The sequence below is a fragment of the Stegostoma tigrinum genome, chromosome 6, assembly GCF_030684315.1.
Source record: "Stegostoma tigrinum isolate sSteTig4 chromosome 6, sSteTig4.hap1, whole genome shotgun sequence".
NCBI lineage: Eukaryota > Metazoa > Chordata > Chondrichthyes > Orectolobiformes > Stegostomatidae > Stegostoma > Stegostoma tigrinum.
This window is the reverse complement of record NC_081359.1, coordinates 85957797-86246154: the sequence shown is the minus strand read 5'-3', so window position 1 is coordinate 86246154 and position 288358 is coordinate 85957797. Positions and strand designations below refer to the sequence as shown.

Here is a 288358-nt window from a genome sequence, read left to right as displayed (position 1 = left end):
CCACCCCAGCAAACTGAGGCATATAAATAACAAAGGGGACAGAACACTAACATTTCACCGGAGGTGCATTGACAATGTTACCCAGCAGGGTGATGAAACATTTGCCACCAAACACACCAGCTCAGCGAGCAAGTTTAAAACCTCATCCACAACCTGAGCTGCAAATCTTTGCAAAAACTTTTTTTTTGTTGGGACTGGTTAATACCCATTTCTTCCTTTTCTTTCAGGCTTTCAGTAAAACTTTGAGTAACTGTTTGTGGATATGGATGACAACAAATTTTGCCAAGACCTCACTCTTTTTGGGTGGCACTGTCACAGGATGTACAGTAATGGTCAAAAAATCTACTAACTGTTTAACTGGACTCACTGTAGTGTGAGTATTTCAAATTCTCACACATCATTAAGTACCATAAAGCAATTATTGGTGCTTCTACCTTTAAATTCACAATTCACAAGTGAACAAAAGAGATCTCATCACTATTCATAATCTGCTCCAAGCATTGCTCAGCTGAACACAAATGTTGAAGTCTGGTACCTCAACATTGAGAAGGAGAATGTTTGAAGTGCACTGACAGACGCTCCGCAAAAGCAGAGGTGATGGAGAAATGCAACTCCAGCAGTGGTGGATTGGTGTCACAGGTAACTGTAATTGTCAAGGACAGAGTAACTACTTCTATGAGTCTTCAAAGTTCTCGAAACCTTGAGCCCAATCATGCAGATGATACCTGCTGCTTAAAATTGGATTTCAGAGACTTTATGGTGCTTTGATGAAATATACCAGCTGCAGTATATCAGAGTGATATGAGTGATGTGAAGCTGACCCAGGAGAAGAACATTGGTGAAGGTGGACTTGGAAATGGACACACCACTCAAAGTTCTCCAACTTTATTTAGCTGTCTCCCACATATTGCTCCATCTCAGTCAATGTCCATTAGGCAAAATGCTGCAGATGTTGGAGATCTAAAATCAAAAGAGAAAGTGCTGAAGAAATGCAGCAGCATCTGTAGAAGAGAAACAGAGTTTATATTTTGAGTTCAATTGCTCTTTGGAATTATTCTGCATTGTAGACATCCATCTTGAATCATACAGCAGGACACAAACAAGCCATCTTGCCAGCTTCAATGTACTGATTGCTTACTTGATGACACCTTTTGATGGTCCTGTAACTCTCATTTTAGCATTCATCTGTTACACTGACAGTGTTTCTCAGAAGAATCATAGCCATGTTTGAAAGGCTATTATAAGCCAGCCTTTTATTTCGCTTCCAGACATGTTGGTCTGATGCAGTATAGGAAGATTAAGACAACTACTAGGGAATCTGGCTGGCACCTACTTGAACTTCTTTTTATGGATGCAGACTGCAGAGTCATAGAGTCATTCAACATGGAAACACATCCTTTGGGTCCAACTACTCGATGCCAACAATGTTCCCAAACCAAACTAGTCACACTTGCTTGCATTTGGCCCATATCTGTAGGGAATGCTGCCTGGTTCACTGTTTACCAGGTCCCTGGTTCCGACACTGGGCTTATGTGTGTGATGTGGTGGGAAAACATTGGAGGCAGATGTTTCAGAGGCCAAGAAAACTGTGATTTTATTAAGCAAACAAGCAAAAATTAATATATTCACAAACCAAGAAAGTGGATATCAAATTGAAACCTCTGTCTCTGACTGAAACAGTGGTTAAAATAAAAACAATGGGTGTCTGTTAGTCCACTAATGGGGAAAAAGAGAGAGACAGTTACCTATTCTAATCCACCTCCCTTCCTTAGAGGTGCCCTATACTGTTGCCCCCAAATACTCCCTTCCCTGTCTATGACTAGCCCAGCTGGGTTAGAGATCTCAATGACCCTAGGCTCATTCCTTCGACTGGCTCTGTCCATAGTCACTTGCTGTAGCTGGGACTCCACGAAGGGCCGCAGGTCCCGATAATAGTTTGGTGGTGTTTGTCAATGTTTTTCATGCGTGGGACTGACCTGGAGAGTACCCTGGTTTTTCTCCTCCACCTAGTGGTTTTGCGAGAGGGTTCATGTTTCGTGTCTTGGGATGCCTCCGGTCCCTTCTGGACATTGATGGATATTCGTAGTTAGTTTTCAATAGTTGGTGTCGCTGTACTGGATTCGCAGGGTCCCACTTCCATCTCCTTTTTCCTTCGCTTTTTGCTGCACCTTCCAGTCCACTCTGTCCGTTTATGCTGGGCTCGGGTCTCCAGTTATATCCCACTGCAGGCCCACACCCCCACCCTCTCTTATCTCCTGCCAAATCTGTGAGCTATTGTTCCTCATTTCAGGGCTGAAAAGGTTTCCTGAGTACTGGAGTGAGTGATAATCGTTTTTTGATTAGAAAGAATGTTTTTTAGGGGTTTGGAATATCCGGCATTTCCTTTGATTGGATATCTGTTCAGTTTGCATATTGGGTGAAGATTTCAAGGTGAAACACCTTTGCATGTGACACAATGGTGTGGTATGTTCAGTAACTTTGTGCTTGAACACTGATTTGGATGTGAATGAGTTGATATCTATGCATGTTCCTGAGGGTCTGGAATTGTTTAGGTTGTTATTTCCTGTAGGTTAACTTGAATTGTTTTAGCTGAGGCATGAATGGGATGTTTTCCTTTTGGTTTCGCTCATCTAGCCCCAGTCCCAAACATCTGCCCCGTGACTTGTATATTTCCCAGTCTGGTCCAACCAGCCTTTTCCTGGCTCAGTTGCAGCTTCTTTTTCCTGGATTCCCAGTGACTTTAATCTAATATCCTATAATTCCCGTAACTTCTCCATTGAGAGGGTTTTTAAGTCCAGGGTATGTCCAACAACTGATAGGGATTTTTGGCCCACTTTACATATCCCACGAACCCTTTCCTAATCATGTCCTTACGCAAGTCTCTCATAAATGATGTAACTATACCTGCATCCACCACTTCCTCTGACAGTTCATATCACAAACAGTCCACTCAGTGTAAAATAATTGCCCCCCCCTTCCATTTTAAAACATTCTCCTCTCACGTTAAAAATATGCCCCCTAGTTCTGAACTCCCTCACCCTTGGGAAAAGACCCTGGCTATTCACTTTATCGATGTCCCTCATGATTTTATAAATCTCCAAAACGTCACCCCCTCAACCTCCTATGCTCCACTATGTTGCAAAGTTGGTGTAGTTCTTGTGGATTGGAAGGTAAAATGTTTGAATTTGTTTGTAAAATGATAGGGGCGGATGCATGGTCTCTTAAAACAATTTTTTTCGGCTTGGAGATTAAAAATAATGTCTACAGGCAGCTGCAGACGTGCAGAGAGTTTTTGGAACTGAAACATTGCATCAAAAGGCTTTACTGTTAGCAAGCAAAGCAGCATTTTTACCAAGGCAACTGGTTTTTAAAAATTTAACCAATTGATTTAAACCAGGCCCTCAATACCACAGCCCAACTGAATTTAAAGTTGATGGTTTTGACAACTTTGGGTCAATCCTATTGGAAAAAATTAATAGGCCATCAATGGTATAAAAGAAGAGGGCATTTGAAAATCAGGTTAGAGCAAAGGACCGTCTGTTAAGCAAACAGCTCTCAACAGCTGTCAACTCTAATGAAAGTGAAAATCACTGGCTCTCACAGAAATTTCTAAGATCTCAGAGTAAACAACATCTAAATAAAGACACTACAGCACTCTCAACTAATATTCCTGAGACAAGAATTGGACAGAGGAAGGCGTTCCTGGCTGGAGGCCAGGGGAGAAGGCAAAGATCATTCCAGAAGACTTAACCTGGCTGTAATTCCAAGAGATTAAGCTTTACTTTTTGTATTAATTTGGGTTAGAAAAGTGGACGTATGTCTAATGGAACAGCACGCCATTAGGTTTTTGTTTTATTTGGGAATAGTTAGTAGTTAAGGGGGAATTATTTGGTTTGTTAGTAGTTCTGTTAAAAATGTTCACAGTCAGAGCTAGATAAATAAATAGTTACTTGTTGATTATAGAGTGACTGTCAGGTGTTCATTTCATTTAACTTCTCCTTTATAACAGATTGGGGGAGTGAGAAGCCAATTATACCACTTTTCACACTTTCTTTAATAAATTTATGAAGCAAGGTGAGCTTCTGTGGTGTTTTGGTTTTAGTTATGGGTGGTGGTGGGGGGGGGGGGGGCGCGGTGGTGGGGGTCACCCTCCATTTGGTAACAAGCAGCAGCAAGACATCCCTGGTCCTGCACTCATGATAAAGCTCGGGAAAGAGTTGTAGGATTTTGCTTCTGTAGTAGTGAAGGTATGGCGTTATATCCCCAGATAGAACTGCTGAGTGACCTGGATGGGAAAGTGTGGCCAGTCGGGCACTGATGCACTCTTTTCCCCTGACTTTATAGAATGTGCAAGCTGCTGGTTTGCAGGGTATAGTTCAACATTAAAATAAGCATGGTCTTGTTAATCTGACACAAAAGAATTCACCCAAAAAATAATTAAGCCATTTCCAGAAACAGGAACATTGAGCTATGCAGCATTGCACTCCAGGGGAGATTTATAATAAAAACAGGTAATTTGTTTACACTTAAAACTACTGATCTGCTGTTTCAAGTGGCTTGTTTTGCAAGATCAGGTTCCAAGAAGCTTCTAAACCAAACACTAAAACTGGACTCACATCCCCAGAGGCGTCTCTTCCTATAACATTGAGAGGTTCAAAGTGATCCAGACTCAACCTCATCCCTTTGAGGTGAAGAAATCCTGTCTCTTTCTGAGCTTATTGTGTTTGTCGCATTTGTTTATCTTCAACAGCTAATCTGCATCAAATTCCTTGAAGTTGTTAAGAGACCTATTCTGCCTGATCTGGCAGTTCTTGGCCTATCACAAACAGGGAAATACCAGCATGCTGTCAGAAAGCTAACGAACTATGCAGTATAGCTGTCAAAATCACAGAGGAATTTGACATAAGATGACACCTATGCAGGATCAGAGATAATGGGAACTGCAGATGTTGGAGAATCCAAGATAACAAAGTGTGAGGCTAGATGAACACAGCAGGCCAAGCAGCACCTTAGGAGCACAAAAGCTGACATTTCGAGCCTAGACCCTTCATCAGAGAAGGGGATGGGGAGAGGGTTCTGAAATAAATAGGGAGAGAGGGGGAGGCGGACCGAAGGTGGAGAGAAAAGAAGATAGGTGGAGAGGAGAGTATAGGTGGGCAGATAGGGAGGCGATAGGTCAGTCCAGGGAGGACGAACAGGTCAAGGAGGTGGGATGAGGTTGGTAGGTGGGAAATGGAGGAGCGGCTTGAGGTGGGAGAAGGGGATAGGTAAGAGGAAGAACAGGTAGGGAGGTGGGGACGAGCTGGGCTGGTTTTGGGATGCAGTGGGGTGGGGGAGATTTTGCCGCTGGTGAAGTCCACATTGATACCATTGGGCTGCAGGGTTCCCAAGCGGAATATGAGTTGCTGTTCCTGCAACCTTCGGGTGGCATCATTGTGGCACGGCAGGAGGCCCATGATGGACATGTCATCTCAGGAATGGGAGGGGGAGTTAAAATGGTTCGTGACTGGGAGGTGCAGTTGTTTATTGCGAACCGAGCGGAGCTGTTCTGAAAAGCGATCCCCAAGCCTCTGCTTGGTTTCCCCAATGTAGAGGAAGCCACAACGGGTACAGTGAATGCAATATACCACATTAAGCAGATGTTCACTTGCACATCTGCCAATATGGAAAGTCATCTTGGCGTTTGGGATGGGGGTGAGGGAGGAGGTGTGGGGGCAAGTGTAGCACTTCCTGCGGTTGCAGGGGAAGGTGCCGGGTGTGGTGGGGTTGGAGGGGAGTGTGGAGCAGACGAGGGAGTCACGTAGAGAATGGTCTCTCCGGAAGGAGACAAGGGTGGGGATGGAAAAATGTCTTGGGTGGTGGGTCGGATTGTAGATGGTGGAAGTGTCGGAGGATGATGGGTTGTATCTGGAGGTTGGTGGGGTAGTATGTGAGGACGAGGGGGATTCATTTAGGGCCGTGGTTGCGGGGGCGGAGTGTGAGGGATGTGTCGCGAGAAATGCGGGAGACACGGTCAAGGGTTTTCTAGACCACTGCGGGAGGGAAGTTGCGGTCCTTGTAGAACACGGACATCTGGGATGTGCGGGAGTGGAATGCCTCATCCTGGGAGCAGATGCGGCGGAGGCAAAGGGATTGGAAATAGGGGATGAAATTTTTGCAGGGGGAGGGGTGGGAGGATGTATATTCTAGGTAGCTGTGGGAGTCGGTGGGCTTGAAGTGGACATCAGTTTCTAGCTGGTTGCGTGAGATGGAGACAGAGAGGTCCAGGAAGGTGAGGGATGTGATGGAGATGGCCCAGATAAACTTCAGGTTGGGGTGGAAGGTGTTGGCAAAGTGGATGAACTGTTCGAGCTCCTCTTGGGAGCAAGCGGCGGCGCCGATACAGTCATCAATGTAACGGAGGAAGAGGTGGGGTTTGGGGCCGTGTAGGTGCGGAAGAGTGACTGTTCCACGTAACCTACAAAGAGGCAGGCATAGCTTGGGTCCATGCGGGTACCCATGGCCACCCCCTTTGTCTGTAGGAATTTGGAGGAATCGAAGGAGAAGTTGTTGAGAGTGAGGACGGGTTCGGGTAGGCGGATGAGGGTGTCAGTGGAGGGGGACTGGTCGGGCCTGCGGGACAGGAAGAAGCGGAGAACCTTGAGGCCATCTGCATGAGGAATACAGGTGTATAGGGACTGGACGCCCATGGTGAAAATGAGGTGTTGGGGGCCAGGGAATTGGAAGTTCTGGGGGAGGTGGAGGGTGTGGGTGGTGACATGGATATAGGTACGGAGTTCCTGGACCAAAGGGCGGAAAATGGAGTCCAGATAGGTGGAGATGAGTTCGGTGTGGCAGGAGCAGGCAGAGACAATGGGTCGGCCAGGGCAGGCGGGTTTGTGGATTTTGGGAAGGAGATAGAAGCGGGCCGTGTGGGGTTGGGGAACAATGAGGTTGGAGGCTGTGGGTGGGAGGTCACCTGAGGTGATGAGGTCATGGATGGTATTGGAGATGATGGTTTGGTGCTCGGGGGGGTGGGGGTCATGATCAAGGGGGCGGTAGGAGGAGGTGTCAGAGAGTTGGCGTTTGGCCTCAGCGATGTCGAGGTCAGTGCACCATACTACCACTGCGCCTCCCTTGTCTGCGGGTTTGATGGTGAGGTTGGGGTTGGAGCGGAGGGAGCGGAGGGCTACCCATTCTGCAGGGGAGAGGTTGGAGTGGGTGAGAGGGGTGGAGAGGTTGAGGTGGTTGATGTCTTGACGGCAGATGGAGATGAAGAGGTCGAGGGAGGGTAGGAGGCCTGGGGGTGGTGTCCGGGTGGAGGACTTGGGTTGGAGGCAGGTGAAGCAGACCGACTCCCACAGCTACCTAGAATACACATCGTCGCACCCCGTCCCCTGCAAAAATTTCATCCCCTATTCCCAATTCCTTTGCCTCCACCGCATCTGCTCCTAGGATGAGGCATTCCACTCCCGCACATCCCGGATGTCCACGTTCTTCAAGGACCGCAATTTCCCTCCCGCAGTGGTCCAGAACGCCCTTGGCCGTGTCTCCCACATTTCCCGCAACACATCCCTCACACCCCGCCCCCGCCACAACCGCCCTAAAAGAATCCCCCTCGTCCTCACATACCACCCTACCAACCTCCGGATACAACGCATCATCCTCCGACACTTCCGCCATCTACAGTCCGACCCCACCACCCAAGACATTTTTCCATACCCACCCTTGTCCTCCTTCTGGAGAGACCATTCTCTCCGAGACTCCCTTGTCCGCTCCACACTCTCCTCCAACCCCACCACACCCGGCACCTTCCCCTGCAACCGCAGGAAATGCTACACTTGCCCCCACACCTCCTCCCTCACCCCCATCCCAAGCCCCAAGATGATTTTTCATATTAAGCAGATGTTCACCTGCACATCTGCCAATGTAATATACTGTATCCACTGTACCCGGTGTGGCTTCCTCTACATTGGGGAAACCAAGCAGAGGCTTGGGGATCGCTTTTCAGAACACCTCCGCTCGGTTCGCAATAAACAACTGCACCTCCCAGTCACGAACTATTTTAACTCCCCCTCCCATTCCTCAGATGACATGTCCATCATGGGCCTCCTGCGGTGCCACAATGACGCCACCCGAAGGTTGCAGGAACAGCAACTCATATTCCGCTTGGGAACCCTGCAGCCAATGGTATCAATGTGGACTTCACCAGCTTCAAAATCTCCCCCACCCCACTGCATCCCAAAACCAGCCCAGCTTGTCCCCTCCCCCCACTGCATCACAAAACCAGCACAGTTCATCCCCGCCTCCCTACCTGTTCTTCCTCTCACCTATCCCCTCCTCCCACCTCAAGCCGCTCCTCCATTTCCCACCTACCAACCTCATCCCACCTCCTTGACCTGTCTGTCCTCCCTGGACTGACCTATCCCCTCACTACCTCCCCACCTATACTCTCCTCTCCACCTATCTTCTTTTCTCTCCATCTTCGGTCCGCCTCCCTCTCTCTCCCTATTTATTTCAGAACCCTCTCCCCATCCCCCTCTCTGATGAAGGGTCTCAGCCCGAAACATCAGCTTTTGTGCTCCTGAGATGCTGCTTGGCCTGCTGTGTTCATCCAGCCTCACACTTTGTTACCTATCCAGCATCTGCCTTGTGTGTTTGTGCCTAAATCAAATTTGGACCACTTGAAATGTCTTTAGAGGCACATGGGAAAGATTAAGAGACAAAGAAATTGAGTGCAGTGGTGACTTTCAGAGCAATTTCCACTGTGTTGTCATCAGGCCCAGCAGGAACAACTGCTGAAGGAGCCTGCAGCACCTGTAACCACTAAGGTAACATTTGGAGACTGTGGAAATGCTGCTTTCCAGATAGATTAAGGAAGTTGATTTGTTGTCTGTATTCTCTTGTATGGCTACGTTATCCTGCAACTTCACTTGCTCAGTTCTCCTGTCTGCTGTTCTGATTTTTAGATCTTTGCAGCATTGTCCTCTCATGCATACATAAGTCCCATCTCACATGGCATTGATGCTTTCGATATTGGGTGTTTTTTTTTCATCCAAAACTAGATTGAAATCATCCCCCACAGTTGTTTACTGGTATGTTCCCAACATTCTGAAACATACTTTGGATCACAAGAGAACTCGCAATATATTTGCCAGAGGGAGTTGAGAAAACAGCTGAAAACTCTGAACCTACGCGTCATAGCATACAGTGCCACAAAATCCACCTCCGTTTCACAGGCAAGCTCCCTGAGTCTTCGGAAATGGACTGATACATTTACATTCCTGCTGAGCTCACCACAATTATGCCTCATTGATCCACCTACAAAAATGTTTGGTCTGCCTCCTGCAACAGGGGACAGTGTGCAACAAAACCCTGAAGGTAATATTTTGGAGGTTGGTTGGTGGTTGTATTTAAAACATTTACTATTCTTATCTTCCTTCACAAAGAAAACCTTTATCGCTACCTTGGGAATTTTCTCAGTGCCCCACCTTAATTACAATGGGAAATCAATAGTACCCCTGAGTAAATAGTATCAATGACCAATTACACAATTCCCTACACTTCACGCCTGACAAATATTGTGCTAGAAGTTGATTAATATACCTGATTAAGTTCCAGATCTCATTCTCTGCAAGAAATCAAACTGTTCAGTGACTGATTCTGATAAAATATATCCCTTTTCTTAATCACATATTACATCATTCTGCCTCCGGGCCTAAAGAGCTAAGTAGGACAGTACAGACAGATCCACAAAACCATTAGCAATGGTCACAGTGATGTTAACTGACTGTGATGGTGCTGTACCAAAAGGGTTGCTGCATTGCTACGGGGACATCTGGCAGCCTCTGGGTCTCAGAAAGTGAATTCCAAAATACAAGCAGCATTAAGTGCTCATAGAGCTATGAAACATAATGTTCGTATTTCTGAGCATTTGAAATCGTGACTGGGACAGCTGGCAGTGGGAGACAGAGTGAGGCCACATCAGTGGTCACAATTTTGTTTTATACATTCATCTTTGACTCATGTTCGTTCTATCAATCTTAGCATTTCTCTACTGCTGATTTGTAAAATTCTTGAGGTATTCTTGGGTGAAGCATTCTTTAACTCTTAGCTTGCTAGCAGCTTCCAAGAAATTCCTAACCTGGCCACATTTAATTTGTTTTCAGTTCACAATGTTTATCCTGCAAGTAAATGCAATTTGGAAAAAGCACTGTTCAGTGAGGAAGACTGTACAATACTACATTGCAAGAAAGACTACACTTTAGAAGTATTTCATTTGATCGAAAGTGCTTTGAGACTTTGGTCATGAAATCCGCTAGGTAAATGCAAACCTTTCTTTTTTGTCTTTAATTCATTGGCCTATGTTTTGAATGGCTTCATATGCCTACAGTTCCAGCTACTTTAATCAAACTGAGATATAAGGAAGTTAGTCTTTGTCCACTCAGTAATCAAAATTACATTTATGATTTTGTACTAAATAGATATTGATATTTCAAACCTGGTTTTATTCCAAATTAATATCTTCAATTTACCACGCTACATTAAACATTCCATGTTCTGAAAATAAATCAAGTTAGTATTATCACATTTTCAATCTTGCATGCAGTTTGACCTGAAACAGGACTAAAAGAACACACAGTGCTTCATGCACCTGTCTTTTCTCTATAACTCTGCAATGCCAGCTTTATTCTATTAAAGGCTAACTGGAATTGTGCAATCCTGGAACTGTTCTTCTTAAACACTGACAACTTTTGTGAAATCCTGACAGTTTTCTTCTCTATTACTTCAATGGTTCAATGGAGATTGCAGGAGAGCATGTCAGGAACAGTAGCAGGCAAACCTAAAAATGAGATCTCAACCTGGTGAAGCTACAAAATTGGACCATTTGCATGCCAAACAAATAAAGATAGCAAGTGATAAACAGAGCTAAGCAATTCCACAACCAATGATAGAAACTTAAGCTATGATGTGCTGCCACTTCCAGTCCATGAATGTGTGGTAGACAATTAGCTCCTCCCTGTAGAACGAGGCTGCAAAGTTATCTGCATCTTGAATAACTAGGGTCGGGGTGGGGGCAGTGTTGGTGAGTGGGGAGGCAGCACACCAGTGCAAAACCCAAGGCCGTAAGCTTCAAGGAAGTATAAACAGACTGGTGAAGAGGGAAGGCTGAATATAGATGAGAAATGCAGAGATATGTGAAGTGATGGATCTTTGGAAGTGTGAACAAGAACATAGAACAGTACAGCACAGAACAGGCCCTTCAGCCCACAATGTTGTGCCGACCATTGATCCTCATGTATGCACCCTCAAATTTCTGTGACCATATGCATGTCCAGCAGTCTCTTAAATGTCCCCAATGACCTTGCTTCCACAACTGCTGCTGGCAACGCATTCCATGCTCTCACAACTCTCTGTGTAAAGAACCCGCCTCTGACATTCCCTCTATACTTTCCTCCAACCAGCTTAAAATTATGACCCCTTGTGCTAGCCATTTCTGCCCTGGGAAATAGTCTCTGGCTATCAACTCTATCTATGCCTCTCATTATCTTGTATACCTCAATTAGGTCTCCTCTCCTCCTCCTTTTCTCCAATGAAAAAGATTCAAGCTCAGACAACCTCTCTTCATAAGATAAGCCCTCCAGTTGAGGCAGCATCCTGGAAAACCTCCTCTGAACCCTCTCCAAAGCATCCACATCTTTCCTATAATAGGGCGACCAGAACTGGACGCAGTATTCCAAGTGCGGTCTAACCAAAGTTTTATAGAGCTGCAACAAGATCTGACGACTCCTAAACTCAATCCCCCTGTTAATGAAAGCCAAAGCACCATATGCTTTCTTAACAACCCTGTCCACTTGGGTGGCCATTTTAAGGGATCTATGTATCTGCACACCAAGATCCCTCTGTTCCTCCACACTGCCAAGAATCCTATCCTTAATCCTGTACTCAGCTTTCAAATTCGACCTTCCAAAATGCATCACCTCGCATTTATCCAGGTTGAACTCCATCTGCCACCTCTCAGCCCATCTCTGCATCCTGTCAATGTCCTTCTGCAGCCTACAACAGCCCTCTATACCGTCAACGACACCTCCAACCTTTGTGTCATCTGCAAGCTTGCTGACCCATCCTTCAATCTCCTCATCCAAGTCATTAATAAAAACTACAAACAGTAGAGGCCCAAGGACAGAGCCCTGTGAAACACCACTCACCACTGACTTCCAGGCAGAATATTTTCCTTCTACTACCACTCGCTGTCTTCTGTTGGCCAGCCAATTCTGTATCCAGACAGCTAAGTTCCCCTGTATCCCATTCCTCCTGACCTTCTGAATGAGCCTACCACGGGGAACCTTATCAAATGCCTTGCTGAAGTCCATATACACCACATCCACAGCTCGACCCTCATCAACTTTTCTAGTCACATCCTCAAAGAACTCGATAAGGTTTGTGAGGCATGACCCACCCCTCACAAAGCCGTGTTGACTGCATTTAATCAAGCCATGCTCTTCCAGATGGTCATAAATCCTATCCCTCAGAATCCTTTCTAACACCTTGCAGACGACAGACGTGAGACTTACTGGCCTGTAATTGCTGGGGATTTCCCTATTTCCTTTCTTGAAGAGAGGAATTATATTTGCCTCTCTCCAGTCCTCAGGTACGACTCCAGTGGAGAGCGAGGATGCAAAGATCTTCGCAAGTGGCGAAGCAATTGCATTTCTCGTTTCCCAAAGCAGCCGAGGATAAACCTGGTCCAGGCCTGGCGACTTGTCAATCTTATGTTTGACAAAATTTTCAGCACATCAGCTTCCTCTATCTCTATCCATTCCAGCATGCACACCTGCTCTTCAAAGTTTTCATTCACTACAAAGTTCGTTTCTTTCGTAAAGACAGAAGCAAAAAACTCATTTAGGGCTTCCCCTACCTCCTCAGACTCCACACACAAGTTCCCTATGCTATCCCTGATTGGCCCTACTCTTTCTTTGACCATTCTCTTATTCCTCACATAAGTGTAAAATGCCTTTGTGTTCTCCCTAATCCGTTCTGCCAAGCCTTTCTCCTGCCCCCTCCTGGCTCTCCTCAGACCATTTTTGAGCTCCTTCCTTGCCTGCCTGTAATCCTCTAGAGTTGAGCTTGACCCTAGCTTCCTCCACCTTATGTAAGCTACCTTCTTCCTTTTGACTAGAAGCTCCACCGCTCTCGTCATCCAAGGTTCCTTTATCCTACCCCTTCTTGCCTGTCTCAGAGGGACATATTTATTCATCACTCGCAACAACTGTTCCTTAAACAGTTTCCACATGTCTATAGTGCCTTTGCCATGGAACAATTGCTCCCAGTCCATGCTTCCTAACTCATGTCTAATCGCATCATAGTTTCCTCTTCCCCAATTAAATATCCTCCCATTTTGCCTAATCCTCTCCTTCTCCATTGCTATGTAGAATGTGAGGCAGCTGTGGTCACTATCACCAAAATGCTCTCCCACCACAAGATCTGATACCTGCCCCGGCTCGTTTCCGAGCACCAAGCCTAGAATGGCCTCTCCCCTCGTCGGCCTGTCAACGTACTGAGTTAGGAAACCCTCCCAAACACACCTCACAAAAACAGCTCCATTCAAATCTTCTGCTCGAAGGAGGTTTCAATTAATATTGGGAACGTTAAAGTCACCCATTACAACAACTCTACTACATCCACACTTTTCCAAAATCTGCCGACCTATGCTTTCTTCAATCTCCCTGCTGCTATTGGGGGGCCTGTAGTAAACCCCTAATGAGGTGACTACTCCCTTGCTGTTCCTAATTTCCACCCATATTGACTCAGTAGGCAGATCTTCCTCGACAATGGAAGCTTCTGTAGCTGTGATATCCTCTCTGATTAGTAGTGCTACACCCCCTCCTCTTTTCCCCCCTCCCTATTCTTTTTAAATGTTCTAAACCCTGGAACATCCAGCAACCATTCCAGCCCATGAGAAACCCATGTCTCTGTTATGGCCACAACATCATAGCACCAGGTACTGATCCATGCTCTAAGTTCATCACTTTTATTCCTGATACTCCTTGCGTTAAAGCAAACACACTTTAACTGATCCCTTGGTTCCTTCCCAGGAAAATCCTTCCCACTAGCTGGTCTACCTCTTGCTATTGCCTCACCTGCATCAACTCTCACCTCCGGTATACAACTCAGGTTCCCACCCCCCTGCCATACTAGTTTAAACCCTCTCGAACTACTCGAGCAAACCTTCCACCCAGGACATTGGTCCCCTTCCAGTTCAGATGCAACCCGTCCTTCTTGTACAGGTCCCACCTTCCCCAGAAGGCATCCCAATTATCTACATATCTGAAGCCCTCCCTCCTACACCAGCTGCGCAGCCACGTGTTAAGCTGCGCCCGCTCCCTGTTCCTCACCTCGCTATCTCGTGGCACCGGTAATAAACTAGAGAACACTACTCTGTTCGTCCTGCTTTGCAGCTTCCACCCTAACTCCCTGAAATCACTTTTTATATCCTCAATCCTTTTTCTGGCTATATCAATAGTGCCAATGTGTAACACGATTTCCGGCTGTTCGCCCTACCCTTTTAAAACCTTATACACCCGATCAGAGACGTCCCGGACCCTGGCACCGGGGAGGCAACATACCTTCTGGGAATCCCGATCCTGACCACAAAATCTCCTGTCGATTCCCCTAACTATCGAGTCCCCTACCACGAGTACTTTTCTATTCTGCCCCATTCCCTTCTTTGCCACAGTGTCAGGCTCAGTGCCAGAGAACTGACTACTATGGCTTTTCTCTGGTAGGTCATCCCCCCCCGCCCCCCCCAGCAGTATCCAAAATGGTATACTTATTGCTGAGGGGAATGTCCACAGGGGATCTCTGCACTGTCTGTCTGTCCCCTTTCCTCCCCCTAACTGTAACCCATCTATCCTTGTCCTGAGCCTTAGGAGAGACCAACTACCGGTAACTCCTCTCAATTACCTCCTCTGCCTCCCGAATGATCCGTAGCTCATCCAGCTCCAGCTCCATTTCCCTAACACGGTTTTCAAGGAGCTGGAGTTGGGTGCACTTCCTGCAGATGTAGCCAGCGGAGATGTGTGCCATGTCTCCCACCTGCCACATTCTGCAGGAGGAGCAAGCAACTGCCCTAGCATCCATACCCCACTTATCTGAACACCCACTCAGTGCTAAAGTAGAAAGCTTAGTTTAAGTTGCTATAAAATTAATAACAAACTTATATTCAATAGAGAAAGTTTAGAATGAACCTTACCTTATTAACTAGGTTAGAGGAGGAGTGTGGGTGGGAGACACTACAGTTGTAGAGTCTCGGGTTTAGCCGCCTTGCTGATATATATGGTCACTGCTTTCCTTCCCGGCTGCCCCTCTGGTCCTCGTCACTTCCTCCGCTGCTCCCGCTCCTTCTGTGAAATAGAAAACACCGCTGCCCGCTACCGGTAAGTAACTTTAAAAAAAACTGCCTTACCTGAGCTGCAGTCTTCCGGGTTCGTCTGACCTCCGCTGCTGCTCGCACTCAAGGAGAAGCAATTAAAAAAGTTCCAAGTTTCAAGGTATCTGAGGGACAGTGGAGAGTGTCTGAAGAAGCGCTGTTACCAAGATCAGCTGACATCACCAAGATATACTCGGCTGTTTGGTGGACATAGGAACAAGACACCAGGAGACAGGTCTCATGGAGGGTGAACACAAGGAGAGAAACGACAGAGTAAGATTTGAGTTCAGGGCTACAGCAGAATGGATCTTTGTGGGATACTTGATGAATGAAGAATGGGAAACAACAGAAACAGCAGAATGGATGATCTCCATCTTTGTGATAAATAAATTCATAAAGTTGTATGAAAGTAATGGATGTGAAAGGGCTGATCGGAGCAGAAGCGAACTCTGCCTACTCTGATATATAGCACAGCCACTGGTTGGAACATTGGGTAGATGTGGGGTATCTGTTGTTGGAGACAGTTATGTCTTCTACTCCCCATATTATCATCCAAACAATATAACCTGCACTAAGCATGAGAGTTGTAATAAACTTTACTTTGTAACCTTACTTTTTTTCTCTTATGCTTAATGTTCTTTTGTCAATCCCCATGTACCTGTGTTGTCTGATTATTAATCTGCACTCACCAGAAACAGCTCACTGGGAATTCAGAACTTGAGTATTGCTGGATAAAGAAACATGGGACTGGATATTCCAGTCAGGAAAAGAAACCCTGCTATCTCCCTGATCAGATCAAAACTTCCCTATTTACTTTATATAGTTTCCACACTGGAGATTCCTGGGCTGGGACCTCTTGTGACACATCAATTCAGGAATACTGACATCCAACAGTGAAGACTGCGCCCAGCACCCTGAATCCTGTTACAGCAGTCAGTGTGTCTGGGATTTAACACTTCAGTAAAACTCTAACCGCTTGGGTCTGCGTCTGAGTATATGTAGTTTCACCAAACTGGGGAAGGTGATGGCCTTATCTCCACACTGCTAATCCAGAAACTCAGCTAATGTTCTGGGGACCCGGGTTTGAATCCCACCGTGGCAGATGGTGGAATTTGACTGAAATAATATCTCTGGAATTAATCATTTCATGCTAACTGTGAATCCATTGTCGATTGTTGGGGAAAGAATCCATCTGGTTCACTAATGCCCTTCAGGGAAGGAAACTGCCATCCTTACCTGGTCTGGCCTACATGTGACTCCAAACCCACAATAATGTGGTTGACTCTTAACTGCCCTCTGGGCAATTAGGGATGGATAATAAATGCTACCTGGCCAGCAATGCCCTCATCCCGTGAATAAATAAAATAAAGGATAATTGAGCCACTTTATGAGTCTGACTGATAATCTTAAATTGGTTATAACAAGATCCGTATACATTAATCATTAAATGAACATGGGCAGGTACAGAAAACAAAAGGCCAATTGAATACAATTTTAAACTCATTGCCAGGCCAATTGAATGCTATCTTTATGATAAAAACAGAATGTGCAGTGTCTGTAGATGGGAGTACAGAGTTAATATTTCCAATTCAATGTGACTCCTTCAGAGTTTCTTAAAACCTAGAAGGATGAGACAGAGTTTTTTGTTAGAGTGCTAAATGACATGATGTATTAAATGGGATTGGGAACCTGGACAGCTTTGAGATAGTATGAGGTGGTGCTGATGGAGAGAGAGGTGAACAGTTTGCATATTTCGCTGCTTGGAGTAAGTGTAAATCTTAGGAAGTGGTGGGAGCACGTATTTGAGGCGAGCAGTATGTTTCAGAGCAATTCTGGTTAGGTTCAAAACATGAAGAACGCGAAGTTATTCCAATGTAGAGCTGGAAACAAGCATTGAGGAAAGAGATGTGGCTGTGAAAGCAAGTTTTAGCAAACTTTACATCTAATACTGTGAGGGAAATAGAAAGCGATGAAGGTGAACAAGCTGATGGAAATAAAACAGAAATCATGTTGGAGAAAAGTACAGAAATTCTTCCAAATGGATAATCCTGGAACAGAAGTGTCCATGAATTAAACACTCAGATAACAGTAAAATACGGCAGATGTTGAAAATCTGAAATAAAACCAGAAAGTGCTGGAGAAACTCAACAGGGCTGGCAGTATCTGTGGAGCATTAATATTTCAAGTCCTGTATGACTCTTACTCAGAAATTGAGTGTGAACACGTTTTGTTTTAAGCTACATTCTTATTAATTGCCATCATGAAATTAACTGCCTAATCAATCATTTTCTGAGATAGTTTCCTAAAATATCACATTTATCAGGAGTCTTGTAAAGTTTTGTCCATTTTGCAGCTGCCTAAGTGTAGTCTTTTTTCCATGGTTCCTCAGCAACATGTTCTTAAAAACATTGTTTTTCTGTTGGATAAGAAAAATAAACGTTATAAAATATTTTCAGAAATATAAAATTATATAGCTAGTAAAATAGACTATGGTTAAGAATTTCTCAAAGCGATACATTTCTCTCACGGGAAGAATAGGTACATAATTTTGCTTATTCAATAAATATGATGCATGAAGGAATTTGCAGTCATTAAATGATTGGTCTTTTGCTGAGAGTTTGAAAACAATGAAAAATCTTCCTGACGTTTTCTCCCAGACCGTAGTATAGGGCTGAATCTTACGATACTTTGGCTGTGTCAGTTTCAGTAGGTTTTACGGAGGATTTCTCTCCATGTGGCTCAGTGAGGCTTCTTGTCGTGTCATCCCAAACTCTATTCATTAACTACCTACCCTATACCAAATTTGACATTCTTTTCTGACACTAGCCCGATTCTCCCACTTTGTGTAGCTGAGAAGTCTCACCATTCATTGAATATCCCTCAACAGAATGGGAATTCTGATGTCAGCACCATCTTTAAAACTCCATTGTTCCTCCAGTCAGGGTCTAGGAATTCAGAGTCCAGAAACATATAGACCACAACAAATCAGAAAGGGCCCAGATGGGTGGTGTACTATCTGACATTAGACTCCTCATCCCTCATCGGGAGAACATTTTGGTCTTCTCAAGAAGATGAGGACCCCTCCTGAGGGATTGATCAGATATCCATGTCTCACCAACTAAGTCTTCATTGCAGTGCTGTCACATTAAGCCCATTGTTGGTATCATTCACTGCACACAAGCTACATCCCTTGGCTGTGAGGCCCTCTCCCTTTGTGTCTTGCAGTTTCATGCAGCTTGTTTACTGTCTCAATGTCCAAGTGGGCCGGCCTACAAGGAAGGCTGAGAAGGATAGTTCAGAAACCTCACATTGGCAAGGTTACCTCCTGCTTACCCACCCCGAACTCTGGGAACCTTTCCTGTGAGATAGTGGTGGACAGCTTCAGAGCCTGGGGCGCATCCACTCTGACCACTTTTCTTTTTGTATTTTTTCTTTTCTGCCTCCTTTCTCTTGGCTATTTTTTTTTCTGTTTTACTTTACTTACCTCTTGGTGAAGAGCTCAGTCATGGTAATGGCATTGACGTAGCACGTGGGCCCAGCTGCGCGGACTCGAGTTGGGCCCAGCAGCGCGGACTCGAGTTGGGCCCAGCAGGGCGGACTCGAGTTGGGCCCAGCAGTGCAGACTCAGTTGGGCCCAGCAGCGCAGACTCGAGTTGGGCCCAGCGGCCCAGACTCGAGTTGGGTCCAGCAGCGGCCCCCCCAGAGCCCAGGGGCTGTGTGACTGCAGCTATGTTTTAGGGAGCCAGCAGCCTGGAGTATGCAATTGTCTGGCTGCCGCATTGGTGTCTTTCAAGAAGGGGCAGGTCAAACAGTTTCAGTGTTCTGCTGGGCATACAACCCAGGCCTGCACTCTATTGGCTGGACATCAGTCTTCCGCAGCAAAGGCAAGGCTTCAGTGTTCAGGTCACCTTGACCTCATACCAAGTGCCTGTTCCTCACAACGAGACTGGGCAGTGGAAATAGGTATCCATCTAGAGGCAGACGGGTATCTATTACACAGGTGCCTCAGAGGTCACTTCTCAACAGAGGTGGCAGAGCTGTCCACCTCCAGCCATGAGATTTTGAGCCAAGGAGGGCTTATTAACGGCCCAAATCACCTCATTGATATTCTTCTTCACATCTTACCAAATGTGCTAAGCAAGCTTGATGTCGACAATACTTGATATGGAAGTCAGAGCTGTTACTTGGTGACTTCAGCCCACTACATGCACCATGTGACCTTGAGGTAAGGCACCAGGCAACAGCATATAAATGTATGCTCCATGGACACTGATCAAAAACTCCCCAACTCCACTGACATCTTAATTCAACATCCCAGCCTCTAAGAAACTTTCTGATCCATTTACTGTACGCTTCTGCCTTTCAACGCTGCATCTTTTCAGCAAGAACACTGTGCTCGGGGAAATTCACCCAGCTCTGGGAATGGGAGGGGGAGTGGAAACAGTTTCGGGTGGCATCATTGTGGCACTGCAGGAGGCCCATGATGGACATGTCATCTAAAGAATGGGAGGGGGAGTTTCCACTCTCCCTCCCATTCTTTAGATGACATGTCCATCATGGGCATCCTGCAGTACCACAATGATGCCACCCGAAGGTTGCAGGAACAGCAACTCATATTCCGCCTGGGAACCCTGCAGCCTAATGGTATCAATGTGGACTTCACCAGTTTCAAAATCCCCCCCATCCCCCACCGCATCCCTAAACCAGCCCAGTTCGTCCCCTCCCCACACTGCACCACACAACCAGCCCAGCTCTTCCCCTCCACCCACTGCATCCCAAAACCAGTCCAACCTGTCTCTGCCTCCCTAACCTGTTCTTCCTCTCACCCATCCCTTCCTCCCACCCCAAGCCGCACCTCCATCTCCTACCTACTAACCTCATCCCACCTCCTTGACCTGTCCGTCTTCCCTGGACTGACCTATCCCCTCCCTACCTCCCCACCTATACTCTCTCCACCTATCTTCTTTTCTCTCCATCTTCGGTCCGCCTCCCCCTCTCTCCCTATTTATTCCAGAACCCTCACCCCATCCCCCTCTCTGATGAGGGGTCTAGGCCCGAAACGTCAGCTTTTGTGCTCCTGAGATGCTGCTGGGCCTGCTGTGTTCATCCAGCCTCACATTTTATTATATTCGATTAATCTCATTACTTTGTTTCTTTTAATTTGCTATTTGGAACTTGTTTTGAAATAAAATCCTCAACCATAAGTGTACTAAAAGCATGAAGTGTGTTCTTTCAAACGGCCAAGTATGACTATGAAATCCAACACATTTTAATATCATTTCTTATTATTTGCAACTATACTTCAGCCTTGATTGTGACATTTAGGCCTCAATTTCCAAAGGGATGTAGTGTATATCCAGCTAAGTTTAAATGGTTCTAGAGCCCAAATTATGGATGCCCTATTCCTGAAACCATCCCCCAGCATATTCAGTGGTGTGAGAATGTGTCAGAAGGTAGATTACACGTCCACAGATCATGGAGGTAGCTGCCTTCAAGTAAATCTTTTCATTAATGGTGTATCCAAATTATGACTGACCTTTAAATACATGAAAAAACCTGCGATTAAAAAAAACTGTGTTTGTAATTTAACATTGTTGACATAAGCATGAGGGTATTCATCTGTGATGTATGGCTGATTTCACAACTTACCATTATCATGGTAGGATCACTGTCAGCTTACAGATTGATGTGGAGGTAGGTGCTGATGTTGGGCTGGGGTGGACAATGTCAGAAGTCACATGACACCAAGTTATAGTCCAACATTATTTGAACTCATAAGCTTTCTGAGTGCTGTTCCTTTATCAGGTGAAGTCAGAAGATGAAGGAGCAATGCTCTGAAAGCTTGTGATTTCAAATAAACCTGTTGGACTATACCCCAGTGTCATGCGACTTCTGAGCTTACAGATTGACTGACAGCTCAAAGAAGTGATGAAGTCTTTAATATAGGGTTATGAATACAAATGCTTGTTTTTATGAGGAATGAATTAGTCGAATGAGGTGAAAAGTAATGAATGGGCTTTTAGAAGTAAGTCTTTTTTTAAAAATGCAGTCATCAATAGATATTTAGGAATTTATTTCATGTCAGCATGAGTCCTGAGATCCGCATATGGAGGATATTGGGTAAACTAGTATATAGACTACGTGGGCAAAGGTGGTACATAGGGACATAGGCTAGCATGATATGGCTCTATGTTGGTTTAAGGGCTACAAAAATACAGTGTCATAGATTGACAAAGGATTATGTGAAGGCATGAGGTGAGTGAGAGATATTGTTTTGCATGGGATTGAGCTTGGGGGTTCAAATTGTCATAGATTTCATTGGCGATGAGAAGACATTAGGGTGGGAACTTTTTTTTATTTATTCATTTTGTGGGATGTGGGTGTTGCTGAATGGCCAGCACTTGTTGTCGATCCCTAGTTGCTCTTGAGAATGTGGTGGTGAGCTGCCTTCTTGAACCCCTGCAGTCCATGCTATGGGTTGACCCACAATGCCATTAGGGAGGGAATTCCAGGATTTCGACCCAGTGGCGGTGAAGGTAGGGGAATATACCTCCAAGTGAGGATTGGAGGGGAACTTTAAGGTGGTCGTGTTTCCATATATCGTCTACCCTTGTCCTTCTGGATGGATGTGGTCATTGGTTCGTAAGATGTTGTCTGAGAATCCTTGGTGTATTTCTGCAGTGCATCTTGTAGATAGTACACACTGCTGCTACTGAGCATCGGTGGTGGAGGGAGTTGATGCTTTTGGATGTGATACCAATCAAGCAGGCTGATTTCTCCTGGGTGGTGTTAAGTTTCTCGCATGTTGTTGGGGCTGCGCTCATCCAGGCAAGTGGGGAGTATTCCATCACACTCCTGACTTGTGCCTTGGAGATGGTGGACAGGCTTTGAGGAGTGAGGAGGTGAGTTCTTACCACAGTATTCCTAGCATCTGACCTACTTGTATAGCTACTGTGTTTATGTGGTGATCCAGTTGAGTTTCTGGTTAATGGGAACTCGCAGCGTGTTGAAAGCGGGAGATACAGTGATGTTAACATCATTGAATGTCAAGAGACAGTGGCTAGATTGTCTTTAATTGATGATGGTCATTGTCTGGCATTTGTGTGGCACTAATGTCACTTGCCACTTGTCGGCCCAAGCCTGGATATTGTCCAGATCTTGTTGCTTGTGAACATGGAATGCTTCAGTATCTGTGAAGTCACGAATGGTGCTGAATATTGTGCAATTATCAGTGAACATCCTCCTCCCACCCTTGCGATGGAGGGAAGTTCATCGATGAAGCAGCTGAAGATGATTGGGCCTAGGACACTACCATGATGAACTCCTGCAGAGATTTCCTGCAGTTTAGATGTCTGACCTCCCACAACCACGACCATCTTCCTGTGTATCAGATATGGTGCTAACGACTGGAAAGTTTGCCCTCTGATATCAAGGGGGCATAGATTAGTATGGGTATTATGAAGTCACATGGGGCGAAGTGTAAGGGCATAGTTTGACAAGGAGGGAATGAGGGACATATTGTATGTTTGGAGGGGAGGCATTGATTGGTATGGATAGGGTTGAGAGTAATAGGTAGAGAGGTTTTTTGTTTCAATCTCTGCATTACAAATCCCAGAGCACTAAGACCTGGCTTTGACATAACCTGCCCATGCTCCCAGTGCATCCTGCACTGTTTCCAGAGTCTGCAGACCCAAAACCTGTTAACACACCCATCCTGTCACCACAATGGAATAACAATTAAATCATCAAGGCATTTTATCTCTCTCAAGTTAGCTTTGCAGAATCAAAGATTTTTCAAGCCTCTGTTCCCAAACTGGGAGCAAATTTAAGATTTGCAAAGTGACTTTGTAAATTCAAATGCAGTGAAATATCATTGAAAGTAGTTGAAATACTTTTGCTATCAAGAGTATTTACACATCCACTGCCTCTAGTTTACTGATACATAATACATCACAGATATTTGAAAGGCAGATTTTTTTTCTGAGATTCCCCATGGCTTTTCAGTGAGATTCATCATAAATAAAATACATAAACTTTTGACTGCCACATATATTTGTTATTGAAGCAGCTGTTAACAGATGTCTTTTCCCTAAGGTGTTTAAACCTCTTTTTGTTTCCTGTGCCTAAATGTTTGATATCAAGCACACAAATGCCTATCAAGGAGGCCATTTGGCCTGTTATGTTTGTGCTGGCTCTCTGTGAAAGCAATCCATCAAATCTTTTTCCCTCACTTTTTCCCCATAGCCCTGCAAATTTGCTTTTGCTACGCAGACAATTAAAGCCTCATTTCCAGACTGGGGTTGAGCCAATGCAATAACAGTGAAAGTGCCAAGTTCTAACCAGTAGACCACCAAGGAAGCTGGCCTACAACTAGTCACTACAGTGTCCTTTAATGTTGATCTGCATTTCATAAACACCAAAAGAAAAAGCCAGAACAATTCTTGAATAAAATAATTCACATCGTACTGAAGTGCAATGTTCAGTATCAGATTTAGTGAATGGGTCAATAATTTTAAATCACATAAAATCCTGTTTCTATTTTTAGCATTTTTGGTAATACATGGGTGTTCCTTTCCATTGCTATTTACATTCCGCTGAATCGCTCTAACATATAAAAGCATGCCAATGTTTGGTTGCTGTTAAGAGTAATAACTTACCCGAAGGTTAAGAAAACAAGCAGCTTAACTCGGCATTCCCTGCCCTCAGAAGGTGATTTCTGTATTGGGGCACACAAAATGGGCCAGATGATGAGGACAGTGACTCCGCACCTATGTCTGAGCCCAGCCCCATAATGCAGAGGTTGGGTTTGGATGTCCAGCAGGGCTGTTTTGGTGTGGGGAAGCAATGGCAAGGTCTGGAACTGGTATCTACAGCCTTCCTACCATTTCTAAGTAAATATTCAAAGATCAATGGAGCTTATTAAAAACACAATTCCTGCTAATATTATCCTGATGACACCATATTACAAGTGGTATGGAAAGACACAATCATGAGATGTAGGAGCTGACATTCGGCCTATTAAGTCTGCTCAGCCATTCAGTTAGATCATTACTGATCTAATAATCCTCAACTTCACTTTACTGTCTTTTCACGTAATCTTTGGTTCCCTTGTTGATTAAAAATCTATCTCTGCCTTGAATAGACTTAAAGACTGAACTTTGATAGCCTCTGTGGTATAAAATTCCATAGATTCACTACCCTCTGAGAAAGGAAATTCCTCCTCATCTCTGTGGTAGCTCTAAGATCATGCTCTCTGGTTCTTAACTCTTTCACATAGGGAGATTTCCACGTCTACCATGGGCCTGGGCTTCTTTAGATTCTTTATGTAATAATAATGTTATCTCACATTTTTCTGAACTCCAATGAGTACAGAAGAAACCTATTCAACTTCTCCTCATGAGACAGTGCCTTCATACCCGAGATCAGCCCAGTGACTGTTCCCTGACTGCCTCCAATACCAGTTTATTTTATATAAAGGGACCAAAACTGTTTACTGTATTCTAGTTGTGGTTCAACTAGTGACTCATACAGTTCTAGCAAAACCTCTATACTTTTATATTTAATTCCCTTCAAAATGAAAACCAACGTTTTATTTGTCTTCCCTTTTACATATGAACTTTGATGCTAATGTTTCATGATTTATGCATGAGGAGTCCCAAATCCCTCTGCTCGCTAGGATTCTGCAGGCTTTCTCCATTTAAGTGATATTCATCTCCTCTATTCTTTCTGCTAGAGTGCATAACCTCACATTTTCTGACATTATATTCCATCTTCCGTGATTTTGCCTCATCACTTACCCTGTCTATATCTCTCTGCCAGCTCTTTGCATTATCCTCACCTCTTGGTTTTGCACCTATTTTTGTGTCATCTGCAAATTTGGCTTAGTACATTCATTTCCCTCCTCCAGGTCATTAATATATAACGTAAATAATAGCCGACCAGCACTGATTCCAGTGGCACTCTACTCATTGCATATTGCCACCCGAAAAACATTCCCCTCACCCCAATCCTATTAGCTGTTCTCTAAGGTTTCAGTGTAGATTTGTAGCTCGGATTGTGGATGCTGTGGTTGGTTGGCTCACCAAGCTGGTTCGTTGTTCCACAGATGTTTCATTACTCTGCTGGGTAACATCATCAGTGCAGCCTCCGATGAAGCTATTCTACTAGTTAGACCTCAATTCACACTAATAGTCTATTCCCCATTATGTCATTCAGAAGCCTAAAGTGTGTTACCATATTAGATGTTTTCTGAAAATCCAAAAACAATACACTCTCTGCTTCGTCTATATATCCTGTTATTACCTCTTCAGAGAATTTGTGTAAATGATTTCCCCTTCATGATGCCAAGTTGACAGTGCTTAATTTTATGATTTGTTGCTAAACGCTTGCAATTATCTCATTTATAATAAACTTTAACTATTTCCAAATGGTAGATCTTAAGATAAATGACCTGGAGTTATCTTTTTGGTGGCTCCTTCCCTTTTTCAATATATTGGCACTTTTCCAATCCTCTGGCACTTGTCCAGAATCTAAGGATTCCTGGAACATTCAGGCCATTGCATTTACAATCTCTATAGCTAATTCCTGTAATAACCTAAGATGCTTCACATCAAGTTCGGGGTATTTGTCAGCTTTTAACCCCATCAGCTTATGTGACAACAATAAAATGTTAATTTTTTTGTATTTTTTTCTCTGATAAATTATTCTATTTATTTCTATTCCCCCTATTGCCCTTTATTATTTAGTATTTTTCAAATACTGCTAGTATCTTCTACCTTGAAGACTATTGCATTCATACAATATTATTTCCAGTCCTCTGCTATTTCTTGGTTTTCTCATCAAATTTTCCCATCTCATTCTCGAAAGGGCCTGTGCACTTTTTGGATGCTCTCTTCCTTTTCATGCATTTAAAGATGTGAGTGGAAAGTGAAAAGCCCACTTTTAATAAAGGTTGTAAACGGTGAAAACAAAAAAGAGCTGTTCCTGATTAATAGATAATAAAATGTGAGGCTGGATGAACCCTTCATCAGATTAATGCTGTTTTCCCTTTGAAGGCATTTCCCAAGAAGACTATGGCACCACATCTTTCCTACCTGGAAACCCCAGATATTGAGCCTCTATGGTAGATCTGCCTGCAATCCTGACTGTGGCCATTGAGTTCTGGCATTGCTCAGGCTTATGAAGCTGCTGGCTCATCCAATGTTGAAACTTCCCTGAGAAATGGGGGTCTGTCTCACCAGCACTTCAGCCTGCCAAGCACATTACAGGACAATCCTGAGGAAGGATCAGCAGACCCGAAATGTTAGCTTCTGCTTTCTCTTCGCAGGTGCTGCTGACCTGCTGAGCTTTTCCAGCAACTTACATTTTTGGTCTTTTTGACTTTTCTTCTGGGGCTGGGGCCGGGTGAGCGAACTGATCCACTGCCCTCACCCCCACCAACTCTACTCTCCCTCCGACCCCCCCCCCACCCCCACAGAATTTAATATGTAAACATAAGAATGGAGAGCAGAAGTACACAATCCAAACTTTCAGGCTTGTTCCATCAATTAGATTACAGTTGATTTATATTCCCAAATTCCACTTCAGCATCTACCCCCAATAACATTTCATTCCTCTGCCTAGCTAGAATCTATCCAATTCTGCCTTAAAATTCTGAGTAACTTCACCTCCACTACCGTGTGAGGCAGAGATTCCAAAGACAGATGAACTCTGAGAGAAAAAATATGACTCTACACTTCTTCCCTAAAAGGGCAACCCTTCATCTTAAAACAATATTACTAAGTTTTGGATTAACCTGAAGGAGTTAATATTTTTTCCCATGGTCAACTTGTCAACATTCAAGATCTTATAAAGTTCAATCAAATCGCCCTTTGCTCTTTCAAACTCCAGCGAAAACAAATCCAGTCGGTCCAATCTTTCCTCACGACACAAACCACTTATTCTAAATTATAATCACATGTTCCCAATGGGCCATAGGTCTGGTCTCTCATGAGAGAAAGACAACTAGTGGTGAGTTTAACCTGAGGCTCACCACTCCTCAGACAACTGGTGAAGTGGAAAAGATGGACTTTCATGGTGACCTTAGCCAGTGTGGGAATTGAACCCACGCTGTTGCTTCTATTGCAACAAAAAACAGTTACCCAGCCATTTGAGTTAACCAACCCCCTCATTCTGGTTACTAACCAAGTAAACCTCCTCTGAACCATCTTCTATACCCTTCCTTAAATAAGGAGAGAAAAACTGTGCATGACATTCCATATCTGGTGTCACCAATACTCTGTATAACTGAAGGATATAGCAGCACAGGGAGATGAGATACTAAAAGCTTATGGCATGCTTGCCTTTGTTGGAAGGGGCATTGAATATAAGGGTAGGGAAGTTAGGCTTCAGCTTTATAAAACTTTAGTTAGGCCACACGTGGAATATTGGGCACAGTTCTGGGCATCACACTACCAGAAGGATACAGATGCTTTGGAGCAGGTACAGAAAATGTTTACCAGGATGGTGCCTGGTTTGGGGGAATTTGGCTATGAAGAAAGGTTGGATAGACTTGGATTGTTTTCATTGGAAGGCAGGATATTGAGGGACAACCTTACAGAAGTTTATAAGATCGTGAATGACCTGGATAGAGTGTAAAGTATGAGTCTTTTTCCCAGGTGGAGGGATCAATTAATAGAGGACAGGAGGTTTCGGGGGACAAGTTTAAAACAGATGTGAGGCAAGCTTTTCACACCAGGGTGACGAATGCCTGGAGTGTGCTGTCAGAGGAGGTGATGGAAGTAACACAATAGCAGCATTCAAGAAGCAGCTGGACGAATGCATGAATGGGAAGGGAATAGAGGCATACAGATCTTGTAGGTGAAGACAGTTTACATAGGGAAGGGAAAAATGTATTGGCACAGGCTTGGAGGGTCAAAGGCCTGTTCCTGTGTTGTACTGTTCTTTGTCCAAAATTCTACAAAATGCTTCTTAACGCTCAATTCCTCTCATAATAAAGGATAGAATTACATTATCTTTCTTACTCCCCTACTTTACCTGCGCACCAGCTTATTATGATTCATGGGAGATGATAGCACAGTGTTAATGTCAGTGGTATACTGACACAGAACCTCAGACTGATCTTCTGGGGTCACAGGCTTGAATCCCATTGAGGCAGGTGGAGAAATTTGGATTCAGTGAAAATCCAGAGTAAAAAGTTAATCACATGGTGACCATGTAACTACTGTTAAATATTATAACAACCTATTGGGTTCATTCACGTCCTTTAGGAAAGGAAAGTACCATCCTTACCTGGTCTGGCCTACTTGTGACACCAGACCTACAGCAATGTGGTTGACTCTTAACTACCCTCTGGGCAATAATTGTGGGCCTAGTCAGTGATTCCACATCCTATGAATGAATAATTTTTAACAAAATATAAGAATAGAGTAGATCCCTCTGCACCTCAGAACTCTGCAGTCAATCACAGTTTAACTAATCCTCTGCTTCTTTTATTCTTCCTAACTATGTGAACAACTTCACATTTTTCCAGATTTTATGTCAATCTGTATCCTTGCTAAGCCAGCATGACAGCATATTTTCCTTCCAAACTTTGTGCTGTTCACAAATATATCCACAACGCTTTTGATCCCCTCATGTAAGACCTTGATACATGAACCTTTGATTCTATACAAATTGTAAAATGTTGAGATGCAAGCGCAGACCTAAACAGGATTTGACTCTTCTCATTCTGCCAGTCTAAAATATTCATGCATATACAACCCATTAATGCTTTCTAGCAGGCATGTTATCTTCTATCCATGCTACCATGTTACACTCAATACCATGAGCTCCTATTTTGCACAATAATTTTTAATGTAGAACCTTGACAAGTGCTGAAATAAATCCAATTATGGTCCAATAACAGAGTATCTTGATCCTCAGTACATGTCACCCTGTCAAAGAATTCCAATATATTGGTTAACTATAATTTCCTTTCCACAAAACAGTGTTGTCTATTCCTGATTAGCGACCTGGGAGCTTTGGAACAGGACTAGGCCATTCACCCTTTTGAGCCATGGGTCGTTTATGCATGAATATTTTAGACTGGCTCACCCTTTTGAGCCCTTTGGGCCTGCTCCACCATTTGATCACCATGGTTGATCAAACATTTCAATTCCTTTACATATACTATCCCCATAGCACTGTAACCATCAGTAATCAGGAATTTATCAATTTCCATCCAAAATATGGTCAAATACTGAACTTCCTCAGCCCTCTACTGTAAGAGAATTCCAAAGATTCACACTTCACTGTATCCTCAACAGGATAGAAGCAAAATATCAATTGTATCTGCCATTTATTGTCTTATAGTAACTTCCCATTCTCACCCTATAGAAGACAAGCACTCACTTTACTTACGTTTTTCCTTTCTAGATATCTGTAGAAAATCTTTCAAGCTGCTTTAAATTTCTATTTAGCTTCTTCTCATCCTCTAATTTCTTTATACTGATTGACCTTTGAGTCATTCTCTGCCATTCTTTGAATGCTGACCAGTCATCTGACCTGCCACTCAATTTTACGCATTTATATGCTATTTTCTTAAGTTGGATGCTCTCCTTAAATTCTCTCGTTAACCACAAATTTTGGATCATCTGTTTGGAATTTCCCTCATTTAAGAATATTTTTAGATGCACCACACTGTCTTGTGAAGATTGATTTATTGTCACGTACCGAAATACAGTGAAAAGCTTTGTTTACAAGTGGTACAGATTTATCATCTGATTATGAAACACCTTCTGTGATGCTGTTAGGAAAACTTGGTGGGATTGTAAGGTAGAATATGAGTGGAGACAGACTGCAAGCTAAATGCTCCCAAGCCCCAACAGATTTGCAGTAATGTAGAGCCGGTTTGTGTAAATAGGTTCAGAGTTGCAATACATTTCATTTTGTTTACTCAACAAGATTTGAAACCAAAAGATACAAACATACACTTTAAGAGCCACCCAGCTCCAGGAACCTCTTCCAGCATTCAATAAGATCATGGTTGATCTTACTCCATGTTACTGCCTACCCATGATATCATTCACTCCCTTACATATCAAGAAGCTATCTACCTATGCATTAAATTCAACCATTCTCTGCATCTACCATCTTTTGAATAAGAGTGTTTCAAATTAACATGACCTTCTGTGAGAAAAGAAAGCTTTTAAATAATTAAAATGTTATGCCAACACCAACTCCTAAAACACCCAGGCACCTAGAACATAGTTTACGGTACTAGTCCCAACGAGGCAAATGTACTAGTAATCACAACAACTTCAAGGAAAACCAACACTGCTCATTGTTAAGGGCAGTGAAAGACATATTTGAAGAGGTATTGAAAGCCTTTGAAAATTATTTCAATTGCAGAACTATTACACAAAAGCAAATTTTAACAGATGAATATAACAAATCCATAGGTGATGTTATTAATGATGTGTACAGATGACTGGAGAGAAGCAACTAAGGTGGTTTAAAGTCAGAATTCAAATGGGACTGAATTGTTGTATGCATTAAAATGGTGAATTCTTGCCAGATTTATTGCAATCCAAAGAAGATTTGATTCTAGAGAAACCAGTGAAATGGTGTTTGAAACCATAGTTCAGAAGCAACACAGAATTTATCCCACTGGAAGAAAGTCAATGCTGACAGAGTCGGGTGTCTAAATGCATTCAGCTCTTCAGGTGGAAAACCAGAAAAGGCACCGAGTAAGCCAATACAGTTGTAGAACAGGATCAGACTCCAACAGTCCTTGTCAGTGCTTTAATGTCTCACAGACATGGTCATTTGCAGAAAATATGTTGAAGCAGGACACAGCCACTAAAAAGGAAAAGAGCAAAGAACTACCTACTCAGAGGTAAATGAGCTAGAAGAGACTCTAATAAGTATTAATGCATAACTTTCCTAGGGACAGTCAGTGATCCTGCCCAATCATTTTGCAAGCTGACATTTATATCAATAGGCATGTTACAAATTTCAGGTTTTAACATTGGAACGATTATCGCAACATTTGACAAAACACTGTTCACTGCTGACAGAAGTTCAACAATATGGTCTGAATACATCAAACTTAATTACAAAGGCATGTATCAAATAATTCTCCAAGAAGCAGACAATAGATGTTTGAAACCTAATATATAATTCACAAGATAATAAAATGTGAGGCTGGATGAACACAGCAGGCCAAGCAGCATCTCAGGAGCACAAAAGCTGACGTTTCGGGCCTAGACCCTTCTCTGATGAAGGGTCTAGGCCCGAAACGTCAGCTTTTGTGCTCCTGAGATGCTGCTTGGCCTGCTGTGTTCATCCAGCCTCACATTTTATTATCTTGGAATCTCCAGCATCTGCAGTTCCCATTATCTCTGATATAATTCACAACCAGAGATTCTCTCTCTTGAGAAGGAAGATGTGTACTGACCTCAATCTCATTCAAAAACAGGAAGAGGTTCAACAACAAAAGATCAAGGAACAGCCAGTCAAGGACACAGCCTATAAAAAAAAGACAGCTCTCAGTGAGCTCAAGGCAGAACCTAAACAAAGTAGGGAGAATCCCTGCATACTGGAATGAGAAACTTGTTTTATGCTATCTATGAGATAGGGAAAAAAAAATCTACATGCTCTGCTTTGGCAGAAATGTTCTCAATTGCTATCAAATCTGAAGGGAGTTCAGAACAAACTATGAGAAGAAATACAAACCAGCAACTGAACGTTATATAGTCTACTCAAAACAATTGAAGTATCTGCAGCTGAATGAGTCAGATTGGAACACAACATAGCAAATAAATAGTTATGACACATTAGATCCTGAGATGATGAGGAAAGATTAAGTTCCAATTGAATAACTAATCTCCCTGCCTTTCACATAAGCAGCCTCAACAACCATAATAGATATGACATCAAGCAAGAGTTCACTTCTGATGAAGAGTCACTGGACTCAAAATGTTAACTCTGCTTTCTTGACACAGATACTGACAGGCCTGCTGAGTTTTGTCAGCAATTTGTGTTTTTGCTATTTAATCAAGAAGACACCCTTAGGTAATATAATTGAACACATTAGTTTCATCAATAGTTCTGTTGCTGAGAGAGAACAAGAAATTCCAAAGTAAGCAATAAGACAAAGTAATATTTCTACCGAAACAAAAACCAAAAGAACCGCAAACGTCGTAAATCAGGAACAAAAACAAAAGTAGCTGGAAGAGTTCAGCAGGTCTGGCAGCATCTGTGAGGGAGAAAACAGAGTTAACGTTTCAGTCCCGTGACTCCCCTTCAGAACAGGTAGAGAAGAAATACAAACTGAACCAGCAATTGAACATCATGTCCTACTCAAGACAATTGAAGCCTCTGCAGCTGAATGAGTCGGGTATGTCTCTACCTACTTCAGCACAGATCTTAAAAATCCACCAACATCAATTGAAAATGTTTTGCATACAACTACATAGAAGACACCACTAGAAGGGACAAGCAAAATTTTAAGAAACTGCGAAGAGAAAGATATCTGTTCTAGCAGTGTTGCCCAAGATAACTATCTTTTACCCAACAAACTAACAAATCTCCAAGAATGTAGAGAGCACATTCATGGAACATAACAAAACTTCCAAAATATCTTGGGGTTGGGCAAGATGGGGGAAAGGTAAATGTGACTATAAACGCAAATGTATAACAATGATAGCTATGAAACAGGCTTGGGGGTGGGAAATGTTACATTTTGATTTGAAACAGTTTGAAAGCATTAGAGGGAGAAAACAGTTAACATTTCGAGTCTGGTGACCCTTCCTCAGAACTTTCTCAGTTCTGAGGAAGCGTCACCGGACCCGAAACGTTAACTCTGTTTTCTCCCTCACAGATGCTGCCAGACCTGCTGAGCTTTTCCAGCAACTTTGTTTTTGTTCCTGATTTTACTGCATCTGCAGTTCTTCTGGATTTTGTTGTGAAAGTGTTAGTATTTGATTCAGTGCAGCAAACATTAACCCACTGTGGTGACGTCATGAAAATTTGATTGGAGAGTAAAATGGTACCTTGTGTGAGACAGACCTAAAGCCAGATCCTCCCAACAGTCTTCCAACTAATGTAGAACCTTTTTGTATAATCTGTGAGTAGTTGGAAATATGCAATAGATTATATATTGTTTACTCATGAGACTCTTCTTGTTAGACCATATAAACCCCTAAAGAACCCAAATACTTAGAAGACATGGATGACAGCACAGACAACAGCATGGATTCAGATATAGTAGTTCAAAATGGAGCAAATGTAAAGCACTGTGGGCCATCAACAACAGCAGAATTTTATTAACACACAACCTGTAAGCAGATGGCCTGGTAAATCTCTCACCGTACTATTAGCATTACGCCATAGTGGGCCAATCTTGTTATACCAGGGTCTTACTTTTCTCTCTAATGATGCTCCCATAACTATTGAGTGTCACCAGCATTTCCTGTTGTTATTTCAGGTTTCTAGCATTTTCAGTATTTCACTTTTAATTGACATCAAGGCTTTCTAAGAAATTCAAAGGCATTGAAAATTGTGGGAAACTTTCCACTAAATAGGGGCATTATTTAGCATAAAGGAGGATAGGTGGAGCTGTTGAAGGCAATCACTATGATCCCAGTACATTACACAGGTGGAATTTATACTATCTAGTCTGTTATGGTGAGTTCTGTCATTTCCGCTTCTGTCCTGCATGGGTTTGTATATGGGGTCTAATTCCACATGTTAGTTGATCGCGGGTTGAAAACCAGGCAGCTAGGAATTCCTGTGCACGTCTGTGGTTGGCTTATATAAATGCCAAGCGGACTAGGAAAACATCACTTCATCAGAGGCTGCACTGATGATGTTACCTCGCGTGGTGACGAAACACCTGTGACAATAACCTGCCAGCTCGGCGAGCAAGCCAACAACATCTTCCTAAAATCTGTAGATCATCTTAAAAGTACATGTCAGGGTTGTGATGGAATATTCACCACTTGCCTGGATGAATGCAGCTCCAATCCTCGAGAAGGTTTGACACCATCCAGGCCAAAGCAGGCCAGTAAACATTTACTTACTCTACCCCAATACACAGGGACAACAGTCGCACCACCTACAAGCTGTTTTGCAGCAACTCACCCAGGCTCCATTGGTTGCTGCTTCCAAATCTACAACCTCTACCACCTAGAACACCAAGGGTTGGAGTTACATTGGAATACAACTCTGGCTGATGCCCACCCAAGTTGCACACTGAGGAAGGGTCACCAGACTCGAAACATTAACTCTGTTTTTTTCCTTCACAGATGCTGCCAGACCTGCTGAGCTTTTCCAGCAATTTCTATTTTTATTTCCCATGTTGCACACTGTCCTGACTTGGAACAATACCAAAAATCCTTAAAAAGGCATTGGCTCCAATTCTGGGAACAGCCTGTCTAACAGCTTTGTGGGTAGATCTGGACCACATGGACGACAGCAGTTCAGGAAGGCAGCTCACCAGCTTACATTCAAGGACAATTCAGGATGGGTAACAAAAGCGGGCCACACTTACATCCCACAGTAAACACATCCACAACTAAAATCGCACAAACAAATTAAAGGAAACTAAGGGGTTGAATCATGAAAATTTTATTCAGCCTGTCTCTCTTTAAAATTCAGAGTTTGTTGAGATTTTCATCACATTGAGTGTTACCAGCGGTGAGGTTAACACTAAATTGTCCAAAATAATTTTACATTAGCACACCAAATTCATTCATTTGGAGTGTTATATGCTGGATTCATTCCTCTCAGCACGGAGGGACAGCAATGCCCTAATTTCAGGAAACCAGGATGTGGAAAATGTTTCGGTCAAGATGGGAAATGATAAAACCCGGAAGGCCTGATAGGTGCAATGTATTAACCCATCAAAAGTAATCATACTGTAGAGTGGGTCATAAGAAATAAATATGAAGAGCTTATCAGAAAGGCATGGTGATATTCAGGGGCAATACTGATCCACTTATTGACTGGAAAATTCAGATGGGCACAGGTAGCCTAGGTGAAGAGTTCATGGTATATTTTTAGGATAATTTCTTAGAACAGCATCTTCTGGAGTTGATGAGAGAGTAATTCTAGGGTGCATATTTAGGGTGGAGAAAGCCTGTCCTGCAGTGAGCATAAAAGCAAAGCACTGAAGAGGCAGGAAATTAGAAAGAAACATAGAGGATGCTGAAGAAACTCAGCAGGTCTGGCAGCATCTCTCGAAAGAATTAAATGTAACATTTCAGGTCAGAACTGGAGAAGAGTTATATCAGACTCAAAACATTAACTCTATTTCTCTCTACAGATGTGGTCAGACCAATTACGTTTCTACAGCATTCCCTCTGTTGGTCGCATTAGACTTTGCTGGCAATAAGAATTTTGGTTAGGAGAACTTGAAGTGTTTGTGGCTAGATGCTTGTGATCAGGCATGCAGAGTATGTCCAGACTAGAAGCAGGTTTCTCTCTTCAGGTTGGACAACCGCAGGGTGGATTGTGGCAGGTGGAGTGGAGCGGAAACCTTGGCTGTCTCTGTGATGTCCTGGGAGGAGAATTCTGGGGGCCTGTACATCATTTCTCCTCTGGCTGGCTGGCTCTCTGCAAGGGAAAGGCACCTGGAGTGAGGTCAAGATCCCTCATACCTCCTCCCCCACCGTCTTACCATGACACCAATGGTGAGACCAATGGAGTGCAGATCTGTGCATATATCCAGCAGATACTGAATGTTTTGGACCTGGATCTCCAAGGCAGCTACCAAACTGTCTATAGAGGCAGCCAGAGGATGGATGTTGATAATGGCATCAGCGGATTCTTCCAGCCTTTTAGTCAGCTTGCCCAGTGCTTCCAGCAAACCTGCCTGTTTCTCTTGAGTCTGCTTCTGCACTTCTATGAAATTTTGAATTGTTCAACCTGCATGAGGCTGAACATGATGTCTTGATTTCAATTATCCTCTGAGTGGGATGGCAGGACCGATGTGTGCAGAGAGATTGAGTCAGTTAAAATTGCGTTCACTGAATTTTAGAAGAATGAAGGGTGATCTCATAAAAACCTATACAATTCAAACAGAATGAGACAGGTTAGATACAGGAAGAATGTTCCCGATGGTGGAAAAGTCCACAACCAGGTGTCATAGTTTAATGATAAGGGGTGAATCTTTGAGAACTGAAATGAGGAGAAATTTCTTCACCCAGAGAATGGTGAGGCTGTGGCATTCCCTGTCATGGAAAATGGTTGAGGCCAAAACATTGAATGTCTTCAAGAAGGAAGTAAATATACCTCTGGTGGATAAAGAGATCAAGGAGAATGAGGGGACAGTGGGATCCAGGTATTGAGTTTGATGATCACTCATGATCATATTGAAAGGCGGACCAGATTCAAATGTAGAATGGCCAACTCCTGTTTCCTCCTTCAGTGTCTTTATGTTCTGTGGCTTGGGGCATTTCTTCCTCAGCCAGCTGCTTAGATGTGGGAGAGGTGTGCTGACCAGCATGTGCTCCTTATTTCAATTTGACTAAAATACCCACTTAGAGGTCTGTATCTGAGCTGGAGGATGTGGCCTTGTCACTTCATTATCTGAGGGATCTGTGGCTTCTCCTTCAGAATTGGAGGAGTAGATTCCTCATCAGGCTGCCCTCTTGTCTGTGGAGGCTATGTAGATTCCATTGGCACTGTACACAGGAATTTACTCCTGAAATGTGACAAAGGAAGAGATTGGGTGAGATAAAAGAGGGTAACATAGCTCCTAGTCCAGGTGACAGTGAGGTGAATGATGGTGTGATGTGCTAAGCAAGTGAGTGGGGGTAGTTGGTTGGATTTACCATTGTATATTCCCCAACTCTTCAAATGCCTGAAAATGCTGGGCTCCGATATTTGCTGCAGGAACTCCAAGTGGGAATGGAGGTATTCAGGCTATGTCGTGCCCACTTTGGGATTTTGTCATAATTTCTTCAAGGCAGATTCCCAAGGAGAAGGCAACCTCCCAGACAGTCTTGTCTTGTTGGTGCGTGGGTGCCATCCCAAAGAAGCTGCAGCTGAAGATCAGAGTACTCCATGTGTCTCAAAGCAAGAATTGAAAATGGGGTAGAGAGGTGATGGATACAGTATAGTTTGGAAGATCCAGGGTGAAGTTCAAATGGAGAATTACGCATGAGATTTGAGAAATTCAGTGATTGTGGTGTCGGTAATATCAGGTAGGGAGTAATGAAATCTTGGAATACCTACAGTGTGGAAGCAGGCCATTTAGCCCATCTGATCCACACTGACCCTCTAAAGAGCATCCCACCCAGACCCACTCCCTCCTTTCTACTCATAGCAAATCCACCTAGCCTACACATCTCTAAACATCACGGATAATTTAGCATGGCCAATCCACCTAACCTGCACATCTTTGGACAGTGGGAGGAAACCAGAGAGAATGCATGCAGACACAGAAAGAACATGCAAACTCCACACAGACAGTCAGCCAAGGCTGGGATTGAAGCCAGGTCCCTGGTATTGTGAGGTAGCACTGCTAACCACTAAGCTGCCCACGGGTGGGCAGACAGATTGTCAAATGGATCCGTGATAATGAACTGAGAAGCTGTGATCATGGGGAGGTCATGTAGTATTTGTAGACAGTCACAGAAGTTAGGTAGTTATAATGGTATCACACATTACTGGTGAGGACCAGATGGATGAGGTGTTTGAGGACTCAAAAGTGTACGTTGAACATGGTGGACCTGCGATCATGAGAGAGTGCAGTGACTGATCTAATTATAGGAAGGGTAGTCAGTAAACAGCAGTGGTGAAAAGGCCGATTGGGGAGGCAAAGACTGGGCTGTCTATTGGTGAAATTGGGAGAACATCAGTTTGGGATGGCTGGGAGGAATCACTTAAACCTAAAATAGGTCTGGAAAGGCACTTGCTTTTTTTTTAATATTGCAATCATCTCCAGCCTCCAGTTGCGTAGTTTTCTGAGGCCTGTAGGATTGAGCAAAAATCACCATATTCTGAAATACTGGACCAAAATCTTGGAATTTGCAAATAACTTTTAAACGCTAAAACAATGGTAGTTGGGCTATGCTGTGAAAAAGTTACACAGACAGAGATAGCTGCTTGGAACCACTGTTCAGGTTGAAAATCCAATTCACACCTCAACACTGAAAACAATTAACCAGTCCTAAGAAACCAGTTTTTAACTCAGAGATAATACAGTGTGTGGCTGGAAGAACACAGCAGGCCAGGCAGCATCAGAGGAGCAGGAAAGTTGACGTTTCAGGTCGGCACCCTTCTTCAGAAATGGGGGAAGAAGGGTCCCAACCTGGAACGCCAGCTTTCCCATTACTCTGATGCTACCTGGCCTGCTGCGTTCCTCCAGCTCCACACTGTGTTATCACAGACTCCAGCATCTGCAGCTCTTATTATCTGAGTTTTTAACCCAAATGATAAGGGTCTTCACAGATACCAAGACATTCAAGTTCAATCAGTATTCCTTCGCAGAAATACCAGACATTCCACTTAATCAAAATACATTCACATCTACTTTAAACCATCAGGAAGCTATTTCACCACAAAGAGGACAATAGAACAACGATGGATAACACAGATTTGAGAGGTGATAATGGAGCACAGAACTATCACCAGAAGAGGGATCCCAGATAGCTACTGTCCCCGAGAACCATCTGCACAGCTATCTCCCTGAAACCAACCAACACAGGGCTGTTCCATGCCAGGGGAACCAATGGCAACTGACCACAGCCAGCAGATCTGATGACCGACAACCTCTGAAAACATGACTGACTGACAAGGCCTCAAACACATCTTGAGGTGAAAAGTGGCTCATAAAACCACCACAAAGCAAGACAACCCAAGTTCTCAAACACAGACTGAACACCGTTCAAAGTCTTCAGTGAAGCACCAGCTACGGCAAGTGGGAATGGCCAGCTATACTTCAAAATTGTGTTTATTTCCGGTGGTGAGCCTATTTTCTTGAGACCCAAAGTATCCAACCCAGCTAGCAGGGAGGGGTAGGACAATGCGGGGCACCCTAGGGTCAGGAAATATGATTAAAGTGTCTGTGCTTAAACTATGGTTTAGTTTCTGATAGTAATTAGTCTGTGCTAAATTAATAACTGATAGTGTCAATTTCACTGTTTTGCAGGTTTTTTTTCACTTATCCATCTTTGTATAATTTCCCTGTTTATTACTTATCCAAGCCAAGACAAGGCATTTTCAGCTGGGTGAGCAGGGGGAGTTCAGTGTGGGTACATTCTTGCTCTTCTTGGCCCACATGCATCGTTTAAAAATGATTAAATAAAACGACAGATGCTGGAGATCTGAAAGAAAAACAGAAATTGTCGGCAAAACTCAGCAGGTTTGGTAGCATCTGTGGAAAGAAAGCAGAGCTACCGTTTTGAATCCAGTGACTCTTCATTCGAACCAATAGTAGCTCAGATGAGCAAGCATTTAGGCTAAAGACAATGTTGGGCAAAGTGGGGAGGATTGTGGGGAAAGAAGAGGTATTTAAGAAGAAAAACTAGAACAGAAATACCTTTAGGGAAAGGAAGCTGATAGTGAAGGGGACTGTCAGAAATTACAGCAGAATATAGATAGACTGGCAAGTTGGGCAGATAAATGGCAGATGGAGTTCAATCCGGGCAAATGCGAGGTCACGCATTTTGGAAGATCAAATTCAAGGGCGAACTATACAGTAAATGAAAAAGTCCCAGGGAAAATTGATGAACAGAGAGATCTGGGTGTTCAGGTCCTTTGTTCCCTGAAGGTGACAACGCAGGTCACTAGGGTGGTCAAAAAGGCATATGGCATGCTTTCCTTCATTTGGTGGGGTATTGAGTACAAGAGTTGGCAGGTCATGTTGCAGTTGTATAGGACTTTGGTTCGGCCACATTTGGAGTACTACGTACAGTCCTGGTCGCCACATTACCAAAATGATGTGGGTGCTTTGGAGAGGGTGCAGAGGAGGTTCACCAGGATGTTGCCTGGTATGGAGGGTGCTAGCTATGAAGAGAGGTTGAATAGATTAGGATTATTTTCATTAGAAAGACGGAGATTGAGGGGGGTCCTGATTGAGGTCTACAAAATCATGAGGGGTATAGACAGGGTGGATAGCAAGAAGCTTTTTCCCAGAGTGGGGGACTCAATTACTAGGGGTCATGAGTTCAAAGTGAGAGGAGGAAAGTTTAAGGGAGATATGCATGGAAAGTTCTTTACGCAGAGGGTGGTGGGCACCTGGAACACGTTGCCAGCGGAGGTGGTAGACGCAGACACGTTAGCGTCTCTCAAGATATATTTGGACAGGTACATGGATGGGCAGGGAGCAAATGGACACAGACCATTGGAAAATAGATGACAGGTTAGACAGGCGATCTTGATCGGCACGGGCTTGGAGGGCCAAAGGGCCTGTTCCTGTGCTGTAGGTTTCTTTGTTCTTTGTTCTTTGAAGCAGAACCTCTTCAAGATGGAAACACCTGTAAGAGATGTGGCAGTGAGTTAAACACTAAAAATTACAAAGAACAGCGGATGCAGGAGACCTGAAACATAGACAGGAATTGCTGGTGAAACTCAGCAGGTCTGACAGCATCTGTGAGAAGAAAGCAGAGTGGCTTAAAAACATACACATTCTACCTGAAGCTATCCTTGCCTTTCTTCCATTGTCAGGCTCCCTGAGGCCTAAGAGTTGCTGTGAATCAGGGTGAAAGCAGCAAAGTAAATTTTGTATGAAATGTCCATACTTATTATAACATTTCATGCCGTGTCTGTTTCCTGGGAGCAGGTTGATTGCCTATACCTTGTGTATCTGAGTTAGGCCTGGAAGTAGGTTGGAGGTGAGTTACATTTGAAATTTTTCAAGTTTTCGGCTGATGTCCTTGACCCATCTCTTTTTTGGGTTTAAAATTTATTGCAAAAAACACTCTATATCTTGTCAGTTATGTGCAGTGACATGAAGCATGAGCGCATTGTGAAAATAACACAGAGTAAGTGTTGAACCCTCAGGTGTTCCTGATTTGCTCTTATGTAAGGTTACAGCAAGAACAGGGAACAGAAGACCACGGGGAAGGTTCTCTAACATCCTTCTCTTCAATCTGACAATCAGCTTGTCATGATACAAGACTAAGGAGCATTCCATCATACAGCTTCATTTGAATCACTTCAATGTCAGGCTGCCCTGCAGGTTCCCTAAGATCATTTCTATAGTTTGAAAAAATAGCAAACCATCATAATGACTGAGAGCCCACACCCCTCCCCCTCGATCCTTCATGCTTCAGACTGGTAGGAGAGTTACCACAGGCAATGGTTTAGTCATTTCCATAGTGACGGCGGTCTGTCTCTGTTTATCCTTCCAGAGGCGTTGAACAGTTGCAAATAGGCTGGTGATATAGATTAATTATTACTATCCCCATGTGAGCTATGTTTTCAGACCCAATTTAAATTATCAGCTTAAGCAGACTGAGTCACCTTTTTTAGAAGCATTTTGTGTTATACATGGGTACATATTTCCAATGTACTTGCAATACTCAGAAACAGGGATGTCACTTAAAATGTCTTAGAATGTTGGATAACTACATTTATGTAGAGAAGTATTTAAGATGAAGATTCTCATGACAAATTAAGAAACTGTGATTAGTATTATCGAAGAGTAAACAAACCAAAGTTGCAAAGTGTGCCTTTTCTGCTGTCACATTTTCAAAAATGATACTGTTTAAATTTGCTTTCATGAGGTTCAGTGAGTTAAAAGTTCTGAAGCCATAATTTGGGAGTTCGTTCACAATAAACAGCTGATAGAACTTGAAAGAAATTTTTCAAAGCTTTTAAATAAAATTTGTGTGGCGATGTTTTGTAACCTGTGATAATGAGAATTGAGCAGGGACAAGAAGAAGGAATGGCCAAATCTCTACGATAAAGGTAGAATTTCGTCTTTCAAAAATCTGTGTTCGCATCCTGAGAATGAACAGTAGACATGAGCTTGCTCTGGTAATCCCAGAATCACAAAGGTTTACAGTGCAGAAGAGGCCACTCACCCATCATGTGCGTGCCAATGCTTTGAATAAGCAATGCATATATTTCCCCGCCTTCTCCTTGTACCTTTGCAATTTCACATTTTTCAGATGACAATTAAATTCCATCTCGAATCCCTCAACTGTATCCATCTTCAACTATTGTACATTCGAGACCTTAAACACTTGCTGAGTGAAAAAAATTTCTCACATGCCCATTGTTTCATATGTCAATCACCTTAAATCTGTATTCTCACATTCATTATCGTTCTAGCTATGTGAATAGTTTTTCCCTGTCCAGTCCTCTCAACCTTTTCTCCTCCAATGAAAACTATCTCATCTTCTCAATCTATGTGCCTAAAGTTCCTTGCCCTCAGAACCTTTCTTATCAGTTTATTGCACTTTCTCAAATGTCTTCACATCTAGCTGAAAGTGCAGAGCCTCCAAATGCAACACTTCAGTTGAGGCTGAACCAGTGTTTAATTAAAGTTTAACATAAATTCTTTCCTCTTGTGCTCTGCTTTCCTACTAATGCAGCCTAGGGCTCTGTATGTTTTATTAATCAGTCTCTCAAGGTGTAGAGCTGGATGAACACAGCAGGCCAAGCAGCATCAGAGAAGCAGGAAGGCTGACATTTCAGGTCAAGACTCTTCTTCAGAAATGGGAGAGGGGAAGGCAATTCTGAAATAAACAGGGAGGCGGGGAGCAGATAGAAGATGGAGAAAGGAGAAGATAGGTTGAGAGGAGGCAGACAGGTCAAAGAGGTGGGGCTAGAGCCAGTAAAGGTAAATGTAGGTGGGGAGTAAAGCAGGGGATATGTCAGTCCAGGGAGAACAGAGAGGTCAAGGAGGCGGGATGAGGCTAGTGGGTAGGAGGTGGGGGTGGGGCTTGAGGTGGAAGAAATGGTTATTTCTTTATTTCTCTATTTCTTTCCTCTCCCTTTTTTTTGCTTGGGTGGAAATCATCTTGACTCCATTTTATTGTGTGTAGTTTTTCCAATCGTGATATCAATCTCGTAAATCTATCCTTTATGTCCTTCTGGTTTTAATGCCCTTTTGATAATATGCGTCTTTTTGTGACAACTGCGTGCCTCCAAGTCCTGATACAACACATGATAAAAAGCATGATAAACTAAGCCAGCAAATCATGACTTTTGCAGTCATCAAAAATGCTGCTCTCCTGTGCCATGCCACTATGCTGCTAGTCCATCTGTTCATTTGTCAATTAACCCGCTTCTAGCTAGTTGTTGCATTCCACAAATTGGTTCTGTTTTGTGAAATGTACCATTGTGTAAGTAAAGTGACTGAGGTAAGAATAAAGAGAAATGTCAGATCCCATCAGAGGCAGAGTAAAGCTGAACAAAAGAAAGCTAAGCTTCACTAGAATGATAAGTGTACACACACGGCAAAGTTACATGGACTGCACCCACTTTTTAAAGAAAGTGTAAGACGGAAACCAGGGAATTTCAGATCATTTAGTTTGGCAGGTGTTAGCCAGAACTGCTGGAATCGACGACTAAAGGAATTGTGTTTGATGACGTTGAAAGTCTCCAGATAATTGTTATATATAAGAGCAGGTTGCGCCTAATGAATTTGGTTGAAATTTTGAAGCTGTGAATAAATAGTGGGTGAGCGTGTATCTATGGATGTTATATATATGGACTTCCAGAAGACATTAGATAAAGTCCCCCAAATAATTAAGTTATCTAAACTTCAAAAAAGAAGAACCAAAGGGAAATTATTAACTTGGTTAGATTACAAGCTGAGTAGCAGAAGACAGCTAAAGGACAATTGACTGATACTGTAACTGGCTTGATGATACTCACAGTGCTCCAAAGAAGAGATAATAGGATCTGCAGATGCCGGAGAATCCGAGATAACAAGGTGTGGAGGTGGATGATCACAACAGGCCAAGCAGCATCTTAGGAGTGGGAAAGCTGACCCTTTCTGATGAAGGGTCTAGGCCGGAAATGTCAGCTTTCCTGCTCCTAAGGTGCTGCTTGGCCTGCTGTGTGCTCCAAAAATCTGTGTTGGTGCCTTCTATTCACCATATTTATCATTGGCCAAGCTGACGGAATAAAAAGATACTTATTCAAATTCTTGCCAAAGGCAAAAAGAGACAGCGATACAAGCAACATAAGTGGTGTCCAATGGTATCAATGTGGACTTCACAAGCTTCAAAATCTCCCCTCCGCCACTGCATCACAAAACCAGCCCAGCTTATCCCTGCCTTCCTAACCTGTCCTTCCTCCCATCTATACCCTCATCCCTACCCCCATCTCCTACCTACTAGCCTCATCCAGCCCCCTTGACCTGTCCGTTCTCCCTGGATTGACCTGCCCCTCCCTAACTCCCCACCGACACTCACCTTTACTGGCTCCATCCCCGCCTCTTTGACCTGTCTGTCTCCTCTCCATCTATCTTCTCTTCTATCTGCCTCCTCCTCTCTCCCAATTTATTTCAGAACCCCCCTTCCCCTCCGCCATTTCTGAAGAAGGGCCCAGGCCTGAAACATTAGCTTTCCTGCTCCTCTGATGCTGCTTAGCCTGCTGTGTTCATCCAGCTCTACACCTTGTTATCACAGTTAGGAAGCTGTTCAGATATCAGTCAGGGTTCTGTTCACTCAGTGCTTAGATCTAGGTAAGTTGCTCACCAGGGCTATGGTCTGATGGGAGGCTTGGTACAATCAAAGCTAAGAGAGGAATGTGTTAGCAGTGTCCACAGCTGCAAGAGGGAGAGTGGGGAATGTTCCTGTGGGGATTTGGAGTAAGAATACTGTGATCCGGAGAGAATGACAACACTGAAGAGAGGCAATTCCATATGTAAAGAGAGGATGTGGTAAAGCATGGGAGTGAAAAGATGCAGCTGGAGGAGCAGTCATCAACAGTGAGCACCAATCTGACTTCAAGGAGTGCACTATTAGATTGGCATGTTGAACTGATATGGTTGGGGCTGGGAGTGGTTGGGGAAGGGGGTGAAAATGGCCAGATGAAATCTCATCTGGATGAATTGGGTATAGGATTCAGGCAGTGCAAAGCTTATGGGGTTCCTGGAAATGTTTCAAGGATTGTTTCAAAGTAGCCCCCAAGTAGCCCCTTTGCTGCCTCCTAGTCAGTGACACTCTCCTCAGGGAAGAGAATGGAAACTGCGTGAGGTTTCCTTGTCAGCCTGTGGTATAACAGCAGTGCCCAGCAGTGAACTAACACCACTTTAACTGCTTTGTCACTCTCCAAAAGGAATAAAGTAGGCATCAGCCTTTCTGCAATAGACAGTGGGAAATGTAAAACTTGAACATTTCAGCCCTGAAGTCTGAGTTAGGGTTGGATCCCTCTGCTTTCAGTCTTCCTTCTCAATTTGAGCTGGTTCAATGTGTATTCCTTTTTATTAACATCCTCCTTCCCTTTGAATTCCCTCCCTTTTCTCAATCCCAATTTCTGTCTCTTTCTTTTCTTTCCAATCTAGGAATTCTAATTCTAATCTGTACGGTTCCAATTTTAATCTTCAGGTTCTACCTCTAGCTATTTCACCACTCATTTCGTCATTTCTGTTTTACTAGTTTCAGACAAAATTGCACCTCCAAATGCTTAGCTACCACTTCTAATTCTCCCAAGGAGAAAGCTTTTAGTTTCCATTTTGTCCTGATGCACGAAAGCCTCAACATTGAATGTGGACACCTCAGCACGTTTCAATCTTTAAGAGGTACAAGAAAATCTTTTCTTGCTCTGAATGGGTTTTGGATGGAACGATTTATTCCCTCCACTCCAAATCTGTCATTGGCTGCTGAATCTCAAAACAGCTCCAAATTTTGTTGCCTACAGATGAAGAGGGGCTTATGGCTTCATATTTTTCAATCCACCTTGGTCAGCCACAACAAATATTTTTGCTTCTTTTAGCAACTAATGATCACACTTCAATTTGGCATGGTTAACAAATTCACAAATGAAAGACAGTCAAGTTTTTTCTGAGTTTGGGCGTGAAAAAAGAACAGAGAAAAAAAAAATAAGATGAAACCCACAGCATTCAGAGAAGATGGGTTAAAAATATTACTGTAAAAATTAATTGGGGGAGTGTCATGCCTGTGTAGACGGGAAGATACAGATAGCTGAATTTTTAAGTAATTTTTGATACATTAAGCGGCAAGAATGAAACTTAAGTCCTAACATTTAACTGTTGTCCTGTTTCCTCAGGAGTGGTGAAACATGCCAATAACTTTGATAAAACCGACAGAACTGCAGAGAACTTCAAGATGGGTATGCCTATAAAAGAAGTGGCAGTGACGAAAACACTAAAGAAAGAACTCTGGATGCTGTAAATCAGAAATAAAAACGATAATTGCTGGAAAAGCTCAGCAGATCTGACAGCATCTGCAGAGAGAAGTCAGAGTTCATGTTTCACGTCAAGTGATCCTTCTCCTGTTGACCTTTTCCTGCAATTTCCTTTTTTGTTTCTGATTTACAGCATCCAGAGTTCTTTTGGTTTTTTTTAGTATTTTGGTCACTGCCACTTCTTTTATAGGCATGCCCACCTTGAAGCTCTGCGCCCCTCTCCAGTGGGGTTCCGTTCCAATCTTTTCTTTTGTTCGCTGACATTAATTTCACTGTTGTTTCTGGTGTTTCACCTGATATTTGCAATAACTTTGACATTTTGGTGAATGCTGGTTTTTCCAAATCATTTTTTCACTGGGTACTGACTTTGAGTTTGAGATAGACGTATTGAGAAAATATCTTTCAAGCCTTGCTTACAAAAAACCATTTACAACTTCCAGGAAAGTGTGAACCATCCAGAAAATACAGATCTCTGTTTCAGCACCCTCTTATGATTACATTAATTTTGGCTTTAACTGGCCATTACCTGGCTTCATGAGCTCAACCTAGTCAAGTGGTCATGGTACATTTTTAACTCAACATTTATGTTTTTTATATTAAAAAAAGTACATTTCTAGTCCTTGAAAAATCTGAGGCATTATAATCTAATGATGGAATTTGTACAACAGCAGTCCAATTTTAACATCAATGTACATGATCAATTCCACCATAACCTACATCACAGTGCTTGGGTATCACTGTATCACTTGCTTCTTATTTATTCCACACTCCCCATACCAGAAGTCAACATGTAACAAAAGGTCATACCAGGAACAAAAAGAACACTAGCACTTTAACACCATATGGGGAGGAAATCTTCACAATTGTTTCTGAGAATTAAAGAGGAGTGTGAAGAATTGGGGAAGTTAGAGGACTATTGCCAGTTATAAGATACAGTAACATTTAGCTTGATCTCTCATTCACTAATTTGTACCAAAATATACACTGAATCACTGGAATTAATGGAGGTGGTAAGCAGATATTCCCTGAAATGGGTGACTCACTTACATTACAAGTTTGCATTGGGTTGACAAGTTGAAGATATATTCACATATCTCCATAGTACAGATTAAAACATACATGAAAGGTGATGTTATATCATTGTTATATCATACCAGCATCAACCTGGTAAGTATTTATTGTACTTATGGAAAACTGAATGTGAAGCCGGGTGAGTTAAAATTTAGAGTCTTCAAATTTTGGCTTGTTAGCGTCGATATTTTCAATTATGATTGTAGTGTAACACCATTTTGATGAGGCTGTTGGTATCAGCAAAATGATTTTGGAGCACAGCATTTCAGTTGTGCCATCCCATAGGCGAGCACTTTTAAACACATGTTCAGCAACAGTATGAAGCACATCCTGCCTGCCATTCCCGGCGCTACTTAAAGTGATTATCAACTACTTTCCAGGCTAGTTGCTGGAAAGGCCACTATTTATTGCCTGTCCTCAAATACTGGGGAAAAGGCAATAGTGAGTTATCTTTTTGAACCACTGAAGTCCATCTCATCCAGAATGCTGCTAGGTTTTGGCCACATGGGCTATGAAGGAGGGGTGAGATAGTTCCAAGCCAGGGTGGTATGTCACTTGAGGGTAACTTGCTGGCAGTGATGTTCCCATGTGCCTGCTGCACTTGTCCTTAAACAAGTTTGGTACATGCGGTTACAAGAGGATTGGCATGTTACTGCAGTTGATTTTGTAGGTGCCTTATATTGTGGCTAATGTTGAGCAATGGTGGACGCAGCAGATGCTTAAGGTGTTGGAAGGGCTTCATTTAAGTAAGCTCCTTTATTTTGGACGGTGTTGAATTTTTTGAGTTTTGTCAGAACTGCAAGCAACTGGAGAATATTCCTTCGTGCTCCCAATTTATGTCTTGTGGACAGTAAATAGGCTTTGAGGAGTCAGGGGATAAGTAACTTACCACAGGACTCCTAGGCTCTTAGCTGCTGTCACAGCCATGATATTTATGCGGCTGTGCTAGTTCAGTTTCTAGTCAATGGTAATCATCAGAACGTTGATGGCGGGGAATTAAGTGATCGCAGTGCCGCTGACTATCAAGCGGAGATAATTAGATGCCCTGCAGTTGAGTCCATGCCTGGAATTTGAATGTTGAACTTAAAGCACTGAAGAAGACCTGAAACATTAGCTCTGCTTTCTCTTCACAGATGCTGCCGGACCTGCTGAAATTCCCCCTCAATTTTGTCCTGGAACCTGTGTGATGTGACTATAACTAGCTCCTTATTAGCACCAGAGATAATGGGAACTGCAGATGCTGGAGAATTCCAAGATAATAAAATGTGAGGCTGGATGAACACAGCAGCTGATGAAGGGTCTAGGCCCGAAACGTCAGCTTTTGTGCTCCTGAGATGCTGCTTGGCCTGCTGTGTTCATCCAGCCTCACATTTTATTATCCTTATTAGCACCAGCCTGGATGTTGTCTAGGTAATGCTACGATTGGACGCACACTGCTATAGTATTTGAAGAATGGTACTGAACAGTATTCTATCACCAGTAATCTTCTGACCTTTATACACTACCTCAAGGAGCTCCTACAGTAATGTCTTGGGACTAGCTTGACTTCATCCATGCTTGTTCAAACTCCAAACAGTGAAGAGTTTTCTCCCAATTCCCATTGACTAGATCTCTTTGATGCCTTACTCGGTCAAATGCTGGAGAGAGATAGTAGGAACTGCAGATGCTGGAGAATCTGAGATAACAAGGTGTAGAGCTGGATGAACACAGCAGGCCAAGCAGCATCGGAGGGGCAGGAAAGCTGATGTTTTGGATCTGGACCCTTCTTCAGCAAATCATCTTCAGAACATTTTCTGAAGAAGGGTCCAGACCCAAAACATCAGCTTTCCTGCTCCTCTGATGCTCCTTGGCCTGCTGTGTTCATCCAGCTCTACACCTTTGTTACCTCAGTCAAATGCTGTCTTGATGTCTTAGCAATCACTGCCACCTTGCTTCTTAAATTCAACTCTTTTGTTCAGTGTAAAATCAAGGCTATATAGAGGTTAGGGTTTCTGTGGTCCTGGCAGAATCCAAACTGAACATCAGTGAGCAGGTTATTTCTGTGTACAAGCTGCTTGATAGCACTGCTGACATGCCATTAAGCTATTTACTGATGATCTAGAGTAGACTGATTGGGAATTAATCACCTTAATGAGTACTTTATCCTGTTCAGTTTTGCTTTCACATTTCAAACAACCCTTTAAGAAATGCAAGCTAGCCTTATAAGTAGAACGGGCTAGCTCCAATCTTGACTTGTTTTGGACAAACCTTGATCCCTTGCTGAGATATGCAGCCATTCCACAGCAGAATTAGGACTGTCTGCATGGAGCAATTATGTGAATTAGTGAGCAGCCCAAAGTTGGTATATTGCCTACAGTGAAAGCAAAAATACAGGCTGATTGTACACGGTAATCCATGTGTCTGAGTTCCAGCTTCAAGAAATATTTTTCTCCCTGATTGTCAGATCTTCTTCCCAAATTTAGTCAAGTTCACTGATAGGAAAAAATTTGGCCACAGGACCAAAATACAACAACACAAGCTGGTTAAAATGTACAATAAAAATAATACACATTTTGTAGACTTAGCAAGGCTCTGCTTTCATTTTCTTTTTCATTTTGAATTATTTTCCGTCTGCATGTCTCCACAGAAGCAAATAGTAAGGGTTTATTGAATAGCATGCAATATGGTGGCTTAGTGGTCAGTGCTGCTGCCTCACAGCACCAGGAGCCTGGGTTTGATTCCACCCTTAAGTGACTTTCTATGTGGAGTTAGTACATTCTCCCTGTATGTGCATGGTTTTCCTCTGGGTGGACTGGTTTCCTCCCACAGTGTCCAGATGTGTATAGGTTAGTAGGAATAGCCATGGGAAATGCAGGGGATAGGGTAGGGGGGATGAACCTGGGTGGGTTTTCTTTGCAAGATCAATGCTGGGCTTGATGGGCTAAATGGCCTGCTTCCACACTGTAGGGATTGTATGATGACAGGCTTGTAGTAACTTGCCCAGTGTCTTTGTGATCTGTCTTTCCCCGACTATTTCTTTCTGTCTCTTCTGCATGGCATTTCCTCTTGGTACTTCAATGACTATTTTTCACTTCCATTCTGCGCCTGTATTTAGACCCCATTCTGTCTGTAGTTCTTGTTCTTACCCAATACTAGAATGACAAGCAAATTTCATTCCTGACTGGGGAATGAAACAACTGACTATTTTTCATGCAATGGTGATGTAATTTTAGGGACGGTGTACAAATTCAGTCATGTTTTTCACTTGAGATTCTCAGCGACTGTTGGGAATAAGTAGAACAAATAGCAGCAGGAAAATGTCACAACCAAGCATTATTTTGCTTCCCTCTGACTGGTAGCTTATTGCAGAATTATGCCACCATTCTGGTACTAGTGTTTGCTGTGTTTGCAAGCAATGTTATAACTGTATCCTTAGACGTGGTGGTGTTGTGAAACTCTAAAATTGCTTTGAAATTTATCCTTTAATACGATTAATTCATCTTCTGCAACAAAGCTTTTGTAATCAGAATCATCCATATATAAATCCAATCAACTACAGGGTTAAATAATTAATTTTGTGGCTCACTTCCCAACAAGGCTGCAAGTTTTGTTAGAATTCTGTTTTAGCCACAAAGCATCGTTGAACAAAAAGGCAATGTTGTTACATATGCAGTATAACACTGAGTCTTGGAGTTTGGTTGTGCTTGCTGATAACAAAAGGACTGACTCTTTTAAAAAAAAACCCTGTATTCTTTCTTTCGGTCACAGCAGTTTGAGTTTTAAATTTTACTCACAAAGGTTGTGGTCCATGCCTCTTGTGTGTTGTCAAGTTATGTTGAGCTGTTCCTTATGTGTCAGTAGCTTGCTGAAAGCCAGCAATACACTCTTTTCTGATTCAGCCTCAAAGAATGTATGCTTTTCTCAGATTGAACTAATTCATGGGTGACAGAGCTCGCCTGTTGCTATCACTATGGGATGCACCATCTGACTTCAATGAGGATAAAAATCATAGTAAACGTGTAGATTTTGCTAAGATTCCCCAGATTCACAGCTACTGATGATACGCACCCACAGCAGCATTGGGTAAACTTTCATTCACAGTCAGTCAAAACTGGGTCAGCTGCAAAAACATCAAGATGAACAACATTCAGCAACCTCTTCTCATGATCCTGACTCTGCTTTTCTTAAAATCATGGAATGGTTGCAGCATAAATTAAAGCCAAACATTGTGGTTTGTTCAAGCTGTTCCCTGTATGAAGGACCCAGCTTGTCCTGTGGCCTCTGCCATTTTAACCTAATCCTGAAAATGCTTTCTTTTTTCAGTCAAGTAACAAAATATCATGGGTTGGAACTACATTGATCTACAATATCCTTGGGCCAAATCCTTTGTTAGGCACTGTTAATGTCTCCATTTCCACCATTGGCAATCTAAGGAGGCAACTCACAACCTCATTTTCAAGGGTAGTCAATGATGGACAAGATGGTGGTGAACTAGGGTGGCTGACCCTCTCCTCGGCAGAGGCAGAGATGCCAGGATGAGCCGGACCTGGCTCCACCCTATCCCAGCATTTCCCAGCATGCAAGAAACAGGTCTCAGTGTAAAGCCGCAGCCCAGACACGCAGGCTAGACCAAGTGTCCAGGTCAGCAGCTAGGCCTGGGTGGCTGAAGGTAGAAGGCAGTGTTGGCCTCATGTGGTGGTCTCCCTGTGTGGTGGTCTGCCAGTGTGGCAGTCTCTTAGCATGATGGTCTCATCCTGGCTGCAGCTTCAGGAATTTCCATCATTCCTAAATCAACTTTCCCCAAACCCTGAGCCGTTAACTGAATTGTGATGAACTTTGTCTTAATTTTACTTCTTTTAATTATTATGAATGACTTCTGTGATTAATGTATAAAAGCTTTCACTTAATTTTCATGTAAAAGTACACGTGACCATAGATTTCTATTCTATTCTACTCTTTTTTATTCTAGGTTATTCATTGCTTACCTATCTAGTGAAACCTGCATCCCCAATTTAATAAAATAAATTACAATTCCTTTTTGAAAATCGTAAATAAATTTGCTTTAATTTCTGAAAACAGAGAAATGCAGTTGGAGCTTTTCATCTTGCACTCATCAGGACTAAATGCCAAAGAATGCTCAAATGCAAGAATATCAAAAAACCTAACATCACAACAATCTATACAACAGGCAAAAAAGCATGCTGATTTGTCGGTAAGTCAACTCTGATTAGCCAAAGTATTGCTACGGAGAAAGCTAGGGGTATCAAAACAATCCAAGACTTGAACATGTATCTTTTGTTTGCAGAGAGTAGGTCTATGGAACCGATCCCTGCATATAGCTGTACATAACCTCCAAAAAGCAGAAAAGAGCCACATAATGAGCTTGGCTAATAATGTTAGTTGGTCATTGTCACAGCTATGAGTGCTTCAAGGATTGTTTAGCAAATGTTGCCCAATCACAGTGGAAGTTTTGTGTTGGGTATTACAATTGCACGCTGGTTGAGTGTGACCTCGGTCTTGCCTCACTTGGGTGGTGTGCTGGAAATCAAGTCCTATTCTTGCCAGAATTATCGAAAATTTAAAGATTTTATCAAAGTTTGCAAAATTCCCTGATTTTACCTGCTTTTTAAGACCCAAGTCACAGAAAGCATGGACCAGGTTTCTGTTCTTTTACAAGAATTACTAATTATTGCAAATAAATAGATTCTAATGACAAATTAAAAACTGTGAATTTTTGACAAATTAAGAGATTAGTTAATCTGCACACACACACGTACACATATCTGCACATATATATGGACACACAATGGAGAAGGCTGTACAAAACTGTCCCCAGATTTCACTGATGTGATTCTTTTGGCTTGCCAGTACTGTCTTCTCTAGTTATTTTTACCTGCTTTCAGGAGGCACATAGCAACTGCCTCGGAACTTAAAAAGTCTCTGACTTACTGCATAAGCACAATAGTTTTCAGAAAAAATGAGGGAAAATAAAACATCTTCCTTCTGGTTGTAGTTTTTCTTTCACTGTAGAGGAAAAGGCGCTACCTCCTCTTCTGGAGGTGCGAATACTTCTGTCTATCTTGATCGGACCCATAAGATGTTCAGCTACCTGGGAACCAGTTACATAGTTATTGGCCAAATGAAGGTCTTTGTCACTGACAATAGGTCACCATTCCATAGATCAATCAGTTAGTTGTTGTTGGCTGAATTTTCTCTTCATCTGCCCTACATGATAGCAACCTCTTGCCATTGCTTAAATAAATAGCATGTCAATTGCACTTGCAATGAGAGTTAGTAACCTGCTTTAAAAAGGTAAAGTAATCCCCTAAAAACAATTCTTGATTTTAAGATTTTTAATTTATGCAAGTTAATCGCATAAAAATAGCCCTTTTCCCCCATGTCAGTCCACAATTTAGAGAATCAATAAAAAAGATGAGGTCTTTACAGTCCTCCACACTCATAACATAAAACCCAATTTCAAAAGTGCATTTATTTCATCATGCAGTATGTAATGCACAGACTTCAAAACACAAGAATATATCTGAAACAGCTTCACCGAGGCCAGTATAACATCTCCAAGTCACCCTTTATTACTGATCTACCTCCCACAGAGCCGGCTCTCAGAATGAACAGGCTGCGTGACCCTCCTATTTATATCTGTCAGCCAGGGCTTCCTGATTGACCAGGTTAACAACCCCAATAAGGGATCTCATATTCAATGTGTCCACCTGGTTATAATCACTACAATATCCATTCATCTTTCCTCACACTCCTCCCCTCTCCCCCACAAACCCACCACTAATCGTTTACCTAATATTAAAAATTTTTAAACCTTTAACTTGTTTCCCCATTTTAAACTCAAGATAATGCATCCACAATGGCATTATCTTCTCCAACAATATGAATAATTTTTATATTAAATGCTTGAAACAAAAACCTCCAACTGAATAGATTCACATTTCAAGTTTTAAACATTTTGCTGAAGGATGATTGGTTATGGTCAGTGTAAACTTCTGTTTCCTTGTTTCATTGTCTAAGTGATGAAGAGCCAGTAATAATCCTAAGTCTCTTTTTGTATGGTAGAGTACTTCTAATACTGCTTTAGTTTCTCCGTGAAGCTCTCCACAGGCTTCTTGGTTCTAAAATGGTCATCCTGCACTAAGACTACACCTACCTCAAGTTAGTAATTTCAATCACCATTTTGATGGATAGGTCTGTCCAGCATTCTCTTGACTGCACCACTTTTGTTTGTTTCATGAACAAATATGTTAAAAGTATTATTGTGCTGAAAATATCCACAAATTTCTGGTAAAACCCATACATACCAAAAAATCTCAAGGTTCTCATTTAGTTTTAGGAACAGGGAATTCTGTTAGACTTTTGCTGCCATTACAGTTTGTACTAGGCATGTTACTTCTGCTTTTGCAAATTTACCTTTGACTAAATTTATTACAAAGCCAATGAACATTAATGGTTCGGGTCCAGTGACCCTTCCTCAGAACTCTGTTTAACTCTGTTTTCTCCTCCTTCCAGACCTGTTGAGCTTTTCCAGCAACTTTGTTTTTGTTCCTCATTTACAGGAGCCACAGTTCTTTTGGTTTTTATCGAACATTAATAGTTCAATTGTCTTCTCCTTGTGTCATATGCTGTTTCCATGTGTTACTATTGTATCTCCCTACAATTTCCCAGCAGTACCTTCATTTGATAGATAAATATCTATTATTCAAACACAGGTCCATGAGGATGTCTTCACTTGCAAGTTTTGAGAAGATTTGTAGCTCAGTTTGAGGTTCTGGATGTAAGTTTGCTCACTGAGCTGGAAGGTTCATTTTCAGACGTTTTGTCACCATTCTAGGTAACATCATCAGTGAGCCTCCGGTGAAGCGCTGGTGTTATGTTCCGCCTTCTATTTATGTGTTTAAGTTCACTTGGGTTGGTGACATCATTTCCTGTGTTGATGTCATTTCCTGTGTTGGTGATGTCATTTCCTGTTCTTTTTCTCAGAGGGTGGTAGATGGGCCCACAAAAGAGGAGGAAAACAACAACAAACTGCCATTCCTAGATGTCACAGTAGAGCAAACAGTCAATGGGGAACTTCAAACCAGCGTCTACAGGAAAACAACACGTACGGACCAAATACTGAACTACAGGAGCAACCATCCCAACACCCACAAACGAAGCTGCATTAGAACATTATTCCAACGAGCGACTACACACTGCAGCACAGAGGAACTATGAAGAGCAGAAGAAAATCACCTATACAGCATATTCAAAAAGAACGGGTACCCAATGAACACAGTCCGCCGATTTCTCAGCAACAAACCCAAACAAACAGACAAAACGGGCTCAGAAACCATAACCACTCTCCCCTACATCAAAGACATTTCCGAAATGACTGCCAGACTACTCGGACCCCTTGGCATCATGGTAGCCCACAATCCCACCAACGCACTAAAACAGCAGCTAATGAACTTAAAAGACCCTATACAGACAACAAGCAAAACGAACGTCATCTACAAAATACCTTGCAAGAACTGTGACAAACACTACATTGGACAAAAAGGCAGAAAGCTAGCCACCAGGATACATGAACATCAACTAGCCACAAAAAGACATGACCCACTATCACTAGTATCCTTACACACAGATGAGGAAGGACATCACTTTGATTGGGACAACACATCCATCCTAGGACAAGCCAAACAGAGACATGCACGAGAATTCCTAGAAGCATGGCATTCCAACCGGAACTCCATCAACAAACACATTGATTTGGAGCCCATCTATCACCCTCTGAGAGAAAGAACAGGAAATGACATCACCAACACAGGAAGTGACATCAACACAGGAAATGACATCACCAACCCAAGGAAACCTAAACACATAAATAGAAAGCGGAACATAACACTAGCGCTTCACCGGAGGCTCACTGATGATGTTACCTAGAATGGTGACGAAACGTCTGAAAATGAACCTTCCAGCTCAGTGAGCAAACTTACATCCATGTCTTCACTTCCTCATCAGAACTTTGGAAATCCTTCAGCTTCAGCTTCACTATAAACTTATGTAATTCTGCATCTGGTTGCTCAACCTCAATCAACAAAGACTTGTTAAACATTTCTTTTGAATTATCTTCATACTTCAGAAGAGTTTCAGCTACGCTAACATCTACTTGCAGTACTAATGTGACCTCTAGTGATATACTTTGTGGCTGTTGTTCTGGTCATTTCAAATAATTGAAAATTATCTAGAACCTGTTCTTGCAATTGTTCCACCTCTTTAGCCTTAACTAGACTTGCCATGATTATAGGTGAAGCTATAACTTTCACTCTTACTAGTTCATTCCCCAGGCACCCACAGGTAATTTCTTAACAACACTGACTACCACTAGTCAAGATAACAAGTCACGCTCCAATCAGACTGTATACAATGAAACTGAGATATTCTATATTCCATTTACCTACATCTTGATGTTCACCAAACTCTCTGGAGGGAAAATTAAATCCTTCTCTTGCAAGAAAGTTTGAGTAGCTCCTGTATTCTGCAGTATTGTAATGGGTTTAGATGCTTCAATTGAAGAAAAAGGCATTATCTTTTCTTTGGACAAAACACTTTATATCTCTTATCTACCCTTATGTTCTTCTTCTACACCCACAACATATACAACCAATTGCTTACTTGTAGTTAAAGCTACAATCTGATCCATGGATTTTTGTTTTTGAGCTTCCTTTTTGGACTTGATCTTATGTAGCTATGGGTTTGCCTCTCGCCCTCCAGCATTCTGAATGACCATGCCCCAATTTCTTACAACGGAAACACCTCAGTTTCTGATTTTCACCTCCACCCTCTATACTTTCTTTTCTGATCTAAGGAAAAGATTCAGGCATTCCCAGCTATCCATTCTTTACATTTCTCTTTATTTTCTGAAGTTTTTGTAGTAAGTGTCAGGAGCCTATTTTTTTAAAAACTGCAGTAATCCCTTCTACAGCAATTTCCCCATTTCAGCCCATAATAAAAAAAATACAGAAAAATAAAGAACTGTCTTCACATTTGTACACTTTTTTATGAACAAACAGAGGAACATGCTGTTCTATTCAGCCATTGCAATCCACTTTAGACATTTAATCACAAAACATTAAGTATGAATGATAAGCCACACTCTGGTTTTAAATAATTATGTGATAGGAAAAAGACACACTATAAAGGAAAAGGATTTCTTTGGCACTCTTGGTCTATTTTTGCGTAAACCCTTTAGTTTTCAGCGCAGTTTCCTTGCAAACTGTATGGAATTTTGTCTTCAATTCTCTTATATTTTAAACAGTACACTTCGCATTTGTGTCATTTTCTTTAGTATTGTTAGATGTTTTATGTTTTAAGTGAAATAATCTAATCGCTAATGTTAACTTACATAAATTGTACACTATTTACATGTCTGCAACCAATTTTGTATCATTATCAATAAATTTAATGCTTTCTGGTTGGTGGATGTGTAAGAATTTTATAAACCAGACGTGTACTTCAAGGTAATAAAGTGTGAAGCTGGATGAACACAGATGCCAAGCAGCATCTCAGGAGCACAAAACCTTACTTCAAGGATTCTTCTAATTTCACATGTTCAAGAAATCAAAGAATGAAAGAGAATCAATTGTTCTTCAATTTTAATTTCATTTCTATTAATTTAAAAGACTGGTTACTGTTCTTGTCTTGAATTATGCTTTTGAGTAAAAAGCAAAATTTGGCAGTAATAAAGACAAGTAAAGTAAAATGTCAGAAATGTGAAATCCAACAAAATATGTTGGAAATACTCTGCAGACGTGGAAGTATCTAAGAAGGGAAATTCAGAGACAAAGATTTTAACTCACTGAAAGCCTTATCTAATCACTTATCAATTAGCAGCAACCTGGAATATTGGGTAAAATTCTACCAGATTGGCTTGAGACAGCAGGACAGGCAATATGGCAAGGTCAGGAGTGAGGAGAGGAGCCTGACATCTTCCTTTCGCCATGAAAGACTGTCAGCAGTAGCTATGTTAGCATTTTGGCCACACAATGGCAACCAAATGAGCTTCTTATACCCCAGTTAAGGGCCAAAGTTTATACTCATCGGAAGGTCCTGCCATCAGTTGAAGACATGGCCAGTTTGGCTCTGATGGCATTATAATAGCTTCCCAGAGGAGGAATGACCCTTGTTAGTGGACATTGGGCAACGGTGGCTATTCCAGTAACAATGGCATTGCCAATTACTGTGAAGTATATTCCTGGCCCGAGTTTCCCTTTAAGAACCTATCCATTCTTTGAAGACACCTTCACATCAAGTAACTTCATTCTGGGTTGTGGTCATACTAGTTACCACCAATAGTTTTGCTGCTGTTGAGGCAACTGTACTGAGGCCCTCTGATTGGGCAGGCAGCTCTAGGAAGGGGTCGTCATTCTTGATTGATTGGCTACTGCTGGTGACTTGTTCATTTACCATTACTAGCAAGGTGCCATCTCAGGTTCCCATCCTGCTCATGTTGGAGCAGGTCCTGTTTATGGCACTGGCATGGGAACTTGACACCCAGTGAAAATTTCAGCTCATCAGTGGTTTCTCTGTCTGTGTGGAATAACTAATGCCAAAATAATCATGCTGCTGTATATATTAATTTGAGACAGCATAGTTCCTCCCCAGCTGTTTCACCTACAGAATAGAATATTGCATGACACAGCATGGTGTGCAGAATTGATGCCAGAAGTGCAAAAAAATGCCAAGGCTAATCGAAAAATTAGAAGATTATGTGAGGAAATAAAACTACTGAAAAATCAACAAATGAAATCCAGGAGTAGGTGAATTTAATACATTTAGGAAACTGACAAAACAGGCAATTGTGAGAAACTTTTCTACTGACAACGTGCGCCCGTGGTCTCTCAGAACAAATGAAATGTGGTCATGTCAAGAACTTCCATAGTGTGTATTTTAACTTGGAGATTCCTGCTCGCTGTGCCTGCCATGGGTGTATTAGAAGGGTTTAAAGATTAACTATCATCCTGTTTGGTGACATTAACACACTTTCTGTGGCTGTTGAAACCTGAGATGAGGCAAATCCAGAGTTAACAGTGCCAAGGTGCGTTCACCATCTGTGCTCCACCAGACCTCTGCCAAGGTTGGGAAGGGAAATTGACACTGCAATTCTCCAACACAGACATGGTACTCCTGATCAATGGACTACTGCAGAGGAGAGACAATTCTATTCCTGAGACGGGCAGAGGAGGCAATACCACCAGACCCTGCCAGCCTTGCATGAAGTCTCACAAGAGGACCAGTGACGCCAGGAGACTACCAGCTGGAGAAGGAACCACATGTAGACCCCTCAGTAGTTTCCACTCAGACACTGAGGAGTTGGCAGGACCCTCTACAGCCGTCTTCCTGCCTGCCTCACCCTCTATCCCTTGGAAGTCGAGGCTGAGGAAGGTTATGTTGTCATTGGCATGAAGATATTTGGCGTGTCTACTCTGGCTAGACACAAGTGCCCCCAGGATCACCCCACCAAACCTGAACGGCCAACAGTCTCAAGAATCTAGCAGGTTCCCTCCATCCCAGCTGCTGAACCAGGGAACACAGTAAGATGTAATGGGAGGAAGAAGAAGAAGAAATCTTATTCAGGCCTCTTTAGTGGCATAGTGAAAAAATGGATTGTACATTACTGTCAGCTTATACACAAATATTCCTGATTTTAACTTTCATGTTATTGTGAGTCATTGCTGCTATACACATCTTCAAAGCATCTGGCAGCATCTCATGTCCAGAAACAAGGCTCCATGCTGGGAGCTTACTGCACTTTGGAAGCAAAGGGAGTAAAATGTATGCATGGCATTGGGTCAGGATGCCACCTTTGTTCAACATCCCTCATGTTTGGCTGTCTCTGAGAACATAGGTGTAGCTGTCAATAAATTGGCCAGCAGCGGCTGTGTTAGAGAGTTGCAGTATAATGAGAGGCTCAGTGCCGTGAAATGGCCTGTGGAGGCAGCCTGAATATATATGTTATAGAAACAAAGAAACAAAATCTAGGCTATTTAGCCCCTCTAAGGTGCTCCCCATTCATTTTGATCATGGCTGATATCCAACTCAAAGTCTGTTCCTATTTTCCCCTGATACCCTTTAAGATTCTTTTCATGCTAAGGGCTACATGCATCAATGTTTTGGGCTCTTCCACTTTCTACAATAATGAATTCCACAGCATCAGCACTCTTTAGATGAAAGAATTTATTCTCACTGTTATGGACCAGACCAAACCCACCACAAGTATATGCAGGAGATAGCCAAGACCCTAACTTTTATCTTAAAACCAAGTGTAAGGTGCTCTGTTCCAGATGCAATTCGATTGGTCGTATTGATTAGTGTTAAGCAAAACACACTTTATTCTTACCCCAGTTAAAATTGAAACAAAAGAAAGAAGAACTGCTATAACTTTAACACTATTGGAAAACTTTACAAAAAACGAGATTATTTAACTCCTAAACAGCAACTGCCAATAGTAATGTCTTCTAAACACAGCCTTGGTAAAGGCAAAGTTAGTAAAACAGATTGTCTCACATGCAACACTGGCAGCGAAAAGAGAACCCAAGCTTTTCTCTGTAAAAGAGTGAAAATTCTGGTAGACAGAAAGAGAGAGATAGCTTCCACAGCCAACTTCCAAATCCCAACAATTATTGAAAGCTAAACAAAAATGCTGGTTCAGTGGGAGCTGACTCCACCCAGTTATGCTGCATCTATTGATCCAATTTTGCAAAAGAAAAGGCCTCACTTATTGTTTATTGGCTTGGAGAAGACAACTTTTCACCTCTGGCTCAAAATACACCTTTTAAAGCCGTAGTGTCATCATATCATCTCAGTCCTAAGTGTTTTACCCATATTCTTAGACTGTGAACCTGTTAGGGACTCCCATGCTACAAGGAAATATATTTCCTGCATCTACACTGTCTAATTCTGTTGGAATTTTATAGGTTTCTATGTGAGCCTGTCTCGCTGTTCAGAAATCCAATGAATATAATCTTAATGGATCCAACCACTCCCCACTCATCAGTTCTTCTATCCCACCAATTAGTGTCCTGTACAGTGCACTGGGCTGTGTTCAGTGTTCTTTCCCTTTAAAAGTACTTGGTTGATGTTTGCTGTAGTCCTTCCCTCACAGGTCCAGTCACTCACTCCACTCACTCCAAGTGTGCGTGTAGATTTCTTCTTTACCATTGAGCCCTGTGGATCTCTAGCACTACGGAAGATGACAGTGAGCACTTCTCTGCCTTTAGCTTCAAGCCTCAACCTGAATTTCCACATCCCAATCTAGTAGCCGATTCAATAAACTCTACAAACTTCATCCTGCACCAAGTCCCCAACATGAGAAACAAAATGAACCAGTCTGATCTTTCACAGATTGCACTGATCACTGTCTTGGCGGATGTTTGGGTGCATTGACTGAGAGATCCCACACAGGTCACCCTGGAAAAAGCCTCTTTCATGCAGGTTCAAATTAGCTGCCACCTTCATAGCCGCAGTGAGAAGAAAGTTTCCTTCTCCTGCAGCTCTCAGATCCCACTCCAGCATCCAGCACTGATCCATCATTTGTATCCAGCCATGCATTTTGCTATAGCCCATGTCATTCCGGTCCTTATAAGATTCCGCACTTTGGGGCCTGAGCAACATTGCTATGGTGAGATGTGTGGTCCATTAAGACAAGACGGCTGGCAAAGCACTTCTCAATCTTGATATTATTTCACTCCATCCTTAATTTGGCAAGTCACGAATGGACAGGAATTGATGCTTGTTAAGAAGTCCTTACATTCCACTAGCAGAAATAGGTTTACTTCAGTGAACATTCAGCTTGTGAATTACACTGCTCACATTTTACAGAGTGGGAGAGTGCCTTCTACCTTAGAAGTTGCCATGATCCAAAAGTTCACCAAAAGTCAAAAATGATATATCATTCAGCCAAACAAAAGTGCCAGGCTAGTTGCTAGGGACCAGTGTTAGCCATTTCAACAAATTGAAGACATTGATTGTTATCTGGAGATTGTGAGTGGTGAAAGATTGCTCTATAGGACTAGTAACTTTTAAAAAAGAGATTCAAACTTCCACTTACTAGCTAAAAGATTGAGATGGCTAGATTTCAGGTAAAATTTTTACTGTAAAAATGACTGCAATTTAAAACATAGAACATTACAGCACAGTACAGGCCCTTCGGCCCTCGATGTTGTGCCGACCTGTCATACCGATCTCAAGCCCATCTAACCTACATTATTCCATGTACATCCATATGCTTGTTCAATGATGACTTAAATGTACTTAAAGTTGGCGAATCTACTACCGTTGCAGGCAAAGCGGTCCATTCCCTTACTACTCTCTGAGTAAAGAAACTACCTCTGACATCTGTCCTATATCTTTCACCCCCTCAATTTAAAGCTATGCCCCCTTGTGCTCGCCGTCACCATCCTAGGAAAAAGGCTCTCTCTATCCACCCTATCTAACCCTCTGATTATCTTATATGTTTCAATTAAGTCACCTCTCAACCTTCTTCCCTTTAACAAAACAGCCTCAAGTCCCTCAGTCTTTCCTCGTAAGACCTTCCCTCCATACCAGGCAACATCCTAGTAAATCTCCTCTGCACACTTTCCAAAGCTTCCACATCCTTCTTATAATGCGGTGACCAGAACTGCATGCAATACTCCAAGTGCGGCCGCACCAGAATTTTGTACAGCTGCAGCATAACCTCTTGGATCCGAAACTCGATCCCTCTATTAATAAAAGCTAAAACACTGTATGCCTTCTTAACAGCCCTGTCAACCTGGGTGGAAACTTTCAAGGATCTGTGTACATGGACACCAGATCTCTCTGCTCATCTACACTACCAAGAATCTTACCATTCGCCCAGTACTTTGCATTCCATTTCTATTGACTAAACATTTTTTGCATAAATAACATAATTTAAACAGCAGTGAGGAGTGGTCTCTTTGACGCATCATCCATTGCATGCTGCATGCAATTTATCAGTTTACAAAGAGTTTCTTACGTGCAAAATTGTTAGAAAAGCACAGCTCTAACTTTAACCCACCAAAGCAGCTGGACAGTCACTGGGCTGAAAACGTGAACTTTGGTCTCAGCCCAAAGATGCTGAGTATCTCCAGCAATTTCAGTTTATGTTTTAAATCTCCAGGATTTGGAGCTCTTTGTTTTACTTTAGTGCTGGGTTATTCAATCTTTCTCTATAGCTGTAATTTACAAAACCTGGCTCTCTGATGAAGGGTCTAGGTCCGAAACGTCAGCTTTTGTGCTCCTGAGATGCTGCTTGGCCTGCTGTGTTCATCCAGCTTCACATTTTGTTATCTTGGATTCTCCAGCATCTGCAGTTCCCATTATCTCTGATACAACATTTCTTCACAGATGCTGCCAGACCTGTTGAGCTTTTCCAGCAACTTTGCTTTTGTTCCTGGCAACATTCCCTCTGTACTGTCTCTAGAGCAATAATGTCCTTCTTAGTGCAGTGACCAGAACTGTCCACAAAGCCTCAGCTGTAGGCTCACTAACACCTTCAGGATTACATCCCTGCTCTTGTATTCAATGTCTTAACCAATGGAGGAAAACATTTTAAATGCCTTCTTTATCACCTTGGCTTGCCACCTTCAGGAACCCATGGACATACACTTCCAGGTTTTGTACTTTCTCTATTTCATTTACTTTATGTAAATGCACTGTACAATGTGATAGTTTTTTACATTTGTGTCTGGATTAAAGAAATTCCAAAATAAAAACCAAAATAAATGCGGATGCTGTAAATCAGGAACGAAAACAAAGTTGCTAGAAAAGCTCAGCCGGTCTGACAGCATCTGTGAAGAAAAAATACAGAGTTAACATTTTGGGTCTGGTGATCCTTCAAAGAAATTCCCAGCTGAACAAGAAACCTGAATCAGGAAGTAAAGAAATGGCAACTAGCATGGCGGCTTGGGGGAACAAGTGTGAGTCGTGCTGAAGGTTAAGCATGAAGAAGTGGAAGATGTGAAGTCGGAGGGTTAGATCTTGTGGAAAAGTAGAAATCAATGAAATTCTAACAGGGCTAGACGGTTTAAACAGAAAGGATGTTCCTGATATGGGAATCCGGAACCAGGGATCACAGTCTAAGCTTGTGGGATAGACAACTCAGGAATGAAATGAGAAATTTTTTCACCCAGGGAGTTGACAACATGTGGCATTTTCTGCCACAGAATGTGGTTGAGGCCAAAACATTGAATGTTTGCAAGAAGGAGTTAGCAAAGGTTCTGAGGGCTAAAGGGATCGAAGGATATGGTGCAAAAAAACGAACCAGACACTGAGTTGTGTGATCAACCATAAAGAAGCAAAGCAGGCCTGAAGGGCTAAAAGGTCTACTCCTGCTCCTATTTTCTGTTAGGAGCATTGAGGAGTGAAGTGGGAAGGGGTTTACATCCAGGGTGTGCTGGGGTCTGGTGGGAATGGTCAGTCAAGGCAGAAGAAAGTGGTTCTGTCAGCAGTGTTGGTACTGGAAGGGAAGGCTAGCAGATTCTGCAATTTCAGCTACATATAACAGTGTGGTGAGTACCACACTGGATACTAATATGAACGTTCCTTAATCAGTGAAGGCAAAAAACACAATATCATTTCCTCTGCAATAAAGTAAGATCTCTACGTCCCCTGTAACTACCAATGCTTGCAAATATGGAGTATGCCAGTGCATTTAGCACTCTTACTTAAATAAATCAGCAAATAATGATTGTATGAAAACATGAAACCAATGCAAAGTGAAAAACTTACACATGAAATTTAAATGTGAAAAACACCCATGCAACCTTTATGTTCTCCATAAGTTTCATGTTGATGCCAATGGAATTAGGCAGAGAAGTTGTAGACCTTTTGGTAGTGCTTTCATTGCCCACCAATGCCTGCTGCATTGTCAGTTGTTGACAGGTTTCACCACTGAAAAGATTACTCAGCTCCATGATTGTATGTATATCGAGTGCATGCTGCCTGCAGTTTAAAGTATCATTATCTCCCAGAAATCAGCAAAAGGCAAGAGAAAGTCGCACCCACTTCCTGTTCTAACAGCAGTACACCACAATTCAAAGTTTGCCGTCAGTGTTGTCAAGTTATGAACTCTGATGGTTTCCATTGTCTCCCAGCATAAATATCTTGTTCATTCTTTGCACAATAGTCTCAGTCTTCCTTTGATCTCAAATGTCAAAATACTGTCGGACAGACTGCAGAACAGGATACATGATCCTCCTCCTCATTTAACAGAAATTTAAAGTGACAGTCACAAAACATAATTATCTCATACATCTCATAAAACTAATGAAATTAATTCAAGTCTATTTATTTGCCTGCACCATCGTTAAACACTGTCAGGATGCCTACTCAAAGCAAAGAAAACCATGTTGTTCAGCCTACCATGGGTCACAATAAGTGCGGTAGAGTGCTTCATGTTATATAATTTTGCAATTAAGAAAGGACTGGATCATTCAACAATTAAACTTGAAGAGGAGGATGTTTGAGACTCTTAATGTCATAATCCACAAAAGGAAAGATGGGCTAAGATGTCACATAAATATTGGCAGGGAATTTTCATTCAAATAGACCACCCCAATCTTCAGTGTCCTTGATACTATGCTGGGGAGGTATTTTTGTACTTGCCATAAACAGTTTGGTACAAGCTTTCTATTATTTCCAAGAAATAATAAAGCACTGTTAAGAAAAGTATCAGAGAACTAAAACACTCCAGGAAAATACTCTATAAGCCTCCCAAAGATTTCCCCTTTTACTAGTTGACTTTTCATCACAATACCTACTTGTTCTATCCAATCCTCATCAGACATGAAGTTCACTTCATACTCTTGCTTCATGCTGTCTTCTCACTGTGTAGGTAAAGATTCATGTCGATAACTATACCAGTAGTATCCTTGAGGACTGAATTAGCAGTTATGATACTGATGTCCTCATAGAATCTGCTTCTACTTTCAAGGCCTTTGTTTGCCGAATGCCTAGCTGGCTTAAACCACAAGATCCTTCTTGTGTTTGTGCCTGAGAAGCAGCAAAATTGTCACAGTCATCAGTTGGCTATATTCTACTCATTCCTTGTGTTGCTTGATTTGAAGTTTTACTTACAATTAGATCTTTTATTGGAACAGCAGTTAACTATGATTTTTGATACTTGAACAGGTCATTATTATTAAATGGGTAAAAATTATTATTCAAAATCATGAAATGAAAAGAACAATGGCCTCCCCGCACCTAGTTTTAAATTATATTTCCATTATCCTTTCTTAGCAGAAATCAATTTTTTAAATTGCTATCTTATATTTTTGCAAAGTCTTTACACCATCCAAGCCAAATTAACATTATTCAGTACTAGACATTAAAATGCGTTATGTATGAGGAAGATGCTGGACTGGGATTAGTTACACAGTACAAAATCATGTCTCAGCCTTAAGCTGTGTCTCAGTGTTGGCTCTCTAACCTCTGAATAAAGAAGATTATAGGTTCATGCCTTGCTCCACAGAGAACAGCACATTATTAAGGCTGATATTTCAGTATCATACTGTGTGTTTTCGGTTCAGGCACTAAATTCAGGAGGATGTGAAAAGGTTTATGGTCATTTTCAGGACGAAGCCATTTCCACTGTTCTGATCAATATCTATCTCTTAGCCCAGCAACCTGAATAGCAGTGGGTTAATATCTAATTTCTGATCATGGGACCTTATAAGTGTATGAAATGATTGCAGCATTTCCCAAACTGAAATAGGACCATGGTAGAAAAGTACTCATCTGACTGTGAAAAAAAAACTTTGAGATGTCCTGAGCTTATAAAAGGACTCTACAAATTGTGAATTCTTTCTTCTTTCTGATTGTCTTGTCCAATTTTACTCTTAAGTATTCCAGTGCTTTGCAAAGTAAGAATTATAACTACAAGAATTATTTTTGGCTTTAGCACCATAGTGTTAATGGTGGTGCTAGTGAGTTGACAACAAGAAGTAGTTGTAACTTGACAAATTGAGTTACTGTACGAGCAGGCAGCAAGCTTAAAGAAATGAAATTGTTGGTGATTAAGGCAGCCAGCAGTTACCACTATGTTTTCAATTAGCCTCAGCACAATCTCAGCAGAAACCTGCATCAGACAGCTGAGCTAGTGATTTATAAATGCAAACGGCTAGTTATCAGCTTTTAAAATCTTGCTTTGTCAGCTTACACTGAGTTTCCCATGTTTTGTAGGAATTGTTAGGGAAATCAAGGTTAATGAGCGGCAGGATGTGAAGAAACGCAACATGTGACTAGTGGAAAATGTATTAAATAGCGATATCTCAATTTTTTCCTGGCTAGAAGGCTTTTGGTACTAGAACTTGTTTTGAATATGTGCTTTCACTGATTTGGAAGTGATTTCTGGTCATTGGCATCTACATGGATCTAGTGCCCAGTGCCCTACTTGGAACAGTGCTTGGGAAAGCAGGCTTTCATGTTCTTAGAAGGGATGAATATTAGCCTCGAAATTAAGTTGGGCAAGAGTACAATGGCCATCCTGGCATCATGAGTAACTGTCCATGGTCACTGGCTGAGACAATGTAGACAAGTGATTCATACAGCAGAGATGTTCAGTCCAACATAGTGTGTAACAACAGGGATAGGTGGACAAAGAGGAGGAGAGAGGGGATCCAGGGGAACTAGACATAAGCTTCTTAGGAGAAGGCCAGGAATCTCCCAACATCAGCTCAAGCAAAGAACAAAGACTGTTACTACTGAAGACCACACAACACAAGGGACAAATACTCTACTTCACCAAAACCATAGTTCTCCTCCATTCTGCAGAAATCTTTGGGATTGGTGAAGAGTTGTCTTCTGTCACAGTCGTATATTTTCTTTTTTTCATAAATTGGTATATTATATATAAATGGCAGCCTCTCAATAAACTTTAAGAAAATTATGACAAATTATCAACTGTCTGAATTAGGTACCTGTGATCCTGAATCCACAAAATCAACAGAATGCTTTGTCAATAGCTGCCAAAACCATTACAGAATTTAATTTCTTCACCTCTGACTTGTAATAGGGCTGTGCGAACAAGATGTGTAGAATTTCACAATCTGCTGCCAACACGTACATTTCACAAGTGACAAATACTATTTTATTTGCTTGTACTTGCACACTTTGCTATTGATGACGCCAGGTAGAATGAGTGAACATTTGGCTTTTCAGATTTGACTTCCTACAATTTCCCATGACAGAGGAGCTGCACCCCAGAAGCTTGTGTTTTCGAATTAACCTGTTGGCCTATAATCTGGTGTCATGTGACTTCTGATTTTGTCCACACCACTCCAACACTGGCACCTCCACGTCAAAAATAAAGTGGGTCTTGTTTTCTAAGTTGTGAATATGCAATGCTTATTTTGCCAATTAACTTTGTCTTGAACCTTGTGGAGGGATCTGTAAAAAATTTAACAAACATACATATGAAAAAATGAATATGAATTGAAATAGAAAATAATAGGAAATTGGTTCTCGTCAGCACACTTGAAGAAATAGGAGTAGGCCATTCATGCCCTCAAGCTTGTTCTGCTATTTAATTAGATCTGATTGCATCCTCTGAAATAACCCCATGAGGGCTGGTATCTCATCACTGAGTCACCTTTTATTTACATATGCATAGTACAAGACACTGACCGAGCTAGCTCAGAGCCAGCTCCGAGAGTGAGCAGAACCCCCGACACTCCTGTTTACCTATTGTATTCTTTTTGAAGGTGCGAGACACAGTAAAAACTGCAGATGTGTAAATAACTTTATTGATAGTCCACCACCAGGAAAGACACACATGTGACAGAGGAACCGGTAGCAAGCAGAGTCCCCTGTGGCAATGCCTATATGAACTAAAAGGTGAAGGGGAGGGATCAAATTAAAATAGAATTAGAAGGGGAAATAAAGCATTCCATGCCCCTCAGTGCCACACTCCTGTTTATATCTGTCAGCCAGGAGTCCCTGATTGAACCAGGTTTACAGCCCCAGTCAATAAGCTCATTTTCTCTAAGTTCCAACTGTCTGACATTGAGCCAATCACGCCATCCTCAATTCCACTTTTCTAAGAAACATTAAACTAATTGACTTTGTTTACAGTCAAGATTTTAACTCAGCCTTAAAGATATTCAATTCCTTTTCAATGACTTTGGAAATCCCTCTCTTTGTAACTCCACCTCAAAAGGCACCAGAGCAAAAATTTTTGAATATTCATAAAGCAGAGGTCGATAGATACTTGGTTGGCAAAGGGGTGAAAGGTTATCAGAGATAGGCAAGAATTGGAATTGAGTTTAGAATTATATCAACCATAATCTCATAAATGGTGCAGGAGGCTCAAGAAAATTAAATGGCGTATTCCTACTGCTGCCTCATATGTTTGTAAGACACAACCTCCACTGCTTTCTAGGAAAGGCAAATCCACAAAACGGACATCACTCTGAGAGATAACAAGGTGTAGAGCTGGATGAACACAGCAGGCCAAGCAGCATCAGAGGAGCAGGAAAGCTGACATTTTGGGCCTAGACCCTTCTTGTTTAACTTGTATGTTAACTTGTCATTTCTGAAGAAGGGCCTAAGCCCAAAACATCAGTTTTCCTGCTCGTCTGATGCTGCTTGGCCTGCTGTGTTCACCCAGCTATACACCTCATTATCTCAGGTTATCCAGCATCTGCAGCTCCAACTATCTCATCACTCTGAGAGAAACAGCTTCTTCTCATCAGTGTTAACTGTGAGACCTTTCATTTATAAATTGTGTCCCCTAGTTCTAGTCTCTACTTCAAAGGGAAACACCCTTTCAACATCCACCCAGGTAAGTTCCTTCATGATTTAATATGTTTCAATAAGATAATCTCCTTTCTCCTGCACTCCAATGGATGAAGCCCTACCTGCTCCAACTTCCTCATATGATAACTTTTCTATCCTTTCTTAAGTCAGGGCACTAAAACATAGCCCCCAAATGATAAAATTACCAAAAGATTCCATTTTTTGTAACCTTACCTTTATTATGAATCAGGACTTTTACAAACCAAAGATGAATTAATAGGTAAATTATATTTCAAATGAAAAGGCAAATTTTGTTTCCAATAATTGTCACAAGTAAAATACATCTTATAAAAACACCATGAACAAGTGGGAAGTGGAGTTCTGTGAGGCAGGCAGTCAGCAGTGTAATAGAGCACAATCAGTCATGAAGCCTACAGTTGAATTGGTCACAATATCCAGGACCATCCAGATGACAGCGAACAATACCATAAACTTGGTGAAGCTCTTGTGTCACAGAGAATTTGACGTAGAACACCGTAACAGACAACCAAATGGATACTAACACCTTGGCCATAGTTGAGGCCTCTTGGTCAAAGGTGAGAATAGCCTGCACGTGCTTGGTGAAGAATTCTGTGAGTACAAGAATGTGTTTAGTCCTGTTACACTGGGGTGAAGGACGATAAAATTTAGTTCAAGGATCTCCAGGTCTGTCTTAGTGACTGTTGATTCTATCCTGGCCACAGTACCATTCTCACAATTTTAATAATGTTTATTAATATCAGCAGTTTCTCCAGGTGAGTAGTATCACTCTGTGGTCAGGGCAATTGTTTCCATCACTTGGTGTCCTACTACAACACTTGTCGCTTAGTGCTATTTGAAAGGATGAGTTACTTGACCTTTCTCTCTCCTTGTAATTGCTAGTTTCACTGATTAATTGTATGCCCTCATCTGCTGGTGCTGGATTGATGGATGTTGTGTCTTCTAGTGATTCAACAGTTTATTGATACCCACATTTAGCAGCTGAATCTGTCTGAGCTTTTCTTTCAAGATAGATGGTAAAGATGAAACCATACCTTGCTCTTACCCATTTGCACACAGTTTGGATCTCACCAGAAAAGCACTGGTGACACTCCGTTGCATCTTAGTTCAGATATTGTAGGGAATTTGGATCTGAATGCAGCCGTTGACTTGGAACATGGGCACAGCATCAGCCACAGTGTCCTCCAGCAAGTCAGTCTGTGGTCAGTCATCCAATTAAGGGCACCAGTATCTGCTTTATTTTGCCTGACATTCATTGGACCTGGAGTTGGAAACTTCACAAGTTCAATGGCCCACTGTGTCTTCGCTGCTCCCAGTTTATCAGACATTTGTAAAGTAGCTGAGTGGGTTGTTGTCAGTGAACTTCTGGGAATAGCCCACTTCAAAGTTTGTAATTTAAATGTTATGCTAGAGTATGCCTGGAAATGTGGTGGAAACAGGTTCAACTGAGATACTCAAGAGGGTATTGGATGACTACTTGGATAGAAACACTGCAAGAAAATGGGAGGAAAGCAGGAGATTGGTATTAGATAATGATGCGCATTTGCCAGTATAGACATGATAGGCTGAATGGCCTCCTTCTATGCAGTGACCTTTTGTGATTGTATGATTCTGTGAATCCTCTCTCTCAACTTGTAACAATATGTTGCCCAATTATCTGTCTTGTCACCTACACTTGCACAGTTATATGCTTTTTCTTTAAGTTTGATTCTATCTTCAATCTTTTATTGAACTACATATGATCTGTACAGGCGTTTCTAATTTAATTTCAAGAATGGACATTGGCAGGTTGATGAAAACACAGACTAGGCAGCCTGTTTCTACTCTCACCAAGTATAGGACCACGTTCAGTGAAGATTTTAACTGGATTAAGCAATAACTACTCTCTTCTGCCCTTGAAACTACGCCAGCACTGCTCCCTGTCCAAGGAAACCAGCATCAGTTTCTAGCATGAAAGACAATTGGAAATCTGGGTGACCAAGTACAGGTGGTGAGATAAACGTCTGCTCAAGGGTGCAAAATGAATCCCCACATGCTGTGGCCCAACACCCTGTGATGCTCCGTGAAGTATCTTATCTTGTACATCTTTGCCCAAGCACTCCTTAAACATTCCCTGTTCTCCTCACCCGACCATGGAATGGGGGATCCAAATGTGCATATCCTTGCACAATCTTCTACAGTAACCTGTCAGACTAAAGAGCAAACACATTTCCCGGTCAGTCTCAAGCCAAGGCCACTGCTCAGATTCTCTCATCATCAAAAGTAACACCTTCTTTGGTAACAATATGTCCAGGGTATTGTACTTTTGTCCTTTTGTGTCTTTACTGGTTTGAATTTTAAGTTAAATTGCAACAAGTAGGCTAAGTCCTACAGGGGTCTGCTCAAATGTTGAACCAAAGACGCATACGTCATTCAGAGACTCAAGGAGCTGGAAGTAAGGTTTTCAGAAGTTTTATCAAACACACAAATGAAGGAGGCAGGTATTTTTGTGCATTCATAAAGTATCCTACCGATTGTTCAGAATGCCATCTTTTCAATGTCTTGTTAAGTGATTCCTCAATCCTGTGTAGAGGGTAAGCATCATTCTGAGTCTTTGTGTTGAGTGATTCCCAGTAATTGCCACGGATCCTTAGTTTTATGTTTATCTCCCTTAGGAAGACTGTGTGGAATGTATAAGTGCTTGATGACTCTCAGATGAGACCTCACTCCAAAGATTTCCATTAGTAATCCCAGACTTCTTCCCAGTGATAGGATTTGATCTATTGGAAAGGAATCTAGACTCAAAGTCATCTTCAGTCACAATCTTGTGGGTTACCAGGTAAAAACACCTAATACCACCTTCATCTTCACTGAACGTGGTCCTATACTTGGTGAGAGTAGAAACAGGCTGCCTAGTCTGTGTTTTCATCAACCTGCCAATGTCCATTCTTGAAATTAAATTAGAAATGCCTGTACACATCATCTGTAGTTCAATAAAAGATTGAAGATAGAATCAAACTTAAAGAAAAAGCATATAACTGTGCAAGTGTAGGTGACAAGACAGATAATTGGGCAACATATTGTTACAACCAAGTGGGGATTGGGAATCAACACCCTTCTTTTTGACCCTCTCTCACTCGATCACACCAAAGCTTGATATATCCTTTTATTTAGCATGTGACTATCAGGCTTCAACTAAAATGTCATTCACTAGGAAGTGAAGGAGCCAAATACCAAGGATTTCTTGAATTGAAGAAGAAGAATTTTATTACCTACTAATTTTGGGAAGAAGACTGAAAACATAAAATTAATTACATGCACAGATACTGATAATAAGTTTAAAAGTGAGCGTTCCTGGTACAAACAGAAAGAAACAACAGTATACAATTTAAAAGTCTTTAGAGTCATTAAGAAATCAGAATCTAAGTATAGAAATATATGAATTTAAAGCAGGAATAGGCCATTTGAGCCTTCAAGCCTCCCACACCATTCAATAAACCGATCACTGAGTGGCCTGTAACATCAACTCCTCATACCTCCAATTACTTTCTCCCCCATTGCTTAGTAATCATCTATCCACCTTTGTCTGGAAGATATTCAGACTCTGCTTCCATTGCCTTTTGATGAAGAGAGGTCCAGAACACTTTGAGCTTTGACCTCTCATCTCTGTCTTGACTAAAACAAACCACCGTGGATACTGAACAACAAATGGAATTGCTGGAGAAACTCAGCAGGTCTGGCGGGTGATCTACAGAACCTTCTGAAGAGGGGTCACTGCACTCAAAATTTCACTCTGCTTTCTCTCTACATATGATGCAAAGCCTGCTGAGTTTTTCCAGAAATTTCTGTTTTTGTTCCCTCTCTGTCTTAAATAAGCAAGCCCTTGATTTTAAATCAAGACTCCTAATGCAATATTCTCCCACAAGAGGAAACACCCTCCCTGACAAGGCCCCTCAGGATCTTTATATTGTTCAATCAAGTTACCTCTTATTTTTCAACTCTAGTGGATACAAGCTTAGCTGTCCAGCCATTCTTTATGAAGCAATCCAATTATTCCAGGCATTCAGTAAACTTTCTCTGAACAACCTTCAAAGCATTTACATCTTTTCTTAAATAAGGAGACCCATATTGTATGCAGATCTGCAGATGAGTAACTCAAAGTGCCCAGAAACAGGCCTATATTCGGTTTTCTGTTCATCAGCCATTTTTCTGTCCGTGCCAACAAGTTAACCCCTACACTTTGAAATTTGATTTCTTTAATGTGGCACCTAAATCAAGTATCTCCTGTAGATCTAAATATTACATCCACATCACGTGTTACTTAACAAAAATCCATTAAATTGATTGCACATGTTTTCCAGTTCATGGTTGACTGTGCCTCACTACCAAATTTTTCTAAGTGCCCTACTATAATGTTGTCAATGACAGCAATGATCTTATTGACATCTAGAGCAGGCTGAAGAGGCTGAGTGTGTTTACCTGTTCATATGAAAGTGTCCATGTCACTTCTCACAGACCTGCGTGCATTTAAAAATACTGTGACTTGGCCTCTGATATGAAGGATCTCACACTAAAGACCTTTCAGTTGTTATTAATTGGCTAGTTAAGGGCTCAATTATCATAGACAAATAGAATCCCTACCATGTGGAAGCAGGCCGTTTAGCCCATTGAGTCCACACCACCCCTCTGAAGAGCATCCCACCCAGACCCAACTCCTACCCCATCCCTGTCACCCTACATTTCCCATTGACACTACGTGGCAATTCAGCATGGCCATTCCACATCATCTACAATTCTTTGGACTGTGAAAGGAAATCGGAGCACTCACAGAAAACACATGCAAACACAGGAAGAATGTGCAAATTCCACGCAAACAGTTGTTCAAGACTGGAATCTGGATCCCTGATACTATGAGACAGCAGTGCTAATCACTGAGCCACATTGCTGCCCAGTTAGAGGCAAGGTGAGAAGTGTGACAATCAGCCTACCTGCCCAGAACTTAGTTTTGATGGTGAAAAGTCAGTGGGGTTTAGACCACCACCTTGTCTTGTTAAGTGCCCTTGCTGCCTCAAAGTGTGTGATTTCCATGAACAAAGGACTGTGTCCCTTTCTTGTTCTTTCATGGCATATATTATCTTTGACAAGGGCAGCATTTCTGGCCAATCCTTAATTGTCCTTGAACTGAGTGGTAAATACAACCTTTCGAGATGGCCCTTAAGAGTAAACCACCGTTGCTGTCGATCTGGGTTTACCAGGAAAGGAGGGCAGATTCCCTTTCCTAAAAGACATTAGTGAACTTGGTAGGGTTTTATAACAATCAATGTCAGTTTCATGGCCATATTACTGAGACTGGTTTCATACTCCAGATTTATTAATTCAGTTTAAACTCCACCAGCTTCCGTGGTGATTTGAATCCAAAGCATTAGCTTTGGGCATTTGGATCACCAGTTCAGTAACACAACCACTGCACCATCATTGTCTCTAAAATGTAGCAATATGGCTGACCACATAACCTTAGATTTCTTAATGGCAATAATGCTTTCAGGTCAAGGATTACTAAGTTACTTCAACAAGTATTTCTTATTATCTAAACTCACCACAGTTGATCCTTTTATAATTGATAGCAACTCTTTGAAGTCCTTTTTAAACATCACTTCAAACAGTTACAGACTGACTTGAAATTTCAAAGAAACACAAAGAATTCAAAGAAAAGAAAATTGAACCAAATATGGGTAACATAAGCTTTTACTGTTTGGACAGAAATCAAATAAAAATGAACTTGTAAATAACAAGAAGAAATTTCCTTTGGTAACTGTTAAAATCTTGTTTAGCTTTTTATCTTGACCTATCTACATATGTCTGCCAAAACCAAGAAGCACAAAGATTAATGGATCTTGTTCCTCAGAATCTCATCAGCTTGCTTGGCACAAGTGGGTACTAACTGCTGAGTTTCCAAGGACAGTTCACCAGAGAAGAAAATAATGTCAACCTGCCTTTCCAGGCTAGCCTTGGAACATTGCATGCAGTGGTTTGTGGTTTGGAAGAAATCCATTATTGCTCCCATGGGAAGAGAAGACCAGCACTACCTGGGAGTGCAAAAACGTTTCTTTTCAAGTTCAAACCTTGTCATTAGCTACTAAGACCGCATTGGAATCCTCAGCAAGGATGGCTGCCACTTGTACGTGCATAATTTCAGCAAAAGAATGTTCAGTAGGCAGTAGATCCCTATTTGACGAATTACATTCCTAATAAAATTTCACCTTGACTATTTTTGATCATATTTCTCACTTCCAGATGTCATAGTCATACAGCTGGGAAACAGACCCTTCAGTATAACTTAAAAAAAAGTCCCAAAAGAACTGTGGATGCTGTAAATCCAGAACAAAAACAAAGTTGCTGGAAAAGCTCAGCAGGTCTGGCAGCATCTGTGGAGGAGAAAACAGAGTTAATGTTTTGGGTCTGGTGACCCTTCCTCAGAACTGATGGTGGCTGGGAAAACGTCAGTTTATTTGCAGAAAATAGTGAGGTGCGTGGGGTAGGGAGTAAACGATAGGATAGAGCCCAAAGGGAGAGAAAGACAGTTGGACAGACAAAGGAGTTGCTAACGATCAGGCTGGGATGGTGGCCAACATCTCTGTCTCTGGCTTGTTCCAGTGAAGCCCAGCACAAGCTGGAGGAACGATACCTCATTTTCCACTTGGGGACCCTACCACCCTCCAGACTCAATGTTGAGTTCAGTAATTTTAGGGCCTAAATTCTCCCTTGTCCCAGCCCCCCACCCCACACACCAGGCCTTGTTACCACATAGCCTGCCACTACACACCCCCTGTTGTTAGTCACTAACAGTCCCCCTAACAACTATTCACCCTACCAGCCTGATCGTCAGTAACTCCTTTATCTGTCCAACTGTCTTTTTCTCTCTTTGGGCTCTATCCTATCGTTTACTCCCTCCCCCACCCACCAACCTATTTTCTGCATATAAACTGATGTTTTCCCAGCCACCATCAGTTCTGAGGAAGGGTCACCCAACGCGAAACGTTAACTCTGTTTTCTCCTCCACAGATGCTGCCAGATCTGCTGAGCTTTTCCAGCAACTTTGTTTTTGTTCTTTCAGTCTAACCTGTCCATGCTGACCAAGTTTCCCAAGCTAAACTTGTCCCACTTGCCCGTGTTTGGTTTATATCCCTTTCCACTTTTCCTAATCATGTACTTGTCCAAATGTCTTTTTCGTATTGTAACTGTATCTACCACTTCCTCATATAAACCATTCCACATATAAACCACTCTCTGTGTGAAGAAGTTGCTCAGGCCCCTTTTAAATTTTTCTCCTTTCACCTAAAAAATATGCCTCCTAGACTTGAACTTCCTAGGGAAAAGACCTTTGCTATTCACATTATCTATGCCCCTCATGATTCTGGATGTGAGTTTTAGTTTTCAGATGTTTCGTCACCATTCTAGGTAACATCATCAGTGAGCCTCTGACGAAGTGCTGGTGTTATGTCCCACTTTCTATTTATAGAAATGAATAGAAAGCAGGACATAACACCAGCGCTTCATCGGAAGCTCACTGATGATGTTACCTAGAATGGTGACGAAACATCTGAAAACTAACCTTCCAGCTCAGCGAGCAAACTCACATCCAGAACCTCAACCTGAGCTACAAATCTTCTCAAAACCCCCTCATGATTTTATAAACCTCTGTAAGGTCACCCCTCAACCTGGTATGCTCCAGTGAAAACTGTCCCTGCCTGTTCAGCCTCTCCTTATAACTTAAACCTCTACCTTGGCAACATCCTGGTGAATCTTTTCTGAACCCTCTCCAGTTTAATAATAGCCTTCCTATTGCATGGTGATCAAAACAGTACACAGTACCTGAAAATTGAATTCCCCAAAAGCCTGTAAAACTGAAACATATTGTCGCAACTCTTCTACTCAATGGACTCAGCAATGAAGGCAAGCATGCTAAATGCCTTCTTAACCATCATGTTTACCAAGTGATTCAATTTTCAAAGAACTATGAACTGAATCTCTCCATCTCTGTGGTTGACAGGTCCCTACCATTAACTGTATAATTCCTGCCCTTGTTCATTTTACCAAAATGCGATGCCTCGCGTTTATTCAAACTGAGCTGTATCTGCCACATGTCAGCACATTGGTCCAATTGATCAAGATTCCTTTGTATTCTTAGATAACCTTCTTCACTGCTGACTGTCTCACCAATTTTGGCGCCATCCGCAAACTTACGAACCATGCCTCCTAAATCCTCATCCAAATCATTTATAGAAGTGACAAACAATCTCATTGTTTTGTGGAAGAGATATTCATAACATTCTCTTGCTGCATGTCTAAGTTATTAATGAACACATTGAGCATAAACAATCTCAAGATATGTGCCTGCAGAATCCTGTTCCCCACTTCTACCATGCTGAGAAATCGTTCCTAATTCCTACGGAGGAAAAATTCATTTATGCTGTGTAGATTGAATGTGACTCCCAAGGGCAGGCAGCACTGTAACTAACCGAGGTTGTGGCCCACAGAGGCTTGCAGTTAATTAAGCTATTTTATGATATCATTTCAAAGAATCATGCAGTACAGAAGTGGCCCTTCAGCCCAATGAATCTGTATTGCTAAAAGCACACTACTACCGACATTAGTTCCACTTCCTCACGTTAAGTAAACAGCCTTGAATATTATGACACATCATGTGCTCATGCAAGTACTTTCAAAAGCTGAGAAGTTTCCTGCCTCAACCACCCTCCCAGGTGCGCATTCCAGACCTCCGTCACTCTCTGGGTAAAAGCCATTTCTGAACTTCCTGTCGTTTGTGTCCCCTTGTTCTTGACCCTTTGACTAAGGGGAACAGTTGCTTTCTAACCACCCTATCCATTCCCCTCATAATCTTACACAGCTCCATCAGGTACCCGTCTATATTGTCTTTCCAAAGAAAACAACCTGAGCTTATCCAACCTCTCCTCATAGCTGAAATGCTCTATATTGGGCAACATACTGGTGAATCTGTTTGGACGTATAAATCAATTCTTTATAGGTTAATCAGTGCTTCAGGCATCAAAGCAATTTTTAGGCTTAAATATATCAACATATTATCCATTTATGAAGTAAATTCTTTGCAGCAATATTAAAATAAGACGACACCAGGATAATAATATGGTACTTAAAAGGTCTAGGCTAAATTCATTCATTCTTTATTTGTTATACATCTCAATACTATTTTCAAGTGCTGAAGCATATACTATGTTGGTTGTAGCGTTGGTGGGAAATGACCCCATGGCTTGTCTTTGAAATTATAAAAAGCAAAAATGGTCAAAGGCCAAGCATATGTAAATTGACAATTGTTAAAGATAGAAATTAATGTAAAAAATAACACTGTAAATTATGCTCAGCACACATTTTCACTTCACCATACTTAAGTAGAAGTGCAATGTTAATGGATAAATGTGCCTCTGAAGTATCAGTCCATTTCCTTTGGTTTCATTTCTGCCAGAGAAACCACTTATGTTCTTGAATGTTTTTTTCTGGTGAACTGTATGTAAGATAATTACATGTTCCACTCTCATTAAAGAATTTCTTCAGGACTATTTGAAAATGCAAATGTCTTTGAACTCCTCACTGTTTCATTTCTATTTCAAACTGATATATATCCTTTCTAGTAAAATGTATATTATCTATTTCCTGGATAATAAAATGTGAGGCTGGATGAACACAACAGGCCCAGCAACATCTCAGGAGCACAAAAGCTGACGTTTCGGGCCCGAAACGTCAGCTTTTGTGCTCCTGAGATGCTGCTGGGCCTATTGTGTTCATCCAGCCTCACATTTTATTATCTTGGATTCTCCAGCATCTGCAGTTCCCACTATCACATTATCTATTTCCTGGTTGGAAAACAGGCCTATATTTAACAAATAAATGCTCAGATAATGCAATTCTGTAACTGAGCCTGTATAAACCAGGAAAGTCTTTAAGGTCTCCCAGCAGGATATAGAAGAGAATGCAGGAAAGAGCGGACTGGATTTTACAATGAGATTTAGGATATCAACATCAAGACCACATGGGGGTTCCTGAGGTGTCAAGGAAGCTTTGAAGGGATGGACTGAAGGGGACAAATGCAATACAAGCAGCAGTAATCTTCTGAGCTTTGTCTCAGGCTGTAACGATGATGGGAGAAAAGACATCTACATGACAACTACAGATGCAAAGAATGCTGCAGAAACTCAGCAACTCTGGCAACACCTGTGGAGAGAAAAACAGAACCAACGTTTCAAGTCCAATATGGCACTCCTTCCTACTGGTGTACTCCCTATCAGGTATATGGCAGGAGCTAATTGCCAGTTCAACTCTAATATCTGTGCGCTTGTAGAAGAGCGACAGTACTCATGCACTATAATAAGAGATAATAAAGTGTGTGGTTGGATGAACACAGCAGGCCAAGCAGCATCTCAGGAGCACAAAAGCTGACGTTTCGGGCCTAGACCCTTCATCAGAGAGGGGGATGGGGTGAGGGTTCTGGAATAAATAGGGAGAGATGGGGTGGCGGACCGAAGATGGAGAGAAAAGAAGATAGGTGGAGAGGAGAGTATAGGTGGGGAGGTAGGGAGGGGATAGGTCAGTCCAGGGAAGATGGACAGGTCAAGGAGGTGGGATGAGGTTAGTAGGTAGGAGATGAAGGTGCGCCTTGGGGTGGGAGGAAGGGATGGGTGAGAGGAAGAACAGGTTAGGGAGGCAGAGACAGGTTGGACTGGTTTTGGGATGCAGTGGGTGGAGGGGATGAGCTGGGCTGGTTGTGTGATGCAGTGGGGGGAGGAGACAAACTGGGCAGGTTTTGGGATGCAGTGGAGGAAGGGGAGATTTTGAACCTGGTGAAGTCCACATTGATACCATTGGGCTGCAGGGTTCCCAAGCAGAATATGAGTTGCTGTTCCTGCAACCTTTGGGTGGCATCATTGTGGCACTGCAGGAGGCCCATGATGGACATGTCATCTAAAGAATGGGAGGGGGAGTTTCCACTCTCCCTCCCATTCTTTAGATGACATGTCCATCATGGGCCTCCTGCAGTGCCACAATGATGCCACCTGAAGGTTGCAGGAACAGCAACTCATATTCCGCTTGGGAACCCTGCAGCCTAATGGTATCAATGTGGACTTCACCAGCTTCAAAATCTCCCCTTCCCCCACCGCATCCCTAAACCAGCCCAGTTCGTCCCCTCCCCACACTGCACCACACAACCAGCCCAGCTCTTCCCCTCCACCCACTGCATCCCAAAACCAGTCCAACCTGTCTCTGCCTCCCTAACCTGTTCTTCCTCTCACCCATCCCTTCCTCCCACCCCAAGCCGCACCTCCATCTCCTACCTACTAACCACATCCCACCTCCTTGACCTGTCCGTCTTTCCTGGACTGACCTATCCCCTCCCCACCTCCCCACCTATACTCTCCTCTCCACCTATCTTCTTTTCTCTCCATCTTCGGTCCGCCTCCCCCTCTCTCCCTATTTATTCCAGAACCCTCACCCCATCCCCCTCTCTGATGAAGGGTCTAGGCCTGAAACGTCAGCTTTTGTGCTCCTGAGATGCTGCTTGGCCTGCTGTGTTCATCCATCCTCACATTTTATTATCTTGGATTCTCCAGCATCTGCAGTTCCCATTATCACTGTACTCATGCACTAGTCTGGGTTTGAGTGTTAGGATTCTGTGAAGGTCCCAGGTGAAGAACTAAGCACAAGTTACCCCTATTCTGCATGTCGAGGACTCCTTACTCTGAGTGGTAGAAGCAAGCTAGCCTGCAGGCTAGTCGAAAGGAAACAAGATAAAAGAATTTCAATCAACTTACAAATCAGTTATAACTGAATTGGGCTGTTGAAGGGTCTAGGCCCGAAACGTCAGCTTTTGTGCTCCTGAGATGCTGCTTGGCCTGCTGTGTTCATCCAGCTTCACACTTTATTATCTTGGGCTGTTGACTAATAATTTTCCAATGTCTACTCAGTCTGAATGATCCAGAGACTGAACTAATACCCTCAACTTTTTAACTTTTTTGGACTCACTCACTATTTATAATCAGTCTGGATGTTTGCGGTAATATTATTTTTTCTCACTTGTAGTAATGAATAAATTCCTCCGTTTGTTAACTCAAGAAAACCTTGTCAAATTAATTCCTTTTAAAACGTAAATTCATTTGGGTTTGGAAGAAAGGTCCACAATGGAGGGGAATATTTGTAAATTAACCCAGCCGAGACAAACTGAGAAGGCTGATGAGTAAAGAAATTGAGCGGAGAAAGGGGCTACATAATTTGGGGTATTTCACCTGGAACTTTGTCAAGTTGGAGAAGCCTCACTTGAGATCTGGTTCTACCAGGTCACATTTCCGCTCTATTAAGGAGACTGGGCAACGCTGACATTCAAACAAAAGAGTCAGTAGCTTCAGAACATGCTCAGCATAATTGAACACTACCCAGGGAAGCTGGTGACTGTGAAGGTATGTCAATATGTGGCCAACAGGTGGCCTCAGCAGCATGGAAACAAGTTCGAGACTCAGACGGTTGAAGCAAGTATTCAGCTCAGAAGTGAAAAGAAACTCTTCTACGGAGATTATTTTAGCCAAGTGTATGGCCTTATGTGCCCTAAAACTAGACCTTGGGACTTAGAAATTTAGATTCCCCACCAACCTAGGCTGTAGCTACCTCCATTGATATGATGGACTCTGCATGCAGCAGGGGACCACTTTGTTGCTTTAAAGTATGGGCAAAGACACAATGTCATCTCTAATGGAGGCCTTAAGCACCTAAATTGGTTCTCTATGGGACAGGCAGTGAATCGTTTCAATGCCACAACCCTTCCCTGTGAGAATGCTTTGGGAATCAACCCATTGCTATTCATCCCTGTTTATCTGGTGTAATCCACTTCCAATCCCATCTCCACGCTTTGGAAAATGCAGCCCAATAATTGCATTGGTTTTATGTGGACTTCTGCTAAAGTTGCTGCATGAACTAACACATGATCTATGATAGGCTGCAATGCTATTAGTTAGCATTTTCATGTTTGCAACAATGTTGATAGTAGATTCTTTCACCTGCTAAGTTATTTGAAAGTTACAGAGCATACCCTTTCCCATCCATTTAAGCTCTTAAAGAGAGGCATTTCCAACTCTTGGAGTTTTTTCGTTATGCAAACCAGATAAGGCACAGACAGATGCAGAGTAATGTTTCCACAAAAGTAATAAAGATTGCTGGATAATGCCATTCAATATATTTTATTGCTGAGTATTTCTGCTGGTGGTTGTGTTCATCTGAGAAATCAGCCTGGTTTCATAGCTAATGTCATATCCCACATGTTTCATTGTAATGTCAGAAATTGCAGCAGAAGTAGGAAAATTGGTGTTTGCTAAGACAATGGCTGACCCTAATTGTGACTTTAACTCCACTTTCCTACCTGGCCCTATAACTTTGACTTCTTTGTAAATTAAGAATCTGACTAATTTAACCTTGAATAAATTCAATGACGCAGGCTCAATTTTTCTCTGGAAAAGAGAATTCCAAAGACAAATAATCTGCTGAAGGAAGAAGTTCTTCCTCATCTGTGTCCTAAATGAGATACTCTTTGTTTTAAGATAATAAAATGTGAGGCTGGATGAACACAGCAGGCCAAGCAGCATCTCAGGAGCACAAAAGCTGACGTTTCGGGCCTAGACCCTTCTGAAGGGTCTAGGCCCGAAACGTCAGCTTTTGTGCTCCTGAGATGCTGCTTGGCCTGCTGTGTTCATCCAGCCTCACATTTTATTATCTTGGAATCTCCAGCATCTGCAGTTCCCATTATCTCTGATACTCTTTGTTTTAAAACTATTTCCCTTAGTTCTCAATTGCCCATGAAAAAACATCTTCTGAGCATCTACCCTGTCAAGCCACCTCTGAAACTTATGCTTTAATAAGATCACCTCTTCAAAATAACAATTCCGCAGTAGGTTATGTGGAACAGTCCCTCTTCCGCACCTACACAGGCCCCAAACCCCACCTTTTCCTCCGTTACATTGATGACTGTATCGGCGCCGCCTCTTGCTCCCCAGAGGAGCTCGAACAGTTCATCCACTTCACCAACACCTTCCACCCCAACCTTCAGTTCACCTGGGCCATCTCCAGCACATCCCTCACCTTCCTGGATCTCTCAGTCTCCATCTCAGGCAACCAGCTTGTAACTGATGTCCATTTCAAGCCCACCGACTCCCACAGCTACCTAGAATATAGCTCCTCCCACCCACCCTCCTGCAAAAATTCCATCCCCGTTCCCAATTCCTCCACCTCTGCCGCATCTGCTCCCACGATGAGGCATTCCACTCCCGCACATCCCAGAAGTCCAAGTTCTTCAAGGACCGCAACTTGCCCCCCACAGCGGTCGAGAACGCCCTTGACCGCGTCTCCCGTATTTCCCGCAACACATCCCTCACACCCCGCCCCCGCCACAACCGCCCAAAGAGGATCCCCCTCGTTCTCACACACCACCCCACCAACGCATCATTCTCCGACACTTCCGCCATCTACAATCCGACCCCAACACCCAAGACATTTTTCCATCCCACCCCTGTCTGCTTTTCAGAGAGACCACTCTCTCAGTGACTCCCTTGTTCGCTCCACACTGCCCTCCAACCCCACCACACCCGGCACCTTCCCCTGCAACCGCAGGAAATGCTACACTTGCCCCCACACCTCCTCCCTCACCCCTATCCCAGGCCCCAAGATGACTTTCCACATTAAGCAGAGGTTCACCTGCACATCTGCCAATGTGGTATACTGCATCCACTGTACCCGGTGTAGCTTCCTCTATATTGGGGAAACCAAGCGGAGGCTTGGGGACCGCTTTGAGGAACACCTCCACTCGGTTCGCAATAAACAACTGCACCTCCCAGTCGCAAACCATTTCCACTCCCCTTCCCATTCTTTAGATGACATGTCCATCATGGGCCTCCTGCAGTGCCACAATGATGCCACCCGAAGGTTGCAAGAACAGCAACTCATATTCCACTTGGGAACCCTGCAGCCCGATGGTATCAATGTGGACTTCACCAGCTTCAAAATCTCCCCTTCCCCCACCGCATCCCTAAACCAGCCCAGTTCATCCCCTCCCCCCACTGCACCACACAACCAGCCCAGCTCTTCCCCTCCACCCACTGCACCCCAAAACCAGTCCAACCTGTCTCTGCCTCCCTAACCTGTTCTTCCTCTCACCCATCCCTTCCTCCCACCCCAAGCCGCACCTCCATCTCCTACCTACTAACCGCATCCCACCTCCTTGACCTGTCCGTCTTCCCTGGACTGACCTATCCCCTCCCTACCTCCCCACCTATACTCTTCTCTCCACCTATCTTCTTTTCTCTCCATCTTCGGTCTGCCACCCCCTCTCTCCCTATTCATTCCAGAACCCTCACCCCATCCCCCTCTCCGATGAAGGGTCTAGGCCCGAAACGTCAGCTTTTGTGCTCCTGAGATGCTGCTGGGCCTGCTGTGTTCATCCAGCCTCACATTTTATTTTCTATAATTAATATCAGTCTAACCTGTTCATCCTTTTCTCATACCCCTTTATTCCACAAATCAAAACAAATTTTATGATTGACTTTTTAAGGAATATATCAATTTAATTATTACGACAAGGTGAGACTCAGATGTCTGTTGATAATGTATTTCAAAAGAACAACAACCAAGAAATTATTTTACGCTCAGATACCAAAACAATTATTGCGTGTTCAGGAGACATTTGCTTGAAATTTGCACAAGGACACCTTTCCCTTGGTGTTCTACCAGTTGCCTGCTGAGGATATGACAAAAGATCCCTTCTGGACAGTCCGTGTTATGAAATGTATGTTTTATCAAAATGATGCTATTACTTTGTCTCTAGGCTATAAATTTCATTTCAGTTTTTGCAATTAGAATAACAAAATTGTTATGATGAAGACGGAAACCATTCAACCCATTGTGCTAGCTCATGAAATGCAAATCGATATGAAGTCCAATCTCCTGAGTTTTCCCCAGACTCATTCATACTATTCCAATCTAAACGATCATCCAATGCTCTCTTGAATGCCTCAATTCAACCTATCTCCACCACAATTCCAGGCAGTGCATTCCACACACTAACTTCTCACAGAGTGAAAACATATTTTTTTACATCATCCTTGCTTTTTTTGCACATCACTTTAAATCTACTGTTGAGAAGATTTGACATGTCACGGTATCTCATTATACTTCAGAGAATGCAAGCCTTTTGTTGTGCTCCCATTGTATTGGGCTGGGCTGTCAGGCCCTGCTGATGTTGGGATTGACTGTAAAAGTCTGTGAGACTGCGGTGGTTTAACCTGAGAGTCACCACATGTCAGATGAGGAGAAAGGGTGAGAATGAGGGACTTTTATGGTAACCACAGCCAGTACAGTGGTATAGTTCCAAGTAAGGATGATGTGTGTGGCCTGGAGAAGAACCTACACGTGATGGTGTCTCTTTACATTTATTGCACTTTTCCTCTCTAAATGGCAGAGGTCAGAGATTTAGAAGGTGCTATTGAGGGAGTCTCAGCAAGTAATTGCAGTGTATCCTAAAGGTACACACTGCTTCCAGTGTTTGTTGGCTTTCAGCCAGTAAATGTTTAAGGTCTTGAATGGGATGCCTATCAAACAGGCTGTTTTGTCCTAAATGGTATTGAGCCTCCTGAGTTCAGTTCAAGCAACACTCAATCAGGCAAGTAGAAAGTATTCCATTACACTATCGACATGCGCCTTATAGATGGTAAACAGGTTTTAGAGTCAGGAGGAAGGTAATTACTCACTGCAGATTTCTCAGCCTCTGACTTGCTCTTGAAGCTACATTATTCATATAACAAATGGTAATCCCAAAGATGTTGGTACTGGGAAATCCAGCAATGATAAAGCCATTGAATGTCAAGGGGAGATAATTAAGTTCTCTCATGTTGGAGATGTAATTGTTTCATGCTTGTGTATTGCAAATATTATCTTCCAGCCCAAAGCTGAATCTTGTGCAGGTCTTGCAGTTTATGCGCATGGAATGCTTCAGTCTCTGAGGAGTCACAAATGGTGTTGAACATGATGCAATTGTGAGCAAATGTCCCCACTTCTGACCCTCCGATGCAGGTAAAGATACTAATGGAGCAGCAACTATTGTCTGTCCTGACAAGTACCACATAACTCGGTACGGTATAGTGGAGTCTGAAAAGAATACTGGTGTTGTGTATTCCACTAAAATTAATATATAACCAACTGCAGGCATCCATTCCCAGAATGAAAAAAAGTGAAAGAAAAATAATACATGGAAATGAAAAGATGGTCAAGCTGGAGCTTGATTTTGAAATATACAGGCCAAGTCAGAACAGTATATTTCAATCACAATTGTTACAGCATTTTTCTTCCCTCTCCGTTATTAAACTAACTTTATTTTCACCTCCCTAACAGGGAGGGTAGCAATATTACAAGCAGTATCTCAACATTTCACAACAAACAATGAAATCAACTTCTTCATTATCTAATACGCCTTTCTTTATCTTCCTGTCTGGATAATACCTTCCGCTAGTTTGACTCCGTCAACTCAACATCTCTGACATCCTGAATTCTGACTTTGACTCCAAACTCCATTAAATGGTTGAAGCTGTGATATTGATTGATTAGCTTTGATTAAAGATTCTGACTCTCTTTGTCCAAAGAATGAATTCTGATGTATCAGCAAACCATCTGTTTCTTTGTAAATTTCACTTTCTTTCTGATTCTCACTTTGGACTGCAGAATGGATTTGTATTATATGAGGATTCTTACCGTCTCGCTTTGTCCAATATCCTCTTTCAAACAAATTATCTACAGATACTGAGTTTCTCTCCAGTCTCCACTGAATATGAAAATACATTTAATTCTCACACAACAACTCCAACGACATTTTTCATTTTCATTCTGGTTGTTTTTCATCATTGACTTTCTGACCAGCACTAAACTTTTTTTAAGTTTCAAACCTCGTATATTATGATTCATTTTCACTTTGCCTTGCTTTTGTTTTATTTTGCTACTGGTGTCAGTTTTAACTAAACTAAATCCAAAGATGTGCAGGTTAGATGGATTGGCTGTACTAAATTGCCCATAGTATCCAGGGATGTGCAAGGTAGTTGGATTAGCCATGTGAAATGTACAGAGATAGGATAGGGGGCTTGATCTGGGTGGGATGACGCCCTTAGGAGGGTTGGCCTGGACCAAATGGCTTGTTTCCAACCTGTAGGTATTCTGTGATTCTATGGTTCTATTATCCTTGTCCTGGGGCATGTTTAAACACTAAACAGAAAGGTGAACTGCCTGAGGTAGGCTACAGAGTTATTCTGTAAGAGAACAGATCATTGTCTGAACTGTCAAACAGAAACATGGAAATTATTGCCAAGCTTGTCACTTAGCAAATGCTTCTATGAAAACCTATTCACAATTATTACACTTTTTTGCGCAGAATCTTTTAATGTTTGGGATACAGAGGCAGCAAAGTATGCCTGATTCCACAGTTATGTAAAAATATTTCAAACTCTTCTGATTAAAACTGTGATCCATTATCTAACCCAACATCTTTGGAAACCGAAAAACTGCTCAGCAACTTCTCAAAACCATAATAGCTTTAGCACTTGACAAAGACTCAACATTTACCCACTTGCAATAGTAGAACAAACGTTTTCAACAAAAGCAAGGTGCTCTTTGGTTTCCCTTTGAAGAAATCAACGTATACACATTCTATTTTGTGTTTGACCAAGGAATGTTACACACTGATTATGTCACATTGCATTCTCTGACACACTTCAGAAATTTTCACCAACTCTTCAATATCTCTGTCTGCCTGTGAATACAATAAACAGGTTTTTGCTACTGCTGTCATACAGAATACTTCTGTGTGCCTCTTGACAAAATTCCTCTAACAAACTCTCCTGCACCCTTCCCAGAATAGAAATTCTTACCTGAATCAGTCTTGACCCGCAGTCGGTTCATTTCTATGTTCAAAATACTCCGGCAATTTCTCACAATCACATTGTTTTGGCCAACAAAAATCGTGCTTAGTCAGCATCCTGCAAGTATCTTTGCGAATTTGTCTGACAGATACTAGCATGTATATAAGCCCCAAGGACATGAACGGAGAGATCTTAGTATTTTTAAAATTGTATCACCTTCTTCATCATTTTAAAATTAGGCTCTTGCTGGACTTTGAACAGAGTTGCTATCAAACAGAATGAGCCTGCTGGCTCCTTCTAGACATTTCCTGCAATTACTAAAACAGAATGTAGCTCATCACCTCCTGGAGTGTCACAAATATATAGATGTTTCAACAAACACAAAGAAACTGGAGACAAGATGTCAGTGCCAGCCATTTCAGTACAAAGGAAACCATTTTAAAATCCATTATATGTTAATGACTCCAGAACTATCTTCTAGAAAATAAAATAGATTTTGATGAGAATAACAAAACTCACCTTGTCATTTTGTTTTGCTAAGGGAGGAGTCCCCAGTCTCATGACTGGTTCTGCTGGTTTCATCTGTATCTCTTCAAATTGTTTATCGTTTGCCCACTTTCCTCAATCTGCTCGTAACACCCAAAGACTCAACAGCTCCAGGCTTAGCTAACCCTTGTCTTTGATCACATTCACTCGCTCAACGATCTGAATTATAACATAAACATTGTATCTTTTCTGCAAAGTAAACAAAATCCCAGCTCACAACTATTGCCTATTGTCTAACAATTCAACAGCAACAATGACTTCTGTGCACAATTGACCAAAAGAACATCCAGTGGATATTAGATGACACGGTGCAAAGCTGGACGAACAAGAGAGTTCCTTATATTCACAAATGTATCCTTCAAGATTCTTACTTGCCAACTGTATCCTTTCACAATGTGCAGCTGTAAATACAGTCTGATTATTAGATGCACCATAATGTGTGTATAGATTCTCATTCATTTCAGAATCGTTCATTGTCTTGTGATGTTTCAGGCAACAAGGGTTAGGTACTACCTCAAAAGCACCTTACCCAACATGGTGAGGAAAATGTTTATTTTATCCTCATCTGTTCTATTCGATTTTGGCAAAATGTGCAATCTTCATTAGTAATTACACCTGCCCTCTTTGTTAAGGTTGAATTCCCTCATTGTTCTCAAATATTTCTTCAGTGCAATTTTTGATCAATTACATCTCCTTCTGACTGATTAAACTGTACCTTAACATAATATGCTCACAGTTCTTTCAAAATGCTTAGGATTCCTCAAACTTATTACTGATGTTCCAAAACTGAATCACGATGTTGTTCATGCCTTACTTTCTCAAATAAAGTGCAATGAAGAGTTCTATTCTATCCTCAGTGCCATCTTCATGGCATTTCAACTCAATGACTCTAATGGTAGACATCAGTTAACTTTCACATGAAAAAGTCTACTCCTCTTTGCAGCACACAGTGCAATTACACCTCAAAAGCAGCTTCTTAGAAATGATGACTGAAGTTTACCAGGCCCTGAATGATTTGGATTATGTTGAGGAATCCTGGAAAATTAGGTGGGAAGTCCAGCAAGGTTGGACTTATCAATGCTGGGAGCAACAAGTTGCATTTTGCAATGTCCTAGACCTCAAGACAAGATTTCCGCAGTTACTGGGAAGAGATTTATAAATAGATGGACAACCTGGCGTCAACTAAGGCGCTGGTAAGGAAAATGGAAAACAGGAGTGTGTTGGCACTGCAAAGGCCTCCTCCCTAACATCTCAGGCCCAAAGCCAAAATTGAGAGAGATATCTCACAGACTAGCCAAGAAATGCCTTGAAATAGGCATATTTATGGACTGATATCATACACACAATGTCCTGGACAAAACCCTCACCATCCCCAGGTATTTCCTGTCCTACCAACAGGATGTGCCCAGCTGAGGTGCAGCACAGTGGGATACAGGTGGGTGGGATTTGCCATGGTATCCTCAACATTGACTCTGGGCACCATGAAATATCAGGACATCTGGTCAAACATGGATGAGGAAGCCAGCTAATTACCACATACCGCCCCCAGTTGGCAGTTGAAACCGTGCTCCTCTATGTTGAACAGCACTTGGAGCAAGCACTAAGGGTGGCATGGTTATGGACTGTACTCTGGGTAAGGACTTCAATGCCCACCATCATGACTGGCTCAACTAGACTTGCATGGACATAGCTGGTCAAGACAAAAATGACATTGATGCTAGATTGGGTGTGCAGCAGGTGGTAAGGGAACCAACAAGAGGGACAAATATACTTGACCTCATCCATACCAATCTGTCAGCTGCAGCTGCATCTGTCCATGACAATATTGGTAAGAATGACCACTGCACAGACCTTTGTTATGGACCAGACCAAACTCCCTTATATATTAAGAAGATAGTCTAGACCTTCATTTTTTTCTTATTTTAGAGTTAAGAGTAAGGCATTGTGTTATAGAAACAATTTGATTGGTCAAACTACCAGGCTTGAAACAAAACACACTTTATTCATGCACTGTAATTAAAACACAGACAAAATAAAAATGAAAGAAAAGCATTAGCTCAACTGTACGTCTGCCAAAAAGTAGAATAAAAATAATACATATCAACTAGTACTAATTAACTGTTCCAACATAGTAACATCTCATAAACACATCCTTGGCAAAGGTAAATTCAGTAAAATAGATTGTCTCAAATGCAATTCTAGCAGGAGGAAGAGAAAACCCCAACATTTAGCTGAAACTCAGAGACGAATAAGAACTTCCCTGTCTAGCTTAAAGATTCCAGCAAATGCAGAAAGCTCAAAGCTAAAAAAAAAAGTGCTGTTCTGTGGGAGTCTGAACTTACCCATTCGGGCTGCTTCTATTGTTCAAACATTAAAAAAAAACCCAAAGCCTCACAAGCTGTTTACTTTATTGGCTTTGGAATAGACTGTTCGTCACCTCTGTCTTACCCTTCTTTCATAAAAGAAAAACAGGACAAAATATACGTCTTAAAGCTCACACCTTATGCAGGTGAAGTCCCAGCTGGACATTGGGAGTATCACTACCACTGTGCTAAATAGGATATATTCGGAACCGATCTAACAACTCAACACTGGGCATACATAAGGAACTGTGGACTATCAGCAACAGCAGAATTGTACACTGACACAATCTGCAACCGTTACCACCAAACTAGGGGATCAACTCTGGATCAATGAAGAATATAGGAGGACATGTTAGGATTATCACCAGGCATACCTAAGAATGAGCTGTCAACTCAGTGAAAATATAAATTCAGAAAACTTGTGAGCAAAATGGATAAGCAGTAAGTGACAAACAGAACTAAATGATTCCACAAGCAACAGCTCATATCTAAGGTCTGAAGGCCTGCCACATTCAGTCATGAATGATGGTGGATGATTAAAAAACTCATTGGATGGCAAAACTCCACAAATATCTCCATTCTCAGTGATGAGGGCACTCTGCACATCAGTTCAAAAGGTTAAGGCTGAAGCATTCGCAACAATATTCAATGAGAAGTGCCAAGTGGGTGATCAACTTTCACCTTCTCCAGACCTTCGTAGTGTCACAGTTGTCAGTCTTCAACACTGAATGCTGAGGCAGACTTGAACAGTTGGGCCATCTCCAACACATCCCTCACCTTCCTGGACCTCTCAATCTCCATCTCAGGTAACCAGCTAGAAACTGATGTTCATTTCAAGCCCACTGACTCCCACAGCTACCTAGAATACACCTCCTCCCACCCACCCTCCTGCAAAAATTCCATCCCCTATTCCCAATTCCTCCGCCTCCACCACATCTGCTCCCACGATGAGGCATTCCACTCCCACACATCCCAGATGTCTAAGTTCTTCCAGTACCGCAACTTTCCCCCCGCAATGGTCGAGAACGCCCTTGACCGCGTCTCCCGCATTTCCCGCAACACATCCCTCACACCCTGCCCCCGCCACAACCACCCCCAGAGGATCCCCCTCATTCTCACATACCACCCCACCAACCTCCGGATACAATGCATCATCCTCTGACACTTCCACCATCTACAACCCGACCCCACCACCCAAGACATTTTTCCATCCCCACCCTTGTCTGCCTTCCGGAGAGACCACTCTCTCCGCGACTCCCTTGTCCGCTCCACACTCCCCTCCAACCCCACCACACCCGGCACCTTCCCCTGCAACCGCAGGAAGTGCTACACTTGCCCCCACACCTCCTCCCTCACCCCTATCCCAGGCCCCAAGATGACCTTCCATATCAAACAGATGTTCACCTGCACATCTGCCGATGTGGTACACCGTATCCACCGTACCTGATGTGTCTTCCTCTACATTGGGGAAACCAAGCAGAGGCTTGGGGACCTTTTTGCAGAACACCTCTGCTCAGTTCACAACAAACAACTGCACCTCCCAGTCGTGAACCATTTTAACTGCCCCCCCAATTCCTCAGACGACATGTCCATCATGGGCCTCCTGCAGTGCCACAATGATGCCACCCGAAGGTTGTAGGAACAGCAACTCATATTCTGCTTGGGAACCCTGCAGCCCAATGGTATAATGTGGACTTCACAAGCTTTAAAATCTCCCCTTGCCCCACCACATCCCAAAACCAGCCCAGTTCTTCCCCTCCCCCCACTGCATCACAAAACCAGCCGAGCTCAACCCCTCCCCCACTGCATCCCAAAACCAGCCCAGTCTGTCTCCGCTTCCCTAACCTGTTCTTCCTCTCACCCATCCCTTCCTCCCACCTCAAGCCGCACCTCCATCTCCTACCTTCTAACCTCATCCCATCTCCTTGACCTGTCTGTCCTCCCTGGACTGACTTATCCCCTCCCTTCCTCCTCACCTATACTCTCCTCTCCACCTATCTTCTTTTCTCTCCATCTTCGGTCCGCCTCCCCCCTCTCCCTATTTATTCCAGTTCCCTCCCCCCATCCCCCTCTCTGATGAAGGGTCTAGACTCGAAACGTCAGCTTTTGTGCTCCTGAGATGCTGCTTGGCCTGCTGTGTTCATCCAGCCCCACAATTTATTATCTGCTCCTATATTTTGTTTTGCGCATATGGGTAAAATAAAAATTAAGTGGGCATAAGTGGATGCACTAAAGTTACATGCTTGGCATTGCGTCTTTATTACATTTCGCAGGGTTATCCTGCAAGGAATTGACAGTGCTCTTTAAAAAATAATCTTGCAATTGGTTCTTTGTTGCTTACATGGTTCCCAAAGCAGTGGAGAATGAGCCCTTATAGGGGTTCTGGTCCCAGCGAGGCTATGCATTTAAGAAAGACTGTAATGGTTGAATTTTTAGCTTTATTAATTAATCTTTGATGTAATACTGAGAAGGACTGTAATATTTAACTTCTGATATTATTTCTTTATTCTTTGTCTGTACTAAGAGTGGCTGTAAAGTTTAACTTTTATTTTTGTTCTTTATTTCTTTTTACTTTGTTCACAAGGCATTGTACCTAGGTACCTAAGATGGCGCTATGTGTGGCAAAAACTTTTCATTGTACTCCTCTACTTTTGTACTTGAGTGCATATGACAATAAAGCCTAAATCTAAATATAAATCTAAAATCTAACAGTTAAGTAATGTTAACTGCAGCAAAGCATTGCTGCATACTAAATAGAACTTAAAACCTTTGTTGCAATCAACCAAAGGTGGTCAAAAGCCAGGGAACAATTCAACCCCTTAAACCTGGTAGTAATAAAATAGGGACTCATCATCCGAGATAGTTTCAACAGGCTATTGAAAGAAGTCAAGTGGGAAAATAAACTGATTGTTCCAAAGCTAATTTTAAGAACCATTTCTTTTTTTCTGTCAAGTTAACCTAGGATATCTCCATTTGACGTCAATGTGTTTTTTTAGAATAGAATAGGATAACTACTGAAAAGTTACAGGCACTGTCCTTGGAGGAAGGTGTGGATAAGCATTTCAAGTTAGGGTTCCACTCAAAAGCCCAGGAAAACTTTTAGTGCAAAACAGGTGGGTTCAGGAATCTTTCAGAGATCAGAGAAAGAAATGGGAGAGATAAATATCCCTGAGCCATGCTGGAGAGAGAAGCAAAGCTAAGCCAAGAATGTAGAACTGTTCCTGACCTTTAGATGACAGGATTGAAAAGGAAAAGTAAGAAACTACCCCAAGGCTTTGAGTGTAGAAAGCCAGGCTATGTAAATAAAATGTATTGGTTCAGATACCCCACTACATCTCGGGTTGCAAAGCCAGCAACTGGACCTTCAAAGTCTATGATCAGGCATGACTCTTGACCAGGCTAGAGGGCAAGATTTGGTATTCAAAGGGCAGGTTAGTGACCATTGACCATTTTAAACAGCCAGAGAGAGAAATCTGTATTTCTGGAAACAGTGGGTGCCTGTAAACCTCAAGCACCTGAGGAAAATGAAGGTGGAAGTTTCATTTGCTCACGCTAATGGAAGGCCTTGTGAGAAGGCATACACAGGTACCACTATTTGAAATGCTGACAGCAAGATGGCCCGAATGGTCTACTCCTGTTCTTTGTTTGTATGCTCGTAACATATACTCCCTGAAACAAGACAACATTTCAGAAATGTTTGGTAGGCAGATGGAGACCAGCAGGAAATGGCAGAGAGACTGGGAACTGAAAGTGGTTTGGAAGTCCTTTGGGGCAATAGAACCTGTGAGGGTTGGTCAGGACGGACCATTTGAAATAAGCTGGCAGAAAGCAAGAGGCAGGCTGGGAAAGTAAGGAGATTCAGAAGTCCCACAGGGAGTAGTGGAACCTGTGAGGGCTTGGAGTGATTCAGGACAGGCCACTTGAATGGAACATGGCTGAAGTGAGACCAGCAATTTCAAGAAAGGGTGAAAACAGAAACCAAAGAAATTAAAATGGGTTGAGTTAACCCAACAGCCACAAAAAAGAATGAGTGCGATCTTGTGAAGACGAGGGAAGATGACAAGACAGTCAGAGATCTTGTTAGTAAATGTCTTCATACAAATTTGGAAAACGGGCCATAAAAGTTCTCAATCAGCCAGAAGAAAGTGATGGTGAAGACTCACTTAGCTGAAGAATTGCAGGGGAGTACAGCAGAAGCTGTATATTAACCAATAGCAGCAGTGTCCCAGGGAGTGTGAAACAGGCGAGGGGGCAACCCATTCCAAAAACAAAAGGGAGAAGGGAAGGCAAACAACACAACAGCAGACATTGTTGATGGAGTCTGACAGGAACATATCAATGCATAATTTCAGTAAAGTTGAATATATTTTGTCTCATATGAGAAAATTCCTACTAGGTTGGAATAACCTAGAGAGGGTTGGAGAATTTTATTGCCAAGTGTTTGGGTAGGTCATGTGTGAGGTTTATTGCATCTTTCAGAATGAACAGCCTGCAGGTAATGATTTGGTTAAGATAGTGCTTAATGACATGAGTAACTGTCAGAAGCTTACAGGCAACTGTATAAAATTCTGGGGAAAAGTGAGAATCAGCTTATTTAGAATTTTCTAGGAAAAAAAATTGATGATTTGGAGCAATGAGACTTGAGATAAATTTAAAAACAAATATCTCTTTAAGAAGATGATCACACCGAGAAGACTGTAAAATTTCTAAAACAAGAATAGCATCTATTATGTCTCACATATGGGTATGGAAGAATTGAAAAGCAACCTGCAGTGCAAAGTAGTAAAGTTGACAGTGAGGAACGGAAGTATGATTTGAGGGCACCAACTTGTCATTTTTGCCATAAAATGGGACATCTAAAATAGATTATTGCTGAAAAAATGCATTTTAATGAAGATTTCTATCTTGTTATTATGAGGACAATTTAAAGAAAATGTCAAATATAAAAAGAAATCAATATTTATACAGTATGAAAGGATAGTGATAGTTGGTTGGCAAATGGATTCTGATTGTTAGAGGTTTTTGCCATGATGAATATATCAGTTTGATGATGACTTACAGTTAATTGCCAGGTTTTATTTAAATTTTAGTCCAGGCAGGTTGACTTTGTATGATAGACTGATTAGTAAAATTAGATCACAAGGGATTTAGAGAGACCTTGCCAATTGGATACAAAATTGTTTTAGCAGTAGGAGACAGGTTGGTGGTGGCAGCTTCTTTTATGGACTGGAGGCCTGTGACCAGGTTATTTGTCAGAGATCAGTGCTGGGTCCGCTGTCAATTGTCATTCGTATAAATGATTTGGATGAGAATTTAGAAGGCATTGTTAGTAAGTTTGTGGATGACACCAGATATGGTGGCAGAGTGGACTGTAAAAATTATCTAAGATTACAAAGGGATCTCGATCAATTGGGCCAATGAGCTAAGGAATGGATGATGGAGTTTAGTGTGGATAAACATGAGATTTTGCATTTTGATAAAATGAACAAGGGCAGGGCTTATACAGTTAATGATAGAACTTTGGATGGTGTTGTTGAACAGAGAGATCTGGGGTTTAAAGTATGTAGTTCTTTGAAACTTGCATCACAGGTAGTCAGGATGGTTACGAAGGTGGTTAGCATGATTGTCTTTATTGCTGAGATGACTGAGTATAGGAGTTGGGACATTATGTTGAGGTTGTACAGGATGTTGGTGATGTCACTTTTAGTGTACTGTGTACATATGTGGTTGCTCTACTATAGGAAAGAAATTATTAAATTGGATAGGGTTTAGGAAAGAACTACCTCTATTCTGCCAGGACTGGGAAGTTGGATAGGCTGGGACTTTTTACAGTAGAGCATAGGAGGTTGAGGGGTGATCTCATAGACGTCTATAAAATCATGATGGGCCGAGATAAGGTGAATAGCAAAGATCTTTTCCCTTGGGTGAGGAGTTCAAAACTCGTGGGCATATTTTTAAGGTGAAAGAAGAAAGATTTAAAAAAGACATGAAGAGCAACTTTGTCACACAGAGGTTTGTACGTGGAATGAACTGCCAGAGGAAGTGATAGATGCAGGTACTGTTACAACGTTTGAAAGGTATTTGGACAGGTACATAAATAGTAAAGGCTTAGAGGTATATAGGGCAAATGCAGGCAAGTGGGACTAGTTTAATTTGGGAAACTTAGAATGCATGGATGGGTTTTACTGAAGGGTCTGTTTCCATGCTGTAAAACTATCATCTATCATGAGTGAATTTTGTGATAAACCAGTATTACATAATCTATTTAGGGAGGGTATAATTCATAAGATAAATAATTACAGATGTTTACATCTGAGGCTGTATATTTGAAGTAATTGCCGGGGTTGTCTGAAATTGAAGCCAAAAATATTGTTTTTCTTAGAGATACAGGGTGATATGGGGTCATTTCAGTCCTGATGTCAGTGAAAAACTTGAGTTTCTCTCCAAAGTGTTTGAAAATAGGGTCTAGGCCCGAAATGTCAGCCATTGTGCTCCTAAGATGCTGCTTGGCCTGCTGTGTTCATCCAGCCCCACACTTTGTTATCTCGGATTCTCCAGCATCTGCAGTTCCCACTATCACTGCTTGAAAATAAAAGTGTCTTGAGACAGGTCACTGATAGAACTTGATTTTTTGTTCTGTTGAATTTAAACCCTGCTTTATTCAATAGTTCTGCTATGGTGGGAGTGACGTTTGCATTGCCTATTAATGATTTTGCGCCTATCCCAGCAAACAATCCAGCTGGAGACCATTTGAGATTTCTAAACATTTCCACAAAATCAATTTAATTTGTTAAAGATAATAATGTAGTGGAAAAGTCAATAGACATGGCAAAAGTACATGTCTGTCTTTGAATCCATTTTAAAGAACAATGGTTTGACTCAAGAGGTGTCCTCAGTGTCAAAAGCTTTGGCTTTGCAGATTTAAAAGACACCAAACTCCCAGTTTGACAACAATTATTTTAAAAGCAACAAGAAGTAAATTAGAGCTCACTGAATTAAGCCTTCTTGTAGTCTCTAAGCTTCAGGTGTCAAAGCAGAATATCAAACCAGCATTTAAAATGAAATCAAGAAAGCAAGATGTAGAGCTGGATGAACACAGGAGGCCAAGCAGCATCTTAGGAGCAGAAAAGCTGACGTTTCGGGCCTAGGCCCTTCATCAGAAATCATTTCTGATGAAGGGTCTAGGCCCGAAACGTCAGCTCTCCTGCTCCTAAGATGCTGCTTGGCCTCCCGTGTTCATCCAGCTCTACACCTTGTAATCTCAGATTCTCCAGTATCTGCAGTTCTCATTATCTCTGATATAATTTTAACCCCACGACGAAGCCTCTTCTAGGGATGTTTACCCTGAAGAAGTTACCCTCCTCCCTCCGGACCTTTTTGATGAAGGGTCCAGACCCGAAATGTCAGCTTTCCTGCTCTCAAGATGCTGCTTGGCCTGTTGTATTCATCCAGCTTCACACTTTATTATCTCGGATTATCCAGCATCTGCAGTTTCCATTATCTCTTTAAAATTAAATCACTTGGCTTTAACCAATGTCTATATTATGCAACCACAATGAAGACTTCTTGGGCATTTATTAAACTTTCAAAATGATGGAACTGTTGCTCTGATGACAGATGTTTTGGGCAAAATTAGGGAAAATAATTTAAGTATTTTGTGAATTGGCTGAACAAAAAGCGTACAGGACTTTCTTGACTAATCAATGGTTTGGCATTTATAAGATTCTTAAAGCCACATAAAAAAGGTCCTGATTTAGACAACAGTGGGATGATTCAACTGCTTGGCACAATTTTTAAAATTCATTCACAGGATCTGGGCATCACAGTGGTTATCATCCATGCTGAATTATCCAGAAGCAGTTAAGAGTCAACCATATTACCTTGGGCATGGTGTTACATGTAGGCTAGGCCACGTAAGAATGGGAGATTTAATTCCCTAAAAGATACTAGTGAACGAGATGTTTATTCTGTCCAACAATTAACAAAGATTACATGTTCGTTGTTTTTAATCAATTCTTAATTCTAGATTTTTTGAATTGTGTTCATCCAGCCTCACATTTTATTATCTTGGAATTCTCTAGCATCTGCAGTTCCCATTATCTCTGATACCATCTGACATGTGTCGCTTCAATTTACAGTTACTGTGTAGCTAATAATGAATTTAAAATCATGATGCTTGCCAGCGAGTAACGATTGTGCCATCTATTAATCCAAGATATATAAACACTGTGAATTTTATTCAATGGTTTCTGAAATTGGTTGAATCATATGATAACAACTGATTGGAATTAATTAAGGTTTTGCTAATTTTGTCCGAGTTGCAGCTGTAAAGGGAATGGGCAGGTTACTAGCATGTCTGATCTACTTAAAAAAAAAGAAAAATTGCAACAAATACCCCGTAAGTTTGCTAGTGGAATGGGAAGTTTATTGACTCTAATGACAGTAAATTGTCTTGGTTCAATGTTAGTATGGAGTTTAGTACATCTGCTGGAAACATTTGGAAAACAAAAGATGGGCTTGCAGGCATTGTTCTTGTTTCTTCAGTACAAGAGTTAACTTCAAATGAAAAGTAGATAAAGGGTAAAATTTTAGCTTTGTTGCATCAGATCACTTAAGTTTATTTTCCAATCCATAGATGGGAGCTGCAGCATGGCATATCATCTTCTAACAAATGTTGTACAAAATTGCATTGCAGTTGCATGGAATCACTTCCTTCTTACGTAACTTCTTTAATTGTAGAAAATATATTGTAAAGATGCTTCCTAGCAGTGCAAATGTAAATTAGTAAGGTAAAAATGAGGTCCATTATTGGAAAGCACAGCATTTCTTTAATACGTGCTATAACAATGTGTAGAGCTGGATGAACACAGCAGGCCAAGCAGCATCAGAGAAGCAGGAAAGCTGACATTTCAGGCCTAGGCCCTTCTTCAGAAATGGGGGAGGGGAAGGGAGATCTGAAATAAATAGGGAGAGAGGGGGAGGTGGATAGAAGAAGGATAGAGGAGAAGATAGGTGGAGAGGAGACAGGCAGGTCAAAGAGGCAGGGATGGAGCCAGTAGAGGTGAGTGTAGGTAGGGAGTTAGGGAGGGGACAGGTCAGTCCAGGGAGGACAGACAGGTCAAGGCGGTGGGATGAGGTTAGTAGGTAGGAGATGGGGGTGGAGTTTAAGGTGGGACGAGGGGATAGGTGGGAGGAAGGACAGGTTAGGGAGGCAGGGAGGAGCTGGGCTGGTTTTGGAATGCAGTAGGAGGAGGGGAGATTTTGAAGCTTTAAGTCCATATTGATATCATTGGGCTGCAGGGTTCCCAAGTGGAATATGAGTTGCTGTTCCTGCGATCTTCGAGTTGCATTGTTGTGGCACTGCAGGAGGCCCAGGATGGACATGTCATCTGAGGAATGGGAGGGGGAGTTGAAATGGTTCACGGTTGGGACGTGCTGTTGTTTATTGCGAGCCGAGCATAGGTATTCTGAAAAGCGGTCCCCAAGCCTCCGTTTGGTTCCCCAAAATAGAGGAGGCCACAACAGGTACAGCAAATGCAGTATACCACATTAGCAGATGTGCAGGTGAACATCTGCTTGATGTGGAAAGTGTTCTTGGGGCCTGGGATGGTGGTGAGGGGGGAGGTGTGAGGGCAGCTGTAGCACTTCCCGTGGTTGCGGGGAAAAGTGCTGGGTGTGGTGGGGCTGGAGGGGAGTGTGGAGCGAACAAGGGAGTCACGGAGAGAGTGGTCCCTCTGGAAAGCAGATAAGGGTGTGGTGGGAAAAATGTGTTTGGTGGTGGGGTCGGATTGTAGATGACAGAAGTGTCAGAGGATGATGCGTTGGATCCGGAGGTTGGTGGGGTGGTATGTGAGGATGAGGGGGATTCTGTTTTGGCGGTTATTGTGGGGAGGGGGTGTGAGGGATGAGTTGCGGGAAATGCCAGAGACACGGTTGAGGGCATTTTCAACTACCGAGGGGGTGATGTTGTAGTCCTTGAAAAACGTGGACATCTGAGATGTACAGGAGTGGAATGCCTCATCCTGGGAGCAGATGTGGTGGAGGCAAAGGAATTGGGAATAAAGGATGGCATTTTGCAAGAAGGTGGGTGGGAGGAGGTGTATTCTAGGTAGCTGTGGGAGTCAGTGGGCTTGAAATGGATATCGGTTTCTAGGTGGTTGCCAGAGATGGAGACAGAGAGGTCCAGGAAGGAGAGAGAGGTTTTAGAGATGGTCCAGATGAACTTAAGGTTGGACATGGGAGGTGTTGGTGAAGTGAATGAACTGTTCGTGCTCTTTGTGGGTGCGTGAAGCGGTGCTGATACAGTCATCAATGTAACAGAGGAAGAGGTGGGGGATAGGGCCAGTGTAGGTGCGGAATAGGGATTGTTCCATGTAACCTACAAAGAGGTAGGCATAGCTTGGGCCCATGTGGGTACCCAGGCCACACCCTTTGTCGGTAGGAAGTGGGAGGAATTGAAAGAGAATTTGTTGAGGGTGAGGACGAGTTCGGTTAAGCGGATGAGGGTGTCGGTGGAGGGGGACTGGTTGGGCCTGTGGGATAGGAAGAAGCGGAGGGCCTTTAGGTCATCTACATGGGGAATGCAGACGTATATGGAATGGACGTCAATGGTAACAATGAGGTGTGGGGGACCGGGGAATTGGAAGGTATGGAGGAGGTGGAGGTGCCCACCGCGCCCTCTGATCCAATCCCAACTTCATCATAGTCTTCCGCTCCCTCCGCTCCAATCCCAACTTCACCAAAAACCCAGCAGACAAGCGAGCAGAAGTTGTAGTATGGTGTACTGGCCTCACATTGCCACAGCGAGCCGCCAACTGTCCAACACCTCCTTCTACCACCCCCTTGATCATGACCCCACCCCTGACCACCAAACCATCATCTCCCAAACCATCCACAACCTCATCACTTCAGGTGAAGTCCCACCCACAGTTTCCAACCTCATCATTCCCAAGCCCCGTACCGTTCGCTTCTATCTCCTTCCCAAAATCCACAAACCCGCCTGCCCTGGTCGACCCATTGTCTCCATCTGCTCCTGCCCCACCGAACTTATCTCCATCTCTCTTGATCCATCTTCTCCCCCTTGGTCCAGGAACTCCCTACCTATATCTGTGGCACCACCCACGCCCTCCAGGGTCTCAGGAGATGGCTGAGATGGATCATTCAATTGACACTTCTGAATGAAAATTGCTGCCAATGCTAGACTTATTATTTGCACTGATGCGTTTGATTCCAACCATTGAGGATGTAGATATTTATGCAGACTCCTCCTCCTATTATTTGTTTAATTGTCTGTAATATTCATGGCTGGATGTGCATGATTTCAGAGCTTGGATTTGTTGGTTCTGCGGTCGTTTATCTTTATCTGTCATATGCTAATTCCACTGTTGCCAAGCAGAAGCCCTCTGTTGTAGCTCCCCCAAGTTGGCACTTCCTTTTCTGTAATGACTGATGCTTTTCCTGGCATGCACTCCTGCACTCTTTATTGCACCAGGAATTACCTGCTAATTGTGATGGTAATGAGAGAGAATTATGAGTTAGATTGTCATTGAATACAACTCTGGTACAGCTGACCGCCCACAGTCCCGCACACATGCCAAACTTTGATTGCTAGATCCATTTGAAATTTGTCTCATTTAGCATGATAGCAGTGCCACATAATATGATGGAGGGTACCCTCAATGTGAAAATGGGACTTTGTCTCTATGAGGGCTGTGCAGTGGTTACACCTACTGATCCTGTCATGGACAGATGGATCTGTGGCACGCAGACTGGTGAAGATGAGGTCAAGTTGGATGTTTGCTTACCACCTTCCACAGACACAGCCCAACAGCAATATCCTTTACGATCCAGGCAACTCAGTCAGTAAAGTTGTCACCAAACCAGTCTTACTGATGTGCATTGAAGTTCCTCTGCCAGTGTATGTTCTGCGATCTTGCCACCCACAATGCTTCTTCAAGCAATTTTCAATGTGGAGGAGTAACTGTGTTGTAGCAAGGGCAGGGTGGTAGGTTTGGTGTTACTGCTGCTCAGATGGTAAGGTGCAGGAGGATTTCTTGTTCATGTTTGAACTGATTGCTTGAAGGTCCAGTATCAGCGCGGACTGTAAACCATGCAGCCACCATCTCTGGTGGGTTTGCTCTGCCAACGGTGTAGAACATACGCAGGAGTGGTGATTGTGGTTTCTGGGACATGGACAGAAATACACAGTTCTGTTGCTTGTCCTGTCCGTGGGACAGATCTCCTAATTTTGGCAGATGCCAGCCAATGTTAGTAAGCTGGACTTTGCAGGGTCAACCAAGTTGGGTGTAGCCTTGTCCCTTCTGGTGCCTAAGTTGATAACTGGTGGTTGATTTGGTTTCATTTCTCATTTACTTTTCTACAGTGGTTTGATGCAACTGAGTGGTTTAGTATAGTATTTCAGGTGGCCTTTAGCGGTGAACTGCATTGCTGTGGGTCTGGAGTTATACTTAGGTCATATTAGGCAGGAGGTCCTTTCCTGAGGGACATTAGTGACCCAGAAAGCTTTTACAGCAATTGACAATGCTTTCACAGCCTCCATTATTGAGACTAACTTGTTAATTCCTGATTTATTAATTGAATTTCAATTCCATCAGCAACCACGCCTTTAAGGTCAGCTTGGGTCTTGGGATTGCTAGTCCAGTGACATGTTCACTGCACCAACCATCTTTCTCAGTGTCTCATTATTCCATGTACCAGGCAGATCAAGTGCCTGCTCACTATTTAGGTGGATTTCCAGGGCACCACTCACCTAACTAAGTTTGCAACTATCAGCTGCTTGAGAACGATACTTTCTCTCAAGCTTTACCCTTTGATCAGGACACAGAGCTCTGCTGTTCCACTGTACCCACCTGGAAATGGCTATATCCTTTTTTTTCTATTATTTGTATTATATACATTAAAATTAAGAGGTCTTTAAAAGCTCTGTTTTGCAAACATCTCCATGGTCTATGGCCATGTTAAAATTTCAAAAATTTGCCTGTCACTGTCTGGAGCTTCTAGGAATTGCCTCACTAATGCTGCCCATTGTCAAATAGAATATTTCCTGCATTTTTGGTGAAAATTCTTGCAATTTTGTATTATCATGTAGTTGCTTTATTACGTCTAACTAAATATAAACTAAAACAAGAATAAAATTGGTGCATTCAAGATGTGTTATCAGGTCTGGAGAGTCATCCACGTTTCCACCAACCTCCTGTCCAACTTCTCAGAATTCATCTCAGTTAAATCTTCAAGCCCTGGTGACACAGTTATCGGAGCTATTATTCTTAAATTATGAATGTTGAGTATTGCTTTTCAACTTTTATCTGCATTTAATTACACAACATAAAGCTTAAGTATGTTTCTAAGTGAAACGTTACTAATTCATCATTTCATTAAGATGTCATATTTTAACATTAAACGTAACTATTCTTGTTGTATTCAATACCAAATGGATGGAAAGATAGCCTACAGCAAGGCAATACGTGTTGCCACTGTTATTTGGCATGCCACAAAATGGGCATGAAAAAATTGTTGACTTGAATGTTACAATGGTGCACTGGAGAGACAATACAGTCACAGCAGATGGTAAATGATGGACTGCACAGGAGAAGAGTGGTTGATTTTAACAGTTATGTGTAAATTACACGCTACTTCCTCTGATTCATGAAGGGCAAATCCACAGGAAATCAACCTGTTATACATATGAAAATTCTTGCAACTGCGTGCACAGGCTGGTATCACATTCTCGCTCTATGACGTTTTCTCACTCCATGTGAAGTTTGATCATGCATGATTACGTAATATTACAGTTCATTAAAGTAAATCTTTTTGCACCAATTTTCTTATCGTCTAATTTTAAATAGCGAAATCCTGACACACAAGCAATTTTGCATCTTCTCAACCCACTCTTATGCCTGAAAAAACCCCCAAATGCTTCTCGAAGATCAATTCATGTCCAACATCCACGGCCTTCTGATTCTTTCACTGTATCAGCCCATCCTTCTATTTCCAGCAAACCCCATCTCTCACCAGTGCTAACAACATGGCAAAGTATTACATGTCTGTTGTGTATGCTGACATCCAATTCTTAAAGAGAGTGTGTTCTTTAGAGACTTAAGTGACCTAGTGTGCAAGAGGATAACCACCTTCTGATCTTTGCATCTCTGCATGATTGGCAGGTTCATAACAGTTGATTCTATATTACTACAAAGCCTTTTGGGAGGACATAGCCATTGGTCTCTCTCTCTCTCTCTCTCTCATTAAATTCTGCTTTACTCTCCCACCAAGTCCTCATGATGTCATCACAGTAGGTGGTGTATATTGCACTCAGACAAGTATTAACACTTTCAGATCCTTCCACACCCACTTACCACAATATCCTTATCCAGCCTGTGGAAATGTGGAATAATAACACATAAGGATTAGATTAGATTCCCTACAGTGTGGAAGCAGGCCCTTTGCCCCAACAAGTCCGAACCGGCCCTTGAAGCATCCCACCCAGACCCCTTCCCCGATAGGGCAATTTAGCATGGTCGATCCACCTAGCCTGCAGATCTTCGGACTGTGGGAGGAAACCGGAGCACCCAGAGGAAACCCACGCATACGCAGGGAGAATGTGCAAACTCTGCACAGACAGTAATCCGAGGGTGGAATTGAACACGAGTCCCTGACACTGTATGGCTGCAATGCTAACCACTGAGCCACCGTACCACCCCACAGGAGGAGTTTAAGTAAGAGTGGGAGGAACATTTCAAAATGAGGGGAATAGCATGCATTGGGCGATCAATTAAGTTAGGCAAATTGGGGTGAGAAAATGAGTGGCCATAGGAATAAAACTGGAAAAGCAAAATTGGAGCAGTGAGGCTCAACAAATGTCTCAAGGGACGAGGAAAATACGTTGGCAACAATATTTTCAAATTCACGTCTCGTGTGCACTTTCTTGCTTTCACCTTCATTTTTTTTAATGCTATATCTTTCCTCGCATTTTTTGCCTCACACTTGTCTGTAGCTACAAACATATAATGGCAACAAATCTGAAGTGAAAGCGAAGAGAACAAACAGCAAAAGTGAAGTGAATAGCTGCAAAATTGTCAATCAGCAGCTAAAGAGCTACAAAACAATCAAATGGGAATGAAAAGTGATGAAAATGTTCCTACAAAAGTGTGTTAATTTAATTGAATAAAAAGGAAGATTTGCGTTTTGTCCGCTGTCTCTTAATTTGAGGATGACATCTACTCAACATTGCAGATTGTTGCCATGTGACTTCCTGCAACGAACAAGCTGATTCTCAATCATGTGGGAGCATGATATTTGTCAAGTTAGATGAATTAGGATTAGCTTTATTGTCATTGCACTAAAAAATGAGTACAGTGAAAAGTTTACAGGTCACCACTTACCACACCATCTTAGGTACAAAGATATCTAGGTGCAGATTCTTAAGTACAAATGCTTAAAGGGGAAAAAAAGTTTAAAAAAAAGAAATACAAAGCCTGGCATTACAGATCATAGGAATAAATTAGAAAAATAAAGAAATAAACAGTTCAGAAATAAAAAGTTAGTGGAATCCAGAATTTAGGATTTATTTCCCTTTCATTCCTTCCCTACTGCGGCTCCGCCTCATCATTAAATGTTCGGATTTGACGCATGATTCAGCTTGAAGTCACTATTTTTAGCAATTAGTTAGCATTTTTACAGAACAGGTAAGGGCTTAGTAGTATTATCAATGGACTTAACCCAGAGACCCAGGTAATTTACTGGGGAAATGGGATCATATCCTGCTGCGGCAGATGGTAGAATTTAAATTCTAAAAACAAAAATCTGAAATTAAGAATTTAACAATGACAACAAATCCATTGTTGATTGTCACGAATAACACATCTGATTTTCTGATGCCATTTAGGAAAGGAAACTGCCATCCTAACCTGATTTGGCCTACATGTGACTCCAGACCCACAGCAATATCATTAACTCAGAACTGCCTCCTGGCAATTAGGGATGGACAATGAATGAGTGATAATGGGAACGCAGATGCTGGAGAATCCAAGATAATAAAATGTGAGGCTGGATGAAAACAGCAGCCCAGCAGCATCTCAGGAGAATGCTGGCCTGGCCAGTGGCAGCCTCATCCTACGAATGAATAGAAAAAAAACAAATGATTTTCACCATCACTGGATGCCTCAAAATGTTCTGTGGTCAATACAGTTTTTTTGAAGTGAGGTCATTGCTGTAACGTATGAAAAGTTACAACAAAATTGGCCTTAGTAAACAGACTGCTCTGTAATAATGAGCAGGTAGTCCGCTTTTGTAATTTTGATCGAAGAAGAAACACTGAACACAACATCAGCAGTAACTCTTCTTCAAAATAGTGCCAAGGGATTTTTTCCATGACCCAAGAAGATGAATGAGGGAAAAACCAAAAGAACTGCGGATGCTGTAAATCAGGAACAAGAACAAAGGTGCTGGAAAAGCTCAGCAGGTCTGGCAGCATCTGTGCAGGAGAAAACAGAGTTAACATTTCAGGTCCAGTGACCCTTCCTCAGAACTTGTTGAAGATGATTGAGGTTTTGGTTTAACATCGTATCAAGCAGTGCAATACTGCCTCAGTTCTGTCCTAGAGTATCAGCTTTGACTTTTGTGCTCAAGCTGTGGGGAAGAACTTGAATACAGAACTTTATGATTCAGAGGTAGAGAGCTACCAACAGAGTGACACATAGCACACAAATCTCTGAAAGATCTTGTCAGAACACTATTTTTTATCTGCTTTGTCTTCTTAAAAACTTGAATTTCCAGGCTCCATATCCTTTCAAAGCCAGACATGGCAGCTTTGTTTATTTATTTCCGATCCAGTCTTTCTTCTGAGAATGGAGCATCCACCTATTTTTAATGTGCACTAAAGCCATTCAGTATGCCTTGAAAGGAAGGTTGAAATTGGGACATCACCTTTCTACAGCAGAACTGGCCACTTATATCTCCAAAAATGAGGTCAACTTAGGCACATAAATCAAATGCTCTTGTACAGTCATTTTGTTATAAGCAAAAAGTATAAGTATTGTCAAAAACAAAAACAAAAATTGCTGGTAAAGCTCAGCAGGTCTGGCAGTATCTGTGGAAAGAAATCAGAGTTAACGTTTTGGGTCCAGTTCTGAGGAAGGGTCAGTCAATCCAAAACATCAATTCTGATTTCTCCCCACAGATGCTGCCATACCCGCTGAGATTTTCCAGCAATTATTGCTTTTGCTTCTGATTTCCAGTATCTGCAGTTACTTCAGGTCTTTTTTGTAATTGGTGTTGTGATAGCTGCTAGTAACATTAGGAGTAATGTTATCCATTATGCACTCATTTTGAGGCCACAAATGTGGAAATTATATTCTGAGGTTACACATCACGAATGTCAATTGTACAAAACAATGCAATCTTCCAAGTTTGTCCAGCATGGCATTTAATGGAGCAATTATCAAGCAAATTGATTGATGTATAATAATAATGTGGAAACACATTATTTCCTAGAATATCTTTAGTTTCAACAGTCAAGCAGGTAATCAGAACATGGCCATGATGATCAAATCCTTATGGATAATCCCAATCCTGGCTGCATTTCCCATAGCAGCTCCCTGACTGGAGTTTACCTGCCTGGTCTGAGTTTAATTAGCTGAGCAAGATTGACAGTCAACAGTTTGTGTTCAATAAATAAGAAATGGGTTTCTATGTTTCTCTCTTAAATTAACTGTCAATTCAATGTGAAATTTTATGCAGGAGCCCAAACAGTATTGTGAATTATATGTTGCAGAAATATTGGCACACCACTTACTGAAACTGCACTATTGGCCATAAAGTTACAATATTTTAGCTTCCCTAACTGACAAACTAAAACACAAGTTTGAGAAGTCATCGAGAGTGCTAATGCAGAACCCTAAACATGGCTAAAAAGAGAGACAAAGTCAAAGCTTTTTGTCTTGCAATTATTAGGGCTGACATGCAAGAAACCAAATTTAGAAACCAATTAATGCAGCATGAGAGGAGTGCACTGACTGATTCAACCATGGTTGGTACTGAGGTACAGCAGGAATTGTTGACTGTCAATCTTGCTCAGCTAATTAAACTCAGAGCAGGCAGGTAAACTCTGGTCAGAGAGTTGCTATGGGAAATGCAGCAAGGATTGGGATTACTCATAAGAATTTCCGCAATGAAAAAGGTGTAATGTTGGGTTCAATCCATTTTGCTTACAAAGAATGGGGTCCTGGGTGCGCATATATGTAGCTTCCAGCATGCACAAATGAATCAGACTGTAAGTGTGACTGGTAATTTTAATTAAATCAGTTTCTGGTGTAAATCTTATTACAATCAGGATTATTCAGTAAATGTTTACCAAATTTGTGTTCTGGGGTTTGAATACATGGGCTGTTTGGGCCAGATTAGCACACTGCCTACTGCAGATAGTCACAGGGATGTATTGTTTGATACATTCAGCTTGTTGCTGCAGTGTATGGCCTTTGTATCTCACATCACATTAGTATTATATCAATTGGAGAGAAACAGGTGGGGTGAGAACACTGTGACAGGCAGACAGCATGTCCTGCACCATGTTTGAAATCCCCAAAGCTCATGGCAGTCTGTAAGACCAGGTGTGCAGGAGGTGCCTAGAACTGAAGCAAATTGTGCTCTGGATTTTGGAGCTCGAGCAGCAGCTGGGGATATTACTGTATATTCACAAGACTGAGAGATTCATGGAAAGCTCAATTCATGATGAGGGCAATCTGCAGCCTAAGGAAGTGCGGGCAGAGATGGAATAGGTGACTGCCAGTCAGAAGAAAGAGTCTAGACAGGTACTGAGTGAATCCTCTGAATGCATCTTGCTTACAAATGATTTTTTAGCGTTGGGAAATAGCTGGGGTAGCATGAATGCCAGACAGAGCCAAGGCCACGGTGCTGGGGATGACTCAGCTGTTCCATGGGAAAGGAAGTGTTGTGGAAGGGCAATAGAGATAGCAGAGTCACGATATTGATCAAGGAATTAATAGTAGTAAGAATGGGTGATAAATTGAAAGGGTCATCTTTATGTTGGTCTTTACAATGGAAAAGGACAATGGACAACATCAGTGTGGAGGACTGTGAAATATTAAAAGTAACATAGGGAGAGAGGAGGTATTAACAGGTTTGGATGAGTTAAAAGTAGATAAATCCACAGGTCCAAATGAGATGGATCCCAGGCTATTGAGGAAGGCAAGGGAGCAATTTACAAATCCTCTCTGGCCACAAGTGAAATGAAAGAGTGCTGGAAGACAGCTAACATTTATTCATTATTTTAAAAAAGGAGGAAGAGATACACAAGGAACTTAATGGCCAGTCAATCCAATGTCAGTGGTCGATAAGTTATTAGAAAGAATTCAGAGCAGCAGAATGTATCTGCACTTGGAGAGATATAAATTAATCAGGGATGTGATGATCTTCTCTCCATCATAAGGCCACTAGTGGGGATGTTCTCTGATGATTGCACAATGGTCTGCAGCATTTGTGACTCCTCAGATGCAGAAACAGTCCATATCAAGATGCAACAAGATGTGGACAATATCTAGGCTTTGTCTGACAAATGGCAAGTAAGATTCATGCCACACAAATGCCTGGCTGTGGCCATCACCAATAAGAGACGACTTAACCACCACCACATGACATTCAATGGTGTTACCACTGCTGAATCCCTACTATCAGCATCCTGAGGATTACCATTGACAAGAAACTCAACTGGATTCACCATATAAACACAATGTCTACAAAAGAAGGTCCGAGGTTAGGAATACTTTGGGCAGTAACTCACCTCCTGATCTCCTAAAGTCTGTCCACTATCTACAAGGCACAAGTCAGGAGTGTGATGGAATACTCCCCACTTACCTCTGGGGATGGATGCAGCTCCAACAACACTCAAGAAGCTTGACACCATCCAAGACAAAGCAGCCCGCTTGATTGGCACCACATATGTGGGAACACCACTGCTTGTGTGTCCCCTATAAGCCACTCACCATTCTCACTTGGAAGTATATTGCCATTCTTTCACTATTGCTGGTCAAAATCGTGGAGCTCCCTCCCTAATGGCATTGTGGATCAATGCACAGCAGGTGAACTGCAGTGGCTCAAGAAGGCAGCTCACCACTACCTTTTCAAGGGCAACTAAGGATGGGCAATAAATGCTGACCAGCCAACGACACACACATCCCACAAAAACGAATAAAATAGAAGGATAGACAATAGACAGCATGGATTTGTTAAGGCAAGGTCATGTTTGACAAACTTGAATATTTTGAGCAGACAACCAGTGGGCATGCCTTGATGAGGTAATACATTAGATGTGTTTTACATGGACCTTAACAGAGCTTTCATTGAGATCTGTCATGGCAAACTGGTCAAGAAAGTAAGAGCCCATGAAATCCAAAGAAAAATAGTATGCTGGATCCAGATGACTGAGATGCAGGAATTGGGATTCTGCTGGGGCTAGGGCCTTTGCTGTTTGTGGTACATTAATACTTTGGCTGATATCTTCCTGATATCAAAGAACAATTGATCAGATGGACACAGCAGTGGAAAGTGGGATTCAACCAGAAAAGTGCAAGATAATGCACTTGAGGAGGACTAACATAATAAGGGATTACCCAGTGAATGGCAGAAACTCAGAAAGGACTGAGGATCAGTGGGACCTTTGTGTGTGTATACATAGTAGACAGATACAACAGCAGGGAAGTTATTGCTAAAACTAGATAAAATGCTGGTTAGGTCACAACTAGCGCACCATGTGTAGTTCTGATCACCACTATTATGGACCAGACCAGACTTCCTCAAAATAATTTAAGAAGGTAGCTGAGACCCTCACTTTTTCTTATTTTATAGATGGATGTGAAGTGCAGTGTTCCAGATACAACGTGGCTGGTCAAACTACTCGAAGTTAAGCAAAATGCAATTTATTTAAACACTTTGGTCAAAATAAAAACAAAAGAAAGAGAAATTTAGAATAACTTAACTGTTGGAAAACTTAACCAAATAATAGAGTACCTACAACTGACTAACTGTTCCTGTATGGTAATATCCATAAACACACTCCTTGGCAAAAAAAGGCAAATTCAGACACAGATTCTCAAATCCAGTTCTCCAATCCAGGAGACAAAATATCAAGTGAAAGTTTAGAGATAATAGCAGTTGGGAGACCTTCACTAAAGATTCCAAGTCTTTTGAACCCCAAAGCCTTCTGCTCAAAACTAAACCTAAAATCTAAAAAAAACGAGAAAGCCTGGTCTATGAAAGTTGGCCACACGCAGTGTGCTTCCATTGTTCCATTGTTTTTAAAAGGCCTCACGAATTGTTTGTTTACTTTCTAGAGACAGCTGTTTACCTCTGCCTCTCTTCCAATTAAAGGACAAAATTACCTTTCAAAGTGACAGAATTGTCACACAACATTTTACAAAGGAATTGATTGCACTGGAGAAGGTACAGAATAGACTGACCAGGATGCTGCCTGAGCTAGTGGGTCTGAACAATGAGAAAAGATGGGATGGTTTGGGGCTGCTTTCCTCAGAGCAGCAGAGGCTGTGAGGAGGACCTGACAGAGGTGTATAAAATTACGAGAGATGGATACAAAGGCACTTCTTGCAGTAGTGGAGGGGTCAATAACCATAGGGAGCATGGAATTCAGGTGATAGGTAGAAAACTAAGAGGACAGTTGAAGAGAAATCTTTTCCATCCAAAGTGTCGTGGGAGACTGGAATTCACTTCCCAAAAGGGAGCCTGAGTCAGAAACTCAAATAATATTTAGGTAATATTGAGATGATTTACTTGAAACAGCCTCCAAGGCTAAGGGCTAGATGCCAAAAATGGAATTTGTGTGTTCAGGTCTTTGTTGACTGGTGTGGGCATGATAGGACAAATGACCTCCTTTCATATACCTCATTTCCCAAATCAATATCCATAATCCACTGAATCTAATAGGATGTCAGGAAATGATTTCACGTTATCAAAAAAGCAACAGATCATCAACTGGATTTCTGATTATATACTCCAGATACTCAAATTTCATACAATGGGAAAAAATAAGATTGAATTTTTATCTAAAACCCTGGATGAGTGATTCAATCTGACATCGCTATCTCTGCATATGAGCTGGAAGTGAACAATACCACAGAAGTGAAAGTAATCAATCTCAATGATGGAATAAAATGTGAAGTTATTTAGTCAATAAATCGATGATTTCTAAGGGAAGCTAGATGGTTAAGTTTCCACAGATTAATTCAACCTCGCTGAGTGGCTGGGAAAGTAATGGAATTAGTGGAGATTAGATGCAATAGCTTTAGTCACTCAGCCTTCAAAAGAACGGAGAAAGGTTTACAATTATAAGGCACCATTCACGATTTCAAGACATCCAAAGATAAAAAAAATCTTCAAACTGCAGTCAATGTGGCGATGTAGGCAACATTTGTTGCATAGGAAATACGAGCAGGGGTAGGCCATTCCACTCTTCTAGCCTGTCTCACTGATCAATCAGATCATGGTTGATCATTTACCTCAATTCCAGTTGATGACACTCTCCCTATATCTCTGAATGTTTTTAAGATCTAGAAACCTATTAGTGTCTTTTTTGAATACACTCAATTATTGACCCACAAAATTCCTCTAAAGTAGAGAATTCCAAAGATTCACCATGGTCTGAGTAAAGAAATTCTCCTCTTCTTTATCCTAAAAGGCCAATCTCTTATTCTGAAATTGTGATATCGCTTGGCTCAAGGCCCCTTCCCAAGAAAACTAACCTTCATGTTTCCATAAGATATAGGAGCAAAGGCCCATTCAGCCCATGATTCTGCCCTGCCATTCAACAAGATCATGGCTGATCTGATAATTCTCAGTTCCACTTTCTAGCCTTTTCTCTGTTACACTTGATTCTCATAACACTGATTAGAAATCTGTCTATCTCAGACTGGACGATACTGAATGACCCAACTTCTACAACCCTCTGCAGATAAGAATTTCACAAATTCACTCCTCTGTAAAAGAAATTCCTCCTCATATCTATCTTAAAGACGACCCTCTATTCTGAGATTATACCCTCCGCTCCTAGACTCTCCTGTAAGAGGAAACAATGCTTCACATCTGCTGTGTCTAGGCCCCTAAGGACCTTCTGTGTTTCAAAATGTTTGCCTCTCATTGTTCTAACTTTCAATGAGTATAACACCAATCTACTCAACATCTCCTGATAAACAATCCCTCCATACCCAGGACCAGCCTGATGAGTTTTTTCTGGACTGCCTCAGGTAGCAGGATGCCTTTTCTGAGATAAGCAGCCAAAAACTGTTCTCAGTATTTGAGCTATGATCTCACAAGTGGCTTGTGTGGTGCGAGCAAGGCTTCCCTATTTTTGTATCCCATTCCCTGTGAAATAAAGGCCAATATTCTATTTGCCTTTCATTTACCTAGGGAACAGGGAGGCTAGCTTTTATTTGTGGTTTTTGCACAAGGATTTGCAATTCCCTCTGTTATGTAAAAGTCTGCAGTTTTTTTCAATTTAAATGAAATCGAACTCCTTTATTTTTCCTGTCAAAATGCATGACCTCATACTTTCCAACATCATATTCCATCTGCCAAGGTTTTGCCCATCCATTTGACTTGTCTATCCCTTTGTAAAGTCTTTATGCCATCCTCACACTTCTCTCCCCATCTAACTTTTAACTTATTCATAGACTTGGCTATTCTACATTTACTTTCCTCATCCAAGTATATAATAGGTATTGTGAATGGGTGTGGCTCCAGCACTGATCCTTGAGGTAACCAATTATATACTGTCATGAAAATGCCTCCCTTATCCCAATTCTGTCTTCTATTAGTTAGCCAATTCTCTAGCCATATGTTCTATGTTCTATGTTCTAATGTGTAGGACCTTATGAAATATTACCTGAAAATCCAAATGTATTGCATCCAATGTTCCTCTTTTATCTATCTTGTTTGTTATCTCATCAGTAAACTTTTCAGGCATGATTTCCCCTTCATTAAGCCGTGCTGACTCTGCTTGTACATATTATGTATTTGTAATTACTACATCCTTTCTGCTGGGCTCTTAACATTTTCCAAATAATAGACATTAAGCTAATTACCTATTTTCTTTTTGTCTTCCTATCTTTGTAAATGAAGGTGTTACATTGACAGTTTTTCAGTACTCTGGGACTTTTCCACAACATAATGATTATTGGAAGATTAACACTAGTGCATCCATTATCTCTGTAGCTAATTCTTTTAATATCCCAGGATGCATCCCCTCAGGTCCAGGGGATTGTTGGTCTTTAGCACCATTAGTTTTCTCAGCACTCTAGTGATTGTTATTTTAGTTATTTTCTCTCCTCTTTTTGCCCTTTAATTATTTAGTAATTTATTAGTAATGCTATTAGTGTCTTCTACCGTGAAGGCAGATACACAATATTTTTTAAAATTCCTCTGCCATTACTTTGATCCTCATTATTACTTTCTAGCCTTATTGTCTAAGGAGCCAATGTTCACTTTGGCCTCTGTCTTTTTTTTACTTATGTTAACAATTGCTTGATTTTACTCGAAAGGTTTACCCTCAAAGTTCATCTTCTTCCTTTTTTTGTCTTCTTTTGTTGACTTCTAATATTTTCAAAATCTTCTGGCTAAACACTTTGCCACATTTTGTATATTTTTTTCTTTCAATGAAATGCTACACTTAACTTCTTTGGTTAATCCTGGTCAGCTTTTATCCTCCCCTAGAATCCTTCTTTTTCATGCAATTACATCTTTATAGCCATGAACTGTTTTCCTAGATATCTGTCATTTCTCCTTGTCCGTCTTTGCTGCTAAACTCCTTTCCCAGTTCCTTCCAGCCGCCTCTGCCCTTGTTCCTTTGTAATTAATTTTATTTAAGCTAATGTCAGTTATTTCTGACCTAAATTTTATCAATGTCAAACTGAATGTTAAATTCTATTCTATTAAGGCCACTGTTTCCTAGGGAATATTTATTCTGACATCATTTCTTAAAACCTGCCTCATTACATATTACAAGATCCAAAATAGCCTGTTTCTTAGTTGGATCCACAACATTTTGTTGTAAGAAACTGTACTGAATACACTCCATGAATTCTTTCTCAAGGCTACCACTGACAATCTGACTACTTCAATCTACATTAACACTAAAGTCACCCACGATTAACGCACCACTGTTCTTCCTCTACCCTTTGAGACCTGTAAGGATTCTATAAACTCCAAGCAGACCACTTTTCATTCTTCAAAATTTTGGAGATTATAGGTCCAGCCTCCTTAATCTCTTTTGACAAGGAAATCCTACAATCCAAGCAATCAGTCTAAAGAATATTTATTAAACTCATTGTATGGTAAGTATTTCCTTCCTTTGGTAAGTAGACCAAAGCAGTAGCAATACATCAAGTGCATTCACACCAGAACACTACACAATTGCAACAAGTCATCTTTCCTCCTGCACTCAAATCCTTTATCTATAAAGGTCAATAAGCCAACTGCCTTCCTAACTGTTTGCCACCCTTGTAAGTTAGATCTCAGTGGCTCATGAACAAGGACACACAGGTCAAGTTTGAAAAAAAGGCCTTTCCAAACTTTTGTAGTACTCTGCATTTCTGCTTTTCCCACCAAAGCGTATAGATTCATATTTTTCCACATTATAGCCTATCTACCACATATTTGCTTGAAGTAAGATCAGGTCAACAGTCTTCTAAGTGAAAAGAAACAGGATTTATTAAACGTAACTATACAAAGGATGTTAACAGAGAACATCCTTTGGAATGGTAAAGATTAAGGCTCCAACATCATATGATCTGAAGTCACTATAACATGGCTCCTTTCATACATGCTCAGTAACTGTTCTTAGAGTAAAAGTGTAATTTCTTTCTTCACATTTGCCTGCTCACTGAGCCTTACCCATGAAACCTTTTCACAAGCTCCTCACAACTCACCTTCCCACCAAGTTTTATATAATCATAAAATATAGACCTGTTACATTTGGTCCTTACATCAAATCATTAATGTAGATTGTGAACAACTCAACTTGAAACACCAATCCTTGTGGTGTCCCAATAATTACAGCCTGACAACCTGAAAAAGATGCTGCTTGGCCTGCTGTGTTCTTCCAGCCCCACACTTTGTTATCAAAGACCCATTTATTCCTACTCTGTATTTCCTGTCCATTATCAACGCTCAGTGCATGCCAGTATATTAATTGTAATTTTGTGTGCCCTCATCTTGTTCATCAACCTCCTGTCTGGGACCTTATCAAAAGCCTTCTGAAAATCCAAATGCATTATATCCATGTGTTTCCCCTTATCTATTCTCTTAGGTACATCCTCAAAAAAATTCCAACAAGTTTGTCAAGCTTGATTTCCCTTTTCAAAATCACTGTTGACTTTGCTTAATCCTATCATTATTTTCTAATTATCTAATTATCATGTCGTTTGCCACCCAGGTTGAATCCTTGAAAGATGCCACCCAGGCTGAATCCTTGAAAGTTGCCACCCAGGTTGACAGGGCTGTTAAGAAGGCATACATTGTTTTAGCTTTTATTAATAGAGAGAGCGAGTTCCGGAACCAAGAGGTTGTGGTGAAGCTGTACAAAACTCTGGTGCGGCCGCACTTGGAGTATTGTGTACAGTTCTGGTCACCGCATTATAAGAAGGATGTGGAAGCTTTGGAAAGGGTGCAGAGGAGATTTACTAGGATGTTGCCTGGTATGGGGGGAAGGTCTTACGAGGAAAGGCTGAGGGACTTGAGGCTGTTTTCATTAGAGAGAAGAAGGTTGAGAGGTGACTTAATTGAAACATATAAAATAATCAGAGGGTCAGATAGAGTGGATAGGGAGAGCCTTTTTCCTAGGATGGTGATAGCGAGCACGAGGGGGCACAGCTTTAAATTGAGGGGTGAAAGATATAGGACAGATGTCAGAGGTAGTTTCTTTACTCAGAGAGTAGTAAGAGAATGGAAAACTTTGCCTGCAACGGTAGTAGATTCGCCAACTTTAGGTACATTTAAGTCGTCATTGGACAAGCATATGGATGTACGTGGAATAGTGTAGGTTAGATGGGCTTGAGATCGGTATGACAGGTCGGCACAACATCGAGGGCCGAAGGGCCTGTACTGTGCTGTAATGTTCTATGTTCTATGTTCTATAATAGATTCCAGACTTTTCTGCCAGGCCTGCTGAGTTTGTCATGCAATTTCTGTTGTATAAAAGCTTCCATTGATATATACAGAGGAAAAAACTAGCAAATATAGGCTCATTGCTGTCAGATTCATAATCCATAACGTATATAAAGAAATAGTAGAGAAAATAATTGCTTTTAAGCGAATGTTTTCAGAGGGAGCTACAAAAATATTCCCAGAAATACAATAGGACCAAAGTACTAATGGGAATAATAAATTAAAAGGAATTAAAGGTATTATAAAAATGTGATGTTGGAGAAATTAATGAGACTGAAAGTTGATAAATCCCCTGAACGTGACTATCTCCTTCTTGGAGTAATGAAATAGGTAGCTGTAGAGTTGGTGGATATGTAGTAATCAGCTTCCAAAATTCTCTCAATATTGGAAAGGTTCCTGAAAATTTGGAATTCAGCAAATGTAACTCCACTACATAAGAAAGGAGAGAGAGAGAGAGAAAATGAAAAGCTATGTAGAGAAATTAGAGTTAACATTTCAGATCCAGTAACCCTTTTTCAGAACTGATTGCAGCTAGAAAACGGTTGGTATATGTATTTAAGATTGTGTGTGTGTGTGTGTGTGTGTGTGTGTGTGTGTGTGTGTGTGTGTCTGTGTGTGTGTGTGTGTGTGTGTGCGTGTGCGTGTGTGTGGTGGTGGTGGGGAGTGGGCATGGAACTCTGAGAGAGAGAACAACAGTTGGGTTGGGTAAACAAGGTAATGGATAAAGGTCAGCCTGGGAGAATCAATAGCAGCTAATAAGGATCATTAGTAGCTGACATTGGGTTGGTTGTGGTAGCAACCCATGTGATGACAAGACCTTGTGTGTGGGAGCTGGAGTAAGGACATGGGAAAAGGTGTTCATGGCCGAAAATTATTGAGCTTAGTATTGAGTTCTGAAGGCTGCAGGGTCTCCAAGTGGAAAATGAGGTGCTGTTCTTCCAGCTTGCACTGAGCTTCACTGGAGCACTGCAGCAAGCCGGAGACAGGGGTTTTCAACAAGAACACAGTGATGTGTTGAAGTGGTAGGCAACAGAAAGCTCAGGGTCAACAGAATATAGTGTTCTGCAAAACAATCATCCAGTCTGCATTTCATCTCCCTACTGTCGAGCAGACCATGTTGTGAACAGCGAATACAGTAGACCAGACTGAATGAAATGCAGGGTAAATCACTTTTATAGCCCATTTATATTGCCTTGCACCAGTTTACTTGCATACTACATTTTCCCTTTTATTGTCCGTTTCATAGTTCACCTCTGCTGAGTTCTAAAATACTCCTATTATTCAGGATTCTTACTTCTTTGACACCTCCATAAGTCTCCTCCTTTGATTCAATCCTCTTACTCCCCATTTTCAGTGAGCGCAGACATCCAACTTGCATACAGCATAGTTAAACAAACATCAATGGGATAAATGAACAGACACTGTTGCAGTAATGCTGCTGGCCAGGACATCAGGGAGGAACGTTTTGCTCTGCTTCAAGTCATGCTGTGGTTTTTTAAAAAAATATTTATACGACAGGCAGAAGGAACCTTAGGTTAATGTCTCTTCCAAAAGATGAAACTTTCATCAGTGCAACAGTTCTTCAATATTGACACTTGGCAATGTCAGTCTGGATTATTTAGCTCTTATCTCTAGAATGGGATTTAGACTCACAACAGTCTGACTCAAAAACGACCTTTAAATAATACCTTCCCAGAGTAAAACAACTCAAGATGCTTCACAGGAGAAATATCAAATACACATTCCACACAAGGAAATATTTGGATAGATGGTCAAAAATTTGGACAAAGACGTAGAATTTAAGAGCGTTTTAAAAGAGGAAAAGAGGCACAAGAAGTGGAGAGATTTAGGGATGGAATTCCAGACTTTAAGTTTCAAGCAGCTGCAGACACCGTCAATGAGGAAGCAAATAAAATTGTGAATGCAAGAGGGCAGAATTGGAGACAGGCAGAGACATGAAGGTTGTTGGGGGGGGGGGGGGGGGGGGGGGGAGGGAGGGGGATGCCAGGGAGGAAGTTGTAAGCCAGCATGACATCTTTAAAACTGCTTAAGCTACTACTACTGTGTAATTAAGAGAAAAATCATTCTTCATGACTTAGAGAGCGGAGTTTCCCATCTTTTTTAAAATCACACTAAGAGGTAACATGTAAGCATGGGCAGGTTTCTTGGCAAATCAGAGACCTCAATACTGGCATTCCATTTCGCCAAAAGCTGCTAACCAATCAGTGGCTTTAGCTCACTTAGAGATAGTAAGAACTGCCGATGCCAGAGTCAGAGATAACACAGTGTGGAGCTGGAGAAACACAGCAGGCCAGGCAGCGTCAGAAGAGCAGGAAAGCTGACATTTCAGGCCGGGACCCTCCTTCAGAAATAGGGGAGGGCGAAGGGCTTTAGCTGATTGAGATTGCCTCCAATAGGGTGCTTAACCTAATGCAGAAATGCTTATATCATCTCCCGTAACATAAGAAACTGGGCGTTGATATTGTGATATTAAAGAATCCAACAGACATTTATTGCAACTAATTATTAAGTACAAACATTGTATTCATTGGGCACATGAGTAGCTGGGCTAACATTAAGCTATTATGCTACAATAGAGAAGATTGCTTCTAGTATAGAGTCTGGTTTCAAAATATGATATGAAATCATTATACTCTCAGGTCACATGTATGATGCAATAATAATGTCATTGGCATGTCTCTTAAATGTCTACTGACATAGTGACCATGCAACGTAGCACAACATCTCCCTTTTTCCAAAGATAAATATTTATCCTGAACAAAAATGCATGATTGTTTATAGTTAAGTATTGTCAATTCAATAATTGTACAATCAGCTAAAACAGAGATTATAGGGTGCATGTTTCCAAGTTTAATGTAATGATTTGGAGGTTTAACAACTCATCCTGATCTGATGTGAGCAGCCTAGTGGCTCAGTGGTTAGTATTGCTTCCTCATAGTGCCAGGGACCTGGGTTCAATTGTACCCTTGGGCAACTGTCTGTGTGGAGTATGCATTTTCTCCCTGTGTCTGCATGGGTTTCTTCTGGGACCTCTGGTTTTCTCCCCAGTCCAATCATGGGTAGCTTAGTTGGATTGGCCATGGAAAATGCAGGGTTTCAGGGATGGGGAAGAGGGTCTTGGTGGGATGCTCTTCAGAGGGTCATTCTGGACTGGATGGGCTGAATAGCCTGCTTCCACACTGTATAGAGATGTTATAATCTTCTATGATGATCAGACAGCCATCTGGAGAGGTATGTGTTGCACTTATTTAGCAACTTGCTTGTCATGCTGATTGTTGCTGTCATTCAACATGCCAGCAGCATCATATTCATCCTTATTCACTTCATGCATGATTGGTATGCCTTATGTTAGCCTGAGGTGGCTAAATTCCTTTGCAATGTAGAACCATGACCAGTAATTACTTTGCATCATCTGGGCAAGTTGCATATTCTACAAGCATTTGCCGGTATCCAAGTATTTATATTTTATTTCTAACTCACACTGTCTGTCCAGTGCACTGTTTTGATTGTTCTTTACTATCATTTATCTCTTTTGTTCTCTTTTGTGTCTGAAGAAGAATGCGCCACGTCTCAGAATGGCAGGACAATTAGTTGCTGGACAAACTGATTCACATTTGCCTTCTGAACATAAACTATACTGGGAATGGTCATCTCTTCCCCAATGGTATTGCATGAAAATGTCGTGTAGTAGTAGAAAAATCCTACTTTGTTGCTTAACACTTAGTGATCACTTTTTGATATCATGTACTATATGCTTTGCTGGAATGAACGAGAATGGATAAGGGAGTGATAATATGATTTTTTGTCCCAATATCCTGAAATGATTTGCCTGTGCATTGTACTCTACAGTCAAACACTTTCTGATCCTGAACATGAACAAACTGGAAATAGTGTTCATTGTGTCAATGGCAGTTGTGCTCATTGTGTTGTTATAACTTCAAAAAAACGGGAAATGTATTGAAGCAGTTCATCACAAGGATGTACTCTTCCCTGGGCACTGAACAGATCTACTGCAACTTTTGTCCAATGAGTGGATGGACTATCATGTGGATGTAAAAGCTTTCTTTGTTGCTGCCATTGTGTGCTTGAAGAAGCATATTGTCAATTAACAAATTTAATGGTTAATACCAGAGTGTCCTTCACTGGATTAGTTGGTTGATGCAGATGACAAGGTTTTTGAGTCAAAGGCAATAGATTTATCATTTAGCAAAAGGCAGGTGCCTTGGCCTTTTGTGTTGCATCCACATCAAGGGTCATATTTTTCCTGGGGTCATAATATTGAGGTGGCCGAAATCTTGCTACAGAACCTGTTGGAAGAATTGAAGGATACATAGAGGACATGCTTCTTTGTCAAATCTCTCAGAGGAGGTCCATGATGTTGGGAATATATGGCAGGAGAAAATTATAAAATATAAGGCAATTTGTAGATTTTCTTTACCCTGCAGGGCTGGTGATTGTTTAACATTCTCTACTTTACCAAGGAAAATCTCCATGGGTAAAGAACCAAAAGAAGCTTGCCTGGCAGACATTGATCTGGCACTTCATGTTGCTCAACATTAGTACTAATTATTATGCTTATTACTGTTATCAGTTGGTAAAGGTCATGCTTTTATCTTTATCCTACCCATGTCTGCAATATTATTGGCTACACAGATAAAATCAGGTACATTGTCAAAAATCCTTTCCATGTGCTATTGAAATATGTCTTGTTCAATTAATTATTTAATTGGTAGCCATCTGAAATGGTATTTTTGAAATTGCACCCTACATATTTTAAGCTCCAGGGAATCTTCTGGCAAATGGATATGCTTTATATCTAGTTTGGGGAAAAAAATTGCTCTGGAAAATTTGGGATTTAACCCTTCCAATGTAAGTATTTTTACAAGGTTTCATTTTAAATTAAGGATTGAGGTTCCTGGATCTAAGCATACCCTTTTGGTGTAATCTTTCTTTAAAATGCACATCATGAAGTTATACCATGTATGGTTGACCTTCTGAATTGGACCATGCCATTTCATCTCATTCAGTTCTCCTAAATGTATGTGTTGTATTTCCCTGAAGAATCAATCAATGGGATTACATTATCTTTAAGATATAATACACTAGTGTGTGGGCATTTGAGATTGTTGACTGATTCAATTGCATCACTTAAGGTCCATTCTGCTACAGTGTGTGGGGTTTGTGCGACAAAATTTGTGTAATTTATATGCATTGGATTTGGATTTCAAAACACAGGCAGATGGATGTTGGTCAGTTCTGTGATGTTTATTTTAAGAGGTCAGAAGGTCAGTTTGGAACAGTGATCAAAATGCATTGTTGAGTGTTTGAAAGTTCAAACATTTAGTTCAGAAGAATGTAAAATTCTGTTCAGAAGGTAGCACATTTTTTAGTAACAGGAGAATCAAGTCAGCTCAGGAGAACCTGTCGCCCTGGCTGAAATATTATAGTGTCAAGCTTCCAAGCCAGAAGAGTTTGGACAAAGTACTTGAGTTGTTAGAACTAAAAAAAAAGTTTGACCTTGCAGAATTGGAAGAGACAAATGATAGCAGACTCAATAGCACAAATTAAAGAAATTAGAAGACATCAGTTATGTAATGATATTAAATAATTGGGGCAGGAGTGATATTTCTCTGGGATTGAGTCTCTTTAAAGTGGCCAATCACCATGGTAGCCAACTGAATAGGTTAAATAAATTATCAATTAAGCCATATTTCATTCCAGGATCTGACTTGTCAAATATTACCAACAACTGGGATCATAACGTTTGAATGTCATGAACTATGACTATACCAAGATTTGTGCACAGTGGTAATCATTCCACTGTTAGGCCATTGGTATCTACCAGGTAGATATCCTGATGTCAAGTTGACCTTATGTATTGGCACTGCAGTATGGTTGTGTAAATACATGGAATTGATGATGATTAATATGCTGTAAGATGGTATCCCATGGACAGGCGTTTCAGCGGCACCAGAGGTTCGGACAGGGAGTTGACTTTCAGACGGCACCAGCTTGCCCTTCTGTCTATGCCTCTGATTGCAGGCAGGTAGTGACAATTGCAGGTCACTCCCCTGACATGGCAGGTAGGTCACCCTGGTTTCCTAATTGGGAAGCTGGGCACTTTTCTCAGTCACCAGGGAGGTAGATATTGGTATGATACTCAGTTGATATCCTCAAACAGCCATTAATTTATCACTTAAGGGCTTTGATTACTAACAAGTCAAGGTCACCCATGGACCTTATTAACACAGAACTCAAGGAACAAGAATTAATTTTTTGGCTCCTCTCTCTCCACATCCAGCAATGATTACAGAATCAAAGAAACTTTCATCATGCATTTGATAATGTCACTGCGGAGCAGCATGCTGCTGACAAAGTGAGTTAATCCTTGAGAACTCCAGAGATAACAGTGTGAAGATGTAGACAAAAGCTATTGCTGCTCTTCTGTTGCACTAAACAGAATCAAACAATGTCTATCCTGCAGAGCTGGGCCATTGGTGAAATGGATGCGCCATCACTAGGGAAGATGTTCTCATTGCTCCTCAATACTTAGTGAGGGGTCTTTTTCTGATGATTCACTGAACAGTACTGGATATGTGACATTCCTGATCTGCTTTTCCTTTACTCCTGTCTGAAAATTCTTGGAATCTTTCATTCCAATATGCTTGGCATTACAACCTCATTGCAATGGAATTTACATCAACAGAGCACTATTTTTGAATTGCAGGAAAATACAAGTACAATCAAGAGAATGGGGTGGAAAGGGAACATATCACGCTCTTTATTGAGTCTGCCCGATGTTCCGCTTATTGATTTAAATGCTTCCGCAGAAGTCACACTATCGGCTCCTCAGGATTACTGTCCAGGCAATGAAGATGAAAATCTACCCTGTGTGAATACTATTCTATTATTCTATTTAGATGAAAGACAGGCAAATCCATATTATGTGACAGGAAGGATAGGTAAACTTATGTGATGTTACAACAAGATTTAGTACTTACAGTGAAGTTATTGATAGCTGACTACTCTAAGAGGTATTTGTTGTTTATTAGCCTGAATAAATAATTGACAATTTGACCGTAAATGCAAAGAAACTGTAAACACAACTGTCAACATTAACATTGTAGTATGTTTAGTCAAAAATAATTAGAAAACATTTTTTTTACAAAAAATAGATTAAACACTAGCTAGATAGTTCCCCAGTCTGAAAAAAGTGCAAGTATTTAACATTTTGTAATTTCAGTTTAGGTTGTTTTAAACAAAATTGCATGATCTCGATAGACTATTACAGTTGAACCTAATAAAGGCATGTTTGTTTTTCAGGATGCATTGTTGATTAGAGATCCATAAAAGGAATGTAAAATATTAGCTGTCTCCAAATAATTCTGATAAAAGCACTTAGTTTAATGTGTAAGCAAGTGGCTAAGCAGTAATCAAATTACCGTGATTACAGTACCCAAAATTGTTTTAATTTAATCTAAAAGGTTCCGTTAACTGAAAGTGGATTTGAGTAATTAATCTTAAAGTTGACTTTAATGTAAATGATAAGTTGGAAATCTGGCTCCATTGTGCCTGGTCTTTCAGTGTTATGAGAGCTGATTGACTCTGAAATAGAAGCACATGCAAAAATCAAGTGCTATCATCACAGGGCATAATTTTGGTGACTCTGTTAGAGGGCTCTTGTGATACAATGGCAGTGTCTCTACTTTGGAGCCAGGAAGCTGAGGTTTAAGTTCCACCTGCTCCAGAGTGTATAACAACTCTGGCCTGGTTGATTAGAAAATAACAGGCAACACTGTAAGCATGCATGCAGGTAGAAGCATTTGGACTACTTATGTTTGATTGACAAATGGACTACGCTGGTTTGATGCCACTGTTGTCATTTGGAGTTCAGAACTCCAACTAATGCTTACTCCTAACCTTGCATAACTGACCACGTATTCATGGTAGAAAGGACCCCACACCATAGCACTCATTAAGTGAATAATCAACTGCTTTCAGGTTCGTTGTTTATTGAATTTGTACCCTGCAATTATGTAATGGTTGATGTATCCTGGAATGGCTTAACGTTGCTGAAGTCTTTAGAAAGCAGTGTAGCTTGTGTTGTGGAACTTGGTTCTGACTTCAAGCACTCTGCGCAAGCATGTGTTTCTCGTGATTATTTGCATATCTCAGTCTATGCCATGTCAGAGAGGATGTGCAGGAGTAACAAAAAGCATGACCAGCTGTTGCATAAAGGAGGAAGAGGACAAAATGCTTCAGCAGGAATAGCTCATCTCATCTTCCACCGAGGGACCCTGCAATCTCTCAGATTCAACATCGAGTTTAATAACTTGACAGCTTAATTCCATCCTTCCTTTGTTTTTTTTAACCCACCACACGCTGGTCCTGTCTTGACATGAGCTGCGTTTAGCACAGTTCACCCTTTCTCTCCTATGCTCAGCCTTCATCATCATTTCTCTCTCTGGTCTCTGTCTTTACCCCCTATCAAGTCTTCAGCATAAATATCACATTTTCCTAGCTGCTATCAATTCTGATGAAAAGTCACTGGATTCAAATATAAGCTTTGCTTTCTCCACACAGATGGTACCAGACCTGCTGAGTTTTGCAGCAATTCCTGTTTATATGCCCAATATATACAGTTGAAAAAAGGAGAATCAATCCTGAACAAAATTGTGACAATTCTACTTTGTATCATTTTCATCAGTCTTGACACATGCATTTCCCCATTACTTCTAAAGTGTTCAGGTCTTTTAATGACATGCAAGTGAGTTGTCGTGAGTTTTTCTGGTATCTGCTCATTCCTGAAGTGGTATTCTTGCCCCAGGCAATACCATTCCCATAGTGAGTGTTTGATCAGATGCCTGTCTTTCAGATTCAATGTCTCTGATGGGTTCAAGATGTCAAGAGCATATTAAGCCATTTCGACTGGTTTCTTGATTCATGTGAAAGTTGCTTCTAGCTATGTTCCTCAATATCACTGCACACATTTAGCAGCGAGCTTAAATAGATGTTCACACTCTGATGACAAATGAAGCAAAATATTTGTTAAGTTCAACAATGCAACAAATCATTGTAATATTTTCATATCACTTGCTAAATGAATCTTTGCTACAGCATTCAAATTTTCAAGATTTAGTTCTGAGCTCTGATGTTGAACGCATATCATTCATAAGTGACAATAATATGGGGTTCAAAGTGAATCTTAAAAACTGTAAGATAACAAAGTGTGGAGCTGGATGAACACAGCAGGCCAAGCAGCATCTCAGGAGCACAAAAACTGATGTTTCAGGCCTAGACCCTTCATCAGAGAGGGGGATGGGGAGAGGGAACTGGAATAAATAGGGAGAGGCGGACCGAAGATGGAGAGAAAAGAAGATAGGTGGAGAGGAGAGTATAGGTGAGGAGGTAGGGAGGGGATAGGTCAGTCCAGGGAAAACAGACAGGTCAAGGAGGCAGGATGAGGTGGTAGGTAGGAAATGGAGGTGCGGCTTGAGGTGGGAGGAGGGATAGGTGAGAGGAAGAACAGGTTAGGGAAGTGGAGACAGGCTGGGCCAATTTTGGGATGAAGTGGGGGGAGGGGAAGAACTGGGCTGGTTTTGGGATACAGTGGGAGAAGGGGAGATTTTGAAGCTTGTGAAGTCCACATTGATACCATTGGGCTGCAGGGTTCCCAAACGGAATATGAGTTGCTGTTCCTGCAACCTTCGGGTGGCATCATTGAGGCACTGCAGGAGGCCCATGATGGACATGTCGTCTGAGGAATGGGAGGGGGAGTTAAAATGGTTCGCGACTGGGAGGTGCAGTTATTTGTTGCCAGGCCCCATGACGGCCTTCCATATCAAGCAGATGTTCACCTGCACATCTGCCAATGTGGTAAATTGTATCCATTGTACCCGCTGTGGCTTCCTCTACATTGGGGAAACCAAGCGGAGGCTTGGGGACCACTTTGCAGAACATCTCCGCTCGGTTCACAACAAACAACTGCACCTCCCAGTCACGAACCATTTTAACTCCCCTTCCCATTCCTCAGATGACATGTCCATAATGGGCCTCCTGCAGTGTCACAATGATGCCACCCGAAGGTTGCAAGAACAGCAACTCATATTCCATTTGGGAACCCTGCAGCCCAATGGTGTCAATGTGGACTTCACAAGCTTCAAAATCTCCCCTTCCCCCACTGCACCCCAAAACCAGCCCAGTTCTTCCCCTTCCCCCACTGCATCACAAAACCAGCCCAGCTCGTTCCGTCCCCCCACTGCATCCCAAAACCAGCCCAGCCTGTTTCCACTTCCCTAACCTGTTCTTCCTCTCACCCATCCCTTCCTCCCACCTCAAGCCGCACCTCCGTTTCCTACCTACCACCTCATCCCACCTCCTTGACCTGTCCGTATTCCTTGGACTGACTTATCCCCTCCCTACCTCCTCACCTATACTCTCCGCTCCACCTATCTTCTTTTCTCTCTGTCTTTGGTCCGCCTCCCCCTCTCTCCCTATTTATTCCAGTTCCCTCTCCCCATCCCCCTCTCTGATGAAGGGTCTAGGCCCGAAATGTCAGCTTTTGTGCTCCTGAGATGCTGCTTGGCCTGCTGTGTTCATCCAGCTCCACACTTTGTTACCTTGGATTCTCCAGCATCTGCAGTTCCCATTGTCACTTAAAAACTGTATACATTTGAAGGGTCTAGGCCCAAAACGTCAACTTTTGTGCTCCTGAGATGCTGCTTGGCCTGCTGTGTTCATCCAGCTCCACACTCTATACATTTCTGCAGTTGCCTTCTCAGTGAGATCTCAGCTGCAATATAACTCGTACAACACATTCTCAAATACTGATAACAGGTTTGCCACTCTTACTTGCCTGGGCATTTTATTAAATTTCAAAGCTATTTCACAGTTTTAGCACAGAGTGAAAGAAAGTTCAATTCTATTTCATATGTCACTTCTTTTATTTTCATAGCAGCAGAGAGTGGAAAGTTTATGACCATACAGATCCACTCTATAATTCAAGGTTGCTGATTGTAGTTTTATTTCTTCCTCGTTGTTTTCCTTACAGTGGCCTCCAGCTCTGAGAATTCACTCAATTTCAGCTTCACACTTCTGACATCATGTTTCAAATGATGCATTTAATAATTGCTGCAGACTAAAAAGTGAAAGCAGGTTAGAACACGGGTAGAGGTCACATGATTACAAGCTAGCTTGTATATATTTCTCCAAACAGTGAATATGATGATGACCTTGCATGCGGTTGGTTCTTTATATGATAGAACAGGCAATATTAAGAACTAGGAATTCTGTAGCGTGTAGCATGTATCGAACCTCCTACATCTCCTCTGCCAGGCTATCACCTTTAAGACATAAGTCAATAATGTGATAGAATACTCTCCATTTGCCAGGATGGGTGCTCAAGAACACTCAAGAATCTTGAAACCATCCAGGACAAAGCAACCCACTTAACTGGCACTACATCCACCATTTCCATTGTTAATTCCATTCGCCACTGAACTGCCAAGGCAGAAATGTGCAAGAAGCACTACACTAACTACCAAGACTCTTTAGACAGCACCTTCCAGATCTGTTACAACTATCCCCTGGATGGGAACACCATTATCTGAAAGTTCCACTCCAAGGCACACCCTATTCTTACTTGAAAATATGTCACCATTCCTTTACTATTAATGGATCAAAATCCAGCAACTCCCTTCCTAACTGCACTGTGGTGTTCAAAAGATCTAGTCACTACCGCCTCCTCCATGGCAATTAGAGATGGGCAATAAATGGGGGCCTACTGAGTGATATATGCAACCAATGAATAATTTTTCAAAAGATATTCTCGGGATCCCCCTTGCTAAAAAGTTCCTTTTTGTTGTCCCCAAAAGTTGATCACCAATACCCATCAGCCTTTATCTTAAGGCCACCCCAGAGAAGTGCACATTCCCATCTACTGCAGCAGAACCTCACTCCCTGGTTGGCTTGCTAGCAGGCACATACTACCCTTGTCTCTCGCTCTGTCTTCAGGCTACCTTTCTCTCAACATGCACAGATCCTACCTCTAAGTTATCCTCTGAAATAAATGTAATGTCAGTATATGATTTGGTAGCTGCAAGTGTGATAACTAATGACGATAACAAGGAACAAGGAACAAAGAATAAAGAAAATTACATCACAGGAACAGGCCCTTTGGCCCTCTAAGCCTGCATCGTTATGTTGCCCTTCTCATCTAAAACCCTCTCCCCTTCTGGGGAGCGTATCCCTCTATTCCCATCCTATTCATATATTTGTCGAGATGCCCTTTAAACATCACTATTGCATGTGCTTCCACTACCTCCTGCAGTAGCGAGTTCCAGGCATCCAAAACCTTTTGTCTAAAAAACATTTGCCTCGTACATCACCTTTAAATCTTGCCCATCGCACCTTAAACCCACGGCCCCATGGTAACTGACACTTCCTCTCTGGGAAAAAGCTTCTGGTTGTCCAGTCAGTCCATGCTCTTCAACCTATGTCAGGTCACCCTACAACTTCCGTCATTCCAGTGAGAACAACCCAAGTTTCTCCAAACTCTCGTAGCTAATGGCCTCGATACCAGGCAACATCCTGGGCCATCTTTACTGTACCCTCTCCAAAGCCACCACATCCTTCTGGTAGTGTGGCAACCAGAATTGAATCCAACGTTTCTTTTTTTCACTGTCTTCATGCTCTTTCACCTTTTGCTGCTCCACCACTGCTTGGCCAGGTTGCAATTCTTGTGCATTTGAAAGGTGAAAGATAGAGCATTAAGATTTTGTTGAGGGGAGGCAGGCATTCTATTCTTCTCTACCACATGCACCATAAACTCCCGTATGTCATTTGAAATCTTGGTACATGCTCTGACATACTGTATCATCCTTGTGTCTTTTTGAAGGCGGAATTAGTTATGATATTTTCTAACCAATCTGTTGGAGAGATAGTACTACACAACTCTGGAGCAGGTTGGACTTGAACCCAGGCCTCCTGGATCAGAGGTAGTGACATTACCACGGTGCGATAATAGCCTGCCAAATGGCAGGAATCTCTGCACAGAAATACATTGCAAATATTTTAATCAATATTTTCAGACAGAGCTATTGCATCACAAAACGCAACCGAGGTAGTTATAGAATGGCTGCTAATAGCTGTTACAGCCACACTGCACTTCCTTTCTAAGAGTTACAGGCGAGCTTTAAAAGGTGTTATCCAGTATTTACAGGTTTTCTCAGCTTTGTTTCTCCTGTTCAGATATGAAGTCACTCAGTGGTGCACTTAGGGTCATCAAACCATTCAATAACATGATAAAGTGTTCTTTGTTATCTAAGAGGAAAAGACAGATGCCATGTTTTCAATGAATGTCTATGATTCTACTCTACATTCTGCAAACTTAACTATTCAACTGAGACAAGACAGTCAATATTGTCTTGCATCCGCCAATGATGAAACACATTAATTCTGTTTAATGTTCATTGCATTAATGCGTAATGAAGGGATGAAGCATATCCAATGAAGGAAAAAAATTCAAATGGTTGGCATCTTAGAATTAATTTAGGAAATGATTTTTACAGGTGATAATGCAGTACTGTAAATAAAATAGTATTTTAGGAATATGCTTGACTAATCCCTACACAGCCACCTGAATATTGCAATAAAAGGCAACCTCCAGTTATGCCCATCAACCATTCCATCGTAATCAGGATGTCTCAACATTAAGTTATACATATGACAGAAGTAGCTCTATCAAAATCAGAATCTAAACCTAACAAGCTTCTTGATTTACTATTAATACATTCATAAGAGATAGAAGCAGGAGTAGACCATTTGGCCCATTGAGCTGCTCCACCATTTAATAAGATCACAGCTGATCTATCCGTAGTCTCAGCTCATCCCATTGCCTTATCCTTAATCCTTAAGCCCCCTACCATGTAAAAATATGTCCAACTGTGTCTTAAATATATTTAATGAAGCTGTGTCTAATGCTTCCTTGGGCACATAATTCTAGAGATTCCCCACTCTCTGAGGAAAGCAGTTCTTCCTCATCTCTGTCCTAAATCTACTCCCCTAATCTTGATGCTTTGTCCTCTGGTTCTAGTCTCTGCCACCAGTGGAAACAACTTGCCTGCCTCTATCTTATCTTTTCCCTTTCATAATTCTATATGTTGCTGTAAGATCCCCTCTCATTCTTATAAATTCTAGCCAGTAGAGTCCCAGGTGGCTCGATCTCTCCTCATAGGGTAACCTCTCAACTCTACAATCAGGTGAGCCTCCTCTGTAAGATAATAAAGTGTGAAGCTGGATGAACACCCCAGGCCAAGCAGCATCTGAGGAGCACAAAAGCTGACGTTTCGGGCCTAGACCCTTCATCAGAGAGACCTCTGATGAAGGGTCTAGGCCCGAAACGTCAGCTTTTGTGCTCCTGAGATGCTGCTTGGCCTGCTGTGTTCATCCAGCTTCACATTTTGTTATCTCGGATTCTCCAGCATCTGCAGTTCCCATTATCTCTGATACAATTTGAGCCACCTCTGTACCACCTCCAAAGCCAGTATATCCTTCCTTGAGTTTGTAGACCAGAACCATGTACAATATTCCAGGTGCAGTCTCACCAGCACCTTGTACAATTGTAGTAGAACCTCACCGCTCTTAAGTTCAATCCCTCTAGCAACGAAACCCAAAATTCTGTTTGCCTCCCACATTACGTGTTGCACCTGTAAACCAACTTTTAGAGATTCAAGCACCCCTAAGTCTCTCTGCACAACAGCATGCTGCAAATCTTTTGCCATTTAAAAAATAATCTGATCTATTATTTTTGCTTCCAAAGTGGATGACCTTACATTTACCAACATTGTAGCCTATCTGCCAGACCCTTGCCCAATCACTTAACCTATCTAAATATCTCTGCAGACTCTCTACATCCTCTGCACCATTTGCCTTACCACTCAATTTAATTTCATCAGCAATCTTAGATATATTACACTCGGTCTCCTCTTCCATATCATTTATATATATCATGAACACAGATGGATTCAACATTATATATATGATGAACACAGATGGATTCAACATTTTGCTCCTTAGATCCTATAGCATCTCTCACTGTTGCCCTGATCTCACACTTAATTAAGAGAGCAACCGCATCTCCATTACCTTCCTGCCTATCCTTCCGAATTACCTGAAACCCTTGGATATTTAGTTCCCAGTCATCACCACCCTGCAACCATGTTTCCATGATAGCAACCGAATTATACCCCTTCATACTGATTTGCACAAGTTCATTGACTTTGTTTCAAATATTATGGACATTCAAATAAGGTGCCCTTATACTCATTGTCCCTTTAGAATCTAGTAATCTTTTTGTCTTTTGCATTAGACTAGATTCTGTCCTCAAATTTTACTTTATTCTTTTCCAGCTTTTGCTCTGGTCTCTGCACTGCTTCATTCTGCCTTTCCGCATGGACTCCCATCCTCCTGCCATTTTAGTCTGTCCTTCCTCACAATCTCCCTGCTCATTGCATCAACCTTTATGCCAACTGCTCCATCCTCTGACCTAATGCACTGGTGCCCATTCCCCGACCAACCCCTAGTTTAAAGCCTCCCGAAAGCTCTAGCAAGCCTGTCTGCAAGGATATTGGTCCGACTCAAGTTCAGCTGTAATATGACTCTTTTGTACAGGTCATATCTTCCCCAGAAGGGATCCCAATTGTCCGCAAATCTGAACCCCTGCCCCTTGCACCAACTCTCCAGCCATGAATTTATCTGCCATATCTTCCTATTCTTGCTCTCATTAGCGTGTGATACAGGTAGCAATCCAGAGGTTACAACTCTTGAGGTCCTGCTTTCTAGCTCCCTTCCTAGCTCCCTATATTCACTTTTCAGGACCTCATCCTTTTTCCTAGCTATGTCATTGTACTGATGTATACTACAACGCTGGCTGCTCACCGTCCCTCTTAAGAATGCCATTAACTCGATCAGAGACTTCCCTGACCCTGGCACTCAGGAGGCAGCACAACATCTGGGAGTCTCGTTCTCCTCCATAGAATCTCCTGTCTGTTCCACTAACCAATGATTCTACAATCACTATCGCTCTCCTCTTCTCCCCCTTCCCTTCTGAGCTACAGAGCCAGGCTCAGTGCCAAAGACTTCGCTGCTGTGGCTTTCCTTGGTAGGTTGCCCTCCCCAAAAGAATCCAAAGCAGTATACTTATTATTGAGGGGAATGGCCACAGGGGATCCCCGCTCTGTCTGCCTATTCACTTTCCCTCTCCTGACAGTCACCTAGCTACCTTCATCCTGTATCCTAGGTGTGGCAACCTCTCTGTAACCCCTCTCTATCAACCCCTCAGCCTCTCAAATGATGTGGAGTTCATCCAGCTCCAGTTCACTATGGACCACCTCCATGGTCTGTGAGGAACTGAAGCTGGGTGTGCATCTCACAGGTGAAATCAACAGGGACACTGGTAGTGGCCCTGACCTCCCACATCCTGCAAGAGGAGCATACAACTGCTCAAGCCTCCATCCCCACTGCTGTAATAAGTAGGAACAATGGAAATCGAAAATATATCTTACCTGATCCCCACCACAGCCTCTTCTGACCAGTCTCCCGAAACCTTTATCAGTTAGCTAATGTCTGACTTAAGTTACTTTATGTTGCTATGAAGTGTCTTTGCTTTAAATCACAATAGACAATAGGTGCTGGAGTAGGCCATTCGGCCCTTTGAGCCAGCACCAACATTCATTATGATCATGGCTGATCATCCACAATCAGTATCCTGTTCCTGCCTTATCCCCATAACCCTTGATTCCACTATCTGTAAGAGCTCTATCCATCTCTTTCTTGAAACTATCCAGAGACTTGGCCTCCACTGCCTTCTGGGGCAGAGCATTCCATATATCCACCACTCTCTGGATGAAGAAGTTTTTCCTCAACTCTGTTCTAAATGGCCTACCCCTTATTTTTAAACTGTGTCCTCTGGTCTGGACTCACCTATCAGCAGAAGCATGCTTCCTGCCTCCAGAGTGTCCAATCCCTTAATAATCTTATACTTCTCAATCAGATCCCCTCTTATCCTTCTAAACTCAAGTGTATACAAGTCCAGTCGCTCCAATCTTTCAACATATGATAGTCCCGCCATTCCGGGAATTAACCTCATGAACCTAAGGTGCACTCCCTCAATAGTAAGAATGCCCTTCCTCAAATATGGAGACCAAAACTGCACACAATACTCCAGGTGCGGTCTCAACAGGGCCCTATACAGCTGCAGAAGGACCTCTTTGCTCCTATACTCAATTCCTCTTGTTATGAAGGCCAGCAGGCCATTAGCTTTCTTTCAGGCAGATTTTCTAACAGCCAATCAGATCACAGCTCTCCTGTGATGCTACTTTTTCAGTTGGGTCAGTCATAGAGTCATAAAGCTAAACAGCACGGAAACAGACCCTTCGGTCCAATTCATCCACACCAACCACATACCCTAAATTATTCTAGTCCACTTCGTCCCTTTACCTTACCAGGGTGCCCTCTGGCTCACTCCCTTTCAGCTCCGCTGCTGCAATTTCTTCAGGAAGCCATCAATGTTAATCTGTGTTCCAACTGTTCAACATTCCGAAGCTTGGGAAATATGATTCCAATACAACTGGCACTGACCAATGAATACCACATGAAAAATACTTTCAATAACTCTGAACTTTCAGCTTTCTGTTACCTCAAAAGTATAATATGTGAGGGGGTGAAGATTCAGCCACTGACTTAAGTGCTCTTCAAAATAACGGATTACGTTTTAGCTTTAACAGCATAACTCAACGGACAATTTTCCAAGCTACATTCAACTTAAGTTAACTGTATTAAAGCTCCCCAAATTAGACAGAAATACTTTTTTTTTGGTATTTGCCTCATTGTTTTAGTCTTCTCCTTATACCTACAATCAACCGCAGCTTAGGACATAGATTTCTCTAAGATAAAACCATACATATGCTTTCAAAATCTTATAAACACACCTATCCTATCAGTATACATTGTAAGGTGCTGTTCCAAGACAGTGAATGATGGCAATCCAATGTATAACATATAATTTCATGACTCATAATTTTTGCTTTCAAAGTGGACAATAAAGTAGTGGTTGCCAAGCGTTACCTGTTTGATGTCATGTCTGGTTTCCCAAATGAATGGAATGAAAGATTGGTTGATGTTGCCAAACATCATGTGGAACCTTCTGTGGAGAGAAAGCAAAGTTGACGTCATGGATCCAGTGACCCTTCTCTCTCCACAGATGCTGTCAGATCTGCAGAGGTTTTCCAGCATTTTCTGTTTCTGATTTCCAGCATCTGTAGTTCTATATTTTTATATAACTGGTCATTGACTGGTCAAGTTGAAAGTATATGTTATTGTCAATAAAACGGTCTTGCTCTGTATAGAATAGACAATATAAGTTTACAATGCACACCAAAAGAAAAATTTAACTCCTGCACATTTTTCTTCCTTTTAGCTTACATGGTATATAAATTGGGCAGTGCCCTAAGTTTCTATGTATTTGCATCATCATTATACCGTTCAAGCTGTGAAAAGTTCAAATTCTACCTGTAGGCAGAGCAAAGTGCGGATCAGCATCATTCAGAACCAACAAAAAGCAGCAGTCAGTCTCAACAGTGGCACTGCAGGATGTATACAAATCTCCGATGAGCAGGACAATTACAGACAACTGTTATTTAGCACCATTGAGCGAAATAGTTTGGAATTCAGATTGAACAGTGTTTCAGCCCCAACAGAAATATTGTGACCAACTCCAAGCTGGATTTGTTACCCTTGCATCATTCCCTTGAAAATTTTTTTTTATTCTCACTGTATTTATCTATGTCAGATTGGGTATGCTTCTATGTTTCAACACTGCATACTTTGATGCATCATTCTGGGATTAATTTTATATCTTATCATTTCTGGTGCCTGGTGTTGTCCGTGAGTGAGTGACCAATTGTTTAAATATCACTCTCCAATACTGGAAGAATGATGGATTAATTCTGCACATCACACTCTCCCACAAAATATAGCAGCATGAAAAAATTTCACCGTGCATGGAATGAGGTGAGCAGCACTTGAGTGAACGTGTCCTGAAACATGTTGCAACTCGTTGACAACACCAGCCCCATTAGTGTACATTATTGGCCATTTTGGTGATCAAAGTAATTACTCCGTATTGTTCAGGATCTAAAAAGTAATCACACAAGTTCTGCTTTATCATATTACAACACTTGTACACTGTTAATTTTTATTATTGCAAAAATATACTTCATTTGTTAAAAATTTATAGTACATGCAGAAAGGTTCTCATTTTGCAGTATGGAATCGTTCTGGCAAGGAAAAAGAAATGCAATAACACATTGGAATTTTACTTCCTACAGAACTAATATGGAGATGCAAATAACAACAGCATTTCTAACTCATGCAGGAAGGAAATATTTACACTTTGAGGCAATGAGGGAGGCTGACAACTGAATGGATCTCAGTATACTCCACCAAAGTTCAGTGAGTCCTTCAGCCCAGTCTTGGACCTTGGAATGTGCCAGTTACAACACTCGATAAAGATCAACTCTTTATACAGGAAGACTGCAGGTTTTGGGCAGACCAAAAAACATGTTTCACTGAGGTGATGGTCTTCCTGCTGCAGTCAATGTTTGTTTCAGTGTGCATCCCAGGGAACAGCCCGTCAAGCACATGACAGAACTGCCTGGGACAAATCTTGACAAAATCCAGCTACTTGTCCTGCAAATGACACTCAGTTTGATTGCCCGAGTCCCACCAGCTCATTTGTATAGAAGCAACCGTCACTTAGTCTTGCTGTACTTGGTATTCTCTTGCTTTTATGACATAACTACACATTGTAAAAGCGATACCCATATAGGGCAAATGTTCCCTTGATTTCCTTTTTTTCAGACTTGATTGCTATGCCTTTTATGAGTACTTTGCCAAGGTGTAACAATTGCACCTAACTTCTGTATTTTTCAACTTCCTAAATCCACTGACCTCCCACATACGCAAAATGATTTTTTGGTAGGAATGGCATTCTGGTTGGGAATATTTCTTAGCTTTGTTGATAAGGCAGAAGAGCACAACTTAGAAAATCAAGCAGACAGCTTGGCCCAGGACCGGTAGCCCATGTAAGTCACAAAATCCACAGCACAGAACGTCTCTGCTTTTCACAAATACACTTGTCAATGACAGCATCAGTAGGAGTGACTGCTGCATAGTCCTAGTGGAGATGAAGTCCCATTTTCACATCCAGAATGCCTTCTATTCTATTGTATGGCATTACCATTGTGCAAAATGGGATTTTGAACAGAGCTACTAATTCAAGTCTGGGCATCTGTGCGCCATCATCAGCAGCAAAATTGTACTCTAACATAAACCTCATGGCCTAGTGTATCTCTCACTTTATCATTACCAAGAGGCAGGGTTCAAGGAAGACTGAAGGAAGACATGCTTGGACCTACACCAGACATATCTAACAATGAGGCGTCAACCTAGTAAAGCTACAAAACAGAATTATTTGCATGTCAAACAGCATAAACAGCAAGAGATTGAAAAGGCAAAGCAGTTCTACAACCAACAGATCAGATCTAAGCCCTGCAGTCCTGCCACATCCAGTCTTAAATGATGTTAGACAATTAAACTGGAGGAGGCTCCATAGAGGTCTCAATCATCAAAGACTGGGGAGGTCAGTGCAAAAGATAGGGCTAAACAATTTATAAACAATTTCATCCAGAAGTAAATAATCCTCCTTGGCCTCTGTTCTACACTGGAAAGTTACTAGACTCCAGTCAGAACTAAAGAACATACAAATTTGTCGTCTGCTGCAAACCAACTGGGAAATTTTATTCTGAAACAGAGGCTTTCTGAAAGAACCTAAAATATGTTTGACCAAGCCCACAAACCTGGCTGATGATTCACCAGTCACACTGACCAGTGCTCATGAGACTCACCTCTTAAAAGGACACGGTCCCAATATAACATACCCAAACTACAATAAATAGCAGCCTCCTCCAAACAGTCCCAATATCACAGATGACAGTCTTCAGCTAATTCAATTCGTTCCACATGATATCAAGACATAGCTCAAGGCACTGGATAATGCAAAGGCAATGGGCTCTGACAACATTTCAGCAATAGTACAGAAGACTTGTGCTCCAGAACTTGACATACCCCTAATCAACCGGTTCCTAAGTTGATACAACCTTAGCATCTGACATAAAAGGTGTGAAATTGTTCTGGTAGTTCCTGAGCATACATAGCAGAACAAATCCAAACTAGCTAATTACTGCCCCATCAGTCTAGTCTCAAGCATCTGTAAACTGCTGAAAAGGATCATAAACAGTATCAGCAAGAGGTATTTGCTTCGTTCAAGAATGTATTATGGAATACTTCCTGTTTGCCTGAATAAATGCACCTTGTCATTAATCAGGACAAAACAGCTCCCTTGATTGGCATCACACCCACAAACATTCACCTCTTGTGCCACTGGTGCACAGTGGCAGCAGCATGAATGACCTACATGATACATTTCAGAAACTTTCACTAAATCTTTCAAACCCCCGGCCATCCAGAAGGCAAGGGCAGCAGATAATAAGGGAACAGTACTACCTGCAAAATCCCATCCAAGCCATTGATCCTCTGAACCTAAAAATATACTGACCTTTCCTCAATGTCACTGGGTCAAAGGTGCTGGAACTCCCTCCATAATGGTCTATCTACACTAAATGGCTTGCTGTGGTTCAATAAGGCAGTCCACTAACTTGTAAATGATAGATGGGATGCCAGTCAAGGGGGCTGCTTTGCCATGGGTGGTGACAAGCTTCTTGGGTGTTGCTGGAGTGCACCCACCCAGACAACCCAGATCACATTCCTGACTTGCACTTGTAGACATTTGTATCTGCTGCCTTATCCTTTTAGTTGAACATTCAAGGCCTTTGCTGTTTTGGACTTGCTGAAAGATGTATTTTAACTAAAACAATAATATGGTAATTAGAAATTTTACAACTTCTCCAACATTTAGACCAGTTCAAGAATTTTGGAGGAGACAATATTTTTATTGAAGATTGCAATATCATTTCTAATTAAGGAAAGTTAATGACTTACATCTAAATGTGTTATAAAAGAGTACCAACTACAGAAGTACCAGAATAATAGAGGATAAACACATCAGAAGTGCCAAATCACTTTGAATAATGTGACCACAATTTGTCATTCTTTGTTCTTCTCTAATCTTTGATCCAACTTGAATAACAATGATAATTGCAACAAAAAACTACAATTTGTGTGGTTACTACTTTGTCACTCTTTGTCTCGTGGCACCTTTTAACTGCTTCCGTGCCCAACTTATAAAAGGTTACAAGCTGTTCCAAGATTCAAAACCTGATATTTCACAGCTCAGTTCCAATATCATATCTTCCGTCTATTTTGTTTTAAGTAGTCAGTTCACATGCTTCATATTTCAAGCTTGCCATCTTGCTAGTTAGGTAAATAAGCAAATCCTTCAAGTATTAGAATCATCACTACAAGAATTCCTACATGGAGCTCCAATTTACTGCTTTACTGATATTTTGAGCTGTTGATAGATGAGATGGGCCACTTGTATATAAAAGATAACTGTATAGTATATACTTGTTTTCTTTTCATTAGATTCTTGTACTTTAGTTGGCACTACGAAAGCAGCATTTATTGCCTATTTTTCATTATCCTGTGAAGAAGGTGGCAGGCTACCTTCTTAAATTCCTGTCAGTGTTTTATTGTAATGATGCTCCCGAAATGTGGAGCAATGTTAGGTTTAAAAAAAGCAGGACTCCAAATCAGCAATTCAGTATTTGTTTGATCAAGAAAGGATAGAACATAGAACATAGAACAGTACAGCACAGAACAGGCCCTTCAGCCCACAATGTTGTGCCGACCATTGATCCTCATGTATGCACCCTCAAATTTCTGTGACCATATGCATGTCCAGCAGTCTCTTAAATGACCCCAATGACCTTGCTTCCACAACTGCTGCTGGCAACGCATTCCATGCTCTCACAACTCTCTGCGTAAAGAACCTGCCTCTGACATCCCCTCTATACTTTCCACCAACCAGCTTAAAACTATGACCCCTCGTGCTAGCCATTTCTGCCCTGGGAAATAGTCTCTGGCTATCGACTCTATCTATGCCTCTCATTATCTTGTATACCTCAATTAGGTCCCCTCTCCTCCTCCTTTTCTCCAATGAAAAGAGACCGAGCTCAGTCAACCTCTCTTCATAAGATAAGCCCTCCAGTCCAGGCAGCATCCTGGTAAACCTCCTCTGAACCCTCTCCAAAGCATCCACATCTTTCCTATAATAGGGCGCCCAGAACTGGACGCAGTATTCCAAGTGCGGTCTAACCAAAGTTTTATAGAGCTGCAACAAGATCTCACGACTCTTAAACTCAATCCCCCTGTTAATGAAAGCCAAAACACCATATGCTTTCTTAACAACCCTGTCCACTTGGGTGGCCATTTTAAGGGATCTATGTATCTGCACACCAAGATCCCTCTGTTCCTCCACGCTGCCAAGAATCCTATCCTTAATCCTGTACTCAGCTTTCAAATTCGACCTTCCAAAATGCATCACCTCGCATTTATCCAGGTTGAACTCCATCTGCCACCTCTCAGCCCATCTCTGCATCCTGTCAATGTCCCGCTGCAGCCTACAACAGCCCTCTACACTGTCAACGACACCTCCGACCTTTGTGTCGTCTGCAAACTTGCTGACCCATCCTTCAATTCCCTCGTCCAAGTCATTAATAAAAATTACAAACAGTAGAGGCCCAAGGACAGAGCCCTGTGGAACCCCACTCACCACTGACTTCCAGGCAGAATATTTTCCTTCTACTACCACTCGCTGTCTTCTGTTGGCCAGCCAATTCTGTATCCAAGCAGCTAAGTTCCCCTGTATCCCATTCCTCCTGACCTTCTGAATGAGCCTTCCATGGGGAACCTTATCAAATGCCTTACTGAAGTCCATAGATGTTGCGCATCTTTGTCAGTTGCATTGCAACCATAGATGAAATACTCACCACCCACACAGATAAGTGCATACGAAACAATATTCAAGAAGCTTAACACTATTCAAGGCCAAGTTATTGACTCGTTTAATACCCGTAACACTGGACTTTACATTAATCTCTTCAGCACATTGTGATTTGTGTATAATGTATGCATTCACCCTACACTGGCACCATCTTCCTCTTGCTGACATTACAATTATTTATAAGATAACCTCAAATGAAATAACATTTTGACTTAGGCATATATAATCTTTCTTTCATTACGAACCAGTCATCTGATAATTACAGCACAGAAGAAGATGTTTCAGTCCATCAAGTCTACAATGAGCTTAAGACCATAAGATGTAGGAGCAGAAGTAGGCCATTCAGCCGATTGAGTCTACTTTGCGATTCAATGCGATCATGGTGGATAATCCTCAAGTGCACTTTGCTGCATTTTCCCCATAACACCTGATTCCTTAAAAATCTGTCTATCTCAGCCTTGAAAATACTTAATTACCCAACCTCCACAGCCTTCTGTGTTATAGAATTTCACAGATTCACAACTTTCTAACAGAAAAAATTCTTCTTCATTTTCTGTCTTAAATATATGACACATTATTCTGAGATTATACGCTCTCGTCTTAGATTCTTCTATAAGGGGAAACAACCTTTCAATGTCTACCCTATCAAGTCCACTAAGAATTTTGTATGTTTCAAAAGCTCACCTCACATTCTTCGATATTACAAGTACAGGTCCAATCTACTCAAGCTCTCTTCATAAAACAGTCCCTCCAGATCTAGCAGCAATCTAACGCTAGGCTGTGGTCTGCCTAGTGCATTGTATAATGTCAGCAAATCCTCCTTACCTTTATATCCCATTCCCTGTGAAATAAAGGCCAGCATTCAATTTTCCTTCCCTAATACCTGCTAAATGTGGATGTTAGCATTTTGGGATTCATGTTGAGAACTACCAAATCCTTATGTTTCAGAACCTTCTGCAGTCTTTTTTCATTTAAATAGTATTCAACTATCCTATTTCTCCTACTAAAGTACATAACCATACACTTCCCTACATTGTATTCCACCTGCCAAGTTTTTGCCCACTTAACTTGACTGCATCCTTCAGCAGACTCTTTCTGTCGCCAACTCTACCCTAGTGCAACTATCTGTGTGGAGTTCTCCCCGTGTTGGCACGGGTTTCCACCAGGTGCTCAGGTTTCCTCCCACAAAGATGTGCAGGCTAGGTGGATTGGCCATGCTAAATTGCTCACAGTGTTCAAGGATGTGTAGATTAGGTGGGTTATAGGGAGATGGATCTGGGCGGGATGCTCTGAGGATCGGTGTGGACTTGTTGGGCCAAAGGGCCTGTTTCCACACTGTAGGGATTCTATGATCTATGAACATCACTTATTTTTGTGTCCGTAAACCTGGCTATAGTATATATACTTCCCTCATTCAAGTCGATAATTTATATTGTAAGTAATTGTGGACACAACTATAAGGCACATCATAGGTTACTATCCAGAGGATATCTCCCTTATCCCATTTGACTGACTTTTATTAGTCAACCAGTCCTTTGTCCATGCTAATTTACTAATTCCAATGCTGTGGGCTCTTATCTTAAGTAACTTAATATATGTTACTTTATCAAATGACTTTTGAAAATCCAAATATTCTACATACACTATTTCTCCTTTATCTGTCCTGTTGTTACCCCCTCCAAGAATTCTAATAAATTTTTTAACACAAATTCTCTGTTATGAAGCCATGGTAACTCCATTTAATCATTTTATGTATTTATAAATGCTCTGCTACTGCATCTTTTATTATAGATTAACAGACGTTATTCTCTGTACAGAAATTCTGTAAATCTCATTTCCCACCCTGAATATAAATTCATTTCCCTAATGACTATCAAGATCCAGACACCACAATGGGAGTTCTATCATTCTAAAACCTACAGTGGTTCAAAGGCATGCCACCACCACGACCGTGACCATCACCCCCACCCCCCCCAACCCCCCCGCCAACCTTGTTTCTCCAGGTCTAGTTAATTTTGTTGGAGATGCTCTAGAAATTTATTTCAATGTATAAATGGAGTTTTCGTGACACAGTGGCAAGTGTTTCTTAAGATTTGGCTATAAACTTTACTGATTGTATGGTACACTTGCATTTTAAAAATGTTTGAAATAAAAGAGCGATGTGTCAATGCATTTTCTGGATGCAATGTCTGTAAGAATATTCATTGAGCAAAAGGCTAAAAACAACCCTTCTGTGGCGTTCACAATACTAATTGCCTCAGGTCCTGATATAGTCTAGTGTTTCTGTTTCTATTGTCTGCTGTTATAGTACACCAAGATCTATTTCTTCTATCACAGCGTAGGCTATATGGGATATTATACTAAAAATAACCTCTTTACCCTCCCTGTGGAGTTTTGGATTTGATCCTCAAACTTATTCAAGTGCTTGAAACAAAGTGTGGGGCTGGATGAACACAGCAGGCCAAGCAGCATCTCAGGAGCACAAAAGCTGATGTTTTGGTCTAGGCCCGAAACGTCAGCTTTTGTGCTCCTGAGATGCTGCTTGGCCTGCTGTGTTCATCCAGCCCCACACTTTGTTATCTTGGATTCTCCAGCATCTGTAGTTCCCATTATCTCTCAAGTGCTTGAAATAGTTCTTTCATCCAAGGGGGCAGCTTGTTAATTTAATTATATCTGCTTCCACTCACCCTGATCTCTTTTGAAATACATGATATATAGCCAACTGTTGCAGAAATCTGTTTCACATAGTTTTCTGAGAGACAATCAGTGAGACACATGTTACATTAGTTGCCCTGACACCACGGCGACAGCAGCGATATAGTAACATCAGCTTCCTTGCCTGTTCTCCAACATGGACACACCAAATATAACAAATGTTCCAACACTTGGAGAAAGACATCAGTTACTATCCACCAATGTACCACCCAGTTCCCACACCAACATTCTATCTCAGGTGTGATGTAGTGCTCCAACCAGCCTCAGTGCAAACTCAAAGAACAACATTTCATCTTTCATTTGGGGATACTGCAGTCTCTAGGAGTGAACTTCGAGTGCAATAACTTTAGAGCCTGATTATGTCCTTCCTTCTTTTGTTTTAGCCAACCCCACACTCTGGTCATGTCATGGCATGGATTGCTTTCAGCACAGGTTACACATTCTCTCCCACTTTGAATCCTCATTATCACTTATTCAGCTTCAATTCTGGACCTGGCTTACTATCAATAATCCCCTGGTCTATCTACACCTCTCATATCTCTCTCTCTCTGGGCTCCATCTCCACCCATCTGCTCAAATGTTCCCCCCCACCTCCCCCCAAGCCCATCCCAACCAAGTTTTCAAAATAAATACCACTTTTTCCCGACTGCTATCAATTCTGATGGAGGGTCACCACATATGAAATATTAACTCTACTTTCTCCCCACAGATGCTATCAGACCTGCTGAGTTTTCCAGCAATTGTTGTTGATTCAGTTGCTGGCCAATTTAAGTTTTAACAGTGTCTTGACTGAGTTAGCTGTGGTCCCCTGTGGTTGTCTGGAAGGATTCAGTAAATGTTAAGGGCTATATTGACCTATGTTTCGATAGCAATAGTGATTTTAAATCATTCTTGACCAAACTGCAGCATTAACCAATAGCATGCTTTGCAAAAAGCACTTTGTTCTTTCATGGAAATGAAGCAAGGGTGATGTGAGAAAAAAATATTATTTCACACAGAGAATGCACTGTCGGAATCGAGGCACTCAAAAAGGCATTGGATGGTTATTTGAGTAGAAATAGTGTGCAAGGATATGGGGGAAAAGCTGGAGATTGACACAATGCAGGCACAACATGCCAAATAGTCTTTTGGTGCACCACAGCAATACTGCAATTCATCACTTCTGTATGGGACAAGAAGAAATAGTGGTGCTAACTCCATCCCTTCATTTCACCATCACCTTTATACAGCTCAGCTCCCTATGACTGCACTGGTTACTCAGGAAACAATGGCAAAAAGTGTGGACGAACAGGACACCTTCAGATGAAGGAGGCCTATGAATGAATTGTGATGCTGTGTGCATGGTATTACTAAGGGTTGTCACAGCGTTATAATGGGGGCTAATATATCAACTCTGCAACAGCAAATGCCAATGACCTCGAAGTCTGCCACAGCAATAGTGGCAAGCGTACCTGTGAAGTTTATGAGATCTAGCAGTTATGGTATTGAATGTAAGGATATATTTAGCACCAACCTTTCACGCAAAGTAATGAAGAACTATAATTAGACTTGCAGCTAAATGACATGTGTGGTATTTTTTCAGATGTCCATTTCTGGTACCTTGTGGTATTTGACACTTTTACCAGTGTGGGATTCTGGGTCAATGGTGTTTGAGGCAGTCTACTGCCACTAATCCTTCTTTGATTTTGCTTTTTTCTTGGGCCTAACTAAAGATTACTAGCAGAGAATACACAGAGAGTATCTGCAGAAGAGGCACTGTTCTTAGAAAATAATAATGTTTTTTGCATACTAGCAATAAGTACCTTTTGTCAGGTATAATTACTAGGAACCGATGGAGTTTGGACAGATGCATCTGCTCCCTGTAATAACTGGAAAAGGAATTAGTTTCTGCACCCACAGGCTGTGTGTGACTGCAGTTGAATAGATGGAACCAATATAACTAGAACTCAATCCCTTCAGAACAATTACCTTACTGACAGAACATAGAACATTACAGTGCAGTACAGGCCCTTCGGCCCTCGATGTTGTGCCGACCTGTGAAACCAATCTGAAGCCCATCTAATATACTCTATTCCATTATCACCCATATGTTTATCCAATGACCATTTAAATGCCCTTAAAGTTGGCGAGTCTACTACTGTTGCAGGCAGGCATTCCACACCCTTACTGATCTCTGAATAAAGAAACTACCTTTGACATCTGTCCTATATTTATCACCCCTCAATTTAAAACTATGTCTTCTTGAGCTAGCCATCACCATCCGAGGAAAAAGGCTATCACTGTCCACCCTATCTAATCCTCTGGTCATCTTATATGTCTCTGTTAAGTCACCTCTAAACCTTCTTCTCTTTAACGAAAACAGCCTCAAGCCCCTCAGTCTTTCCTCATAAGACCTTCCCTCCATACCAGGCAACATATTAGTAAATCTCCTCACACCCTTTCCAAAGCTTCCACATCCTTCCTATAATGCGGCGTCCAGAACTGTCCGCAATACTCCAAGTGCAGCCACACCAGAGTTTTGTACAGCTGCAACATGACCTCATGGCTCCGAAACTCAATCCCTCTACCAATAAAACCTAACACACCGTATGCCTTCTTAACAACCCTATCAACCTGGGTGGCAACTGTCAGGGATCTATGCACATGGACATTGCCACCCAGGTTGATAGGGTTGTTAAGAAGGTGCCCGGTGTGTTAGGTTTCATGCAACAAAAACTGTGTAAGAGATACATTAAGAGATGTGACACTGTTGCTGTGTTGGACTGGAGTTGTGAAGTTTGGTCACTATATGCTGCTAGATGCGTAGTCTGAATGCAAGTGAATTAAATAGAAATACACTTAGCTGTTTTCATTAGAGAGAAGAAGGTTGAGAGGTGACTTAATTGAAACATATAAAATAATCAGAGGGTTAGATAGGGTGGATAGGGAGAGCCTTTTTCCTAGGGTGGTGGCGGCGAGCACGAGGGGGCATAGCTTTAAATTGAGGGGTGAAAGATATAGGACAGATGTCAGAGGTAGTTTCTTTACTCAGAGAGTAGTAAGGGAATGGAACGCTTTGCCTGCAACGGTAGTAGATTCGCCAACTTTAGGTACATTTAAGTCGTCATTGAATAAGCATATGGATGTACATGGAATAGTGTAGGTTAGATGGGCTTGAGATCGGTATGACAGGTCGGCACAACATCGAGGGCCGAAGGGCCTGTACTGTGCTGAAATATTCTATGTTCAGTCTGCAGAATTAGGTACACACACCTCAGGCATGGCAGTGGTGTAATGATAATGTCACCTCACTAGAAATTCAGTGTATGAGACTATTATCTGAGGGATGTGGATTTGAATCCCTTCATGGTAACTGCTGAAATATGAATTCAATAAAAATCTGGAATTAAAAAGCCAGTCCAGGGTGACAATGTAACCATCATTATAAATAGCCATCAGATTCACTTGTGCCCTATAGGGGAGGAAATCTGCCATCCCTTACCAGGTCAGGCCTAAATGTGACACCAGGCCCAAAGCAAAATAAGTTAACACTTCTTAACTGTCCTCTGAAATGGTCTATACAGTTCCAGAAGAATCAGGGATGCTAGCTCAAACAATGACACCTACATCCCATGAATACATTGTTAAAGAAATCAACAATGCTGAAGTGTCCAGTATGAACAAGGCTGAGAGGACCAGTGTACAAATTTACTAAACTTGGTTAATTTATTTTAATTCACTCGTGTATTATGCACATCAATGGCCAGGTCAGCATTTATTGTCCATCCCTGATTGTCCTTGAGAGGGTGTTGGTGAACTACCTTCTTGAACCACTGAAATGCATTTGGTGTAAGTATACATGCAATACTAATTGGAATGGCATTCCAGAATTGAACACTGAAGGGACAGAAATATATTTCCAAGTCAGGAAGACAAGTGGTTTGGAGGGGAATGAGCAAGTCAAGGTGTTCCCATGTATTTGATGCCACTGTCCTTTCAGATGGTAGCGGTCATGGGTTTAGAAATTTCTGTCGAAGGAGCCTTCGTGAATTTCTGCAGGACATCTTGTAGATCTTACACACTGCTGCTTCTGAGCACCAGCGGTAGAGTGACTGAATATTTGTTGATGTGGTGCCAATCGAGTGGTCTGCTCTGTCTTGGGTGATATCAAGCATCGTGAATGTTCCTACAGCTGCACTTATCCAGACACGCAGTGAATATTCCATCATCCTCCTGACTTGTGCCTTGTAGATGGTGGACAGGCTCAGGGAAGTCACGAACTGAGCTCCACACTACTTTTATGATCACAGTATTTAAATGGCTAGTCTGGTTCAATTCCTTTCAACACTGCTCTGTATTTTTTGGAGTGAAGGAGTTGGCAGTCTCCAGGTGATGCAACTAACATTCTAAGCTGGCTTGGTGGATTTTAGAGCTAGGAGTCTCTTCATTGGGTTTTAATCTTATTCAAGAATTTTTGGAGATCTTCAGACAAGTTCTGGCACATTCTCTTTGTTGTAGCCCTATTCTGCTGCTTACTAAGCAGGTGGCCATTTACAGATTCATAATGCTGGAAAAATGTTACTAATCTATTGGTGAGAATTACAGTGATGTAAATTAAAATGTTAATTCAAGAGGGAAGCAATGATTATGACTTGCTATTTATGTTTTATGGTGTTGTTGAAGAATCCATGCTGACCAATGGCTATTGAGAGGATGCACAGAAATTCTGTAGAGTTTCAGTTGTTTATACCTACTTGATATAAGATTTACGCTAATACAAGCACAGGAGACATGCAAATAGCCAGTCCCAGGAGACATCCATGTATCTCCCTCTAGAGGCCAGAGATAGCTGCACAATAAAAACTGTTAAGGTTTGGGACATCTAAGGGACTGGTGTCCTTCACCTGCAGGTGGCCTAACTTTCAAACTGGTGAAATTTCCTGCAATTAGGAGCATCTCCTATGAACTTCCTTCTCTTTAACTCTCTCTTTCTGTAGGGATTGTGCCTAATTCTGAAGCCCTAACAACAGCATTATCGTTTGTTGGATTTCTCTATTCGTTTGCATCTTGGAATGTTTTTCCATTGAGGGAGGGATGCCTTGATGCTGGGACTTGTTGCTCCACAAGGTGACGTGGCTGCTTTGGTTCTAGAATGCCTGAGGGATCCCAACCAAAATGGCAGAACATTCAGCATCCATGTAAATGTGGGGCCATCAGGAGCAGAAATAGGTCTTTCACCTCCTTAAGCCAATTCTACCATTTGGATCATGGCTGATCTGATTGTGGCCTTAACTTCTACTCAATTCCTGTTCACAAGTCCCACACTCTCAACTACCTCATATATCTGTGAATCCCTTGTCAATTTAGAATCTAACTATGGCCCAAAAATATTCAATGATCCAATGTCCACTACGCTCTGGGGAAGAAAATTTCAAAGAATAATGACCACCTGAGAAAAAAAATCTCCCCATCTCCATTTTATATAAGTGACTCCTTATTTTTAAATTGTAGTCAAGTCTCTCAAATTAGGGAAATCATTACTTAAACACCCGCAGTGTCAAGTTTCCTCTGGATCTTACATGTTCCAATAAGATCACCTCTCATTCTTCTAAACTCCAATGGACATAAGCCCAATCTATTAGAGATAATGGGAACTGCAGATGCTGGAGAATCCAAAATAACAAAGTGTGAAGCTAGATGAATACAGCAGGCCAAGCAGCATCTTAGGAGCACAAAAGCTAACATTTCGGGCCTAGACCCTTCATTAGAGAGGGGGATGGGGAGAGGGTTCTGAAATAAATAGGGACAGAGGGGGAGGCAGACCGAAGATGGATAGAGGAGAAGATAGGTGGAGAGGAGAGTATAGGTGGGGAGTTGGGTAGGGGATAGGTCAGTCTGGGGAGGACAGACAGGTCAAGGAGGCGGGATGAGGTTGGTAGGTGGGAAATGAAGGTGCGGCTTGAGGTGGGAGGATGGGATAGGTGCGAGGAAGAACAGGTTAGGGAGGTGGGGATGAGCTGGGCTGGTTTTGGGATGCAGTGGGGGGAGGAGACGAGCTGGGTTGGTTTTGGGATGCAGTGGGGGAAGGAGAGATTTTGAAGCTTGTGAAGTCGACATTGGTGCCATTGGGCTGCAGGGTTCCCAAGAGGAATATGAGTTGCACATATTACGCTTGGGAACCCTGCAGCCCAGTGGTATCAATATGGACTTCACAAGCTTCAAAATCTCCCCTTCCCCCACTGCATCCCAAAACCAGCCCAGCTCATCTCCACCTCCCTAACCTGTTCTTCCTCTCAACCATCCCCTCTTCCCACCTCAAGCTGCACCTCCACTTCCCACCTACTAACCTCATCTCGCCTCCTTGACTTGTCTGTCCGCCCAGGACTGACCTATCCCCTCCCCACCTCCCCACCTATACTCTCCTCTCCACCTATCTTCTCCTTTATCCATCTTCGGTCCGCCTCCCCCTCTCTCCCTACTTATTTCAGAACCCTCTCCCCATTCCCCTCTCTGATGAAGGGTCTAGGCCAGAAACATCAGCTTTGTACTCCTAAGATGCTGCTTGGCCTGCTGTGTTCATCCGGCTTCACACTTTGTTAGCCCAATCTATCAAATTTGTTTTTATAAGCAACCCTATTATCATAGGAATCAATTGAGTGAACCTTCTCTCCATTCCTTTTTGAAAAATTAAGCCCTTTCCTTAGCAGGGAAACACAAAACTTTACATAGTACACTGGGTGTGTTCGCACCAAAATTCCATACAATTGCAGGAATAAATAATAACATTCCATTGTCTTCCTCATTACTTGTTGCAACTACAGACTAATTCATGAAGCAGGACACCCAAATTTCTCTGTACCACAGAGTTCTACAAACTCTGCAAATTTAAATAATATGCTTCGTTTCTTAGCAAAGTGAACAAGTTCACATATTTCCATTATATTCCATCTGTCAAATTTTTGCCCACTCACTTAGCCTATCTCTGTCCCTTTTGCAGATCCTTTGTCCCACTTCACAACTTACTTTCCTCCATATTTTTGTATCATCTGTTTTGTATCATCAGCATTTAAGCCTAAGTTTTGCCCTTTCATTCATGGCATTGATATTAGTTGTCTTTGGTTAATGCCCCAGCAATGATAACAATGGCACTCCACTGTTTACATCTTGCCAATTTGAAAATGCTCATGTGTCCCTGCTATTTGTCTCCTGTTAACCAATTTTAGATTCTTGTGAAGTATTCTCTCTAAGCCAGGAATCCTTATTTTGTGAATAACCTTTGACGAGGCACCTCACCAATCTTTTGGAAAACCAAGTGGACCTCATCTATAAATTCCACTTAATCTACACAGCTGCTGATTTCTCAAAAATGTCAAATAAATTAGTGAAACACAATTTCCCTTTAGTAAAAACCCACACCGTATCTGCTGATTGGATTGAGATGTTCTCAGTGCCTCTTTAATGCAGATTCTAGGAATTTCTCTATGACAGTTGTTAAGCTATCTAGCTGTAGTTCCTGCCTCTTGTCTCATCCCTAGCTGAATACAGCAGTTACATTCACTATTTTCCAGAAGGGTGTGATATTTCCAGACTGAGGGAACTTTGGTAGTACTGGCTCAAAGGACCGAATGGCCTACTCCTGCACCTATTGTCTATTGAAAAATTAAAACCAATACATCTAGCTTCTCAGCAGCCACTTTCTTTTCTGACCATAAAGTGCAGTCCATTAAGTCCTTGTTCTAACAATTTTTTCAATACTCTTTCCTCATGATCGTGATCGCTTTCTATTCCTCCCTTTCACTCCTTGACACCAGTTCCTGTACCATAGCTGCTAATTGTTGCAGTGCTGTGGGCCGTGTAGGGGACTCCTGGCAGCTCATCAGAATCTGCCATCTTGGTAGAGAGTTATATCTTCCTACTGTAGATTTACCTTTTCATGTTGTCTAAATCCACGCACATCTTAAGTTCGATTTTGAGTTCTTGGCTTGTCTGCTGCATTTGTTTCTCAGAATTTGACTGAAATTGCTTTCTAGTGTAAAGATTTTCAGAATCTCCATCCATGATCCGCTTCTCTGTTCCCAAGGGCCTGTATCTTGTGGCAAAACTGTCAATATTCACTATTATATCAACTGAAATTGTCATCTAATTGAAAACAATTTCTACCTTCCACATGTACCAGTTAATATTGACATGAAATTTGGTGAAGGTGCTTCTTAGCTTATGCACAAGCTGTGCTGTTAAAGTGTCTGCAGATGGAAATCTTTTGAAATTTCTTGGACTGATATGAACTTCTTTCCCGCAAAGTTTTTCTTGCTATTGACACCCTTGAAAATGTTTGGCTTTAATGGATTAGGTTTAGAGTACTAAGTCAGAATCACGTCTAAACATCATCATTGGTTTTGAACAACTAACTTCATATAATGATATCCATTACATCAGTTACCTCATGCAATGATTTCTTTTTACAACAGAATTGATTTTGATGTTTCAGTGGCCATCTTAATCGATGGATTTGTCACAATATTAACTGTATCTCCTTAAAATCATTAAAGGATGAAGGATGATGAATGAATTTTCTTCTTAACTCGCTGTCTGTGAGCATTCTGTAATGCAATTGGCTGCTTATCATGTTTGATTGACATCAGTGTTGCTGGATAATGGAAATAATCAATGGTTTGATTTCAAATAGCAATCAATGTCAGGAAAAAATGAAATTCATACCAAGTGGATCATTATGTCTTAGCTGAAGATTTTTATTGACTCAATCTTGAGCACCATCACTTCCACACTCTCTATTCCACATTGGCAAAGGCCATTTTAAATCAGAAAAATGTGGTGAAAGATCCCCTAAATTAATAGCCTTCAGATTAAAATTTTCCTGCTTGTGTCCTTCCAAAATATCAAATATTTTTCAGTACTGCTTCCACAGTTTTTGCTGTTACTGCATAGTTACTGCTCTTGGTTTTGGAGATAATGATGGTGACTCTTTTTCTCCACTTGATCTCTAATCTCCCAACTCCAATCCTGTTTGCCCTTGCAATTCTTTAATTCTACTCCCTCTAACTTTAGAAACATCTGTTGAAAAACTGTTTGTCCCTTACCGATTTCAGCCACAACCCCTAATTTTAGCAAGCTCTGTTTTCAGAGTTGCTCTCAAATGCAGAAATTTGCTACCAAATGCTGAATCATATTAGATTATTAGGGAGCTTGACAGGGCAAATGTGGAAAGTTGTTTCTCTTTGTGGGAGAGTCTAGGACCAGAAGGCATAATCTCAGAGTAAGGGGTCACCCATTTAAGACAGAGATGAAGAAGTCTTTTTTCTCTCTCAAGGACTAGTGAAATTGATAGAATTCTTTAGCACACAGGGCTGTTAAGCCTCAAGTATTAAATATTTTCAACACTGAAATAGCAAGATTTCTAGTCAGTAAGAGAATCAATGGGAATGGGGATAAGGCAGGTATGGTGATTGGAATCACGGTCAGGTGGATCTCATTAACTATCAGATTCTTGATTGGAGTTGTTAACCTGGGCCAATCAGGGAGCTCTGGATGATAATTTTGAACAGAATATTCAGAAGGTCTCCTCAACCTATAGACTGGATTGAACTGGCTGGTCACAGCCCATGTACAGTGCACATGTGAATAAAAGATATGGCTTTTTGATGGGATACTGGACTCTGTGCAGTTATTTCAGTGGGAACAAGTGAAAACAGTAGGTACCTGAAGAAAATTTGCTTGCAACAGTCATCTTTAGTTGGGGTAAGCTTTTCTGGCATCACGCTTTTATATGGGAAGCTTGAATCGTTCAATCCTGCCGTCAAAGACTGGGGCCAGTATGTGGAATGAATGCAATACCTTTTCTGGGAAAATGACATTGGGGAAGATGAAAAGCGATGAGTATTCCTTCCGACAGCTTGCAGACCTGCAGCATTTTTTTTTTTGTTATTAGCAGCATAACTTTTCCTGAGGCGCCAGAGACTAAAACCTTTCAAGAGTTGATGGATTTAATTAAGGAATATTACAACCCTAAGCCTCCTCCAATTCTGAAACACTACCAGTTTTATTTGGCTGTTCTACAACCAGGAGAATCCATATTGGGATTTTTGATGAGATTAAGATGACTGGCAGAGGCATGTGATTCAGGGTTAACCCTGAAAGACTGTTTGTTTGCTATGTGGGATTAAGGATGTAACCATGCAAAAAGCACCTACTAATTGAAGCTCAACCGGACTTTAAGCGGCACTACAACTGGTTTTATCATTAGAAAATGTGGCAAGCGGAGCATGGAGTCTACAAGGCATCCTAATGGAAGTGGATACTCTCGCCTGCTCAAGTGAACTTGAGGAACACCGTTTGAGAGTAGGCAACTACTGAAACTCATGCAGGGCACATCCTGAGCAGAGGGACACCACAATGAAGCCAAGCCTCTGCCGGATGGCTGTAAATTTCTTCAGTACGCAGGCCAGTGAGTCATTGCAATTGCTGCTGGCTTATGGACTTGACAGCAAAAGAGGCCTGCAAGGCCTGACTTGAGTGAGAGCTCATAGGCTGGTATTCAGGAGAGTTCGCTTTGTAGAAGGCCCACCTACATGTGGGTTGTAACAGTTAAATTGCTTAGCAGCATCCAAATCAGAATCAATTAAAATTAAATCACTCGGAGATAGCAAGAACTGCAGATGCTGGAGTCAGAGTCAATACAGTGTGGAGCTGGAGGAACACGGCAGGAGAGGCAGCATCAGAGGAGCAGGAGAGTCGATGTTTCAGGCCTAGACCCATCATCAGGTCTAGGACTGAAACATCGACTCTCCTGCTCCTCTGATGCTGCCTGACCTGCTGTGTTTCTTCAACTCCACATTGTATAGACCACCTAAAATTAATGTCATGTTAAATGGCCCAGTTCTCATCGAGATTGATACGAGCGCAGCTGTAACAGTGGTTGCAGAACCAGTCTTTAATAAGATCCATTCTGGGCACCAACACTTAAGTTTGTGCAAGATCTTGGCCAGACTGAGAACACACACTGGGGAACCGTTACAGATTAAGGGTATGAAGTTACCGCTGATTGTTGTAAGTGACACAGGCTCAAGCCTATTGGAGTGGAATTGGTCAGGAATTGATTGGATAAGCATTTCACTAATTAGAAAATGACTGCCTGAGTGAAGTCCTAATGAACTACCCAGGAGTTTCCAGGAAGGGCTATGGACTATCAAAGAGGCCAAGACCACTTTGCAAGTTGACCAGGAAGTAATTCTGCAATTTTGAAAGCCCCACTCTCTGCCATTTGCCTCAGGGAAAAAAGTAGAGGTGGAAATCAGGAGGCTGGAAAGTGAAGGAATCAAATCAGTGCAGCTTGCAGAGTGGGCAACATGGTTATACCGAGAGCGAAGCTTGAATGCTCGTGTTTTTTTTAAGCAAACAGTAAAACGCTTCTCGCAGCTGGACAAGTTTCCAATCAGGGTATATCTGAGGTACCATCAGCCTGAGCCTTTTTTCCAGTGGATAATGGAGAAGATTTTACAAGGGCTACCCCAGTTTACCATTTATCTGGATGAAGTGCTAATAACTGGGAAGACCAACAAAGAGCATTTGGAGGAAATTGGTTTCTCCTAGGTGGACATACACCTTGGAAGGAAAAATGGGTTCCAGGCACCCCAAATGACCTACTTGGGCTGCAGAGATGACGAGACTGGGTTAAACCTTTTGAAAGAAGTAAAGTGAATGCAATCAAACGTGCCCTGGCTCCCATGGCTGTACTGCAGCTTAAGTCTTTCCTTAGGTTGGTAAATTATTATGGGAAATTCATACCAAACTTAGCCTCCAACATAGCATGCTTACATTTGCTGTTGAAAAAGGGTTAGCCTTAGAAATGGTCGTGTAGCCAAAAACTAGCCTTTTAGGGAAGTGACAAAGCAGCCATTGTCATCTAAGCTGTTGGCTCACTACGATGCCAAGCAAGACGTAGTACTGACATGCGATGCCTTCCCATGCAGTATCAGGGTAGTGTTGGCTCACCAGTGTATGCTTCCCGGGCTTTGGTTGATGCTGAATGTGAATACACCCAGGTAGAGAAAGAAGGCTTGGCAGTCATCTTTAGTGTGAGGAAGTTCCATCAATGCCTTCACAGATGGGAATTTGTTACAGGAAGGGACCACAAACCCTTGCTAGGCTATTAAAGAAGATAAGACTGTGCTGCCACAGTGTGGAGCTGGAGGAACACAGCAGGCCAGACAGCATCAGAGGAGCAGGAAAGCTGACATTTTGAGTTGAGACCCTTCTTCAGAAAGAAGAGCCTCGACCTGAAATGTCAAATTTCCTGCTCCTCTGATGCTGTCTGGCCTGCTGTGTTCCTCCAGCTGCACACTGTGTTGTCTCCCACTCCAGCACTAGCAGTTCTTACTATCTCTGAGGCTGTGCTGCCCATAACCTCTGGTTGAATTCAGCAGCGGGCCCTTATTCTCGGTGTGTACAACTACCAGTTGGAACATCTAGCAAATGCAGATGCCTCGGCAGATATACCACCGGTGGTGCCTCCCTGGAACAGTCTCTTCTGGCTTTAGATTTTCTGGACATCCTTCTGGTCACTGCTGTGTGGATACTCAAAGATCCTGTCCTGACAAAACTAAAATAGCTGGTTGGAAATGAGGAAACAGAAGGGCCATCAACACTAGGACTGAAACTTTTATGGAGCTGGCAAGACCAGATCACCATAGAGGATGGAATATTAACACGGGGAGAAAAGCATGATTGTCCTGAGCAAAGGGCGCTGCCAGATATGGTGAACTCCACCAGTGCGTTATCCAGAGGTTTTCAAATTGAAGATGTTGGCAAGAAAGTATGTCTGATAGCCAGGACTGGATGCTGACCTAGCTCTGTTGGTGGGGGAATGCCCAGAGTGTCAACAAATACAAGAATTACCACCAGCAGCTCCCCCACGTTCATAGGAAAGGCTGGGTAAATCCTGGATTCGGTTTCATGTCAACTGTGCTGGTCCTTTCATGAGCTCAATGCTCCTGGTCATTGTGGATGCCCATTCAAAGTGGTTGGACGTGCATAGAATGGATTGAGTAAACTTGGACGATTGAAAAGCGATCATTATTTGCGTTACATGGATTCCCAGAAGTATTGGTCATGGATAATGATATTGCATTTATTAGCAAGGAATTTGAGTATGTCCTAAAGTCAAATGGCTTTTGGCATGTTCGAACAGTTCCATACCATCCATCGTCCAATGGTCTCGCAGAAAGAGCAATCAAAACTTTTGAATGTAGGCTTAAAGAAATTGTGTACAGTTTCACTTGATACCAAACTGTCCTGGTTCCTTTCTGATTATAGGGCCACCCCTCCCGCAATTACAGGGATAGCTCCAGCAGAGTTGGTAATGGGGAGAAAACTCTACACCAGGCCAAATGTGTTCTTCCCACACCCAGGTAGCGGGGTGAGGAGGAGGAGGAGTGGGTATGCCAGATACAGTACTCCACTAAGCAAAAAAGACAGTCTACATCAGGGAACAAAATTTGGTGCTGGAACCATGGAAATGGCTCTGCATGGGTACAAGGCAAGATCAACTCAAGGTCAGGTCCTGAGGCATACAAAGATCGGGTAGATGAGGTACTCCTGAACAAAAATGTACATCACCCGAAAGCTGCTAGCGTGCAAACGGGCCAGGAGCAAAACATACCTGGTCCCTAAGATTTAGCAGAAAGGCCTATCAGAGACTGTGGGTTCTCCACCTCTGTCTAGCATCAAAGAAACCTCAGAGTCTGAGATGCATGCAGCCTTGGTACTGTTACCACCGGAAGAAGAGAAGGAAACTCTACTGAGATGCTCTGGGTGCAAGAGATGATACACCCTGCCTGTGTCTGAGTCGAAGGAACCGGAGTTGGGGCAAAAATGTCCCAAGAGAAGCTATAAGAGAGAATAGAACTACGTCCCCAGACATAGGGGTTTGAGGGATGTCGTGATACGAACCATGGCCAGGTGGATCTCATTGACTGAGAGTCTTGATTGGCCCAGGTTAACAATCTGATCTGGAATCCTGACTGACAGATAACAGGAGATTCAGAAGGTCTCCTCAGAGACTTGCTTTGAGCTGGCTGGTCACAGCTCATGTACAGTGCACATGTAAATAAAGGATGGCTTGGTGCTGGAATACCGGCCTCTGTGCAGGAAAGTGGAGTTAAGGATTATCAGATCAGCCAGGATCTCATTAGACAGCAAAGCAGTGAAGCAGACTCATTGGGCTGATTTGGTATACTTGTGCTCCTATATCTTACGGTCCTTATAGAAGCTCCTCAGAGACATCCACCAAATGCCAAGCGGGCCCCTGATGATTCCAGACATTTGATACCGCATTCCACATTTCTTTGTATAGCTGCAATCAAGCAATGTAATGTTGTACCAGTACTCTGGCTGGTGATTTAATGTAATAATTGGCATGTGAACAAATTTTAAAGTAGGGGCCTGGGACCCAAATCCTACTTTGTAACAGTACCAACCATTTTGGTTCATTTTCCTACTTTCGATTAAATAGAGAGTATTTTTTTAAAAACTCACTCACACCATCAGAAAGACCACTTTAGCAGTAGACACAAGCTATGCAAACACTCACTCTTAGATACACAGGAGTTTTACTGTAGCTATTGATGCTGGGTAAAAGCATTCTTCATTGTACATTTAATGAAGTATTCAGTTCCACTCATTTTGGTCCAAAGTGAGTGAACACACATCACAATACTTTTAGAATATTTGAATCATAGACTGATCAACTTCTATTACTGCTCTTACTTTTGGCTATCCACTCTATGACTAGTATCTCTTTACAATTTTATGCTTTCATCTGTAGCACCTATTGTGCCACTTATCTCTGCTCCCTAAACAAACATGTGGATTTCTATCACATGATCTAAATCATCAATAAATACTAAAAATAGTTGAACCCTCAACACAAACTATTTTGGGACACCACTGGGCACAAAGTGCCAATGGAACTGCTTGCTCATTTTCCCTACTAGCTGTTTCATCATCAGACCCTCAGAGCCAATTTCTTAGCTAGGTTACCATTTTGTTCACGTTACCATTTTTAAAAAGTAGTTTTAGCTGCCACATAAAATCTAAGGGTACCAACTGTGATAAACAGAGACATCCATTGTTTAACAAGCACTGTTGCAACGGCCAGACTTACTGAAAACTCCAAATTCATTTTAGATGGTAAAGTCAAAGCAACACCTGAAATCATTGCAGACATTTTGTCTTCTTCAGTCAAGGAACAATCAGCATGATGGAGTCAGAATTGTACAGCAGGGAAATAGACCCTTCGGTCCAACTCATCCATGCTGGCCAGATATCATAACTTAATCTTGTTCATTTTGTCAGCATTTAGCCCATATCCCTCTAAACCCTTCCTATCCATACACCAATCCAGATGCCTTTTAAATGTTGTAATTATACCAGTCTCCACGATGTCCTCTAGCTACTCATTCCATACAAGCACCATCCTCTCTGGAAAAAGTTGCCCCTTAGGTCTCTTTTAAATCTCATCCCACACACCTTAAACATATGCCTTCTAGTTTCAAACTCCCCTAACTTGGGAAAAGGTGTTTAACTATTCATGATTTTATAAAACTCTGCAAAGTCATCCATTAGCCTCCAACACTCCAGGGGAAAAATGCCCCAGCCTATTCAATCTCTCCGTATAGCTCAAACCCTCCAATGCAGGCAACATCCTTGAAAATCTTTTCTGAACCCTTTCAAGTTCAACGACTTCTTTCATAACGCAGGGAGATCAGACTTGAACACAGTATTCAAAAAGTGGCCTAGCCAATGTCCTGTACTACCGCAACATAACATTCCAACTCCTATACTCAATGTACTGACCAAGAAAGGCAAGTGAACCAAATATCATCTTAACTACCCTGTATACTCGTGACTCTACTTTTCAGGAACTATAAACTGCACACCAAGGTCTCTTTGATTAGCAACTGTCTGCAGGGCCTTACCATTAAGTGTAAAAGTGCTGCTCTGCTTTGCCTTTCCAAAATGCAACACGACACATTTATTTAAACTCAACTCCATCTGCCACTTCTTGGTCCATTTGATCAAAGTCCTCTTGTACTTCGAGATAACCTGTCTACTACATCACCAATTTGGTGTCATCTGCAAAGTTACTAACCATTCGTCCTATATTCTCATCCAAATAATTTATATAAATGACAAAAAGCAGCGGGACCAACACCAATTCTTGCAGCGCACCATTGGTCATGGGCTGCAGTCTCAAAAATAATCTTCCATCACCACCTTCAGTCTCCTACCTTCAAGCCAATTTTCTATCCAAATGGTTAGCTCTCCCTGGGTTCTACGTGATCTAACCTTGCTAACCAGCCTACCGTGTGGAACCTTGTTGAACACACTACTAAAGTCCATATAAACAATGTCCATCACTCTGTTTTCATCAATCTTCCTTGTCACTTCTTCAAAAAAACTCAATAAAGTTAGTAAGACATAATTTCCCACACACAAAGCCATGTTGACTATCCCTAATCAGACCTTGCCTTTCCAAATACATGTAAATCCTGTCCCTCAGAAACCCCTCCAACAAATTACCCACCACTGATATCAAGCTCACCTGTCTATAGCTCCCTGGCTTTTCCTTACCACCTTTCTTACATAATAACGGCACCTTAGCTATCCTCCGGTCTTCCGGCACCATACCGACAGTTGTTGATGGTACAAATATGGACTGTTTTCAAGATATCACTATTTATTTCTCCAAGTTCTTTAGCTCCCATATCCTCCTCCACAGTATAACTGACACAAAGTACTCGATCAGTATCTCACCCATCTTCTGTGTGTTCCACATCTTGACCACAACCCATCTCATTTCAATCCACAAGGTTTTGTGAAATTCACCCACCTCTCCAAAGATCATGATGAAAAACCCCATAAATCAAACCATAAAGCGGTCCCTTCATCAGCACAACATGCAACACTGTCCAGTCTACTGTACTGTTCATAATACAACTAATTGTCATGACACAATACAGGAAAGAAACTACTTAGTCAATTGTACCTGTTCTGGCTCTGAGCTAGGAACTATCAAACTAGTGTCATTCACCTTCTCTTTCCCCATAGCCCTGTAATTTGATTTACTTTGGCAATTTAACCAATTCCCTTTTGAATATTTCTATTGAATCTGTTCTAACCGTCTTTCAGACAAGTGCAGGTTATTGACATGTAGCAAAAAGATTAGTAGTCCTAATACTGGTCACTGGTGAATGCCACAACTCCCTCAAGTATGAAAAGTAACTATTTTTTTGCTTCCTCTTCTTTAAGAATTTTGTATGCATGCTGTCAAAGTTCCTTTAATCCAATAGGGTTTAACATTACTAACAAGCCCACTAGGTGGTACTTGGCAAACATCTTCTGAAAGTTCACATGCGTGATATTAACCTCACTACACTGATCAACCCTCTCTGCAGCATCGCTAAAAATGAATCGTACAGTAAAGAGTTAATACTCAAGTATGTATATAGTCAGCTTTCTTCAGTAGTGACATGAAAGATCACATGGTAACTGACTCTGAAAGAAATGATTCTGTGTACAGTTTCAAGTTAAGCTTATGGTGTAAACTGTTAGCAGCATGAACACCTAAGAATTAGCAGCATTTCTAGATCCTTACCAAGGATCAAAGTTCCGAGACTCATCATCATACTAACAGATGGTGACAGACAGCAAGCTAACCAGCAGCAGGAGAAAGGCAGCCAGGACAGCATTGATAGAAAAACCAACAACAACAGGTCAGAGCAATGGGAAGATGAAGAAAAACCTCTGTGACTGGAAAGCAACCATAAGCAGAGTGATGGCAAACATAGGGCACCACAGGAGACAACTCGAGTAAAGAGAAGCGATGGAAAAAACTTTCAAGCATGTGGAATGCCCAAATCAAACTGTGAGGTGAAAACACTGGTGTAAATGGTGAGTCAAGTATCGGAATGCTTTGGGAGTGGTGGCTAAACCATACAGATCCTTCTCTGCATAAATGCTGCTGACTGCAGGGGGCATTTTTAAGAGGCAGTGTATAAGCAAATAAACTATCACCTATGAAGATATTATGGTTCTTCTGGTGCTTATTTTAGTCTTTGAAAAACTAATTATAGAAAGGGTGCAAGTTCACAAATACCTACTAAACCTGGGAGAGAGTATAGATTCTTCATCAATGTCCTGTATCAATTAGTGGATAATTGAGAATGTGGAATCTGATGAAGAATTGCATCATGGTTTGAATCTGTTTTGGATTTTTATAGTCAAGGGAACATTTGAGGTGAGTAAAAGTGGTGCAATTAGCAAGGCTGGCAGGTGAGAGAAAACAGAAGTGTTGCTATGTGCGACAACAGACAGGCTTTGTGCAGAAAACTAGTTGAGACAGTATTGTGAACCTAAATTGAGCCCAGGAAATCTAAGAAGAAATGTTGATGACCATTATGCTATATTCCTGCTGTGGCAGGGAACCTCCTTTGGAGTAAACACTGTACTGCCGGAGTGTCATTCCAACAAGAGGAAAGGACATTTAAAACTGTTTGTCACAGCAAAGACAGTTAACTGCAAAACCAATAAGAAAACCCACCAGAACAAGGAATGTTCAAGACTGAACAGCCTAAACCCAGTTAAATAAAACTTTTGAGAGAAATAACTGGATATGAGGGAAATGATTCAACAATTGAAATAAAAGTAAATAGGTATGAAGCAAACTTCAAGATAGACAGTTAAGCAGGTGTATCAGTACTCTTAGACATAGGAAAATGGCAAAAATAAGACCTACTCCAGCCATTCACTATTCAACTACAAAGGCCTGGAGGTATTCTATGTGAAGTAAAAAGGCAGCTGATTACAACAAACGACCAAGAATTACAAAGCAGGAGAAAACAAAACTGATTCAGAGCAGAATTTCTGAAATACTGAAATCTAAACAAACCTAGCAGTTCATGATGAGATCAGATGCTAAACCAATGTACTTATTCACTCCAAGGAAAGTTCCACAACAAATTATTAAAGAAGATAAAGTATGAAATCGAGGCAATGTTTCATTTAGGAAATGATTTCACCAGTGACAAAGCCAAACTTTGGTGTTCTGTTATGGTGCAGCTATCAATATGAAACAGGTCACATGAATTCACGTAGACCTGCTAAAACTAAACAAATAGTGGAGAGGAAGATCCACCCTATGGTGCCAATTGTTGAGGTCTGGTGAAGCCAGCAAAAAATTACAATCTTCACTAAACTTGAAATTCATGGATCGAGAAAGAAGCACCTGCAGCTATACTGTCATGCAAAAACACATGTTCAGATTACATTTTAGATTTGAGGTAAAGAGAACATAAACAATTGATAACATTGCTCATTGCCAGTGAACTGGTGAAAATGTATGTGGAAGTGCAGCAATTTCACTTATGTTTAATGAAGGGCAATACTACAATCCAGTATACCCAAGGAGAGAACACTACGGCGAACACATTACCAGGTATTCCTGCTGAACAAGCAATTCATGGAGACAAAAATGTTATCAAGAAGTTGTGTTCTATATTTCTTTAAATAAACTAACAGAAATGAAAAGAAATTCAGAAATCTCAAACAGATGAGAGGTTATTGCAAATTTGTCTGTACAGCATTGATGAATGGCCACAATATATTCTAAACAATCACATTTTCAAACAATATTTGGAACAGTGAAGACATGTTAGTGACATAAATTGGTTGTTGATGTGAAATGAGAAATTAATCATTCTGAGTATCAGACTCAACATTCCTCAGAGGTTACACCAAGGTCACTTGGACATTATAAGTGTCAAAGATAGAACTCAAAATTCTTCATGATGGCCAGAAGTTTCAATTTAATTGCAAAAAAAAAGCATCACCTACACGATCCACCATCAAAACAGAATAAACTACTTATAGTTTCCTCACTTCCATCCAGGTTGTGGAAGTGCCTCGACATAAATCTTCTTGACCTATGGGAAAAATATTCCTCATCATTATCAACTATTACTCAAGATGCATTGAGGTCAAACATTTGCTTGGACTTACTTTGGAAGCTGTTATTAACTTCCTCGATGATTTTTTAAAATGCATGGCATTCCAGGTATAGTTATTCCAGACAATGACCTATAGTTTGCCAATTAATGTCTCAATAACTTTGCAGAATGCAATAGATTTGTGCAATATAACAAGACTACCTAGATACCCACAGGTTAATGGAGAGGTTAAAGTGGAGTAAGGACAATCAAAGCCCTGTTGAAGAAAAATTAAGATTTTAATTTATCATCTTGCTCTATAAAACACAGTCACAAAAACTCTTTCTCGGCAAAAGACCACAATTTCAACTGACTGCTGTTCCCCACACCTTCAAACCAAATAGTACGGCAACAGCTAGAGAGCCGGTTCAAGGAAGGGAAGTGGTATATTCGACAAATCAAACAGAAACTACAAATGACATCTTAGAGTCCAGACATTACAGTATGCACAGATCCAGGTTCAGAATCATGAAGGCTTAATCCTGGAAATGAAAATTCTGTCGTAGAGGTCATATCTCATAGAAATGGTCAGTGTAAGGAGAAATAGAGAAGCAAAGCTTTCACAAGACAAAGACCCTCAATGTAATGAACCAGCTATCCAGAAGCCCAGAAAGACAACCTGATTAAGAGATGACATTCTCTAATGACTCAAGTAACTGAGTTACTGAATCCAAGTAAAAAGTTGGAGAAAAGAATATCCTCAAATTTCATTGAGAGAGCTGGGAACAAGGTGAGAGAGATTGGTGAAATCATCACAGCACTTAGAACTGTGAGCCTGTGAGCAAGACTTTTGATGTGTGGGAAAGTTGGACTAAGGGCAGATATTAAAAATATAATTTATCTAGAAAGTGAGAGACTTGGGGAGATTCAGGGGAAATGGCAAATATTCTAATAGGTAAACAGTAAGTCTACATCAGGAGAGATGCATGGTATCAATTGGACTCTGCAGAGAGAGGCGGAGAGCCTCAATAGTGTAACTAGTTAGCAGGTATTTGGTGAAAAACCTTACCAACCCAGTCTCTCTAGATCCTTACCCAGGGCACAACCTCTCACCATGATAACAAATTAGTCAACACAACATTGAATATGAGAGATAATGGAAACTGCAGATGGTGGAGAATCCAAGATAACAAAGTGTGGAGCTGGATGAACACAGAAGGCCAAGCAGCATCTTTGGGGCACAAAAGCTGACGATTCGGGCCTAAACCCAAGCTTTTCTGATTGAATATCAGCACAGGTTTGTAGAAGACATTTGTTAGTCACTAAGTTTCTCAAATACCCCTCTGAGAGTTCCCGGCTGCCAAGGTTAGAGTGAGGAGCCTGTAGTTGGTGGTGGATCTTTCTGCCCTTTTTTGGATATTAACACACGCATTGCCCCATGACATATGTTTTCCCCAAAGTGGCATTCCAGGATTTATTTTGGAAGAAAGTCTTCCATCCAATGTTGTGTTGTCAGACTGAGGGGGGGGGGGGGTAGAGAGAGAGAGAAGCAGTGGGGAGGAGGACCTTCAGTGGAGAGAGGGGACAGATTGAAGTGGTGGAGAGAGGTTTGGGGAAGGTTCCTCAGTGAAGAGAGGAGACAGACAGATGCGGTGGGGAGGGGCTTGGGGAAGGTACCCCTGTAGAGAGAAAGGTCGGAGAGAAGCAGTAGGAAGGGGGTTGGGGATGGTCCCTCAGTGGAGGCAGGGGGCAGAGAGAAGCAGAGGGGATGGGATTAGGGAAGGTCCCTCAGTGGAGAGAGGGGATGGAGAGAAGCAGTGGGAAGGGGGAGAGGGATGGGGAAGGTCCCTCAGTGGAGAGAGGGGACGGAGAGAAGCAGTGGGAAGGGGGAGAGGGATGGGGAAGGTCCCTCAGTGGAGAGAGGGGACGGAGAGAAGCAGTGGGAAGGGGGAGAGGGTTGGGGACGGTCCCTCAGTGGAGAGCGGGGGCAGAGAGAAGCAGTGGGAAGGGGGAGAGGGTTGGGGACGGTCCCTCAGTGGAGAGCGGGGGCAGAGAGAAGCAGTAGAGCGAGTTCCCCCTGGTCTTACCGCCGGTGGTGTCAGTACACGTGCGCAGTGCCGGAGCTGGAGGGCGGGAAGAGAGGGAGCTCGCTGTCAGCCGGGCCGGGCACCCAGACAAGAGACAACTGCTGATTCACCTCACAACCAAATAACACCCCCAGCTTCCCCGAGCCGACTGAACAGTGAAGGCAGCTCGAGGCTTCGAGGAGGGCTTTTTTAAACGCCTGCGTTTGTGTTTTTATTTTACCTTTTTTTCTTCTTCAACATCCTCATTCTATGTGTCTTCCCTCCTCCTCTGGCGAAAGTACAAATGAAGAAATTCTTACTTTGTGCGTCGCTTCGTTGGGTTTGGAATTACAAAACGCGACGATATTGTTGAAATAATTGAACTACCCGACACACTGGTGAAAATGTGGTCACGTCGTTTCGCGGGGAGCGGGTTAGCACCTGAAGCGAGACCTCCCTATTTACAATAAAGGAGTTACTGGGGGGTGGGGGGGGGATGTTTCAAGGCAGGGAAAAAAGAGCCGGCCACTAAAGTGTGTTTTACGCCTCTTCCTGAAGATATTCGATTATCAGGATGTGAAACACTGAATACTGTTTAAAAAGAAATATCTGTGGACACAAACATAACACGATGCGGCTTTAGAATACCAAGTAAGTGGTTATCCTCAGGTTGTTGTTTCTGCAGAAGGGCTGCATGGAAATTGTTCGATTTTGTCACCATCTTCGCACACTTCAGTGATTTTTTTCCCCCCTCTAATGCATGTGCCCCGCAGAGATCCGAGTTGTGCGAAATTGGGGGTTGGAGGCTTTGGAAGGAGAGAGAGAGAATTTCCATTGCATCTGATGCTTATGTTGAATTTCGTATTTCATCTCCCCCACCCCCAATAGTTCATCCTTACATATCGGCCTTTAGTTGATTATAGATCCCAGTTATTCCGCCAAAGGGTTAGTTTATTGGAATAATAAATGCCCATTGACTTTGTGTCGACATTTCACATACGATTAAACTATTATATCGGTGCGTCAGTGTCTGCTACAGCTATATTGTCGGTGAAGTGCGCCGCCGGTGGACATTGTCGTATCCCGTTCTCAATATTTACCTTTTTTGCCTGCGCTGTGATCATGCTAAATTTGGGGATTCCGCTCGGTATGTTCAATGACTGAATCAAATAAAAGCGAATGCATGCATTATTTATTATTCAGTCCATTAAAATAGAATGACTGTGTCAAATCATGTCCATTTATGAATCAGTTCAGAAAGTTATGAATCAACAGAGGAAACTATAGGGAGCATTGTGTTTTGAATTGTTTTGTTTTATAATATAACGGGATAGACATGGCTTTTAAAATCAAGGAATAACTTTTAAATGGGTGCTGCCTGTGTCAGATCAGGTAGAGGGTGTGAGGAAAGCGAACCTGTGTTGAAGTTAACTTTGTTACCAGCCGGGTTCTTGCTAATTCGTTGTTGTGTATCTGTTCCCTAAACAATATCTACATGGGTCTTCCAAGAAACATTTTGCAGAGCCTCACCCCAATAACTGACTTGCACAGAGCAAATTCATTATCTGGTTCAGAACAGACCCGGTTTACTCAGGAACTGGACAGGGCTATCGTCCACAGCAAAGAAAATATTCCAAATTTCTTATTCTTTTCAAAAAAAACACAATGTAATGAATTGCATTACATGTACAAGGAGGCGGGGCGGAGGAAAGTGATGGTGGGAACGAAATGCACCAATCTTTTGGATATTTCCCTTTAGCAAACACTGAATCGTGAAGACCGTACGGTACCACTTAAAGGTATCATTCCTGAACCTGGTTAGGTAGGATTTCAGAAACAACAAAAAAGAAATCGCTGTAAAAACTCAGAGGGTCTGGCAGCTTCTGTGGAGAGAAATCAGAGCTTGCGTTTCGGATCGAGTGACGCTTCTTCAGAACTGAAGAACTCTGATTTCTCTCCACAGACGCTACCAGGCCGGCTGAATCTTTCGGCAATTGCTGTTTTCGTTTCTGATTTCCAGCATCCACGGTACTTTCGGTTTTTGTTTAGCGGGATTCAACTGACCATTGGACATGAAATAATAACAGACGTGTGCTGTATTTTAACGCTTGTTTTTTTTTATCGAAAATTGAAGAATTTTGATAGTTAGCCTGTTGCCGATTCAGGCGAAAATCCATTTTAGAGCCTCCAGTCTCAATTTCCAGAGAAAGGCCAATGCAAATCAGTTTAAGTGGCGATGGATGCAATAGTGTGAACGTTATTTACTGCAAAATGATAATGGGTGAACATTTTTGAGGGACCTGTTAACCGATTTTAACCTGCGTAATAGTGACGAAAAGTTCAATTTTCGAAGGCGAGTTGATAGCATTTGAATTCCCCTAAAAGCGTTAAGCATTTGTTTCCTGATGTCAATCTTTGTAATGTTTGGCTTGCTGCGTGCTGCAGCACTGGGACTTATACAAATCATTTTCCACAATTTCAGTGGTTTCCCAATAATCGCACGGAATATTTGGAATTAGCGCTGAATGTTACGGATGTCTGCACGTAGCATGAAGGTTGCCCTAATTCTGAGACCCTCGAGAATTTTAGAATGTTAGAATTTCAGATGTGGATCCGCCAATAACTCCGGTTCTGCCATACAACTCTGTTTCCATTAAAGCATGTGCTATCACGAAAGTAGGTACAGCATCTTTCTAATATCCCTCACCTTTCATGATAACTCAAAGTTCGTTAAGCAGGCATGAGGGGGCCATTCGTAATTAGTTGTTAACGAGTTTGTAAATACAATGGTTAATGTGTATCTGACCATAATTACTCAGCACGCTTTACTGTATTTTAATGTATCTTTTCCTAATTTATCGAGGGAATTAGTGCCATCCATTATAGATAAAATTTGGTACGGGAGGCATGCGTTCAATCGAAAACTGAATTTGAACACTTGCAGTACCAGTTCTAACCGTAGGTAGCGCTGTAATGGGGTGTTCTCAACGTTACAATTGTTACACCAGAAGTCGGACGCTCAGAACGATATGTGAAATTACATGCTCCACGGATACCTGGAATAATTCCGTCTGACCACTCCTTCAAAATGATGTCAGATTTTTTCCCGATCTTTTTATTTCTGGTAACTGAGATTAACATTTTACAAATGTGTAAAAATAGAGAATTCACGATGGCATTTGCTCTACCCACTGGGTCGTTGTTATGCCACCTCACGTTCACACAAGTGCTTTTAAAATCTTCAGTCTCTCCTAAAAGTCGTTATGTAGACTTGGGTAATTGTGTCTAGTGATGACTCTGGGTTAAGTTTGGATTGTGGTATCTGAGCATGTGGTTGTGACTATTTGGCTGAATATAGCAACACCACTGTCCTCCTTTGTCTGTTTTATTTTCCATTTGGGGTCACCACAATGCCAGTTGATCAACCTCCCATGTCATCTTCTGTCAGACAGCCATTTTTCTATCTTTCCTGCTTTGTCTACCGTCTTCTCTCTCATCTGGCCTTCAACTTCCTTCTCCTTCCTGGCAGTCCAATTTCCATTACTCATCTTGCCACATTTCTCTTCTTTCTTTCTCTCTCTCTCATCACAACAGATGAATGTACAATTCCACTGTCTTCCATAGATACTGTTTTTGTTTCAGTGAACCTTGATTAACCAAAGAAGTGAAGGATAGTATCAAATTGAAAGAAAATCGTACAATGTGGCAAAGAGTAGAGGATTGTGAATGTTTTAAAAACCAATGGAGCATGACCAAAAATAACAGGGGAATAATAAACTTTGACGGTAAACTAGCAACGTCATTGACCTTTTTAAGTATGACAAAAAGGAAGAGGTAGATCAAATTGAATTTAGGAACCAAAGAGAATGAGGTGGGGAAATAACAGTAGGCAACCAGGATGTGACAGAGGAGTAAATACGTTGCGGCAGCCTTCATTATGGAAGACACTAGCATCCCAAAAATACGAAATAATTGTGGGCCAAAATGCGGGTGGGTGTGTGGGGAGAGGGAGTAAATACAATAATTCTCAATAGAGAGAAAGTACTAGAGTTATGGTTGAGGTATACTGATTTTTACTCAGTGAAAGAATCAAGGGCAATGGGGAAAAGGTAGGAAAGTGGAGTTGAGGGTAATCAAATCAGCCATGTTCTTATTGAATTGAGGAGCACACATGATGGACTGAATGGTAGACATGTACTCCTGTGTTTTATGGTCTTGCAGAAATGAATGGGATTAATGGCTAATAAGCTACCTGAACTTGATGGGTTGCACTTTATGAAATAAAAGGAAGTAAACACAGGTAGCGGATGCACGGGTAGTAATCTTTTATGAATCCTTGGATTCTGAAAATATCCTGGAGAATTGGAAAATGCCCAATGTAAAACCTTTATTCAAAAAAGAGGAAAGGAAGGGAATACGTTTTGTGTATGTTCCTTACACTGTTGAAAAATGTAGGTATAACAATCAGGGAGAAGAACTGTGATGTAATCAGAATCTTCTGTCTGTATGTTACTTTTAGTCGTCTGCTGATTTCAAAGTAGATAAATCACCAGGGCCATGTGAAATGCATCCCGGCGTGAAGAAATGTGAAGAAATAACAGAGGCACTAGCAATAATTTTCTCACATATCTTTTTTTTCAAAAAGAGTGCTTTGTATTTGTTTGTGAAAGAGAAAACAAATGCTCTAGGAAGGATGTTGTTAAACTTGAAAGGGTGCAAAAATGGCCGACAAGGATGTTGCTAAGATTGGAGGGTTTGAGCTAGAGGGAGAGGCTGAATAGGCTGGGGCATTTTTCTCCTGGAGCGTAGGAGGCTGAGACGTGAATGCCCATGAGGGGATGGAGAGGAGACTTAGCATATTACTTCCACAGATGAGGGAATTTTAGCTACAAGCTAAGACTGGAGAAGCTAGTGTTATTCCCTTGGAGGGACAGATAATATTGAAGATGGGTGGCTGCAGAAGAGAAGAAAGTGGACATGCTTGGAGATTCGGCAAAGAAGTGGCAGTGGCAGAAGGTATACAAAGTTGGAAAGTATGAAGTTATGCAATTTGGTAGGAATCATTGAGTTGCAGACTATTTTCTAAATGCGGAAAGGCTTCAAAAATCTGAAACACAAACGGAATTAGGAATCCAAGTTCAGGATTCTTCTCAAGTTATTATGCTGTTTCACTTGGCTGTTAGAAAGTTGAATGCAATGCGAGCATTCATTTTGGGAAGGCTAGAATACAAGAACAGGGATGTACTGCGAAGGCTGTATAAGGCTCTAGTCAACAAAGTGTGAAGCTGGATGAACACAGTAGATGCTCTCTGATGAAGGATCTAGGCCTGAAACGTCAGCTTTTGCACTCCTGAGATGCTGCTTGGCCTGTTGTGTTCATCCAGCTTCAGTTCACCTGGGCCATCTCCAGCACATCCCTCACCTTCCTGGACCTCTCAGTCTCCATCTCAGGCAACCAGCTTGTAACTGATGTCCATTTCAAGCCCACCGACTCCCACAGCTACCTAGAATACACCTCCTCCCACCCACCCTCCTGCAAAAATTCCATCCCCTATTCCCAATTCCTCCGCCTCCGCCGCATCTACTCCCACGATGAGGGATTCCACTCCTGCACATCCCAGATGTCCAAGTTCTTCAAGGACCGCAACTTTCCCCACACAGTGGTCGAGAACGCCCTTGACCACGTCTCCCGCATTTCCCGCAACACATCCCTCACACCGCACCCCCGCCACAACCGCCCAAAGAAGATCCCCCTCGTTCTCACACAGCACCCCAGCAATCTCCGGATACAACGCATCATCCTCCGACACTTCCACCATCTACAATCCGACCCCACAACCCAAGACATTTTTCCATCCCCACCCTTGTCTGCTTTCCGGAGAGACCACTCTCTCCGTGACTCCCTTGTTCGCTCCACACTGCCCTGCAACCCCACCACACCCGGCACCTTCCCCTGCAACCGCAGGAAATGCTACACTTGTCCCCACACCTCCTCCCTCACCCCTATCCCAGGCCCCAAGATGACTTTCTATATTAAGCAGAGGTTCACCTGCATATCTGCCAATGTGGTATACTGCATCCATTGTACCTGGTGTGGCTGCCTCTACATTGAGGAAACCAAGCAGAGGCTTGGGGACCGCTTTGCAGAACACCTCCGCTTGGTTTGCAATAAACAACTGCACCTCCCAGTCACAAACCATTTCCACTCGCCCTCCCATTCTTTAGATGTCATGTCCATCATGGGCCTCCTGCAGTGCCACAATGATGCCACCCAAAGGTTGCAGGAACAGCAACTCATATTCCGCTTGGGAACCCTGCAGCCCAATGGTATCAATGTGGACTTCACCAGCTTCAAAATCTCTCCTTCCCCCACCGCATCCCAAAACCAGCCCAGTTCGTTCCTTCCCCCCACTGCACCACACAACCAGCCCAGGTCTTCCCCTCCACCCACTGCATCCCAAAACCAGTCCAACCTGTCTCTGCCTCCCTAACTTGTTCTTCCTCTCACCCATCCCTTCCTCCCACCCCAAGCCGCAACTCCATCTCCTACCTACTAACCTCATCCCACCTTCTTGACCTGTCCGTCTTCCCTGGACTGACCTATCCCCTCCCCAACTCCCCACCTATACTCTCCTCTCCACCTATCTTATTTTCTCTCCATCTTCAGTCCCCCTCCCCCTCTCTCCCTATTTATTCCAGAACCCTCATCCCATCCCCCTCTCTGATGAAGGGTCTAGGCCCAAAACGTCAGCTTTTGTGCTCCTGAGATGCTGCTGGGCCTGCTGTGTTCATCCAGCCTCACATTTTATTATCACACTTTGTTATCTTGGATTCTCCAGTATCTGCAGTTCCCATTATCTCTAAGGCTTTAGTCAGTCTGCATTTGGAACATTGTGAGCAGTTTTGGGCCCCCGATCTAAGAAAGTATGTGCTGGCTCTGGAGGGGTTCCAGAGGAGATTTACAAGAATGATCTAGGAATGAAGGCCTTGTCATAAAATGAGCAATTGAGGATTCTGGGTGGAATTTGGAAGGGTGAAGAGGAATCTTGTTTTGAAACCGCTGATAAATGTATATTAGATTTTGACGGATTTTGATAAAATAGACAAAGAAAAGTTGTTCCCATTTCAGATGCCAAAAGCAATGATTGGGAGACACACTTGACGTTTTGAGCAAAAGCTACATGGAACAGTCAGGGAAAGAGCCTTTTTATGCTGTGGATTATAATGACCTGGAAGTATCAACGACTTGGAACTCTCTGTCCATGTCAATGTGGAACCATAAATAATTGATTTCAGAATAAAATTGGGTAGGCAGTCAAGATTTGACTGCAGTATTGTGTCAAAATCAAAGGAAATAAACTTGCAGGACTGCTGGGACAGCGTGGGGAAATGGGCCTAATTTTATTTTACTGCAGAGAAATGACATGAAATCAATGGGACAAATAGTGACTATCTGTATCATAATGACCCTCTTGAAGGAATTTGAGCTCTTGCTCCCATCCCTGATGGAAAATTTGATGGTAGGGAAGTTTTTTGTTAAATTAGGTGGGTAGGTGACTTGTGGAGACCTCATTGCCCGCTGATCGCCACTGAGCAAACCCATGGAAGAAAGCTCATGGACAGCATTCCTGCCACACTGTTTATTGAAACCCTTCAGTAGTTAATGAATGCCCACCTCAGGTCCTCAACCACTGCTGGTATTAACTCAACTTGAGTTAGGGACACAGTATCAGGAATGGCAATGTTTACTCTGAGGCACCCTCCTGGGATATTTTGCCAATCTCCTTCCCATGTCTATGCCTAACAATCCCCCTGCCACAATATACTTCTTCCATCATTTAGCTGTGACCAAACTCCATCGGGGGTGCATGTTTTACCAGCATTAGCCATTGCCTCATCGGTGGGGTTGCATTTCACATAGTTCTGAGTTTAGTCTCAGTTTTGCTTATAAAGACTGGAGCTGCAGACTGACAAATCTTTGGGACCAAGTGGGTTTCATCCCAGGGTCTTTAAAGAACTGTCTATTGAGATACTAGATGTATTGATGTTAGCTTTGCAAAATTGTGCACATTCAGGAAAGGTTTCATCAGACTTCAGTAGCAAATATAACCTCTACTCAAGAGTGGCAGTGGCAAAAAGCAAGAAACTTTCTGTCACTTACTTTAAAGTCTGTCGTGGCTGAAGTGTTAGAATCGATGATTAAGTTTATAGCTGGACGATTAATTAAAAATAACTCAAGATAAGAGCCAGCGTGGTTTCCTAAAAAGAAAATTATGTTTAATCAATTTATTAGACTGCTTTGAAGAAGTAACATGCACTGTGGATAAAGGAGGCCCAGTAGATGTACTGTATTTGGATGTTCAGAGGCAATTGATAAAGTGGCACATCAATGGTTATTGCACAAAATAAAAGCAAATAGTACAGAGTAAATGTATTCACTTGCATCGAAGATTAGCTGACTTGCAGAAAACAGGCAGTGTGCATAAATGAGTCCATGTCCAATTGGCAGGATGTGCTGAATGGAGTCTCATAGATGTTTGTGTTGAGGCCTTAACTTTTTAAAATTTGCATGAATGACTTGTAAGAAGGGAAAAAAGACATAGTAACTAATTTTATAGATGATACAAAGGTGCGTAAGAAAGTATGCTGTGAAAAAGACATAGAGTTTGCATATAGATATTGATAGTTTGAGTGGGTCACCGAAAACGTGGCAGAATATAATGTGGGAAAATATGAGCTTGTTCGCTTTGCGAGGAAGAATGAAAAAGCAGAGTATTATTTAAGTACAGAATGATTGTAGAATTTGAAGATGCAGAATAGTTTAGCTGTTACGGTGCATGAGACTCAAAACGTTGGTTATACAAGGTGAAACCATATCCCAAATACTGTATACAGTTTTTGTCTCCTTATTTAAGGAAGAATGTGATGCTTTGAACGTGGTTCAGTGGAAGTTTACTTGATTGATCGATACCTTATATGAGTGTTTTGCTCTGAGGATAGGTTAGACAGACTGGGCTTTGGATCATTAAAGAGTAGTTGGTTGAAGTTTGTAGGATCCTGAAAGGTCTTGTCAAGATGATTGTGGATTGGATGTTTTCTCCAAGGATAAGCCCAGAACTAGGGAAAATTGTTCTAAATTTGGTGATTTTGATATAGAGACAAGGGGATTCTTTTTCTCTTAGAGAGCCGCGTGACTTTGGAACTCTGCCTTAAAAGGCAGTGGAAGCTGGGTCATTTAATATTTTTAAAGAAGAGGTCAATTGATTCCCTTAGACAAAAATCTAAGATTATCTTGGTAGCTGAGAATGTAGAAGTTGAAACACAAACAATTTAGCCATAATCTTATTGAGTGGTGGAGTAGGCTCAAGGGGCTGAATGGCCTACTTCTGCTCTTAAGTCATGTGTAAATTCATAAATAGGTTGGAGGTGAATGGGTGAAGGACACAATGCTTGAGCATTGGTATAATTGGTATAATTTGTATGGAGCCCTTCCCAATAAGCAGTTTTGTTTTAGAATATAATTAATATAAAGGAACTTCCTCAAATAACCCTGTGAGCTATGACCTCAATTTTAGATTTTACAAGGCTGACAAGCGCATAATAAGTCTGCCAAGATTCAATTTTACTGCAAATCCACTTCAGAGAATTCTTTTTGCTGTTTTCAGTTTCTATAACAGTTTGAAACTTTTGTTTAATTTCTGTAAAATCCCATTGACCTTTAAGATGCCAAGTACACAGTACAATGGAGATAATGTCGATGGTAAACCTTACAGCTTCCAATTTGCAGTGAACGAGTTTAATGGAGCAGTTGTGTTGTTCCTGCTCTTATGGCGGAAGCTGGTACTGCTTCTATGTCTCCCAGAAGCAGCAACAACAACTTCAGGAGACACTTCCAATTAAGGTAACCCTGCTGCTGCTTCACTGAATACTTGTAGTCTGGGGGAGGCTGGGACAGAGGCTGTAGAAACATTGCGTTGTGATGGGAAAATCATTGCAAATGTGCCGCATGTTTTGATTTCATTTTCTGTTTTAACACTTACTGTCAAACTGCAGACTTTATTTTGGCTGGGAGAAAGGAATTGCAGAGACCAAAGCTGTTATTTTTTTTCCCAAGTTCAGGCAATTCTGTGGTATAGAGAAGAGACACATGGACAATCTCTCCTTTTTAAAAAAAAATATTTTCGGATAATGCTTGGTGTATCACTTTTAAATTAATTTATAGGATATGGGCACCCTGGCCAGGGCAATATTTGTTGCCCACTCCTAACTGCCTTTGAGAAGGTAGAAGAAATTCATCTTCTTGAACCACTGTGGTCTGTGTAGTTAGCTAGGAAGGAAGTTGCAGGATTTCAGCCTACTGATAGCAAAGGATCAAAAATTGTTGTTAAGAGTCAGGATAATATGTGGCATGAAGGGCCATTTATTGTGCTAGTATTCCTGTGCATTTATTGCCCTTGGTCTTGAAGGCTACAGGTTTGCAAAGTGCTGTCGAAAAAGCCTGGGTGAATACTGCAGTGTGTCATACATTTGGAACCCCTGCTACCACTGTGTCATTGATTGAGGTTTGATGTGGTGCCAGTCAAGCATGTTCCTCTGCCCTGGATGGCGTCAAGGCTCTTGAATGTTCAAGGGGGACTCATCCAGAAAGGTGGGGATTATTCCATCACATTCTTGACTTGTGCCCTGCCAAGTTGGACACACTTTACTGAGACAGGAGGTAAGTTTTTCACTGCAGAACTCATAGCCTCTGATCTGCTCTTGTAGCCATACTATTTAAATAGCCAGTGATAATGGGAACTGCAGATGCTGGAGAATCCAAGATAATAAAGTGTGAGGATGGATGAACACAGCAGGCCCAGCAGCATCTCAGGAGCACAAAAGCTGACGTTTCAGGCCTAGACCCTTCATCAGAGAGGGGGATGGGGTGAGGGTTCTGGAATAAATAGGGAGAGAGGGGGAGGCGGACCGAAGATGGAGAGAAAAGAAGATAGGTGGAGAGGAGAGTATAGGTGGGGAGGTAGGGAGGGGATAGGTCAGTCCAGGGAAGACGGACAGGTCAAGGAGGTGGGATGAGGTTAGTAGGTAGGAGATGGAGGTGCGGCTTGGGGTGGGAGGAAGGGATGGGTGAGAGGAAGAACAGGTTAGGGAAGCAGAGACAGGTTGGACTGGTTTTGGGATGCAGTGGGTGGAGGGGAAGAGCTGGGCTGGTTGTGTGGTGCAGTGTGGGGAGGGGACGAACTGGGCTGGTTTTGGGATGCGGTGGGGGAAGGAGAGATTTTGAAGCTGGTGAAGTCCACATTGATACCATTGGGCTGCAGGGATCCCAAACGGAATATGAGTTGCTGTTCCTGCAACCTTCGGGTGGCATCATTATGGCACTGCAGGAGGCCCATGGTGGACATGTCATCTAAAGAATGGGAGGGCGAGTGGAAATGGTTTGCGACTGGGAGATGCAGTTGTTTATTGCGAACTGAACGGAGGTGATCTGCAAAGCGGCCCCCAAGCCTCTGCTTGGTTTCCCCAATGTAGAGGAAGCCACACCGGGTACAATGGATGCAGTATACCACATTGGCAGATGTGCAGGTGAACCTCTGCTTAATATGGAACGTCATTTAGGGGCCTGGGATAGGGGTGAGGGAGGAGGTGTGGGGGCATGTGTAGCATTTCCTGCAGTTGCAGGGGAAGGTGCCGGGTGTGGTGGGGTTGGAGGGCAGTGTGGAGCAAACAAGGGAGTCACGGAGAGAGTGGTGTCTCCGAAAAGTAGACAAGGGTGGGGATGGAAAAATGTCTTGGGTGGTGGGGTCGGATTGTAGATGGCGGAAGTGTCGGAGGATGATGCGTTGTATCCGGAGGTTGGTGGGGTGGTGTGTGAGAATGAGGGGGATCCTCTTTGGGCGGTTGTGGCGGGGGCGCGGTGTGAGGCATGTGTTGCGGGAGACGCGGTCAAGGGCGTTCTCGACCACTGTGTGGGGAAAGTTGCAGTCCTTGAAGAACTTGGACATCTGGGATGTGCGAGAGTGGAATGCCTCATCGTGGGAGCAGATGCGGCCGAGGCGGAGGAATTGGGAGTAGGGGATGGAATTTTTGCAGGAGGATGGGTGGGAGGAGGTGTATTCTAGGTAGCGGTGGGAGTCGTTGGGCTTGAAATGGACATCAGTTACAAGCTGGTTGCCTGAGATGGAGACTGAGAGGTCCAGGAAGGTGAGGGATGTGCTGGAGATGGCCCAGGTGAACTGAAGGTTGGGGTGGAAGGTGTCGGTGAAGTGGATGAACTGTTCGAGCTCCTCTGGGGAGCAAGAGGCAACGCCGATACAGTCATCAATGTAACGGTGGAAGAGGTGGAGTTGAGGGCCTGTATAGCTGTGGAAGAGGGACTGTTCCACGTAACCTACAAAGAGGCAGGCATAGCTGGGGCCCATGCGGGTGCCCATGGCCACCTCCTTTGTTGTAGGAAGTGGGAGGAATCGAAAGTGAAGTTGTTGAGGGTGAGGACGAGTTCGGCTAGGTGGATGAGGGTTTTGGTGGAGTGGGACTGGTCGGGCCTGCAGGACAAGAGGAAGCGGAGGGCCTTGAGGCCATCTGCATGCGGAATTCAGGTGTATAGGGACTGGACGTCCATGGTGAAAATGAGGTGTTGGGGGCCAGGGAATGGGAAGCCCTGGAGGAGGTGGAGGGCGTGGGTGGTGTCACGGACGTAGGTAGGGAGTTCCTGGACCAAAGGGGAGAAAATGGAGTCCAGATAGGTGGAGATGATTTCGGTGGGGCTCCAGATAGGTGGGGATGAGTTCGGTGGGGCTTCCAGATAGGTGGAGATGAGTTCGGTGGGGCCTCCTCCCTCACCCCTATCCCAGGCCCCACAATGACTTTCCATATTAAGCAGAGGTTCACCTGCACATCTGCCAATGTGGTATACTGCATCCATTGTACCCGGTGTGGCTTCCTCTACATTGGGGAAACCAAGCGGAGGCTTGGGGACCGCTTTGCAGAACACCTCCGCTCGGTTCGCAATAAACAACTGCACCTCCCAGTCGCAAACCATTTCCACTCCCCCTCTCATTCTTTAGATGACATGTCCATCATGGGCCTCCTGCAGTGCCACAATGATGCCACCCGAAGGTTGCAGGAACAGCAACTCATATTCCGCTTGGGAACCCTGCAGCCTAATGGTATCAATGTGGACTTCATCAGCTTCAAAATCTCCCCTTACCCCACCGCATCCCAAAACCAGCCCAGTTCGTCTCCTCCCCACACTGCACCACACAACCAGCCCAGCTCTTCCCCTCCACCCATTGCATCCCAAAACCAGTCCAACCTGTCTCTGCTTCCCTAACTTGTTCTTCCTCTCACCCATCCCTTCCTCCCACCCCAAGCCGCACCTCCATCTCCTACGTACTAACGTCATCCCACCTCCTTGACCTGTCCGTCTTCCCTGGACTGACCTATCCCCTCCCGACCTCCCCACCTATACTCTCCTCTCCACCTATCTTCTTTTCTCTCCATCTTCGGTCCGCCTCCCCCTCTCTCCCTATTTATTCCAGAACCCTCACCCCATCCCCCTCTCTGATGAAGGGTCCTGGCCCGAAACGTCAGCTTTTGTGGTCCTGAGATGCTGCTGGACCTGCTGTGTTCATCCAGCCTCACATTTTACTATTTAAATAGCCAGTCCAGTTCAGATTCTGGTCAATGGTGTCATTCAGCTAATGATACTAAATGTCAAGGGAAGATGTTTGAATTTCCTTTTGACGGAAATGTTGTTGCCAGGTCTTGGATGGTGGGAATGTAGCATGCAAATAATCAACTGAATCCAGGGTGTTACTTTTAGCCTTGTCTTGCTGCCTACTATCTGAGGAGCTGTGAATAGAGTTGAGCATTACAAAATCATGAATAAACACGTCCACTTCTGATTTTATGCAGTTGGGGGAAGGGGTGTGGAATTCATTAATTAACTAACTTAAGAAAATTGGGCTCAGCTTACTACCCTGCAATATGTCCTGTGACTGAGATGTTTGATTCCCAATAACTACATTTTTCTCCCTTTTGAGATAGGTCTGACTCCAATTCTGAAGAATTCTCCCTGATTCTCATTGGGTTCTTTTATCACTATGGTTCCTTAAAACTGAAATAACTCTACAGAGGCTGGTATCCCATCACCAACCATCCTTTGCTTGAACATGGAGAGAGCAGTTGACAGTGATCCAACTCTCCCAGAGCCAACTCGCAGAGAAAACAGAACCTCTGACACTCCTCTTTATATCTGTCAGCCAGGGCTCCCTGACTGGGGATGTTAATCTGGGTTTCAGTCAGGGAACTAATATTCTATGAAGTCCACCTGGCTGACCTCATTACAATCACTACGTCCCTGTCCCTCTGACTCTGAGGACATTGGCTGGTTCTTATTTTTTGTTGCTCCTCCTGGCACATTTTAGTACCAGGTCAGTTTTCTCCAACTCTGCATCTAACACAGGCAGCATATAATACATAGTAGCTTGCCTCATGTGCCTGGAGTGTCATGGAAGAAATTCATTCTCTTCTTAAAGTAAGAAGTGTGTCAGGGCAGTGACATTTGCTAAGTCCATCTCAGATTCTGAAGTACCTTCAGCTCTTGATGAAGGGGAGAACCCACGAGTTCCGAAACAGTCAGATTGGCAGTTGAGGAGCTGGGCGTGATTTTTTTCTGCTGTACCATTTGTAAGTTTGCAGCTTTTGTATCTGTCCACGTGCTTATTCAGGACCATTGCACCTACCCAAACTTTATACGTCAGTGGACCTGACCTCGCGTTGACCATTCTTCCTACCCATGCAGGCCCATTCCCATGGTTCTTACATCAAATGTCATGCCGTGAAGTAAACTATCTCTCTCGCATGCCAGAGTGTTTTGTCTGGCATTGATCATCATGATGCCATTTCACACCACCCCCAACAGTTGATATGAAGGTGCCAGGAGGCCGGGTTATATATGAACTTTCTGTAATAGTTCATCAGTTCAAGGAAAGAATGGAGTACCAGTACTGAAGTGGGACTCAGGGCACCTTTTATCACCCTCTCTTTATCTTCCAATAGGCGTAAACCAATCTTGTCGACTCTACAACTCTATTAGGTCACTTGGGGTGCCTGGAACACAGAATTTTCCTTTCTAAGGTGTACATCTGCCTGGGAAAAATGTCAAAGGACTATGTCCAAGTTCTCTAAGTGCTCCTTATTGTTGTTTCCTGTCAGTAGCACGTCATCTAGATAAACGGTGACCTTGGTTAAAGCTTGTGAAATGTTTTTATCATCCGTTGAAAATTCGCATAGGCTGATGATACCTGAAATGTTGGCCTCATATATTGGTACAAACTTTTATGGCTATTAATTGTGGCATATCTGGGAATCCTCATCTAACTGCAATTAAAAGTACGCATGCCTCATGTCTAGCTTCATGGAGGACAGCACCCGCCACTGCCAGTTTAGTGTATAAATCCTCTATGCAAGGGACTGGTTATTTATCCACAGTGACAAGCGGTTTACTGAGATAACAAAATGTGGAGCTGAATGAACACAGCAGGCCAAGTGGTTTACTGTTCATTTAAAGTCTCCACAAAGGCGAACCGCCCCATCAGGCTTCACAGTCTGTATGACCAGTGCTGCCCACTGCGCAGACTGTACTAGTTTGATGATTCCTTTGCTTTCCAGCCTCCTGATTTCTGCCTCTACTCTGGCATGTAAGGCAAATGGCACTGGGCAGCTCTTGCACATAGAATTGCTTCCTGGTCAGTGTGTAAGGTGGCTTTAGCTCCTTTGATAATCCCGAGAATATTCCTGAAAATCTTCCAGGAATTTAATTAGGACTTCACTAAGGCAGCCGTTTTCTGATAGAAAAATGTTGAGCCATCAAGGTGAACCTTTCTCAACCAATTTCACCCCATCAAGCTTGAACCCAAACTCTTTACGACAATTATTGGTAACTTGAACAAACTCCTTCTCATGAGCGACTGGAACCAAAGCTGTACCCTTAATTTGTAAAGATTCCCTGGTATAGGTTCTCAGTCTAACCAAAGTCTCATGCAAACGTAAGTGTTGGAGTCTAGACCGAATTTTGTTAAAGACTGGTTCTGCAATCACTGAAGTGGCCGCACTGGCATCGACATTCATTAGCACTGGGTGACCATTTAACCAAATGTCAATTTGATTGGTTCTGATTTGGGTGTTGCTAAGCAACTTAACTGTTCCAAGCCACATGTAGATGGACTTTCCAAGATATGCAGTCTCCTGGAAACCGGCCTACGAGTTCTCTTACTCCACTTGGTGCGACACTTTTGTTGTCTTGAGTTGGCGTATTGGTAGCAATTGTAATGGCTTGCTGGCCCAAGTCCGGAAAAAGACATTTTAACTGTTTAGCTGAGACTTGGCTTTCTTTACTTGGGGGATGAGGGGTGGTTTTGCTATGGGCCAACATAGAGACCCTCTTTCAGGATATGTATTGAATGAATCTATGCAATTGCCTTCACTCAAGTGGTGTTAAGCTCAGTCCGACTGGCAAGTGTCTCCACTTCCATTGGAATACCCTGTAACTCATACACTCCACTTGCTGCATTTTCCAATGTGAAAGCCAGTTGTAGTGTCTGTTTGAAGTCCAGTTGGGCTTCACCTAGTTAGGTGCATTTGCACGTTTACATCATTAATCTAGCATACTAAATGATATCTCAGCATCTCATTAAGGGTTAAACCGAAGCCACATGCCTCTACCATTCAGCTTAATTTAGTCAAAAATCCCAATACAGATTCTCCTTCTTCTGAAGTTGTTGAGTAAAACCGATGGCATATCAGAATTAGAGGAGGCTTAGGGTCATAATATTCCTTAACTAAACCATCAACTCTTGAAAGGTTTTAGTAACTGGTGCCTCAGGAAAAATTAGACTCCTAATAACTAGAAATGCAGTGGGTCCACAAGCTGACAGAGGACTTATTCGTTTTTCATCTGCCCTAATGTCATTTGCCCAGTCAAAAACAATGCATTATTTCCACATATTGGGCCCAGTATTCGACAACAGGATCAAACGAGTCACGCTTCCCAAATAATGGCATGATGCCAGTAATGTTTGCCCTAACTTGAAGATGATGATTGTGAACAAATTTCTTCAGGAGCATGCTTTTCTTTTGTCACCACTGAAATAACTCCACACAGGCTGGTGTCCCCACCAGTCACATGTGGAGAGAGCCCTTGACACTGATCCAGCTTCCTCAGAGACAGCTTTCTGAGAAAACAGAACCTCTGACGCATGTATTTGTCAGCTCGGGCTCCCTGATTGGACCAGATTAGCAGCTCCAATCGGGGAACTCCTATGATGTGCACCTAGCTGACCTTGTTACACTACTAAAATGTCTGGCTCTTGATTTTAGTTTAATCTTTGTCCTAGGCTCGCTGACTGACAACTGAATACCTTGAAAATTTAAAGCAGAAAACCTTTTAACTTCGTAAATTTCAGCTTATACAATCCTAGTTGAAGCATGATGTCAACGGACTTATTTTAGTTCTTTCAATATATGGTGTATTATTCCAATAGCTTTATTCATTATTTTCTGTACTTGGCCATGACACTTTAATGATAAGACCATCTGACTTGGGAGCAGAAGTTAGGTCATTCAGCCCATCGAGCCTGCCTTGCCATTCAATCATGGCTGATAAGTTTCTCAACTCCATTCTCCCACTTTCTCCCCATAACCCTTGATTTACCCCTGACAGTCAGGAACCTATCTATCTCCATGTTAAGTATACTCAATGACCTGGTCTCCACAGCCTTCTGTGGCAGTAAATCACATAGATTCACCACTCTCTGGCTGAAGAAGCTTCTTCTTATCTCTGTTTTAAAAGGTCTTTCTTTTTACTATAAGACTGTGCTCTCAGACCCTAGTCTTTCCTACCAGTGGAAACATCTGCCCAAGACCCACTCTGTCCAGGCCATGCAGTATTCTCTAAGTTTCAATTAGATCCCCCCCTCATCCTTCTAAACTCCATCAAGTATAGACCCAGAGTCTTCAAATGTTCCTTGTATGTTAAGCTTTTCATTCCTGGGACCATTGTTGTGAACCTCCTCTGAACCCACTCCAGAACCAGTACATCTTTCCTGAGATATGAGGCCCAAAACTGCATGCAATACTCCAAATGTGGCCTGACTAGAGCCTTATCGAGCATCAGAAGTACAGCCCTGCTCTCACATTCAAATCCTCTCAAAATAAATGCCAAAGTTGTAGTTGCCTTCCTAACTACTGACTTAACCTGCACGTTTACCTTGAGAGAATGCTGGACTAGAACTCCCAAGTCTCTTTGCACATCTGACTTCTGAATTTTCTCCCCATTTAGAAAATAGTCCATATTCTTCTTACAAAGTGCACAACCTGACACTTTCCCACATTATACTCCTCCTGCCACTTCTTTGCCCACTCTTCTAATCTGTTCAAATCTTTCTGCAGACTCCCCACATCCTCAATACGATATGTCTTTCTACCTATCTTTGTGTCACCTGCAAACTTAGCCAGAATGCGCTCAGTTCCTTTATCTAGATCATGAATGTATAAAGTGAAAAGTTGAGGTTCCGACACTAACCCTTGTGGAACACCGTTTGTCATCGGCTGCCATCCTGAGAAAGACACTTCTTTCCCCACTGTCTGCTTTCTGCCAGAGAGCCAATCTCTTACCTATATGCACACATTCTAAGTCTTTTTTGGAGTTGAAATATTTCAAGATTTTCACCAATTTAAAGTAGTGCATCCTATTCTTTTTAGATTACTAGTAGATTCCCTCATACTTACGAACATTGAAATTCATTTGTCACATTTTTCCCCCTTCACTTAACCTATAAAATTTCTTGGTATTTTATGCCTTTCCTACAGTACTTTCAAGGTGACCGTTGGCACATTTTAGATGTGTTCCCCTCTGTCTAAACACCTAATTCATTAATAAATATGATTGATAGTTTTGACCTAACACAAATCCTTATAGAAAGCCACCAGTCACGTTGGTAGGTACCCTTCATAGCTCTTCTCTGTCTCGTGCTGCTTAGTTAATTCTCTCACCAGGTCAATTATTTTTCATCAGCTAACAATGAAGTTTGAGGAACTAACATGTTGATGAGTGAACTTTCTCAAATGCCTACCGTAAGTCTATATTACTAACATCATCTCTTCAGCAAAAATATGCTTTGCACTCTACTAATCTATGGTGGCTCTTTATGATTTGCTGAGCATGTGAGTGTTCAGTCATTTAATCTTTAGTTATGGCCTCCAATAATTTTCTGACAATTGATATTAGGTCACCTGATCTATAATGCCCCAGTTTCCCATTCACATTTTTCTTACTTAATGAAGTGACACATTTCCCACTGTTGCAACCTAAAGGAACTATTTCCGTATCAAGAGAACTCTAGAGATTATACTTACGCCATTTACACTGTTACCAGCTACTTCTTTTAAAAGTACTGGAATAAAATGAGCTCATCCTGGGAGTTCTGCATTTTTTGTGCCCATTTTTTCTTTATTAAAGATATTTTGTGTGCTTTAATTTTGGTGGATCTTCGTTCTCCAAGTCACTTTTTGTTCTCAGAATTTCCAGCATTTTCACTTTTACATCTCGCGTGAATATCAGCCCAAAATAATTATTCAGCATAACTGTTATTTCCTTACTTGCTGAAGACCACATTGCAATTAATGACAGTCTTATTCCTAATATAGTTGTGCAGTTTTTTATGTGTTGAGTTTTCATACTCCATTTTTGAAGCTCTCCTTATCTGTTTTGTCTCTTCTTTCCTTTCTTGTATATTTTATGGTTGCCAGGACTTCTGGTGTTTTTCTTTGCATTTTTATTTACGTATTCTTTTAGTTTTATGCTACATATTACCTCTTGTTGTTCATAGCTTTGTTCTTTGCAAGAGGAAATCTTGACTGTTATGAATACTAGCATCTTCTATTTTAACATAAACATAAACATAAAACTTCACTCTGGTTTTGCATTTTTACCCATTTAAGAGGTTCCCCATTTTACTGTGGTTAGTCTCTAATTCATCACATAGGAGTCAGCCTTAACTAAATCTAGAAACTTAGATGTTGCTCTAAATGGGAAATGACTTCAGAAATCTGAAGCACAAAGGGAATTAGGAATTATAATTCAGAATTCTCCTTAAGTTAGCATACAGAGTCAATTTACAGTTAAGTAGGCAAATACAATGTTAGCATTCATTTCATGAGGGCTAGAATACAAGAGTAGGGATGTCCTGCAGTGGTTGTATAAGGTTCTGATGAGACCACATTTGGAATATTATGAATAATATTGAGCCCTGTTTCTAATAGGGATGTGGTGGCCTTAGAATGTGGCCCAGAAGAGGTTTACAAGAATGATCTTGGGGTTGAAGAACTTGTTATATGAGGGGTGGTTGAAGACTCTGGGTCTGTACTCAGTGGACTTTAGAAGAATGAGGGGGGAATCTCATCAGAGCTATGAGAATACTAAGATGTCTGGAAAGAGTGGATATGGAGAAAATGTTTCCATTAGTAGGAGAGAGTAGGACCCGAGGGCACAGCCTCAGAGTGAAGGGATGACCCTTTAGAACAGAGATGAGGAGAAATTTCCTCAGTTGAGTGTGGTGAATCTGTGGAACTCTTTGTTGCAGAAGGTCATGATGGCCAAGTCTTTGAGTGTCTGTATGACAGAGATAGCTATGTTTTTGATTATTTAAGAGCTCAAGGGTTATGGGTAGAAGGCAGGAGAATAGGGTTGAGAAGCATAACAGCCATGTTCCAAATGGCCGTGCAGATTCATGGGTCGAATGGCGTAATTTTGCTCCAATGCCTTATTGTCTGTTTCAAGTTTCTCCTTTTTTAAACACTCTACCAAACTCAATCATGCTATGATCTCTATTTGATAACTTCTCACAAATATTTCGACTATTAAATACATTTGACTTGTTGCCCGTTACGAAATCTAATTTGACCTACTCCCTTGTTGGTACTTGGACATGCTCAAAAACTGCCTTTCTGAAATTCTGACCTGTGAGTGGGCTAAGACAGAAACAAAAAGAAAAGGAAAGGCAGAGAGAGAAACAACCACACAAAGTGAGCATAGGCAGATAAGAAAGACAGTATTTTTCCTGACTTGCCATGCATAATTCTAAGGTAGGTTTGCTAGTACCAGTTATTTATCAATTCCAATGTTAAATTGCATTTGTGAATCATCAGCCCAGTTAATTGTAAAACGTTGGCTCTTCTGATTCTAATTACACTGTTCCTCAATGTTGTCTGCCTCCTATTTTTGAATCACCTACATATGCATGTCCTTTTTTTCACGTATGTTTTGTATTTGTAATTGTTATATTTTGGTGTGTTTACTTAGTTTGGAGATGTTTGAGCAGGTGTAAATACAGATTGAATGCAGAAAAAATTAAACGAGTTATTAGCAAGCTTATTGTTATTTGTTATCCATTATTCACTTGACAAAAACTAATCATAACAGAGTCCCACAAAATCATACCTTGTTAAAAAGAGATGATGTGCCTGACATACATACATAATGATTGAATGTGTGGCCGGTGATAACAGGAAGCAGAGTTACACCAGCTGTGTTGTCACATCTTCAGTGAAATCAAATGATAAAAATAATAAAGGGAACAGGGCCTTTAATTGAAATCTTACCAACTGTTAAATCCTTTAATCCAAAGTATAGCTAGTAACTATTTATTGAAATAACTTTTGAAAGAATTACTTTGTTTTGACAGAGTTCCATATTTCCAAAACTGATAAGGAGCTGGTGGGGATTGAAAGAAACTTAATCTGTTGTTGCTTGCTCATTTTAGAAGTTGCTTCCTTCATTCCTGCTCTCAAAGCATAGAATGCATCTGTTCTTGTGCCATTTTAAAGATTAGAATCACTTCCCTTCTAAATCTGCACTCCTCCAGTGAAAACAAGTTCAGCACTGGATGTCTGTTCTTATAATTTTTGAGTTAACCTGACATAAAATGTTCAAAGAAAACTAGTATCTATGTGCTGTAGGAAATGCAAGCTGTTTGAAATTAAATAACACATTCCAGACAGGGTCTCATTAGTGGTGTAACAAATCTGGAATAACTTCACACCTTATTAAAAATATGCTTAATATATAATGAATTCAGACATCACAGCTCAGAGCAGGCTCTTCACTGATCAGGTGTTTGTATTTCCCACTTAATCCATCTCCTCTAATTTTGCTGTCCTGTCTATGTACATTTTAATATTCCTCTTTTTCACAAAACTGCCATTTCAGTTATTTAAGTTATTTATTGATATTGCTGAATATTTGTAGGAAAGAATTGCCTACTCTAATTATCCTAAAGTACAAAAACATTTTACGTTAATTAATTAGTTTTTTTGATAAGGGCTTCATGGTTACTTGAAATTATAGAGTAAAATATCAATCTTTTTTGATGGAATTGAGGGACACCCATATGTCATAGGTATTTGTTTGGTTATCCCTTGTTCCTGAATTAATTATTAAACAGATGTGTTAAAATCATCTTTCAACTCAGTATGGATTCTAGACTAACTTAATTTGCAGGTTTACTTTGTTTCGAAACATTAGGAGAAACATTAGCATCCTTTAGCCACAAGGCACACTGCAATTATTTCTGTGATTATAAATTATATTTCATATCACCCTTGTAGACAATTTTTGAGCAGATTTTTATGCTATACAGGAATGTTGACACCGATTCACAGGTTAATTTTGTTGTAAACCTGCAGTTGTTGTTGATTCCCATTTTCCATCATACAGTTAAAAATGGACTTTTGTTTGGGGTAGTGGTTTCCAATAGTGTGTGGAAAATAGCGATTTAACACCCCCTTTCATAGCACATTTGTTGGTGGGGTTTATTTAACCAGGTGGAAGGATAGTGGGTGTGTACTCTGCTATCTTCTTGTCTCCAGCCAAATTACGTCTATCGTTGGAAAGCTGTGTGTGGCTTTCCTACCCTGCCACCAATGAAGGCATTGTTTATCTTTCCAGCAGGGAACATGACAACCAAACACGTGTGTAGTTGCTTGCGGGTTCTCAGAGAACGGGTTGGGGTCATTGGCCAAAGGCACTTACTCTTTATTTGGGGCACTTGGAATCATAAAGAGGTAGAGCTGTTGAGAGCAAGCTCCGTGTCCTCGATGCCACCCCCTTTCCCTTAACCCTGTTGCATGACTCCTGCCATAACTCATGTGATCTAGAATCCAGTCGTGGGTGAATGTGTGGAATATTGACAATAACTGTCATGTCCATGGTGGTGTAGTTATTCAATAGAACTGCCAGCCTATAATTGGCAGCTCTCAGTGGATGGAAGCTCTGTCCAAGGTCATTGATCCTGGACAGGATCCAGCAGTTAATTGCCTGAATGATACCCAATGCAGCCAGTCTTTGCTAAAAGAGCCAAAATGGCAATGCTCTCCAACTGGCAGGCAGTACCCCCATTGCATCCCCTTATATACATCCTCTGATTCCCAGCCTTGTACTCAACACAGACCCAGTGTGGCAGTCTCTCAGCCTAGCATTACCTCAACATGGACTTCCGGTCTCGAGGTGATTCCTCGAAGTGCAGTCCTGCGGTGACTAAACACTTAAGACTGTAATGTTTGAACTTTCAGCTTTATTTCTTTACTTTCTACTTAAAACTAAGGAGGCCTGTAATATATAACTTTTAACCTTATTTCTTATGTTTTATGCTATACTATAATTACCGTAATGTTTCACTTTTGTCTTCGTTCTTTCTTTCTACCTTGATATTAAGATTCTGTTCCAAGGTACTTGTGCCTAAGATGGTGCCTTGTGGGGCAACATTAAACACTTTCTCTACTCCTGTATTTCAGTATACATGAAAATAAAATCTAAAATACATAAATAAAATCCTATCCTGGATTATAGTATTTTCCCTACTACTGATATCATGCTAAATATCCTGTAGTTCTCTTTTTCCCTTCATCTTAAACACTGGGATTACATTTGCAGCCTTTCAATTTGCAAGTATCGTTGTAGAATTCTGAATTTTGAAAGATGATTTACCGATGCATCAGCTGTCTTTGTAGATCTCTCTTTGAGCAAGCTCAGGTGAAAGTCATTGTGTCCTGGGTATTTGTCAGCATTCATCCCCATTAATTCCTCTAAAACATTTTGTTTTTACTGATACTAATTTTCTTTTACTTCTACACTCTCACAAAAATGTTGGGTCTTGATTATTGCAAAGTTACTGCTAGTATTTTCCTCTGTGTAGACAGACACAAAGTATTTTGCAGCTTCTCTTATTTTTTTCATGTACCAATCTGTTTGTGATAGACATACAAATGTATTTGTTAATCTTTTCATTTTTACCTGTAGAAGTTTCAAGAATTATTTTTTATGTTCCTTTCTGTTATAAATTCCTGTTGCCTCTTTCTTTGAAAATTTTTTGGTCCTCCTCTAGTGAATTCTAAACTTCTCCCCAGTTCTCAGGCTTACAATTTTGAATGCCTCTTCCTTTCATCTAATACTCTCTGCAACTTCCCTTGCTGCCATGGCTGTCATGCTTTTCCTGTTGGGTATGTTTCCCTCAAAAGAATGCACGCATTGTGAAAACCCAGCATTAATTTTTCAAGTACTAGTCACTTTCCATCACCATCAAACCCTTTTAATGTAGCTTCCTAGTTCACCGTGGTCAACCTCTCTCAAATCTTCAGAATTACCCGTGTTTAGATTTAAGACCTTAGTTTTAGATTGAGCTGCGTATTGTTTAAATTTAAATGGAAAGTTCTATCATACAATGGTTAGTGTTCTTTAAAGGATCTTTCACAGCAAGATTATTAGTTATCCCTTTATTGTTGTATAATTCCAGATCTAAAATAGCATATAACCCAGCTGGTTGCTCACCGTATTACTCTAGAAAACTATCTTAGTCACGTTTCAAGAAATCTTCCTCCACATCATCGTGCTCATAACATTATCCAGTTCATATTTAGATTGAAGTAAGCCAGGACTACGACATACCCTTTTCAGTTTTGTGTGATACCATTATGTTTTTTTTAAAATTAGACCTAATATCATATTTGGATTAAAAATATTTTAATAAGTTAAAACCGTTAACACATTTAATTACTGGTAAATTAAGAAAATCATACATAATAAATCATTTATCAAGTATAAAAGATACATTCGTTCTTACTGTTCTGTTTTAACACTGCCGTGAACAGAATAAATGTTGCTTCTGATTGCTTCATAGTAGCAAAATCATAAAGGATTCTTGTAAAACATTTTTCTTCTAGGACAAGTAAGCATATGAAATCTTTGCACTATTTTTATGATGTTTCTATTAAGTAATGGATCAAGGTGATTCAACTTGTATTAAGCTATCAACTGGATTCATCCATTCCATTGACTAACCAGATCATACCTACTACCTGTGTCAACCTATCACCACCATTCCACTACACCCCTCAACCTCCCTCTTTATCTGCAGCTCCCCCTACCCCCTCATCCAGTCCTGAAGAGGATAATACCTAAAACATTGACTTCTCCTTTCCTCCAGATGCTGCTCTGTGTTCTTCCAGCCTCCTGTTCTCCACCTTGGATTCTAGCATCTGCTGCTTTTTTTAAAATCACTAACCAAGTTTAAAAATGATTTATCCTGTAATATTGAAAATATTTCTCCATAATTTAAGAATCATCCTGGACAGAAGAATGTTAATTAACTGATCATGTCTGGACCATCTTCTTTAGATAACAGGTTTAAAACTTTTTAAGGTTACATCCACAAAGGTTATAATCAATGGCTTTATATATTTGAATAAGTCTACATGACTGGAGCCTGAAAGACTTTATATGACCTAGTCATCATATTTTACAAAACCATCTGCAGTTTCTTGTTCTGCGAATGTATCTGATGAAGCACGAAGTCTTGACTGTTCCATATTAACTAATCATGAAAATTAATTACTTTTGGATTTCAAGTCAATGGAAGTCACTGCCTAACTTTTTAATCAAAAATGATGGACTCTTCTACAGTTTTGTGATAAGTCGGGTAGACTCAATTAATTGAAGCCTAGCTGGAATGTTGGATGAGTTAGTCTCAGAAGTACTATAGTCTTCTTTGGTAATTTGTTCATTTGTCATGCTTATGAAATCAAATTCCTAATAAAGTAAATTAAATAACCCAGGAAATTGGAGTTTAGATTTGTTTCAGCTGATTCAAACATGTTGTCTAGTAATTTGAATTAAGCAACATGGAGTTACCAGTTTTCATCTATACGTGGACGATCAATTAGCAAATCCAACAAGGAATAGCCATCTGTTCTAGATGTGACTGCCTTTAAGTGGAATAGTACCACATTGTCTCAGATGGTCTTAAAAGGGCAGTGTTGTATAGAAGATCAAGGATTTCTAAGGCATTAGCCACAAAAATTTGTAAAAATTACAATAGGTGACTTAAGGATTTCCTTTCTGATTCAATCTATTTTTCCTATAGCGGCAAAGTGTGACAGCTATGTCTTTAAAATATTTTTTGGCTAAGTCATTCAAATCACCTAGGTAAAATTTCTCCCGTTTTACTGGAAATGCAATCATTTGCATCCTGGAGATATGCCCGCGTGCAAAGCTACCAACAGGTATTTCTGCAGAGGTTCAGCAAAGCATTTGGTGCCAACACAATTTCATTTTGTCAGTAGGTTCTACAGTGTCCTCTGTATGCTGATTATACTCACATGGAGGTAATTATGTGCACTGCAGTAGTTATTCTAGCAGATATCATGTACAATTTTTTTTTATAAACATTGCAGCTAAACTCATGGGGTCATGTTACAGTGACAACAGCTGTGTACATACCTGCAAGTGCATCTATAGGCATGTCTATAGATAATGTAGACATTGCAACAACTTGAATTATTTTCCTGCCTTCATCATGTAGAACATAATGAAGTGAGATGAATGTCAATGTTTGCTCACAAAACTGCAGTGGCAGCTATGTCCTGTGAAGTCCAAATCTCTGGGCTGATCACCTGAAGGAACCCTAAAGTTCATTCTCCGCTTTGTAGGTTGCACCTCCATTTTCTCACTCCTTGTGCTTCAAGTGCTCTTTCCTGCAACTCACTGCCTGATCTGAGAGTACATATCCGCCTGGGTAATTGTTAGTGTAGGACTGGTGCAGAGTGGTATGAATGTCTCCCATTTGGCAGCAGAGAAGGCAGAAGAGAATTCTTTGAGGTACAGTAAGAGAGGACTTGAAATAGAGCCTTGCATGGGGAGATATTGCCGTGTAAATAAATGTAAGTTGTTGAAGGATTGAGTGAGTGACCAAATAAAACAATAAGAATGGAAAACTAAAGATGACATTAATTAACAACTAGGAGAAATTAGTGACCTTTCTGAACACCCCCCCCCCCCCCCCCCCCCCCCCCCGCCCTTGTATCTGAAATCAAATGGAACAGTGTGCTAATGTGCCTGTTGGCTTGCTGTCGTCATATGACCACTACCGTGAGACATCATTCTGTATCATCTCAGGAAATGCTGCGTGGCCAGTAATCACCTTGACCCTCCACCAATGAAAGTCAGCATCGGCAAAGGACCCAAATCACCACTTCAGCATGACACTTCTCGATCTAATTTAGAATAATCTCCCTGGGCTACCATTCTGAAAATCAAGCCTCCTATTCTTAGAGTCATGATAAAAGCTAAAGGTTTTATGAAAGTTTTCAAAATTGCTATTTTTACCTGACTTTTTAGACCCAAGTTGACAAAAATATGGAGAGAGATAATGGGAACTGCAGATGATGGAGCATCCGAGATAACAAAGTGTGGAGTTGGATGAACACAGCAGGCCAAGCAGCATCTTAGGAGCACATCAGCTGACGTTTCAGACCTAGACCCTTCATCAGAAAATATGGATCAGATTTCTTTAATTAACGCAAATGACTGACGATTACAACGAAGTACATACTAGATAGAGGTAAACTACTATGAACTGTCAATATATAACTCGACTATTTGAAACTCTTAAGCTCCTTTTTAAACTCGCTTTATGCCTCTATGTACAGATACCAAATTTAAAAAAATATGGTATCGTGGGTGGAAAGGAAACCTGGGAAAGCAGTTCCATAATCCCCTGTCCACAGGATTTGCTGAGATGATTCTTCTTACTTGCCAGTACTTGCTGATTTTCTCCTGGTATGTCCATGTCTGTGCGAGAGCACAGATCGACTGGGTTATAAATTTTAAAGCCTTATTTAGAGGTGAAAATCGACAGCCTAGAACAACTATGGAGGGAAAATAAACTAATTTTCTTCAGTGTTTAGATTTTTTTTAATGCAAGGAGAGAGAGAGAGAGGCACCATCTCTCCTTACAGAAGTCTGAAGGCTTCTAGCCATGTCTTTCAAATACATAAGTTCTTCACCTCCATAGACCAATTGGCTACTTGTTCCTGGTGAATCTCACACTGTCCGTTCAAATTACTGTAAACAGATTGGCACCTGTCCTCCATTGCTTGAACGAACAGCAATGTAGCAGCACTTAAGATAAGTGGATGAGGAAATGAAAATGGCTACCCTGCCACCCTGCTGCCTGGGTATTTCAGCCCTATTGTAAGCCATTTACTTCTACACTGAGAAGCAACTAAATCTATGATCTCCATTGGCTGCCTGAAGGAAGAGTACTCTTCACCAAAAACTCCAGGATCCTGACCGTGAATTGGGATTCCAATTTCTCTTTGTGAGCCAACTCACTTGGATTGCTGGTGGAGAAACACACTGTTCTTGCCTTGCTGCATTTGAAGCGGTCTGCAGCTGGTGTTTAAATATGACATCCATGGCATTAATGCTAGAAACTTCTGGGACCAGCAAGCACAGCTTCCTCTGCTGACTGCAAGATTTCATGAGAAATATGACTACTACCGTGTTGATAGGCAATAGATGTTACTCAGCCAGAGATGTTACCTATGTCCTGAGAGTGAATGAAAAATCTACCCTAATTTTCCCATTTGTCTCATAGATTTGTAGGCATTGGTATTGCAACTGCACCTCTTAATATTTCTTATGTTGTGAGGGTTTCTGCCTTTACCCCATCCTTACAGACAGTGAGTTCCTGTTTCCACCCGGCCTCGAGTGAAATTTATTTTTCCTCTCATCCCCTGTAAACCTTTTGCTCCCTGACTTGAATCAATTCCCCTTGGTCATTGATACTTCCGCAAAGGAAGAAATTTCTTCCTGTCTAGCCTCCCTATGCACCTCATAGTTTTATATGACCACCTTAGTTTCTTCTGCTTAAATTAAAATAACCCCAGCCTATCCAATCATTCTTCATAACTAAAACTGTCCAGCCCAGGCGACATCCAAGTAAAACACCAGCGCATCCTCTCCAGTGCAACTACATGCCTCCTTTATTGTAGATTCCAGAACTGCAGACAATACTTTCGCTATGGTCTGGTCAATGTTTTATACAGTCCCAGTATAACCTTCCTGATCTTAAAAGTTATGCCTCAGCTCATAAAGGAAAGTATCCCATTTGCCTTGTTAACCACTTTATCTGCCTGACTTGCTAACTTAACGTTTGACATGCACACCAAGATCCCACTGATCCTTGGTGTTTAGCAGGTCCTATCATTCAAGGTATTCCCTTGCCTTGTGAGTCCTGCCCAAGTCCATCACCTTGTACTTATCCGATTGAATTCCTTTTGCTGCTGATCAACCCATCTGACCAGCCTGTCTATATCCACCTCTAATTTGGAGTTATTTTCCTCTCCACCCCACTGATTTTCGTATCATCCCTCATACATTGATCAACACATCTACACTCAAGTCTGATATATATCACTAACAGCAAAGACCCCAACACTGACCCCTATGGGATCCCACCGAACACAGGCTTCCAGTGACAAAAATACCCTTCAACCGTCACCTTCTGCATCCTGCCACTCAACCAATTCCAGATCCATTTAGTCACGGGCTCCTACTTTCAATTTCAGTCTCCTATGCTGAAGTCCAAGTAGACTCTGTTGAATGCATAGTCCCAATCAACAGACCTGTTTACCTCTTTGAAAAATTCAGTCAAGTTGGTCAGACATGACCTCTCCTTAACAAAACCATACTGACTGTCCTTGATTAATTCCTTCTCTCCAATTGCAGATTAATTTTGCCCCTCAGAATTGCTTCCAGTCATTTCCCAGCACTGCATTTAGGCTGATTGGCCCGTAGCTTCCTGGTTCATGCTTTCTCCTTTAACAGGACCACATTGCTACCCTCCAATCCTCTGGCACCTGTCCTGTGGTCAGGGAGGAACTGAAAGTTATTGCCAGCACCCCTGCTTTTTCTCCTTTTCCTCATTTAAAAGCCTGGAATACATTTAATCTGGCCCTAGAGATTTATCTGCTTTAAAGTACGCTCGACCATTTGAAACCTCATCGCTGTCTGCACTAGTTTATTCAAATATATTGCAATCCTGCTTCCTGACTTCTGCACACACAGTGACCCTTTCACTGGTGAGCACTGACACAGAGTGTTAATTTAGAACCTGACCCATGCCCACTGGCTCCCAGCACAACCAACCTTAGTGGCTCTAAATGGGTCTTAATCTTTCCCTAGTTATCCTTTTACCCTTAATGTAGTTGTAAAATAACTTAGATTTTCCTTTATTTCACATGCCATTATTTTTAATGTCCCTTTTTCCTCCTAATATCCTTTTTTAAGTGTCTTCTTGCATCTAGTGTACTCCTGTAGCACTTCTGTTTTGAGCCTTTGATATCTGCCACAAGCCTCCCTTTCCTTTTTATCCAATCCTGTATATCCTTTGATACGGACGGTTTGCTAGATTGTTGGTTCCACCCTTTATCTTCATTTGCCCTGTATTCTCCCTACTTCCTTCTTGACTGTAAGATTCAATAGCTGCAATATTTCATGTTCCAAATGTGAAGTAGAACTGGCACTTTCTAATATGCAATGGAAAAATCACAATATTGTGATAAATCAGCTTAATAGGCCAGAGTGACTAAGCATAGCTGCAATCTCATCACTGGTAGGGAGAAACTGTTTCAATGTGTGTTCCATGGTAAACCTCTGAAGATTGGAAAAAGGCAGATGAGAGAAATTTTGAAAACCTTCAATGCACACTTAGAACCCGAAATGAATACAATTTATGAAAGATACTGTTAAACAACCAGAGATGTACGAAGGAAATCAAGTAATCACTTATGAATTGAGAGGAAAAGATGGAAGTCCCCAAGGAATTTAGTCAAGCCTAAGGAAAGTAAAAGATGTGCTGTAGAGGACAAACATTTGCAGTAAAACGAAGGGCCATGTCAGTCAGTGCAATGCCTGTAATGAGTAATAAGCCACTGATGATATGTGAAATCTCAGACAGGTCATGGATAAAGCTGAGGGTAAACCTCTTCACTCTTGCAGAAACCGATTATCTTGTCACCAAAAACTACCAGCAGACTTCAGTGCCTCTTGGTGAAATCGTAGAATGTCTGAAAGCACACTTTTGCCATTATGGCATTCCTGACATTGTGCTAAGCAACACTGCTGTTCAGGTCAAAAGTGAATAATTCAGCCTCTTCATGAATGACTGCGAAATTCAACACCGTTGACCAAAACCAGCCCAAGTGGTAACCTGAGATTTGCATAAAGCAGTTTTTCACTTTGATCGAATGCGGTGAATGTGAATGACTAATTTACTGCCTTAACCACAGGCTCATGTATTCAACTAGAAAAGCTGCAGGAAGAGGTTAACTCACCACTTGCACAGCCCACAAATCACCTATCATCACATGTCCACAGTATCCAACAATGGAGGTGCAACAACAATACATATTGCAGGAACAACAAATATTACAGGAACAACACTCCCCAGGAAAGGAACATCACCCAGACAATGACAACATACACATATACTAAGAGAAGACTAGCATGATATAATGGCTATATGCAATGCATGTGCTGAGTGATGAGAATAGTGTACTGCTAGTACTTGATAACAGTTGTATGATCAATGGATAACTTGAGTAAATAAAAACGGAAGTGTCAAGACAGATTTTGTTTTGGCTGAAGTAGGATGTTTGTGATAAAATGCAACACCTTGCTCTCTGACTTCTCATAGTCATATGACCTCTACCATTAGGCTCTAATTGGGGCCATCCACCTCGAAGACAGTTTTAATAAAGTCATAGTACAGACCACCTTGTAAGCTTTTAACGTGGTATCAATAGTGGATCTGAGATTGAGTGTTGAAGGGCTGTAAAAAGAAAAACTCAGCTACTGATGGAGCGAGAGCTGAATGATCAGAGCTGTGAATCATGCTGAAATGATTAGGACAGAACAAAGGAAGCAAGGTACAGGTGAAACTCATGGTAAGAGGCAATGGCTGCAACATTTCCTTGCCCCGTGCCAGTTGAAATGTTGAAGCAAAATGGGGCACTGCCTGGGGTCGTCCATTTTGCAGCCAGTTTCAATACAATCACGGTACAGGCCAGCTTATTGTATTCAGAGCTTGCTTCTCAACAATTTCAATTTTCAGAATCTCAGTGGTCCTCCCCTGACACGATTATGGTCCTCAACAATGTATTTCTGTCTGTAGAGGTCAATGCCCTTTACATGTGACTGTCTAGACTAAGTACTTACAACAGGGATGTATGTTGTTTTGAGGAATGTCAGGAAATGATGCGATAAACTAGAACGTTCAGGTCAGCATGCACTTTGTGACTGCATGCATGAACACGTATTATGCAGGTATGCAGTTTGCCGTATGCAGAACTGAGGAAGGGTCACTGAACCGGAAATGTTAGCTCTGATTTTTTTCTTCTTCACAGATGTTGCCAGACCTGCTGAGCTTTTCCAACAACTTCTGTTTTTGTTGTGTATGTGCTTTGTCTGCTTTGATTCTTGTCATACTTGCTGAGACCCAGTTCTTACATTTCTACAGCTCATTTAATGGCCTCCTGAGATTCCAAAGAGCTTTACAGTCAATTAAGTACCAGAAGCATAGTTAGCTTGTTGTGAAGTAGGTCAAAATCCTTGTCCTATTGTTAAGGCAGAATGTCATAGAAAAGAAGGTCACTTGAAAAATGTTTGATCACTTGACATACAGTTCCATATTTTTAATTTGTGCAACAAGAACAAGGTGATGCAAGTGTTATCAAGATGCGTTAATTGTAAGGGAACATTTTAAGGAAGCAAGAAAATTGGCCCTTTATATAAGCATGTTCTTTCATAACTTCGGGAATGTCCCAAAATAATTCAGAGTCAGTGAAGTACTTCTTGAAGTGTAGATGCTATCATTATTACAGATCATCATGGCAAGGCAAAGTTGCAAAAACAGCAGTGAAGTAAATGACCAGGTAATTTGTATTTTCAAGCCATGTTTGAGGGATGAATGTTGATCAGGATACTAGGGAAACTCCTCTACTCATTTTCAAAGTGCGCAGCAGAAGCTCTACATCAGCCTGAGAAATGGATTGGGCTTATTATCTCGACTGATTTACTTCTGTACTTTATCAAAATATCAATCCAGATTGTATGTTGAGGACTGTGGACTAGCATTATATTTAAACATTTATGTCTAGGCTACTAGTTCAGAATTACCAGAAACATCCCATGTTTACAGGACTGCTCACAATATCATTTTCAAAATAATTGTCAGCGCATAATCTGTTTTATTTTTATAGACAGAATTTCGTGTAGAGCATTAAAAAATAAGCTTTTGTTGAAATGTCGGTGTTAAATTATTTATGCTGAGGTCTGTGTCTGTTGCTACTTTCTGTAATAGGGAAATTCACTGTGAACTTCATTGTTTATCCATAACAAGTCAAACAGCTTCCCCCGTCTTCATTTTAAGTGTAGCAGATACATAACATTGCATTCACTTTCTTCCCTTTCTCATATACCTAATAGTCTTGCTGCTGTGGATTCTGTTCTTTTCACCACAATGCGGGATGTTGCACTCCATCCCATCTTGAAGTAATTGCTGCACTGAAAATTACATGTTCCTTAAAGGATTCTTGAACACAAACAGAGATGGGCAAGAACCAGTGGTGCCCAGCTGCGATGAATGTCTTATTTTTAATTGCCACTAGTAACTAGGAGCTAGTCCTCATTTAAGCCATTATTTGGAATTCGGAGCATGAGTGACATCTGGCCTACTAATCCTTTTGAGAATTAAATGATTAGGTTATTGATCTATAACTAATTAATAGGCACAATGCTTTTGACAATTTAATCTTGCATGGTGAATTAATTTTTATTCACTTTTATCCCACTTCAATACTTATGAATGTTCAGTCATTCATTTTAACTAATATATATAAAACATTAATTGCTGAAAATTTAGATTCCAGTGCTGGTGCGCATTCAGGTAGTAGGAAAGCTCCAAAGGAGGAATATGGTAAGGAATGTAGCCTGGAAATGGTGGATGTAACAACTAGAATGGTAAAATTATGACCAGTTTCAGCACTGGTAATAAAGTGGAGGAATTAACATGTGAATGAGCTGTGTACTTCATGTACTGGGCATCCAACCTGTATATATAATATCCCAAATAGGGCTTGTTTAGAGTCCTTGTGTGGCAAGGCTATGACCCTATGATTAGGCAATCAGTACTAAAAGCCGATCCACCATCCTTAATAGGATAGCAAACTGCAAGATAGTCAATTGTGAGGCTATCTCTTGTAAAATCACTTACCTGGTCTCTCTCTTGATAAGGATGGGCTTGAGACACATGTTCCTGAACTTTGAGGATAATCTTACCCGCTGTTCTGAACAACAGAAGCCAAGACAAGGGCATTGCAGCTGAGTGTTGGCAAGAAGTCACTCTTGCATAATGAAAAGGATGGATTCCACTTCCTGCATGACGGCCTGTGCCACAGTTGAATTTGTGTGCCCCATGATCCTTGACAGTAGCTGGAGGTTGGCAGGTCTGAATAAACAACAAGCATTTTGGTTTGCACTTTCTTCAGAATTGCCCCCATTCTGTGCCATCCCATTGTAATCTTTTCTGAGTCCTGTAAACATAGGTTATTTGCAAACCTACCCTTTGGCACAATAAGTGTCCTTTTCCATGATCGTGCTGTAGCCCACTAATCCCTAGAGACTGCCATATGATAGTCTCAACTTTACTTTCCTCTGAAGTTATGACAATGCCTGTATGTCAGCTGGCAGCGATGTTGGATCAAATGATGAGGCATCTTCATTATTGGTGTGTTATAGCTCTCTTGCCCTCTTGAGGCTGTTGAGTTTGGCAAGGGAGATTATTTTGAACTCTCTCAAATTAGAAGATCTGAAAAGTTATATAACAAAAGGTCTACAGCCACAGGTCTTCAGTTTTCACTTCATGTCAAGTATCTGGTTAAGAATAAAGTTGAGAAGGGATAATAACAATCTGTGATTATCAGTGAGTCCAGATTCTGTTGCAGCCACTTGCATATTGTAGAATACCATCTCCTCCATTGCCTCAAGATCTAAGGTCTGTTTGGTCCTGTCACTTCTGCTGTACTCCTTTTTATTTCATGCCACCTTGTTCTGCCATTCTCATTTAGTGGGATTGTTGCATTATATTTGATGATATGCCTGCCATGACTGAATATATGGGCAGAGTATTTAGCAAGAATGTATAGAAAGAGCAGGTAGCATCATTGGAATGTATTTGTTGGTGAGATAAAGTTTCTGAATGTAATTCCTGAACCCTGACTGCTTGGGACCACTAATAGAGTTAGGGTGCATTGATTGGTGACACTGCTGGTATGAGATGGTCTTTGAATGTACATCAGCTGACCATGGCTACCTGAATAATATCATTGAATCTCTTCTGGTACTGTTGCCAGGTCAAGGCCAGTCTCCTTGCATTGACTTAGTTGGTCATTTGAGTCCATCAGAGACAGCAATAGCATTCTGAATTTAATGAGGGCATGAGACCCGAAAACCGTCCTAAAAGCTATCAGCACCCCAGCCACCCCGATTGCCAGGGATCTCATAATTATGTTCTCAGTTAGCACTAGGAAGCTTGCTGTTGGGACTTGCAGCTGCAAAGGGGACATTTAATTCCAGGGCTTCCCCAGAAGGGAAGATATCCCACTCCCAAGAGCTGTCAGCCAAAAGGTCTGTTGCCAATGACACAGTTGGGATTTCGACATTGAGATGATCAGCATAGACCTTGATCCAAGTGAGATTCTGCTATATTTAATTTGTGTACAAATCTATCATCAATCAAGCATTGTAGAGAATTCCTATTTATTTATTCATATATATTTATGTATATTCATTTTTCTATTTAACAGCCTCTGCAAAGCTCTTTGAGACATTTAGCTACACAATTTCAAATAATTTTCTGTGAGTTTTTTATGCTCTAAACAATTATCTGAAACTCAAAATTAGTGCAAAAGTGAAAGGAATCCTTGAGCAAAACCATATTTCTTGTAAAGGTGCTGTAGCTTTGGCAGGATTATATTGTTGCTGGATGTTGCATACTGTGTGAAGAAGCAGCAGTGTGAACATCAAAAAGCTGATGGGCGCTAAGAGAAGCTGCTATTGATGGAATGAAAGGTTGTAAAAGAGGTTAATGCTGCTGTCTGATATTAGACAGGCAGATCAGGGAGTTCAGCATGGGATGTCACAGTGCAGGGATATCACAGGCATGATATTTGAGCACTGGCGAACAAGGTGGATTAAAGAAATTTCAGAAGTGTCATTGTAAGACCAATTTTGTAGCTATTAAGAGTCTGAATTTAATTGCAGTTCTTGTTTTTATTCCTCTTGTTAGGTAAATTTTCTATGATTTACTGTTCATCAACATGGAAGAAGTTTAACAGACTTTCACCCTTTTCCATGTCTGGATGAACATTCCTTTATATATGATATGTTGAACACAATAGCTAGAATTTTTGAGGCCCCTTGGCGACAGGCAGTCATGTGAGAATGCTTGTACAACAGTATAGAAAGGTGTGGGTACCATCTGAAATGTTCCCATCACCATGCTATTATGCTAAAAGTGTGCAAAGTTGGCCACAAGTTAGGAGGCTCATTGTCCTAGCTAAGTTGCTTAAATGTAGTCTCTGCCACTTTCAACTCCATAAGCAGGACCCTATTTCTCCAGTGTTTCAGCGAATAAAATTAAAGCTACCCATTCCGCCAAAGGAGGAGTATGGTAAGGAAGGCATAGCCTCGGTGGCTGGTAGCATGGAAATGGTGGATGTTACAACTAGAATGGTAAAATTATGACCAGTTTCAGCACTGGTAATAAAATGGAGGAATCAACATGGAGGTAACATAAAATGGAGGAATGAGCTGTGTACTTCATGTACTGGGCATGCCGACTAGATATCCTATATAAATCTCATCCCAATTGCCAGCATTTGGCCCATATCTCTCTAAACCCTTTCTATGTATACACCCATCCAGATGCTTTTTAAACATTGTAATCAAACTGGCCTCCACCACTTCCTCTGTCAGCTCATTCCATACATGCACCGCCCTCTGCATGAAAAGGTTGCCCCTTAGGTCCCTTTTATATCTTTCCCCTCTCACCTTAAATGTTTGCTGTCTAGTTTTGGGCGCCCCCACCCTGGGGAAAAGATCTCATCCATTTACTTTATCCATGCCCTTCATGGTTTTATGAATCTCTGTAAGGTCACCCCTCAGCCTCCAATGCTCCAGGGAAAATAGTCCCAGCCTATTCAGCCTTTCCCTATAGCTCAAACCCTCCAAACCTGGCAATATCCTTGTAATCAGAGATAATGGGAACTGCAGATGCTGGAGAACCCAAGATAACAAAGTCCGCTCGGTTCGCAATAAACAACTGCACCTCCCAGTTGCGAACCATTTCAACTCCCCCTCCCATTCCTTAGACGACATGTCCATCATGGGCCTCCTGCAGTGCCACAATGATGCCACCCGAAGGTTGCAGGAACAGCAACTCATATTCCGCTTGGGAACCCTGCAGCCCAATGGTATCAATGTGGACTTCACAAGCTTCAAAATCTCCCCTGCCCCCATTGCATCCCAAAACCAGCCCAGCTTGTCCCCTCCCCCCACTGCATCCCAAAACTAGCCCAGCTTGTCCCCGCCTCCCTAACCTGATCTTCCTCTCACCTGTCCCTTCCTCCCACCTGAAGCCACACCTCCATTTCCCACCTACTAACCTCATCCCGCCTCCTTGACCTGTCCGTCTTCCCTGGACTGACCTATCCCCTCCCTATCTCCCCATCTATACTCTCCTCTCCACCTATCTTCTTTTCTCTCCATCTTCGGTCCGCGTCCCCCTCTCTCCCTATTTATTCCAGAACCCTCTCCCCATCCCCCTCTCTGATGAAGGGTCTAGGGCCGAAACATCAGCTTTTGTGCTCCTGAGATGCTGCTTGGCCTGCTGTGTTCATCCAGCTCCACACTTTGTTATCTAATATCCTTGTAAATCTTTCTGAACCCGTTCTAGTTTCACAACATCCCTCCAATAGCAGGGAGACCAGAATTGCACGCAGTATTTTAAAACCGGCCGAACCAATGCCCTGTACAGCCGCGACATGACCTTCCAACTCCTATACTCAGTGCACTGACCAATAAAGGTAAGCGTACCAAAAACCATCTTCACTGTCCTTTCTACCTGCAACTCCACTTTCAAGGAACTGTGAACCTGCACTCAAGGTCTCTTTGTTCAGCAGTAGTCCCCAGGACCTTACCATAAAGTGTATATGCCCTGCCCTGATTTGCCTTTCCAAAATGCAGCACCTCACATTTATGTAAATTAAATTCCATCTGCCACTCCTCAGCCCATTGACCCATCTGACCAGGATCCCGTTGTACTCTGAGGTAATCTTCTTCGCAGTCCACCACACCCCCAATTTCAGTGTCAACTGCAATCTTTCTAACCATATCACTTATGTTCATATCAAAATTATTTATATAAATGACAAAAAGCAATCAACCCAGCATTGATCCTTGTGGCACATCACTAGTCACAGGCCTCCAGTCTAAAAAGCAACCTCCACCACCACCCTCTGTTTTCTACCTTTGAATCAGTTCTGTATGCAAATAGATAGTTCTCCCCTTATTCAGTGTGCTCTAACCTTGCTAACCGGTCTACCATGAGGAACCTTGGTGAATGCCTTACTGAAGTCCATGCACCACTCTGCCCTCGTCAATTCTCGTCGTTACTTCTTCATAAAATTCAAATCATTTTATTGAGACATGATTTCCCATGTACAAAGCCGTGTTGATTATGCCTCATAGGTCCTTACCTTTCCAAATGCATGTAAATCCTGTCCCTCAGGTTTCCCTCCAACAACCTGCCCACCACTGGTGTCAGGCTCACTGGTCTATAGTTACCTGGCTTTCCCTTTACCACCCTTCTTAAATAGTGGCATAATGTTAGCCAAACTCCAGTCTTCCAGCATCTCACCTGTGGGTATCGATGACTTCAGGAAACTAAGCTACAGCTTCTTGAAAATGAAAATTAAACGGCCCTAGTTTAACCAATATCTGTATTTTATAAATTTATGACTGTAGCTACAACAAATTTGTGATAATTTATAAACCCTGCAACATTGCAAATTCTGTAAATAATATGCTGAGTTCATGCTGCTAAATCAATGTGGAATTTTAAAATTAATATTGAAACTTGGGAATACTTTTCACCAGCACAATGAGCTGTACCATTTGTCAGTATTTACAGCTGCAGATCTTTAGAATTGATAAATGATATTGGTATAAAGCTGCAGCTTTCTAATTTTGTTCCATTTCAATTTTCATTGGTCTTTAATACTGAAGTAATTTTCTTTCCATAAGAATGACTGGTTTAAAAACACACAAAGTTATATGGAGCTTTGTAGTGTAATTATAGCTAGTTCTGGGTATTGTAGTTTAATACTTAATGAATTGCAAGCCAGTAAATGGAAAATGCAATAAGATCAGAGATAGTAGGAACTGCAGATGCTGGAGAATCTGAGATAACAAAGTGTAGAGCTGGATGAACACAGCAGGCCACGCAGCATCAGCTTGGCCTGCTGTGTTCATCCAGCTCTGCACTTTGTAATGCACTACGATCCCTCAGGTTAAATTTATCACTGAGACAAAAGGAAGATACTAGAAATGCTGAGCAAGTCTTTCTGGTTGATGTGCAGTACCTTGGCAGCGTTTCCTATACCATGAGCACAGGAACATGAGCGAATCAGAAAGCAGAAGATGACCACTGGACAATGAATGCTATCTTGTGACTCTTAATTCTGGCATTCACCCATACCCATTTATGCAGCAGGCTCCAACTCATCCTGCCTCACACAGTGCCAATGATCAGCCTCTTAGATGATTAAGCAGTTTTTATTTCAAGATTCATCATGGCTTACTGTATCTTTCACATCCTGAGAGCAAAGCTTTGTGAGCTTCAGAGGAAGGAATGAGTTAACCAGCAGATTTCCCCACCCATCTCTGGGTTGACTGTGATCAGCACACCAGGCTGCAGTGCCAGTGAAAGACATTGCAATTTCCCATTCAAAATCAGATCAACACTGACAGCTTGACTCGCGTTGGCCATCAGTTTGAAGTCCATGAGTGAGAGTGAGTCTTGCAGCCTTAAGTGCTGTTGCTGTTGTGTACTTGTCATATTCAATCAAGTGAAGGATAAACCAATTTTACGTCAATATAACATGTAATCACAGTGTGAAATATTGGAGGTATCCACCACTTAACGTGGCAGTACCTCAGTTTCAATACTGTTTCTTTACATCTGCTCAAATCAAACCCCCATGAAAACCCTCCACCTGCTGATAATTAATCACAATTGACATTGTAAAGGGCTATTATGGTGCAGCTGTAGTATCTGTACCTTTGAACCATGAGGCCTGGGTTCAAGTCCCACCTGCTCCAGAGGTGTGTGATAACAGGTTGATGAGTAAATAGCTACAATTGACATTGCTACCTTCATGCACAGACCATGCACAGATGTTCTGATTTTGTTGCCATTCAAATTTAACAAAGCAAATAATATATTTGGGGCGATGTCTAGCTCAGTGGTTAGCACTGCTGTCTCACGGCACCAGGGACCTGGATTCAATTCCACCCTTGAGTGACTGTCTTTGTAGAGTTTGCATGTTCTTCCCATGTCTGTGTGAGTTTCCTCTCCCAATCCAAAGATGTGCAGGGTAGGTGGATTGGCCATATTAAATTTCCCATAGTGTCCAGGAATGTGTAGATTATGTAGGGAATGCAGGGTTACAGGGATAGCATAAGGTGGAGTGTCTGGCTGGGATGCTCTTCGAGAGTCAGTGTGGACTTTGGAGCCAAATGGCCTATTTCCACACTGGAGGGATTCTATGATTCTATAGCTTTGGATGGGGGATCATTAATTTTTCCAATTGGCATTTCTTCTTCCTTGTCAAATACAAAGAAGGATGATCAAGATGTAGAAGCAAGTAGTGGATTATAAGGTAGGGGTATGAGACCCGGGAAGCTAGCAGAACAGTTCCCTTTCATAGATTTCACCAATTGGGAGGTTTCCAAAGGGTGGCCTAGGAAGCACAGCAGCTATGTGCTGAATGGAAGCCAGTAAGCAATGCACATTCTCCAGGCCCCTTTAGGTGGGAAGGCTTGTAAGTGGCAAAGTGGCTTTTGTATTGTAGAGGATGTCAGCTCTCCAAGGATGTGGCCCTTTGACAGTCTGGGAACTATCAAAATTTAATACTGCATTTGATGAGATCCTTGTTAGTAAAGAACTGCACCTTTAACACTGCTTATTCCCCCAACTGGGGATACCAGCAACTGAGATGCTATCCTTAATAACTAGTGAGTTCGAAGACATGTAATTAGGAGGCTACTTCTGGGATAATAACTCCTGCAGTCTGCCTCCCAGTCTCCAGTATCAGGGTCCAAAAAGCCTCCTCCATTGTAGTAGACATTTTTTTCCCCTACAAGCAGACACTGGTGCTATTGTCTGTTTGTACGCCATCAAAGGCCTTTCTTATTCTAATTTTCCTGAATGAAAATGTTTTAAAAGGCTGTGCTTCTCTGAAGGCTTTTGGAGGGTGTATCCATTGCAGAATAGCTGCAGTTCATTTCTGTTAGTATTGTCAGGAAGAGTCAAAATCATCACTTCCTTATGCTTCTTTGAAGTCCTATCCCTCCATGGTAGTATAGTGTGATCTTTGCCACACAAGTGACACAGCAGGTAACCATTGCGTCAGGAAATTGACTGATTCAACAGGCTACACTGTTCCTGGCTTTCCCAGTAGATGCAGCAAAATAAAGTATGAGCTATCATGTTGAAATGCTCTAAGGAGCAATGCTAGGATAATTTGTCATTCAAAAGATTCAGGTGATGGCCCATTCTATTTTTTCTCCACTCATCACTCGTTTTTATTTTAGATTTCCTGCATCTGCAGTTCTTTGTTTTTTTTAGTTTAATCTGGCTTGTGTTAATTAGAATCACAACGAAGACAGGTTGCTACCTTGGGAAGCTGAGTAGATTGATGTTGAAGACTAGGGTGTGGAAGGAAAGCATTCCTGGCCTCTTGAGTAAGAGGATACTGGACATGATGGGGTGGATGTGGGAGGGGCAACTGGCAGCCAGAGAAACATGATAGTAATCGTCATTACTAGGTAAAGTCATTTGAGCCCTGTCTGTTCACCTGACCCCACTGTCCTTCTTGCTTTCAAAGATTAAGTATAGGTTTACCTCAACAACATGCAAGTATATAGTGCTTGTGACATTAGCATTCCAAAGTTCTTCACGAAATGTAAGAAATAGAATGTGGAGCATCATAGTGTGACAAAGCAAGGAGTGCCAAGATCTTTGGTCAGAAATGAGTTTTGAGACAGTTGTTCAGGAGGAGAGGGAGATTTACAGGCAGAAACTTTCACAAAGTGACTCCAGAATAAGAGTCTAAGCAAGGTGAGACATTAAAACGGAGGTTATGTTTGTTCTCTCAGGTAGTTGTGAAGGATTCCAGGCCACTATATGGAGAACAGGGAAATTCTCTCTATCGTCAATAATTGTCCTTTGACCAATACCATTATCCCATTGTTATTCTTTAGGACCTTGTCTTGTACAAATTGGCTTTTGAGTCTTCTACATTACAGCATTAACTCCACTTCAAAAGTATATTGTTAGTTGCAATATGCTGAAGTTGTGAAGGGTGTTATATAAATGCACATTCTGTTTTTCAACTTCTCCTAGTCCAGTTTCCAAATATTGTAAATGAATATCTAGATAAGCAGAAAGTATACATGCAGTGACACTTAACTTTGGCAACCTCCAATAGATTCTTTTCTATGTCTTAATTCCTTTCCTCACAACATCAAAGTAAAATTATCCAAGACAGAACCCTAATTTGGGAGTAAACAGTACTTTGAGTAAAATTACATAAACGTGGTAATTAAAGAAATGACTTAATTCCCACTGAATTAAAAATATGAAAGAATCCTTCCCCCCCACCCCCTTCAGATGCAGCACACAAAAATGTCATTCTGAGGTGGCCTCTGCCTCAGGAATATACTAGAGCAGCCAAAGATGAATTGGAATGTATTTGAAGGGGAGATGGAGGGTGATGGAGTGGAGGGAATGTAACAAAATGTTAAAAGGAATTGGCTGTTCATTGTATTACCAGTGTGGTTGCAAGCTATTTGTTGCAGTTTTAAGGCTGTAGTCATTCTTTCTTTGAAAAAAAAATCCTGTTTTGTTTCATCAAAACACTGTAATTCAGAGAATAGTTCAAAACGTGTTAATTTCCTGTTAAGTGCATGCACCCTTGATGGTAGGTTTCTCCTAGTACAGTTTTCCTTTACATTATGTTGTACATAACACAGATAGAGGTTTCTATGATAAAGTGTCATTGAGAGTTCAGTTGACATTTATTTAGAAATTGCATCTGTGTTTGAACATTGCCTTTGTGTAAGTGAGTTTCTGTGGCATATGGTTGTTTTATTCTCAAAAGTACAAATGTTTCAGAGGTGATTGCAGGCTTTATTAGTGATAATGGATGCAAATTGCCAAGAGTGCTTTGATTTACCATGGCCATCTTTGTGAAGCCATTAGGCATCTTATGATACTTCTGGTAGTTGTTCAGGTGATCAAAGTTGAATTAAAAGCTTCTGCTGCTGCAATCCCCTTTTATACAGATGTTCCTATCCTGAATGTCGAACAGTCCTGAGCTAATCCGGCAATATAAGAGTCACAGAGTTATACACAATGGGAACAAACTTTTCGGTGCAACTTGTTAGCACCAACTAGATACCTTAACGTGACCTAGTCCCATTTGCCCCATGTCCCCCAAAGCCCTTCCCATTCATGTACCCATTAGGATGCCTTTTAAATGTTGTAATTGTACCTACTTCCACTGGCAGCTCATTCCATACTTGCACCGCCCTTGGCATGAAAAACTTGCCACTTAGTTCCTTTTTCTATCTTTTCCCTCTCACATTCAACCTATGCCTAGTTTTGAATTCCCTACTGTGAGAAAAAGACTTTGGCTATTCACCCTATCTTTGCCCCTTGTGATTTTATAAACCTCTAAAAGGTCATCCCTCAGCTTCTGATGTTTCAGGGAAAATAGCCCCAGCCTATCAGCCTCTTCCTATAGCTCAACAATGCCCCCCACCCCTGCAAAATCCCAGCAACGTCTTTGTAAAACTTTTCAAGTTTAACAACATCTTTCCCATAGCAGGGAAACCGGCATCAAATGCAATATTCTAAAAGTAGCCCAGCCAATGTCCTGTACAGCTGCAACATGACATCCAAACTTCTATATTCAGTGGACTGACCAATAAAGGCGAGTGTACCAAACACCTCCTTTGCTATCCTTTCTACCTGTGACTCCATTTGCAAAGAATTATGAACCCGCCCTCAAGGCCTGTTAGTTTGGCAACACTCCCCAGGGCCCAAATGTATAAGTCCTACCCTGATTTGCCTTACCATAATGCAACATCTCATATTTATCTAGATTTAAACTCCATCTACCACTCCCTAGCCCATCTGATCAAGGTCCTGTTATACTCTGAGATACATCACCAATTTTAGTGTCATCTGCAAATTTACTAACTATACCCCTTGTGTTCACATACAAATGATTTATACAAATGATGAAAAACAGTGGACCTAGCACCAATCCTTGTGGCAGACTGCCGGCCACAGGCCTCCAGTCTCAAAAATAACCTTCCATCACCACCCTCTGTCTTCTACCTTCAAGCCAATTTTGTATCTAAATGGTCAGCTCCCCCGGATTCCGTGTGATCTAACATGCTAACCAGCCTACTGTGTGGAACCCTGTTTAACACCTTACTAAAGTTCATATAGACAACATCCACTGCTCTGCCTTCATGAGTTTTTGTCACTTATTCAACTAATTCAGTCAAGTTAGTGAAACAAAATTTCCCATTCTCAAAGCCATGTTAACCACCCCTAATTGGCCCTGCTTTTCCAAATATACATAGATCCTGTCCCTCAGAATCCCCACCAACAACTTGCACAAAACAGATGTCAGGCTCACTGGTCTGTAGTTCCCTGGCTTTTTCTTACCGTGTTTCTTAAATAATAGCACCTTCATTAGGCACCCTCTTCCGGCACCTGACCCGTGGCTATCAATGATATAAATATTTCAGCAAGAGCCCGGCAGTCACTTCCCTAGCTTCCGAAAAAGCTCTGGGATATGCCTGATCAGGTCCCAGAATTTATCCACATGAACACGTTTTAAGATGTACAGCACCTCCTTTCTCTGTAATATGAACACTTTTCAAGATGCCACTGTTTACTTCTCCAAATTTTCTAGCTTCTATATCCTTCTCCACAGTAAATACAGACTCAAAGTACTTGTTTAGCATCTCCTGTAGTTCCACACATAGGTGGCCTTGCTAATCTTTAAGACACCCTACTCTCTCCTTAGTTACTGTTTGGTCCGTAATGTATTTATAGAATCTCTTTTGGATCCTCCTTAACCAAGGTTGCTAAAGTTATGTCCACTTTTTGCCCTTCTGATTTCTCTCTTGAGTATACTCCTACAGCCATTATACTCCACTCGGGATTCTCTTGATGCCAGCTGTCTATCCCTGATATAAGCCTCCTCCTTTATCTTGACCAGAAGCTGAATTTCTCTCATCATCCAGCATTTCCTACATCTACCAGCCTTGCCCTTTACATTAACAGGAACATACTGCCTCTGGACTCTCACTATCTCATTTTTAAAGGCCTTCCACTTTCCAACCACTCTTTTACCTGCGAGTAGCCTCTCCCAATCAACGTCTGAAAGTTCTTGCCTCACACCATCAAAATTGTCCTTCCTGTAGTTTAGAACTTCAGCTTTTTGGTTAGGTCTATCCTTTTCCATAACTAATAGAAATTAATAATAGAATTATAATCGCTGCCCCAAAGCGTTCCCCCACTGACACTTCAGTCACTGCCCTGTATTATGTCCCAAGAGAAAGTCAAGTTTTGTGCCTTCTCCAACAGATTCATCGACATACTGAATAAGGAAATTTCTTATACACACTTAACAAATTCCTCTCCATCCATGTCCTTAACACTATGATAGTCCCAGTCTATGTTTGGACAGTTAAAACCTCCTACTATTACGTCACTCTCATTATTCCAGATGTGAAATCTAACATTGGAGTTATTTTCCTCTGATTTTATTCTGAGAAGAGTTGCAACTATTATTATAGATAGTCAACCCATTAAGATTATTTTTATGCTTTCCTTTCTTTAAGAGACAAGGCTTTGAAATGGCATGAACTATGGCTCAGCTGTACTACAAAAGAAGTGATAATGCACCGTACAGAGACCGAATTTCTCTCCGAATTGTCAGAGCAGAATCTGAACTCTCTCCTGCAGAAAAGGCTTACCTGAATGCTGTTGAGAAAGGTGATTATGCAAGTGTCAAACAAGCTCTTGAAGAAGCTGAGATTTATTTTAAAATCAACATCAACTGTATTGACCCTCTGGGACGGACTGCACTTCTCATAGGCATTGAGAACGAGAACTTGGAAATTATTGAACTTCTCCTGAGTTTCAATGTATATGTAGGAGATGCTCTTCTCCATGCCATCAGGAAGGAGGTTGTTGGAGCTGTTGAACTACTATTAAATCATAAGAAACCCAGTGGAGAAAAGCAAGTAAGTTGTCTACAAAATAATAATTACAGCATGTATGGTAAATCTTAATTGAATGTTACAGGCCAATCTTTATCCAACGGCATATTGTTTTTAATCTAGAGGGACCTCATTATAAAGTGCAGTTAAGATGTTCAGAATTTCGAAAATTTTATAAAATGCATTGCCTAAATTATTCTGCTGCCTTAATATTGTACATTAGAATGGCTTGAATAGATAGTAGACTATGTTTGACATCTGACCCATCTCACAGATAAATGCAACAATAAATCAAGCAAAGCAGTCAATAAAACTTATGATAACTGCACTCAATGCATAATTTGATTGAAATTCATGGTTCATTAAATAAAGAATCAATTACTTTATGATTAATTATTTTAGTAGGTTATTATTTTGGACCTGAGTTAAAGTTCAAATTCATTTAGGCCGGTATACGTATAGCTGCAGTGTATTTAAAGAATATAAAAGTAGAAAGAGCAGGCAAGGAAGAAATTTGAATAGAATTAGTTTTCAGTAACCAAGGTAAACAATTATATATATATTTGGCCATGAAGAACGGCTTTCTAAGTTATCTCTCCAAAATAAAACTGCTAAATGTCTTTAAACTGCTTGTTTTGCGCATTTAGGATCTTAGAAAGATAGAAATTGCTCAATAAAATTAAAGCTCCATCAACATTGCCATCTTCTTCCTGGGTGGTCTCATGATATGACAATAATGGAGTTATTGAATAATTACAGCAAACAATCTTTAGTAATTAGTCTACAACAGACACATTGATGAGGTGAGGAAAACCTCCAATTCTGGAATGTTTTGGGAACCCAAAAGTCAAAATCATCTGTTCCATCTTTCTCCTCCAAGCATGCCAGACTTGACATGCGACACAGTCATTACTCATTCACCGTACCACAAAATATAATTTTCAGAATTAAATCTACATGCATTTGAATGAATCAATGGTGTTAGATGGGATGGTGTTGGTGTATGACATTAATAGATTATTCTCTTAACCAATTAAATATAAGAATAGAGAAAGAATGATGGAGATGGTAGGAGAATGGATTGAAGTAAGATTAAATGTGGCAGGAAGGTACAGAGAAAGAAAAACAATTGAATTGAGAGAATAAACATACAGAAAGAAATACGTTGAAAAGAACCTTTAGAAACTTGCTGGAGTGACACTGTATGGTTTCAGTTGTTCCCTTTCATGACCTCTGAGGTTGAGTGGTATTTCAGTGGAATTGATATTGTCTCAGAAGAATTGTCATATCATAAAATGGAACTCCTATCTTTCTGTGGTAACTATATTTCTCTGCATTTATGATGCAAATCAACAATTTCTTGAAACTCAAGAAGTGGAAATTGAGCATCATTTTTGTGACTTACACCTCATGCCTTGTCATATCTTAGCCAAGTTTTGGATTTCTTGAACATTATTAATGGCATGGACCTTTTTAACTTGCCATTATTTTGCTAGCCAATTCTGGACCATTGCCTCTGCAAATTTATTTTGAACTTACTACCCTTCAGGCTAGGTCCTCTGGTTTTAAGGCTCTAGACAAGTTGAAAACGTTTGTCATTGCAGATTTTATCTAGTTTCTATAGAAACTTTAAACAGCTGTCAAATCACTTCTGAGTCATTTATTTTCCAATGAGAATTTATCCTATATACATATGACTGACCACTCTCTTTCATCCAACTTCCACCCACTGAACCATTCTGTTTGCTATGTTCTATAACTAAAGTTTTTTTTCTTTTTGCACTGCAGCATCCAAAACTTTAATATTGACCCAAACCCCTCTTAGGCCTTTTAGTGGTCATCGTGTCCTCTGGCAGTTTCTCACAATCTTCGCACCTCTTCCACTAATCTCATTGGACATCATCCCGAATCTCTCTAGCCCCTCATTGATATATCCCAAACTCTCCAAGCCCCCCACATTGATGTGACACTCCCTCTCCCGCCACCCAATCTCCCCCCCACCCCCATAAGTGGCATCCACGCTAATCTGTTTAGCCCCATGTAGATGTCGCCTAGAAATGCCTGATCTCCATCTCTGGATGTGGTTCCTTGTTACAGGTATGGCTGCTAAAAATACATGCAACTAGGAAATAGATTTCCAAAATACTAGTGAGTTACTGCCATTAAATTTAGAAAGATCTGAAGTTGTTGGGGAGAGTTGAAAAACAAGGAGTCACTATTAGGTATCTTGCTGCTGAAATCCATTACAGTATGGTTAGAAGATTAAAGGAAGGTGAATTTATTCAAAAGAATGCTGGAAGATTCACCACTGGGACAAGGAGAAGAGAATCTCTTGAATCACTGAGTGACTTTTGGGACTTCAGATACCAGGCTGTTGCTTGTGTTAAGAAGTTACTGGATAGTTTCGCTTTATTTGTTCATAGTATATGGCCATTGCTGGCTAGGCTAGTATTTATTCCTTATTCCACTGTCTTGAATTATTGCACCCTTTGAGGTGCATGCATATGCACAGTTCTGTTAGGAGGGTGTTACAAGATTTAGATCCAGCAACAGTGGAGGAACAACACTGTAGTTCAAATCAAGAAAGTGTGTGGCTTGGAGGAGAAATTACAAGTGGTGGTGTTCCTGTGCATGTGCTGCCCTTATCCTTCTAGGTGATAGAGTTTAAATGTTTGGGAGATGCTGTTTGAGAATCCCAGTCTGTTGCTGCAGTGCATCTTGTAGATAGTACATACTGCTGTTACTGTGAATCTGTGGTAAAGCGAGTGAAGGAGGCGGACGTGTCATGTCAAACGTGGGTTTTTTTTTCTTTACTCAGAATGGTAAGACCGTGGAACTCCCTGCCTGCCAGTGTAGTTAACTCAGCCATATTAGGGGCATTTAAACAGTCCTTGGATAAGCATATGGATGATGATGGGATAGTGTTAGGGGGATGGGCTTAGATGAGTTCACAGGTCGGCACAACATCGAGGGCCAAAGGGGCTATATGTTCTAACCCTTTTCCTTTGAGCATGGTTCTTCTGCTTTATGTTCTAATTTTCCCTTGTCCGATAAGGTTGGTGCAAACATTTCGGGCTGCTGATACCTCTCCAATGAGAGATCTCTAATTGAAAACATTAGCTCTTCTTCTCCTAGATACCACCCAGTCTGCTGAGTATTTCCAGCATATTTTGATTTGTTTCTAAAAGACTGAGACACTTGTTTTCTGGAATGGGCAGAATGAAAATAAAGTCTGACCCAGATCTGTAAAGTTATCAAAGTTTTTGGTAAGGTGAATAGGAAATAAAACTGGTCAGTGTGCTGGGATCTAGAAGGCAGGAGATTGCCACAAAGGAGGAAGGAAAAGGTAGGGACTTTTTTTTTGTGCATTAGCTACAATATGGAAATATTATCAGAAACAGAATCTACTGTGGGGAAAATGAATCAATACTTAATAAAAATTTATAGCATGATAGGTGGTAAGGGAATAGGAATAGAAATAACTTCATAGCTCATTTATAGTATCAAGGCATGCACAATGGACCAGATGGTCAGCTATTGTAGCATAAGCTGCTATGTTGGAGATTATAATTCAAGTCATAAAAGGCTCTAGATTGAATTTTTTATGGGAATTTATAGCTGTCAGGGATTATAACCAGTTTAGTTTAATTGCCTCATTCAGAGGATAATCCAAATGGTCTCATTGGGTCTCCCACTTGAAGTGGCTGATGACTTGCATGAACAGAATTTCTTTTCACCTGTGAGCCGGTTAATTATATTGAAAGAATGGGTAGGTAAGTGGCACCAGGTGAAATGGAGAGGAAACATCCATACAGTCATCTACAATATGTGAGAGAAGATGTACTGAACATCCAGATATTAAATTTAGTCAATCAGAGGTGAAATCAAGAGGTGCTTTTTCACAGAAAGGCTGGTGGAATTTTCTCACTGAAAAGTTCTGAATGCTCTGTCAATTGAAAGTGCATGTAAATGGAATTAAGATACAGATCAACCATGATCTCATTGTATGATGGAACATTGTGATCCGTAATTTTCACTGGTTTGGTTACATTGTAAGTTTCTGCTAAAACTCATCAGTAAAGTCACTGTTTTAAAATCTTGCATGAACCATGTAATCTGATCAAGCAGTATAACATAACAGTTTGATAGTTTCTTTCATTACTTTGATGTATTTAAGGAAGGTAATCTTTGTGCAGTTAGTAATGTCACCTGAAAATGTTTTTTATCACAGTAACTAAGCATTTCTGATAAGGCTGTCCAGTTCTCCTCCAGAATGACTCAACTTGAAATTATTAAAATTCTTTGATAAAACTGTCTTGAAACATTTATAATGTCCTATAATTTTGTTAGTCATTTTCTAAGAAAATGAACAAATCTTTGTTAATGGAAAACTCTTTAAAAAAAATCTGAACCAGTGGTTATACTTCTAAGAAAATGTGCATCATCTGAAAATTATGTCTGAGTCAGTGCCATCACTGGAATCTTTCAGTTCTGGCCTTCAGGGAAGGCCAGTACTACTGGGGAATTAATTTTGAGCCTAGTATGGCAGTTGAAGAATTCACAATTATTGGCTCAAATCTTCTAGTCAGTTCTAAAGAGAATGTATCCAATGCTGACTGCTATTTAATCGACCCACTTACCATTTTACACTGGAGTGTTCTGATGTCAGTGCAGCAGCAGTGTAGGGACAGACACCATTAGGAAGCAAATGGATATAATTGCCACATAGCTATGACCCTATTTCTTGTCATGAAGTAAACCTGCGTCCTTTCATGTCTATCTTTAGCTGTTTGACTTGCATTGTTCTAAATGAAGCTGTAACCTTCTGAATCTGCACAGTCTCACCGACTGATAAATGCTAACACACTCACTTCATCATGGGCAGTGTTCACACCCAACCCACACCGTAACAATGTTGTTGCTACCTTGTGCTTCCCCACAAAGCCAAAAATACTCAACCCATCCTGCTGTCACCACCCAGTGGAGTAGAGAGAATGTGAACAGGGAAGGGTGTGAATATCGTTGCGAGGAGGATGTAGGTAGGAGTATAGAATGTTGCTATGGGTACTGGAGTGCTTTCACACTGTTCCTGAGCTGGCACGTCTAGGGAAAACAGCCGAGATCTGCATGGTTTCATCTCACCCTACAACACAGACCAGCCTAGGCAAGATAAAACTAGGATTTGGAAGTTTAAAATTCCTGCATAAATACAATAGATATGCATACTTTGGGACGTTATTAGGAACCCAAAATGCATCAATTATGTGATTTATGTTGAAAGCCTCCCCTCATCTTGGAAGATTGGTTATTGTGAGAAACTACCTGAAAGTTAAAAATCCGCAACAGTTGGCATTGGTTCAGCCAATTTCTGCTCCAGTTGCACTGATACAATGAGAGAAAAACTGATCCAAGAATGTTCTGTTCACAATAATGCATTTCCTGTTTTGTTCACAGGTTCCACCAATACTACTGGATAAACAATTTTCAGAATTTACGCCAGATATCACACCTATAATTCTTGCAGCACACACCAACAATTATGAGATCATAAAACTTCTTGTGCAGAGGGGAGTCTCTATACCACAGCCTCATGAAGTTCGTTGCAACTGTGTTGAATGTGTTTCCAGTTCAGATGTTGACAGCCTACGTCATTCTCGATCAAGATTGAATATATACAAAGCCTTAGCAAGCCCATCTTTAATTGCTTTGTCCAGTGAAGACCCCTTTCTTACTGCATTTCATTTGGGCTGGGAGCTTCAGGAACTAAGTAAAGTGGAAAATGAATTTAAATCGGAATATGAGGAATTATCACATCAGTGTGAAACATTTGCAAAAGATTTATTGGACCAGACAAGGAGCTCTCGGGAATTAGAAATAATACTTAATTATAGGGATGATAACAGCATTCTGGAAGTGCAGACTGCTAATGATCTTTCCAGGCTAAAGTTGGCAATTAAGTATCATCAGAAAGAGGTAAGAATATTGGAAAATGATCAGTTATTTAAGTTGTGTGGCCTGATCACACGACTACATGCTAGAAATAAGTCTTCATACGAGTCAACAACTTTCAAGATTTAATGAAATGTGAATTCACGTAGAAGTAAATTTCAGATACTCATCTTATTTTCTTCGACCTTCAAACGTAATGCCTAATAAATTGGTATTGTTATGAGAGAAGTGCAAGTTAAAGACAAAAGTACAGTAATTTTATTTCCTTGCAGTAATTAATGTTAAAGCATCAAAGTAACCACAATGCAAAAATAGAATTTTTCGCCAAGTCTATTATAAATTGGATGGTTGTAAGCCATTGGTTTGAATAATTATAATTAAAATCTTAGATACATTGTCTCTCTGGACGTAGATCAGTAATAGGATGCAGAGGAAAAAGGAGCATTTGGTCCATTGAACTGTCATCATTCATTAGTTACTGCTCCCACAGCACTTCATAATTAATATGGATGTCAATCACTATTTCTAAAAACAGAATTCTAGCTGTCAGCATGCTTTTGAACTACATCTAAGACTATAGACCTAGAGTTTCCTCCCAGGGTCTCATAATCATCTGCCCAACTGAGCCGGAGAATTTTTTTTATTTGATTGTTGAATGTATGTATTGCTGGCTGGGCCAGCGTTAATTGGCCATCCTTAATTGCCTTCTTGAACTACTGCAGCCTAGCTAGTGCATATAAATTCACAGTGCCATTATGGATGGAATTCCAGGGTTTTGACCTAGATTGAAGGAATATTGATATATTTTCCAGTCAGGATGGTGGGTGGCTTGGAGGGGAACTTGCAGGTGGTGGTGTTCCCATGTGTCTGTTGTCCTTTAGATGGCAGTGGTCATTGGTTTGGACGTCCTGTCTCAATGAATTACTGCAGCGCAACTTTCAGATGGTACACACTGTCACTACAGAGATTTGATGGAGCGGGTGGATGTTTACGGATGTGAAGCCAATCAAATGGGTTGCTTTTCCCTCGGTGGCGTCAAGCTCCTTAAGTGTTTCTACAGTGACAGTCATCCAGCAAAGCAGGAACCAGACCACACTGCTGACCCGTGTGTTGTCAATGATGTCAATACCTGTTCAGTGGTGGCGTCGGATTGAAGGTGGCGGAATCTCTTACTCTGAATTCCTTCACCTCTGCTGCATCTGTTCCCAAGATGGAGTATTCCACTCCCAGATGTCCTCTTACTTCAAGAACCACAACATCCCGTTGATCCAAAATGCCCTCGACCGCATCTCTTGCGTTTCCCACACTTCTTCCCTCTAAGCCCCTCCCCTTAACAAAAATAAAGACAGAGTCCCCTTGGTCCACACATATCATCCTACCAACCTCCACATCCACATCCAGCATACCATCCTCTGCCACTTCCGCCACCTGCAATCTGGCCCCAACACCAAAGAGATATTTCTCTTCCAACCCCTGTATGCCTTTCATGGGAACCATGCTCTCCATGACTCCCTTGTCGTTCCAAACTCCCCACCAATCCCACCATACCCAATACCTTTCCCTGCAACCACAGGGGGTGCTACACTTGCCCCATAGCTTGCCATCTCACCTCCATCCAACGGCAAAGACAAACTTTCCATATCCGACAGGGGTACATCCTCTAACCGAATCTACTGTATCTGGTGCCCCCAATGTGGCCGCCGCTGCATCAGTGAGTCCAAACACCTACTCAGTGACTGATTGGTGGAGCTGTTTATGCTGTAGCCAACATCACCTGCTGGTTGCCAGCCATTTCAACTCCCTCTCCCCCTCCCACTCCCCGGGTGACATGTCCATCCTGGGCCTCCTCCAGTGCCACAGTGACACCACACACAAACTGGAGGAACAGCACCTCATATTCCACCTCAGGAGCCTACAGCCTGATGGCCTAAACATGGAATTCGCCAGTTTCTAAATCTCCCCACCCCGGCCTCATCCCATATCCAACCCTCCATCTCATCTCATCTCCTTGATCTGACACTATCTGTCCATCATCTTCTGCACCTATTTGCCCCAATCTTCCCACTGACCACCCCCACTACCCCTACCTGCATCCAACCTATCGCCATTCCACCTGCCTTCCCCCAGCCTCATCCTTCCTCTCTCTATTTATTTCCCAGCTCCCTTTCCTCTCCCAGTCCTGATGAAGGGTTCAAGCCCGAAACATTGACTTTACTGCCCCTCTGATGCTGCCTGACCTGCTGTGTTCCTCCAGCTCCATACTGTGTTGACTCTGACTCCAGCATCCATAGTTCTTGCTGCCTCTAATAGAATTACTATCACTGCATCTACATGGTCAATACCCTATGTGTTGTCATTGACCAGAAACCTACCTAGACCATCCATATGCATACAGTAACTACAAGAGAAGGTTAGAAACTGGGAGTTCTGCAGTATGTAGCTTATCTCCTGACCTTCACTGCCTATTTACAATTTACCAAGCCCATGTCTGGAGTGTGATGGAGTACCATCACCTATTTGAATTACTGCAAGAAGCCAACAATATTCAAGAAGCTTGATACTATCTAAGACAAAGCTGTTTGCATTGCAACCTGCCGGTCCCACACACACCCCATTCGACTGCCTTTAACATTCAACTTCTTACCCACCAGCTGTCCTGTCCAGTGTCAGTGATCTGCAAGGATTGGCCAGTTATGCTATCATATCCTTAGAGACTGCAATGGGCCTATTTCTATAATTACATCACATAGATCTGCCATTCTGTGATAGTGCAAGAGAAAGCTTTCACTAGCTGTTTCCTCTCAGATCATCTGTTTTACTGAGATAATGTTCACCTCAGACATCTGATGCTCCAGGGGAGTCACTACAACCATTTGTTGCTCAATTTTATCTTCTTAGAGCGCTTTATAGCAGTAGTTGGTAGGTGATACAGCAACTTGAGTAGCTGACATACACAGATGGACACAGCGTTGTATATTGATAACTTGGATTGTTTGACCCTTTGTGAATAGAGTTCTGTAACATTAGTCTAAACTTAACTATATAGATCTCTACATTTGTAAGGCATGTAATTCTTCATGGTCCAATTATGGTAATGGCTGTAAACGTCTACAAAGGAAATAGGCAGAAGTCTCAACATTGAGAAACTTTGGATAAGTTTGAGGAAAGACACATGTAGATTGACTTTATTTGATGTTTCAACTTTTGGTTGCTTTGCTCTGTTTATTCACCATCCTATTCCACCCCTTCCTGTGCACACAATTCATCCACCCCCTCATCTGATGACTTTGTGAGCAGTAAGACTTTGTTTATTGAAATACAGCAAAATGGAATAATTATGGACACCTTTCCTGAGCTATATTTAAGAGCAATATGCAATGGTGAACTCTACCAGACTGATGCCATAAAATGACCATGAAGGAAGCTGTAACTAACAGAATCAATGAAACATTTGTAATTGCTTTTTTCACTGGTGTGTTCTTCTGGTTGAAATAAGTTAGAATCATAGAATCATACAGTTTAGAAGAGGCCTTTCAGCCCCTTGAGTCTGTACCACCAAATATACACTACTGTCTACACTCGTACAACTTAGCACAAAGCCCATCGTCTTGAATGTTACAACACTTCAAATGTTCATCCAAATAACATTTGTGAAGTTACCTGCTATGACTACCCTCCCAAACAGCGCATTCCAGATTCCCACCAGAGGGCACAGCTACTTTCTATCCACTCCATCCATGCCTGTCATAATCTTAATAAACTTCAATCAAGTACCCCACCTCCGCTTTCTCTGCTCTAAAGAAAACAAGCTAAACCTATCCAACCTTTCTTCCTATCTGAAATGCTCCACCCCAGGCAACATTCTTGTGAATGCAAATGCAAACTGAAAGAACTGCTGATGCTAGAAATCAGAAACAAAAACAGAATTTGCTGAAAAATCTCAGCAAGTCTGGCAGCATCTTTGAAGAGAAATCTGATCTCTTCTGTACCCCCTCTAGTGCAAATCACATTCTTCCTCTCATGAGGTGACCAGAATTGCACTTAGTACTTCAGCTGTGACCAAGGGGTGGCATGGTAGCTCTGTGGAGCACTGTTGCCTCTCAGCTTTAGGGACCTAGGTTCAATTCCACCCTCAGGCAACTGGCTATGTGGAGTTTACACGTTCTCCCCCAGTCTGTGTGGGTTTCCTCCGGGTGCTCCGGTTTCCTCTCACAGTCTAAAGATGTGCAGGCTAGGTGGATTGGCTATGCTAAATTGTCTGTAGTGTTCAAGGATATGGACATTAGGTCTGTTATAGGGGAATGGGTCAGGATGGGATGCTCTGAGTGATGGTGCGGACTTGTTGGGCTGAAGGGCGTGCTTCCACACTAGGAGTTCTATAAAACAACAAAAGTTTTGCGCAGCTCAACATGCTCTCCCTGTTCTTGTAATTTAGTTGCCTCAACTGATAAAGGCAAGCTAACCTGTTGACCTCTCCAAACACCTTCTGGGATCTGTGGACAAGCGCCCCAAGATCCCTCTGTTCCTCTGAGCTATCTAGGGCCCTGCCTTGCAGGTTCACAAATATCCCAAGAAACCTACAGAAATAAGTGCAGCCTTAAGAATTTTGAATTTGTTTTGTTATTTAATTAGATTACAGCTGATTTGTACTTCAGCTCTGCAACTGTCCACAATGCCTACATCCCTTGCTTCTATTAATGCCCAAAACTCCAATGTTTGTCTTGAACGGTCTCAGTGACTAAGGATCTCCATCCCTCTGGAATAGCCTAGATTCACAACTTTTGAAGAAAGTTCTCATTATCTCAGTCTTTAATGAATTACTTATTATTTTGAAGCTTCAACACTAGCTCAAGACAGGGGAAACTTCTTCCCAATATCTACCCTTTCAAGCTCCTTGGGATTTTTTTAAGTTTCAATGAGATAATGTCTCATTTTCCTAAATGCCTTAAAATCAAATTACAATATCTCAGTCTCTGCTCATATGAGGATGTTCGGCGCAAGTAAATCCTTCCTTTGATAAGGAGACCAATAACCCCTGGAGCCATGACACATAGATAGAAGCATCAAAAATAGGAGCATGAGTGGGCCTTCGAACCCGTTCCATCATTCATCATGATCATAGCTGATTGTCTAATTCAGTACCCTGCTGCAGTTTTCTCCCTATCCCCTTGATCCCATTAACTCTAATAACCATACCTAACACCTCCTTGAAAACATTCAATGTGTTGGCCTCAACTGCATTCTGTGGCTGAAAATTCCACAGCCTCACCACTCTCTACAAGACCTTTGTACCATAGGTACCGATGATTGGCTATGTGTTTGATTATATTGTAGAGCATAAGTTATTCAGCTCCTCTAAGTATTCCCCTTAGAAATGATGTGTTTTAAGACATCTAGCTTCTTCCTACCACCTTCCCTCAAATAAAGGTCTTGTTCACAAATTCACATGCTAAGAGATTGCATTATTCTGTGGACATAGTCGTGCAAAATGATATAGGAGGAAGTTGGCAGGAATGCTGGTCTAGACACATACATTCACAACAGATGAAAAAATAGGATGAGTTGCAGCATCCTCAAAAATCATAGCACTGAAAGACTTGTACCAGTGGCAGCTTCTTTGAAATAAAGACAGATGGATGCTCATTGAGAGGGTACCACTTCCTTTTGACTAGGTACAAATAAATTTTTTATGAGAACATCTTAACCCACCTTCAAGACCGTTGAATGATGAAGTTGCATCTACAAAGAACAGCAGAGTTGTAGCATCATTGAATTGCAATAGTAGGATGTTAGCATCTTGAGCATCTTGTATCAAATGCGCAATGAATGAAAGGATAGATAAATTGTTAGAAGAATGGCAGAGTATGGATACACTTTTTTGAGTGCTTCACAGAAGGTCTTCCATGATTCAATGAAAATCCTTGCAGACTGCTAGTTTCATTTGAAGATTTACAGTCATACCTGCTAGGCTGCAACTGGAGAAAATACAAAACCTTCTGAGCCAAAGGACGAGATAAGGTTTAAAAGGTCAGTTACTTACTATCTCAACAGACAAGATCACTGGAGCTCAAGACATTGAATTTTGAAGTCTGCCAAACAGAAGTAGAACATTGTTGTGAGGTTTCAGGAATAGTGGCAAGTTTTCCTGAACTTTTAAATGTTCCGGTTCTATGCCCTCTTGGACAGACTGATCAGGTGCCACCTGCATGTTAATGAATGAGATATCGTGTCATCTGACTGTGAAGCAGAATCCATAATTCCTCGACTATGTAAAGAATTCTGGCCTCTCTGATCTGAGAGAGTATCAGAATAATCTAGTGTATAATCTAGCAATAAGTATACCGTTTTGGATACTGCTGGGGGGGATGACCTACCAGAGGAAAGCCATAGTAGTCAGTTCTCTGGCACTGTGGCAAAGAAGGGAAGGGGGCAGAATAGAAAAGTACTCGTGGTAGGGGACTCGATAGTTAGGGGAATCGACAGGAGATTTTGTGGGCAAGATCGGGATTCCCGGAAGGTATGTTGCCTCCCTGGTGCCAGGGTCCGGGACGTCTCCGATCGGGTGTATACAGTTCTAAAAGGGGAGGGCGAACAGCCAGAAATCGTGTTACATATTGGCACAAATGATATAGCCAGAAATAGGTTTGAGGATATAAAAAGTGATTTCAGGGAGTTAGGATGGAAGCTGCAGAGCAGGACGAACAGAGTAGTGTTCTCTGGTTTACTACCGGTGCCACGAGATAGCGAGGTGAGGAACAGGGAGCGGGCGCAGCTGAACACGTGGCTACGCAGCTGGTGTAGGAGGGAGGGCTTCAGATATGTTGATAATTGGGATGCCTTCTGGGGAAGGTGGGACCTGTACAAGAAGGACGGGTTGCATCTGAACTGGAAGGGGACCAATGTCCTGGGTGGAAGGTTTGCTCGAGTAGTTCAAGAGGGTTTAAACTAGTATGGCAGGGGGGTGGGAACCTGAACTGTATACCAGAGGTGAGCGTTGATGCAGGTGAGGCAGTAGCAAGAGGTAGACCAGCTAGTGGGAAGGATTTTCCTGGGAAGGAACCAAGGGATCGGTTAAAGTGTGTTTGCTTTAATGCAAGGAGTATCAGGAATAAAAGTGATGAGCTTAGAGCATGGATCAGTACCTGGTGCTATGATGTTGTGGCCATAACAGAGACATGGGTTTCTCATGGGCAGGAATGATTGCTGGATGTTCCAGGGTTTAGAACATTTAAAAAGAATAGGGAGGGGGGAAAAAGAGGAGGGGGTGTAGCACTACTAATCAGAGAGGGTATCACAGCTACAGAAGCTTCCTTTGTCGAGGAAGATCTGCCTACTGAGTCAGTATGGGTGGAAATTAGGAGCAGCAAGGGAGTAGTCACCTCGTTAGGGGTTTACTACAGGCCCCCCAATAGCAGCAGGGAGATTGAAGAAAGCATAGGTCGACAGATTTTGGAAAAGTGTGGACGTAGTAGGGTTGTTGTAATGGGTGACTTTAACTTTCCTAATATTGATTGGAACCTCCTTCGAGCAGAAGATTTGAATGGAGCTGTTTTTGTAAGGTGCGTTCAGGAGGGTTTCCTAACGCAGTACGTTGACAGGCCGACGAGGGGAGAGGCCATTCTAGACTTGGTGCTCGGAAACGAGCCGGGGCAGGTATCAGATCTTGTGGTGGGAGAGCATTTTGGTGATAGTGACCATAACTGCCTCACATTCTACATAGCTATGGAGAAGGAGAGGATTAGGCAGAATGGGAGGATATTTAATTGGGGAAGAGGAAACTATGATGCGATTAGACATGAGTTAGGAAGCATGGACTGGGAGCAGTTGTTCCATGGTAAGGGAACTATAGACATGTGGAGACGGTTTAAGGAACAGTTGTTGGGAGTGATGAGTAAATATGTCCCTCTGAGACAGGCAAGAAGGGGTAAGATTAAGGAACCTTGGATGACGAGAGCGGTGGAGCTTCTAGTGAAAAGGAAGAAGGTAGCTTACATAAGGTGGAGGAAGCTAGGGTCAAGTTCAGCTAGAGAGGATTACATGCAGGCAAGGAAGGAGCTCAAAAATGGTCTGAGGAGAGCAAGGAGGGGGCACGAGAAAGGCTTGGCAGAAGGAATCCGGGAAAACACAAAGGCATTTTACACTTACGTGAGGAATAAGAGAATGGTCAAAGAAAGAGTAGGGCCGATCAGGGATAGCATAGGGAACTTGTGTGTGGAGCCTGAGGAGGTAGGGGAAGCCCTAAATGAGTTTTTTGCTTCTGTCTTTACGAAAGAAACCAACTTTGTAGTGAATGAAACCTTTGAAGAGCAGGTGTGCATGCTGGAATGGATAGAGATAGACGAAGCTGATGTGCTGAAAATTTTGTCAAACATTAAGATTGACAAGTCGCCAGGCCCAGATCAGATTTGTCCTCGGCTGCTTTGGGAAGCGAGAAATGCAATTGCTTCGCCACTTGCGAAGATCTTTGCATCCTCGCTCTCCACTGGAGTCGTACCTGAGGACTGGAGAGAGGCAAATGTAATTCCTCTCTTCAAGAAAGGAAATAGGGAAATCCCCGGCAATTATAGACCGGTAAGTCTCACGTCTGTCGTCTGCAAGGTGTTAGAAAGGATTCTGAGGGATAAGATTTATGACCATCTGGAAGAGCATGGCTAGATCAAATACAGTCAACACGGCTTTGTGAGGGGTAGGTCATGCCTTACAAACCTTATCGAGTTTTTTGAGGATGTGACTAGAAAGGTTGATGAGGGTCGAGCTGTGGATGTGGTGTATATGGACTTCAGTAAGGCATTTGATAAGGTTCCCCATGGTAGGCTCATTCAGAAGGTCAGGAGGAATGGGATACAGGGGAACTTAGCTGCTTGGATACAGAATTGGCTGGCCAACAGAAGACAGCGAGTGGTAGTAGAAGGAAAATATTCTGCCTGGAAGTCAGTGGTGAGTGGAGCTCCACAGGGCTCTGTCCTTGGGCCTCTACTGTTTGTAATTTTTATTAATGACTTGGACAAGGGAATTGAAGGATGGGTCAGCAAGTTTGCAGACGACACAAAGGTTGGAGGTGTCGTTGACAGTGTAGAGGGCTGTTGTAGGCTGCAGCGGGACATTCGCAGGATGCAGAGATGGGCTGAGAGGTGGCAGATGGAGTTCAATCTGGATAAATGCGAGGTGATGCATTTTGGAAGGTCGAATTTGAAAGATGAGTACAGGATTAAGGATAGGATTCTTGGCAGCGTGGAGGAACACAGGGATCTTGGTGTGCAGATACATAGATCCCTTAAAATGGCCACCCAAGTGGACAGGGTTGTTAAGAAAGCATATGGTGTTTTGGCTTTCATTAACAGGGGGATTGAGTTTAAGAGTCGTGAGATCTTGTTGCAGCTCTATAAAACTTTGGTTAGACCGCACTTGGAATACTGCGTCCAGTTCTGGTCTCCCTATTATAGGAAAGATGTGGATGCTTTGGAGAGGGTTCAGAGGAGGTTTACCAGGATGCTGCCTGGACTGGAGGGCTTATCTTATGAAGAGAGGTTGACTGAGCTCGGTCTCTTTTCATTGGAGAAAAGGAGGAGGAGAGGGGACCTAATTGAGGTATACAAGATAATGAGAGGCATAGATAGAGTTGATAGCCAGAGACTATTTCCCAGGGCAGAAATAGCTAGCACGAGGGGTCATAGTTTTAAGCTGGTTGGTGGAAAGTATCGAGGGGATGTCAGAGGCAGGTTCTTTACGCAGAGAGTTGTGAGAGCATGGAATGCGTTGCCAGCAGCAGTTGTGGAAGCAAGGTCATTGGGGTCATTTAAGAGACTGCTGGACATGTATATGGTCACAGAAATTTGAGGGTGCATACATGAGGATCAATGGTCGGCACAACATTGTGGGCTGAAGGGCCTGTTCTGTGCTGTACTGTTCTATGTTCTATGTTCTATGTTCTATATAAGAACCAAAGATCTTTTGGTACTGTAAGACCTACTTCTCAGAATGAGGAAGCTAGGCCAGATAGTGGCATGTATTCAGGTTTAAGCCCTTGGCATGTCTCATGGTTAGGAATCTGTAGAGAAAAAAAGAGGCTTATCCTCATCTATTACAATTAGAGTGAGTTCATCTTCCTTAATTCAAACTATTGGAAAAGTTGAGAGTTTTGATTTACAATATGTGACCCAATCTCATTGATGTAGAGCTTCAATAGCAGGGGAAGGCTGTGGGAAGCCTACACAAACTGATGTCTGATGCCATTTAGATAGAAACTCCTGTTCCTGGGTAAATTGTTACAAACTGTTGTACTCATCATCTGGGCATGTAATGTCTTCTGCCTGGACTGGAACTTCTGGCAGGTGCTGTAGAAGACCTTGTTGTATGAAGCATGTCAACTGAACAAGGGTTTGTTCCAATTCTGTAAGATCTGCATAGGCTCCTGAATGACTTTGACATTGCAGATGATTGTTGCTTCAAAATGCACTTTAACTTGAAGGGTGTGGCCACCAAGACCCTGGATCCTGACCACGTGAAACCATTCTAAATAGTTATGGTTTCAGTCGTAACTATTCCTAAATCAGGAAAGAAAATTGCAGTAGTAAAGTTCTTAACTTGCTAGGTTACCAACTGACGATATCAGTTCAGATCATCATCTTCTGTAGATCAGAACAGGGGCAGCAGTAGGTCATGTGGTACAACCATAGCTGATCATCCATTTCAACTCGCTTTTTCCCATACCATCTCCAATTCCCAATACATCATATATGTTTAGAAATCTGGCAGTCTCTAATTTAAGCATGCTTATTGATTGTCTCTCCCCCCCGCCCCCCGCCCCCCGCCAAGAAAAGTTTCACAGCACTGGGTAAAAATATTTCTCTTTATTTGAAGCCTAATTACTTCTATATTTGTTTGAAATTTTGTATCTCAGTTTCAGATTCCCCAAACAGAGGAAAAATCTTGCCTGTATCTAGCCTGCCTACCCTCAGGGTTCACTGTGATCACCTTTCATTCTTTAAAAGTCTACAGAATGCAGGCCCAGTGTTCCCATTTGCAGGACAGTGCTACTATCGTAGGAACAAGTCTGGTGAACCTTTATTGACAATAATATCTTTCCTATGGTAATGGACCAAAACTGCACTCAGTCCAGATGTGGTTCAACAAAGATGCTATATGAATGAGACAAAATACATTACTCTAGTTCATAAATACTATCGTGAAAAAGGCTAGTATTCTGTTAAACCTGATGGCTTGTTGCACCTTCCTAAAGAGAACACGTGGGTCCTTTCTATATCTATACTCCCTAATCTCTTGCCATTTAAGAAATGCTCTACGTGTTTGTTTCTCTTACCAAAGTGCATGTCCATAAGACATAGGAGTGGAAGTAAGGCCATTCAGCCCATCAAGTCCACTCCGACACATTTTTCCACATTATATTCCATCTACCACATTCTTATCTACTCAAATATGTCTAAATTCTTATGAAGCCACTTTGTATCTTCCCCACACCATACATTCCCACCTAGTTTTACGTCATCTACAAATTTGGAAGTATCGCATTTGGTTTCTACATCCAAATCATTGATGATTAATAGCTGGGACCCAAGTACTCATCCTTAGAGTCAAAGTCACAGAGATCTACAGTACCTTCCACCCATCAAGTCTGTGCTCATCAAAAACAAGCTCCAACTTATTCTAATCCTCATAATACTACAACTAGTCACAGCCTGCCGCATGTGAGAATGACCCATTTGTTCTTAAGCTGTTTTTGTCCTGTTAGACAATCCTTAATTCCTGCCACTATAATACCTCCTATGCCGTGTATTTTATTCTTTTTAACAGCTTCCTGCGGGGAGCTTTATCAAAAGCTTTCTGAAAATCAATATGCTACATCCAATTCCCCAATATCAATTCTGTTTGTAACATCCTCAAAAAAACTCCCAACAGGTTGATCAAACAGATTTCTGATTCAAAATCCATAGTGACTCTTGCCAATCAGATCATTATTATCCCATTGTCCATTTATCATATGCTTTTCCTTAAATTCTAGCATTTTCCTTATTATTGATGTGAGGCTAACATACTTGTAGTTCCCTGCTTTCTTTCTCACTTCCTTCTTAAATGGTGGGGTCACATTTGCTATCTTCCAATCTGCTGAAAACAATTGCAAAGGATATGCAATTTGGTAAGATGATCACCAATGTCTCCAGTACCTCCATAGCTACTTCTTTCAACATTCTGAGATGTTGAATATCAAGCCCCAGGGATTTCTGTACCTTCAGGGGATTAATTTCTCCAACACAATCTTCTCACTAGTACTGATTTCTTTCAGTTCCTCAGTCTACCTAGTCACTCTGGCATCTCTTAATTATCAGAGAAAATTTGTACCTTCTTCCATGAAAACATGCACTTAGTAAACATTTAGTTTCACTACTATTATACTATTCCCCGTTATATATTTTTCTGACACTGCTTGAAATGGATCCACGCTTGCCTTAGCCAAATGTTTCCTTTTTAAGTGCCCACCGAAGAGTTTACAGTCTCTTTTTAAGTTCCATGCCTGTTTACATTCGTAGTCACTTCTCCCTTTCTTCATATATTTCTTGGTCTTCCTTGACTATATTCCAAAAACTTTCCAACCTTTGTGTTTACTACTATTTCTGGCAACTTTATTGATCTTTACTTTTAATCTCAAACATTCCTTAACTTTCATTGTTAGCCATAGTTGTCTGACATTTCAGGATTTTTGTTACTTGGAGGAATACATAGTTACTGTAGACTATCTAATAACTGTTTAAAGACTATCCATTGCCCAAGTAGCGTCATATTTTCAATATTGCCTCAATCCACCTTAGGCCATGTGGGCCTCAAGTTTTCAGAATTTCCTTTGTGCAAAATTAACACTGGCAAACTACTCAAATTTCCAAACATAATGCAAAATTCTTGTTTAAAAAAATTATTATTAATTATCCACTCAAATAAAAGTAAAATACTACAGAAGTTGGAGCTCTGAAGTAAAAACCAAAAGTGCTGAAGAATCTCTGCAGAGCTGGTAGCATCTGTGAGGCAAGAAACAAAAGAATCATTGGACTCAAAATGTGAACTCTGTTTCATTCACAGATGCTACAGACCTCATGAGTTTCTCCAACACTTTTTAAAAATTAATTAATTAGCAATTTTCTATTGCACACTGGATCTAAAATAGCTACTGTCTTGTTTCTTCGTCAGTGTACTACCTTAGAAAAAACCATCCCTAATTGTCTTCAGAATTTCATCCTTCACAGCATTAGTGTTCATTCAATTAACTCAATGAAAATGCATACTCAGGTTGTGCTTCTCTATCTCCCACCCACAGCCTCCAACCTCATTGTTCCCCAACCCCGCACGGCCCGTTTCTATCTCCTTCCCAAAATCCACAAACCTGCCTGCCCTGGTCGACCCATCGTCTCCGCCTGCTCCTGCCCCACCGAACTCATCTCCACCTATCTGGACTCCATTTTCTCCCCTTTGGTCCAGGAACTCCCCACCTATGTCCGTGACACCACCCACGCCCTCCACCTCCTCCAGGACTTCCAATTCCCTGGCCCCCAACACCTCATATTCACCATGGACGTCCAGTCCCTGTACACCTGCATTCCGCATGGAGATGGCCTCAAGGCCCTCCGCTTCTTCCTGTCCCGCAGGCCCGACCAGGCCCCCTCCACCGACACTCTCATCCGCCTAGCTGAACTCGTCCTCACACTCAACAACTTCTCTTTTGACTCCTCCCACTTCCTACAGACTAAGGGGGTGGCCATGGGCACCCGCATGGGCCCCAGCTATGCCTGCCTCTTTGTAGGTTACGTGGAACAGTCCCTCTTCCGCACCTACACAGGCCCCAAACCCCACCTCTTCCTCCGGTACATTGATGACTGTATCGGCGCTGCCTCTTGCTCCCCAGAGGAGCTCGAACAGTTCATCCACTTCACCAACACCTTCCACCCCAACCTTCAGTTCACCTGGGCCATCTCCAGCACATCCCTCACCTTCCTGGACCTCTCAGTCTCCATCTCAGGCAACCAGCTTGTAACTGATGTCCATTTCAAGCCCACCGACTCCCACAGCTACCTAGAATACACCTCCTCCCACCCACCCTCCTGCAAAAATTCCATCCCCTATTCCCAATTCCTCCGCCTCCGCCGCATCTGCTCCCACGATAAGACATTCCACTCCCGCACATCCCAGATGTCCAAGTTCTTTAAGGACCGCAACTTTCCCCCCACGGTGATTGAGAACGCCCTTGACCGCGTCTCCCGCATTTCCCGCGACACATCCCTCACACCCCGCCCCCGCCACAACCGCCCCAAGAGGATCCCCCTCGTTCTCACACACCACCCTACCAACCTCCGGATACAACGCATTATCCTCCGACACTTCCGCCATTTACAATCCGACCCCACCACCCAAGACATTTTTCCATCCCCTCCCCTGTCTGCTTTCCGGAGAGACCACTCTCTCCGTGACTCCCTTGTTTGCTCCACACTGCCCTCCAACCCCACCACACCCGGCACCTTCCCCTGCAACCGCAGGAAATGCTACACTTGTCCCCACACCTCCTCCCTCACCCCCATCCCAGGCCCCAAGATGACATTCCACATTAAGCAGAGGTTCACCTGCACATCTGCCAATGTGGTATACTGCATCCACTGTACCCGGTGCGGCTTCCTCTACATTGGGGAAACCAAGCGGAGGCTTGGGGACCGCTTTGCAGAACACCTCCGCTCAGTTCGCAACAAACAACTGCACCTCCCAGTCGCAAACCATTTCCACTCCCCCTCCCATTCTCTTGATGACATGTCCATCATGGGCCTCCTGCACTGCCACAATGATGCCACCCGAAGGTTGCAGGAACAGCAACTCATATTCCGCCTGGGAACCCTGCAGCCATATGGTATCAATGTGGACTTCACCAGTTTCAAAATCTCCCCTTCCCCTACTGCATCCCTAAACCAGCCCAGTGCATCCCCTCCCCCCACTGCACCACACAACCAGCCCAGCTCTTCCCCCCCACCCACTGCATCCCAAAACCAGTCCAACCTGTCTCTGCCTCCCTAACCGGTTCTTCCTCTCACCCATCCCTTCCTCCCACCCCAAGCCGCACTCCCAGCTACCTACTAACCTCATCCCACCTCCTTCACCTGTCCGTCTTCCCTGGACTGACCTATCCCCTCCCTACCTCCCCACCTACACTCTCTCCACCTATCTTCTTTACTCTCCATCTTCGGTCCGCCTCCACCTCTCTCCCTATTTATTCCAGTTCCCTCCCCCCATCCCCCTCTCTGATGAAGGGTCTAGGCCCGAAAAGTCAGCTTTTGTGCTCCTGAGATGCTGCTTGGCCTGCTGTGTTCATCCAGCCTCACATTTTATTATCTTGGAATCTCCAGCATCTGCAGTTCCCATTATCTCTGTGCTTCTCTATTCTCCTGGTTAGTTCCATTATACATGAGGAGGCAATGGCCTAGAGTTATTATCGCTAGACTGTTAATCCAGAGACCCAGATAAAGTTCTGGGAACCCAGGTTCAAATCCCACCATGGCAGATGGTGGAATTTGAATTCAATAAGAATATCTAGAATTAAGAATCTAATAATGACCGTGAATCCATTGTCAATTGTCAAACCCATCTGGTTCACTATCGCCCTTTCGGGAAGGAAACTGCCATCCTTACCTGGTCTGGCTTACATGTGATTCTAGCCCATCAGCAATGTAGTTGACTCTAAACCTGCCTCCCGGGCAATTAGGGATGGGCAATAAATGCTGTGTGGTCAGTGACACCCGCATCCCGTGAATGCATGAAAAAAATTACAGGGACTGTTTGGTAGCTAAATAAACAACTACCAGTGTTTGCTGTTACCTGCCGTTTCTTGGCTGCAGCCGGATTCCACATTTTGTTTTTCCAACATGACAATCTCCCTTTCTAATGTACTGATCTCACCTGTTAGGAGTGCAACACTACCATCTTTTTTCTTCTTGCCAGTTCTTTTGAATGTTGAATAGCCTTGAATATTTAATTTCAATTTGTCATGGTTCTGTGATGACTTTTAGATCTTTCCTATATACCTCTGTTTTTAAATCATCTACCTTTTTGAGAATGCTGCAGGTATTCAGGAAGAATGCTTGTAACTTTGTATTTTTGACTGTTCATCTTTGTTTCACTCAAGTGGAATATCATTTGAAACTTCTGCTTCTTGTTATCAGATTTACCTCCATCTAATTTGAGCTAATCCTCAGGCTCCCACCCCCAACAAGCTAATTTAAACTCTACTCTTCAGCACTAGCAAATCTCCTCCTGAGGATATTAGTCCTGATCCTACTACTTGACAGCTTGTACAAGTCCTAACTTTCACAACACCTCAGAAATCTGATGACCTCTCTCCTACCACAGCCGCATTCTCCAGCCATGTGATTATTCCACTTTAGTAATCCTATGCCCACTAACTCTTGGCACTGACATTACTGTTCTTGAGGTAGTTTTTTTTATAATTTCCTTCGGAACTACATCCTTCTTCAATCCTATAACATGAGTTTCAATGTGGAGCACGATCCTGGGCTGTTCACAGTCTTCAAGGAAAGCTTTGCAGTCACTTTATCACAGCCTCAAACCGAACACACAGAACACTGCACTCCGTCCTGGAATCCCATTTACTGCTGCAGAAATACCTGCCTCATCCCTAAAAATGGAATCCCCTTTCACGATTACTGTCACATTTTTTTCTGCCCTTCCTATACATTATCTATTTATAGAAATCGATATCTTTTGTGTTGTTTCATTTCAAGCTTTCAATCTATTCTCATCTATTTCTTCATCGTTACATTTCTTACTGGAAAATCGAGACCCCAGTGCAAAATCATACTTTCTCCAGAGCTGACCCAGTAGGGCCAGAAGAGTCAAACCAGCCTCACATGTCAAAATCAAGTTGGCTGCCTTCATTCAGTATCAGAGAGACATTGCATATATGACTGGGTGGTTGCAGCAAAATCTGGATCAGGAACAGGAGATTAATTATATCTATTTGCTGTGGCAGGTTGGTCTACCAGTGAGTGCTAAATGGTCATGGTACAATTTTTGAAGGCTTCTTTAGTTTGCATCTTGGAAGTAATGTGCACAAGTGTTCTCTTTTACTTAATTTTGTACTCTCAAAACAGCAGAAAATAGATCAGAATACAACAGAATATTTTTGTGCTAGGGTTTTTTGGGCCCGTCATTTGGTTCCATAACTCATGTCTGATATACTAATTCAGTATTGATACTTCTGAAGATTCAACAATGCAAAGTGGTGCTTAATGGAACAGAAGTCCATCTAACATTATAGAAAATAAATCTGTTGGCAGATAGTCCTCAAAATACCCATTTGCAGTTGGGTGCTTTGCATCAGAACCATTGCTTGGCATCCAGGCATCATTGGATGATTACTCCTGGTTAATAAACAAATTTGGGATTTGCAGTGAGGATCTGGCAAATGAAATCTGGGCAATCTTCTACCTGAACTCCATTATCCCATCCTGACCCATAATACTTGATTTCTTTAAGTCTAAAAAGCTCTTGAATAGACTAGTATCCGCAATTCTGCAGTCGTTAAGCCCAAACATTCACACTCAGTTTCACAATTAAACTGCTGGGATTTGATATCTGTTAAAATTAATTACTATTAATTACCATTAAAACAACCTAGCTAAAACTGGCATTTGTTGTTTAAAACATCTAAACACCCTTTAAGTTAGATTGTCCTACTGAGACAGAAATCCCTCTGGTCACTATATGCGACAGCATTCCCAATTTACATCTTGTGATTTACTCTACTAAAATTCTGAGAAAAGGACCAACTGGGAAATTTATTCATTTGGAATTATGTTGCTATTCATATTAACTAGTGAAGTTCTTACTCCGTCTTGTGAAAGGTTTGCTTCATTGTTCACTCTGCCCTAGTCATCTGCTAATTTGCTACCTGAAGATCAGCGCACTTGCAAGGTCGTTTCCAGACCCCATTGCAAATTTCTTCAGAGGCTTTGAGCCACACATACACAATTTGAAATGCCTCCAGAAAAGCAGAAAATGTATAGGAATGTACTGATTAATGAAAGTATATATCTATGTGTACATTTCCCAAAACAACTGAGTTTGAACATCCATATCTCACTGTCTTGTCCAGTTCCACATGCGTTTTGCCTTGTTAAGCATTCAGTGGTCCTTCATTTAACATTGGAGAGGGCCTCAGTTGTATCAGCAATGACTACTAGCTGCAAGAAATTGTGTTCCTATTCCTCATGGACAGCAAGGACTGAGTGCACATTGTCTAATGGACCAGTGGGTATGCACACTTCCTAGTCTAATAAATGGTTTCAGTACTTTCCCTACTGACTTGATCTTTTAGCAGACTTTAGTTCTATAAGGTTACTAAAAGCAGCCATGTCCCTAAGTAAGGGAGAGGTGAAAACAGGTCATAGTCAACCACAGTTCGATGTAGGAAATATGTGTGGATGAGGTTCAGTAAACATAGGCCTAGATTTTGATATGATCACTTCCTTGAGTGAAGATTGCGACTGCTCACTGGCTGGAATCTCACATAAAGAATTTTGCCTACAGGCTAGTGCCAGTGAAACTCTGCCTTAGCTGTGAGTCACTACCTTCAAGATAGGGAGTGGTGGGTGGAAGAAGGTGACAAGGCACTGCAATTGAAATTTATTTATTATAAAATTCAGTTTTGACATAAAGTACATACCTTAGATTGCTAAACATATGTTACAACTATAATAGTATGCTGATTTGCGCATTAACCACCTGAGTTGAAATCTTGTATATTTTTAAATTAATTTCAATTGTATTTGTCCTTCTCAGTTTTTTCTGTCCTGAATTATGTTCTTCTGCATTTTTAAAAAAAATGTCTAATTCTTGTTGTTTCTTCTAGTTTGTCGCCCAGCCGAACTGTCAGCAGCTCCTTGCTTCCCGCTGGTACGATGAATTTCCTGGCTGGCGACGGCGACATTGGATCGTTAAATTCCTGACCTGCATTGGCATCGGACTGCTATTTCCAATCTTTTCTGTGTGCTACTTGATAGCACCAAAAAGCACATTAGGCCTTTTTATTAGAAAACCATTTATTAAGTTCATCTGTCATACTGCATCGTACTTGACTTTTCTTTTCCTGCTGTTGTTGGCATCTCAACACATTGATCGCACAGATTTAAACATGCAGGGTCCTCCACCAACCATAGTTGAATGGATGATACTTCCCTGGGTGCTAGGTAATTTATTTGTATGTGACAATTACTATATGAGCCAGTGGGGAGATCCCCCCACCCCAATACCCACCTTAAATTCCAATCAATGTGTGAATCTCAGATGCATAGAGAATCTGGGCAGCTAAGATGTGCAGCTGTGTTGCATTCGGTTTTAAAACTCACTGGATTTACACAAAAAGAATGGCCTTTTGTTTTAATTACAAGAAGGCATCAAGTACTTGTGGATCTGTGACTTACCTTGACCTTCACTGCTTTGTAAATGTCATAGCTTCTGACCAAACCAAGCGCATTAGCTTGCAATGGGACAGGTCGTTGGATGTCAATACAGGGATTCACACATCCCTAGCCTGGCAAAACATTGGTTCGCTGTATGTTAAATCAAAGTTTAGCAATTAGTAGAGGCAGGGTCCAGTTAGACTGACTGTGGCCCTGAATAAGTTTAAAATATGTTTTTACATCTCTTGCTGCCTTGTGAAGCAGACTGACAAGGCATTCACACAACTAGTGGCAAAATCCCTGAACTCTCCCCAATTGGAGTGGATGTCTACCAATTAGATGATTTCCTTCTGACCACACCCCGCCCCACCCCACCCAATACCCCCTCCCCCAGAGCTGGCAGTTCCAGGGAGTAAGGATGAGTGCATCCCACCATTTAGCCTGGGATACTTGAATCATGGATTTTTGAGTCCATCACAACTTTCATGAATTAGCAGGTCATAGCCATTCAGCGATTAGTGAGGAAATGGTACAGTTAGTCATTTGATAATATCAAAATTGAATCTTGCTGCAAAAAAGACCCCTTTGTCAAAGATTTAAGTATTGTACTCATCAAGACAATTTGCGAGAATTGCCAAAATAAAGAGAAAACAACATTTATACTGTATGCTGATTGGTTGGCAAGTAAACTCTAGTACAGTCATTTCTGTGGTAAGAATAACAGTTAATGAATACTGACAGTTAACTGCCAAACAGTGGTTAAATTTAAAAGTAGGCAGATTGACTCTGATTGATCAAGGCATTGCCGTTAGAAATGCATGAGAAAATGGTTATCATTTATTTTGTTGCATTGAAACAGTGTAGTTTCTGTATCTGTTCATTCTGTCTACAAAGAACAAGGTCCTGTGTTCTAACGTTTGTGGCATGTAGTACACAAGAGCACAACACTGCTATCCCAACTGACAATCCAAAATTGTTTTCCTGTGTAATTCTTTACACATGCAGGCTTGATTAGTAAATGTGGTCCAATCATGGAATCACATCCAATGTTGGATACTGTGTGGTGAGATTGTAAGTGTAGACTGGGTGGGTATGATCAGTACTTTCTTGTTGTGGAATATCCTGTTTCATATGATCTGCTAGACTTGGGATCTACTGGCTACCTACCTAGCATCGCACCAGCACATACGTTGCAATACATCTTGGTGTGATAGTCAGAATTTGTTTCTTTTTATTATGATGTTGATGATCACTATGTTGCTGCTGCATTGGACAGTGTGAAACACTAAGTTTCATGACAACATTTGAGATAGTTTATCTTTCCAGAGTAATCAGTTTCAAGACTGGACAGAGTCAACCTGCTTCATTTAAAATCTAAACAATATTTGACGGTTAACAGCCAATCATCATCAACCAGTGCATTCTCCGTGGAATTGTCTCTATCATTCAGAGTCTACTTGCTGGCTGATCAGCATTTTTTATCAAACAACATAAGTGTTGTTTTCTTATTGTATTTCTTGCAAATTGTCCAGGTGACTGCAAGGGAAAAATCTTCAACAAAATGTCTTATTTAAAAGGTGCAGTTAGCTTCAGTGCCATGCATTAACGAGAAGAAAAAATACTCAAGGCACTTACTATTGATCCAGTTGCAGTGAAGGTCCTTCAACACTGGATTGCCTGTTAACACAAACAGGTACAGTCATTGATTAGGTCTATGTATGGAGAATGTCCACTTTGGTAAATTAACAATTTCAAAAGAGGAAAGGAGAAAATTGAATGCTGAAAATCTGTAAATTGACTTGGAAAGAGATTTTTGTTCAGTTAGTGGAAGAAAGAAAAAAGAAACCTGGAAGGAGGGTGAAAATTTAGAATTGGTTTGTAGCATTTGTGAAAGTTAAGCACCATAACAGCTTGCTTCAACTTTCTATGTAATTCAGCAGTAAAAATGAATAGATTGAACAAAAGCTTTGTAAGTATAAATTTTAGGTTCCTTAGACTAAGTCACAAATTATACATTCCAATTTTCTAGAATTTTTCACTACAGAGAATAGATCAATTTAAGGCACAGAACAGAGCACTGCAGGTTGCAAATATTATGAGGGATAGATTTCAAAACAAACGATATACGACTCAGAACATTGACCTGTGTCTTGATTGCACTCGATGATATTAGCATTAAATGCCACAACTGAATTGTGGAAAGTTAAATTATTAAATGTTGGATGCGGACTGTGGTTGTATTGGTAGATTTCACGCTAGGAAATTGAAATTTATCACCTGCCATGCATTTAAAAATTGCCCTTTAAAAAGCAATAAGTTAAAGCTGTACTACAAGCAGCTTTATTTGTAGTTTTATTTTCTCATTTCATTTCTATAATTTGTCATACACAATGTAATCTGTTCTGTGTTTAAACCAGTGCCTGGAAATTTACAGATGCTCATTTTTAGGCATTGCAGCCGAATAGTGAGGCTCAAGATGTACCTGATAGTGGGTCTTTTCTCATTTTTCAATGCATATCACGTGGCAGGAATAGCCAGTCAGGAAGAAGATCAAGATTAAGCAACCTTTACATTGCAGCAGTTCTTAAATAAGTGAAGGAAAGGCTCTGGCTAACTGACGGACAGAGACTGGGGAAAGGTTAAAGCCCAGGGCTTGGAATGATTCAGTGCTGGGGTGGGTGGAAGTGTGGAGTGGGTATAGAGTTGCAAGGAGTGATTCAGCAGCTGAAGAAAGGGTATTGCAGTCAGGCCAGAAGGCTGGAAGGGAGCAGTCAGGAATGATGACAGTCTGGTAACTGTCAAGAGCAGTTTCAAATTTTTGTTTAATCTGTTGTCAGGAAAATCAGTGCACCTTTCAGGTCTACAGGCAGGCCGGAAGTGGAAAACTTTCTGTATTATTAGCAGGTAGTTCTGAGTTCTAATTTAACCAGGTGTAGCTACGTCACACTATTTGGGCTGTTTCAGGGAGGTCAGATTTGAAGTATGAGCCGCAACCTCAAACCTCTTATTTACATATGTAAAAGAACAAAAACAAATGTATTTCAAGCATGAATGCTGAATGCTTGGTATTCCTTTCCCAATGAAGTTGTATCTAAGCACTCAAATAAGAACAAAATAGTGTGGGTGATAGAATTCTGAAACAAATAGAAAGTGCTGGAGAAACACAGCTAGCCTGGCAATATCTGTAGAGAGAGAAACAGAGTTAAGGTTTGATAATGACTCTTCACTATATACTTCAGTCTCAGAACTCTGTTTCTCTCTCTATGGGTTCTGCCACATGTGCTGAATTTCTCCAACAATGTCTGCTTCCTGACTGCAGGATCAGGGACCTAGAATGATGACCAATTTCAGAAAAATTAAGTGCAGCAATATTCATAGACATAGATGCTTTTTGATACTTTATCAGCAGAGGCGTGGAAATAATTCGGTGTAACATTTGTACACAAAGCTTACTATTTTCATATGAAAACCCTTTTTCTGATATTTTCTTGATATAAATTATTAACCTATTAACTTTCTATTTTAATTCTATTAGTACAGCTAGAAAAATAACATACCTAAATTTTACATGACTGCAATACGTACATATACATTGTTCCCACTGAGTAATTTCTAAGATTGTAATACAAGTCATGTTCAGTCAGTAATGTTTTGTAACAAGGTAAGCAATGCTAATTGTTGTTTTCTGGATGCCCCACACTTTTGTCTATCATATCATCTGTCCATGTCACTTTGTAGCTTTCTTCTGTCGTCCAGGTAATATAGTATATCCCCCCCCAACTTAGTGACAGCTGTAAACTTGTACATATTAGACTATATTCCTTAATGTAAGTCATCAATATGTAATTGTGATAAAGCCCAGTGCAAATCCCTAAGGAATATCACTTGTCACATCCAACCAATCATAGTACATCCCTTCTTCCTTCATCTCTGTCCCCTCCCTCCAAGCTAATAATAACTCATGTCACACAGTTGCTTTCTAATTCTGTGCACTTCCATTTTATTGATAATCTCATGGTTTTATTAGATCACTTACCTGTGCCCTGAAATCCAGCAATGATGCTGCGTGTCGTACCAGCATAGACACCACTTCCCTGCTGGCACTACTATTCAATAAAGCTGCCAACCTCCAAATGACTGCTCTTGGCAGATTGGTCTTCTGTCACTGGGAAGGCCTGATTCCTGAGAGAGCCTGCCACTACCCAATTAAATGCCTAATTGCTACTAAACAACAGACTTTCCCAAAATGAAGCTGAGCAGGCTCTTGATGTCTCTCCAGCTAGTCATTGAAATCAATGTCACCTCCATTAACTACTGTCCTCTATTTCTCTGTTGATAGATTTCTATAATTTCCCCACAACTAATGTTAAAGTAGCAATTACTTTTTTTTCCCCTCAGATATGGATTGACATGTCTGAGTTTTTAATCCAAATGCATAATTCCTGAATCTAGTGTGCTTTGTAACAATAACATTATTACATTCAATTACCAAGCATATTTCTTTTAATACTTTGGGGCAGAAACTTTCAGATACTGGGGTTATCTGTCTCAAGCCCCATTATTTTCTACATTACCATTTATTTAATTATCTACATTAAATTGACTAAGTTCCCCACTTGACTTATTTTTAGGTTCCTTTGTACTGCTGGTATTTTGTCTTATTACTTCACTGTGAAAACATATACAAGGTACTCATCTGCCATTTCCACATTATCCTTCATAATCTTTGCTGTAACCACCCTTTACTGCCCATTCTCCTTCACCATAATCTTTCTCCTAATATATTTCTGAAATAATTTGCTACAGATATGACACCCTGGTCCAATTCATTTTAGTATTTTCTTTTTTACACCATTTATTACTTTTGTTGTACCCACTGTTGCTTCTTATAGCTGTCCCAGCCAATTAATTTTCACTTCTTGCTTTTGTGTAAATCTTTTAGTTCGGCTTCTTGTTTGTTATGGTTGCTTAATTACACAAGTGGAAACTATGCCTTTTAGGGGTATGCACTGGTTTTATCAAAAACGTGTTTGAATATTTCCCACTGCTGGTATGTAGACTTACCCATTAAACATTGCCCATTTTTGTAAAGTTGCCTCACTTTAATTTGAAATTTCGGTTTGTGATTCTCCCTTCTCCTCCTTGTAGGTTCTAAAAATTAGATTTTGGTTGTAAAAATACTAACCTGTATTTATTTTCTTTAAAATCTCAACCTTTACCATATAAGCTGTTCTGCTTTTCCTAATCTTAAGTGAAAAATAAAATCTCCATTTATAAAGATGCTCTGATTATGCATTAACCCTCCACCCACACCCAATGATGAGACCATTATCAGAAGGTCTGTCATTATTCAAAAAGCTCTTTGTATACATGCTCTTTTTCTCTTGACAATAGTGTCTTTATTCATGGTGAAATTCTTACGTTCACTTCCTTTGCTATTATATACCAGGAAATTCACGCTTTCCATTCATTGACTTCACAGTATGTACACTGCCTACATGCACTTGGAAATATTACCCCCATTGCATCAAGACCATTGTACAGATTTGCTGGTAACCTGTAGTTGGAAGGATGAGACTTGTCACACACATCACTCCATTCCCTGTATCACAGACATTTAGGTTAGAAACATTGACCTAAATGCAATGTAAGATATCAAACTTACACGTTAGAGAACTGAAGATACTGATGTATCTATCCATTAAGTTAGCAGATGCTTTGTTTGCTAGTGTTACGTGTGATTTGTTGGATCTCTGAAACATCAGATACCGGGTTCAAGTCTGACAACAAAAACATAGGCATAAAACCCAGTTGACATTCCAGCACAGTACTGCTGAAGTGCTGTACTGTCAGAGGTCCTGCCTTTCATGTGAAACACTAATACGAAGCCTCCATCTTCTCTCCAGTGAATGTAAATGGTTTTATGTAATCATTTGAAGAAATGGAAAGTTCTCTCTAGGGTGCTATACAATATTTATCATTCAATATTAAGGATTTTTAAAGTGGTATAGACGTACACTTTCCCTAGTGTGCAAATTAGGTGGCTGGAAACTTCTCTCAGTTATAAGGGATACTTCCATTCTAATACTGGAGTATATTCGTGGAGCAATTTTGCTTTATTGGCATAATGATAGCAATGTTCAGAAAACACCAAATAGAAATCCCAACGGAGCTTATATTTTATTACATTGTGGCAAGACAGTGTCTTTCTAAAATCTATCTAAATAACATAACTCAACACTTTAGCATGTATGCTGAAATCAAATTTGACTTTGCCACACAGGTGGTAGTCTGGGGGAATGAAGCAGCCACCTGTTTATAGGATGCACCTGATTTTCGTTTCATTGCTTTCAGTGGAATATAAGCCTCATGGATTTTATGGTGGATAGGAAGCTTTCTCTGCCAGATTATGAGCAGATATTAATGACCAACATCTACCCACTATTATTAAATTATTAGCAGAAGCAGACCACCCTTATGCACTAGTGTAATGTGTGTTTGATTTTTTTAACCAGTCCATTATTTTAGATTTATTGCTAATTATTCTGAAATAAACCCTTCGGAACTAAATTATTTTAACTGAAAACTAATATTTTTCTGTTACCTTCTCATAATTTGAGAAATTTCAAGCAGACAGAAGGATAAACAGATGCAGGAATATGAAATTGAGTCAGTTAACTAAGGGACAGCAAGCTGGGTCATTCACAGCTCAGAACTTACACTTTCAGATGCTTTTCTTTCCCTTTGGCCACAGGTTTCATTTGGGGTGAAGTAAAACAAATGTGGGATGGTGGACTTCAGGACTATATACACGACTGGTGGAACCTTATGGATTTTGTAATGAATTCTTTATACCTAGCAACAATTTCTCTGAAAATTGTTGCCTTTGTTAAGGTAATTCCTTTTTCAGTTATCTCGTTCTTTCTTAGCAACTGAACATTGTGATGACTTCTGAGGAAGGGTCACCAGACCCAAAGCTCTAACTCTGTTTTTTCCTTCACAGATGCTGCCAGACCTGCTGAGCTTTTCCAGTAACTTTGTTTTTGTTCCTGATTTACAGCATTCACAGTTCTTTCAGTTTTTATTGCGATAATTTATTGGATTGTAGATGCAGCTGAGTGAACATACTGATTCCAGCATAAACCAAAGCACCAAAACACTTGCTTAATTTAGCTTGGTGGTACGTAAAGGAAACAGGAAAGGGCAATTGCAATAAAGAATTAGGTGAGAGTGGGAATTTTATTAGAGAACAAATAAAAACTGGAATCAAAGAGGTGCTGTAGTGCAAGGAATATATAAACAAAACAAGGTGAGGAAGTGGAATTGAAAAGAGGAAAAATAAAACAGCTGAAAGGTGAGAAAGAAACACCTGAAAGTAACAGGTGAAGAAGAGAATACAGATGTAAAGAATGGGCATTTGTAAATAACAGTGAAATGAGAGACAATAATAATAGACATGATAAGAAGAAAGCAGAAAGAGAGAAGGAAAAAACTGCAAAGAATGTGAAATGTTTCTTTGCTAGCAGCATTGAGCATGACCTATCATGCTCAGTTGACCATGAAATATTTCTAGTAGATTCAGACACAAGAAAATGAAGCACTGTGTATTTCTGTCTCTACTTTTCTACTTTTACCACAACTAGGTTTTCAAGCTTTGAGGATAGCCCTTCTGAGTTCCAGCCTGGAACTCAACCCATATATGCTCACAATATGTGATATACCTCTCCACATGCAAATACTTAAATCTTAGCTTCAGTTTGTAATAAACCATGATTATTTATACAAGCTTTAATAATGAACTGGATCACATTACAAAGCTGAGGATATGTTAGCTCATGAGGTGTTTAAATGTAATTCTTGGTGGGCAAATATAATTTTAAACACAAGCATTTCAATTCTTATTTTACAGAAATTTTGAACTCACATTTTATATTCAACATTTCTTTATCGTTCTTTGACAAAATGTATAGTTTAAGCAGCTTTGCTGAACAGTTTTAAATTTCTAAAACATTATAAGTGACCAGATTAGGTAGTCTTGCTCAAAACTATCTATCAAAATGTAGAATTATACTTCTGCAAAGTCGAATACTTTGTATCTATCAAATGTTTATTTTGAGCTCTATTTTCAATCTTTAACTCAACAGCATCTGTAATTTAACAGGAGTTTGAAGAAAAGATTACCCCACACATCATTTCCAGATCAATTAAAAACAATGATTTTCACAGCAGTAATCATTATGCTTTCAAAGAAATAAGATATCTTTTTGAATTTAAAAATCTCTAAAAATACAATATATATATTAGTACCTGTAAGCACCCAGATACTATGCTTAACAGCTGTTGCAATACATCAGTGAAACAGTAAGAGAAGGCAGTCGTTGAGTTTGTCATTTGTGGTTTGATGTTCGTGTCGATGACCATAATTTAGCTGCAAATAATTATGTTCTTGTATTTTGAAATTGATATCTAATATATGCTAATAACTGTAGACTTTATATTTAGACTGCATAAGTCAGTAAAATGAAACAAGCGTTTCTCTAAACTGAGATTATTATGATCATTTTCTGATTTGTACAATGAACTATTTTATTTTTGGGACTGATAAATAGTCATTGACCTTTATCAAGCTGATCGAAGTTGGTATGTGTTTTATACTGACACTGTTATTTTGTTTAAAGTACAGTGGTTCACGTCAACGGCAGGACTGGGAAATGTGGCATCCCACCCTAGTTGCTGAAGCATTATTTGCTATTGCAAACATCTTCAGTTCTCTTCGCCTAATTTCACTTTTCACTGCTAATTCTCATCTGGGACCTCTCCAAATATCTCTTGGACGTATGCTGTTGGATATTCTGAAGTTTTTATTCATATACTGTCTGGTGCTACTAGCTTTTGCAAATGGTCTGAATCAATTATACTTTTACTATGAGACAAATGCTACAGAGGAACCAAATAATTGCAAAGGGATAAGGTGTGAAAAACAGAACAATGCCTTTTCAACGTAAGCATTTTTATTTTCTTTTGAATTGCAAGTTATAGTTAGATATTCATTACAATCATGAGTCTGTACAAAAACTTCCAATGTGCATTGTTACCTCACAAGAGAGCATGCATAACAAAAATCCCGTCACATCGAAACATATTTTGCATTGAAACAGTAAGGGACATTCTGTACACAAATGTTTTATTTCTACTGTTGAACCAATACTGTAATGTGCTGGAGTTGGGGGAGGCTGGGAATTGAGAGGATGGTCTCATAAATAGACTTTGTGCTTTACTGTCGCAAGGGTTATCCATTAGTTTATAGTCGCACCACACCAGAATTGCTGGAGACAGTCGGTGACAATATATCAGCATAGTTTACTTTGAGAGAGATAATGGGAACTGCAGACACTGGAGAATCCAAGATAACAAAGTGTAGGGCCGGATGAACACAGCAGGCCAAGCAGCATCATGGAAGCACAAAAGCTGACGTTTCAGGCCTAGACGCTTCATCAGAAAACGGGGACGGGGAGAGGGTTCTGAAATAAATAGGGAGGGGGCGCGCGGATCGAAGATGGATAGAGGAGAAGATAGGTGGAGAAGAGACAGACAAGTTAAAGAGGCAGGGATGGAGCCAGTAGAGGTGAGTGTAGGTGGGGAGGGGATAGGTCAGCCTGGGGAGGATGGACAGGTCAAGGGGGCGGGATGAGGTTTCATAGGTAGGAGATGGGGGTGGGGCTTGAGGTGGGTGGAGGGGATAGGTGGGAGGAAGGACAGGTTGGGGAGGCGGGGAGGAGCTGGGCTGGTTTTGGAATGCACTAGTGAGAGGGGAGATTTTGAAGCTTTAACTCCATATTGATACCATTGGGCTGCAGAGTTCCCAAGCTGAAACCACCGAGAAACCAATATCCATTTCAAGCCCATCGACTCCCACAGCTACCTAGAATACACTTCCTCCCACCCAACTTCCTGCAAAATGCCATTCCCTATTCCCAATTCCTTCGCCTCTGCGGCATCTGCTCCCAGGATGAGGCATTCCACTCCCGAACATCTCAGATGTCCTCGTTTTTCAAGGACCGCACCTCCCCCCCACCCCACAGTGATCCAGAATGCCCTTGACCCTGTCTGTCGTATTTTTCGCAACTCATCCCTCACACCCTGTCCCCGCAATATCCACAAAAAGAGAATTCCCCTCATCCTCACGTAACACCCTACCAGCCTCTGTATCCAACGCATCATCCTCTGACACTTCCACCATTTGCAATCCGACCCCAAAGACCCGCCCCACCCTTGTCTGCCTTCCAGAGAGACCACTCTCTCCATGACTCCCTTGTCTGCTCCGCACTCCCCTCCAACCCCACTACACCGAGCACTTGCCCCTGCAACTGCATGAAGTGCTGCACCTGCTCCCATACCTCCTCCCTCACCCCCATCCCAGGCCCTAAGTAGACTTTCCACATCAATCAGGTGTTCAACTGCATATCTCCCAATGTGGTACATTGCATCTGCTGTACCCATTGTGGCCTCCTGTACATTGGGGAAACCAAACAGAGGCTTGAGGACCGCTTTGCAGAACATCTACGCTCGATTCGCGATAAACAACTGCACCTCCTAGTCATGAACCATTTCAACTCCCCCTCCCATTCCTTAGACAACATGTCCATCATGAGCCTCCTGCAGTGCCACAATGATGCCACCCGTAGGTTGCAGGAACAGCAACTCATATTCCACTTGGGAACCCTGCAGCCTAATGGTATCAATGTGGATTTCACAAGCTTCAAAATCTCCCCCACCCCACTGCACCCCAAAACCAGCCCAGCTTGTCCCCGCCTCCCCAACCTGTTGTTCTTCTCACCTATCCCCTCCTCCGACCTCAAGCCGCACGTCCATTTCCTTCCTACTAACCTCATCCCGCCCCCTTGACCTGTCCATCCTCCCCGGACTGACCTATCCCCTCCCCACCTACACACCTCTCCTGGCTCCATCCCTGCCTCTTTGACTTGTCTGTCTCCTCTTCACCTATCTTCTCCTCAATCCATCTTCGATCCACCTCCCCCTCTCTCCCTATTTATTTCAGAACCCTCCCCCCTCTCCCTCTTTTCTGATGAAGGGTCCAGGCCCAAAACGTCTGCTTTTGTGCTCCTAAGATGCTACTTGGCCTGCTGTGTTCATCCAGCTCGACACTTTGCTATCTCATAGTTTACTTTGAAACTGCATACTCAGCACAGTAGACATGCCAAATGGGTGTATGAAAGATCATCACTTAAAGTTATCTGTTTCAAATTGATCACCATGATGGAATTTTTAAAATGTTTGGACGTTTATGAATATATTTAATTTAATTTGTTTTTGACCTTTTCAGTTTTGTATTTGTCTGACTAACGTAAGCAGCCAGCATTGCTAATAGACTGACATCGCAAAATGTTACTACTATCTGTGAAACCATATTCTAATTGCAGCTTTCAATAGAAAGGGAATGAGGGACTGAACCCTGTCTTAATGGACTTAATTTCTAAAATGTTTTACCTGTGCTGTTTTCAGATGTTTCATGGAAGGCTTCCTGCCATAGCTGATGGTGACTTCACTTATGCAAATTTCCACTGATCACATCATTAGTTACTAGTCCAATCTGCCTTACTCACTTGTGAGGTAATGAGGTAGAATTGGTTACCACTGCTGGAACATCCAAGAAATCGTGCCGTGGGAGCCATATTTCAACCTCAGCTGAACACTATTTCAAATACTTGGAGCCAGGAACTACCCTTGTCAACTCAAACTCTCCTTGACAATTTTGTTCTCAGCATTTATCATTAAAGATATGCTCCAGAAAGGGATGCTAGCACCCTGTTTGTCCAACATGGACCTAGAGGTCTTGGTGGATGGGGTGGTCAGCAGAAGTGTAATGCTGTTTCATCCAGACATAGAAAGGAGGTCACACCATTATATGTAGCCAGCCTGGACAGAGGAAACGATCTGGGTCAGTTTGGTATCCCAGGTGAAAGAAATGCCCAGAAATACCCTCAGGATAAGTGCAGTTTTCTGTCTTCTATCTTACACCCACTCTAACTTTGACACTGTACACAACTCCCACTAGTGCATGACAGATCTCCAATCAATGGTTCTCGTCCTCCCAAACTATTAACCATGTTCCTGCCATCTGAGCTTCCTATTAACTCAGTGGGAATCCTTTCAACACCCGCTAACAGCTCTTGCAAACATTTTAATCACACTCAATCCCTCCTTCAGTCTCGTCACACAACATCACAAGGATGAAGGTGGACAGTGGGATGGTTGACAGTTGTGTGCTCAATGCCCCCGTATCCAGAGTTGGCAGGTGTGATTCTTTAACCTGTGAGGCTCAGGCCTCCACTTGTGAGTGAGGTGAGGCCCATCAAGGGACAGTGACATTAAACAAACACACAGTTTAAAGACATTTTGTATCATTGAATTCTGGATGTGAACCGTCTAGACTAAAAGTCTCACCACAACCTTGGCCATCTCATTTAACATTTAAAATAAATCATAGTAATGCCTGTGAAACATAAATAATACCAGGTGAACTGTGAAATTTCACCTTTGTCCCACAATTCATAATCACCCTCTATTGTGTTATAGTTTGCACAAGGTTCGGAAGCTGTACATTTCACACCTTAAATTGTAAAATATTCGTACCTTTGGCTTATACGGAATGCTACGTTTCTTGGTTACTGTGTCGGCTGAGGGTGAGGAAAGGAATCTTTATTGTTATAACCTCATTTTGAGTCACTCAGCATGTGTGTTCCATATGGCTTAAGCAACATACACCTGAATCAGGTCAACAATGCGAAAGATCCCCGTAGAGACATGCCACTGCCTTCCTTGTCAGAGGCCTTCATGTGCACTATTTGAATAGTGTTTGTGTGCGCTGCAGCTGCTGAAATACTACATTATTGAGAAGCTCCTTTTATTTCTGATATTGCCTCATTCATATGAACATTCCCAAAGGACCCAGACACGGAACTGTTGACATCCGTGTGTCCACAGCAATGAGAGCATACACAGGATGGATGAGAAACACAAGCATCTGAAAACCTGGAACCAGCTTCAATCTCTAGTGGATGTTGTGTAGTCTTCTAATGTCAACCTGCAGCCACAGATGCCTTCCTGATGCAATGAAATACCCGAGAGTCACAGTCGCTCGTCATCCGTGGAATGCTGTGTGGATGAGGGACTGTGGCATTGTACTCTGTTTAAAGATAGTGGAACACAACGTTGTAATGTCCACTGCATCTAAAGTGCAGCAATTTCCTCTGATATTTAAGGCCATTGAGGGTTATAGGATGACTCCTCAACAAATGTTCCCAGGTAAGTCAGATTAGGCAGGGGTCTGGAAGAGCGTTTGTGGCCATACAGTACAGGCAAATGATACTGTTTAATCCTTGGAAAATTTTGTTCCATTAAACTGGTGGACACAACAAGGCTATGTGACAGATGATGAGGATCTTTGACAGTACAGCATTGCGCCAACTAGGGACATGAGGATGTCCATCAGAAGGAACTATTGTGCAACAGTGCCAACTAAAGCAACCCCAGGCTGGACCTCGTTGGGAACTTCCTTGAACAGTACTGAGTTGTGTGGCCCTCCTTCAATGACTGTAAATGTTATGATGCTACAGAGACCAGCTTCCACTGTTTAATCCCAATTGTAAGTGCAGCTTAACAGTACTTTTAATAAGACTTCAGATCATAAACTGATGGATGCTTTCACAACATCTGATTCGATCATTATAAAGTATCTTGTTAGCATGGACATCACTGAAAGAATAACTATCAATCAGACATAGGTAGAACATTGTATGGTACTAAGGATGGCTAGCCTCTTGAGTTTCATTCCTATATTGCAACTAATTGACAGTCAGTCATGCAGCTAATGATAAAACATTAATATATATTTTAAAATGTGATAATGTATTTACAATGAAGTTTCACACATGGCACCTAGGTGCTGCCAGCAGGTTTCTTCTTCTTTTCCCCCCTACTACATCTAAGTACAGTCCAAAATGCTACAGCTGGAGTGGAGGGAGTCTGCCTTATAATGGAGCCTGTCGGTATTGTAGTTTTGGATGGGAGACCCTGGGTCATTTCTGGTTAGGGAGCATGGAAATTGCGAAAGTGTCCTGCCAGATGCAATCTCCCCCTTCTCAGATTGACCTTGCACAGAGACAGAGGTGCAGGGACCTCAGGAGCATCTCAGGAGAGAGTTTTGAGGCACTGTGTGTATGGTTCTTCCTCTACCTGGGTGCTTTCTGGCTTATTTCATTGTGAGGAAGGGGCACCTGAAAATGTGGCCAACAACCCTTATTTGTCCTCTGTTTCCATGCTGTTGGTGCTGAGTACCGATAGCTACAGCACTGGAGTGCAGGTGTGTGCATATAACTGCCAGATATTGTGTGCTGGAGCTGTTTGTCCATGGCTGGTGATAAACATGTCCAGGGAGACAGCCAAACGTGTGCATGCTGGAGCCAGCAAACTATCAGTGGTATTGGTGGAATCCTCCAACCTTTGATCCAGGTTTCTGAGTGCCTCCAACAAATTTATTTGTGACACCCTTCTCAGCATATTAATGCCTAACACCATTGGGGTTCCCTTCTGTCTCACACTCAGCACTTACCTGGACTCCAGCAGCCTTCCCAGTACCTGTTGAGTTTCCTTCTCAACAAGCCACAGAATCGTTGTCATAATGTGCTCACCAGAGAATGTGCACTTGACTTTAACCTCACTCATTTACCCACAGAGATATCAGTATCTGAGCTGGTGGAGGATGCAGGACACAACCTTGACGGTCAATTGTCAGAGGAGTTTGTGGCTACTTCCTCAGGAGTGGAGAAGGAGATGTTGGTTGGGTGAATCGGCTCCCCTCAGGATGGAAACAATGTGGATCAGTTGGTGCGTGTTGACGACAAAGAATAAGTAGCAGCATAGGTGTGGTAGCTTGGGTCTATTGAGAATACATTCTCAGTGATGGTCTTGTGGGAATAGTGTCGAAATTTACAATGAATCTTATTTGGTTAAAAGGACATGGTGGTCTTGGCACCTCCACATGACCACCTGAGCAATCTCCATCCACTATTGTAAGCTAATACTTTTTCTCCTTGTACTGGGTGATAACATGAATGTTGGGCTCCCCAGTTTGGCTCTTAGACCCTTCTTGTAAGTCTTTTTTTTGCAATGAGACAAAGGAATGGATTGGGTGAGATTAAAGTGGCTGGCACTGGCTGTTAGTATTGTTGCATGTGCAGGCAAATTGTTGAGTCTCCTGAATGAGTAGAACCCACAGAGGGCGTGCAGGGTTAGTAATGTAGAGTGTTAGGGTGAATGAGAACCGCTGAAGATTGATGCTGCATAGAGTGGTGAAAATGGGAGCCCATGAGTCTTGGTGGGAGATCTGTGTTTCTGCAGAGTTAGTGAATATGAGGCAACAAAGAAGAGATGGTGGCATTCACCCATTCAGAGCACAGAGATCATTAAACTTCTTTGTACACTTCTGGACATTCCTCAAACCTTAGACACTGCACTAAACCAGGTGGTAACTTCAAACCAGGCTGTCCAGGTCTAGTTCATACTGCCATTTGCTGGTTTTAAGAAAACCAGATGACCCAACTCTCAAGCACCTTGTTCACCAGGACCTTCAAGTTCTGATAGCAAATTTCAATGCCAACTAGTTTCAGTCGATCACCTTTGGAGTTATTGTTCTCACACTTCAACTGTGAAAGGCTACTCCTGACTTGTAGCATTTGACCTGGTATACACTTGGGATTTAAACATGTTATCATTGGCATGAATCTTAGAAGGTCCTGGCAGCTGCAAACATTTCTCCCATTGGGTGAAGGCACAGTAGCACGAGGGCAGTGCCTCAGAGGCATGGTGTGTACACAATAAGGAGAATAGTAATCATGCATGAGATAACTTGCCAGAGCTCAGGGTAGTAACCTTCCATGAAGCCTTGAATTTATGGTTAAATTCAAAGCAATTATTTTTGGCCCCCAGCAAAAGCTGAATGCCCTATGAGCCAACTCTATTCCTTGTCCTGACAAGCTTCTAACTCTGACAGTTTACAATTTTACAAAGTGAGCTTCCAATTACATATTCATGCCATCACTAAGACTGCCTAATTCCACCTCCTTAGCATCACCGATTATGCATCTTCCTCAGCTCATCTGTTGTTGAAATCCTCATCGTGCCTTCATTGCTTTTAGTTTTGTGCTTTACAGCACATTACTGACAAGCCTTTATTTTTGGTCTTGCACAAGCGTGAAGTTATTCTAATTGCTTGTGCCCATGTTGTAATTCACACTAAGTATAATTTACCCATCACCCCTGTGCTCTTTGGCCCAATTTGTCTCCTCATTATGCAACTCATCAACTTTAAAATTCTGAATTTGTTTCCATCTTATTCCATGTTTCACACCCCAATAACCTTTGTACCTCCCTAGGCCCACATGCTTTGAAGGTATCTCTACCTCTGCAATTCTTGAATTAGGAGTCTAATGATGACCATGACATTGTTGTTGATTATTAGAAAAACCCTTTGGTTCACTAATGACCTTTTAGGGAGGGAAACTGCCATCCTTGCTTACTCAGGCTGATAAATGACTTCAGACCCAGAGCAATGTGGTTGACTCTTAACTGCCATCTAGGCAATTAGGGATGGGCAATAAATGTCTGCTGGTGACATCTGCATCCTGTGAATGAATAAAGAAAATTAAACGTTGCTAAATGTAATTGTTCCATCAATGACTGCTATGACTTCAGCTACTGAAACCTGAATGCTAGAATTCTTTCCCTAAATCTCTCCACCTCTGTATTGTGTACCTTTTTTTTGTTTTCATTGTTTAAAATATGCATTAAAAACAACCCTGTTGATTAAGCTTTTAGGCAAATGACTGGATGTTGCCCAATGTGACTTGGTGTCAAATTTTCTTTGATAATACTTCTGCGATGTCAAAAAGTGCCTGAAAAATATTTTATTAAATATGTAATATAAATAAAAGTTTAAAATATTTTTTCTTGAGTGAGAATTTTAGGTTTATTGGGGTAAGTGTAAAATAATAGCTAATTCTTTTGAAATTAAAGAAAAAACACTTGCAAACTCAGTTCTGTGGATAACAGTTAATGCAAAAGCACTTGTCAGTTCTGACACGCGCAGTTTTGTTTTCTTAACTAAAGAATCATCAGGTGGTAGTAACTGAGTTGGCTAGCGTGTTGTCAAGAATAAGACCAACAGGCCAAGGACGTAATCCTGATTCCAGCTGAGGTAAACTTGGGACTTGTCTTATTGTCTTTGCCTGTGCTGAGATCATAGCATCTGTCAGTCCCCCTCAAATTAACAGGGGTGCCACCAAGAGACGAACAGGAAAACTGAAAAAAAAAACCATGAAAAGATTTCGGATCAAGGCAGGTGGGTACATGTAATAAAATCGCAAGTTAATCATGATTTTAATGAGATAACAAAGTGTAGATCTGGATGAACATAGCAGGCTAAGCAGTATCAGAGGAGCAGGAAAGCTGACATTTTGAGTCTGGACCCTTCTTTGGAAAAATGTTAAATAATTTTTCTGAAGAAGAGTCCAGATCTGAAACGTCAGCTTTCCTGCTCCTCTTGGCCTGCTGTGTTCATCCATCTCTACACCTTGTTATCTCAGATTCTCCAGCATTGGCAGTTCCTACTATCTCATGATTTTAATGAGTTGCAGAATAGACTCAAGGTGCTAAATGACCTACTCCTATTCCTGCACCTGTCATGTTCCTAAGTTCTGGATCTTCTTTGCAGGCTATTTGAAACTCTTCAGTCACTGTTTTGGTCAATATTTGGTCTTATTAACCTATATGTGACAAATGTGAAGGCTCGTCATGAATTCACGGAGTTTGTAGGTGCCACTATGTTTGGAACGTACAATATTATCTCGCTTGTCGTTTTGCTCAATATGCTGATAGCTATGATGAACAATTCCTACCAACTTATTGCGGTGAGTTCTTCCTGAATACCTTCTGCTGTTAAGAATAGAATTAGTTTAAAAATGATGACGTGTTTCATATAAGAGACTACATGTAAACCAAGGAGTACTTCTTAACTATAAGAATGCGCATTCAGGCAGATTGCTATTTAAAAGAGAAATGACAATTTCCAATATGACCCACTTGACCATTTTTGCTAGTCACCAAGATATTGACCTATGTTTCTATTTTATATATAGACCGTGATGTGTACTTTTCCAGTACATTACATTTTATTTATGCTTAAACTTAACCAATTCGAATTTGCAGTTCTGAAAATGTCAAAATTGAATTGCCATATAGATTTAAAACATGATTGAAAATTAAATTCAGCAAAAAATTGAAAATAAATAATTAACGAGCAAAATGAACTTTTATTTCGTTAGAGACAGTTTCAACATCTGTTTATATTTAAATGATGAAATATAAATTTGAGTGGAGGATTGCAATTCATACAGATCCGAACAGAACCGAGTACAAATGTGACCATTGAAATTTGTTTGATTTGTTCAGGACCATGCAGATATTGAGTGGAAATTTGCAAGGACAAAGCTGTGGATGAGCTATTTTGAAGAAGGTGGAACTCTTCCAACTCCTTTTAACATTATTCCAAGTCCAAAGTCTGTGTGGTATTTAATAAAATGGATGCAAAGGCATTTATGCTTTAAAATTCTCTGCAAACAAAAGCGAAAGAAACCTGAAAGTCTTGGCTCTCTCGGGGTAAGTAATTTATTTTCTTCCTGCATATTTTGTCGCATTTTGATACCAAAGTGGTAAAACACTCTGCATTTTCACAGCATATTGCTTTATTTATTCACTTGTATGTTTTATCTTCTTTTCAAGAGGAGGGCAGCTAACAATCTGAGGCGAAATCATCAGTACCAAGTAAGGAAATTTTAAAATACATTTAGTTTTCTTTTGCAACAGTTAAGTTTTAAAAATGAATCTAAGTTTTCGCATCATACAATGCCAGGTGAGAATACAAGATGTGAGGAAACCACATTACGGCTACAAAGAAATTAATTGAATGGGCAATATGGTAGCAGCTGAAGCGTTTGTTTTGGTTCATGGGATTTGGCATCACTGTTTAGCTGAGTATTTTTAACCTATCTCTAATTGCCTTGGAAAAAGTCATGGTGAACTGTCTTCTGTAATTGATACAACCTTTTGGGTGTAGGGCATCAAAATTGCTGTTAAAGTGGAAGTTCCAGGATTTTGACTGTTAACAGTGCAGAAAAGGTGATATACTTCCAATTGAGGAAGGTATATGACTTGAAGCGAAACATGTGTGCAATGGTATCCCCATGCATCTCTTCCCATTGTCTTTTAAGGTAGTAATGGTAATGGATTTGGGAGGTGCTGTCAAAAGAAGTTTGGGAGATTAGGGACAGTGCATCTTGTAGCTCATGCACACTGCTGCCACACTATATTGTAGGTGAAGGAGTTAATGGTGAAGGTAGTGCATGAAGTGCCAGTCAAGCTGGTTGCTTTGTCCTGGGTGGTTCTGAATTTCCTGAGTGTTGTGGCTCTGTAGCTATCCAGGCAAGTGGAGAGTCTTCTATCACACTGGAATCTTGTCCTTGTAGATGGTGAACTGGTATGGGTTGGAGGGGGCGGGGTGCAGGGGGAGTGGGGGTGTGGTGGTGGACTCAGGTAATGAGTTGCTGATCTTAGAATTCCTAGTCTCTGGCCTATTTTTGTAGCCACAGTATTTATATGTCTGGTCAGCTCAGTTCCTAGTCAGTGGTAATCCCCTGAATGTTAATGAAGGGAAGAGTGTGGTCATTCAGTTTGACTTTTAAGAACAGAAAGTCAGAATACTTTCTTAAAGTTGAGAATCTTGTAAGTATTGTCATTCAGAGAGACTTGGGCATACTGTTACAAGAAACATAAAATTTTTGCATGTATTGCACAGAAAGCATTTGGGAAGGCAAATGGCATGTTGACATTATTGCAAGGGTATTAGAGCACAGGAATAAGAGACTATTCTTGGAACAAGTGTTCTTTACTAGTTTAATATGAAATAAATTATTGCCCCCTTGTCACCATTACGTTAAGAGAGCAAATAATCCCAGAGGTCCCTCATGGACATACAGTCCTCCAGTTTGGAGATCAGTTGATCTGCCAAGTAATCATGTCTCCTGTAGCCAAGGAGCTGCAGTAGTGTGCTTAATGTTCACCCAGGTCCAGCTGTCTTCATATTAATGAACATTGGCCCTTCAAGTAGAGTTGAAATCCTATCAGAACTAAGAGTTAATCAACTGAGTTAATGACAGCAGAGATACATGTCAACACCATTATAATTGAGGTTGGTGTAGCTCAAAGTTTTTGCAACCAAAACAATCTTTTCATTCCCCCCTCACCCACATTTTCAGCTTCTCCTGAAAATATGTATCTTAGAACCTTTCTCTTGAGATCAATGAATAACCTCTGACCTATGCAAGAACATAAACCCGATCCAAAAGGTACCTTATTTCAAACTCTACCATGGTCCACCTCCAACTCCATTTACCTACACTTGACCAAATCTTCATTTGTGGTTTAATCATTTACAGACGTGACCTCTGTCACTTTTTAACTTGACGGTTGCCCATATTCCGCCCTAGACAGATTCTAACTCCTCCGGTAACCACATTCCACCCTGCACTGACATTCATTCAACTCTCAACTCTGCCCCCAACAAACCACTGTAGTTTCACTGCCCTCCTTGACCTCACCTCACCCTACATCTGCAGCATTCTTGAGCACTAAATTGCTTCATGTGCCTTACTTTTTAACTATCATTCTGTGATTCTTACATCCATTGCAACACTTGCGGCAGAGTGATCCTTCGGTCATAACATGATTGAGCCCTCTACCTTCTAATATATTTTCCAGCTTTTACTAATTCTCTGAAAATGTACCTCTTTATCTACACCTTCGTCACCTCTCCATCCCGCATTCATGCTTGATATCCACTCCTCTTATACTGCAGCACTGATGATTCATTAGATTATTGGGACTATATAAATGCAGTGTAATGTTTAGCTTAAGGAGCACTGCAAGTTACGTAAAGAGAATAAGAGCAGAATCGTGACTTTCAATGGCTAGACCATATGGCAATACAATTTAGAAGCTAATAGAAAGCCAGAATACAAAGCCTGAACAATAAAACCTGCAGAAATTTTGCACAGATTTACAATCTGCTCATCGGATCAGAAATTCAGTATTTGTTCGAAAGCAAAATACTGCAGATACTGGAAATCTACAATAAAAACAGGAAAAGCTAGAAATGCTCAAACAGAATCTGTAGAGAGAGAAATAGAGCCAATGACTGGATTCAGTGAATCCTATTAGTGTGAGAATTATCACTGAAGCCAGGAGGATAGAATTGGAAGTATCTGTAACAGATTCCAGACATCGTGAAAACTGTCTTCAGTTAAGTTATGAGAAGGAAGGACCTGACAATGGAAATCCAGGTCATCGGTGAACTGCTTAAAACCACTGGATACACTTGTGCTTTCATTGCTGGTCGTCAGCTCAGAGGTGGCAAAGGCATTTACTTAGGCAGGATGATAGCTTGCCTCAACCCTGCCCCCACCTCGCTTCTACCTAAATTAAGTTCTGGGAGGGAAGGCCCTTAATTAAAATTTCTTCCCCACCACCAGTTGAGATTAACTCAGTGTCAGATGGACATATTGATATGGGCCTTGAGCCCTCAGTGTTTGATTGACAGACTGTGCATTTAGGTAGCAGCTCCTATTGAGGATCACGCTACCTGTCCTTTGCAGTTGATTCTCCTGACTCCCTCTCATTGCAACACCCACTTCCCAGCAATGACTTACCTGTGGTCTGGGTCACTCTCTGATCCTGGACTCTGTTGGCTATCCTTCGAGCAGCAACCAAGGCTTCCCCTGTGGCAGTGAGCCTGCTGGCCTCTGATTGGCCAGCAATTTTCAAAAGGCAAGGCAGCCACTGTTGGGGTCTTAACCTGCAGATGCCTTGCTACTGCCTGTTGGCTTATGCTGTGGCAGGCCTTCCTGAAAAGTGACTCTTCAAGAGATGTTCCTGGTGCCTCACCAAGATTCTACCCACTTCCCTTCAGCCCGCTTGAATTAGGTGCTGACTCAGGGAATTAATTGGTGTTGTATGGCTGGGTGTATTTTCCAGGGGTTACCCAGCAAGCCATGTTGGGTTTCCCAACATGTAGCCTCAGGGCACTAGTAAAGTGACTGATGGATACTCAATCACATTAAACCTTCCCTGTTAATCACATTCCCACTAGTTCTCCATCTAGTGCAGGAGACTGCATCACAAAATCCAACCCAATGTTTCAGGTTGATTACGAGCCTTCATCCTGACGACATTAAAGCCTCTAATATAATATTGAAGGTTATTTTCATTCCTGTTGCCCATCCTCAAATACTCAGCCATTCCAGCGGACCTTTAAGGGTCAAGGACATATCTGTGACTCCAGCCCCACAGATAAGGATGGCACATTTCCTTCCCGGTGGGGATTAATGAATTGAGGAGATGGGTTTTTACAGAAGTTGATTATTTCACATTGACCATTACTGAGACTAGCTTTCAATTCCAGATATTATTAATTGAATTTTCACCCCACCAGTTGCCCTTCTGTGATTTGCTTCTGTATCTGGGCAGTAACCTGTGCCTTTTGATTACTAGTTCAGACATTCATATTATCACTGTCTTCCCCCAAATATAAATCTGGACTAGATCACCCTTTACAACAAGGAATTAGGAAAGCTTATAGAATCTTTATGATTTACCACAGTGGAGTTGAATACAAAAGTAGGGAAGTTATGCTTCAGTTACTTAGGGCACTGGTGAGGCCACATCTGGAGTATTGTCCATCAAATTAGCCACCTTATTTAAGGAGGATGAAGATGCAGGCAGATTGGATGCAGTTCAGGGAAGGCTTGCCAGACTATTGCCCGGAGGATTGTGTCATCAGGAGATGTTGGACAGGCTAAGCTTGTATCACTGGTGTTTGAAAAGTAGAAGGTGACTTGATTGAAACATATGATGTTTGATTCATCATAGAGAGAATGTTTCCTTCTTTGGGAGAATCTAGAACTTGGGGATGCTGTTTAAGAATCAGGGGTCATCTATTTAAAACAGATCAAGCAATTTTTTTCCACTAAGAATCATAAGTCTTTGCAACTTGTTCCCTGAAAAGGTGATGTAAGCCAAGACCTTGAATTTTTTTAAGGCAGAGGTAGACAGATTCATGTTAAACAATTCAATGGAATGTTGTCGAGAATAGGCAGATTTGAGGTTACAGTCAAATCAGCCATGATCTTTTTTTGTTTGGTGAAGCAAGCTTGAGGGGCAGAATGACCTACTCCTCCGAATTCATATGTTCACATGGATGGGTGTGCAGCCATTGGTTGTGCACAGGCTTTGCACGGAGAATACCCTACTCATGATAATCACCGGGAGCAAAGAACTGTAATGCTATTCCAGCATAACTGATGAATTTTTTTTGCGCACATCCACTAAATTAGCATTTTCTCCCAACAGCCATGATTTCTCCGATCTCTGGCTCATAAAGTAAATGGCATCTTAGCCACATGTGTACACCAAAGAGTTATAATGAAAACCTTTTATTAACATGTTTATGATTAATATTTAATATAATAGCAATGGTGCACTAAGATAATAATTTGTTGAAAAGTGCTCATAATCTGATTTTGAGCTTTTTTTTTATTTGTAAGGTGAACTGGTTCCAATTTTGCCTGTTTTATCTTTCAGGAAGTTATAAGGAATTTGGTCAAAAGGTATGTTGCTGCAATGATCAGAGATGGCAAAACTGAAGAAGGGCTGACTGAAGAGAATTTCAAGGTAAATTTCTCTCTGTGGTTTGCCAAATGCAGTACTTGGAAAAAGAATTACAGTGACGGCTACAATAATTTAAAAGTTGGCAACATTGACAGCAGTTGAAGGAAATTATGGTATAATAGCACCAGAATAAAACAGTTTGTAAAATCCCTAACAAGAACAGAAATGCTCACAGTTCAGTGTTACGAAGTCTATCTTTTACCTACTGGAAATGAAAGTAAGAAATCTTCAGTATTCTAAATTATAAAGTAATTGATAGCATGGCATCACCAATTTAGAATTGTTAAAAACGTCTGGTGGATGTATATAGATTATATCTGTAATGACTCAGGAAGTCCGTCCCTGTGGAAAAATATATTAGGTATAAGACACTAAAAAGGTCCTTTTATGTTATTATTTCTACTATTAGCTGAAGTTCATTTGCAGGTTGACTTCCCAGTGTGGTTGAGAAATATCTAGTTTCCTTGATTATTACTAATTCTAGTAGATGAGTGCTAATGAGGAAATATTAATGTTAATTGGCAAACAGATATTTTTAGATCATATTGTTGAAATATTATGTATTAGCAAATATTGTGCTTTGGCATCATTGTGTACTTTAAAATAAATTACTTTTGCTGTGGTTATAGGAGCTGAAACAGGATATTTCTAGTTTCCGCTATGAGGTTTTGGGTCTTCTAAAAGGAAACAAGTTTCCTGGTAAACAGGCCACTGCCTTCAGCACAGCCTCTCGGATTTCAGATCCAAATGAAGTTTTTAAGGTAGAAGATCGAACAGCTGCCCACATGACTGTGTCAACGAAGAAAATAACATGTGCAAATGAACAGAAGAACAAGCTAAGTTTCTATGATTTGACATCTTTAGTTTGTCCGAAGACAATGGCGAAATTGTCAGATACTCCGGCAGCATGTAACAACTTGAGCAATGGGTCCATGCCAAAAGCAACTGATACATCCAAGGAAAAGCAAAACAATAAAAGTGTTGTTAAAGACTCAATCAAAAATTTGGGATTCTTTCGAAAAAGAACAAAAACATACAATGCAGAGCAGAACAGCAATAGGATTTACACAGTTTCTGAGGAAATTACCCAAGAGGAAGGCCTTTTCAGAAACAAAGAAAGTGACTATGAGGGTAAGAGAGACTTGGACCAAATGGTAGTGAGTGAGACTGACTCAGACATAAAAGACCTAAAAGTGAGTAGCACATGGAAGCCAGAAACAGAAGAAAAGATGCATATGCCTTTGCAAAAACAGCCTCCAGATGGCAACACCAGTGCTCACTCATTCGAAACAACAGAGGATACTCTGTCAAATGGTTCAGGGAATGAAGACAGTGCAAATCAATGGACTGTGACACAGGGTGATTATGTGACAACTAGATTATAATAGTATTTATTTTGCAGATTGCTTTTAAGAATAATAATAAAGGAATTATATTGAGAAGACATGGTAAACCCTCATATTAGCAATGCTTGTTTCTTTAAGTTATTGATTATTTTATCAATGCTCCTGTGTGAGTCTGGAAGACTCTGGAACAATGTAATTGACAATCTCTAATTTATATGGGTAGAAATCAGGGAGGAACAGTTGATATTTCCTAAGAAATATTGCAGCCATTGAAAGTGGAAGACAAACTGCTAGCTGTAGTACCCAATATTTTAGCCTTGTTTCCATTGCTAAGCTTGACATAAAATTCAACATAAAATTCTGCCAATTATTTTTCAGGTAATGCATATACACCACTTGTAAGTATGTAGCTGGAGACAATACTAGAAGTGTTGATGTTGTTTCTAAGTTTTTGGACATGATTTGGCTCTAGCACCAAATCAGGAGCACAATGCAAATGTGCAGCATCGGATTTGCTAACATCATTAGCTAAATGTCATTGTATAGAACTAAGCACAAACATTTACTTAAATATGTCATTGTAGTATGACCAGTAGACCACTCAGCTCCTCAGGCCTATTCTGCCATTCAGTTAGATCATTGATGATTTATACCTCAGCTATATTTGCCCCTTTGCTACAAACTTCCTGTTTCCTTGAGCTAATAAAAACTGATCTTTCCCAGCCTGATGTCACCAGTCGTCCCAACATCTGCAGCAGATTTGAAGAGCTCCAAATATCCCCCAGCCCTCTGAGTAAATTGCTTCTCAATTGCACTGCTAAACGGCTTAACTCTCATTTTCAGATTATGTTCTTTATTTCCCATATTAAGGGGTTAAAATATACATAAGTAGCCTGTCAAATTATTGTAACATTTTCACCACCTCATTGAGATCACACACTTAATCCGTATTGAAGTACCTAAATGCCAAATTTCTGCAACATTTCCTTTTGGCTTGAGCTTCCAACAATGTTAGTTTTTTAAACATAATGAAGATTGATTTTGAATCTGGTACTATATTATGTTCCACAACAGCAGGTTACTAAAATGTTATAGTAAAGGATTCAGGTCTTAAATTGAAATTGTAGCAGAAATATTTGGGGATGCAGAGCAAGCAAAGAAGCAGTGACTTGGATCTTGATCTGTTTCAATCAGATTCCTGCTTCTTTGTGGGGAGGCAATGGCCCAGTGGTATTATTGCTAGACTGTTAATATGGAGACCCTGGGTTCAAATCATGCCATGGCAGATGGTGGAATTTGAATTCAATAAATATCTGGAATTAAGAGTCTAATGATGATCATGAATCCATTGCCAATGGTCGGGAAAAACCCATCTGGTTCACTAATGTCCTTTAGGGAAGTAAACTGCCATCCTTACCTCATCTGGCCAACATGTAACTCCAAGCCCACAGTAATGTGGTTGACTCTGAACTGCTCTCTGGGCAATTAGGGATGGGCAATAAATGTTGCCCCTGTCAGCAACACCCTCATCCCATGAATGAATGATATGTCCATAAAGACAACAATTTCTGTTGGTGATGAGGGCATGTTCCCCAACTCAATATCCTTCATACCATCACTGTTGAAGTATGGTCAGCATACTTTCTGTACAAGGTCCCACAGTGTCATATTCAAATAGAGATCAATATGCAAAATAATTCCTACTGCAGTTATTGGTGTAAGTGCCTATTCCATCAATAAAATACTTTTCTCTCTGCAATTTGGCAGCATTAATGTAAATACAAATAGGCAGAAGCCCTACCCTGTCCACAACAGTTCCAGCTAAAATGTTGACATACTTAAAAATTCTTAATCTATTGTGTATAATTCCTAGCCCAAACTTTGACAACATGAATACTGTGTTTAAATACCAGCATTAACGTTTTAGGTGCATAAGAAATACACCTTCGAAGGTGCATTATAAATTACTTTATTTGCATTATAAATGTTTGGTTGGAGGTAAGATTAGAAAATTAAATAATTATTTACTTTCCCCAGTTACCACATGCATTAACCCTACTTGCCGCCTTCAATCACTTGTTCCATTAATTTCTTGAATTTGCTTGAAGTTATTTCAGGAGGAATGAATTTTCCTCTACAAGATAGGTCTTCCTGCTGACTTCACATAAGTTGGAGAATCTTGGCAATTCAGAAATGGCAGTAGTCATGGCTAAATCTTAGTCAAAATTGGAGTGAAACTCCATATTGGGCATCTTGATATATGTCCAGTTCACAAATACTGGAGTCACTGGACAATCAAATATATTTGGTATATCCTCAGTATTCACTCTGGATTCCCTGAAGTCTAACAGCATCAAATAAAATTTATGTAAGGAAGTCTGCTATTTGTCATCTACCACCTTCCTTCCACTGATGAATTAGTAATTTTATGTTTTGAAAATCACTTGGAAGAAGCACTGTTTATAGCAAGGACATAGAATATGCTCTGGATGAGAAACTTTAATGTCAAACAAAAGTGACACATTGACTTAACTATTGAATAAACTGTGAGAGTCCCAAAGAACATAGCTTCACCGTAAATTGCTCCATTAGTGAGTTCTGAAATACTGATTCATTAAAGTACTAGTGCAGGTTAAATTATTATTCATGTCCACGTACATACAGATCTGTACCACTGTCTTATAATCTGCAATAGCTTAGTATAAATTTTAAAATGTTGTCCACATTCTAACAATGAATAATTTTGAGTAGTACCCAGGAAACCAATCAAAGAAAAACTCTGCGTGTCATTCCAAAACAGTTCCTTTAACCATTAAACAAATACCCAGGAAAATATCTCAAATCTGCATAATATATCATAGCCCTAAAATAGGGCTCATCACCTGGAAATTTCATGGGAATTTTTTTGATGATCCATAATGCTGGCAGGAGAACAGTGAGCTCCTGCACAAATTCCACTGAATATATACATTTGGTCATTAATAAAATAACTGCGGGAGGTCAAGATTTATAATATTAGCACACTGTGCATTCATTTTTAATTAACGAATTGTTCTATACTTGATAAATTTTGGCAGTTTCAGCTTGGAGAGGCCTTAGGTTTTACTGAAATAATGAAGCAGGAGTTAGAATTTAGTAAAAGGTGTCTTAAATGTTACTGATGTAAATTGGAAATGAGATACAGTACTAAAGTTAGCACTAATTTTATCACAGTTTAATGTAATTTGGTAGAATTTATGTTTCAATACTTGCGATCCTCACTTGAATTGTATTTTTTTAAAGCTGTTAATCTAAGTTCCGTCAAAGGTGCTGGTATTTAACGAGAAACCTAAACCATCTAAATCAGTGCTCAACTGTCATGTATAATTATTGTACTGCTGTTGGCTAAAAACACACTTTCTAATTTCTGCCTCAGTATTACAATATATAATTTAATGTAATTTATGATCAGCAGCTGAGCTGCAAAATTTACTGTGGCAATCTCATCTTAACTTTGTGATTTAATGTTTTATCCTTAAAACTAGGTAACTGAAGTACCAAGAGTTGAATCATGTTCATTCATGAGCAGTGCAGAACTTAATACCATGGCTCTGAAGTTGACCAATAAAGTAAACAGGGAATAAATGTTAACACAGTCATTTAATGTTCCTGTCTTCAGAACCTGAATAGATACATTAACCACTCTAAAATAAATGGACTAACTACTTACATACTCCCTGGTAGTTAAAAAAAAACAATACAATGCACTTTTGCATCTGGCTAAGATTAAACCTGCATTGCTCTGGTCATCAATTTCTATAATATGAACATTAAGTGCATGCTCTACTGAACTTAAAATGCATTCTGCACACCAAAGCCAAGTGGATTCTTCTGTCAAATACAGTAAATGATAACAGCTGTCAGCCCTTTGGCACTTGCCACAAGGTCTGCATTCTCTCTTTTATCAACAAGTAAAAGTGCCTTAAATTCTACCCTCTGTTGTGCACCTTGCTGTAAGATTCCAACTTGACATTTGTTGTAAGCATTAAGGACTTTTCAAACTGTAAATGTAATGATAATGTTGGCTCAGTGTTTGATTCCATTTAATAAGAGATTGCATTTTCTTATTCCCTACATCACTCTTGCTAATGTTGCCTGTCTACCACTACTTTACATGCATCAATTTGTTGGTTCAATAATATACATAACTTTTTATTAGATTTTGACCAAACCACATTAGTGACTATTATTCATCACACAGGTTTCTAATAAAAATCAGCATGTTGTGAACTTTCTGTATATTGTATTAAAAAAAGATGACATTTATACAGCACTTTACCACATCTCTCAAAATTATCCCAAAAGTGCTTCACATCCAATAAATTATTTTGAAGAGCAATGAATATTGTTTTGTGAACAAGCGCAAATACTTTCTAATAATTTCTGTGTCAGATCATAAATGTAGCTTGATGCTTTTAGAGTTTGGTATTTTCAACAGTTTAGCTGTAGCTCTGATCATTAATTTGTCTGAGTCACATTTTGGAAAAACAGTAAAAATGGTCATGGTGTTCAAAACATTTAGTATGAAATTCAGATTGGTAACATCCACCATCTGGATGTCCTTTAACATCCAATGTCTCATGCACATCCTCACTTCCAGATCACATTGATGAGTGTGACAACATGCAGACATTGAGCAGATGCTGAAAGAATGCAGGGCAGGCAGATCATGGCATCGATCAGTACACTGTATTAATTTGGTGTCCATGTTATGACTGAACTGGGAAGAGAATGTGACTGTCATTTAGCCATGCTACACCACAGGTCGCAACAAATAATTTAACATTCTTAAACAGTTCCTAATTTCGACAATCATTTGCTTTCTCTATATTAGTCTTAAACTAAAACCTGATGTCCTGGCTAGTAAAAAAATGTTGGCATATACATACTTGAGTCTTCTGGATTCTCTCATGTCCTGCTTCAGGAATTTTGTTGCAAACTTTTTATATCTCTTGATGATATTTGGATGGTATCACTATCTGGTGAGCCACCATCCCATTATCATCCTAGATTTGTGAGGAGGCCTCCAATTCCTCATTACAATCCCATTTTTAATATAGTAGCATATTGTAACTCTTCTTGCTTCACCTTGAGCTGATTGTGTCACTTTACTGATTTCTGATTAAGTCTCAGCAAACTGTTTCAGAGAAGACTTAGTGACCATTTCCTTAAGATTATTCAAATTCTCAAAAAAAAGTTTCAGGTAGCCTGCCAATGGTGCAAATTGGACTTCTTGACAATGAAATTTGTTCAGCCATTGTTCAGGTTATAGCACAAAAGGGATAGTTTCTATATCAGGAAAATAATGTCCTGCATTTGCTCTTACCTGCTGGACCTTCCTTGGCCTCATCGTCGCTACTGGGAAAACTCCTGCTAAATTGTTTCCTTGGAGAAGGCTAACTTAATCTGGATGTAAGCTTTGGGTTATTCCAGCAGTTACCATTCCAGATGTTATGTCTCATTCCAGGGCATCCGATGCATAAGTATAGTTGTATATACACCCTCAGCTACCATTCAACAAAACCATGACATTCATGTAACACTCTAATGGAAAAATCATACCTTCCCAGAAAAAATAGTTATGTGTCTTCTGTATCCCTTACTATGCTTACAGATCTTCTAACCACATTTGAGGAATAAGGAGTTATCTTGTTCATGAGAAGAGCCCCCCCATAATTTGGGTGTCTTGTTTCCTTTCGCCACTTTCGCACTAGTGTTTGTATAGTACATGGTCTCACAGCTGTATGTGGAACTGTAACTTGGTCTGTTGTACTGTCAGAAAGAGTTCATTTCTCTGCATTGATCTAGTGTACCCGAATAAGTCCCATGAAGTTTCTCCATAACTTGTAGCAATAAGAGTTGGGCGGGGGGGAGACAGTGGAAACATTTCATACATCACTTCCATTCTCAGTATGTTTTTTTTTGGCCTGAAGAGATGCTAGAGGTTTCCTGATTGTTTTCACATCTCTACCTACTTGCCTTTTTTCACCTTCCCACCAATTCTTCATGTGATGAGAGGGATTTGAATTTGTGAAACACATTGTAAGGCATCTCGTGGTTGCCTTGCTCTTAAAAGCTTCTGGTTCAGTCTGTGAGTTCCTACTGACAGAGGAAGAGAATTTTTAAATTCTTTCAAGAGAATTATTTCAGTGGGGTCTTGAATGATCTTCAGTCTTCATATCTGCATCTGATAATCACAATTGGTTTGCTTCACTGTCAAACTCCAGGTGTCTGCTACGGCTACTTGCAGATATTCTAAAATTTCTTCCTGTAAACCTCAGGAACCATTCATTCACACCGAAAAACAGCCTTATGAAGCCTCCTCAGAAAGTAAAATTTAAACCCTAGGCACTCTTCCAAACAGCCATTATTGCTTGAGAAGTGTTGTGCTTCTTTTCTCCACCTCATCTGCTTAGATATCTGTTCAAAAATAAATGTTTAAAAATGCCTCTGTGTCCCTATTATCATATTTTTAAGGTTTGCATGAATTTAACAGATCACAACGTTATTTTAGGTTGGACTTCAATTTTTCCTCATCAGAATATTCTTTGGAGTCAGATTGACTGTTCTTTTAGTTCGTGCCTCTTAAGCCAATATTCACCATCTTCCTTTCCTCTTTCCAGTCTCTTCTTTTTCCTATTCTAGTTCTCATTGCAATTTTAGTCCCAGCTTCCTAAATGATTTATTTCTCTCAGTTTCTTTGAAGTGATTCTCTTTCTCATGTTCAACCTTTTATTTTAATCTTTCTCTTTCCAGTTAGTTTGAGTTCTTTTTATTTTCTTTTCTAGGTTTCATCAGCTGCAATTGCATTTTCACTGAGTCAATTGAATCGCCAACAGGATTACCTTTCCTCCTTTCAAATTTCACAATCGCCCAACTTATGTCTGCTTTCCTAGCACTTCATTTCAATTATAACTTCAACTTGTCCACTAATTCTAGTAGCTTAGCCTTGGTTGCTTTTTGTAAATCACCCAGAGATAAATCTTCCAGCAAGAAAAACCTTATCAGCTGTCAGTCTTTTTGGTTTAATTTATCCATCTCCAATTACAATTAGTCCCAATTAAATATTGTCGGTATTCGGTTACCAAGCAACTTTATGTTGTAACTGAGACGGGAAGAGCGCAGCTCTTCCATGTTCCCACTACCCCAAAACAAGAATGTAATTATATTATTCCGCAACCATATGCTTTCACTATTTAACTTATATGCAACAGAAATTGCATGAGAAACTCAGCAGGTCTGGAAGCATTTGTGAAGATTCGGCAAACTTAATAATTCAAGTCCAGTGATGACTCTTCAGAGCAAGTCTAAAAAAGGGTCTGAGAAATTGAAATGTTAAGTCTGTTTTCACTTCACAAATGCTGCCAGACTTGCTGAGTTTCTCCAGCAACTTCTGTGTTATGTTTGTTTCAGATCTCTAGCATCTGCACTTCTTTGTTTCACTTTAGATTCATGAGAAATCCAGTTGTTTGATCTTTTTATGCTACTAATAATTTTGTATTTGTTGATTTTTAGGGAAAACAATGGTATAGTGATAATGCTCTGGGGTTTGAATCCCACCTGGATATATGCAAAGCAAATCTGGAATTAAATGAATAATGGTAACCATCAAGCCATTGTCAATTGTTACAAGTACACATCGGCCTCATCATCATTCAGTTTTTGTTCTGCTTCATCATTGTTCTTTTGGGAACCAAGTCTGCCATTGTATCTAATCTAGTCTTATACGTGACTTCAGATGGAACAATGTGGGTGACTATCAGCTGCCCTCTGAAATGTTCTAGCAGGGCATTCAGTTGTAGTAAACTGCTAAAAACTATCAAAAAAGGAATGAAACCAGCAACCTAGACACTGGAAATTGTAATAGCCAATTCATCCCTGATAGCCTGGCAACGTCCTCAATTCTAATACCTTCGAGATTGTGCCAAAATTGAGAAAGCTGCCTCATAGAATGATCAAACAGCAGTTTGGCATAGTAATGCTCATGGATTTGTATCTGACAGTGTCCTCTACATCACCCTTGCCAGCCCTGGGTATGTCCTCTTCCACCAGCAAGGCAAACTCAGCAGAGGTGACAGTGGTATACAGTCAGTAGGGAGCTTTCTACATTGACAGTGGACCCATGAAGTCTAATGGCTTCAAATGAAGCATGACAAGGAAACCTCCTCCTTACCACTAGGCACCAAAACCTCCCCTCCCCAACCTATTCTATACACACACACCCACTCATATACAAGCACACATGCATGCACCCTCTGCTGATAAATCAGTATGTCTCCATGTTAAGCATCACTTGGACAAAGCACTGACAGTGGCATGTATTCTGGATGGGGATTACAATGATTATCACCAAGAATGTTTCCAGAACACCACTATTGACTCAGCTGGTCAAGTCCTAAAGAACACAATTGCTATTCTGGGCAGGGAGATGAAAGAGGCTAAAACTTATTTAACCTCATCCTCACTAATCTGCTGCCTACAGGTGCATCTGTCAATGGCAGTATCAGTAAGAGTGACCACCACACAGTCCTTACGCTGTCTAATTTCCTTAGTCCCTTCTTCATGCTTTGGATACACTTGATTGTTTGTGTGGTAAATTGGACAGACTTAGAACCGATCAAGCAAATCAAAACTGGATGTTATGACGTGATGGGCCATTAGAAACAGTCGAATGATACTCCAAAACAATCTGAAATCTCATGGCCTGAAAATAGATCCACTCAACCATTACCAACACGCCAGGGGATTCACTCTGATTCAGTGGAGAGTGCCGAAGGGTAAGTCAGGAGCAGCACCAGATATACCTGAAAAGTAATCAATGATATCAACCTGGTGAAGCTACCAAATAGGACTGCTTGTGTACCAAAATGCATAAGCAGAAAGAGATAGATAGAACTAAGTCCTTCCACAACTAACACGTCAGATATAGGCTCTGCAGGGCTGTTGCAGCCAGTCATGAATGGTGGTGGACCATTAAACTCGCTGGAAGTTGAGAATCTACGAATATCCTCCTCCTTAATACTGTGATAAGCTAAAACATTGGTGCAAAATATAAGGCTGATGCATTTGCAACAATCTTTAGCTAGAAGTGCCAAGTGTGTGATCCATCACAGTCTCCTCCAGAAATCCCCAGCACCACAGATGTCAGGCTTCAGGCAATTTGATTCACTCCACATGAGGTTGAAAGCATTGGATTCTGCAAAGACAGCTCCTGACAACATTCCAGTAGTAGTGCTTCAAACATACCATGTCTCTGGCCTAGCTATTCCAGTGCAGCTACAAAACTGTCATCACAAAACTACTGAGGTATGTCCTGTAAACAAAAATCAGGAAAAATCTAACCCTGTCAGTTGCTGCCCATCAGTATTTTGATCAGTATTAGTAATGGAACATATCATCAATAGTGCCATCAGGTAGCATTAGCTAAGCAACAGGCTGCTCACTAACACCCATTCGTGTTCTGCCAGGGACTCTCAGTACCTGACTTCAGTACAGCATTAGTTCAAACATGGACAAAAGAGCTGAATTCCAGAGGTGAGGTGAGAGGAACAGCCACTGACATTAAAGCCACAATTGACCAAGTGAGGCATCAAGGAGCTTTAGCAAAACTGGAGCCAATGGGTATCGGGGGAATACTCTCCGCGAGTTGGAGTCATACATGGTATAACGGAAGATAGAAGTCATTGTTGGAAGACAATCTTCAGGAGTGTCTCAGGATTATGCTCCATGCCCACTATCAACAGCTGCTTCATTCATGACAGTCACTCCATTGTGAAGTCGGAAATGGGCATGTTTGCCAATGACTGCACAATGTTCAGCAGTATGTGCACCTCTTCAGGTATTGAGCCGCCCATATCCAAATGCAGCAAGATATGGACAACAACTGGGCTTGGACTAACAAGTAATAGGTAGCTGTCACACCACACAAATGATAGACGATGACAATCTCCAACAAGAGAGAATCTAGTCATTGCCCATTGATATTTAATGACATTGCTGTCACTGAATTCTCCTCTACAAACATTCTGGGGGGTTACTGTTAACAGGAAACTGAACTTGACCAGCCATATGAATACAATGGCTATAAGATCAGGCCAGATGCTGGGAATTCTGCACTGAATAACCTCCTGATTCTCCAAAACCTGTCCGCGACCTAGAAGACACAAGTTGGGTTTGTGGTGTAATACTCCCTGGTTGTCTGGATCAGCACAGCTCCAGCAACATCCGAGGCTTGATACCAACCAGGACAAATTGCCATTTGATTGGCAACATTTCCATAAATCTTCACACCTCTATCAATGATGCTTAGTAGCAGCAGTGTACCATCCACAAGATGCACTGCAGAAATTTAACAAGGCTTTTTTAGTCAGCACCTTCCAAACCCATGACCACTACATCTAGAATGTCAGAGGCAGCAGATACATGGAATACGACCTATGCAAAGGCTTTCCAACTCACTCACCATCCTAACTTGGAAATATATTACTATTCCTTCTGTGTTGCTGCCTCAAATTATAGGGTGTTACGGGCACAGGGTAAACCTGAGAAAGGAGTTCAGTGAACCCACAGACGATTTGCTGAGATGATTCTTGAGATCATCCAAACACTTTCCCTGGATACCCTCAATTGTTTTCAGGAGGCACAGGGCGACTGGTCACATTTAGAATGGTCCCTGGCTCGATATTGAAAAGTCACCACTTAAAGCAACTGCCGAAGATAAAAGAAATAAACTGGTGTTCTTCAGACTTGATAACAAAGTGTGGAGCTGGATGAACACAGCAGGCCAAGCAGCATCTCAGGAGCACAAAAGCTGACGTTTCGGGCCTAGACCCTTCATCAGAGAGTTGTATCCAGCATCTGCAGTTCCCATTATCACTTCTTCAGACTTGAAGTGTTTTTCTTGTTGCAGAGACAGTGACAGCTCCTTAGCTTACAGAGACCTGATAGCTTCTCCCTATCTTGTTCACAGCCCACACGCTACCTGAAAGCCCAACATATATTTGTTGGCAGGTAGAAGGCCTTTGTCATGGATAACTGGTCTCTATTGTACAGATCAACCATTCACTTGTAACTGGCTGAAACTTCATTTGTACACAGCCTTTGGCTGCAGTTCACCTGAATTGAAGAAAGGAAAATGAAAAGAAGACACTGAGTTGCGTAGTCCATAGGCACCTTCATTAGATTCAGGGATCGTTCCTTTAGATTGGAAAGTAATTAACATAATTCAATTTTTTTTCAGAAAGGGTTGAAGGCAGTAAACGGGAACCAACAGACCAATCAGCTTAATATCTGTCAGAGGGAAAGTTAAAGAAGTTATTACTAAAGACATTATAACAGGGCACTTGAATAAGTTTGAGATATTCAAACAGACTGGATATGGTTTTGTCAAAGGAAAATCATGTTTAACTAATTTACAGGAGTACTTTGAAGAAGTAACTTGTGCTGGAGATAAAAGGAACCTGTGGATATATTGTACTTATATTTCCAAAACCTACTGGATGGGGTGCCACATCAAAGATTATTGTAGAAAATGAAAGCTCATAGCATAGGGTAACATATTGGCAATGATAGAAGATTAACTTGTTAACAGGAAACAAAGAGCAAGAATAAGTAACAGAGATAATGGGAACTGCAGATGCTGGAGAAGTTAGAGATAATGGGAACTGCAGATGCTGGAGATTCCAAGATAATAAAATGTGAGGCTGGATGAACACAGCAGGCCAAGCAGCATCTTAGGAGCACAAAAGCTGACGTTTCGGGCCTAGGCCCTTCATCAGAAAGGATAAGTATGTTCTTTTCAGGCTGGCAGGATATCACTAGTGGCGCACCATGGAGTTTGACACTGGGGATTCAACTCTTCACAATTGATATAAATGTTTAAGAGGAAAGGATCAAAGGTCTGGTAACTAAATTTGCTGATGACAGGTGGGAAATTGAATTGTGAAGAAAGCAGAAAGCAGATGAAGCCAAAACATGGATAATAGGAACTGTAAATCTGGAGAATCCGAGAAACAAGGTGTGGAGCTTGCACGAACACAGCAGGCTAACCAGCATCTTAGGAGCAGGAAAGCCGACATTTCAGGCCTAGACCCTTCATCAGAAATATTTAAATTCAGATTCAGAATATTTAAATATTTTTGAGGTAAATGTGGACAGATTCTTGCTTACCAACGCAATTGAGATTTCCAGAGATATACAGGAATATAGAGTTAAAGCAAACATCAGAATAGCCACGATCTCACTGAAAGGCAGATCATTCTTATAGGGCTGATTGACCTAAAATTGTTCCTTGTTCCTAAGTTCATATGTTCATAAGAATGTTTAAGTTTAATTTATATACTACATTTGTGTGTTAATCAGGGTGAGGACTGGACACGGTCAGTCAGTATTCATGCTTTACTTTTGAACTTGGGGCCTTGGCACCAAAGAGCCTGGAAGAATATTTTGTTTAAATACATTTTAATTAATGAAGTTTTACGACCTTTAATTAGACATGTGGTCAGCATTTAATGCACTTAAACTAAAAGTTAGGGATTACAAAATCTGGGCTGTTGCTAACGATAGTCATCCAGTGACACAGAGAGACAGAACAATCCAGAAAGTCAAAATAAATACAAAATAGTGTGAATGCTGGAAAACTAAAAAAAAATAGAAAACGCTAGAGAAACACAGCAGGTCGGACAAAATCTGTGGAAAGAAAAACATTCACCGTTTCAAGTTGAGCATGACTCTTCCTCATATTGGACTCAAAATATTAACTTTGCTTTGGTCTTCACAGGTGCAGACAGACCTGCTGAGTTTCTCCAGTATTCTCTGTGTTTATTCCAGGGAGCCAGTCAGTCAGCATGCAGGTGTACAATGGAGTGGAGGCTGAAGTTTTAAACTGTTGAGTGAGGAATTTGGCAAGAGCGCTGCACAAAATTGAGTTTAGGAAATACATGTGTTTGTCCTGATGTTAAAATAATTATCAGTTTAGTTCATTTTAGATGTTTTAGGGAGAGATTCAACTGAAGGAAAATAGCATCTGATGAACATGTAGAAATTCACCAAAAGGAAATCGATTGCATTTGCACCATTCTGACTGAGAAGCTTTAGTGTGAAAATTGTGGTGACTCTTCAGTGGGGTTTGGATGTTTTTCAGGATTTGATGAGATAAGAGGAATAGTGTGCAGCTGATTTCTTTTTCTCTGGTGTCTGTAATATGGCTTTTCCAATCTTTTGTCTAATGTAGGATAATTCTTATCTCATTGTTTAAAACACATTGCTTTCTTTGTATAAAAAGTGAATTGTTCTGTAATTGACTTGCACAATTTGTAAAAAATTGCAGTTAGGATCTAACAAGCCAGGTTTCACTCTAGAATTTCATTTGCCCAGTATTGACAGTAGCTGGGAACCTAAAACTAACACAAATTTAGTTTGTTGAATATAAGATTAAAGTATCTCCAGCCTAATGTTACAATACACTGGGTGGCAGTAGATAAACATTACAGCTTACATAAAATACCAGAAAGTGTAGGTAGTGTAATGCTCATGCTATCCAATGTGTACAGCTTATAAGACAGCCTCTCCACCGGTAGTTCAGGTTCACAAAATTAAATCTTGGCAGGATATTTACTCTTTCATTGATTTAACTACATGTTAATCCATTCAAACTAGTACATTATTAAAGAAGAAAATGTAAGAACTTTATACAGCCCATTAGCGATGTAATAGAAATTAGAGAATTTTTACTCGTAAGAGTAAATTTTTGAGTAATGAGATAAACATATTTCAGGTTCAGGACTTTAACCTAATTTGTTAATATGTGACATAACTTTATGGTAACTTTTATGCTTGAACCTTTGTAAACAGCGATCAATATTGTGCACAACCAACAGAAAGAATGTTGATAACTATTATCCCTTGAAGTAATGATAATCTTGCACTTCCTCATTGTTTTTCTTACCATGCCATTAGTAAATGTGGCTGAAAGGCAAATTCAAACAGGATCTTAAACAAAAGAAGAAATTTCCTGAAGAAATTCAGCAGTTCTGGCAACATCTGTGAAGAGAAAACAGAGTTAACATTTCAAGCCCAGTGACTCTTCTTCAGATTGGATCTTGCCTGCTCATGAATTTATGACAATGTGTGATAAAATACTTAACTTTTGAATAATTGATGATGTTGACAGGTGTATTTGACTGAGGAATTTCTGTATGCTCTCACTTTGAAGATTTCATTCAGCATTAATTTAATTAAGACCTGGTACTATTTTTTTCAGAATTACTTTAACAGTCCTATGTACAAATCTGTAACTGTGGTAAGTACATTACATCCATAACTGATACCCTATCAATATGTCCATATCCATGCAGCTTACCAGAATAATATCTCATCTTTGAGGCATTAATGGGGACATGCAATTGTAGAAAACCACAGAGAAGCCATCAAAACTACCCATCCAGGAGTGTTATAATCTTTCACACCCTTGGAATGCTCTGGGAATATGGAATGGAGTGAATCTTTTGCTAAGTTACAGTCACAGATTGTGAAGCCTGGAGAACAAGCTCTAAACCCTGAGCTAACTGTTGTGGGATATCTGCCTTTGATGGGTACCAGGGACTTGGGTTTGCTTCCACCCTTAGGGACCAACTGGGTGGATTTTGCATATTCTCTCCTGCCTGCTTTGGTTTTCTCCCACAGCCCAAAGATGGGGAGCTTAGGTGGATTGGCCATGCCAAATTACCCATAGTGTCCAGGGATGTGCAGGCTAGGTGGATTAGCCATGGGAAATACAGGATTACAGGGAAAGGGGAGGGCAGTTAAGTCTGGATGGGATGCTCGTTGGAGGATTGGTATGAACTGGATGGACTGAATAGTTGCTTCCACGTTGTAGAGATTCTATGCTCAATTCTATAACTACTTATCATATAATATAATTGAAAATACCCTGCCACAATGTAAGACCAGCTTAGTAAAAAGAAGCATTAATGTCATGACAATTATTAACTACTTTGAATTCCCTTTTCTGCTCCATCACTGATAGTAAAAGGAGCTACTACATGATATAAAGATGGTTTCTAGCCCCAGTGCATCATAGCAACATCTGTAAAGTGTGACATTCTGGTCAGCTGTTTACTATGTCATTTACTTGACACTTCAGCCTCATGTGTTAATGTTGTTTGTGGTTTCGACTACTAGGAGCTGAAAATAATATAAAGGCAGGAAGGAGGAGAAACTAAAGAGAACAAGTGATTAACAGTAAAGAATAACAAAAATAGAAAAAGTTTTAAATCCACCAGTAATCATTAATAACTCATCAGAATTAATTGATATAATGCCAGTTGTACCAAGATTTGCCTTATAAACTTCATTCTATCATTGGATGTAGGTGTTGCTGGCAAGTACATGATTTGTTCTCTCTCTAATTACCCTCAAACTGAGTGGCTTGCTTGGCCATTTCAAAGCATAATACCAGATGAGTATTTATATCAGTGGTAGATTCATTGTGGCATGTTGACAGTGGTTTTGTATATTCCAGATGTATTATTTGATTCCAGAGTTTTACTTGAATCTGCGTTCTGAAATCACTAAGGCTGAGCCTTGTGATTATGACTACAGTGAGGTGACCATCACACCAAGTTATTCACTGTTGTGGCACCACTAGTTGTAGTAGTTGGGGTGGGGCCCAGTTAGCTCAGATGGTTGACCAGGCAGTTCGGAATAATGCCGACACGATGGAAGATTTCATCAAAGTTCTGGCTGAGGTTAAATTTCTGATTCTGCCTTGAATAAATTCATGACCCAGTCATCACTGTTTTCTGAGGAAGAGAATTTCACAGACTAATTCTGATACTTGTCCCGTGACTGCATGTGTTCTGATAAGTCACCTGCCTAAAATGTGCAGCCTGACTGAAGGCTTTTCAGAAATGTAAATCGATTGCAACTACTGCATTATCTTGATTTATTCTTTCAATCATCCATCAAAGAATTCATCAAAGTTGACCAAATATGACCTGTCATTTTGGAATCCATGTTGCCTGTTCTATTATGTTTTCAGTTCACAGGTGGTTTTCAATGATATTTTTGAGTAGCCATTCAAGTCACTTTCTCTGTTATCAAATTTTTTGGACTATACTCCCCCAGCCTTGTTATACCTCCTTTTTTTTAACTAAATAAATCACATTGTTGGTCTATTAAACCTTTGACATTGTACCCTAATCCCATTGAATCTGCACAGCACCTTAGAACATGCTTTTTGTAAATCAAGGAACACGACATCATCAGGAACACTAGCATTAATGTTAATGTAGGACCTGTCACCTGGAATTTTTGGGCTTTTGAGTTCTGAAAGAACAGTAAAAAGTGAATGATGAGCCTGTGCATACAAAGAGAGGGACTGGCCCGGCAAAGTTATTGCAGGTGGCCTCCTAATTGAAGGGTTGCTCACTGCTGAGATAGGCTGGAGGCCTCAGGAAATGAGACACATAAAAGATATTCAAAGTTTGAGTAGGTTGGAAATCAGAGGATAAGAGTGTCATTGTAATGGGAAATCACAGGGTAAGGGTTTTATTGCCGTGGGATATCACAGGGTAAGGGTGTTATTGCCGTGTGGAGTGATAGGGTAAGGGTGTTATTGCCGTGGGGAATGATAGGGTAAGGGTGTTATTGCCATGGGGAATGACAGGGTAAGGGTGTTATTGCCATGGGGAATCACAGGGTAAGGGTGTTATTGCCATGGGGAATGATAGGGTAAGGGTGTTATTGCCATGGGGAGTGATAGGGTAAGGGTGTTATTGCCGTGGGGAATGATAGGGTAAGGGTGTTATTGCCGTGGGGAGTGATAGGGTAAGGGTGTTATTGCCGTGGGGAATGATAGGGTAAGGGTCTTATTGCCATGGGAAATGATAGGATAAGGGTGTTATTGCCGTGGGGAGTGATAGGGTAAGGGTCTTATTGCCATGGGAAATGATAGGGTAAGGGTGTTATTGCCGTGGGGAATGATAGGGTAAGGGTGTTATTGCTGTGGGGAGTGATTGGGTAAGGGTGTTATTGCCATGGGGAATCACAGGGTAAGGGTGTTATTTCCGTGGGGAATAAAAAGAACAAAGAACAAAGAAACCTACAGCACAGGAACAGGCCCTTCGGCCCTCCAAGCCTGCGCCGATCAAGATCCTCTGTCTAACCTGTCATCTATTTTCTAACGGTCTGTCCATTTGCTCCCTGCCCATCCATGTACCTGTCCAAATATATATATCTTAAAAGATGCTAACGTGTCTGCACCTACCACCTCTGCTGGCAATGCGTTCCAGGCGCCCACCAGCCTCTGTGTCAAATACTTTCCTCGCATATCTCCCTTAAACTTTCCTCCTCTCACTTTGAATTCATGATCCCTAGTAATTGAGTCCCCCACTCTGGGAAAAAGCTTTTCGCTATCCACCCCATCTATACCCCTCATGATTTTGTAGACCTCAATCAGGACCCCCTCAATCTCCGTCTTTCTAATGAAAACAATCCTAATCTACTCAACCTCTCTTCATAGCTAGCACCCTCCATACCAGGCAACATCCTGGTGAGCCTCCTCTGCACCCTCTCCAAAGCATCCACATCCTTTTGGTAATGTGATGACCAGAACTGCACACAGTATTCCATATGTGGCCATACCAAAGTCCTATACAACTGCAACATGACCTGCCAACTCTTGTACTCAATACATCGCCCAATGAAGGAAAGCATGCCATATGCCTTTTTGACCACCCTATTGACCGGCGTTGTCACCTTCAGGGAACAATGGACCTGAACACCCAGATCTCTCTGTTCATCAATTTTCCCTAGGACTTTTCCATTTACTGTATAGTTTGCCCTTGAATTTGATCTTGCAAAATGCATCACCTCGCATTTGCCCGGATTGAACTCCATCTGCCAATATTCTGCCCAACTCTCCAGTCTATCTATATTCTGCTGTAATCTCTGACAGTCCCCTTCACTATCAGCTACTCTACCAATCTTAGTGTCATCAGCAAACTTGCTGATCAGACCACCTACACCTTCCTCCAGATCATTTACATAAATCACAAACAACAGTGGTCCCAGCACAGATCCCTGTGGAACACCACTGGTCACAGTTCTCCAATTTGATAAACTCCATTCTACTACTACCCTCTGTCTTCTGTTGCCTAGCCAGTTGTTTTATCCATCTAGCTAGCACACCCTGGACCCCATGTGGCTTCACTTTCTCCATCAGCCTGCCATGGGGAACCTTATCAAACGCCTTACTGAAGTCCATGTATATGATATCTACAGCCTTTCCCTCATCAATCAACTTTGTCACGTCCTCAAAGAATTCTATTACGTTGGTAAGACATGACCTTCCCTGCACAAAACCATGTTGCCTATCACTGATAAGCCCTTTTTCTTCCAAATGGGAATAGATCCTATCCCTCAGTATCTACTCCAGTGGCTTCCCTACCACTGACGTCAGGCTCACCGGTCGATAATAGAACATAGAACATAGAACATAGAACAGTACAGCACAGAACAGGCCCTTCAGCCCACAATGTTGTGCCGACCATTGATCCTCATGTACACACCCTCAAATATCTGTGACCATATGCATGTCCAGCAGTCTCTTAAATGACCCCAATGACCTTGCTTCCACAACTGCTGCTGGCAACGCATTCCATGCTCTCACAACTCTCTGTGTAAAGAACCCGCCTCTGACATTCCCTCTATACTTTCCTCCAACCAACTTAAAATTATGACCCCTCGTGCTAGCCATTTCTGCCCTGGGAAATAGTCTCTGGCTATCAACTCTATCTATGCCTCTCATTATCTTGAATACCTCAATTAGGTCCCCTCTCCTCCTCCTTTTCTCCAATGAAAAGAGACCGAGCTCAGTCAACCTCTCTTCATAAGATAAGCCCTCCAGCCCAGGCAGCATCCTGGTAAACCTCCTCTGAACCCTCTCCAAAGCATCCACATCTTTCCTATAATAGGGAGACCAGAACTGGACGCAGTATTCCAAGTGCGGTCTAACCAAAGTTTTATAGAGCTGCAGCAAGATCTCACGACTCTTAAACTCAATCCCCCTGCTAATGAAAGCCAAAACACCATATGCTTTCCTAACAACCCTGTCCACTTGGGTGACCATTTTAAGGGATCTATGTATCTGCACACCAAGGTCCCTCTGTTCCTCCACACTGCCAAGAATCCTATCCTTAATCTTGTACTCAGCTTTCAAATTCGACCTTCCAAAATGCATCACCTCGCATTTATCCAGGTTGAATTCCATCTGCCACCTCTCAGCCCATCTCTGCATCCTGTCAATGTCCCGCTGCAGCCTACAACAGCCCTCTATACTGTCAACGACACCTCTGACCTTTGTGTCGTCTGCAAACTTGCTGACCCATCTTCAATCCCCTCATCTAAGTCATTAATAAAAATTACAAACAGTAGAGGCCCAAGGACAGAGCCCTGTGGAACACCACTCACCACTGACTTCCAGGCAGAATATTTTCCTTCTACTACCACTCGCTGTCTTCTGTTGGCCAGCCAATTCTGTATCCAGACAGCTAAGTTCCCCTGTATTCCATTCCTCCTGGCCTTCTGAATGAGCCTACCATGGGGAACCTTATCAAATGCCTTACTGAAGTCCATATACACCACATCCACAGCTCGACCCTCATCAACTTTTCTAGTCACATCCTCAAAAAACTCGATAAGGTTTGTGAGGCATGACTTACCCCTCACAAAGCCGTGTTGACTGTATTTGATCAAGCCATGCTCTTCCAGATGGTCATAAATCCTATCCCTCAGAATCCTTTCTAACACCTTGCAGACGACAGACGTGAGACTTACTGGTCTGTAATTGCCGGGGATTTCCCTATTTCCTTTCTTGAAGAGAGGAATTACATTTGCCTCTCTCCAGTCCTCAGGTATGACTCCAGTGGAAAGCGAAGATGCAAAGATCTTCGCAAGTGGCGAAGCAATTGCATTTCTCGCTTCCCAAAGCAGCCGAGGACAAATCTGGTCCGGGCCTGGCGACTTGTCAATCTTAATGTTTGACAAAAATAATTACCCGGATTATCCTGAATGATCGGGTAAGGGTGTTGTTGCCATGGGGAGTGATAGGGTAAGGATGTTATTGCCGTGGGAATCACAGGGTAAGGGTGTTACTGCCGTGGGGAATGACAGAGTAAAGGTGTTATTGCCGAGGGGAGTGATAGGGTAAGGGTGTTATTGCTGTGGGGAGTGATAGGGTAAGGGTGTTATTGTCATGGGATATCACAGGGTAAGGGTGTTATTGCCGTGGGATATCACAGGGTAAGGATGTTATTGCCGTGGGAATCACAGGGTAAGGGTGTTATTGCCGTGGGAATCACAGGGTAAGGGTGTTATTGCCGTGGGGAATCACAGGGTAAGGGTGTTTTTGCCGTGGGGAGTGATAGGGTAAGGGTGTTATTGCCATGGGAGCTGCCTTTTCTAGCTCCAGTGGCTCCCCACACTGCTGCTGATGAAGGCCACCTCCAGCAATCTGACAGCAGTCCCATGCTTCAAAGCATTGCTTCATTTTTGATACAATGTTAATGTCTCAGGGAGGTGGCCATTTATATACGTCTTTGAAGTTTAAAAGGTTAGCCAAATCTGAGGAACAAGCACTGATCCATTTTGCAGGTCACTCCTGGGTGGATGTGTCAGCAGTGGGATTGCAGCAATGAATTATCAAACTGCTGCTCCCCAGTATCTTACTGATCATCCCCAGTCCCAAGGTCACCATCCAGGGAACGGTGAACTGCTAGCCTTCATTTCCCAAGTCACTCCCAAATCACAGTAAAGCTTTTCAAATGTTCAGAACACACCTCCTGTGTCATTTTACTGAGCAGTTTATTCTGCAAGTGGTATCAAATTCACTGTTCTATAGTCCCCAGTTTTAATTTCTTTTATCATTCATATATAAGAAAGAAAACCAAATTTTAAAACACAGAAACATGCTGCTATACACTCTGGTATTTGACAGGTACTAATTTGCATTGGGATTATCCTTAGCAGTTCAAGTTATGTTCTGTCCACAACTTCGATCACAGTTTAATCAGCTACTTATATATGTCAAAAATTAACTCTAATAGTTTGGCTAGATTTTTTCTTCTGTCGTACATAGAATCAGAAAATTCATTGAGAATGGAAACAGACCCTTCAGGCAAACTAGCCCATGCTGACTATAATTCCAAAATAAACCAGTCCCACTAGCGTGCTCTTGGGCCATATTCCTCCAATTTTTTCTATTCATGTACTTCTCTAAATGCTGTTTAAATGTTGTAACTGTACCCGTGTCCACCACCTTCGCTGGAAGTTTATTCCACACATGAGCCACTCTGTGTATAAACATTGCCCCTCATTTTATTTTTAAATATCTCTGCTCTCACCTTAAGAATATGGCCACTAGTCATGCAATTCCTCACCCGAGAGAAAAATCACCTGCTATTCACCTTATCTAGACCCCTCATGATTTTATAAACCTCCACATGGCCACCATGCACATACGGACGGACAAAAGTATAAAAGCCATTTAGTCAGCTTGAAGTTGCAAAAAAGAAACTTTTTAGTATTGGTACCTTTTTAAATATTAAGAGAAAGCATGCCATACAAAGCAAAAGACTTGAAGTACAGACAAATCACATGGTGTTTTGCCATTGGCTGTATCCATTATCCTGAGTCTGGAGGGATTTCGAGGACTTTTGCTGAAGTAACTGTGGGATCTTTGGGTTGAAGATCAAGAATAACAAAATTTTCCTTTTTATTTAAACCAAAGAGAAATCCCAGGTAAAATAAAATCTTATTTCTATTAAAAACATGTGATTTTGCAGCCACGCTGGAAATATTTTCCAAAGAACTTAAGAACATTTTCTTATAAAATACAAAGAAATGAAGACATGTCTCATAAAAAATAACAATGTAACCACTGAAAGAACCAAGGTGGTTATTAGGTCTTCCTTTAATTTAAATTATATGACAGTGTACCAGATTAGGTATTAAGAGTAAATAAGGCAATGTTGAGATAATTTTCTGACCAGCAAAATTTCTGCATCAATTTACCCACTGGTGAAAAATTGTATTGTTTCTGACTGACCCTCATGCCAATTAACAAATTCAAGCCTAG

The 288358-nt window shown here is 41.5% G+C and overlaps 1 protein-coding gene and 1 long non-coding RNA gene across 3 annotated transcripts; one reads left to right on the top strand and one right to left on the bottom strand.

The window, feature by feature from the left end:
• Positions 1–130555: 130555 nt before the first annotated feature.
• LOC125453712 (uncharacterized) lies at positions 130556–169005 on the bottom strand. The gene is made up of 3 exons (XR_007247826.2): positions 168771–169005; positions 137814–137892; positions 130556–130827 (listed from the first exon to the last, which is right to left on the bottom strand). It is a non-coding gene; the product is annotated as an uncharacterized LOC125453712 (long non-coding RNA).
• On the top strand, positions 168558–270527 carry LOC125453711 (short transient receptor potential channel 4-like). 2 transcript variants are annotated; one of them, XM_048533619.2, is made up of 11 exons: positions 168558–169180; positions 215190–215594; positions 221025–221543; positions 240433–240769; positions 247737–247876; positions 249661–249983; positions 258774–258969; positions 259511–259717; positions 259841–259882; positions 264752–264841; positions 265468–270527. In XM_048533619.2, the coding sequence occupies exons 2-11, from the start codon at positions 215217–215219 to the stop codon at positions 266221–266223; spliced, it is 2988 nt and encodes a 995-aa protein (XP_048389576.1). In that variant the 5' UTR covers positions 168558–169180; positions 215190–215216; the 3' UTR covers positions 266224–270527. The 2 variants fall into 2 exon arrangements, with proteins under 2 accessions (XP_048389576.1, XP_048389578.1); XM_048533621.2 differs by lacking the exon at positions 168558–169180 and adding an exon at positions 179183–179246.
• Positions 270528–288358: the final 17831 nt, after the last annotated feature.

Excerpts from the sequence above, each read along its gene's own strand:
- LOC125453711 (XM_048533619.2), top strand. The coding sequence starts at position 215,217 with ATGGCTCAGCTGTACTACAAAAGAAGTGATAATGCACCGTACAGAGAC. Across the intron at positions 221,544-240,432 it reads TTAAGTATCATCAGAAAGAG|TTTGTCGCCCAGCCGAACTG; the intron begins GTAAGAATATTG and ends TGTTTCTTCTAG. Across the intron at positions 247,877-249,660 it reads AAATTGTTGCCTTTGTTAAG|TACAGTGGTTCACGTCAACG; the intron begins GTAATTCCTTTT and ends TTTTGTTTAAAG.